Source organism: Brachyhypopomus gauderio, chromosome 15 (assembly GCF_052324685.1).
Source record: "Brachyhypopomus gauderio isolate BG-103 chromosome 15, BGAUD_0.2, whole genome shotgun sequence".
NCBI classification, from domain to species: Eukaryota; Metazoa; Chordata; class Actinopteri; order Gymnotiformes; family Hypopomidae; genus Brachyhypopomus; species Brachyhypopomus gauderio.
In genome coordinates, this window is record NC_135225.1 from 13734110 (window position 1) to 13996609 (window position 262500).

The 262500-nt window shown below is 44.6% G+C and overlaps 17 protein-coding genes across 45 annotated transcripts in view; 7 read left to right on the forward strand and 10 right to left on the reverse strand.

Moving 5' to 3' along the window:
* fgfr3 (fibroblast growth factor receptor 3) overlaps positions 1 to 3145 on the forward strand; it is a 40034-nt gene extending 36889 nt beyond the window's left edge. Inside the window, 1 exon segment of the mRNA XM_076975582.1 lies at positions 1 to 3145. This exon segment is cut by the window's left edge and continues 357 nt beyond it. The gene's annotated coding sequence lies outside the window, so the exon portion shown is untranslated.
* Positions 3146 to 33715: 30570 nt separating this feature from the next.
* Positions 33716 to 54644, reverse strand: letm1 (leucine zipper-EF-hand containing transmembrane protein 1). 4 transcript variants are annotated; one of them, XM_076974429.1, is made up of 15 exons: positions 54389 to 54644; positions 46458 to 46515; positions 45754 to 46204; positions 41907 to 42050; positions 41528 to 41665; positions 40907 to 41110; positions 40698 to 40817; positions 40407 to 40538; positions 39823 to 39984; positions 39417 to 39530; positions 38429 to 38563; positions 37813 to 38006; positions 37432 to 37464; positions 36337 to 36493; positions 33716 to 36137 (listed from the first exon to the last, which is right to left on the reverse strand). In XM_076974429.1, exons 1-15 carry the CDS (start codon positions 54450 to 54452, stop codon positions 35985 to 35987), a joined length of 2259 nt encoding a protein of 752 aa, XP_076830544.1. In that variant the 5' UTR covers positions 54453 to 54644; the 3' UTR covers positions 33716 to 35984. The 4 variants fall into 4 exon arrangements, with proteins under 4 accessions (XP_076830544.1, XP_076830545.1, XP_076830547.1 ...); XM_076974430.1 differs by having other exon boundaries at positions 36337 to 36475; positions 54389 to 54643; XM_076974432.1 differs by lacking the exon at positions 37432 to 37464 and having other exon boundaries at positions 36337 to 36475; positions 54389 to 54643.
* A 1066-nt stretch (positions 54645 to 55710) lies between these two features.
* On the forward strand, positions 55711 to 76502 carry nsd2 (nuclear receptor binding SET domain protein 2). The gene is made up of 24 exons (XM_076974189.1): positions 55711 to 55804; positions 57441 to 58232; positions 58681 to 58873; positions 58963 to 59129; positions 61892 to 62323; positions 62440 to 62529; positions 62608 to 62779; positions 62890 to 62949; positions 63060 to 63196; positions 63517 to 63613; positions 63730 to 63845; positions 65813 to 65920; positions 66030 to 66153; positions 66268 to 66468; positions 66552 to 66731; positions 66879 to 67035; positions 68512 to 68714; positions 68813 to 68916; positions 69845 to 70114; positions 70366 to 70482; positions 74377 to 74518; positions 74872 to 74978; positions 75085 to 75283; positions 75479 to 76502. Exons 2-24 carry the CDS (start codon positions 57468 to 57470, stop codon positions 75775 to 75777), a joined length of 4440 nt encoding a protein of 1479 aa, XP_076830304.1. The 5' UTR covers positions 55711 to 55804; positions 57441 to 57467; the 3' UTR covers positions 75778 to 76502.
* Positions 76503 to 77134: 632 nt separating this feature from the next.
* On the reverse strand, positions 77135 to 116938 carry kiaa1109 (KIAA1109 ortholog). 15 transcript variants are annotated; one of them, XM_076974178.1, is made up of 88 exons: positions 116782 to 116938; positions 111637 to 111739; positions 111401 to 111517; positions 111224 to 111302; positions 110860 to 110924; positions 110478 to 110640; positions 109429 to 109510; positions 109085 to 109278; positions 108065 to 108144; positions 107725 to 107872; positions 107477 to 107633; positions 107296 to 107374; positions 107108 to 107199; positions 106906 to 107023; positions 106636 to 106791; positions 106296 to 106393; positions 105980 to 106155; positions 105783 to 105886; positions 105496 to 105653; positions 105198 to 105407; positions 104961 to 105098; positions 104672 to 104848; positions 104420 to 104548; positions 104208 to 104327; positions 103735 to 104015; positions 103343 to 103587; positions 102967 to 103162; positions 102717 to 102880; positions 102085 to 102614; positions 101825 to 101895; positions 101340 to 101513; positions 101122 to 101242; positions 100887 to 101033; positions 100673 to 100794; positions 100336 to 100520; positions 99940 to 100161; positions 99632 to 99843; positions 99390 to 99541; positions 99129 to 99279; positions 98765 to 98917; positions 98408 to 98648; positions 98150 to 98295; positions 97825 to 98050; positions 97543 to 97707; positions 97264 to 97442; positions 96930 to 97105; positions 96087 to 96820; positions 95676 to 95921; positions 95509 to 95602; positions 94922 to 94972; positions 93955 to 94161; positions 93613 to 93848; positions 93222 to 93469; positions 92960 to 93065; positions 92729 to 92826; positions 92300 to 92485; positions 92041 to 92209; positions 91732 to 91943; positions 90871 to 91069; positions 90711 to 90770; positions 90178 to 90404; positions 89747 to 89968; positions 88745 to 88875; positions 88506 to 88629; positions 88240 to 88349; positions 87141 to 87228; positions 86468 to 86542; positions 85432 to 85667; positions 85110 to 85307; positions 84765 to 84945; positions 84374 to 84557; positions 83568 to 83729; positions 83319 to 83458; positions 83031 to 83226; positions 82557 to 82760; positions 82210 to 82386; positions 81940 to 82077; positions 81586 to 81801; positions 81250 to 81400; positions 80994 to 81151; positions 80704 to 80890; positions 80090 to 80307; positions 79756 to 80007; positions 79321 to 79524; positions 78992 to 79186; positions 78714 to 78848; positions 78281 to 78452; positions 77135 to 78149 (listed from the first exon to the last, which is right to left on the reverse strand). In XM_076974178.1, the coding sequence occupies exons 2-88, from the start codon at positions 111725 to 111727 to the stop codon at positions 77930 to 77932; spliced, it is 14937 nt and encodes a 4978-aa protein (XP_076830293.1). In that variant the 5' UTR covers positions 111728 to 111739; positions 116782 to 116938; the 3' UTR covers positions 77135 to 77929. The 15 variants fall into 15 exon arrangements, with proteins under 15 accessions (XP_076830293.1, XP_076830294.1, XP_076830292.1 ...); XM_076974179.1 differs by having other exon boundaries at positions 85432 to 85538; positions 102085 to 102880; XM_076974177.1 differs by having other exon boundaries at positions 84461 to 84557; positions 102085 to 102880.
* A 259-nt stretch (positions 116939 to 117197) lies between these two features.
* On the reverse strand, positions 117198 to 154839 carry LOC143476162 (uncharacterized). 3 transcript variants are annotated; one of them, XM_076974190.1, is made up of 7 exons: positions 154670 to 154839; positions 152501 to 153430; positions 150848 to 150956; positions 130014 to 130282; positions 118385 to 118484; positions 117920 to 118182; positions 117198 to 117752 (listed from the first exon to the last, which is right to left on the reverse strand). In XM_076974190.1, the coding sequence occupies exons 1-7, from the start codon at positions 154676 to 154678 to the stop codon at positions 117624 to 117626; spliced, it is 1809 nt and encodes a 602-aa protein (XP_076830305.1). In that variant the 5' UTR covers positions 154679 to 154839; the 3' UTR covers positions 117198 to 117623. The 3 variants fall into 3 exon arrangements, 2 of the variants coding, with proteins under 2 accessions (XP_076830305.1, XP_076830306.1); XR_013121235.1 differs by having other exon boundaries at positions 117610 to 117752; positions 117920 to 118033; XM_076974191.1 differs by lacking the exon at positions 117198 to 117752 and having other exon boundaries at positions 117853 to 118033.
* A 2153-nt stretch (positions 154840 to 156992) lies between these two features.
* Positions 156993 to 162131, reverse strand: c9orf72 (C9orf72-SMCR8 complex subunit). Of its 5 annotated transcripts, none has more exons than XM_076974989.1 (11): positions 162034 to 162131; positions 161779 to 161909; positions 160759 to 161253; positions 160545 to 160640; positions 160397 to 160461; positions 160076 to 160148; positions 159791 to 159907; positions 159248 to 159483; positions 158865 to 158922; positions 158534 to 158643; positions 156993 to 157592 (listed from the first exon to the last, which is right to left on the reverse strand). In XM_076974989.1, exons 3-11 carry the CDS (start codon positions 161203 to 161205, stop codon positions 157406 to 157408), a joined length of 1389 nt encoding a protein of 462 aa, XP_076831104.1. In that variant the 5' UTR covers positions 161206 to 161253; positions 161779 to 161909; positions 162034 to 162131; the 3' UTR covers positions 156993 to 157405. The 5 variants fall into 5 exon arrangements, with proteins under 5 accessions (XP_076831104.1, XP_076831102.1, XP_076831105.1 ...); XM_076974987.1 differs by having other exon boundaries at positions 160759 to 161326; XM_076974990.1 differs by lacking the exon at positions 161779 to 161909 and having other exon boundaries at positions 160759 to 161326; positions 162034 to 162118.
* Positions 162132 to 165193: 3062 nt separating this feature from the next.
* On the reverse strand, positions 165194 to 178977 carry lingo2b (leucine rich repeat and Ig domain containing 2b). Its single transcript, XM_076975529.1, has 2 exons — positions 178541 to 178977; positions 165194 to 167809 (listed from the first exon to the last, which is right to left on the reverse strand). Exon 2 carries the CDS (start codon positions 167801 to 167803, stop codon positions 165980 to 165982), a length of 1824 nt encoding a protein of 607 aa, XP_076831644.1. The 5' UTR covers positions 167804 to 167809; positions 178541 to 178977; the 3' UTR covers positions 165194 to 165979.
* Positions 178978 to 184874: 5897 nt separating this feature from the next.
* On the reverse strand, positions 184875 to 188811 carry eif4eb (eukaryotic translation initiation factor 4eb). Its single transcript, XM_076974148.1, has 8 exons — positions 188672 to 188811; positions 188169 to 188301; positions 187144 to 187247; positions 186808 to 186903; positions 186645 to 186708; positions 186379 to 186492; positions 186132 to 186271; positions 184875 to 185978 (listed from the first exon to the last, which is right to left on the reverse strand). The coding sequence occupies exons 2-8, from the start codon at positions 188211 to 188213 to the stop codon at positions 185864 to 185866; spliced, it is 678 nt and encodes a 225-aa protein (XP_076830263.1). The 5' UTR covers positions 188214 to 188301; positions 188672 to 188811; the 3' UTR covers positions 184875 to 185863.
* On the forward strand, positions 187532 to 196238 carry fam241a (family with sequence similarity 241 member A). 2 transcript variants are annotated; one of them, XM_076974147.1, is made up of 5 exons: positions 187532 to 187737; positions 188682 to 188799; positions 189742 to 192770; positions 193030 to 193069; positions 193468 to 196238. In XM_076974147.1, the coding sequence occupies exons 1-3, from the start codon at positions 187577 to 187579 to the stop codon at positions 190024 to 190026; spliced, it is 564 nt and encodes a 187-aa protein (XP_076830262.1). In that variant the 5' UTR covers positions 187532 to 187576; the 3' UTR covers positions 190027 to 192770; positions 193030 to 193069; positions 193468 to 196238. The 2 variants fall into 2 exon arrangements, with proteins under 2 accessions (XP_076830262.1, XP_076830261.1); XM_076974146.1 differs by lacking the exons at positions 187532 to 187737; positions 188682 to 188799 and having other exon boundaries at positions 190022 to 192489; positions 192611 to 192770.
* Positions 196239 to 196362: 124 nt separating this feature from the next.
* LOC143476142 (alcohol dehydrogenase 1-like) lies at positions 196363 to 199380 on the forward strand. Its single transcript, XM_076974145.1, has 9 exons — positions 196363 to 196415; positions 196949 to 197050; positions 197315 to 197456; positions 197589 to 197676; positions 197774 to 197993; positions 198166 to 198426; positions 198531 to 198663; positions 198796 to 198934; positions 199033 to 199380. The coding sequence occupies exons 1-9, from the start codon at positions 196398 to 196400 to the stop codon at positions 199061 to 199063; spliced, it is 1134 nt and encodes a 377-aa protein (XP_076830260.1). The 5' UTR covers positions 196363 to 196397; the 3' UTR covers positions 199064 to 199380.
* Positions 199381 to 200169: 789 nt separating this feature from the next.
* metap1 (methionyl aminopeptidase 1) lies at positions 200170 to 215392 on the reverse strand. 2 transcript variants are annotated; one of them, XM_076974480.1, is made up of 12 exons: positions 215222 to 215392; positions 214053 to 214104; positions 213854 to 213963; positions 213664 to 213724; positions 212811 to 212834; positions 212194 to 212285; positions 211616 to 211699; positions 209974 to 210112; positions 209474 to 209605; positions 209159 to 209302; positions 202528 to 202593; positions 200170 to 201220 (listed from the first exon to the last, which is right to left on the reverse strand). In XM_076974480.1, the coding sequence occupies exons 1-12, from the start codon at positions 215333 to 215335 to the stop codon at positions 201054 to 201056; spliced, it is 1185 nt and encodes a 394-aa protein (XP_076830595.1). In that variant the 5' UTR covers positions 215336 to 215392; the 3' UTR covers positions 200170 to 201053. The 2 variants fall into 2 exon arrangements, with proteins under 2 accessions (XP_076830595.1, XP_076830596.1); XM_076974481.1 differs by lacking the exon at positions 212811 to 212834 and having other exon boundaries at positions 215222 to 215389.
* A 386-nt stretch (positions 215393 to 215778) lies between these two features.
* lrit3b (leucine-rich repeat, immunoglobulin-like and transmembrane domains 3b) lies at positions 215779 to 217920 on the forward strand. Its single transcript, XM_076975189.1, is given in 7 exon segments — positions 215779 to 215865; positions 216355 to 216831; positions 217029 to 217096; positions 217575 to 217667; positions 217669 to 217737; positions 217739 to 217812; positions 217904 to 217920. Coding segments are annotated over 7 exon segments (885 nt in total).
* A 4487-nt stretch (positions 217921 to 222407) lies between these two features.
* On the forward strand, positions 222408 to 235095 carry enpep (glutamyl aminopeptidase). Of its 2 annotated transcripts, none has more exons than XM_076975391.1 (20): positions 222408 to 224756; positions 226137 to 226278; positions 226559 to 226690; positions 226776 to 226896; positions 227159 to 227313; positions 228700 to 228813; positions 229107 to 229241; positions 229493 to 229558; positions 229638 to 229703; positions 229875 to 230035; positions 230147 to 230229; positions 230337 to 230473; positions 230587 to 230642; positions 230850 to 231000; positions 231160 to 231233; positions 231492 to 231596; positions 233552 to 233722; positions 233881 to 234021; positions 234189 to 234270; positions 234535 to 235095. In XM_076975391.1, the coding sequence occupies exons 1-20, from the start codon at positions 224143 to 224145 to the stop codon at positions 234679 to 234681; spliced, it is 2853 nt and encodes a 950-aa protein (XP_076831506.1). In that variant the 5' UTR covers positions 222408 to 224142; the 3' UTR covers positions 234682 to 235095. The 2 variants fall into 2 exon arrangements, with proteins under 2 accessions (XP_076831506.1, XP_076831505.1); XM_076975390.1 differs by having other exon boundaries at positions 222410 to 224756; positions 233549 to 233722.
* A 72-nt stretch (positions 235096 to 235167) lies between these two features.
* Positions 235168 to 239423, reverse strand: rrh (retinal pigment epithelium-derived rhodopsin homolog). The gene is made up of 7 exons (XM_076974589.1): positions 239315 to 239423; positions 237639 to 237829; positions 237015 to 237114; positions 236692 to 236845; positions 236207 to 236375; positions 235938 to 236116; positions 235168 to 235830 (listed from the first exon to the last, which is right to left on the reverse strand). Exons 1-7 carry the CDS (start codon positions 239421 to 239423, stop codon positions 235725 to 235727), a joined length of 1008 nt encoding a protein of 335 aa, XP_076830704.1. The 3' UTR covers positions 235168 to 235724.
* A 765-nt stretch (positions 239424 to 240188) lies between these two features.
* lamtor3 (late endosomal/lysosomal adaptor, MAPK and MTOR activator 3) lies at positions 240189 to 243494 on the forward strand. Its single transcript, XM_076974591.1, has 7 exons — positions 240189 to 240336; positions 240602 to 240640; positions 240718 to 240752; positions 240943 to 241001; positions 241117 to 241250; positions 241332 to 241395; positions 241851 to 243494. The coding sequence occupies exons 2-7, from the start codon at positions 240632 to 240634 to the stop codon at positions 241922 to 241924; spliced, it is 375 nt and encodes a 124-aa protein (XP_076830706.1). The 5' UTR covers positions 240189 to 240336; positions 240602 to 240631; the 3' UTR covers positions 241925 to 243494.
* Positions 242476 to 247565, reverse strand: dapp1 (dual adaptor of phosphotyrosine and 3-phosphoinositides). The gene is made up of 9 exons (XM_076974590.1): positions 247374 to 247565; positions 246100 to 246222; positions 245204 to 245337; positions 244952 to 245082; positions 244586 to 244633; positions 244321 to 244383; positions 244097 to 244182; positions 243774 to 243861; positions 242476 to 243627 (listed from the first exon to the last, which is right to left on the reverse strand). Exons 1-9 carry the CDS (start codon positions 247433 to 247435, stop codon positions 243604 to 243606), a joined length of 759 nt encoding a protein of 252 aa, XP_076830705.1. The 5' UTR covers positions 247436 to 247565; the 3' UTR covers positions 242476 to 243603.
* Positions 247566 to 250121: 2556 nt separating this feature from the next.
* Positions 250122 to 262500, reverse strand: part of atp10d (ATPase phospholipid transporting 10D) — a 24254-nt gene continuing 11875 nt past the window's right edge. For all 3 annotated transcript variants that reach the window (XM_076974371.1, XM_076974372.1, XM_076974373.1), the window contains 14 exons: positions 262188 to 262381; positions 261815 to 261991; positions 260941 to 261574; positions 259415 to 259512; positions 259084 to 259210; positions 258795 to 258979; positions 258339 to 258618; positions 258009 to 258085; positions 257377 to 257502; positions 256736 to 256936; positions 256355 to 256435; positions 255993 to 256097; positions 251807 to 251994; positions 250122 to 251697 (listed from right to left, as the gene is read on the reverse strand). In XM_076974371.1, coding sequence (XP_076830486.1) covers positions 251460 to 251697; positions 251807 to 251994; positions 255993 to 256097; positions 256355 to 256435; positions 256736 to 256936; positions 257377 to 257502; positions 258009 to 258085; positions 258339 to 258618; positions 258795 to 258979; positions 259084 to 259210; positions 259415 to 259512; positions 260941 to 261574; positions 261815 to 261991; positions 262188 to 262381 — 2711 coding nt within the window. In that variant the 3' untranslated portion in view covers positions 250122 to 251459. The remainder of the gene's footprint in view (positions 251698 to 251806; positions 251995 to 255992; positions 256098 to 256354; positions 256436 to 256735; positions 256937 to 257376; positions 257503 to 258008; positions 258086 to 258338; positions 258619 to 258794; positions 258980 to 259083; positions 259211 to 259414; positions 259513 to 260940; positions 261575 to 261814; positions 261992 to 262187; positions 262382 to 262500) is intronic.

Consider the following 262500-nt stretch of genomic DNA (forward strand, 5'->3'; position numbering starts at 1 on the left):
TAATCTCCGTAAACAGACAGAAATCCACAGGGTCAAAGTGATCCTGCTTTCAGGCAACCCCACACCATGACAACCCACACAGCACTTCTGCCCCGCCCACCCCCCACCAACCCCTCCCACTGACCAGGTGAGCTCACAGTCAGGGGCGGACTACAGGAGAAGCTGTGTGTCTTAAACCCGGACCGCTCGGCCAGGAAGGGACAGACATTGCTGCTCACCCTCATCCTCCAGCTCCTCTTCCTCTTCCAAACCTGACATTCTGTTTTTTTTACTGTATTTCAAAAGAGAATTCCTATTTTTCTACTTGGCCAGTTGTTCGTTTTTTTTTTTTTTTTGTCTTTTTATTACTCTCGGCATTTTGAGGGGTGAAGCCATTCCGTGCCTACAAGCACAGACGCGGCAGGGCGGGACGGGTGTGTCCGGACAGCTACGCACTGTGCCGTTCTGCACATGACAGCCAGGAGCTTTGGGGAGCGGTGCTGTTTACCACGAATATGCGAGACACTTCTGAGAATCAGACTCAGTCCATTACTTACAAATACATGGCCAGTTTTTATTTTTCTTCCATTATGTTCATGAGATTCTTTCACGGAGAAGAAAGGTTTAGATGTGAGATTTGATCTGAGAAAATATCATTGTGTGCTTTGTATGTAACAAAATTTTCTATTGTAAATATATAGATATAAATATGTATCATATTGCAGTAAACAGCAGTGTATGTAAGGAAATAATTGATTTTTTTAATGAGTTTTAAGAAAGGAAGCAATGCATTGCGAATGAGTGTACACTGTTGAGGTCATGTAAACATTTAATCTTAAAAAGCAAAACAAAGGTTTATTTGAATTAACATGTATATTTGTAAAGCTATTTATAGACTTAACATAAGGGTTTAAGATCTAAAGTTATAGTCTAGAGTTTTGGTACTGTAAACAAAGGGGTTTTTTTCCAGATTTTAATTTTGTAAGTTATTTACCGCCGAGGTGCAACTTTTCCCAGATGGTGGATTTGGTTTTGTTTTCAGCTTTTTTTCATCTTTGTGGGGCTTCGTTGTTGTTGTTCTAGCTCTTTGTTCACAGTGACAAGAATGTATAAAACACTATTGGCAATATATGTACCAGTCTAACTCCGTGAAGCGGAAGAGTGATCTTCAGACGTGAACAAAGGATGCCAAATGTTTTACGTTGTTTTGACTGTGATCTCAATGTTCAGTCCTGAAATATGAGGACCACATGTGGTTTTCCACAGAGAGGAAAATGTCCCCTGATGCACAAAGTGTAGAAAACAGCACTTGTCATAGTTTAACAATCATTAGAAACATTACGTTTATCATTTATACTTTATTACAAACCCTAAAAAGTGAAGCAATTAAAACAAGACATAGAATCGTCTTTATTTATTCAGCGCAGCTAGAGGTGAAGTGTTACAGAAGGGACGGCTCTCTCTCACAGTGACCTCTGTGGTCCCATATGTTGCTCTTTGATATGAAGGAATGCTATGTGGTTAAAACCCAAGCAGCATGAACTAAGACAGTAGTAACTCTATGGTCACGCTGTTTTAGACTAGCATGTTTAATGTGTGCTTCTTCGTATTTCTTTTCTTTTCTTCTTTTCTTTTTTTGACTTTTCTCCTGTGCGCTGAGGGAAGATGTTCACCGCTAAATAGCTGCGAGGTCAATCTCCTGCTTCCATCTATGTTTGTAAAGTGTAAACTCTCCATCTTCCCTACTGTGCTGCTTACGTTATTGGACACAGGTCCTTTTTTGTTATTTAGTTTGAGAATGCATTGCTGTCACACTGGTGTCCCTGGCCATGTCACTCTACAGGACGGGATGTCTTGGTTGTGTCTCAGGGTGTCCTTTGACCACTGCGCTCAAACAGATCACCGGCAATAATCTACGAAGGGTCAAAGGATCAGGCAATAAGGTGATGCGTGTGCTGCTAAAAACAAGAAGTCTGTAGATTTGATAACTGAAGTTTTAAAGTGTTTCTCTATCCTATCAGATTGTTATTGGCCCATTTTCCTGTCCATTAAGTGCCTAGCCCCAAGAGGGGGCTCAATGTTTTGATAGAGGTTTTGAATGTGCAGCTGTAGGACAGAGGCGGGGTGTTTCCTCAGTATTCAGTATATTCAGTACGGCACTTCTTTACCGTCACCCTCAGATCGAGGCACCCGAGACATTCGTAGGAATGTTCCATCTCTACTTCCTCCAGGCCATTCCCCCGAAGGAGAGAGCGTTGGATGGTTAACGCCTGGTTTCTTTTTTGTTTGGAGTTGCCTCCTCAGTCCTTGGAACATGCTCTCCCCCGGTTCTATTCTGTTTGACCTTTACCCTCTGGCTTAACTGTCTCTAATCTACTACTGAATCCCTTCCAGCCCCAACGCTATGGAGAGCAGCACAGTCCTCTCTCCTCCTGCTCAAAAAATCCACATTATTATTTATTTCAGTCTATTTATCGTTGTTTCTTTAGATTTACAAATTCTTTACACCAGTAAGTGTTTTGGGGTTGAAGACAGTTCACGCCAAGTGACCTGGCGAATGTTTACATTTACCTTCTAACAGCTCTTTGAGACGTGGTCTTTCCTGCCTTTGTTGAAGTGGCTCAAACAATTAGCAATATGGTCCGATGGCCATCAGTTTGAGTTTCACTTTTATACTTTTCTTTTAGCTCTATTTAATAGTGTCATTCAGCTCTTATTAGAAGAAAAGCTATTAAGTTAAATTATAGGTTTATTCTGCAGATTATTACTACATATCATGTAGGTTTTATAGATGTGAGGTTTGTTTTAAATAGAAGCTAAAGCAACCTTTGCTGTACTTTTCCTCACAAGAGTTAGTCCAACAATGCATTCCACATAGAAGTTCTTGTGCTATGTTGTAAGGGAATGAGATTGGTCAGAATTCAAGTACCCAGGTCATTCAGGCTCCATCTAGTCCTCTTCTAACAGAAAACGGGGAGGCTGAGTTTACTAACCATTTGATATGAATACCTTCTTTTCATCTGAATCTCTGCTCTCTGGAACATTCCGTGGTAATTCAGCTCCACTTCACAGAGGTGGCGTGCTTAGGACTCTCGAAACCCACAGTCTGTGCCTGACAGAACTTTGCTGTCAATTGAAACATTTTCAATAAACACTACAAAATTGATCATCTGGTGGTGTTTTGATTCTCCGCTCACCATTCTGTGTTCTTCTATGTTGTTATCTTTCATAGTCTTTCATTGCTTTCTGGTGGGACAAATGCATTATTCAATAGCAAATGCTTATTACAGTTTTAAAAGACCACGTTTTTTTTCCCACATTCCCATCTTAGCCTTCAGCATCAATCTTGCTTTCAATTTATTTATTCATTTTCCTTAGAAAAACAACTCGGTGCCATTTGCAGTTAAATAGACAAAAATATCAGTGAAGGTAAAAGCAGAGGGCCGTGTAAACAGAGCAGGTGAACACACAGTGTGTGTGTGTGTGTGTGTGTGTGTGTGTGTGTGTGTGTGTGTGTGTGTGTGTGTGTGTGTGTGTGTGTGTGTGTGTGTGTGTGTGCATGATGGAGTCCTGCAGGCTCCCTGGATTCTAAAGTCTCAGATGTAGTCTACACTTGGAGTCCTGAAGAGGCTTATTCATTGTCTGTGTGTGTATGTGTACTTAACAGTTCTAGAGCCTCTTTCACAAATATGTTTGCAGTGCTTGGGAGAGCCCATATTAAATGAATGTTTCTGTTGCTGAGCTGGGTTTGCTCTGGGGTCTGCTCCCTCCCTCTCTCTCTCTCTCTCTCTCTGTCTCTCTCTCTTTCTCTCTCTCTCTCTCTTTTCTGCCTTGCTTTCACCATTGTTCCTTCTTCTCAGAGCTCCATTTCTCATCAGGGTACTGAGCATGATGGAGAACCCTAGCCTAAGGCCTGAAGTGTCATCTTTTTCTGGACACCTTAACTCCCTAGTTGGCCTCAGAACTCCTGTGTTTGTTAGCTCCAACTCTCTAACAGGGAGCTTTTAAAAAACGAGGACCATTAGTGTGATGGCGTAGCAGCATCAGGGGAAGAGTGGTGTGGTAATGAGACGGGATAAGACAAGCTGGGAAATGGCTTCATTATCCGAGACAGTGTACGCATTAGGCAGGAGGACATCTTCACAGCTGGAACGTGCCCAGAGAAGACCAGGTGGAACCGATTTAGCCGAACCGGTTTAATCGAAACGGTTTAACCAACGGCTCTAATGTCCCCTTTAACATCTTTAGATTACAGCTTGTGGTCTAAGTATTGACCCTACAGAGGTCCACACAAACTGGTAGTGGTTGTAGCCTGACGTAGGTGCTGTGGATATCAGTGTGTTTACTTTTGTGTGGTACCAACCACAGCATCACTGTGGCCAACTGCTAATCTTTTGTGCAGCATTTCTATTCTGAACTGCACATTCCTTTGTGTTGGTTTCCCTGTAGTCTACGCTGGTCTGTGTCCTCGGTCAACACATTTGAATATTTTTCTGACCAGAGAAACAGACCAAAACAGACCACTGCATAAACAAAGCTAAACACAGAGAGAAGTCATACTGTGTATTTGTGTGCGTTTTTGTGTGTTTGTGTACCGTATGTGCCGGACTTATGTCTTGCCAGGCTTCTCTGTAATTTTGCTGCTTTACTGTGTAGTAGAGTACTCACAGAGTACACCAGTCCAAACACACACACACACACCCACAGCAACATACACACACACCACATGCACACACACACCACACACACACACACACAAAGATATGGGGTATGCAGTAACAAGCAGAAAACTGGAGGCCCCAGCATAATTAATAGCTTCGCTGTGGTTACAGAGAGGGCAGAACACTGCATTTATTTTTTACTAAATTTAATAAAGTAAAAACATGGGGCTTTAGAGGTATGTACATCTGTGTGTGTGAGTAAGTGTGTGTGCGTATGCGTGTGTAAGCATGTGTGTGTGCTTGGCTGGTGCTCAGCTTCTCTCTGACCAGACAGGCTGTTTACCGTTAGTCTGTGGCGTTTGACGGCTCTCCAATGCCATTTTTCAGGCCCATTAAAAAGCCGCTGCAGACAGTGACGCTTATGACGCACGGGCGGGCGAGGTGGGGGGAGGGGGGGGCGCAAAAATGACAAGAAGGAGAGAGGGAGAGGCTGCGAGTAGAGTGATGTGTCAAAGCTAACGTCAGCCTGCCAGGGGACTCCCCACCTCGCAGAGAGCCGCCTGTGTTTACTGGGCGTCTGGGCAAGGTGCCTCAGAGAGGCTGACCAGAGTGTGCTGACCAGAGTGTGCTCCAGCACAGCAGAATGTGAACTCTGTGTCGCCAAGAGGTGAGCAACGCTTCTCCACGTAGGCTTGGAAGAATCAAGCCGCAGCGTAGTGGAACGGCGAAGCAGTTAAAGAGTGTGTGTGGGTGTGTGTGTGTAAGGAAGAATATTAAACATGTGTAAGGAGTGTAGCCGTGTGAATGGAGGAGTTCGAAGGGGACCTAAAGTCTGAACTGGATGGATTTAAAATGATGATTCCTATTTTATATGACAACTGAGGTTTTGTGGTTTGATTGGAGACTCCAAGAATCAGTGAAGCCAGAGGCCAACCCAGACAGAGCAGAGCACCACTGCAGTCTGCCTGGCCCCCTCTAATGGCGTGGTTATACACACTCAGTACTGGGAAATGTTTATAAGTAGGGCCTATATTTAAAAACAAACCATGCAATTAAATTAACAAAATGGCTGCATGCTTTTGACATTAGAGTGAGGTGTAGAGTTAAGAATATGTCTGAGTATGTGTGTGTCCATGAGGTAGGTGCGTGCGTGTGTGCGCGCGTGTGTGTGTGTGTGTGTGTATGTGTGTGTGAATGGTCTTCTCCTGTAACTGGACCTTGGAATGCTGTCAGAATAGCTATGCCAAATCAGGAATTAGTGAAGCTGTGTGTAAGAGACAGCCATGAAGAAGAGTGAAATTTAGGGACAGGTGTGCGTAGAACATACACACAGACACACACACACACACACACACGACCGGTCATTGGGTAGGGCCATCGATTAGTGGAGTTTGACTTTTAAAATGCTAGCTATGTGCAGTAGCAAGCTGAGAGCTCTGTCACACATCAGGTTATCACCATAGCCGAGGGATCAGCCAAGCTCCCACCCCAGCCACCGAGCTTTCTCCACGGGCATATGCCACCTATAAGCAGCCTCTCCTACGCCAGCCCGAGCCAGGGTGTTAGCCTCTCCCTGACGCCTCGTGGGCGGCCCGGAGAGGGCTTTCTTCCACGCCTGGCTCCAACGTGTTTAGATGTTTGCCTGACTTAGGGCGTCGCTTTGAGGCATCGGCAGTGAGCGCATGGCTCTGAGCGAGAGTGCACGTCTCTGTTCAGCAAACCAAAAAGGCAAGTCAGAAATTAGCGAGTGTTGAGAGAAAAGTCCAGTGGAGCGGAGGTGCCGAACCCGCCTGACACTTCAAATAATAATTACACAAAAGAGTTTAGATCCACATTAGGTGAAGGCCTTACTGAACTATTAGTAGTTTTCTACCAGAACATTCATTGTGTGCCTTCCTAGTTGTGACCTTTTGAACTGTAGTGGATTGGTGCGATTATGAAGGCATCAGGCAAAAGGTCCTTTATCAGTAATCACTTCATCAATAAATGATAATAAGTCACATTTAAATAGTGGCTTTCATAATTGATAAGCAAATCAATAATTGGGCTCCAATACAGCATCTGAGTCTCCCAAGTTAAACACATGGTCAGAAGATCCCAGTGATAAGCAGATTCTTGCACACGTACATGTAGCAAAAACGGCAAGAATAAATGGCACTTCTGTTTGTTTCATAAAGCCAACCATTTCCCAAAAATACCCCAAACCCGAATATGTACCAGTCCACACACCAGCCTCAGATTTAGCCTGCAGAGTTTCTCTCATTGCTGGGTCTGGTGTGTGCTAAGCGTCTGTGATCCATTTCGCTCCAAGACCAGAGCAAACGATCTGCTGTATCACCCAAACAACATGAGAACTTCAGGCTGAAAGTTGAGATGAAAGACAAAGAGATAATAAAGAAAAAATTAAGGCAGAGGAAGGAATGAAGAGAGCAGATGTGAAGCTGATCAGGTAAAGTGCTCCTGAACTATTGAGACTACTGAACTCAGAACTGACCTACTGCTCCCAGCATGTTTATTTTACACTTATACCTACGGAGTGTTAGTGTGCAAATTTACACAGTCCCTATAAACATGTTAAACATATGACTGAAAACATGACACATGCACAGGCCCAGATGAAAGCGGAGTGTTAAAGCAACGCGTGACGTCCAGGGCAAACGGACTAATGAGCTCTCGTTCTGCTGTGAGTGTCTGAATAACAAAGATAAGAGGAGAAACACCTCCAAGCAGACTCATTAATAAAGAGGAATGTAATCCTGAGATGTGTGTGTGTGTATGTGTGTGTGTGTGTGTGTGTGTGTGTGTGTGTGTGTGTGTGTGTGTGAGAGAGAGAGAGAGAGATGGCCATTCACCGTAAAAGGTAAAGACTTTGATTTGATTCTTTCTCCAGTTCAGTGGCAGTCCAGCAGATAAGTCCACTACACACGCCATAGTTCTGTCGACACTAGGAATGTGGTTGTTTTTTCGTGGCTGGTTGCAAATGGTGTGTGATTCAAAGAAAGTTCAGTTGACTTATTTGCTGTGAAATTAGGAGTCATTATTAGTGACAAGACTGTTTCCACATGTACAACCTGCCTTTCAAGCTGCCCAAAAAGAGAGAGACACAAACATCCAGGCAAATAGGAAAAAAAAGATGTGTGTGTGTGTGTGTGTGTGTGTGGGGGGAGGGGGTATAACAAGCTCCCTCTGTCAGAGGAGACGTGATTGATATGTAAACACAAAAGATCAATGGGAATGGAATTCATCATCTTATAGTGGATGTCGCACTATGCTGCTAGCACACACATGCACGCACCGATGACATTCCTTCAGCAAAGAGGTTGGGGCGTGGTGTTCTCATCAGACTAGTCATGGATGCAAATCTCCCTGCGTGAACTAAGAGTCAAATAAAGGGCAGCATGCTGATCACTGCTGATCAACGCCCCCCCCTACAGTACCACTGCCAGCTGTTCCTGGAAAAGTGTAAGAAAGGAATGTGGCATAAGTGTCATGGTTGTTCAGTTGTGACTTAAACAAAAATGACTTACAGGACTCATTGAACAGCTCTACGCTATAGGAGTCCAAAATGAGATTTTTTTTCTGTTCCCAACCTGCCGTTCAGCCTATCCTCAAACAGACGCATACAACAAACAGACAAACACAGGCATGATACATGCTCTCTAGCTCCACAAGGAATCCTCTACAGACTTGGTTTATTTTGGGTGCCCCTCCCCATTGGCTTTCTCAGTTTGTTTTGGATGGTGTTCAGGGTGGGGGGTGGGTGTGCGGGGGTTGGGGTCTGTGCTCGGAGGGGTCTCCCTGACAACTGCAGTTGGGCCAGAGAGGCCCATTCAATAGAGTCCATTCAGTTTTCACTTCCTGCAGAACAGAACCAGAGAGACAGGGGGGTGAGAAGAGAAAAGAGAGAGAGAGAAAGAGAGAGAGAGACAAAGAGACACAGAGAAGGAGGGAGGAAACAGTATAAGTTTTGAACTGGCATCTCCTTCCTGTGTGAGTCTTTGTGCCAGCTGTCTTTAGAAATGGGAGTCTCCACACAATGTGCTGGCCACCCTCTCTCTTCACACCATTCCCCTAGTGCCAAACCGGGCCAAGCATGATCAATCAGAACATCTGGAACACACATACACATACACACACACATTACACCACCTGCAGACAAGCGAATCTGGACACCCAGCATGCTCATTGTAAAAGCATATCATTCACACTATAAAGCCCTCTATTGTATTAACCCATGTTCTTCTATTGTATTAGTCCATGTTTTTCTATTGTATTAACCCATGTTCTTCTATTGTATTAGTCCATGTTTTTCTATTATATTAGTCCATGTTTTTCTATTGTATTAGTCCATGTTTTTTCTATTGTATTAGTCCATGTTTTTCTATTGTATTAACCCATGTTCTTCTATTGTATTAGTCCATGTTTTTCTATTGTATTAACCCATGTTTTTCTATTGTACTAACCCATGTTTTTCTATTGTACTAACCCATGTTCTTCTATTGTATTAGTCCATGTTTTTCTATTGTATTAACCCATGTTCTTCTATTGTATTAGTCCATGTTTTTCTATTGTATTAACCCATGTTCTTCTATTGTATTAGTCCATGTTTTTCTATTGTATTAACCCATGTTTTTCTATTGTATTAGTCCATGTTCTTCTATTGTATTAACCCATGTTCTTCTATTGTATTAGTCCATGTACTTCTATTGTATTAACCCATGTTCTTCTATTGTATTAGTCCATGTTCTTCTATTGTATTAACCCATGTTCTTCTATTGTATTAGTCCATGTTTATCTATTGTATTAGTCCATGTTTTTCTATTGTATTAACCCATGTTCTTCTATTGTATTAGTCCATGTTCTTCTATTGTATTAGTCCATGTTTTTCTATTCTATTAACCCATGTTTTTCTATTGTATTAACCCAAGTTTTTCTATTGTATTAGTCCATGTTTTTCTATTGTATTAGTCCATGTTTTTCTATTGTATTAGTCCATGTTTTTCTATTGTATTAGTCCATGTTTTTCTATTGTATTAACCCATGTTCTTCTATTGTATTAGTCCATGTTTTTCTATTGTATTAGTCCATGTTTTGCTATTGTACTAACCCATGTTCTTCTATTGTATTAGTCCATGTGTTTCTATTGTATTAGTCCATGTTTTTCTATTGTATTAACCCATGTTCTTCTATTGTATTAGTCCATGTTTTTCTATTGTATTAACCCATGTTCTTCTATTGTATTAGTCCATGTTTTTCTATTGTATTAACCCATGTTCTTCTATTGTATTAGTCCATGTTTTTCTATTGTATTAGTCCATGTTTTTCTATTGTATTAGTCCATGTTTTTTCTATTGTATTAACCCATGTTCTTCTATTGCATTAGTCCATGTTTTTCTATTGTATTAACCCATGTTCTTCTATTGCATTAGTCCATGTTTTTCTATTGTATTAACCCATGTTCTTCTATTGTATTAGTCCATGTGTTTCTATTGTATTAGTCCATGTTTTTCTATTGTATTAGTCCATGTGTTTCTCTTGTATTAGTCCATGTTTTTCTATTGTATTAACCCATGTTTTTTAATAGAATGTTTTTCTATTGTATTAACCCATGTTCTTCTATTGTATTAGTCCACGTTTTTCTATTGTATTAGTCCATGTGTTTCTATTGTATTAGTCTATGTTTTTCTATTGTATTAGTCCATGTTTTTCTATTGTATTAACCCATGTTCTTCTATTGTATTAGTCCATGTTTTTCTATTGTATTAACCCATGTTCTTCTATTGTATTAGTCCATGTTTTTCTATTGTATTAACCCATGTTCTTCTATTGTATTAGTCCATGTTTTTCTATTGTATTAGTCCATGTTTTTCTATTGTATTAGTCCATGTTTTTTCTATTGTATTAACCCATGTTCTTCTATTGTATTAGTCCATGTTTTTCTATTGTATTAGTCCATGTGTTTCTATTGTATTAGTCCATGTTTTTCTATTGTATTAACCCATGTTCTTCTATTGTATTAGTCCATGTTTTTCTATTGTATTAGTCCATGTTTTTCTATTGTATTAGTCCATGTTTTTTCTATTGTATTAGTCCATGTGTTTCTATTGTATTAGTCCATGTTTTTCTATTGTATTAGTCCATGTGTTTCTATTGTATTAGTCCATGTTTTTCTATTGTATTAGTCCATGTTTTTCTATTGTATTAGTCCATGTTTTTCTATTGTATTAACCCATGTTCTTCTATTGTATTAGTCCATGTGTTTCTATTGTATTAGTCCATGTTTTTCTATTGTATTAGTCCATGTTTTTCTATTGTATTAACCCATGTTCTTCTATTGTATTAGTCCATGTTCTTCTATTGTATTAGTCCATGTTTTTCTATTGTATTAGTTCATGTTCTTCTATTGTATTAGTCCATGTTTTTCTATTGTATTAGTCCATGTTTTTCTATTGTATTAACCCATGTTGTTCTATTGTATTAGTCCATGTTTTTCTATTGTATTAACCCATGTTCTTCTATTGTATTGGCTCATGTACCATGTACTTCTGAAGAGAGAAAAAATAAAGTTGAAGAAGAGATACTCTATCTCTATATATAGACATAAATACTGAAGAAGAGAGAAAACTCAACCAGCATTTTATATATATATATATATATGTATATATATATATATATATATATATATGAATAAACATGTATCATTGTATACATGGTCATTGTATTATAAAAAAAAATTTAATAATCTTGTGAAATAAACAACCACATCTCAATTTATAAAGCAGACCTTACAAATAGGGGATGCAGAAAAAAAAGTTATATTCAGTATTTATTCAACAAAAGTAATTTCTCCAAAAACTGAAAATCTGTCAGGTGCAAAGAATGTAAACTCTTAGTTAGTAGCTTGTCGCACCTCCTTTTGCAGCCATTGCTTCAATCAAACATCTTCTGTAACCACAAACGAGTGTCTCACATCTGCTTTTTGGGATTTTTGCCCACTCCTCCTTGCAGAACTCCACCAGTTGAGAGGTTGGAGGGACATCTGGCATGTACCGCCCACTTCACATCTTACCACAGCATTTCTATGGGATTGAGGTCCAGACTGGTCCAATCCAGAGTGGAAATCTTCTTTGTCTTTAGCCATTCCTTGGTAGTTTTACTGGAATGCTTTGGGTCGTTGACTTGTTGCCTAAACCATTCTGTCCCAACTTCAACTCCCTGACTGATGGCAGGAAATTCTGGTTAAGAATTAATTGATAGGCCTCGGAATGTATGGCTCCCTGGAAAATATGGAGTCGTCCAGGTCCGGAGGCAGAAAAGCAGGTCCAGACCTTCACATATCCACCACCATGCTTCACTGTTGGGAGGACATCTTCTCTTTATATGTGTTGACTCTTCTCTATACATGGTGCCTGTGGTTGTGGCCAATAAATTCAATTTTGGATTCATCTGTCCAGAGAATGGACTTCCAGAAAGCATCTGGTTTGTCCAAGTGTTCTCTGGCAAAGTTTAAACATGCAACTTTGTTCCTTCTTGAGATCTTCCTTCTAGCAACTCTCCCTTGAATGCTAGGTCTATTGATTTTTCGCCTGATTGTAGACGCATGTGCATTTATACCAGATGCAGCCAGAGAGATCTGCAACTCTGGAGGTGATGTGTGGGTTTGGCCTTTACCTGAATGATTATTTTTCTGGAGTTTCTTGGTGTAAGTTTTGATTGTCCACTTTTGGGCAGAGCTGCGGTGATGCTGAGTGCCCTCCATTGTAAATGATTACGGTGGATGGATGGAGTTGGAATCTTTTGGAGCTAACCAGACTGAGGGGCCGTCACCACCTTCTTGCTGTAGTCCTCGGATGTCTGCTTTCCTCTGAGCACCGTTGATCTGTGTGCTTTACGCCTCATTATAACAGTGGTTCAGTTGGTTTCCTGTCCCTTTTATTCAGTGTGACCCAAATGATGTCTCATTTGATTGGTCTGCTTAATTGATTACTTGAGCAATCATATATGTTTCACCTGAGTGTTTTACCTAATTGACTTTATCAATGCAGATGTGGTTTACTTTTGCACATGTTCCAATTTCATGTTTTTGATTCCCATGTTTCATGTAGTCTGCAGGTAAATCACCCATTTCTCTCAAAACAAGTAAATGCAATTGATGAACATGAACCTAACATTTCATATACAACTGGTCATGATAAAATAAAAGAATCATGGTAAAATCTAAACTACTTAAGGAGTTCACAAACTTTCATGCAACATGCAACATTGTGATTCACAAACCTACATTATATATATATATATATATACTTTTAATCGCGGCACCTGGAATTGACAGCACTAATATATATATATATATATATATATATATATATATATATATATATATATATATATATATATATATATATATATACACACACACACACACAGTATACATACATACATACATACAGGCATACACACACACGCACGCACACACATACACACACACACACACCGGCCACTTTATTAGGTACACCTGTCCAACTGCTCATTAACGCAAATTGAATCAGCCAATGACATGGCAGGAACTCAATGCATTTGGTCATGCAGACATGGACAAGACGATTTGCTGCAGTTCAAACCGAGCATCAGAATGGGGGAGAAAGGTGATTTAAGTGACTTTGAATGTGGCGTGGTTGTTGGTGACAAACGGGCTGGTCTGAATATTTCAGAAACTGTTGATCTATTGTGCGATTTTCACGCACAACCATGTCTATGGTTTACAGAGAATGGTCCAAAAAAGAGAAAATATCAAGTGAGTTGCAGTTCTGTGGGTGCAAATGCCTTTTTGATGCCAGAGGTCAGAGGAGAATGACCAGACTGGTTCGAACTTATAGAATGGCAACAGTAACTCAAATAACCAATCATTACAACCGAGGCATGCAGAAGAGCATCTCTGAATGCACAACACGTAGAATCTTGAGGCAGATGGGCTACAGCAGCAGAAGACCACACCAGGTGCCACTCCTGTCAGCTAAGAACAGGAAACTGAGGCTACAATTCACACAGGCTCACTAAAGTTGGACAACTGAAAATTGCAAAAACGTTGCCTGGTCTGATGAGTCTCGATTTCTGCTGCGACATTCAGATGGCACGGTCCAAAGCTGCGTGATGCTATCATGTCAATATGAACCAAACGCTCTGAGGAACGTTTCCAGTACCTTGTTGGATCTATGCCACAAAGGCTTAGGGCGGTTCTGAAGGCAAAAGGGGTCCAACCCGGTACTAGCAAGGTGTACCTAATAAAGTGGCCGGTGAGTGTGTGTGTGTGTGTGTATATATATATATATATATATATATATATATATATATATATATATATATATATATATATATATATTTGTCTTCTGCTTTTTAAATCTTTTCAGGGAAAGGAGAGGCAGGAAGACACGTTTTATTAAAGCTAAGTGTTATCTGTTAGCATTATGTCCTTTTCTTCCTGCATATGGCTTCCTGCAATTAAGGCTGTGCTCTTAGCTTAGTCAGACACTCTAAATGGTTTATTATCCCTCCTTTGTTTTTATTTTATTATCCTCATTTTTTCATAATGACATGTGTAAGTACATATCAGTAGGGCATTCATATTCAATGCCTGTGGCATGGAAGTCACAGCAAGTTACTTGTAATAATGTACAATAAGGAATTTATGGCATTGTTATGCCTATAATTGAAGATGAACAATTGGCAACATGGTTTGACTATAGGTCATAGGTCACTCCTATAACTTATTATTGCTGTAGTGTTAAATAGTCTATTGAGACACTGAAAAGATTCTGTATTCCAAAGTGGAGTTTTAGTAATCACTGTGAGGATGAACACTGCTAAAAACATTTTCAAGTCCATTTGTGTAACAGAAATCCTCTCATGGCTTCTTGTTAGCTAAAAAAATATTTAATGGCTTATCTCTGTTTGATATACATAATTTAACTGTTTGAAGAAAAAAAGCTAAATAATTTTTAAATAAAACATAATTAATTTAAACAGGGGAACCTTCTTTTTAATATGCATTTAACCAGAAAGATGTGATTACAGAGAATGAAGTGGGTTTTCTCATTAAATAGAACATGCAGATTGTAAAATACCTTACTGCTCAAAGCACCGTCAGTCACTATACTGCCTTTGAAATGACATCCACCCCTGGTCCGGTCTCACTTTTAGCTTCACTCATACTGTCTATGGCTGATTTATTAACACGGTTATGCTAATTTAGCAATTCACAAAACCTGAACAGTTGAGGCATTAACACACTTTTATCTCACACACACACACACACACACACACACACACACACACACACACACACACACACACTCTCGCTGAAGAAGGTCAACCCCCTGTACTAAGCATTATTGTAAGGTTTATAGTGGGGTATGGCCAGAATGGCCCTAGAGACAGAAAAACATATAAGACAAAAAGAGAGAGATGTTGCCTGGCAACCAGACTAGCTTGGCAGGTACCTCAGTGGGATGCTTTCATAGGGAGCACCTCTTCCAGTCAGCTTTTTCTCCTTCCTGTCATCTTCTACGGCGTGCCGCCCTGTCCCTCACACACACGTGCGGGTGTGCATGCCTGTGTGTGTGCGCAAGTCTGTGTGTGTGTGTGTGTGTGTGTGTGTGTGTGTGTGTGCGCGCGTATGTGGCCATGTGGGTGTGTGTGTGCATGCAGGCATTTGGGTGTGTGTGTGTGTGTGTGTATGTGTGTGTGTGTGTCTGTGCGTGCATACGCATCCCTGCAGATGCAACCTCAGGCCAAGGGAGTGTTGAGGGTGTGTGTAGTGACGGACACAGCAGGCCAGGCCCAGAGGTGTGATGTCGTGTTACCCCACACAGCCGCACACCAGCCACACCTGTACAGCCTTGCAGAAACATCTGAACTAAAAATACATCACTAATGGCTGGTGTCATTATAGTGGCATGTGTGTGTGTGTGTGTGTGTGTGTGTGTGTGTGTGTGTGTGTGTGTGAGAAAGACTAAAGGGCTAGTGAAAATAACAGCATGTTGACCAGATGAACTGGAGGAAGATAAACAAAGCCCCTGAAGCAGAGGGGGGGAGACGTCTGGGGGTCGGCCATATTGTCTGCCATAGGATCATCCTTTCAACTCCCGCTCTTTCATCTATCATTCTCTCCTCAGGTCGAGAGAGATGTACCTCTGCTTGCTGTATGTCAGAAGGATTAGATGAAAGAGTTAGAGGTGTGTTGGGAGTGGTTTGGGGCATGTGTCTGTGGTGTTGTGTCTGTAGTGGAGCAGTGTCTGGTGTGGGGGAGGTGTGCCTGTGGGGGCTTTATTAAACAATTCTCAACACCATGCCTTAAACAACGAGCCACTCAGAGACAGAGGACAGGAAACTGAGGTGAAAGACTGAGACTTTGAAAAATCAAAGAGACTCACAGAGAACACAGAACAGGCAGACACATGCATAGGAGCAGTAGGCCAGATATATTTTTGTTAAATTGTGAATTTAAAGGTGTATTTTTAGGTCCAATTTCACCTTTCCAAAATATCCAGAAATATTTATCTTCTTTAAAAAGATTTTGAGAGTGTATAGTACTGAAGAATACATTTATGCACTATACTTACACAATTCAGTTTAAAGTGGTAGTGCTTTCTAGGACAGGTTTGGTCACAAAACAGCTGTAGAAGATGTCATCTTTACAGAGAATCCAGGATCAGACAGCAGCAATGAAGAACTCCCTACCTATGCTGTAGGTGTTACATGTGTAGGCTGAGGCAGGATCACAGTGCTTATAGTACATGCTGTATCAGACTATAAAGCAGGGCAAGGTGACGTGTGAATGATGGCAGGCCAACAGCAGTCCCCCCAGTCGTGATGATGTAGTACAAAGGATATGACCTACCACATCCATCTATGCGCACTCCACCGTTTAAAGAGCTCTCAACCCTGTCACTCCAAACCAACAGGGACGCTGCACGCTCTTGGACTGGGAACCAGACCCTGTGACTGGATACTGGACTTCCTCACAGGCCCCAGACGCTCAGTGTCAGTGTGCGGACAGACAGACCCGCTAGAGGCTTCTGTATGCTGACGACAAACTGAGGCCACTCGCCGGTCAGAGACCCGCTGTGTGCTGAAGGCAAGTTGGACTTTGGTGTAAGTGCAGAGGATGATGACGCTGCTGCTCTGTGACTCACGAGAGAGAGAAACAGGTGAGACTGCTTCAGAAGAGAGGGAGAAACAGGTGATACTGTTTCAGAAGAGAGGGAGAAACAGGTGAGACTGCTTCATAAGAGAGGGAGAAACAGGAAAGACAGTTTCAGAAGAGAGGGAGAGACAGGAGAGACAGTTTCAGAAGAGAGGGAGAAACAGGAGAGACAGTTTCAGAAGAGAGGGAGAGACAGGAGAGACAGTTTCAGAAGAGAGGGAGAGACAGGAGAGACAGTTTCAGAAGAGAGGGAGAAACAGGAGAGACAGTTTCAGAAGAGAGGGAGAGACAGGAGAGACAGTTTCAGAAGAGAGGGAGAAACAGGAGAGACAGTTTCAGAAGAGAGGGAGAGACAGGAGAGACAGTTTCAGAAGTGGTTCACCTGTCTACACAACTCGCTCTGCCCCATTTACAGACAACGGGTAATGAGGGCTTGTGGCAAGCCGGTGAAGGTCCCACTCTTTAGCAAACTGAGGCTTTTCCGGAGAACTGAGGCCTGTTGTCACTTAGGAAGACATTCAGGCAACCCCACTGTGCAACCCAACAGTGCAAAAACATTTCTCAGGCGAGCATGTGTCGCGTAAGCTGACATGTCTGGGAGGTAGGCTATTTTGATGTATCTAGGAAAATAATCCGGTACCACAACACAGTATTTCTTGTTCACTTGGTAAATGTCTGCAGCTCCCCTCCCTCATGGACAGCTCGGCAGGCTGCCCCTGATTAAAGGAGCTCACATCTCAGTCCTGACATTCAGCTGACTGGATTCAGAATGGCTTTTCCCAGCCCCGAGCAACAAATATGCTGCTAACATGTGGCTAGCATGCTCCCTATGTTTTACAACGCCTTGCTGACGCTCACGAATGCTCAATACGTCAGTCCGCATGGGAGAATTGAGAAGGAATGTGTTTTAGCGCATTTTCAGAGACTGAGAGGTGTTGTCGTGAATGGTAATCTGGTCTTGCTGGTGGAGGGGCCTTGCCTGCACATCCGTGCCATGCGTTTCTCACAGTGCTTTATTTAATGCAGGAACCCATCTGTGCAGTCTGCTGCTTTCAAACACTGCCAGTTTTGTGTTCGCAATGGACCACTCTGTGTGAACTTTTCCCTCATACACTCGACACACACCAGCGACAAGGTTCCGTGGGAGATGCCTGCCAGTTGTGACAGTGTGCCTGGCCCAGCAAGCTGCCTACCAGGCAAATGTTCTCAAACACGGTTGTGGCACGGCGTTCACACGACATGCCTTTGGCATCTCCTGAGTGTGGAGTTATTTTTAATGAAGGGAATTAAAAGGTCAGGTTAAAGGTTAAAGGTTGGGGATGAAGTGTGGAGAGTGAGGCTCTCCAGGCCATAGAGAAATCTCCAGAATTTCTGGCATGCCCACACATCTTGTCAAACACTCTCTATTTGTGTGCATGGTGCCTTGAACATGATGATTTTGCAACAAAACCCCTGTCTGAGTCATAGCTGCTGGCATCTGCAGTAACTACTGCGGGCTTGGTTACATCAGGAAAGGCTAGTGCAGATTTGTGCAGGGATGAGGACCTTTTTCCTTTGAAGTTTGGAGCATGTGTAGTGCCCCAGGGGCCAAGACACTTTCCCTTCTCAGCAGCGGTTACGTGCTCTCGGCACAACTGTGCGATGAGGAAGATACCTGCAGTAGATTCTTCCTGATATCCATCTAGCCCCTGTGATCATTAGTGGCTTTAGCTACATAATAGCTCCTACCTTATCTGGATGGACGCCATCTTTGCCACTGATGTTGGAGGCTTGTCCTTAATTGCCTTAACTCAGCTCAAATCCGAACCTTTACATTTCTTTAGGAACTGCAACAACTGCTGCGGATCACAATGTGAAGCACTTTGATGTTTTTAATCACATGGATTTATGTCCTGTTCTGGGCAGCTCAGTCAGCATACTACTGGTTAAGTGAGCACTGGATCATATGATCTGGTACATTCACATGATCTGGAACACAACTGGCTGAGTGAACTCTGGTTCATATGATCTGGTCCATGACTGGCTAAGTGAATACTGGATCATATGATCTGGTCCATGGCTGGCTAAGTGAATACTGGATCATATGATCTGGTCCATGGCTGGCTAAGTGAACACTGGATCATATGATCTGGTTCATGGCTGGCTAAGTGAACACTGGATCATATGGCATTTTTACTGTAATAGTTTAATGGGCTTTATTTTTAGACCTCTGTAGGGAAAATGCTGCTGAGGTCATTAATTCATTCCTGTAAGGCACCTTCACAGCCAGAGAGCATTTTACTGTAGAAGAAACATTTTGATTTTGAACTTTGCCCTTTCTTAATAGTGGTAGCTGTTCTTTACAAGTAAGGTATCCTCCGCAGGAATAGCACTGCATCTGAAATAGGGTTGAAGCTTCAGACTTGAAATGACGATACTCTCAGATTACAGTAGTACCAGCTTGTTACAATTATAGTGATATCACAAGAAGACCATATCACGCCCTTAACAAATACACTATATCAATTAATTCATCGAGTGGTCCATATCAGTTAGCTACTTTCTACTAACTGTTGATGTATGCAGTCATACGTAAAAATGTTATATATTTTCACCATGAACTTTGAAATCATTAACTGAAGTACAATGTAAAAAAGGTGTTGAATGAAGTGCCATTTGAAACGTTTGGCTTCTCCAAAAGTGACTGTGAAGGGTTACTGCTGGACAGGAGGAACTGGTCTGCTGAGAGGGTCACTGGTTGTGGTAGAAGTAATCTTGCCTGTGGGGTGATGTGGAGCTGAAGCAGCCAACGCACACGGATCCCCACCAAGTCTGTTTATAGGCTTTCATACCTCCAACCCTGAATACAGCCACTCGCAACAGCACTCCCCAAATAAACAGAAGGAGAAAGACGCCCCGCAGACAGAGAGAATGACAGAGAGGAGCAGAACAGTTGGTGCAAAAGAGAAATAAGAAGTGGGAGAGAGACGGGGGGAATGAGAATGAGAGAGAGGGAGAGAGAGAGGGGGGGAATGAGAATGAGAGAGAGGGAGGGAGAGAGATTTGCTCATGAAGAGCATCCATTATGTAATTTAACCTCAGCACATTACACATAGGATGAGTCTAGCATTTCTGTAGGTTTGTGTGTGTGTGTGTGTGTGTGTGTGTGTGTGTGTAGGCTGAAGGCAGCTGTTGCTCCGATCATGCACAGAGATTGGCTACTCTGACAATGCATTGTTCAAGAGGATGGAAAACTTTCTCACCAAAAAAAGAGAAAAATGCTATCTCTCTCTCTTACACCCGTACACAACATATACATACTTATATATATATATATATATGTATAAGAGAGAGAGAGAGAGAGATAGAGAAGTTTCCAGAGAAGACAAACATTCATTCATTCAATCTCTTATGGATGACGAATACTGATATAATGAAGAGTGTGTGTTTTTTTACAGCAAACTGAAGAAAGAGAAGCAACCAGAGAGCCGTGACTGGGCTGAACAGGGAGGCCTGGTCAAAACCGTGCGGGGACAAATATTTACTGTGTGTTTATCGGAAAGACACATTAGATTTCCACTACACCTCTGCCACGCCTTCACCCCTCATCCGCATGAAAGAACCCTTCACACACTCCCACTGTGTGTGTGTGTGTGTGTGTGTGTGTTCCTCTCTCACTGTCCATAAGAATGTAGCGAGTCAATCCTGGCTAGGTCTCAGAGACATGTCTCATGGTCTCATAGAAACACAGAGACATGTCTCTATCCAGCACCTTCACAGAATCAATCTCCATTATTTTTAGACATTATTTTAGGCTTCCAGTGATGTGTAATTGTGTGAGAATGGCCCATCCATCTGTCAAACGCAGTTAAAGTCACGTAGGAGAACAGCAGGTGAATATGAGGTTGTACTGTCAGCATCTACATATAATACGCATGCTGGAGCAGAAGTGACCACCCATTCGTGTAAGGACCTGGCTATAATGGGTGTGTCCTGTTGCCAAAATCCCAGTTTGAATGCTGATAAAGCCACAGCCATCTGTGGTCAGCAGGTCAAGAGAACCCATAGCCCACTTCTCTGGGTGTGAAAGATAAGTACGTTCTTTTCTCCATTGAGCAGAGCGAAGCCAGCCAATGTTGGGCCTCGGTTCGGCCATGTATACAGAACCGGCCAATGAGGGCCCTCGTACCAGAGAGTTCAGCTGTTCTACATGGATACAGCGGCCTGGAGAGACCCAGAGACTGACAGCATGTGATGGAGGGAGCAGGTCCTAGCCCTCACACCGCCGAGGTGCTGGCTGTCACGCAAAAGGGGAGACGCACATAGTGAGTGGAAACTGGCAGGGACTAGTGTTGGGGAGAAGTCTGGGCATAAATCCCAAACCACAGCACACACACACACACAGGTCGACAGGTTGGGGAGGGGCCTCTCTCCTGTAAAAGCCGAATGTGAGATGGTCTAATAGTTTAGAGTTAACGCAGCTCTCAGATCTTCGTGTGAGAGTGCGGCTCCGTTCTCCAAGCACACGCACACACTCCTTTGCATCTGTGATCTTAGAGAGAATATTCAGTGCTCAGCTGTGCACTCTAAGGATGTAACTAATGAGACAGCTGACCAGTATCAGTTCTCACAGCTCCGAATACACAAACACACACACACACACACACACACACACACACACACACACACACAAACACAGGCACTTGGGTTCGCCTGTGCACACACACACACCTGCTGAGACACACAGCTTTACTTTGCCAACATTTCTAGAATCCTCAGTAAAAATAAACTGTTTTTAGTACTAGTCATCAGGGTATCACTGATATGACGGGAGCAGCCTCATTAAACACAGTGTCCTTTGGCAGATGGTTTTGGCTCCTCACATACAGGCCTATGATGTGCACAGTTCAGAGAGGAATGCCCACCATGGAGGAACACTCACACCAGCTCCCTCAGCATATGCACACCATTCACGCGCTTCTGCAGCCCCACAGGCCCACCAAGCCCAAAACAGCCAAAACACACTCTTCATTAGCAGACCAAAGAGCCAATCTCAGGATCAGCCGGGAGTAAAGAGGGGACTCGGAGTATGGAAGGGACTGGGACCGTAGAGGGGACTGGGAGCATAGAGGGGACTGGGAGTATAGAAGGGACTGGGAACGTAGAGGGGACTGGGAACGTAAAGGGGACTGGGAACGTAGAGAGGGGACTGGGAGTGTAGAGGGGACTGGGAACGTAAAGGGGACTGGGAACGTAGAGGGGACTGGGAGTGTAGAGGGGACTGGGAGTATAGAAGGGACTGGGAACGTAGAGGGGACTGGGAGTGTAGAGGGGACTGGGAACGTAAAGGGGACTGGGAACGTAAAGGGGACTGGGAACGTAAAGGGGACTGGGAACGTAGAGGGGACTGGGAACGTAGAGGGGACTGGGAACATAGAGAGGACTGGGAGCGTAGAGGGGACTGGGAGCGTAGAGGGGACTGGGAGTGTAGAGGGGACTGGGAACGTAGAGGGGACTGGGAACGTAGAGGGGACTGGGAACGTAGAAGGGACTGGGAGCGTAGAGGGGACTGGGAGCGTAGAGGGGACTGGGAGCGTAGAGGGGACTGGGAGCGTAGAGGGGACTGGGAGCGTAGAGGGGACTGGGAGTACAGAGGGGACTGGGAGTATAGAGGGGACTGGGAACATAGAGAGGACTGGGAGTGTAGAGGGGACTGGGAGTGTAGAGGGGACTGGGAGTGTAGAGGGGACTGGGAGCGTAGAGGGGACTGGGAGTGTAGAGGGGACTGGGAGTACAGAGGGGACTGGGGGCGTAGAGGGGACTGGGAACGTAGAGGGGACCGGGAGTGTAGAGGGGACTGGGAGTACAGAGGGGACTGGGAGTATAGAGGGGACTGGGAACATAGAGAGGACTGGGAGTGTAGAGGGGACTGGGAGCGTAGAGGGGACTGGGAGTGTAGAGGGGACTGGGAGTGTAGAGGGGACTGGGAGCGTAGAGGGGACTGGGAGCGTAGAGGGGACTGGGAGCGTAGAGGGGACTGGGAACGTAGAGGGGACTGGGAGCGTAGAGGGGACTGGGAGTGTAGAGGGGACTGGGAGTGTAGAGGGGACTGGGAGCGTAGAGGGGACTGGGAGTGTAGAGGGGACTGGGAGTGTAGAGGGGACTGGGAGTGTAGACTGGATTGAGCCCGTCCGTGAGACACTGCAGAGAAGCACAGAGGTGTGAATCTCCCCCGTGTACTTCTCTGTGCTTCAGCGTCGGCCCACGCCGTTCACTCACTCACTCTGGCTATCTCTATGAAGCTGTCAGTCCTTAAGGATCCCCTTTGCTTATTCTGCAATCACAAAAGCAACGTGTGGACAATTGAGCTCTTTTCTTGGCTCTGTGTGTGTGTGTGTGTGTGTGTGTGTGTGTGTGTGTGTGTGTGTGTGTGTGTGTGTGTGTGTGTGGTTTAGATATGTACTGAGCTTGCAGGCAAACTTTTGATTCTGTCACGACTCTGGAGGGCAGAGGAGTGATATGGGGGGGGTCACTGCTCTTCACTGTGAGGGGGTTAAAACATGAAACACAGGATGGATCTCATGAAGACGGTGAGCGTGGGGGGTACGGGGTGTTATGGAGGTAAAGGGCAGTGGATGTGCGGAAGTGCGGGGAGACAAAGGCACTTAGAGGGGCCAAAGAACACGGCACGCCGTGACCCCGTATTCACATCTGTGACAGGAAGGACACGCCCAATCCTGACTGAGATGGAGATATCCACAAGAGCTGTCACTCTAAACCTTGTGCCCCCCCCCCCACACGCTCTCTCCCTCACACACACACAGACACTCACACACACACAGACACTCACACACACACAGACACTCACACACACAGACTCGCGCGCGCACTCACTCACACACACGGCCCATCCGTGACCCTCACAAACAAATAATTCTGCTGGAGCTCTTCCAGTAGCAGAGTGGCTCTTACCTCAGTGAGAGATGACAACTATGACACATGACTTCATCCCACTCTCATTCTCACAAACACACACACACACACACACACACACACACACACACACACACTTCAGAGCTTCAGAGACACTGCAAAGACGCTTTCCACTTACCACCCATTTTATTCAAAACATTTGTTTAGAAACATCAAATATTGAGGCTGTAGCCATAATCCTTTGGCAGAATTCTCCAGCTCTTCATCATGCTCCAGTTCTTCATCAATGGTTGATCACTGCCACCGCACCACTGGCAGCTAGAGCTGTTTGGGGCGGCCGACCTGTCCCAGCCCAGCAGGCACAGGGACACGTCCAGCAGTACTGATGTGCTCGACACACTCAGCACAGCCACTTGCATGTCAGGTCACCGCGACCTACGGAACAGGCCACCGCCCAAACAAGAGCATATGTAATATTATGGAACATATAAGGTGTAATCACATTTACTCCGGAGTGGTCAGATCTGGTCAAATCTGAGTGGTCAGATCTGAACCTGCATACTTCCAGGTAGGTTGGGTTAGGGAAATTTAGAAAAAAATCCTGATTGCATCCCAGAAGCAATGGATTAGAACAATAATCTGACATCATTCATGTGTATGTCAGAATCCACAGGCAGTATTCTCTATACAGAAATCATAAAGGAATATCTGGTTTATGAAGCAGCCATGTAGGTTATGAACGTATTCTGACGCACTGATGACTAAAAAGGCCAAACCTCTGTAAACCCAGCAAATTTTACAAATATAAGATCTCTTCTGAGGGCGGGGCAAGAGGGCGGAGCCAAAGGGACGGGGCCAAACGGACAGGGCCCAGAAAGCTAGAGAGTGTGGATTCAAACCTCGTTAATAATTCACTCCAGTTTTAATTGCATTGTGCTTTTACATCAATAATGTCACATAGCGGCTTTACATAAATCCGGGTCTGGACTATGGACAATTTGTTATATTGACATATTTGTCCTGGGAGTTTGAATACAGCTCCACCATTTCTATCCACAATGGTGTGTTCCTCATGTTTAATGTTCAAGTATTCCACAGTGATCAGGGAATACTGCTGTGGGATTTATCACTGTGATAACTGACAGGTTAGAGAAGTATGATCAAAGCGGGTTGTAAGCGAAAAGCTTAGCTTACTTCATTAAAAATCATGCTTAACTCTGCAAAAAGTTTTAATTAATGTTCCTCTAAGGATAAACCCAGAATCTAATTATTGGACCCATTCTAATAACTGACCAGAACCTCTAACTGTATTCTAATCTCTAGTGGTTTATGCAGCCATCTTTACATGTAATGGAAAATGACGATACAGCACGGGATCCTAATCGCCTAAGTGCCAGAGAGAGAGAGAGAGAGAGAGAGAGAGAGAGAGAGAGAGAGAGAGAGAGAGAGAGAGAGAGAGAGTGAGAGAGTGAGAGAGTGAGAGAGAGAGAGAGACCTGGAGGTGTCCATCAAGTTAGCTGACTTGACAGTTGTTAACTTCTGTCAAATACAGATGCTGAGGGAGGGAGGTTGACTATCAAGCCCCTCCCTCACCCCCAGAACACGCCACTGCTCAGGGTTTGGGGGAAATTGGCTAGAATTACAGAGACGGTATACACATCACTGTTCTGTCATGCCAATGTAACTCACCTGACTAGCAGTGGATATATAAAGAATCTCCCCCATATACCCCTCACCCCACACTATGATACCCTACACAGGCTAAAACATCATTCTCAAAATGAGAAAACATCTCTAGAGGGGAGCAGAGAACATGACACCCCTTATAGACATTTTTCTGAGGTTATTAATAAAATGCAGTTATTTTTGCAAACACACACACACATACTGTGGAACAGATTGCTGTACCTCTGCTTTACATTAACAAACAGCAGGCTATACATCAAGTTAAAAATATCTCTCCAAACCCACCATCACCCTGCACTTATGCAGCAACCACTATCTCACACACTTCCTCTGTGTGTGTGTATAGGATGGAAAATGGTATTTTACTAGTGCCCTGAAATCAAACAGCCTTCTCATTTCACTACACTTTGCCATGCAATTCCCAGGTTTTGAAAATCCCAACAGTTCTCCACACACACACACACACATGCTGGGGTGCGCTCAGTCTAACACAGTTACCCATGTGATGGTCAGAACAGCAAGAGCTATCGAGATGTTATCAGACCGTATGTGGAATGGTCCTAGGACCTTCTTCCTGCATTGGATTTTCATACATTGTTATACATTTAAAGGAGTAGTGGCCTAGTTTTGTGTATGTGTGTGTGTGTGTGTGTACGTGCATTACTCTGCCACTAGACTGTGAGCTGTAATGAGTCCTAAGGGAGTGACCAGCTGTCTTCCAGCCAGGAAATCCTTTTTACACCAGTCCCTTTCTCTCTTCCTCACTACACTCTCCCTTTCTCTCTAATTCCTCTGATCAGTGCCAGTCCTTCAACTATCATAAAGAGCAGCTTCCCCAACACCTGCTCAGCAGAACCTTGCCCCCCCAACACTCACTCACACACACACACTCGCCCACGCCTTTAGCTGACCAGTCCGTGCCAGACGGCCGGCTTTCAGCTCCTGCCAGACTCGAGCGTGGTGTGACCACGCTGACGTGCTCGCTGCATCCAGCACTCAGCGCCACGGTCACTTAACACCCTTCTCTGTGCGGGCTGCTTCTAGCCCCGAGCTCCCACTCCTTACCACTACAACAGGACGCGCGGGACTGGGGCTGCAGGGGACTGCTGTCTCGCTGTCTCACTGCCCCAGAGGGGGGGCATGGAGAGTGGTGGTGAGGTGTTTTGGGATGTGGGAGGGGCTCCAGGAGCGATGGTGAAGTATTGAGGGATGTGGGAGGGGCTCCAGGATCAGTTGTGAGGTGTTTAGGGACATGGGAGGGGCTCCAGGAGTGGAGGTGAAGTATTGAGGGGATGTGGGAGGGGCTCCAGGAGTGGTGGTGAGGTGTGGAGGGATGTGGGAGGAGCTCCAGGAGCGATGGTGAAGTATTGAGGGGATGTGGGAGGGGCTCCAGGAGCAATGGTGAGGTGTTTAGGGATGTGGGAGGGGCTCCAGGAGTGGAGGTGAGGTGTGGAGGGATGTGGGAGGGGCTCCAGGAGCGATGGTGAAGTATTGAGGGGATGTGGGAGGGGCTCCAGGAGTGGTGGTGAGGTGTGGAGGGATGTGGGAGGAGCTCCAGGAGCGATGGTGAAGTATTGAGGGGATGTGGGAGGGGCTCCAGGAGCAATGGTGAGGTGTTTAGGGATGTGGGAGGGGCTCCAGGAGTGGAGGTGAGGTGTGGAGGGATGTGGGAGGGGCTCCAGGAGCGATGGTGAAGTATTGAGGGGATGTGAGAGGGGCTCCAGGAGCGGTGATGAGGTGTTTAGGGATGTGGGAGGGGCTCCAGGAGCGATGGTGAAGTATTGAGGGGATGTGGGAGGGGCTCCAGGAGGTGGTGGTGAGGTGTGGAGGGATGTGGGAGGGGCTCCAGGAGCGATGGTGAAGTATTGAGGGGATGTGGGAGGGGCTCCAGGAGCGGTGGTGAGGTGTTTAGGAACGTGGGAGGGGCTCCAGGAGCTATGGTGAAGTATTGAGGGGATGTGGGAGGGGCTCCAGGAGCGGTGATGCGGTGTTGAGGGATGTGGGAGGGGCTCGAGGAGTGGTGGTGAGGTGTTGAGGGATGTGGGAGGGGCTCCAGGAGTGGCCGGTACTGACTCTCTCCCACAGGAACCTTCAGACCTCTGCTGCTATTGTACCACTTTATTGGCCAAACCTATTGTGGCCGAGCATTGACGTCACAACCGCACAGCTTCCATTCAGTCCCCACAGTCACATAGGAGCGGGTGTGTGTGCAGAGTTTGTGTGTATGCTTTAATGTGTTTACATAAAGCATCCTATGTGTATATAGCAACATGGGCTTGGGAGGCAGACTAAATGCCAATATAACTACCCATTTAGTGGGCTTTGCTAACCTAGCATTTCAGAGCAGTGCTTTGGACAAACCTCAGAGCCGCCACACTGCTGCTCGGGGGATTTTTCCTTTATTCAGGCCGGTACTGTTTGTTTTCATAGTTTTTGACCTGGTTTTTTTTTTCTTCTTCATTTTTGGATTCTCATGACTCACAGAGATCATCTTTACCAGCCAATAAGCATTCACTTTGCTGACCACAGCGTTGGCATGACAACTCTGTTTCCCGGATGCCATGTCAGGGTTCTGGTGACTGCAGGCGCCGTGGCGACGCAGAGTAACCAAGGGGAACGGGGAGTGGAAAGGGGATGTGTTTTTGAAGGAGAAAGAGGAACAATATTATTACAGGCAGACTGTAGCCTGACTGTGCAGAGGCAGTATAGCAGGACGCTGTGCTTGAGTCACACTGTCTGCAGAGAGAGAGAGAGAGAGAGAGAGAGAGAGAGAGAGAGAGAGAGAGAGAGAGAGAGGGTCAATAGTGACTGATAGTCACTGACAAGCAGTAATGGGATTTAGCTCGCCATAACTGTGCGTCCAGGGGGGGGTTCTGACAGACCCGATCGCAGAAGCCCCCCCCCCCCCCCCCTTTTCTCTCACTCTCTGGCATCTGTGTGCAGCCCTAAATTTAGGAGTGCGTGAGTGGGACTGTAAAAGATGAAATGACACGGTTATATTATTGGCTGTGTGAGAGACTACGCTTGAGAGTTTTGTTTTCTTATACAAGCTGTCACATATTGCCACCTAGTGGGCAAACTTAACATTTTTGTGAACGTTCACTTCGGACAGTGGTTCCCGTTTTCTGCAGTGGTTGAGAGGCAAGGACGGGACTAAACCTCCACCCCCGCTGCTCTATTCTGTCTCCTGATTCCTCAGATCTTTCCTGCCTTTATATACATAACATTTCTTACTTTAATGCACATGCAGATAAAAACATGTAAGCATATTCTGACAGCAGAAAACGCAGTCACCTTGTGTGTCGTCGGCAGTAGAGTTAAGAGTAGAAGAGATTAAAATGTCAACGCGTGTGACGTCAGCGGCGTGTCAACAGTGCTCACTCCATGTAAATGTTTGTTTCATTAACATTCCCCAACCGGTTGGCCCATCCAGAAACACGCAGGGCTGCCTCGGCCATCCCTGAGAACAAAACCAATGAGCAAAATCTAAGCAGCGTGTCAATTTATTGTGCTGTGAGATTAACAATCCCGAGGACAGTGAGCAGGCGCATCCCTCAGTGCTGGACCGTACGTACCCTGTCTGCACCCTGTATGTACCCCGTACGTACCCTGTATGTACCCCCGTCCGCACCCTGTATGTACCCCGTACGTACCCCGTCTGCACCCTGTACGTACCCCGTCTGCACCCTGTATGTACCCCGTACGTACCCTGTATGTACCCCCGTACGTACCCTGTATGTACCCCGTACGTACCCTGTATGTACCCCGTACGTACCCTGTATGTACCCCCGTACGTACCCTGTCTGCACCCTGTATGTACCCCGTACGTACCCTGTCTGCACTCTGTATGTACCCCGTACGTACCCTGTATGTACCCCGTACGTACCCTGTCTGCACCCTGTACGTACCCCGTACGTACCCTGTCTGCACCCTGTATGTACCCCGTCTGCACCCCGTACGTACCCTGTATGTACCCCCGTACGTACCACATCTGCACCCTGTATGTACCCCGTACGTACCCTGTATGTACCCCGTATGTACCCCCGTACGTACCCTGTCTGCACCCTGTATGTACCCCGTACGTACCCTGTCTGCACCCCATATGTACGCTGTTCTGCACGTTTTGCACATAAAGCATTTTTGATCAAAGAGTGCACCAGTGTGAGTGCACCGGTGTGAGTGCACCAGTGTGAGTGCACGGGTGTGCCTCTGTGCTGTGAGGAGCCAGGCATGTTCTCAAGCGCACACAGTTTTGCTGACACTGGTTTATTTGCAGGGTGATGTACTACTCTGCCTGGTTAAAAAGAGCAGCCCTTTAAAATCCCCTGCCAGAGTCGTATTCCAAAAGTACATTCACCAGTCTGCTGTTTGTGGGAGCATGATGGGAAGGCATACAAATGGTCCAGAACCGGAAGGTCCACGTTACTGCATCTTCAAAGACATTACTACAGTAAGGTGGCTTACAGTACTGTGCTACAGCCATGTTTGATGTGCTAATATCAAGAACTTACCCCTTCTTGCTGATTTCAGGCCAGTTTGCATGTAAATTACTTTGTATACAGGACAGAAAATAAAGAAACATAATCGTGTGCCAACAGTGTCAGCCAGTAAACTCAATCAGATACACCAGGATTTAGTGCAACACCAAACACATGAGCTCACAGTCACATCCACACAGAGCTGCAGGACACCAGTGTCACATGACCAGCTACCTCTGCTGCTCTATACTGCTGTGTGCAGCCTACGGCAAATTAGGAGTTCACTGTCTAAACAGTCAAAGAGGTCAGAACGGTGACAAAAACAGAACAAGTGACAGATGCATGTGAAGATGAGCAGAAGAGGAGGAGGCTGTGTTTCTAGAGCTCAGTGTCTCCCCACTCCATCCGGGGGGTTTGCAACCCCCTCTGCGCAAACCTTTCACAAAGTTGGAGTTGGAGTGTGTGTGTGAGAGACAGAATGCTGTGAATTTTAACATCTCCTGAGTACACAGAGATGATCTTCAATCTGAGCATTCAGACTAAGTAAACGTTTTTAACAGAACGCTGTGAGAACTTCGTCACCACTGCCGTGCCCAAGCAACAAGCCCTCACTCACCCAACACCTAACCCGAGGAGCCAGGCACACGCGCTTTTACAATACAGCCCTGTTTGCACGGAGACAATGAACTTAAAAAGGTGTCGACACACAGCCATAAGGTGCTTACAGACGAAAGAGCTGTGAACAGACAACCAGCTTCCACAGGTCTATATACAGGGCAAAGTTCACAGCAGCACGGCCCAGTCATTTAGGACATGAACAGGTATGACACAGGCCCCATGTATGGCATGAATTGTGTTGGTAACAGTTGGGTAAACCAGTTGGGTAAACCAGTTTAACCAGTGCAGTGTCCAGTTCTTTATTGGGAGAGCAGCTCATGCACCCAATATATCATTCTTTTCACAAGTCCATTTATCTGTGGAAATCATTTGAAACTGCTTCATAAATTTTCAATATCAGGCATTTCCTTTTGCTTTGAACTGTAGCTCCCCCTACTGGCCCATATTTCTACAATCTAAACCTGACTCGGAAGAACACTGTATGGCCAAAAGTATGCAGGCATGCTCCTAAATATTGAGTTCAGATGTTTCCTTCACTCCCACTGCCAAACATACTCAACATCAAGCACATGAACACGAGGTCCTGTCATGGGCCGCCAGTCCTGCCAAAGCTGGAGAGTTCTGCCATTTTAAATCCGCCTGAGACAACTGTGATATTATATTGAACCGGATACGTTTCCTTTACTAGGAGCAACAACGGCTCAGCTGCAGGGCAGTAAGTTCACTCGGACCGGGCCCCTTGCACTCAGCCAATCATATGCTTCCAAACCACCTCTGGAAGCAGCATCAGCACAATACTGACCTTTGACCTTCGCAAAACGCATCTCCACAACCAGGCATCTGCACACCAGGCCTCAGGTCACGTGGCATAAAGCCAAGCGTCAGCTAGAGCGCTGTGTGAAGCACACCGCCACTGGACTCTGGAGCGGTGGAAAAGTGCTCTCGGGGGGGTAATCACGCATCACTTTCTGGTGAGCTGGCGGAATCCGGGTTTATCCGATGCCAGAAGAACGCTGGTTATCACAGCGTTGAGTGCCAAGTTTGGTAGAGCAGGCATAAAGGATAATAGCCATGGACAGTTTGCAGGTTTGGCGAGGTCCCCTCATGCCAGTGAAGGTAAATGTTAATGCTACAGCTTACAAAGACATTTCAGACAGTTCTACGTTTCCAACTTATATGTTTCCAAGGCCCTTTCCTGTTCCAGCATGAGTCCACCCCTGTGCCAATCAGGCCAGGATCACTGCCCGACCTCACAAATGCCTTTGACTAAATGGGCTCAAATTCCCACCGACGCTCCAAAATATTCTGGAAATCCTCTTCTCAGGAGAGGGGAGACTCTTTACGTCTAACGGGGGGAGGCAACTCCATATTAATACCCATGTTTTCAATTGGGATATTCAACAAGCTATAAGCCAGTTGTCCATGTTCTTTTGGCTAGTGGTCTTACAGTGGATGATTTCAGGGGCACCTCCACAGCTCCATGATGTTTTGGTTGTTCCAGCAGCCACAACGTCACTGTCTCGTAGGCACTTCTCTCTCCTCAAACGTTCTTCTCTTTTCTTGTTTATGACCAACCACATTAACTCCGCATGGGGTACAATCACGCATAGGCAAAACAGTGCTGTTCACACCGGTTATCTGCTGTAAAGTAACATTATAGATGACGTGTTGCTTTACTTTAACTACATTTTAAAAACACTGCATTTTATTTAAGTAATTCTTTTTCACCTACATTTATCCACTGCATGTAACCTAGGTCAATATTTTACTTTTGCTTAAAGTGCCAAACATTATAGTTATCTGACCAGTTCAGACAGATGGAGGGATATCAGGTGCGGTGTCTAATTTTTTCTGGTTGGCTAAGGAATGAGGACAAATTACAAGGTTATACAAATTATGACTTGCAATCATGAAAACTAACAGAAATGTTATCATTAAAGAAAATAAATAGTCAAAGGAAAGTTTCATCCACTATTGATTCTTACCACATATTTCCTTCCATGGCATATTTAAACAGGATGTTTCAGCTCCATGTTCAAATATGTAAATTGGTCATTCTTACAAGGTTTTCTTTGCCTGCCAAGTCATTAAAGGAACATCAGCCTCCAAGAGCCAGTGCAAATAGTACAAATCAGTTGCTAGTTGGCTACATCAGTGATGTTCAGTTGTATGTTTGTGAAGGCAGACTGTGGGCGTGGCTAACAGCCAATAATAGAAAACCTCCATGTACACCATGGTGTGATCATTTCCTACTGCACCATGCACATTCAAATGAACATAAGAAATAATAGTATTGGTAGCAGGCAGGCGTCACTTTCTCTCAAGTACTGCGGTTTGATTTTGGTAGTGCATTTCTACTTTTACTAAAGTAATGTGTGTGTGTGTGTGTGTGTATAGCTAAGCTCACCTGTTGAAAACTACTATGACATTCAGGGTTGAGAATACAAACCTGCCTCAGTCCTCTGGAGCCGAGAAGAATGTTTTACCTCATCAACAATCTCAAATGGTGTATCTACATGCACTTTCTGATAATGGCCTATTTTCCAGCCCTGGGTTTCATGTCTAGACCCGTGAACGTTCCCTGTTTAGCAATCAGTACATACATTTTCAATATGATGTCTTTGTGAAGAAACATCTTCTTAAAGATGTGCAAATCATATCATTTTTACACTCTGTGGTTCATAAGACCAACAAAAAAGAAAGTTGAAAAAAGTCTTAGATAAGACCTCCAGAAGAGGCTCATTTGTCCTTCTTAGAAACACCCACTTCTTTAGATATAGCTTGATAACATCTTCTCACAACTGTGCCGTTTCTCTCTCGTTCTGGTCCAGCTACCCCCAATACGCTGCCAGTATGCGCTGGCCCAGGGAAAGCACCAGACATACAGATACACACGTCCACGCTAGCGCCACCTCTGGCTACTGCTGGACCAAACCCAGCCATCCGCTCAAGGGACGTCTGGCGGTGGGGGGGGGGGGTCTGGGCTGTAAGGGCATTCCAATGTAGTCACAGAGGTCAAATATTACAGTCCAATTATATGGAAGCAAGGTAACCCAGAGCATGAATGAAGGAATGTAGAGAATGAAAGAGCAAAGAAAACAAAACAATAAACAACCACTGAAATATGGATGGATGATGTCTGCATAAATCAAAAGAATTGGTACACCAGCAAGCACTGATTTACTGTACTGCTTTTTATTTATTTATACTCCTCATATCAACTGTATGAGAATTAAGTATATCCGAGTATATTTGAGTATACACGAGTATATTTACATCAGAATTAATTTGGGTAAAATCATAAGCTTCCATATCATCAGCTACATCAATTGTAGTAAACCTAAAAAAATAGAGTGTTACTCTGCTTTATGAGTGGTTCTCAAAATTAATACCAATAAGATATTTGATCTCTTTATTTCATACCTGTACCTCTTAAAAATAAATAACATATTAGAGGACAGAAGTACAGGCCTTATTTCAGATATTCAGCAACCTTGGCAATAAGAAAATAAATTAATTAAATTAAAAGTCAACAGCAACATGCCCCCCCCCCTCCCCCCAAACCCGGTTCAGACATTCGAGTATTTGGTGCCATGTTTAAAGATATTCTGTCTGCCTGTTTAGTTTGTTGTTAGTAAGAAAAACGTGCAGGGGGGGGTGCCAAGGCGAAGGTTAAACCCTGCAGCTGCACTGCACACGCACTCACTGAGGAACCACCACAGCTCCAGAGTGGCCCTAGAGGGCCGGGCCGAGCTGAACTCAACGCTGCTGCCTTTGAGGACACGTGGATGGAAGACTCCGACACAAGCTTCATAACTGCCTCCTGTCCTTTAGGGGGACACACTTCACTTCGCAGTCCAAAACACCCGCTTGTCCTACACCGCAATTCTAGTCTCACCTAGTGTAAGAGAGCCAATAGGGAGACTGGGCAAGAGTCAATAACCCAAACCTACATGCAGCTCTGCAGCGAAACACACGTGAGTTCTGCTCCAGTGCAGTGGCTGTGACCAGGGAGGGAACACTAGGGTCTTTCTCCTATGCTTGAATCTGCACCATAACAAGGTGCCCCAGCTCTCCCCATACCTCAATGAACTTGGTATTACTTAAACCAGAGTCTAGTTCATCTCCGCCAAATCATCTTAAAAAGCATGAAAAAAATCAGTGCAATCAAATATGAGCATAACATATCTTTAAGCATAGTCGTATGTGAACGTGCAGAGCAATTAATGCGTGTGGTTTAATAAGGCCTAACCACAGACTGACACCGTGGTGAGGGATGACCTCTGACCTTCTCACGTCGACTCCAGCCGCGTCTCGTCTTTGGATCCTCACTGTCTGACGCAACACAGACGAGGCTACAAGGTCAGACACGGATCTGTCTGGATGACATGTTTGGGGCTGGGGATGATATATGTACTGTCTGGTGTGCCCTGCGCAAGTAGGCTCCACGCCGACGGAGGGGGGCCAGCGTATCCGTGCGAGAGCGTGCACGCGCAAACGCGAGGGCTGCTACTCGCTACCCTCTCCATGTATGGCGCGTGTGTTGGGCCCGTGCTCAGGCTGACTGTACCCAGACTGGCCTCGCCATGCTGGGTGCGAGGCCAACCCTGCACAGACCCCGTCTGCTCGGCGAGGAGCTCTCCATCTTCACTTATCCAAACAAACACATCCACACGCACACTTCAGGCACCTAACAGCTCTCTCCCTCAGCTCTGTCCTGCGCAGTCACGCGGCCCGTCAGCCTAGCGGGGCAGGAGTCTGGAGTTAGCGTCCGCTCCAAGGCTAACTGCACTTCTGTGTGGAAGATTCTGTGTTTCAGCAAGAGATGGGGAAACAAAGCACTGCAAATAATACAGATTATTTAAGGGAGAAATGGCGGCTGTGTAATGAATGAAGCTTTAGATTTTTTCCAATTATTGAGATTTTGTTCACACAAGGACACAATTGAGTAATAAGAAAACACCAGAGGTCCTCACAGACACAGGCTGCCAGGCATGTTCTCATGCAGGGAGCTATTCTGGAAACCAGATCAATTCGAAACAGGTCACAGCCTTGAGCTCAGGTTCTCTACAGTACCTTAGTAATTTCGCCTCTTTGGTTATTGGACAGATATGCTCATGGATCACCTGAGCTACAGTCAAGTACTTCTGCAAGTAATTCTGGTGTGAACGATTTAAATAACAAAGGCGACTGAATGTGAATGAGAGGAACAGCAGCGGAATGCTGACGAGGATGATGGCATGCAAAAAAAAAAAAAAAAAGTGACCCAGCTGACAGGATGTTGGACCATATCTGCCTGCTAATGGTTAGTGGATGACATGAAAGTAATTTCTCAATGTTTATAATTGAACTTCTTTTCAAGTATGAAACCAGAGAAGCTCCAGTCCCAGTGGCTCCAGGGTCCCCCTCCTGCTCCTCCCGCCCCACAGGAAGCTCGCCGTGCTGGGCTTAGCTCTGCACTTGAGCTGCCTGCTCCTTCTCGGCCTTCTCCTTGGCCTTCTCCTTCTCCACCAGCTTCTCCTCCTTCTGCAGCAGAGCCATGATCTCGGCCACCTGCGTGGTGGAAATGTCCACGTCCTCCTTATCGATCAGTCCCACCACCTAACGCAAACACACGGGGAAAACACACCTCGTTAGCTCGTTAGCACCAGTACGGAGAGAACAGGAAGAGCTCAAGAGGTCAGAAAGTGCAAGGGCCAAAGACGACGTTATACGAGCGGAGGCTGGCAGCCCTGCAGAGACACAGGAGCCACAGAGACGTGTCTTTTATCTCCCACGGTTCACCGCCTCCTCCCGTTACCTTGATAACATCATCAATGTCTATCTTGCCGTCCTTGTTTTCGTCCAGGGAGTCGGCGATGCTGAGCAGCTTGTGTTCCGGAATGTTCTGGATCTGCTTCATGATGGCGATGAGCTCGTTGATGCTGATCAGGTTCTCCCTACAGGAGAGGAACATACTGCATACAGGAAACAGTTACTTGCCAACAATGAAGATGAGATGGTGGAGGAGGAGCAGGCTGGCCCATGAGCCAATCGTGTACTGCCTCTTCAATGGAACGCACAGAATTCACCTCTACGTAACTTGTGATTTAATAACCAAGTCTGCTGTATTTTCCTGTGCCACACTAAATTTCTGAATGACAAAATGACATTTTAAGAACTTGGTACATCCATTTAGCAGAAAAGGAGGAGTAGCAAAAGAGAGATGGAGGTCTCTATAAAAACAGTAGTGCTTAACCGTTAGGGTCTACTGCTCTGTGTCACCAGCACTGAACACTCCAGATGTGTGAGATCAGGCCTTATCTGATTGGACCACGGTTCTCAACACCCGAGGGGGGAGACGCCTGTGCATCTGTAGTTCCTCTGGCCCAGCACACACGTTTGGAGAGATGTGGCACACAAGCAGGGCGTCTAACTGCCAGTCCTCATGAAGGTTTAATGGGGAAGACGGGAGCAGAGAGACCTCTAAACTCTGCAGCATGTTGATTGCCTATGTAAGGGTGCGTGAGAAGCTGTTGTGTGACGGTCATAAAATGATCGACTGGATCCATCCGACATGCAGAATTTAGGGAAATCGCTCCCAGTTATCAAATCACAAGCTGAATTAATGACAAGTGATTAAAATGAAAAACAGGATGAATTGGCCACACCGGGGGAAAAAATGAAGTCCATATTAATGATGTGTATAAACGATTGGCAGGCAAGGCACGCCCCCGGCACGGTGCCTCTGCAAGAGACCCCCCCCCCCCCCCCCCCCCCCCCCCCCCCCAAGGCACGGTACCTCTGCTAGAGACCCCCCCAGGCACGGTGCCTCTGCAAGAGACCCCCCCCCCAGGCACAGTGCCTCCGCTCCCCAATAATAACCCCCCCTGGGCCCCAGCGCTCCTTTTCTTACCTGCTTAAGTCATTATGTTTCTCAAAGAACAATCTATAAAAAAAATAACAAAAGGGAGCTATTAATTTAACGAGGACCCTCTTATATGTTTAGAGCCTGACATTGGGTTCAAACATTTTACTGAGGATACCATTTTACTGAGGACATATGGAAGATACCATTTTACTGAGGACATATGGAAGATACCATTTTACCGAGGATCATTGTAAGTGAACACTATTTCCCATGATTTCCCAGCCTGTATTACCCACCCAATACGGTCATAAAGAAATACACAAAGAGCACACACATGCATGCACAAACATGGGTTTACCTCCAAACTGTGCTAGCAGACACATGTGGGAACACTTGAGTAATCAAACAAATGTCTTCCTGTCTTACCCAGCAGGTGGCGCCGTCCCCGTGTCCGTCTGCCCGTCCAGCACCTGCTTGTCTTTCTCCAGTTCTGTGACGATCTTCTCCATGCGGCTGATCATGCGGTTAACCCGGCGGGACAAGCGCTGGCTGGCCTTCGACTCCTCCACCTCCTTCTCCTGGCCCGTCTTGGACAGCTCCTTCTTGATCTCCTCCAGGTCCTGATGAAGAGCAGGAAGCAGCCACTTCACCTTCAGCCTTTGTTTCATACATCAACGTGAGTCACTCCTTATATTAACACGTCTGGAAGACTGAAGGCTGAAGAGACTTTCTCAGGGCCAACGGCTTATAATGTATTCTTATAAAGTTCTACATCAACATGTGTAGAGGGGGCCTAATTAGTTAGTGAAATCACTAAAGGTTGACCAAGATATTAACAGAACAATGTTCCCAAAGAGAGAGAGCGCCCTCTAGTGTGCAAAAAGTAAACCTCACAGAGTCTTACAGACTCATGTGCCTGCAGGATGGCCCGGCACCTCACCTCACTGTACTCCTACACGTCATCCTTCAACACCTCCAGAGTGGTTCTCACCTCACTGTACTCCTACACATTATCCTTCAGCACCTCCAGAGTGGTTCTCACCTCACTGTACTCCTGCACGTCATCCTTCAGCTCCTCAAGCTCCTCCTTCTCTTTGGTGAGGAGCCTCTTCTGCTCCTTCAGTTTGGTGCAGGCATCACTCAGTAGGTCGATCTCCTCTTTGGTGATCTCCTCGCCCTGGAGAGTTAAAACCCAACAGTCTGGTGTGTATAACTACACCAACTCACCAGATTGAAGAGATATCTAGATCAGTTTTATGGACTTGGATTGTTGCTTAGACTGTTACTGAATTATGAAGAGCAAATAGGCCTGAGAGTTTAGATCAGTGAAGACACATAAACAGCTGCCACTGCTCAAACTGAAGACAGCATGAAGAAAACATATCAACACAACACACAGCACAGTAACACAACACACAGCACAGCACACAAGCTGAAGAAATCAGTCAGTTGAAGCCGCAGGAGTTGAGGAACTGGATAATCCAACAGCAAAGTAAATATAAAGCTTAAGAGTTTTGTAGTTATTGTTCAACATCCAGCCTGCTATTTCTGATTTAAATAACTTTAATGTTACACTATAAAGGTTTTCCACAAATTTTGAAGAGCTGATGAAAGCTAAATGTTTATTGAACAGTCGGAGTTGGCTGGACTGTTTGGGCTGGTGAGGTTTATAGCCTATAAAGACGTGTTTTAAGATGTTTTTAGTATCTCTGTGGATCTGCTGTGAGCCAGATTGGAAGAGACTGCCACATGAGTCCAGGAACTTCTAATGGCCTGACCACAGTCTTCTGATTATCTTTAATAATGTGTGTGTGTGTAAACTTGTACAGAACTCCTGTAATTAGTGCAGCTTTGCAGCAAACAGACAATCTTTAGGGAAGAAAGAAAGTTGTAATGAACTTCAGCAGCGTGGAGTGAGTTTATGGCAGGAGAGCAACGGTCAGGTGCTGAATCAGCCTCACACAATCTTTAAAAACAATGAACTAATTCAGACAAAAGCTGAGGTCTTGTGAGGTGTGTGTGTTCCTTACTTGAATGCCTTCTAGCACGGGTGCTGTGTCTCGTAATGTCTCTGCTTGGCTCGCCATGTCCAGTGTAGGTTGAGCGTCTGCTGGCATTTCTGCCTTCACATCCACCAGCTCAGCCTATAAACGCGCGCGCGCACACACACACACACACACACACACACACACACACACACACACACACACACACACACACACACACACACTCTTACATTGGTGCTGTCACCCCTGGCCGCTCCATTAATCACACAGCTTCACATTTATCCAAAAATTACACTGATTAATCCAAAATTTAAGTACAAGTCGTACTAGCTAGGGCTGTTCTCAACACAGCATACCACCCGAGACACATAAAGCGCAGGCAGTAAGAGTTGGGCAGGCACTGTTCCTGGGTCAGTGAGGGCATCCTCACCTGCTCCTTGGCTTTCTCTGCAGCGTCGGCCAGCCTCTCCAGCTCCCTCTCCTTGTGCTCCTGGCGGATAGCGGCCTCCTCCTGCAGCATGGCCTCCACCTTAGTCTTATTATCCACTGTGGAGAAGTCGAGCTCCGCCACCTTCACCTGGGCTTCTTTAGTCTGGTAAAACACACACGCGTCATTAAATGATACTGAAGTAACATACAGAAAGATATTTCCATACTTTTACATTGGCACTCTAGCAACACCGATTTCTTCCGATATGCAAATGACACAAGTGCTCTATGGACAAATGACACCAAGAGCTTAGACTGCCCAATCAGAGCTCTGCATAGTGCAGCGTTCCCCCCCGAGGCCGTGACATGGCAGTAGGTCCTGAGCCACATTTCTCAGCCACAGTCTAAATCTTGCTCTGCCAGGCCTCAAAAAGATCATTTCACTCTGCTCCATACCAACGTAGGTGGAGTAAAATACACTTCATAGTTTACACAGAGAATAAGATGGCCTGGGTGCGTCTCACACTGTCCCCCTCACACCTGTCTGCAACACAGCAGCTGCTGGCGGAGGTGGACGACACTCACCACTATCTCGGGCAGCGTCTGCAGTGTGGTCTTCAGCTGGTCGGCGGGGGACAGCGTGTCCGGGAGGTACATGGCCCTGGACAGCAGCAGCAGGGAGGTGGGGATGTGCTGGTTCAGATGCAGCTCCAGCCACTGGACGGACGGGGACACACACACACACACACACACACACACACACACACACACACACACGTCACTGCAGCTGCGAAACACGTGCATGGAACCCACCACAGAGTTGGCCCCCGGGGTAATCCCTCCATAGTCCTGACAAAGGTGAGCGGTGTGCGCTACCTGCTTGAGCTGGTCTCGTAGCCTGTCCTCCGTCACGCCCAGCGCCCGCATGCCCCGCACCCGGCACGCCGCCTGCAGCTCCATCACGCTCAGGCTGTCCACTCCCTCCTCCGCAATCAGCTGAGGGCACAAGATCACAGCGTCAAACGCAGCGCGGAGGGGCGGGCCCGTGCCCTGGGGGGGGGTGTGGCCTCCGAGGGGCGGGGCACCTTGTCGTCGGCGCGGATGGCGCGGAGCTTCAGGAGGAGCTGGAAACGCAGGAAGTTGTTGGTCCCGATGGAGCGTAACTCCAAGAGCCGGCACAGCGCCACCAGCTGGGGGCGTGTCAGGTTGTCCAGGGTCAGCTCATCCTCAAACAGCTTGGAGAAGCGGATGATCTCCTCATTACTGGGCCTCTCGCCAGAGTCCCGGATCTGTCACGGGGGAGGAGAAACAAAGACAGAAAACGTTCAAAGACTTAAAAAAAATAATAAAAAATGATTTGTGTTAATTGAGTATTTCTACAGTATGGCCACACGGGGGCAGTGTAGAGCGTTTGATACGAATGGGTGGGGAAACGCTGCTGTGTACTGGCTGGATGACTCACCACATTCTACACGCATTAAAACACGTGCCACGTTTTCTATAGTTCAGGAATAGTAAGATTCAAATGAGGACATGCTGACTAAAAGGTTAAGATTCAAATATTCTGATTGGGTCAATGTTGTTTGTTGATCCTGCCCGTCTTCCTTAATTTGTGTGGTTTGGCCTCGTGTTGCGTGTTCACCACTTTGCGCATTAAAGCCTTTTTGACTCCTGTTTTTGCTCTTATAGGGATGCTGATGTTTTACCTTCTGGAAGAAGGTTGAAAACTCCTCGGTGACGTTGCCTTTGTCGGCCTTGTTCCTCAGCGCGATCTCCTCCACAGTGTCCTGCAGGAACTTGGCCATCTCCAGCTTGACTCGCAGCTCCTTCTTCAGACGCTCCTCCTACAGCACACAACACACCGCTGCCCACTCACCATGACCGCCACACAGCATTTCTACCACGGATACACGGCACGAAAGAAGTTCTGAACATCGACCTCGGACTGTAGGTGAAAGACCACGATGACGTCTCCGGCCATCTTCGACCTCCAACGCGCATTAAGCAGCACAGACGGAAAAGTACAGAGCTCGTGAACGCACACGCGAGCACTTGGTGACGTGGGGGAGGGGACGTTCACTGTACCTTCTTGGACTGGGTCTCGAACGTGGACGGGAGCATGTTGGGGAACAGCTTGAGAGCAACAGGGAGGAGGAACTCCATGAAGGGGACGATGATGAAGACCAGGAAGGGCAGGAGGCGGAACACGTCGGCACACGTCCTCAGAAACTGCAAACGTATAACGTAATGCACACCGTGTCAGAAAAAAAACGTCTATTATATGAGGAAAGACTTAGCTTTGCTCTTTAGTCTCGTGCACACGTTGATTTAGCTCTACAGTCATGATTTTCAAATCCATGAATCAATGCTCATGTCATCAAGAGCTATCTGTAATCAAACTAATATCTCTAGAGCCAAGTGATGGTCAAAATATGAGCTTTACTATTACTGAATGTGACAATTTCATAACTTTTTATTTAGGTTATAACTAAAGTCTTTCCATTTTACCACCCAGTTGAATAAGTGAGTGGATCATTCTGGAGAGATGCAGGGCTGCTTATAGTAAGAAGGCTGTAGGCCCTGGTGCTGTAGGCCCTGGTGCTGTAGGCCCTGGTGCTGTAGGCCCTGGTGCTGGGGTCGTATGGCCCACCCCTCCCCCTCCTCTCTTCCCTCCTTCCCGTCATGCTTGGTCATCCTCTTTAAGTCTCCACTCATCTCCAGCACGAACAACAGGACACTGCTGACCACTGCTGACTAACTAGAGCAATAAGGTGACCAATCACCCCTCCACGTATAACCGCCTCTTCCCATATGACCGCCCGTTCCCGTAAGACCGCCCCTCCACGTAAGACCGCCCCTCCACGTAAGACCGCCCCTCCACGTAAGACCGCCCCTCCACGTAAGACTGCCCCTCCACGTATGAAACCCCAACACCCTCAACACAAACTGGGATGCTACATCAGAGAATACAGCTTTAGCCGAAGGTTCCTCCACCCTCTCTCCACCTGTCAGGGGTCCTGTAAGAACCAAGCCAGGCATGCTGAAAAGACTTTTGTGTTTTCTCCATTGACATGTATATCACCTCTGCTTGGGGGGGAGGAGAGATAAAAAAAGGATAGAAAGTGAAAGAAAGGTATTAGGTTTGATGGCTTTAGCAGGACAGGGGGAGTGGAGGCAGAACAGGGGGTGGATAAGAGGGGGCATCAAATCAAGGGCCTTAAGACTGAATGAGAATGAGCATGTGTGATGGGGGAGGGGCAGTAGGGGTCTGGGGGAGATGCTAACTGGGGCTGACGCCATGTGTGAGGCCTTTAACCTGCGTTTCACAAAGAAAAGCCCACATGAAGGCTGAAGGACTACAACAAACATTTACATACTGTACTACAGTCACTCTGAGGTAAATCTACTCGAGTCCGTTCCTGTAAACTACATTCAATGAAACTTTATACCAGAACACCTGTGCCAGCATTTCAGTGTCACGGTTTAAAACCATAAGCTGTGATGATTTTGTAACTACGGTTTAAAACTACGTTCAAAAAAAAAATCTCGCAACTATAAATCAAGCACGTAAATCGCTTCCATTTAATGTGAAGAAAAGTACAAATTTCAGCCTGAGACCAACTTCATTAACTACTTAGAGACACAACATTGGCTATACTACTAAGGAGCTAGAAGCAATGTGCTCATTGTTCTGGCACTGAAGATATTACTGTGGATTATTGTGTTACTACGTGAGGGTAATGTGATTATTTGATACTATGGCAGTCAGGTCTGCTCATCATAATGACAGGGAAACCAAGAATGATTGTGTAATCCGGTGTAACTACTGTGGAGTGATGACAGACAGCAGCTATTTATCCATTAATTACAGCTGTATGAGTCACTGAGAGAAAGAGGGGGCCTAGTCTGGCAGGACTTCAGGCAATAAACACAACCTCAGCACAGATCTCTCTGGAATGGAACATAGAGCAGTATGACATAAGCATGATATATGCTAGAGATGCTAAAATGACTGCTAACAATATGGTTTCACTCATATTACAAGCACAAGGGTGAGACTAGGAGACTCAGGATAAGCACAATATCTTCCAGGGTTGTTTTCAAAGGCGTCTCTCCAAAGACTCCATGGTAATATTGCAAAAATAAGTCAGAACTGAGTACAGAAAATGGCGGTTTGCTCCGATTTGAAACATGCTACAACCTAAGGGGGAGGGGAACGTGCTAACGGTGACTGTGATGCTAACACTAACGCTAGTTTCGGTTTATGCGGGGGCCTTAGCCGACCTCTCTCTGACCTCCACCAGACTGCCGGCAGCTCCGAGAGGGATATAACATTACCACAGCACTCACGGGGCACCAGGCCAAGAGACAAGACACACGGGCTTTAGTTCAGGACAGCATGCCACCATAGAGGCCCTGTGTAGGGCAGTCAATCATTAGTCCAATAGAGCAGAGCTCCAGACCAAGTGTACCGGAAGGAAGACGGAGAGAAGTGCAGCGGGGAGGTGAAGTGGGGGGCGAGGAAGGAAGACAGAGAGAAGTGCAGCGGGGAGGTGAAGGGGGGGGCGAGGAAGGAAGACGGAGAGAAGTGCAGCGGGGAGGTGAAGTGGGGGGGCGAGGAAGGAAGACGGAGAGAAGTGCAGCGGGGAGGTGAAGGGGGGGGGCGAGGAAGGAAGACGGAGAGAAGTGCAGCGGGGAGGTGAAGGGGGGGGCGAGGAAGGAAGACGGAGAGAAGTGCAGCGGGGAGGTGAAGTGGGGGGCGAGGAAGGAAGACGGAGAGAAGTGCAGCGGGGAGGTGAAGGGGGGGGCGAGGAAGGAAGACGGAGAGAAGTGCAGCGGGGAGGTGAAGTGGGGGGCGAGGAAGGAAGACGGAGAGAAGTGCAGCGGGGAGGTGAAGTGGGGGGGCGAGGAAGGAAGACGGAGAGAAGTGCAGCGGGGAGGTGAAGGGGAGGGCGAGGAAGGAAGACGGAGAGAAGTGCAGCGGGGAGGTGAAGGGGGGGGGGCGAGGAAGGAAGACGGAGAGAAGTGCAGCGGGGAGGTGAAGGGGGGGGCGAGGAAGGAAGACGGAGAGAAGTGCAGCGGGGAGGTGAAGGGGGGGGCGAGGAAGGAAGACGGAGAGAAGTGCAGCGGGGAGGTGAAGGGGGGGGCGAGGAAGGAAGACGGAGAGAAGTGCAGCGGGGAGGTGAAGTGGGGGGGCGAGGAAGGAAGACGGAGAGAAGTGCAGCGGGGAGGTGAAGGGGGGGGCGAGGAAGGAAGACGGAGAGAAGTGCAGCGGGGAGGTGAAGTGGGGGGGCGAGGAAGGAAGACGGAGAGAAGTGCAGCGGGGAGGTGAAGGGGGGGGGCGAGGAAGGAAGACGGAGAGAAGTGCAGCGGGGAGGTGAAGTGGGGGGCGAGGAAGGAAGACGGAGAGAAGTGCAGCGGGGAGGTGAAGTGGGGGGCGAGGAAGGAAGACGGAGAGAAGTGCAGCGGGGAGGTGAAGGGGGGGGGCGAGGAAGGAAGAGCGGGCAGCGTGTCGGCCTTTGGCTGAGCCCAGCCTTGGCCCGCATCCACTCTTCCTCTTGCACTCTTCCTCCTCCCCAATGGTCTGCTGCGGGTCGGCGGCGCTGCCGGTCCTCTGGGCTTACGGCCACCGTGAGGACCAAACCGCCTCCCTCCCAAACAGCAGGGTTCAAGCGCTCATTAAACGACTCCTCCGCGAAGACTGCGTGACGCCGACCGAAATCCTTCAGCGCAGGAAGCGATCAGGTCAGGGCTTGCGGGCTTTTCATAAAACCACGCGTGGCCAGATCAAATACATTTTAGCGCATAACTTCTCCACAAGAGTCAATTACATGACATGGAGACAAACAGATGGGACGAGACACTGACGACATTCCGACGTAGAATCTACTCGGGAGAATGGGGGGGGGGGCGCGTGTGGGTGTGCGTTCACCTGTCTCCTCTCTCGACGGGAGAGCACCTGTCCGTTCAGCACTCTCCACAGCATGCGTCCGGCGATGGCCGTGTCGATCCAGAGCAAGCGGAAGCCGTGGTAGTAGTGTTTCACCTCGTCTATGACCCGCTGCGTCAGCGAGTGGCGAGCCCGCTCCGGGTCCACCGCGGGGCTGTAGACGGGCCCGCCTTCCTCCAGCTTCTTGTTCCGGTCCTTCAGTGAACGCAGCGAGCGCTCCACCTTCGAGTCGTCGTATAGACGGCCTGAAGTGTGCACGCCACGTGTGGACGTAGCCCGGGGCCAAGCTATCATCCAATGGGAGAAGGAATGGCGCTGTAGGGTGGGGTCAGGTGACAGGACGGAACAGAGGCGGGACGTGCTAGCCAGGGAGCGGCGATGCAGGGCGGTGTGATCCTGGGACAGGCGCACACCTCCACTGAGATCATCAGGACTGTGAAGAGAACCCCACATCAACCTGTACACCATCAAACTCAGACATCACATCTAACCTCTCGGAAAGTATTTAGCCATTTAAGTTCAAAGTAAACATTTTTGTGCACAGCTTATCTTCGCTGACTGTTGCTACAGCTTGTGTGAAGTGTGTGGTGAGTTCTCAGGCGAGAGTGTGAGGTGATTAAAAAGCAGAGCTGTGCTGGTGGACACACTCTTTTCACAGTTTCAAAGTTCCCTTCAGTTTCGGTTACCTATATGCAGTGAGCCGGAGAGCAGCACAGCTGAAACATGCTCCGTCTGTGAGCTTCCCTGAAAGAGAAGAAAAGGAATTAGGTGGGGTGCACACACACGACTTAATACCACACAGTCATCCATGGGTGTGACCTTTATTAACGGAAATCTCACAGATACCATCTTGGCCTTTAGTTCATCTTTCATAACTGCTAGTGCTCCGTGGAAGATCTAAACTGGGTTGGGCTTTCACCAAATCAGCAGATTTACACTGTGCCTGGCCTGGTAAAAGTAGGCAGGGTTTTCATGAAGAGGCAGGAAAGTTATCGCCTACGCTCTCCCACCAGCAAACGCTGAAGCTGCTCAGCTCCTTCTAGAGCTTCCGTCTCTTCTAGAGTGAAGCTGCTCTGCTCTTCTAGAGAGACGGGTTAGGGTTAAACGTGAAGCTGCTCTGCTCTTCTAGAGAGACGGGTTAGGGTTAAATGTGAAGCTGCTCTGCTCTTCTAGAGAGACGGGTTAGGGTTAGACGTGAAGCTGCTCTGCTCTTCTAGAGAGACGTGTTAGGGTTAGACGTGAAGCTGCTCTGCTCTTCTAGAGAGACGTGTTAGGGTTAGACGTGAAGCTGCTCTGCTCTTCTAGAGAGACGTGTTAGGGTTAGACGTGAAGCTGCTCTGCTCTTCTAGAGAGACGTGTTAGGGTTAGACGTGAAGCTGCTCTGCTCTTCTAGAGAGACAGGTTAGGGTTATACGTAAAGCCACTGCCCCTACTTTGACATAAACTAATAGCCAAGAACAATACAGACGTGTTGGAAAGGACAACTTTGTTTATCACAGAGTTATTTTCAAACTTTCAACCAAAGCCCTATCAAACATGTATTCATATACAGGAGTCAGTGGACTGGGCTGTGACCATCTCTGTACCATTCTGGTACCAAACTCTGAAAACAGAATCATCTGGCCCATGTTTAGACCAAATACAACAAAAGGAGTAATGACTTGTGCATCCATCAGCTGACAGGTCGTGGAAGCTCAAACAAACAGACCGCTTTCACGGTCTCTCCCAGCACCACTGAATCACAAAACCACACAGGAAAGGCTTGAGAAATTAGAGATAAATGGCTAGAGTTTATCAGGAAGCTTCTGCACCAGTGCAACACTGTGGAACCTTGTGGAAACTGTTGTATTCTGACTGGTGGCGAGAAGTTTTTCTCTTATTGGCTTTGCCTCATTGTGGAGGGTGGCCTCCTGCCATTTGTCTGTATTTAGGAATTTGGAAGTGACCAGTGCATGGATTAATGACACATGGCGTAATGCTAAGCCTGGCCAACTACATGGCTGTCATTAGGGATCATATGTTACGCTCCTGTGTCAAGGACACAGATGTGACCTTAAAACCAATATCCATAAAACAATATCAGCCAGGAGAGAAGGCACCCAGGACTGTACCCTCATCCTGAAACCATGGTAGCTGTTTGTACCACTGCTCCCAGGAGAAACCAGTCTCGTATCGGCCCATTTTAAACCACATTGTGGTGAAGGCCCATGCTCCAGCAGTCTCAGATACACCAAATCACTCAGATATACCAAACCTCTTCAAAATAGAGCGTCATACCTCCAAACACCTGTTTCCACTAAACCCGTTTCCTCAAAACACTGCCATACTAGACACTCTGTGGTTTCCAAACAAGCCCCTCTGACAGCTGCTCTGACTGACCTCGTTTTCTTCATACGTAACCCTGGAAATAAAATTACAGGTTGTTTATAACTTAAGATTTAACCTAAATCTAGAATCTAAAATTAAGAAGCACCTACATTTTTACATTTTACCACACTTTAGCTGTTCTTTATCAGCACCTGTAGTTGTTAAGCTAATTACAAATCTCCTGTATATATTTTGTCTTTGTGTGTGTATTCTGTTAGGAACAGCAATCATTTGAACATTTCCAGGTTTGTGTTCTGTCTCTCTCTCTCTCTCTCTCTCTCTCTCTCGAATCTCCAGGTTCATCCATCCAAATGTCATAGGAAGAAGTCTCAACAAAAGCAACCATTATGAAACACGCAGGGCCAACTAGGCCTCATGTCTCGGTATGAATCTTACTAGAGTAAAGTCTGCACGGGGGGTTGAATTTACACGATGCTCCTGGGAGAAAGCATAGATATGAGCAAAATGTGCCCATCCTGGAGCAACTCAGAGTTCATAAAGCCAAACTAGCTGAAATGGACCCGAACATAAATGACAGCTGTGACGCAGTGAGTCCCTGTGTAAGCTAAGGCACATGTTCTGTTGCACACGCTCCAGTTAGATTATTTTATGATGTTGAAATGTCTAAAATGGGAGCATGCGAGGGTGGGTACGGACTTCACATGTTCATTTAGGAACAGCACTGCAGCAATTTCTCATTACTGCTGATGTTTTTCCTTATGTAGCTTAATATATCGGTGGACAAAATGACAATGTTGGGTTTTAAACTACTCCTAAATGCAACCATACTGAAAAGAAAAAAAAATAGCAATGTAATTTTCGTTATGCAGGGACATAAAGGAACCCAACTTTGAAATCATGTCTCGTCCAGACGGGTCATGTGAGAACAGTGATTGGGCTCAGGCTGACTAAGGTCATCACCTCTGCTGGTAAACTTTATACCAGAAGAGTGTGTATCCTCAATTAACAATAATGTTGATACGAATATATTGAGCTTCCAACTGATCCGGTCATTATAAGCACAAATAACTCTAAAGTGACATTTTTGTTAGGCAAATGTGCATGTTAGCATAATCCAAAACCTTGACTGTGCTACAGAGATCTACGCTTAACCAAAGATGAAGCATGAAATAAGATGGAATATGCAATAGGTCTTCCATAACTTTGAAGGCACTTGAGAGGGTCTAGCACTGTTTCGGGTAGATCCACCTACAGCTGTAGCATTTTAACAGCGGCTGCTACGTCACAGCCTCCCAGGCAGGCTGTCTTTTCTCTGCGCGTCCTGCAGAGATGGAACTCTCCCCCTCTCTGGCCTTTCCTTTCCTAGAAGGCGTCTTTTAAAGGTGGTCGGCGTAGGTAAGGGCGGAGCTGTTGTTCTAATGTTTAGCTTCAGGTAACGTGCCAGCCAAATATATGGGAATCACTACTTACTGGCGTAATGATTGGAATTACCAGCGAGTGTCGATGCTACAGTAGAGGGATGGGGACTCTTCTCTCTACGATATATTTATCACACATGGGCGTGCAAACCAAGACACATGCAGACTCTCATAGTACAATTCACTCACACAAAACCAGCAGCCACCGCAACAGTAATTAATGTAACTGAGACCGGTGCCTCGGTCATACAATACAACTGCTGTAATTTTCTCCCATACTGAATACCTGTCATCACTAATAATGAACTCTCATGTTCTGAAGAGGAGAAAGACACTGAGGTACCGGTCAGAGCATGTTAGCAGTGCCTGGCTCATTACGGTTCTCGGCAATCATTCTGCCATTTAGAATACATAAGAACCAATGGCCTTCAAGCCATTATCCTCCCTGCCTTGTTTTAAGATGAGTGCAGGAAACACGAAGACCAATCAGGTGTGGCTCCACCAGGGCCGGCGCCACGGGGGGGCGAATGGGGGCGTCGCCCCCTCAGGCGAGGTGTCCCGCCCCCTCAATGTAAATAATAAGACCCATTTATTTTACAGCAATCGCACCCCCTCGGCCGCTCATCAATCATTACACGCCACCCCCCCCGCTCAATAAACAACTTACGTTCGCCAACCCCCCCCCCCCCCCCCCCCCCCCCCCCCCCCCCCCCCCCCCCAACAACTTATGTTCGCCACCCCCGAAATTTTCTGACGCCCCCTCACTGTATATGTTCTGGCGCCGACCCTGGGCTCCACTCAGCCCAACACTACATCGACCTCTGGAAGGCAATCTCATGAAGTCAGGCTTTAAAACACCAGACTTCACTCTGTCAAACCAGTCAAACATGGAAAAGTTATATTTGCAAATGGAAAACAACTCAGTGGCTGATTAATACAATGGAAACCAGGGGAAGGACACTCAACCTAAAGGTTGTCCTGAATAAAGGACAGCAGCAGCCACACCTGGTCTTGAGAGCAGGTCCTGCAGGACACACACACCCAGGTCCTGCAGGACATACACACCCAGGTCCTGCAGGACATACACAGTACTGTACTGTGACCACCAGAGCAAACAGTCCCATTTTAGTCTCCCGAATGAGAGAAACAACAAACATTCTACAAACAGTATCATGTTTCTAGACAACATCATTATATTGTTTTCTATTGTCACATATAGCTGGCTTTATTTAACCATGCCATGCAAATGAAACAAAGAGACCACGGTAGGTGACCTGCGTCCGCCCTCTGATAAAGTGAAGACTGCTTATCCAGAAGGGCGTCCACGTGCCAGTTCAGCAGTATTTTGGTCTCCAAACAAGCATACATGCAAAAACAGTCCAATGACCACTGGCTGTCATGAGTACAAAACACGTAGACCTGTAACTTACGCAGGGTCCTTTGGAATTCAATTTGTAACATAATACTGTTTACCACCGCAATTCCTGAAACAATAATCATTTGTCTGAATTTACAGGCCAATCCTGTGTGGTCCTCAACCTTCTGCGGTCAATTCTCCCTCAATAGCGTGGTATCTGCAAGACTTCTGGTCCAGCTGTCCTAAAGCAGCAAGTTTTGGGATCACCTAAAGTCTAATTTAAGCAGAATAAATATTCACCCACCCTACCACATTGTTAGTAAAGGAACCTAAGTACACCTTAGCCTCACTGTTATCAGGACATCATTAGTTTCTGCAGGGTTCATTTCCTGCTGTCTCCTTTCTTTCCTTTACTGAATCTGACCTCAGAACTCCAGTGTCCCCAGGGTCCTAAGGGTAAGCCTATTCATGACGGGAATCTCTGTCCCCATGGTAACATGGTGCTTATCTCCTTTCCAAGAATTGCCTGGACTGTTTCACTAACGCAGGCAGATTCCCCCTTTTCACACTTGCAGCCCATGGTGAGAACACAGAGTGTTCAGCAGGTCCACACACAGCCTAAAAGTTCTGCAATCTAAGGCTGGGTAAACCTACTACAGTGAGTGTTCATTTAATAAATTAATAACTTAATTTTGTTTTTGCTGCTTTGCAATGTTGGGCAAAGTGTTCTATCTTTGGTTCACATACGGGTCCAAATGAGGAAGGGATGCTGCCTACAGTATCATGTCTGGAGCTCAATCCCAGCAAGTCACCAGATCAACTTCCATGACACACTGAAGTTTAGGTTCACACACACGCTCATCCTGATCAATTGGTTGAATGTTCATGGGTAAAATATACTGTATGTGAACAGGGTCTGACACGGTGCCCCAATATACTATGAACAGGGTCAAGTCCAAAAAGGCTTAAAATATTTGAGCAGTGATCTAGCTAACTTAGCTCTAAATAGTTATGTGGTGCTTGGATTCCTGTTGCCATGGGGACCACATCTTCAGATTTCCACTGAGAATGTATTACTAAACCGACTCTGGGGTTTACACAATCAATCTAAGGTCCCTGTCCATATTCAGGAACAGTCTCAGCCTTCTTAGGACGTGGAACTAACAGAGGGAATTATTCGGAACTGACCAAAGTAACTTCCCATACAAGACGTATGGCGCATAATGCAACACACCATACTAACAGTGCCGTTTTAGAAGAACACGTTTTTAAATAACTTATTCTAAAAAGGTGCGTACATTGTATAGCAACTAACAGACAACCAAAAAGTAGCATAACATTACACATATTGTTGCTGGAATATCCCATTTATAAGAACAGCCTGAATAAGGCCTCTTTGGGACCCAAATGGAGACCAAGACAACTAGACCACATGAGACGCTTGGAACTCTCTGAAGGAAACTTTGAGTGGTTACCTGAGTCTTACCGCTGAACAAACATTTCTAGAGGCTGCTCTCTTACACGATGCCAAAATGTACAGCCCTTTGTACTTGCTACAGTTGTTGTTATAGCCACAGCCAACAATGAATGTTAAATATGAAATCTTTCCAACACCCCATCAGATTTTATATGTAGGAAAGAAATCATTTCATGAATGTACTTTACTAGCCACATTTTAAAAACACAAATTCAGTTAAAGATGTAGACTTGTTAAACAAGTTGAACTGATGAATAGACAGACAAAGATATGTAGATAAATGAAAAAAGATTTTATCTACTGTAGCATCACTCAATGTTTTTGCTTATCAATTGGCAATTTTTGTATCACATCACATTCAACTTATTATGTAGCAATGTTTTACTTAAAACATGTCCATTTGAACTATGGCACACTGACCACTCCATTTCTCTTGGACAACACATGTAAATCATCAGATCACTTTTGAATCAGTGAAGGAAAAATTCTGAATAAGGTTACTTATCTGTTTGCATGAAACCTTATTAATAAATTGCAGAAAGTAAGGCAACTTTTGAAACAACTAAGAAAGCACAGCATTTGATAGGGTTAAAAGCATTTGCAGAACATAGTTTTCAGAAGTCAGAAGACTCCCTATTTTCAGTATATGACCAGGTTCTGTGTGCGTGTAGAATTGCACTTGTGAGAGAGGCTAATGTAAACACTAGAAATGCCATGTTACTATGCATTATAATTATATTTTAAAGCATGTATAAATATTTGAAAAAAATACATTTTAGATTTGTACAAGAAATGACTGCATACACTAACTGGTCAATTTGGGAATAGCTAAAACATGATCATTAACTTTTAAAGATTACTTTATATTTGAACTACAGATATTAAAATTCAAGGAAATCGTTTTTTGTTTTTTCCATGATCTTGATAATATTTGATGGTAGTCTAATCAGATTTTCTGAATTTAAGGAAACATGTGAACGCCTTCTGTATCTATAGATTTGATGTTATTGCTACGTGAAACTAACAACACACACATAGACCGCAGCTATGGGGGCATGACACTACCACATAACCATCACTGTACACTTCCATGAGCACAAGCACTATTACACACGCACCTTTTAAACTAAATTCGCAGGTTTATTTGGCGTTTAGGCCAGTATTACCAGCGCTACCCGAGAGTCCATCAGGCTGAACGGGGGCCTTGAGGTGGCCCGCTTATTCCCCTCAGCTACGCCGGGGGGTAGGCTGGCTATGTGTAATGACACTAGAGCAACACACGGGGTAAAACCTTGTCCTCAAATAACCCTGTGTGGTACCAATGTGACTGCAGAAGATAGTGTAGTGTAGTGGCAGTTACACGTTCACTCTTTCTGTACATCACCCCCGTAGCTAGCGTGTCCTCACACACAAGACAAATCCCAGCAGCTTATTAGCACGTCGAACCTCTGCCGGCCGGCGACGCTACTGTCACACACAAATATTAGCCTGCGAGCTAACTTACTGTTTTCTTTTACTTATGGGCGTCCCTTCATATATTATTGTGGCTCTAAGATTTAACCAGCTAACAGCCATGGATTTGACAGCCTGGTAGATGTGTTGGTGTGCTCGCTAGCCGGTTACATCTCGCCAGCGTCTTAAAGCTGCTAACCAGACACCGCTAACATTAGCTGAGGGTCTAAGGTCGTTAGTGATGAGAGCCAGCTAGCTCTTAGTGTGTGAGAAGATATTTGAGACGAACACCCCTGAAACTACTGCTAGTTAACCTAACTGGATACATAGAAACTGCGGAGGTAATAATTGGCTATGTATATAGAAGTAATCTTCAAACTAAATGTGACAGGCGTACAGTTACTAGCTAAGCCAGCCTAGCCTTAGTGCACGAACACGCTGCTGTCTGACACACAAGGCATTATTATAACGCCATACATTATAAGTGAGTAATACACCACACATTGTGGAACATTGTCCATGCCAGAACGAGAGATGTACAGAATAAACAAACCTAAACAGATAATAGGTGTTGGCTAACGTTACCTCTTCTGAATCTGGGAGATTTCGTCAACGGAGCTCGACATCTCGAGAACAAAATTAATGCCATTTTTAATCCAGTGTCGGTGAAAAGACGACGTTCGTCTGACGTGCGGAGTCGTGGATCAGGTAGGTTTTCGTATATGGTTTATGGACGGTATCTTTCTAGCTAGCTACAAAAGGCATAGTCCACCGGTTCTCGCCCACATGTCCTTGCTCTCTGTGCGGCGCCTCTAGACGGTACTGGATGGCCTTCATTTCCGTCTCTCTAGTTCGGCCAGCAGGGGGCGCGCTTCAGCCGCTCCTCTCAGTGCTCCGCTCGACTGGATGCACCACATTTTGCCGTTTTACACCAGCGAAAAACGGATTTCGTTCCGTTTTAGGATCCTTGGAAAATGTTTGCTCTCTAGATGTTTTCCAGTCGCTTTTTCTTCTTCGCTATATTCAACCGTACGTCTTCTACATAATAATAAAATGTTTAAAAATAAATGTTATATAACGTGTTATAGCCTACTCCAAGAGTTAAAACCGAAATGCCATTTACACAGATATCCATAAAATGGTAGGGAAAATGTACCAAAGTGTGAAGTTCTTTAAATCTAACATAGGTGTAACATAAAATCGTTTTTTTTTTTTTGTTTATTTAATCTCAGCACTCACTGTAATCGCTGATCATATAATCAAGTCGCTTCTTAGTCTAGTGTGTATATTCTGTAGGGAATGTAGAACTGTATTTGTTTAATCCACAAAATGCACAACTCAAATGTTTATTTTTTTATTTAAATCATTTAAATTGATTATGGAATACCCATAACGTTATCTCGCGCGCTTATTCATGGGTTGCCAGGTCAGCGATTTGTCACTATTATTAAATATATACTTTTAATACCTTTATGCTGGAAAGGGCTACATTAGTGCTCTCTATTCTGGTCTTACGTCAAATATGCTTATAGAAATTATATGTTTTGTAGACATAAACTGCACTGGCGACAAATCCCCTGCACGTTTATCTTTCTATCCCTAACGCGTGGAACTGGCAACCTGACTGTGTCTCCCGCCCTCTTTTGTACAACGTCACACTGCGAGGATGCCCTCTTCGGTTCATTCCTGTTGGCCGACCGGTTTCTTGTAGCGACGATTATTATTTTTTTAAACCCATAAAACCAAAACAAATGACCACAGGATTACATTGGAAGTGAGTTACAAAATTCGTAGTTTTTTGCAGTTCTTGTTTACATATTTGAAGATGCGCCGCAGTGAGTCAAGAACAGGCAGGTCTCGCCCGTTTGAAAAGGCCGGGTAAACGCTGCCGCTGCCGCCAGCCAATCGGAAGTGAGTATTTTTCGCGCTGATTGGAATAAGTTTCCCGCAAGCTTTGACTCGAATGAATAGAAGTCGGAATGATTGCGATGCTTCAATCAGGTTATTTTCCAGCTAAAACTCCACATTCAAATCGTTTGAGTAAAAAATAGATCTATTAAACATGTATCTGAAACTACAAGAAGATTGACTAATAACTACATTTCTGGGGGGGAAAAAAGCCGACCGTGTTGTAGCGTGTCACTGAAGCGGCTGTGCTAAGCTAGCAAGCGCTGTGCTCCACAGTGAAGCGGCTAAGGCGTTAGCATGCTAAGAGCGTTGAAGGGAAGCTAGCCGAGCTAACTGACATGTACCACCGTGTTATTACCTCAGGACTAGTAGGCTAGCCGGCTACCCGTTAGCTGGTAACTATCTCCCCGCGCTGTAATTTTACCGATCCGTGTTTTTTTACGCCTGCTATCGCGGTTGTAGTTCAACTGCTGCGGACACACCGCGGTTAGCTGCCCGGGTGATTCGGCTAAATTATGAAGGCTTGTGGGTCTCAGTCTGTCGCATCGCCACGCTAACGTTGGTTAACCTCGTAGTTCATCTTAGTTGACAGGTTTAGAGTAGTTTAGCTTGGTGGGGGGGAATCGCTTATTTGTATTTAAATGGCCTGTTAGGGGTCCCGAATTAAGTCCATTAGTGAGGAGACGCTTTCTTAACTGATGGTCGGCTCCTCAATAGGATCCTCTCACACTGCCGTGGCTAGTTAACTGGCTGAAATTGCCCGTTTTGAATCACAATAGATTCAACTGTTCAGGACTGAGCCAACAGTTGGATGTGTCATTTTATAGTTTCATTACATTAGCTCTTAGTATTTACACAGGGGAAACACAGCATTTGCCATTTATTTATTTAAAGCACGTCGCTGATGTCATTCAGCTTTAGGGTAATGTTAACGTTAAAAAGTCCTTTCACCTCGACGGTCAAATAAATGTAATGTTTGCAACTTGTATGTTTTTTGCAGATATCCCAACACTTATTGGTAGTTATTGTGGCTAACTTAACAGGGCGAGTCCTTTAATTCAATAGCAGACTAGCTGGCCACCCACTCGCCGCAGTTCTAGCTAAGAGGGTGGCCATCTTTATGTGGAACTAGACCCATTTCATTTAACATGGACTCTTGATTTTTTCCCCCCAGTGACTGAGGCCAACTACTTTTTGTCAATCCTGTACCGTAACGAAGCGATTTCACCCTGAGCGTGAACCGTGCGGTTATTGGCGTGTCTAGGTGCAGCCCGCCTGCTGTAGCCGCTACAGGTGCAGCTGTCCGGGGGCGTCGCACGGGCTTCATTACCACCGCGTCTGTATGCAGGGAGAGATCTCGGAGTACAATTATCACTGTGTGTCCTTTTCATCAGGTTTTTTTTTTGGTAGATTTATCGTGAATTTTGGTAAGATTTGGCGTTTGATTCGTTTGTATTATTCACCTCGATGGAGCTTTATGTTGCTCACTGTTGGTCTTGTGTCAATAAAGTGAGCTAAATATCTCGGAACGTTGGCAAGTAAGAAAATGACTTGTGAGGATGCATGCTTTGTGATTCCAGAGATAAAACACAAAAAGAGTTTGATTTTTGTAGATTTCTTTTGGTCAGACATCTTTCATGCTCTTGCCTTTTTATTTAACTTTTCTTTGTAAAGAATTGTAAATATGAATTTTAAAAGTGCTGTCTAATTTCGGAGTTTGTGTGTCTAGTTTACAGCAGGCCCCTCATTGGCACTGATGGACAGTAAGGGAAGGTCTCTGCCTGCGATGCCGGAGCCAAAGAACCCCACCAGTATGAAACAGCTGTCGGACTCACCAGGCGGGTGTAAGGGGAGGGGGGATGGAAGTACTGACCCCGCCCTGCTTATGGATAAAGCTGCCACGCAAGTGGCTGCCACCCCCCAGGAAAGCGTTCTGCAGAAAATAGGCGGCCATAACCACAACCACGCTCACGAGCGGCTGAAGGACCTCACTTCTCGCTTGCTGAACGGCGACCATGATAAAATACCAAAGCTCTACGCTGCCCCTGCCGCGCCGCCCATCCTCAAGGCGGTGGAGTCGGGCCCCCAGCACGACAGCCCCCCGAGGAAGTCCGACTCTTCCCCTGAGCTCACGCTCAAAATAACCAAACGATTGGCTAATGGGAAGTCACCGCCGCCGAGCCTTTACGAAGCCAGCTGTGGAGAGGGAGGGGCGGAGGAGCCAGGCACACCGCTGAGCCTCTCGGAGGGCGTACTGACTTCTCCCATTCCTACAAAAGAAGGCAGGAAGAGGAAGAGGGCACCTGTGAGGAAGAGGACCCCACCTAATAGAAGGCATCCCGTTATCATCCCTGCTGCTATTGGCTCAGAGAGGTCCTCTCTTGTACATACCGCTGTAGCTGCATGTGATGACGGTACTGCGTCACATGACCTTGCCCCTGACTCTGGGGTTCAGCCGCCCAAGTCACATGACTCTGCTGACACTGATGTACCTGTCGGTGGAACTCTGGGAGCTGCAGAGGTACGTGTGTCTCATCCCAGTTCACTGTCCTACCCCTGTCGTATCTTGCACTTATATAGAGGGTAATCTATCCACTTATTACATTTGATGCAAAAAATGTTATGTAAGCAAGCAGCCTTCATTCCTAATCTACACAAATTTTCCACAAGACACTGTTGATGACTGAACACATTGCATGTTTGCTACCGTTTACGGTTCTGAGAGTGTTGAGACAAAAAAAGTTCATATTAGCTATTTTAAAATATGGATGGTGTATAAAAACAATGAAGAAACTGCAGAGTGTAGAAGGAAAGCAGTGACCCTTGAGAGAACACAGTAAACAGTATTCCAGTATAAGTAATGGTGGCTCGAAAGTAAACCCCATAACAGATGTGTGCAGTGCACAGGATGGAGATCCCAAGCACATGTTGGAGATGTCACCTGAAACCTCTGCCATGGTTTTGTGCAGCAGCCTGTGTCGGAGGCGAAGGAGGATGCAGGCGTGCAGGGCGCAGCCCCCGTCCAGGCAGTACGCGCGGAGGACCGGTCCCCCACGCAGTTCTCTGTGGGAGACATCGTCTGGACTAAAGTGTCTGGATACCCCTGGTGGCCGTGCATGATCACTACAGACCCGGAGTTCCGCCTCCACTTTAGGCAGAAAGGTAGAGTGTGACGACGGAGGGCCCGTCATGGCCACGCGGCCAGCGTGAGGGAGCTCGCCTGCCTCAGTGACCGTTTCTTCCTCTCTTAGGATCCACTGGCCGGACAGGCTTGTTGTACCATATACAGTATTTCAGCGACGCTCCAGAGAGGGGCTATATTGCCGGGAAGAACATGGTGGTGTTCTCGGACAAAGAGCAGTACCAGGCGTTGTGTCGCACCAACAAGGAACCCGGCGCTCTCACGAATGTCAAAAAGGTACCGTTGGCGTCCCCGCCCTCCATGTGCTTTCTGAGCAGGAAAGAACTAGAGCAATGTAAAGCTTTTTTTATTATTAAGTTGGCTTGACAAAGCCAACTTACTGTTCTTCTTCTTCTTCTTATTATTATTCCTCCCAAAATTTCCAAACGCTATTTCGTCTACAGCTTTTAAGATAGAACCACCAAACTTTGTAGGAACCTCCGCCCCATACCCGAAAGAGTTGCTTGTGCTTTTTAGAAAGATACACCACCTGCCTCCACCCTTTTTATGCCTCCAACCGAGCCATTTTTCCCATAGACTTTCAATCTGCCAATTTTCAAACTGCTCTCATTTTGTCAGATTTCAAGATAAATCCACCAAACTTGATATACATGGTCCAGTGATGGAAAGAACGAAAACAACAACTATTCACAACTCTATCACTCTTTTATCCCTTCTTTTTCATCCCTTCTTTTTCACCCATTCACTTCCATTCATTTTTCACAGCCTTATAGCTCGTATGTTTTACATGCTATTACCACGAAAATCACTAGATATAGTACATCTGGTCTGATATCAGTAAAGATAAAACGATTTTTTACCACTCATTTTGTATTCATCCTTTTTTCATCCCTCCATCTTCTCATAGGAATACATTGATTTTACAACTACATCAGCTGTATAGATACTACAACTAAATCTGCTGTACTGACTAACCTGTATATATGCTAAACATGGTGTTATATGGTCTTATATGGTCTAAAACAGCTTTTTATTTTCTTCTATTGATTCTTTTATCATCCATTCATCCCTCCATCCTCCCATTGAAAACCACTGCTATAACTGAATCAGATGTATAGATAGAACAACTAAATCTGCTGTACTGATTCAACTGTTAATATGATAAATATGCTGTTTTATATGGTCTAAAACAGCCTTTTATTTTCTTCTATTCTTTCTTTTTTTATCACTTCATCCCTCCATCCTCCCATTGAAAACCATTGATATAACTCAATCAGATGTAAAGACTGAACAACTAAAATTGCTATACCAATTCAACTGTATATATGCTAAACATGGTGTTATATGGTCTTATATGATCTAAAACAGCTTTTTATTTTCTTCTATTCATTCTTTTTTCATCCCTTCATCCCTCTATCCTCCCATAGGATTACATTGATTTCATAACTCCCTTAACTTTCAAGATACAGTGATCAAACTTTGTGAAATGACTCACTACCTCATCCCTAGCACTGCACTGAATAACATATTGATGCCATTTGTCTATCCTCCCCTTCTATCATTTCATTCATCCCTCCATCCTCCCATGAGAATCCATTGATTTAATCAAATTCTTAATTTTCAAGATACAGTGATCAAACTTGGTGACACGACTCACTACCTCATCCCTAGCACTGCACTGAATATCATATTGATGCCATTTGTCTGTCCTCCCATTCTATCATTTCATTCATCCCTTCATCATCCCATTGGAAACCTTTGATTTAATCAAATCCTTAATTTTCAAGATACAGTGATCAAACTTGGTGACATGACTCACTACCTCATCCCTAGCCCTGCACTGAATATCATATTGATGCCATTTGTCTGTCCTCCCATTCTATCATTTCATTCCTCCCTCCATCCTCCCATAAGAATCCATTGATTTCATCAATCCCTTAATTTTCAAGATACAGTGATCAAACTTGGTGACATGACTCAGTAGCTGATCCCTAGCACCGCACTGAATAGCATATTGATGCCATTTGTCTATCCTCCCATTCTATCATTTCATTCATCCCTCCATCATCCCATAGAGAACCATTGGTTTAATCAAATCCTTAATTTTCAAGATACAGTGATCAAACTTGGTGAAATGACTCAGTAGCTGATCCCTAACACTGCCCTGAATATCATATTGATGCCATTTGTCTATCCTCCCATTCTATCATTTCATTCCTCCCTCCATTCTCCCATAAGTATCCATTGATTTAAAAAATCCCTTAATTTTCAAGATACAGAGATCAAACTTGGTGACATGACTCAGTAGCTGATCCCTAGCCCTGCACTGAATATCATATTGATGCCATTTGTCTATCTGCCATTTCTATCATTTCATTCATCCCTCCATCCTCCCATAGATAACCATTGATTTATTCAAACCCTTAATTTTTGAGATATAGAGATCAAACTTTGTGACATGACGCAGTAGCTGATTCCCAGCACTGAACTGAATATCATATTGATGACATTTGTCTATCCTCCCCTTCTATCATTTCATTCATCCCTTCATCCTCCCATAGGATTTTATTGATTTATAACTCCATCAGATGTAAATATTTAACAACTAAATCTGATATACTGTCTCAAATGTAAATATACTAAATATGGTCTTACCTGTTGTTAAACTTTTTTTTGTTCTATTCATTCGTTTTCATCCCTCCATCCTCCCATAGGAAAACATTGATTTTTAAACTGTTTCAGCTGTTAAGATAAAACAAACTATATTTGCTGTCCTTATTGAACTACTATGCTTTTCTGGGACCAACTATTATCATTTAACATACTTAACATTGTCTTCATGCTGTTACAACAAGCTTTGTCAAGCCAACTTAAAGTTTGTTCACAAACTTTACTTTCTAGTTATTATTATCATCATTTTTATATAGGTATTTTGAGGTATATAGAGGTATTTTGAGGTATATAGAGATATTTTGAGGTATATGGAGGTATATTGCTGATCAGTTTTTTTCCGATGTTGCTCGACACCTTGTATTTAGCTCTCAATTCCACGTAAGCTTCGAACACAGTGGGAGACGGGGGTCGATCAGGCAACAGAGGCTGTATCGTTGCCCGTAGAGGAGCGCCTGACCAAGTTCACGTTCGCGTATGAAGGCAGCCAGCCACGCTTCAACACCCGCATGCAGCTGGAGCTCCAGCAGAGGCGGGCAGGGCAGGACGAGCCCAGCACAGCCAGCCTCACCCCCCCGGACTCCAGCCACTCCAGCCCCGTCACCACACAGACACCCAGCAGCCCCCTCTGCATCCCCACACCCACCCACAGCAGCACTTCAGCAGGGAAGATGCCCCTCGCCACCAAAGCATCGAAAACCCCAGCGGTGAGGGGGCGGAGCAGCCAGCACAGTGCTCCTGGGAGGAGGAGGAGGGTGTGGACGAAGGTCGTCGACCCTCACGCTGACCCTACTGTACAGGTTAGATTATGGAGGGTGTTATCATGATGCTGTAACGTGCATAACTGTTGGGTGCTCTGTTGGGTCTTGTCAATTTCAGTCTCGTCTACTTCATGTTGATTGGTGTTCCTTTTTAGGGCATTTGCAATTCTTCAGACAAACTTGAACCTAAGAAGATAAAACGGATTAAATCTGGAAAACTGATGAAGGGATCATCACTGAAACAGGTGTGAGCTCATGCATTAGGTCGTTATTCTCCTGGTCCCCAGTATTGTACAGTGACCTTTTTATAACTGTGTGTGTAGGACATCCTCTTTGGTGACATTAATCCTCAGCTAAATGCACATCAGAAGAAACAGAGAAAACTAAAACAGAAGTTTCCAGCAGCACCAAACTCTTTGAAAAAGAAGAAGATCAAGGCAGCTGCTAGTATTGCTGCAAGTGTGAGCCCAGAGTCGGAGAGGCCAGCGGTCACAGGTGAGGGCCCACCACCTGCTTCAGTTCACAGACCTGTCAAATACTGCCACCTGCTGGTCTGTTGTGCTATTTTATCACAATTGGGTGTGTGCGCGTGTGTGTGCGTGTAGATATGAAGGTGAACACCGTGAAAGGAAGGCTGAATATCAGGGCAGATGATGTCTCTAAAGGTCGGCGTTTTGACCTTGTGTAGTGCCCTCACCAGCAGCACAAACTTTCCCTGTATTATAACATCCCTTGAGATCCTTAGCTGACAGTAATGTGTGTGTCCTCTGTCCAGGTCAGAGGAAGGCCTCAAAGCGTGCACTGGACGACGTCCAAGAGGAGACGCAGCATGAGGAGAAGGAGGAGGCGGAGCCTCAGCCTAAGAAGAAAGTCAGGCTGAGGGAGGGGTTAAAACCACATAAAACTCTAAAGGTATGAAGAGGCCCTTTTACCTACTCCCCGGCGCTTTCACACTCATGTCCAGACCTGGTGCTGCTTCAGCGAGGTTAATGTGTTCTTTTGGCGGTTCAGAGTCTGAGAAGGTTTAGTGTCTCTGGTCTGGATTGTGGTTAGAAAACTTTGTGTGTGTGGAACATGGTAAAGGTTTCATTGTGTATGTTTGAAATTGTTCTGAGTATTAACAATCGAGCCAGGTTCACAGAACTGCTCCTCTGTGAGACTGAAGTCAACAGAGGACACACACACACACAGGCTCTGTGTTGGCTTTGAGTTTGCTCTCCTCCTTCTCAAAGGCACAAACAGCTGAGCCAACTGTCAGTGTAAATCTGAGGAAAAAACGTAACTCTGTCAAGGATGAGAAAAGGATCTGCCCCAAAGCCCCAGTCTCAGGTAACGGGCCCAGGTCTCCGCATGGCTGCTCCAGCACTGATTCCACCACTCAACCCCTCAGTCATGCAGCAGTGAAGTGATTATTTAAAGTAAAGTTCCGGTTGCTCTGGTGACAGGGGAGGAGCCTCAAGTCAAGGCCAAACGTGTTGGGAAAAGGAAACAGGATTCTGGCAACCAATCATTGTCTACAGCATCCAAGAAGCGGCGGGCGTCAGCTCAGATAGAGCCAGAGGTACGTTTGCCTTCATCTGAGCCCAGAGAGATGCCTGCAGCCAGCTCACAACGGCAACCTGGCAGACCTTCCTTATAAATTTATGACAAAGAAATCAGAAAATCTTGAATTAACCTAAGCCCAAAATCTTTTTTTTTTTTTTTTTTTTAGGTATTGAAAATTTTTGGGGACTTTTTATCTAAACATTTGGCTGAAGGGTTAGTTAAGTGAAAGAACCCATCAAACCTGTGACAGTGGACAGCAGGAGGTATTGATCAGATCAAATCAAAGTTTATTTGTATAGTGCTTTTCACAACACATGTTGTCACAAAGCGCTTTACAAGATTTAAAAGGTTAACAGTCCTATGGGTCCAGAACCCTAATGAGCAAGCCAAAGGCGACAGTGGCGAGGAAAAACTCCCTATGATGGTGGGGAATAGGAAGAAACCTCGGGAGAACCAAGAATCAAAAGGGAACCCATCCTCCATTGGGCGGCCCGTTAACACACAAATTACACAAAATACAGACAAATACACAAGTCACACACAAATCACACAATCAGACTAAGTAAAGGTAAAAATGAAAGTTCTGTTGATGAACGCCAGGCTTTCATTCCGTGTCGGAGCAGCGCGATGCTGGTATTGTAGGCTCCGACTGAAATGTTACTCTCCAAGTGAACCTCGGACAAAAGATACAAGATGTAGTAAATATGTAACGGATTAATCAAAGGCCAAACTAAACAGATGAGTCTTTAATCGAGTTTTAAACATTGAGACTGTGTCTGAGTCCCGAATAGAGGCAGGAAGATTATTCCACAATTGTGGAGCTTTAAAAGAAAAGGCTCTTCCACCTGCTGTGATCTTTTTGATCCTAGGAACAGTTAATAACCCTGCGTCCTGCGAGCGAAGTGAACGTGTTGGGTTATATTGTTCAGTAAGTTCACTAAGATAGTCTGGAGCTAAGCCATGCAGCGTTTTATGTTAATAAAAGTATTTTATAGTCAATACGGAATCTAATTGGCAGCCAGTGTAATGACGATAGTATGGGACTAATGTGATCAAACTTTTTAGTTTTTGTTAAAACTCGTGCTGCTGCGTTCTGAACCAGCTGGAGTTTGTTTATCGATTTACCAGAACATCCAGCTAGGAGACTGTTGCAATAATCTAAACGAGAGGATATGAATGCATTGATTAGTTTTTCTGCATCACTAGTATTTAATATGTTTCTAATTTTGGCAATGTTGCGCAAGTGAAAGAACGATACCCTAGTTATATTATTAATATGTGTATCGAACGAGAGATCTGGGTCTATTGTGACGCCCAAGTTCTTTACCTCTGCGCTGGGGGTTATAGTAAAAGAATGTAGATTCAATGCTACATTATGTATCTTGTCTCTCGCAGCCCTAGACCCAACTATTATTAATTCTGTTTTATCGGGATTTAGTGCTAGAAAGTTACACGCCATTCAATGTTTTATCTCTTCTACACATTTCTCAATTTTACTGTTTGCGCCTAAATCATCGGGTTTTGCAGATAAATATAGCTGAGTGTCGTCTGCGTAGGAATGGAAACTGATGTCGTGCTTATGCATAATCTCGCCTAAGGGTAACATGTACAGTGTGAATAGAAGTGGTCCTAGGACTGTCCCTTGTGGGACACCATATTTAACCTGCACAGATTTAGAGGTTTTATTATTAACACTTACACATTGGAAGCGGTCAGTCAAATATGATCTAAACCAGGAGAGTGCGACTCCTTTAATACCTACTGTGTTTTCTAGTCTATCCAGCAAAATGTTGTGGTCTACAGTATCAAAAGCTGCACTAAGATCTAACAGTATAAAGAACGAGACGAGCCCATTATCGGCCGATATTAGTAAATCATTCATTGATATGGCCGCGTAGCCAATCCTCTAGACTGGTCTGTGAGTTTTGGGATTCTATCATGTTTAGAATTGTGCCCAGGCATTTTGGCCTTTTTGTGTTGCAGACTTTGTGTGAAGAGAGACCTGATTCTCCCAGCGACAGCACAGATGAAGCCCACACGGTCAAGAAGGCTGAACGTCCAGGCAGCTCCAAGAAAGAGTGTGTGTGTCAGGTTAGTGTGCATGTGCTACAGTTGATATATCGGATGTTTTTGGTATATTGCAGGCATGTTTTGGATAATGTGTGTGTTTGTGCGCGTGCTTGTGTGTGGGTCTATCAAGGTTTGTGAAAAGGCAAGTGAGGACTTGGTGACATGTGAGGGTCAGTGCTATGGGTCATACCATCTGCAGTGTTTGGGTACGGACCGACCCACCGACAAAGTGCTGTGTGCTGCCTGCCACACAGGTGAGAACGATGTCCCTTCTACACAAACACACACACACACACACACACACTTAAAGCCTGTACGGTGCCTGAAGGCGTTGGGACAGACGGCGTGCGTGTGATTTCCCCTTTCAGGAGAGCACGTGTGCTTCACGTGTAAGCAGGCAGGAGGCGAGGTGAAGCGCTGTAGCATGCCCAGCTGCGGGCGCTTCTACCACGAGGCCTGTCTGCGCCTCAGCGCGCTCGCCGTCTTTGACCACCGGGGGGCCCGCTGCCCGCTTCACACCTGCCTGAGCTGCCACTACAGCGGCCGCGGAACCGCAAAAGCCACCAAAGGTAGCGTGTGTGCGTATGTGCGCGTGTGTGTGTGTGTGTGTGTGTGGGGAACAATGGCTGAGTTTTGTGTGCCGGTGGTTCAGGAAAGATGATGCGTTGCCTGCGCTGCCCTGTGGCCTACCACACCGGAGATCTGTGCGTAGCAGCCGGGAGTGAGACGCTGAGTCCTACAGCTATCGTGTGTACAAACCACTTCAAGCCTAAGAAAGGCTACAGCCAACACTCGCACGTCAACGTCAGCTGGTGCTTCAGCTGCTCCAAGGGTGAGACTCTTATTGAAACGGCTTTGATTTAACATTTCTGGATTGCATCTCCACACTATGAAAACTTTTAAAATTCTGTGAGTTACGCAGCCTTTTGCCCTTGTACATTGTGTGATATACACAATTTAACTCTTGTGTGTGTGATAGGTGGCAGGCTCCTCTGTTGTGAGTCGTGTCCTGCTGCGTTTCACCCTGACTGTCTGAACATTGCCATGCCTGATGGCAGCTGGTTTTGTAACGACTGCCGTTCTGGCAAGAAACCCAAATACAGAGACATCATCTGGGTCAAACTGGGCATTTACAGGCAAGTTGGGGTCCAACACCATACATCGCTGACCGTTTTGGCTACCTGTGTGCCGCCTTATACTGGATTGTAATTTTGGTCCATAGATGAAGGTGGAGTCTTGATGGGTAATTCCTTGTTGCATATGTAGAAAACTGAGTCTTTCAGGGCTCCAGACAAAAAATACCAAAATTTAGAAGCCAGTGGCTTCTAAAAGTAAGTATTACAAACTAATAAGCATTGCAGCACTCACATCAGGTCATCTGTTATTTAGGACCTCTGCATCCAACATGCCTAATGTCTCTCCTCCTTGAAACTGCGGTGTCACGGTTGCACATTGGCACGTTCTGAACTAGATATGTTATTTTAAATGCACTGCTGTCACCGCTACAGTGTCTAAGGCACCGTCTGCAAATTACCATAACATAATAAAGGCTCCAGAGCACTGCGTTTTTCTGCAATAATTTCAAAAGATTTTAAATAGTCCAACATAAGACCACCAAAGAAGTTTTTACATTAAGTGCATCCTAAACAAGTTACAACTCTGAAATGGGTATTTATACCTTGCACAAATTTATGATCATCAGTTTTTGTCAAAAAAATTTCAGTAGCTTTTAAAAGATCCTTCATAAAATGAGTTGTATTATGTTAATCCTAATCAACAACCTTGTTTTATGGTGTCATGATGGACTGTTTAAAAGCTATTGAAATTATTGCAAAAAAAACGATAGTGCCCAGTACTCTGGGGCCTTTACGTCCGCCCTTTACTGTTGACCCTGTTAAGGTCATTTGTAGACGATGCCTTAGACTTTGCAGCTGTGACGGTAGTACATTTAAAATAACATGTCTACGATTAAAAATTCCTGACATAAACAAAGATGTAGGTGTTTGTCTTGGTTGCCAGAAATAAGAATTTGCATATTTTGCAACTTTTGCTAATACTGTCTTAAAGTTATTGAAGAAAGAATTCTGAATATGTGAACGTGAAACCAACTTTACTGCAGTTTCCTTGTTTGCATATGAGTGAATTTCGATCCCATTAAAATGAACTTTAAACTGTACAGTTATAAAGAAGTGTGCACTCTTTGGATCCGACAGAGATTTAGATAATTTAGAAAAATTATATTTTTCGCTTCACCATGTTCAACAAGCTAACGGTTAGTGCTAAAAGTTTCAGCTCTGCTCCGCTGATTTGTGAGTCACGCTGTTGATGGAATTCCCATCAGCATGCATGCAGTTTTTGATAGACAGGTGTTCATGTGAGTGGGAGCTAAAGTAGCCTATTTTTAAACTTTAACTTTTAAAATACAAATTCCAAAGAAAATTGTGGATATTTCTTTCAATTACCAAAGTCCTCACCCAAAAAAAAATACTGTTATTACTCATCACCTCTGTCAAGTGAAATTATAAATTTGCACCCATTTTAGTCGCACTCTTGAGTCCTGTCTTTGGAGGTTTTGATTAGAAATGCAAATTCAATCCGATCTGAAATGCTAGGTGGTGGCCAGCAGAGGTCCGTCACCCGAGGAATGTCCCCACCAACATCCAGCACCTGCGGCACGAGATCGGAGAATTTCCTGTTTATTTCTTTGGGTCGAAAGACTACTTCTGGACCCACCAGGGTCGCGTGTTTCCCTATATGGAGGAGGACCGGGGGAGCAGGAACCAGAAGACTGGCATTGGGAAGGTGTTTAAGAAAGGTGAGAGCATTGTGGTTGGGCTTGTTCCTGCTCGCTGTCGTCAAACCCAGGCAGCCTTGCTGATGTCCTCTCGTCACTTCTCCCCTGTGGCGCTGTAGCTGTGCTGGAGGCTGAGGCGCGGTTTAAGCAGATCAAAATGGAGAGAGAAGCCAAAGAAGCCCAGGAGAACAACAGGAAACCTCCTCCATACAAATACATAAAGGTAGCTTCTCCCATCCGCATCATTTTATGTGGCCCGCAAGAGCTTAAAAAGCCAAATTGTCCAAAAAGAAGTAAAAGTGAGCAAAAACTACATTTTCCACAATTGTTACCCGCAAAGTGACGGCATCTCGACACTGCAGTGTTTCCATTTCCATATCGATGCGATTTTCCCAATAAGTGTAATTGGGGAAATACAAATAATGTTCCCAAAATGTCCAGGAAGAGAAACATTGATGCAGATAGAAGGGTGTTTCAAGAAAGATGGGAAAGCGATGTTTGCGCTTCAAGAAGAAAAACTGGTATGAAGCGGTGGTGGTTGTCAAAGAGTACAATATACGTCGAGTATGCCAAAATTAGCCATCAAGAAAAACGATGAATTGTCAGAATTAAAAAGCAAACTGCGATCGCAACAGAATGTGATCACAATCACAAATGAAACGGCAGTAAAAGCTGGTTTTGTTGTGGCTGAATAAATCGCCGCACTTCACAGTCTTTTACGCAAATACATCTGTAATATTTGTAACTTGAATAAGTAATAAATTCAGAGGTATTTAACATTAAGGGGTAGGTACATTTATTGTGTGTAACGATTATGCTGATGTGGCCCGCGGTGAAAATGAGTTTGACACCCCTGTTCTATGGGCTGGATCACACGGCACTGATGATCTTCTGCTCGTTAATTCATTGAGATGAGCTTCATACTAGCAGAGCAATTGGGTTTTACTCCCTTCATCACGGACACTGGATTATATGGGTTGTCAAAGTTCTCCAGTATCTGTAACTTCGCCCTTTGATAGAACGGAGATTGTCTCCTTGGTTTTCCAACCCTATTTATTCTATACGTTTTAGAATGGGTAGATGATTTTAGCCTCTCCCATAATTGACCTACTCCACGTATGGATTTCTTCATACACGTGGCCTCTCTGCAGATCAACAAGCCGTTTGGGCGCGTGCAGATCTACACGGCCGACGTCTCGGAGATCCCCAAGTGCAACTGCAAGCCGTCGGACGAGCGTCCATGCAGCTTCGAGTCGGAGTGTCTGAACCGCATGCTGCTGTACGAGTGCCACCCACAGGTGTGTCCTGCCGGGGTCCACTGCATGAACCAGGACTTCACCAAGCGCCTCTACCCCGAGACCAAGATCATCCGCACGGCCGGCAAGGGCTGGGGGCTCGTGGCCCTCCGAGACATCAAGAAGGTGAGATGGTCCTGGGGTTGGGGACCTGTGTTTGGAGCACGTTGTGATTCACACTCTGATGGGCCTCACCCAGAAATGGTGAATGAGTGTGTGGCCAAACTGGTTGTGCGTGTACATGTCTGTGGGAGTGTGTGAGCGTCCGCGCCTGTGGGAGTGTGTGTGTGCGTGTTTCTTGTTTGATTGGTTCTTTAAGGTTTGTCCAGGCCTTTGTGATTGATGAAGCTGGTATGTCTGTCTTGTGCGTCACTCAGGGGGAGTTTGTGAATGAGTATGTTGGAGAGCTAATTGATGAAGAGGAGTGCAGAGCCAGGATCAAATATGCTCAGGAGAATGACATCACCCACTTCTATATGCTCACCATTGACAAGGTAATTCATTAAATCAGGTGTGTCTTTGCGTGTGCGTGCGCTCTTGCTGCCCTGCTGAGGCCTGTTCGGTGGCTGGATAGTGTGCAGTAGAGCCAGAGTAACAGTATTTCATTGGGAGTGCCACCTCTCAGCCTTCTGTGGCGCTACAGTACTAAATACTACAATGTGTTAAAGTTTAAAACAAAAAGGTTGAACTGCCAGGTAGATGCTACAAATGTGCTCACTGCTGCCCTTCAGCAGGCTACCTGTGCTCAGTTCAGTCTTGATGCTTTAAAGAACATAATGTATCTATTCAAGTGTGTCTTGCATCTTTTGGACCATGACACGGATGCTTCCACTGTAGGGTAAAGCGTACATAATGTTTATCCAACATACAGTATAGTCTCATGTAGTGCTGGGTGGTATGGCCAAAATTCTTTATCACTATTTTTCGAAATTGTATCGGTTTCACAGTATTGATTACGAAAAGAATTACTGTAGTAGAGTGGTTGAGTACCCTATTCCACTGTTAGAAAAATGTCTCCATCTAAGTGTTGCATGTAATACAGATTTGCATGGCCCCACATGATCAGTTTTCAAATGGTAGCACTAAAGTAGTGAATTAATCATATTCAACCTTTTATTTAAAACATTTTTCAGACAGCATCAAAACTTATGTGAACCAGCTACATGTAAAATTAGAAATTGCACACCAGTTTGTTAATAGCAAATACGAGGTATTTAGACATAAAGTAGACAGGGCTGTTTGTCAATGGTTGTATTGTACTGAAAAGTCCCAAATATCTTACCTTTAATTATATACCATAATATTTAAACAAATAAATAATAACAGTGGTCGAATACTGGGGAGACAGTACCATCTCTTTTAATGTAGTAAAAAGCGAATTATTTTGAATCATTTCGACCATATGTGTATAAATTTGTATAAATATTAGGGGTGGGACGCGATTTAAAAAAATTAATCGAATTAATTAGAAGCTTTGTAATTAATCGCATTTGAGTATTTAACATGAGAAATATTAATTTAAGTTTGAATGATGAATGAATCAATGAACATAATCATAAACTTTAGCATCTTGTTTATTTTTCCACCAGTCTACTATACAGACCAATAGATGAGTGCAGAAAACAGAGCAAACAGTTTTCAGAACACTAGAAATTCTGACCAAAAATGGGTTTTGCTCAGGATATTGGAAGAATAAGAAGAACTGAAGTAAATCAGAAGATATTTTTAATACCATTTTAGATGGTAGACTTTTTCTTTAATTTCCCAGGCTACAGGCATCTCCATAGTGCCTAGAAGTGGTCTTCTGCATGCTCAAAGCAAATGACTGCATCTTCCATTCATCATCTATAATATGAGCTGTCACACCAAGATAATTCTTGTTGCTAACAGAGGTCCAGTAATCCCCAGTCAGAGCCATATTTGTGGCGCTCTTCACAATAACCTGTTTTACTTCCCTTTCCTCATCATACAGCTGCTGGATTTTCTTCGTCATTGTCTTTCTGCACGGCAGTTCGTAACTTGCATCAGCTGATGCAATTTGCAGCACTTCTTGTAAAGCCTGGATTAAACTTTCGCGAGTGACCGTAGCGTGCGACTCCACCCACCTCGTGCGAACCTCCGCGAATGGCGGAGGCGTTTAAACTTGCCGGGTCTTACTTAAGCCTTCGACCACAGAGAGCGGTCTGCAGTCCACAGCAATCCATCTCGCCACTGAATTGGTCAATTTGTCTGACATGGACTTTGACATTTTGTTTCTTAATTTGAACCCCGATATGTGGTCGAGTGTTGACTGGCGACACTGCTCGTACTAGGAATACATTTAGCAGCTATGTCATCATTACTGACCTGCGTGTTAGCCCCAACATGTTTTGCGTTGAGGAGGTAACGAAGGGTGGAAGTGCTCCTGTGATAAGCGAACTCCTTCCTACATAAAGTGCAAATAACACTATTTTTGTTTGTACTTCCATCTGGAAGTTTCTTATATTTAAATTTCCCATCCACCAGCGTAGCCTCTTCAGTCATCTGCATCATGCTCATCTTATTGTGCGTCCATATAATCTGTATGCCTGGAACTCGTGCACTGAGAAACATTCCACGGTGCAAAAGTGTCTCATAAGGTGGTGGAAAATATTGAAAATGTGCCTTGAAAGTGCCATACAAGTGCTTGAATTCCACCTTGTAAAGGTGTATGAACCCTGCAAAGATAACTTGGCGCAAAACACAGCGCTGAAGAGCGGAACGCGCCAAGTTACAAAAATCAAGAGATGCACAAGCTCACGATGCCACAGTGGACCCACCACGATTGCGTCATTTTTGCTTTATGGGTGGTTCAGCAAATAGCTCTTGTTACCACCAGCCGCCACAACTTTTGCTCGACAGCATTTGCAGTAAGTGACTGGTCCATGTATGACCTTTAAAACCCTATGTACTTCCTGACAACAGACACGGCTTTTTGGCAAAAGTTCCTTAAGGGCATCAACGTTTACTTCAATGTTTGGTAGAATTTGTGTTCTGCGTTCCGGACACGTGAAGGCTATTTAAACTGGTGTGACCAGTATATGAAAAATTAAAAAACAAAAATGTGAACCGGTATACCGCCCAGCACTAGTCTCATTTGGACAGTATTAAATTTACATGTGGTCCTGGAGAAGCCATTTTACTATTTAACAGGTTCTACTCTGATTTTGTTTGCATAGATTAGCTGTGCCTTTGTTTGTTTTATGTGTTTCTCTGTTGTCTTCAGAAAATCTGAGTCCATATATGATGGGTTTGACTTTTGTTTTTAGTTTTTTGTTGGACTAATTCAGTAGCAGTACACCAGCCTAACCATGCTAAACCTTCTAACCGGTGTATGGTCCCATTTGTCAAAAAAAGTCAATTGTTTGTTAAATGTCCAACATGGTCTCTAATAATAAGGATACAACATAATCAATAATAATTGATACAAGCTGAAGTGTTTACCTACGCTCATTGAATCATAAATATAGATGAGAGGTAAATAAACCCTGAATAATAGGATCTTATTATTAAGGGGGTGGGACACTTCGCCTGAGGGCCCAACACCCCCTTTCGTCCCCCGTGTGGCACCATCCTTGCCAGAACCCAAACTGTGTGTTGAGGTGAGCCCAACTATATCTAGTTGGCATCTCTCAGCCTCGCACACCAGCTCAGGCTCCTTCCCAACCAGAGAGGTTACGTTCCGTATTCCAAGTGCCAGCTTCAGTAACCGAGGATCGGAACGCAGAGGCCCCCGCTTTCGGCCACTGCCCAGTTCACAATGCACCGAACCCCTAGTACTACCTCTCCCAGGTGGTGGGCCCATGGGAGAGTGAACCCACGTGTCTCCTTCAGGCTGTGCCCGGCCAGGCCCCATGGGTAGAGACCCGGCTACCAGGTGCTCACCAAGGAGCCCCTCCCCCAGGCCTGGCTTCAGGGTGAGACCCCGGTAACCCTGATCCAGGCAAGGGTATCTGGGTCCTGTTATTTCTAAATTCCATAGGGGTTTTTGGATCACTCTTTGTCTGGCCCATCACCTAGGACCAATTTGCCTTGGGAGACCCTACCAGGGCCATTGCCCCCGACAAGCTAGCTCCTAGGATCATGTAGGCACGCAAACTCCTCCACCATGATAAGGTGGTGATCCATGGAGGAGCTTAGGGGACCAGTATACAGTATATACTGAGTGCAGTTTTATTTTCTGTAAGAAAATGTTTAACATTTGGAAAACGCGTTTTCAAAACATTTCCTGGGTCTTTTTTAAAATTCAAACAAACAGCTGTAACTAACAAGATGTGTAGCATTGTTTCCCAGTAATTTGTTTGTAATGGTGGCATGGTTCTTTTCCTGTGTGTGCATGTGTGTGGGCGTGTCTGCCTGTACGTATGCAGGACCGGATCATCGACGCAGGCCCTAAGGGCAACTACTCCCGCTTCATGAACCACAGCTGCCAGCCCAACTGTGAGACTCAGAAGTGGACTGTGAATGGAGACACACGCGTGGGGCTGTTTGCTGTGTGCGACATCCCAGCAGGTGAGTGCAGGCAGGACCCTGAACACAGCAGGCCAGGCCTAGAGATGAGCATCGCCATTACAATTATCAAGGCAGAGTATTGGATTGAATTGAATATCGCTTTGTCTTTATATAGCTCATACCTGTTCCCTAAGAAAAGTAATATTTCGGTCAGCACTTCATGGGAAGGCCCCAGTATGTCTGACCATAGTAGCTCTGCCCTCTGATTTGGCTGGAGAGATTTTATTTATTCTTTTTGGCTACTCATTCATAATGCATTGCTGAGAAATGGCCTCTGTTTGGAACACCCATCTGGGAAGAGGCGACTATTAACACGTGTGCAGGTTATTGAAGACGTGTTGTGTTGCATGTAGCTACGGAGCTGACCTTCAACTACAATCTGGACTGTCTGGGCAACGAGAAGACCGTGTGTCGCTGTGGCGCACCCAACTGCAGCGGTTTCCTAGGAGACCGACCCAAGGTGAGGCACACCCGACTGTCCGCCATGACAACCCCCACCTTTGCCTGTTGCGCCCTGTGGCCCCGCCATGGTGCAGAGCCTAACACGGCAGCTCTCTTTCTCCCAGATGGCCCCGGCCTCCGAGGTGAAGGCCAAGCTGCAGAAGAAGAAGCCTCGCAAGCGGCGCTCTCGGAACGAGGGGAAGAAGCAGTCGGAGGACGAGTGTTTCCGCTGTGGCGATGGAGGAGAGCTGGTCCTGTGTGACAGGAGGGGCTGCACCAAGGCCTACCACCTGTCCTGCCTGGACCGCACCAAGAGGCCCTTCGGTACGACGGCGACACGCGGCTCTGGGGAGTCGTGTCCTCTGAACTTTCCTCTTAGTATTGTGTATTTAGATAGTAGTATTGTGTGGTTGTTGGCATTTGGGGGGGGGGGGGGGGGGATTAGTAGATCTGTGGAAGAGAAATGAAACGAGCATGCACAAGTTTTCTAGATGGTTGATTTGTGCCTCCTCTGAGCAGGTCGCTGGGATTGCCCCTGGCACCACTGTGACGTGTGTGGGAAGCCGTCCGACGCCTTCTGCCAGCTGTGCCCCAACTCCTTCTGTAAGGCCCACCAGGACGGAGCGCTACACCCCCACCCCGTCTCCACCCAGCTCTGCTGCCAGGAGCATGACGACTCTGACCCGCAGCCATCGGCAGGGCTCGCCTCCGCGCCGGCCCCGCCCACTAAACCTGCCAAACACGGTCGCAAGGGCGGAGCCAAGAGCAGCTCCAGCACAGCACCAGAGAAGAGTTCCAGGAAGGCAGAAGAGGCATAGAACCAGGGAGGCTCCACCCCCACCTCCTGTCCCTCCCCCTTCTATCTACGATTCCGTGATATTGATGTCGTCGTGACTGTTTCTCCCAAACTAAAAGCACTGTGTGTGTGTGTGTCTGATCAGGGAAGTACGCGAACACTGTAGAGCTCCATGGAGTTGTCACATCAGGTCCTTCTCACACGCTCTCAACCCGAGTAGAGTGTGCGCACACTGAAAAACACACTCAGCGTGGACGTCGATGTGCGTTTGAACACGGGGCCAGCACACCAAACAGCCTCATTACTACCCAGCATTACCGACGCCAAACTTGAATATTTTACACCTATTTTAATCTTTGGGATAGATGCCTTTTTTTTAACAGTAGATATGTATATGGAAATGTATATGAAAGACCAAAATTATAATACTGGAATTATTGATAGTATCTTACTGCAAGTAAGCAGTTTTTTTTTATAACCAGTGGTATTGTTAAATGTAAGACACTATGGATAGCCCTTGAATTACCTTTTTTTTTATAGTCAGTTATAGAACACCTTTAACTGTAGAGCAGCACACTTTAGCACATTTTTGTTAGCTCATGTTTTGAGTTTACGTTACGTGGATCTAGAATGTTAAGTCGCAGTGAAATCTACCTTTTCAGAGTAAAAAAAAAAAAAAGCCAGTAAATTTCGCAAGGGCCGTTTTTTTGTGATTGTGGTGGAATAAAGCTTCTTGAAGCCACAGAAGTTCTTCAGAGTGAGTCTGGTCATCTTTTTCTTTAGATTGTGATAATTCACAGTAAATGGTTTGTAAGCCAGATAGCCCAATCAGAATTAAGCCCAAACAAATGAATCTTTCTGAAGGGCAACAGTAAAGGGGGTCACTGGCTTCTTGCATACTGGACATTTACTATTTTTAGTTATGAAACTTTTTTCAGGTTTTTAAAAAACTTTTATACATTAATTTATTGGTCATCTTGTCCAGGAAGGAAATTAAAATGGAAAGAAACCATGTTACTAAAATTAAATACAAACCATGTTACTAAAATTAAATACAAATGAGTTGCAGTTGCTTTTTTTCATCCTCCATGCTTCCCTGGAGTCTCACCTCCAGCTTCCTGTTGGGACTACTGTTCTGTAGTGAGATAAAATGTACTCTTCCTGAGCAAACGAGTGTTTGTACAAAATGGGACTTATTGTTCAGGCCTTCATGCTGCGATCAGCTCTTAATTGACTGTTGTACTGTTGTGTACTTTTATTTCTGACGTGTGGCTGCTTCTACTTGACAAAATGGTCGCATTGGTCTGACGCAGGTCATCAACTCAGACTGCAGGTGTCTCCATCTGTCATTCAACAGCACGATGTACATGTAACAACAGTCACAGCTGCAGTGATTTTATTCAGTTAAAGCCCACTGAACATTTATACTTATCTATATACAAGCCTATTGCACTTTTGCTTATACATTAAAAAAAGTCATGGGCCTAACAAGTTATGGATTATTCCCTTAAGATATTAAAATATGTTGTGCATGTCAATAAAAATCACATGTTATTAGAAAGATTCACATTTTGAAATACAATCCCAGGTTGGCTCATTAGAACTAATGCTGTATATGATTTTTCTAGCTCAACCCAACGTAGGCAGCTCGACATTTGGTCATTTGAACACGCGAGCGGGTTTAAGAATACATGCTGGCTTCTCCAGCATCCCACACGGTAGAAAAGTGCACAACAGAAGAACTGATGTATGTGCCCGCCGACTTAAAAAAGTATTTACAAAAAAAAAATTAAAATGGACTAAAATTTTCACAAGCTTGAGAGGGCAACCATAACACCAAGAGAGACTGTAGCTGTAAACTCAGGTTAAAGAACAGCTCTGAAACACTCAGACAGCTTTGCGCTCCCTGCCAGTCTGTTAGTGCAGGGTTAACACCTTAAATGTAAAAGTGCACATAATCCATGTTAAGTCCAACTGGCATTTAGCAGCAAGTTACTGTTGATTGCTAATTCAGATCAAAATATACAGACAATAAAAGGCCCCTTCAGCTGGGCCTGAAGGACGGACCCATGCACTGTGTGTTTGAGAGACTTGGTGAGCAAGCGAGGGAATATACACAGTGCACTGTACAGTAGTAAATCCAGTGTGATCGGAGCGTGGACGAGGAGGAAGACTCAGTGTTCATCTTTCTCTCTCTGCCCTTTCTTCTCCTTTTCATCCTGCAGGAGGGTGCCGAGCTTCTTAATGAGAACAGACAGGACTTTGTCCAGCGGGTCCATCACTCCTCTCTGAAGCCACTTGGGAATTGTAGTTCTCGCATGGTGAAAGCCCAGCTTCTGAAGGATGTAGTCCACTCCCACAGGGTCAATCTTTCTGCCCGTCCACGAAATCAGCCTGAAAAGCAGAATGGTGCGCACACGCGCGGCATTGGTCAGCTGGCAGAGCACACAATGCAAAACAAAGCTGCAGGGGCATTGCAGTCACAGTGCGACTGAGATGGCCCTGTAGGAGGTGGGCGGGGTTACCGCAGCGTGGGCTCCAGGTGCCAGGTGTTGCACAGGAAGTCCCTCCAGTCCACCGTGGCGTAGTTCACGCCCTCCTCCTTCGGCTTCTCCTTTGCCGCCGCACCGTCTTCCTGCTGCGCCGTCGGACTCTTCTGACCCGGCCGCGACAGAAACATCCGCGGTGCGAACAGGGCTGCGCGCGCGCACACACACACACACAACTTGAGCACCAACTAGACCAGCTTAGAAACTGTAAAGTGTTATAAACCAATCATTTTAAGTTTAAGAAAATGAAACAAGTGCTTGCTAAATGTGTCAGTCTTCGATAACACGCGTTTAAGAGCAGCACAGTAAACCATGTGTGTACCTCTGACCATCACCTCAGGAAGAGCTGATGTGCATCACTAACTACACACTAGCTGTTATCTGATGTCAGAAGGCCGGGCTGCTGTACCTTTCTCCTTCTCCTTCAGGTAAGCAGAGACCAGATCATGCAGGAACATAATGAGCTCCGCGTCCATGGTGACACAGATGTGATCGGTGAACTCAGTAACCACACTGCACTCCACTTTGGGCTTGTTCTGGGAATCTACACACACACACATACACGGTCTGTTCACATTTGTCTTTTAACAAGCATCTGCCTTCAATTCCACAAAACCCGCCACGGTGCCCCCTTAACCCGGGGCCCCCAGACGCCACGGTGGGCGTGTCCTGCAGCGGAGGCGGTACCGCTGATGGAGGGCTCCTCGGGGTCCTGCACGTGGATGGACTTGAAGTCGAGCTGCATCCTGGGCAAGGCGAAGATGGTCTCCGTCTCGTGGTTGTAGGCGGACGAGCCGCGGAAGCCGCTCAGTAGGCTGGAGGTCTTGGCAGCAGCGCCGCTCTCCGCCGTGTTGGCGTCCACGTTACGCAGCAGGTTCAGCTCTGGGGGGAGGGGCCACAACGTCACTGAGGAAGCAGCGTGGGGGTGTGTGTGTGTGTGTGGGGGTGTGTGTGTGGGGGTGTGTTTGTGGGTGTGTGTGTGTGGGTGTGTGTGTGTGGGGGTGTGTGTGCTTTACCTTCGTTTCTCATGGCAGTAACGTAGCTAAACCATTCCTTGACGGTGGCGACTCCATGAGGTGGGTTCTCGTGCCGACGGCGGGTAACTTTGGTGATGGTAGCCATTGGACTCTCCAGCGCACCACAAGGCTTGGTCACCATGGTGTTGTGTCCTAGGTGAAAGTCCAGAGTCTGAACGATGTAGGTGGAGTCATCGCTGGAGCCTGAACAGTGAGACAGTTACACATGCATGAGCGCAAATCCACCTTCACCAACACCACAGTGTCCCCACTCAACACGACCAACGGGAGAGTGGAGTAACTCAGACCGGCAGCTGTGTGTGATGCGTGCTACAAAAAGGTGTAGGGGGTCAGAAAGGTGTAGGGGGTCAGAAAGGTGTAGGGGGTCAGAAAGGTGTAGGGGGTCAGAAAGGTGTACGGGTCGCGCAACATCACCGTCTTCCCAGATCTTCTGCGCCTCCGTCCAGAACGCGATGTTGGGCTCCTCCAGGTGGAACAGCACCCACGACTTGGAGCGGAAGTTGGGCCCATGGAAGCAGGCCAGGGTCATGTGGTTGCCATGGAGACTCATGGAGCCCCCGAGCTGGACGGCGTCCTCGGGTAGGGGCATCTGGAAGAGGGAGATGTGGCAGCCGGCCACCATCTTCAACACCGCCGGCCAGTGCCTGTGATGGGCAGCGTCCATGTCTACCAGGGAGAGAAGATGGTCACGTCTGCTGCACACTAAACCAGGGCTGGTTCTCCTAGCAGAGGCCCACGGCCAACTCACACAGCTCAGCCGCCCCTTTGTCCACGGTGGTGACGGGGGTTTTGGGGGGCAGGTAGGCTCCAGGGCCCCAGGTGGACAAAGCGCGCTTGCTGGTGTCGAACTGCTGAGTGAAGAACTCCTGCAGCTTCATGCCGATCTTGATGAGATCAGGAGTGGTGGAGCGCGAGATGATCACCTGGAAGATGTCCCACTGCAGGTCTCCATGCACAAAGATCTCACTGCAGGAAAAGCACAGCCAGGCGGGTTCACATTCGTTTGTGGGACCGAACTGTGGAGGCGTATTTGAATGAATCAAACAACTGTAACGTATAGCACAACGTTTTCTTGCAACAATTATTTGTCATGACCGGTGCACCACGTTTTCCACGAAACTGCAGCTCAGTTACGCAGACGACGTTCTAATAATCCTACAAATAGATTTTAGAAGTGATCTTTCTGGAAGCGTTCTTTAGAAATGTGCTGATCAGTGTTTTGGTACTCCTTTAATTTCCTCTGATAGGGCAGCCAGTGGATCTGTAAGATCCTTACCTTTTCTCTGATAGGGCAGCCAGTGGATCTATAAGATCCTTACCTTTTCTCTGATAGGGCAGCCAGTGGATCTATAAGATCCTTACCTTTTCTCTGATAGGCTGGCATCGGTACAAAGGTTGACCTTCCACTCATCCTGGAGCTGCAGGTCGGCGTTGCTGAACACACCCATCAGGATGCTGGAGCCCATGTAGTCGAGGCGGGCCTCCGTGGAGCCCATGGTGATCTGGAACTTATGGCTGGGCTGCTGGTTGGGGTGCTCAGAGATGTGTGCTACAAGAAAAGAGCGGAGAACCGTGACCAACGAACCATGAAGAGCACGAAGGGTCGCGGCTGAGGGGGTGGGTGTGGCCTGGGAGAGGGGGCGTGTACGTACAGACCAGCTCCAGCGTGTTGACGTCAATGTTCCCTCCCACCACTCCTCCCTTGGAGTCGAGCTTGGAGCGGCCCAGGCCTATAGACATGCTGATGTCACGGTCGCGGTTACTGCCCACCGACAGACGGCCCTGACTCTTCAACCCGCTCGTCGTCCACCTACACGCGAGCACACACCCGCACACACGCACGTGAGACACGCGGTTTGGCTCTGGTGAAGAGGTGTGTGGTATGTAAGGGGGAGGAGGGTCTCGTACGTGTTGTTGCCCATGACGTTACTCATGTTCATCTGGACATTGAGCTGTTTGAGGTTGATGGCGAACACCACAAGCGTCTCCCACGGCGAGCCCTGCTGGGCCGCTGTCTTAGTGTTGCGGAAGGACGGCGTGGAGGTCTTAGTTACCGAGTCTGCAGGGAGACACCAGACTATCAACAAAACAACATCTGTTCACGTATGTGTACAACATTAACAGGGAAAGTACTGTGTATGTATGTGTGTGTGTGTGTGTGTGTGTGTGTGTGTGTGTGTGTGTGTGTATGTGTGTGTGTGTGCGTGTGTGTGTGTGTGTGTGTGTGTGTGTGTGTGTGTGTACCTCTGCGGGGTGCGGATGAGTCGGACACGCTGCGTGAGCGTCCGGGAGCGGGGGATTTGAGGTGTGTGTGGCTGGGCGTGTCACTGAACACACTGGAGTGGTACTGGGCCGCCTGGCCGTCCCACGTCCTCCAGCAGCTCTTACGGCTGGACTCTGGAGACAGGTGCTGCGCCACACTCTCCGCAGAGTCCGGGGTGGCCGGGCCTGACGCTGACGCTGACGCACGCACGCACACGACGCACACACACACACACACACACACACACACACACACACGAATGCACACTTTAGCTAGAGTAGTAGGGTGAGTTCTATATGGATGGAAATGAAACGACCTGGGCCGTAATGTCCCACCTGGTAGGTTGATGGTCTGGTCTCCTAGGAAGAGTCTCCTGGCAATGCTGCGGCGATACCAGGCTCTCGGGAAAGCCAGGATCTCGCTGAGACGTCTCATGTCGTACTTGAAGGAGGCCGAGCCAATATCACACACCGCTAAATGAAAAAAACCAACAAATCCACCATCTCACACCCCGCACTAGTGTCCAGTATCAGCAAAGCCGAACAGACACCTGATTAAAACAGGCTGCTCTCGTGTTGAGTGTGGCCTGGACGTTGTTAGCGTACCCGAGATGTTGATGAGCGTGGTGTCCATCTTGCCTCCCTTGCCGGTGAGGAAGGTGTCGGTGAAGGCGGGGCACCCTGTACGTCTGATCCTGGACAGACTCACTTTGACAAACTCCAGATTAATGGAGAGAGAATCCTTTCTGCCGGTCACAGAGGTACTCTCCTCCTCTACCGCTCCTACAATACACACACACACACATGTTGAGCACCAAATAGACCAGCTTAGATACTGTAACAGTTCTTTACAGTAATCTGCTCGAAGTAAACTACAAACAAGGATTTGAGCAGCACAGTGTTGAGATGCTGCTCCAGAGATGAACCCCCCCCCAGCTGTGTTCAGCACTGACCCAGCGGTCCTGGTCCAGGCGGCAGGCCGGTTACAGCAGACTTCTGCTTGCCAGCTCCGTAGGGGTGAAACACATAGAGGGAGAAGTCAGACATGCATGCTGTGAAGCTCAGCCCAGAAGAGCTGGTGGGTGGGCCTGATAAATCCGATTGGCTGCTGCTGTGTCGACTCCGCCCCAGAGGGCTGCCCAAGCCCAGAGGTGGACCTGAAGAAAGACACCACAGCATGGATTAGAACTACAGCTGTAGCGGCCGTAGACACAAAAGCTCCAGAGCGCTCTTTGAGCGACTCTCACAAGGAGAGAGAGCTATTCGACACGAAGACTACCAAGCTGAAAGAAGGAAGGAGCATAACCATTTTATTTTTCACTTCTTCTCGGTGTAGTTCCACCACACTCTCACTGCCCAGCCCCACACAACCCACACCACCACCACGACCCCCGACAAGGTCACAGCCTGGACGTTTCTCCTCCTACCTTTGCTGCTAGGTGTTCTTTGGGCATGCACAGATGGGGGAGTGGAGGAGGGCGTGTGCTGGGTGTCGGCCGGGGGGGCGGGGCCGGGGGGGTCCAGCTCTCCCCTATTGGAGGAGAAGACGAGGTCCAGGGAGGGCAGCTTCAGCATGCACTCCACACGAGACATGGGCAGGCAGCTGAAGCGGATCTGGGACGGCTGGAGAGAGGAAGACCTGCTTCAGCACTCACAGCACAAAACGAAGAAGAACGTCAGTGCGCTTCAATCGGCATGGAGACCAGGTGGAGTACCTGCACCCTCACGTAGACCACCACGTCCACAGGGAAGGAGGAGTATGGAGAGGCCGAAGCAGACGCCAGAGACACCTGAGACTCCTCCAGAGGGTCCACCGAATCAAAATGGCCAACATCCTCCTCAGGAGCACTGAGTGCTACACACACACACACACACACACACACACACACACACACACAGACAATTGAGCCATGGAATAATTTTTCCACATACCGAGTATTTCTTCTATAGATGAGGTGTGGTACCTGTGTAGTTCCTGTCCACTGGGGTGATAGGGATGGTCTCCAGAGCTTTCTCCAGAAAGTCCAGTAAGCAGGGGCTAATCACCATCTCCTCTGGAAGAGTCTGCAGGGCTACCCAAGCATACAGCTTAGCAGTCTTCACACCCACGCCCACTTTGCTCTTAGCTGTGTACACACACACACACACACACACACACACACACACACACACACACACAGAGCAGTTAATCTCTATTATCCATGCTATCAGGAGAGAATCACATAACTATAGTGGACCAGTGTCTAGACACCAAAGAGTTGTGCATTGATGTAGAACTTTGTTCTTTCTTTATGTCCCATAATGCGCATGCACTGTGCTGTCATAACTGATAAAGGCAGAGAAGTGTGCATATAAACATAAACAGTTACCAGGTTTCTTTACACAAATTACTGTATTTCAGTGATTTTTTTCCCCCACAGGCAAAAGTCCCAAAGCATTCCAAAACCAGTGTGCCATGCGAACAAAGTGATGGTGAGATCACATTCACCCCAGGAGGAACACACCCATGCTGACAGTACACACACACACACACACACACACATACACACACACACACACACAGAGTCATAGGCAAGAGAGGAAAACCAAGCGCCAAGCGAATGCAGGAGCACTGCATGCTGGCCGTGCAGATTGGCTGGCCGTGCCGTCCGGCTCGGCTGTGCCGATTGGCTGGCCGTGCTCCATGGAGGCGGGCTTAGCCGGGAGCATGCAGCTGCGCAGCCGGGCAGAGGCGCATGGAGACAGTGAGAGAGACAGAGAGGACGTGTACCTGAGGGGAGGGGAGGGACAGGTGGGGACAGGAGGACGTTTGTCCTGCTGGGGGTTGTAGCCACAGGAGAGGGCCAGTCTCTCATACCATACAGCTTGGACTCTTTGGAGAGGGTTCTGGACAGCGAGGAGCCACGTGAGGCGTTGGGCGAGTCCGTCTTCAGAGTCTTGGAGTTGTAGTGCAGCTGTGGAGAACACACGTGAACACACATGAACACACGTGAACACAATGATCAGCACCTGCCGCGAGCAAGGACCGTCCGTTTCTACGATAACGTGGACGTGACGCGCGTTTGGGTCGTCCACTCTGGGGGAAGTAGCCAGACAGAACCACAGACACGGAGCACAGACACGGTGTGTGTGTGTGTGTGGAGGCGCGGGGACGTGCGGACCTTGACGTCCACTCCGGGGATGTAGAAGACGGTGGTCTCCATGTCCCCGCTCTTGCTCTGCAGGGAGGAGGGAACTCTCTTGGTGTTCAGCATGTTGGAGCTGGAGGTGAACGCAGCCTGCAGCTTGCGCTTCTTCGGGGGGGAATCCTGGTCCAGACTCCGCGAGCTGCGATCGCAGTTCCTACAGGAGAGCAGGGGGGAGCGTTACTGCCACAAGCCCAACACGCAGTACGGCGAGTTTGGCAGAACTCTTGCGTGATTGTGTGTGTGTGTGTGTGTGTGTGTGTGTGTGTGTGTGTGAGAGAGAGAGAGAGAGAGAGAGAGAGTGTGAGATCTGGTTTTAACCTGCGCGTGGCGAGCTCTTCCTGCTCTGGAAGCTGGGAGGTGGGGTGTAACACACACTTGCCACTGTCGATCTCCACGCGCACATCCAATTCAAAATCAATGTTGCGTTCACTGGGCGGAGTCAACGCTCCACGCTGAGGGGGCGTGGCTGGCCACCGCTCACTAAATAACGCAGCCAACCCCTTCTTCTGAGACGACCTGAGGAACACGGATAACGTAGCAAACTGATTATGTCAGGTTCAGGGTGCCCTGAGGGTTAGGGTTTGCTTCTTTTGAGTTAATGTGAAGTATGTTTGTGTACGTCTCCGTGTGTGTAGCTGACCCTGGTCGCCGGTAGAAACCCTGTCCTCTCTCACGGTCAAACTCTTCTTCTTTGTCCGAGTCCTCTGAAGAAGAGGTGGACAGGTCATCGCGGCGACTGTCATCTGGCTGGAAGGGAATGTTGCGTGAGAAGACCTCGGGCGTGGCGAGCGGACTGAACACTGAGCGTGATGGGTAATGATGGGCAGGATCGTCGGCGGTGACAGACAACAAGTCCATCTCTGTCTCCTCCGGGAACTTCAACAATCAGCAAGAATCAACCGTCAGAGCGCACCGACCACACCGACCTGACAGTCTATCTATCTTAACCAAACTACAGGCTTTAGGACGTTTGTTAGGCTTTTCAGCAGTTTCCCAGTGACGTCTCCGGAATGTTCCACAGCAGTGGATACTAAGCCAATCTTTTGTCATTTGCATTTTATGGGAATTAAAAGTGCCATCCATTGAAATAAAAACGGACCAATTTTTAGAACATAAATTTCGACTGATGTACAAACAAATCCAGATCCTTCAACTCCTGGACCTGTAGTACCATCTAACTGACACAGGTTGTAAGGTTAGTACTTTGGACAGGGAAGTCCCAAATCATGCACTTCAGAAAATCCAGCGGAGGAGAGAGGGATGAACAGATGCAGCAACAAAAAGACAGATGGATGAAAAGAAAGCTATGATGAGCACCATGCCACAGACACGAGCCCAGGAGGGATGGAAAGATTCGAGTCACCATTCGGGTCAACCACCAACATCTAGGTAGGAAGCAAACCAGGAGTGAGTGAAGAAGAGAGGGAGGGAGTCCGCCTCATTTCAGATTCTGATTAGCTGTGGCGGGAGAGGTAGGAGCTAAACTGACCCAGTGAAAAACCAGAGGCGTGGCCAGAGGTGTGGCCAGAGGTGTGGCCAGAGGCGTGACCAGAGGTGTGGCCAGAGGTGTGGCCGGAGGCATGGCAGCTCTGAGCTCTGCAGAGCTCTTCCATTAAGCTTTGACACAACAGATTAGTTTATCCTGAAAAAAAGTGATTTTCACATTTGGGTAGTACCTTGAAGACAGAGTCTGCAGGGCTGTATGGAGGTGAGAGGGAAGTTGGGGGAGTGTCCAGTGCCACATTACTCATCTTAGACACAAACAGACATGAAAAGCCATTCAAAAATGGAAGAAGGTCTGGGGTCCCAGCTCTCCAGGAGAAGCTCTGCTGGAACACTCAGCCTGTCCTCATGTGCTGCACTCAACACACAGCAATTAGACTCGCAGACCAAAGAATCTAGAAACACTTCTGTTTATTTTTATTCACACACACACCCACACACACACGCACGCACGCACACACACGTGAAAGTGTGAAAAGAAATAAACAGAAATGTATGCCTTCACACGCTCTCATAAAAGCACCCCACATCCCACACACTCACCTGAGCACACACACACACGCACACACCCACGCACACACCCACACCCACCCACACACCCACGTGAAAGTGTGAAAAGAAATAAACAGAAATGTATGCATTCACACGCTCTCATAAAAGCACCCCACATCCCACACACTCACCTGACCGCACGCACGCACACACACACACACACACACACACACACACACACACACACACACACACACACACACACACACACACACACACACACACACACACACACACACACACACACACACACACACACACACACACACACACACACACACACACACACACTACCGTGTCAATGTTGAAGGTAACTCTTGGTCCTGGGGAGGCAGCATCCACCTTAATATCTGGCAGGTCGTCCACATCTCCCAGTCTTGAACTATCCAAGTGTGGGCACACATACAAATAACTGTCACATACTAGGCATAGAACATCAAAAGTAGTGTCATTAGTAACTACACTACTCTGTATAGTGTGTATAGACTACTCTTTATAGTGTGTATACACTACTCTATACAGTGCGCTTATTCATTAGTCTGTATAGTGTATATACACTACTCTATATAGTGTGCTGACTGTTTACTCTGTATAATGTATATACACTACTCTTTATAATGTGCTTACTGATCAAGTTGCCAATTGTGATTGTCATTTTCTCATCTGTGCAGTGAGAACACACACACACTAGTGATCACTAGAGGGCTGTGGTGCACACGTGCCCAGAGCAGTGGGCAGCCCTAGACCCAGTGGGCAGCCCTAGAACCAGTGGGCAACGCTAGAACCAGTGGGCAATGCTAGACCCATTGGGCAGCCCTAGACCCAGTGGGCAGCCCTAGAACCAGTGGGCAACGCTAGAACCAGTGGGCAACGCTAGAACCAGTGGGCAACGCTAGACCCAGTGGGCAGCCCTAGAACCAGTGGGCAACGCTAGAACCAGTGGGCAACGCTAGACCCATTGGGCAGCCCTAGACCCAGTGGGCAGCCCTAGACCCAGTGGGCAGCCCTAGACCCAGTGGGCAGCCCTAGACCCAGTGGGCAGCGCTAGACCCAGTGGGCAGCCCTAGACCCAGTGGGCAGCCCTAGACCCAGTGCCCGGGGAGCAGCTGGGGTTAAGTGCCTTGCTCAAGGGCACCTCAGTCTGATTACACTGTATAGTGTATATGCACTACTCTTTATTATATTCTTACAGATTACTCTGTATAGTGTACACTACTCTTTATAGTGTGCCTACTGAATACTCTGTATTGTGTACACTACTCTTTGTAGTGTTCTTACCGATTACTCTGTATAGTGTACACTACTCTTTGTAGTGTGCCTACTGAATACTCTGTATAGTGTACACTACTCTTTATGGTGTGCCTACTGAATACTCTGTATAGTGTGTGCTCACCTCTGTCTCTCTATTCTCTTCATGGCTGGCCTGCCTCCTGCCGAGATGCTCTTGGACCTGTTGTAGCTGGGCTTATATCCCAGACCCCACTTATCTTTAAGAGATGCCGCCTGAAACACACACACAGCGGCTGCTGGTTTATTGAGACAACGGGGACACAGGAAAGGGGCAGTAGTAAAGGGGTCTGTGAGCCGTGGAGGGCCCAGAGTGAAGTCCCTGTTTAAGGGGCCGTATGATGGCAGGAGGGCCGCCGCAGCTCTCCTCACCCTCATGCTGGACCGACGCAGTTTCTTGCGCACATCTCGCCGAATGTCGTTCACCGCCACCGACTCCAGCTGCTGGTAGCGCTGGATCTCCTGATTTATGGTGCCCTCACTTGCGCCTAGTTTCCTAGAGAGAGAGAGAGAGAGAGAGAGTGAGAGTGAGAGAGTGAGAGTCAGGTGGAGAGATTCATTCAGCTTCAGTCACGTGGGCTAGTCAGCCAGACTGATCGATCCTGCCTTACTTGAGGTCGTCGATGACTCTGGCCTGCTCGTTGAGCTCTCTGATGTCTACCAGACGCTTGTTAAATTTCCGCCCCCGGGCATCGATAATCTGATTACCCACAACCGCCTGCCTGCGCGGATCAATGGACTCCTGAATGAGGGAAAAGTCCAAAAATATTTAATCAGTATCGAAGACACATGCAACATATGCAGAGAGAGAGAGAGTGGGAAAGTGAGAGAGTGATATCCCAAACTCAGAAACGCTATCCACCTATAGCACATGCTTCAGGAGTGCCGTTTCATCACACTCTTAGCGTACCACAGCATTGAAATCAAAGCACCAGCCCACCCCACTCACACAGATGTTCTCACACACACACACTCATTACTGAAGCACAATGAAGTGTGGTCTCACACAGGAACATACCCTTTTAGCCCTCTGTGATTGGAGGAAAGGGGTACTGAAATGAGATTGGTCATCCATTTCTCACAGTGAGAGGAAATCAGATATGGCACAGTGAGCAAGAGGTTCCTCGTCCAAGCCGACCCTGCACTTCCAAAGGGCTTGTGGGGCCACCAGCTACGGTGTCCCATTAGGTTCACTTCAGGGGCCTGTAGCTCAAGTCCCCGACTTCTAGTGATAAAGTTTGAATTCTTCTGAAACTTTACAGCACTGTCAATGAATGATCACATGTCCAATATGCAGTTTGTAAAGTAACAATGCATAACCAGAATGAACACTGCCCATGTGTCTGAGACGAGGATTGGTCCCAGAAGGATTTTTCCAACCAAGAGCCATATGGATGCAAGGGAGAGAGAGAGAGTGCACGCCCGAGAGAGAGGGAGAGAGAGAGAGAGAGAGAGAGAGAGAGAGAGAGAGAGTGCACGCCCGAGAGAGAGAGAGAGAGAGAGAGTGCACGCCTGAGAGAGAGAGAGAGTGCACGCCCGAGAGAGAGAGAGAGAGAGAGAGAGAGAGAGAGAGAGAGAGAGACCGAGACCGCCGGGAGCTCTCTAGTACATACACAGCCCCAGGACAGGGGTCTGGGGTGTCTAGCTCTGTGGGCACTGGCGGAGGAAGATAGTCGAACGCTCCTGGCACGAGTGATGGAGGATGTGGAGGAAGAATCCCGACAGTCCGAGTGTGCCGACGGCGAGAGAGGCCGCGGCGGCGAGCTAATGCCCAGAATTCTGTTCACCAGCCGCTTCCTGAACGACACCCTGGGACTGAGATCCCCCTCCAAACACTGTAAACAATGGTCAGACATATTCATACACACTCTAAAGAGAAGCACTTCCACTGGGCTTCCCACGCAAACACCGACAGGAAGACAAACTTCCAAAAACGACTGAACCAGAAGTTTGAGGTCCTGGGCCAAAACCAAAAATACACACACATATTCACAACCACACACCTTGCCGGCTAAAGACTTGATGTTTAGGTAAGAGCACTGACCACGGTTACAGTGGGAGACATGTCGTCACTCTCGTCCTCGTCAGACAGGTCAGCAATGGTCTCCGAGTTCAGGTCAGTGATGTCGTCTGTGTCCTCCTCGCCGGTCAGTGACGTGAGGGTGTTGCCCAGGGCGTTGAGGCGCTTGCCGATGTTGGGGTCCATGTGCACGTCAATCCCACACATCTTCCACAGCACGTTCAGAGTCCAGGTCCCCGCACTGTTGCTCTCTGGGGGAGGGACATGCTGTTCCTTCAAGCGCACAACCCAGCCAATAGACACTGAAGCACACCCACAGACACACCCAGACACTGAGACACGCCCACAGACACACCCAGACATGCCCTGAGACACGCCCACAGACACTGAGGCACACCCACAGACACTGAGGCACGCCCACAGACACTGAGGCACGCCCACAGACACTGAGGCACGCCCACAGACACTGAGGCACGCCCACAGACACTGAGGCACGCCCACAGACATAGACACACACACATATGCACATGCGCACACACACACACACATGCGCGTACCTGCAGCAGCTTGGCCTGTAGTTCTCGAGCAAACTTCATATGTGCCATCAGGCACAACACCTGATGAAAACAAATTAAAAATAGTTTAAACTGGATCAAGTCACACAGCTTGTGTCCAGTGGTAGTTGACCGGGTGGTAAACAGTGTACAGTGTCCTTACAGGCGTTCATGACCAGGTCTCCTCTCACTTCAGGTTTCCAGTCGTCCCACGATGTCTCAAAGCCCTCTGCGAATCGGATGCAGAAGTTCTTGAAGTGGCCTTTGCTGACCAGAGACTCGGACGAGCAGGCTGTGATCAGAGTGCTCTCTATGGTCAGCACCAGTGCCGAGCCAGCGTCAAAATCCAAACTGTGATTGGCCTGCGGTGCGACGGGAGCAAAACGTTACCGCCGCGTCCGATCGGCCCAGAACTGCACTTGAGTGAGGGTGTGCGGAGCGCGTGTGGAGCGCGTGTGGAGCGCGTGTGGAGGGCATGTGGAGGGCGTGCGGAGCGCGTGTGGAGCGTGCGGAGCGCGTGTGGAGCGCGTGTGGAGCGTGTGTGGAGCGTGCGGAGCGCGTGTGGAGCGTGTGTGGAGCGTGCGGAGCGCGTGTGGAGCGCGTGTGGAGGGTGTGTGGAGCGTGTGGAGGGCGTGCGGAGGGCGTGCGGAGGGTGTGGAGGGTGTGTGGAGCGTGCGGAGGGCGTGTGGAAGACGTGTGGAGGGCGTGTGGAGCGTGCGGAGGGCGTGTGGAGCGTGCGGAGGACGTGTGGAGGGTGTGTGGAGCGTGCGGAGGGCGTGTGGAGGACGTGTGGAGGGCGTGTGGAGGGCGTGTGGAGGGCGTGTGGAGCGTGCGGAGGGCGTGTGGAGGGCGTGTGGAGCGTGCGGAGGGCGTGTGGAGCGTGCGGAGGGCGTGTGGGGAGCGTGGGGAGCATGTGTGGAGCGTGTGTGGAGCGTGTGGAGCGTGTGGAGGCCGTGTGTGGAGCGTGTGGAGCGCGCGGAGCGGGGCTCGTCGAACGGCTGCAGACGGGCGGTGCGCGGCTCACCTGGGAGGAGCCGGTGATGGGCAGACAGATGCCCAGGTCGTTGACGGTGAGCTGCAGGAAGAGCGTGCTGAAGGCCTGCACACTGCTCTGCTGGATCGCAGGCAGCTTGTCCACCACCTCTTTAGTGGCCATGTGGATGTCGGAGTTCAACGCCAGACGCTGCTCCTTCCAGTTATCATAAGCTGCCTTATAGTTCAGCCAGAAGAGAACAGCTGAAACACACACACACACACACACACACACACACAATTATAAACCTGCATATATTCCTGCACATTCGTTTACAGACTTCTCTAGTACAGTAATTACCTCTGTCAAATGCCACCGGCTGGGCAAATACAATAGGCCGGTTAAGTGTGATAAGGACCGCCTCTTTGTCAGAACAGCCACTGATTTCCTCCTGGAGAGCGTTTCGTAAACCAATCCGAGTGCGGAAATACGCGACCTGATGGAAATCTGACCCGGCCTCTTCGTAGACCTAACACGACGAACATCATCAGAAGAGCAGTGGGACGAGTGTGTGTGTGCGCTCAGCAGTGTGAGGCAGTGTGGGTGAGAGCATCAATACCTGGTGCTTCACTATTTGTCCCAGTGCAAGGTTCAGATCCACCTGACATTTCCCAAACAGCTTCAGGTAGCTGCTGCCTGTGGGCGTGGCCTTACACTGAATTCGATTGGACAATTCCAGCTCGATCAAACCAGTCTCAAAGCGCACGGCTCTCATAGAGGGAGTGGTGGCGGTCATCTGAATGCCCTACAATCAGATAGTCGTCATTAGTCCTGGTGATCAGGCACCATTCTGTCATCATTCATGACTAACCGCACTTCAACACTACATAATTACTATGTAATGTGGTAATTGTGTTTAATCACTGTGACCAAATAATTCAAACAATACTAAAAAAATAAAATGTGAGGACTGACTAACCATTCACAACAAGCCACAACAAAGTCATACTTTTCACAAAGGTTTATAAATCAGCTTTTAATATTCTACCTTAAACATGAGGTGGAGAGAGTAGAGCAGGATCTTAGGCTTATCTCCATCAGCAGACACGTCATACTCATTCCACAAGGGAATAGGCTGTTCTACCCCTACACACACACACACACACACACACACACACACACAGAAAGTGAACATGACAGTACATACACCAATACTCCACACCTGATATTTGATTCAATAACTGATTCATTGCAGCACTGCTAAAAATGGCTTGCTTACCCGACACCTTCTGGATGACCTCATTGACCTCCTTCATGAAGACCTTCTGGAGGAACACCAGGTGGTTGAGCAGGTCTGTGGTCAGACTGTGTTCAAACGACCCAATCTGAAGGTCAATGGATAAACTCAAGCTCAGTCACAATGCACAAAGTAAGACATGGTGCGTAAAACCACATGCGATGACCATGTGATCTACAAACAACTCTGGGAGACTGTAAGGTCACCGTGAGGTCACCCCGGCCTCCCAGCGTGGCTCGCTGACCTCGGCTAAGCAGCGCAGGTAGTTGCCCTGCAGGTAGCTGCCGTGTTTGGTGGGCATGTCGTCGGGGGCCCAGGCGGGGTCGCTGTGGCCCTCGTGCTCCTGGATGATGTACTCCCCGGACATGGTGACCGGCGGGAGGGTCAGGCTGGCAGAGGGAGGAGGCATGGCCGTCACGTCCACCGGCGACACCTTAGACTGGAAGCACAGCTTGTGATTGGGCAGTTCAAACGTGAACCTCGTCTGGGCCCCTGCGAACAACACGTAACATTGTAGCATCAGTTTAGCATAATTAATCAATCACACTCTACAGTACAACTACAGAATATCGCAACCCTAGTAGTAGCAGTCTAATAAAGCAGGAAACACACTAAAACAACAGAAGCGGCTGTACCAGTCATCCCATGGCTCTTCATTCTGCCCATCTTGTACTCTGCCTTGAGGGAGGGCAGCAGGGCGGCACCGATGGTCATCCCATCCAGCATGGCACTGAACTTCAGAACGATTGGCTTCTTCTCCAGTCCTTCAGGGAGCTGCGGAAACTCATTGGCTTCAACTGGAGTTTGATTGACACTGGAGGCCTTTTCAGGCGGCTGTGGGGTGGGAGTCTCTTCCCTGTTTGGTGGTGGGCTAAAAAATAAGTTGATGTCAGTCAGGATCTGGGGGAACTTTAGAATGTACAAAAGCATAAATGTGGGAGACAGAGAGTGTTCGGCTGGTTTCAGGTTCGACTCACGGACTGGAGGGCTGACGGATGAGGTCTGAGATCTGTTTGGAGAGCTGGTGGGAGCTGCGGACCATCATGCTGTGCAGTGTTGCAGGGTGTTGTGGGATGTTGATCATGATGGCGCCCACTTTAAACACAGCAGCATTATTGGTCTTCAGCCCACGCTGAGCACTGTATAAGGCCTGAGACTTGGCAATGTTACACTTCACCACCGTCCTAACACACACACACACACACACACACACACACACACACACACACACACACACACACACACACACACACACACAAAATCACTGAACCGTTTCTGGACCAATTCTAGGTTACAGCATGGAGACCCAGATGACTTCTGTGACTAAGAGTGCACTTATTTCCTTAAGTAAATGCTTGCTTGATTCAATGCACCTCAATGGCAGATCTGAGGTCTAAAGGCAGATACTCCAACACTGAAGACAGAAGGGTTGAGGAGCTACACCAGTGACGCCCCTCCACATTACACTGACCACAGGTCAGATGTACAGAGAACGCACAGAATCCATCAACAAGTACAACACACTACACAACAACAAACACCTAAAAGGTTCTCAAGTGGCAAACACAGCTCTCAAACACTGGTCATCTAGAATGACTAACCGTAATTTACAATACAGAAGAGCCCCCCCCCCCCATTGGCTCTTCTGTGTTGGTGTGTGAGAGACCATGCATTCAAGTTGAGAACTCCTACACTATACACAGACTACAGTGGTTGATCACAAAATGATCACGTTTAGTAGAACATAGAATGGAGTAAGAAAACGTCCAAATGTTTTTAAAAAGCCAGAAAGAAGCTCTTAATCTCAAAGTGTTTCAACAGCTACTTAGGATGGTCTTAAACAGCACTGGTCACAACAGTTGAGCTGATGCTCACAACCACGTCAGGAGAGGTTATAAAGAGGGTTATGGGAAGTAGGAAAGCATTAAAGGAGCATGAACATACAGAAACTCTTGCTTGGCTGTGCTGGTAGGGGAGGTAGGGAAATCCTCCAGTCTGCCAGCGAGAGAGAGAGAGAGGGAGAGAGAGGGAGAGAGGGAGAGAGAGAGAGAGAGAGAGAGAGAGAGAGAAAACGAATAAGAGAGAGAAGATATAGAGAGAGAGAGAAAGTGAGAGAAAGAGAGAAAGGGAATGAGAGAGAGAAAGAAAGGCAAAAAAGAAAAAGAGAGAAACAAACAGTGAGAGTGTGCAAAAGAGAGAGAACATGACAAAGAATACAGAAAAGAGAATGAAAAAGAAGTACAAGTTTTCTGTAAATCAAGAAGAGCCAATATGTCTTGTAGATAAATCTAATAAATAAATTAAAAGCGATATCAGGATATCAACTTAAACAACATAAAAATGCATTTAACATTATTTTCAATGCAAACATATTAGCAGCAGTAGTAGCAAAAATGTGATTAATAAGTTGTAAAATGTTTCACAGAAAATGTTTAAAAAAGGCTGGCAAATAAATATTGGTGGCCTGTTGGCGTTAAAGAGTTGTGTCATAGTGAGTGAGCTGTGTGTTGAGGCTGAACGCTCATACTGACTGGATGTCTGGAGAAATGCCCTCCAGAAGCACAACGTTCACACCGCCGATGTGTGCGGACGCGCATGTCTCAGTCATCTTCTGATGGAGAATATCTGCAGGGCGAGGAGATTTGTTAAGGCGCGGGGTGGGCGGGGGGTGTAGTGGGCGTGGGTTCATAGCACCTACCCTTCATTTTTTCTTTAAGTGTGAAGCTGCCATGTATTTTCTTTAGCTCCGCCTCCATGGTCAATCCTCCGATGTCTGCCTCCAAGTGTGTACGGTTCACCATACCCACTCCGAACACGATCAGCGTGACATGCTGAGGTTCAGAGCTGACCAAGCTCCGCCTACGCCCCGGTCGGCTTGGCGGAGACTCCACCTCCGACTCGAACGCCAACCGGCACGAAGGCTCCGCAGGGCTCCTCCCTCCTTCTGCAAAGAGACCAACCAAAACAACTTCAACTTCCAACTCCTCAAAACACGGAGGTTGGGCAATCCGTTGGAAGGTGTAAGCGGCGTCGGCAGGGCCCCGCCCACCTGACGACGGCACCCCGCCCACCTGACGGCGCCCCGCCCACCTGACGGCGCCCCGCCCACCTGACGGCGCGTGGTCCTGGGTCTTCTCCAGGATGCCCGTGGGGTCCGAGATCAGCGAGTAGAAGTTGAGCAGCTTGTACATGTTCTGCCAGCACTCGGCCGACGGCTCGCTCTGCTCCGACACCGTGATGGAGTCCGAGTCGTCCATCGGTATGGCCACGTGGTCGGCCACGTCGCGCGAGCCTTTGCGCGACGCCTTGGACGTGCGTCTCTCCGTCCTGCCCAGCGAGCTCCGTCCCCGCGGCTCTCGGTTCCGCGGAAGCGTGTCGGTGGCCGCGCCCACCGCGCCCACCGCGCCCACCGCCCGCTTGCTCTTCTGCACGGCCAGGCGAGACACGCCGTTCAGGCTCCCGCGGGAGCTGCGGCTGAAGTCGGAGGAGCGGAACTCGCGGTAGGGGCGGCCCTTGAAGGTGGGGGTGGGCGAGGTGGAGCCGGCGGTGTAGCGGTTCAGCTTGATGTCCGTCTGCGTGGCCTTGATGTCGTCGATCATGGTGCTGAACTGGTGGATGAGGCGCACCAGCGCCATGTCCACGTGCTGGCGGATGGCCTGGCAGGCCAGCGTGAAGTGGCAGTGCACGCTGGCCTGGGGCCGCCGGCTCAGCTCGTGGAAGGAGAGCGCGCTGGCCGACGGGGCCGAGGACATGCACTTCTCCATCACCACCGCGTTCACGCTGAACGTCTCGATCATCAGCGCCGGCTTGAACTCCAGCGGCGGGAGGTTCACCGTGCCCTGCCTGTGACACACACACACACACACACACACACACACACACACTATGATGCACTGCAACACTGTGTCTTACACAGTATGCCAACACTGACATAAAGAGAGAGGTGTGCTACCTGCGCACTCTTTTGTTTTTCCGTTCTTTGCTGGTGTCCGAGTCCACGATGTCAGCCCGCAGACAGTCCAGAGTCCCGCTGAAGGACAGGTGCTCCCCGAAATACATCTTATAGCTTAGTGGAGGTGCGTCCTGAGGCTGGATCCCAGTGTGACTCAACAGAGGCTTAAACACCACCTACACACACACACACACACACACACACACACACACACACACACACACACACACACACACACACACACACACACACACACACACACACAGTTAAAGTCATGACAGCTCTGTGATGGTGTTAAGTGTGTGTGTGTGTGTGTGTGTGTGTACACACACACCTGTGCATCAGCTAGTTGTACAGCTGCAGGGCAGAGGTTGGTCTCGTCCTGCTCCAGCAGGTCTTCCTGGCTGGTGCTGTGCTGAGAGTGTGAGTGTTGTGAGTGTGTGTCCAGCGTGTTCTGATCACTGGACAGAACTGTGTTGAAGTCAGACGCTGACGGAATGGTTGGGAGGACACCTATAGAGGGGCAACACATCCTTCATCATCATCATCATCATCAGTGGACAGACCCTCCCCCTCCCCAAAGCCAGGACCTCCCACATGCATGTCCACACACCTCCAGTCTGTAGGCTGTTGTGCTGGGAGCGGTTGAGAGGAGACTCCTGCACATTGCCCCCTGAGCGGTTTCCCACGGCGATGGACATCCAGTTGTAGAAGCTGACGGAGCTGGGCTCAGTTAGTAGAGGGTGCTCAGTCAGCACATCTGTGCCCAGGCTGTTACCTGGGCAAAACACACGCGAGATTCATTAGAGCACCTGTACTGCAACAGTATGGTGACATAGATGTTTTATTTGCATTATTGAACAGAACCAGCTGCCATCTGAAGTTGGGCGTGTACCTGTGCGTGTCAGAGAGCTGCTCTTGGCTGCCACTGGCTCACTGGTGCGAGGGGGCGAGGCTTCCAGCAGATTATGAAGGCTTGGGAAGCTTCCCGTCAGGTAGCTTAGCAATGACTCTTTGCGCGGGCTATGATTGGACTGCAGCCCTGTCCGACTCACGTGAGCTGGCGAATCAGCTGCCGTGTCTCCGCTTGTGTAACTAAGAGACTGGTACGGATGGGAGCCCTGAAAGCAAAAACAAGACTTACAAGACCACGCCACAAAACAAAAACAGAACAACAGAACAAAAACAGAAAACTAAACCATTTTAAATTCATGACATACCTTAATCCTAAGACCAGACTCATTGTGCGTGTGAGATTTAGAGAGTTTCCTCATGATCTCAGCACCACTCACAGGAGCGGAGTTTCCGGTGGGGGCGGGTCGACTGCTCACACCCTCCAATAGCATCGTGTGTTCACTAACAGTGCCTAAACAGAGCACAACACGCCGACAAACATGGAATATAGAACACAAAATAAAACAGCACAAATGCGACCGCTACAGCGCACACGTACAGTGATTACTGCGCACACGCGTTACCTGCATCAAACTCAAACTCCACTCCATCAGCACTGGTGTCACTCTGAAGGGCAGCTCCACTGTCCACACAGACAGCGGGGTCCAGATCCGTGGGGGCGGGCTCTTTGGGTTTTGGCAGCTGATTGGGTCGTAGCAGGCCAACTGCCTTAAAAGCTTGGGTGACCACAATGAACTTCATCCACTGTCGGGCCAGAGCGACCAAACCTTTTTTCAGCGTGACTAAGGCAGGAAGGCCGTCATTCTGATCAACAAGAGAGGAAGAGTTCAAATGTGTACAACACATTTCACACACACACACGCGTGCACACACACACACACACACACACACACACACACACACGCAGTATGAATTCTTACCATAGTGGCCTCCTCTATAATACTGTAGTCTGCTTGCTGTAGGTAGCGATGTAATATATTGCACAGTAAACAGGACGGGTTCTCGTGAAGGTACCGGGCCCGCTTGGTCACTCGGTTATACTTGCTCCGCAAAGGGATGTGAACGGTCTTTTTCTGTCACGATAAAGTGCACAACCACACCAGACCAATGTGAGCAGCTCAGCGCTAGAAGAACTGAACATGTACTCATATCCATTCACTTTATTATCCTACCAGGGGAAATCTCTCCTTGGACAACCCAAAACTACATGGCAAAACCCGCCAGCAGACGGCAAACAACTGATCCATAACATTAAAGACACTGGTTGACGTGAGAGGTTCTGACCTCCAGGGCCTCGGTCATGATGCAGCCCATGACGGCACACACACGCAGGGTGGCCTCCACCTCCAGTTTCTGCAGTGAGGATTTCAGCTGGTCGATGGGCACTAGCCAGGCACCAACAGCAGGGGTCGCTGTGCTCAGCAGATTCAGCTGCCTGTTAAAGAACAAAAACGAAAAAAATAATGGGTGACTTCACTGTATGACCATCAGTGTAAGGTCACTATTCGACTGTAACGTCACGACGGTGATGGAACAGGTCCGTACCTGGACATGGCCTGTGTTTGCGAGCGTATGTTAGTCGGAGCAGCGAAACTGAACCAGATCTCCTTTATGGTGAGCTTCATACTGCTGGAGTCAGGGGGAGGGGGCAGCAAGGGGAGGTCCTTCTTCAGGTCGTCAGACTCCACCCCTTCATCCTGCACAGAGCAGCATTCCAGCACGGCCCGTGAGAAAGGCTTCTGCAGCGGACGCCTGGCTAGATCTGCTCGAAGGTCACGCATCAGTACCTGCTCGTCAGAGTCCGAGTTGTTGTTGGGCTCGGAGGTGGGACTGTTCGCATCGTTGGGCAGGTTGTCGTCAGATACGTCTGTGCTGTAGCCGCTTCCTGTCTGAGAGCCACTGGAGCCGTTTGATTTGGAAACGCCGCCCCCAACACCAGCGTCATCGCCACTCATCACTCCGAACGCGCTGTAGAGCACCGCCCCCGACTGCCGACCCCCTGGGAGAAGGAGATGATGCGTAAAGCCGCACGCACACGCACGTCTACAACGCAGCTCGGCACCAATGTAATCGCATTCATGGTCACGGGCGATACCTTTTACTGTAAGGTTCTCAATCCCACACTCAAACATGATCCAGCCCCATTTCTCCGGGCTCGCCCCAGACCGGGAGGGGTCAGAGGCGTGGTCTGCCATGTGGTCCGTGTTGATTGGACCACCCGTCTCATCCACCAAGACGAAGTCGTCCGTCTCCTCGAGGCTGAAGAGAACCTTGGACTTCTCGAACGGAATGGCAGTTATAGCACTCGCACCAAGATCTGCAAACGCAGCCAACCCCAAACACCCTGCGGTCAGACCTCATCAGGCTACCAGCATGTTAACCACGTGAACCGCCGCAGGAGGACGGATAGACCGTGCAGGAGAGTGTGTGTGTGTGTGTGTGTGTGTGTGTGTGTGTGTGTGTGTGTGTGTGTGTGTGTGTGTGTGTGCACCTGAGGAGTCCAAGCCACGCAGCTGGCTGTGTATGCGATGGACGTTGAGTCTGGCGGCGATCTCTTTGCCTTTCTCCACGCCGGCGTTGGAGCGCAAGGAGCCGCTGGACTGAGGAGCCATCTTGGAGGCGGACGAGAACTTCTCCAGCACTGCAGACGTCTTCTCCGTGTCCTCCACTATACCCCTGCACATTACGCCCCGGGGAACACACACCCGCGTTAAACCCCGCGCACCTTAACGGGGGCTTTCTCCTCACACACGGTACCCATCCATCACTATCTTATCAGAGACAGAAGGAGAAGAAGGTGGAGCACGGATCAGCCTGTTTATTCACACCTGTTCATTCGGAGCTGCGTCGCAATTCGGTCAAAGCAGAAGGCCACAAGTGAGACGTGCGTGATGCTCTTATTAGAGGGAGAGCCCTCTTCTACTGAGGCCTGCAGCACACAAAGATTCACCTGCACACACACACACACACACACACACACACGTCAGTGTCAGTCAGCAGATTTTCGACGTCTCCCAGAAGCAGAGACACACAGACACACACCTTTGGAACGGTGACATTAGCTTGCAGGCCCTTTATTTTCACGTTGTCTGGTTTGATTGACAGGTCGGTCTGTCCGTGAGGCGTGTTCATGGACGCTGGAACGTTGCCCTCAGTCTTGGAGATCTTATGCTCTGGCTTTCCAGCACTCTGCAAGATACAAACGTTGTCGAACAATTATAACCGATGTCTTCGGAACACGCTGCATTTTCCACAGTGTGTCCGGTGTGTCACTCACAGCCTCGGTCACGGTGGACTTGCTGATCTGGTATGCCTCGTTCAGCACTTTGCCGTGCAGATCGTCCAGGATGGAGGACGGATGGCGCATGCTGGCGAAGTGCACCATGGACTTGATGTACCTGCAGAGCAACACGACCACGCTGACTTTCAAGTCCACTTTCAAGTCCACGTTCAAGTGCGCTCATAATCCCACAGGTTTGTAATGGGAGTACTGGCCTGTCCAGCGCTTCTACCACCAGCGGTGTGAGCACCACGTTGACCGCTCCCTTCACCTCCACGATAGCGGTGGTCCTGGTCTGGGCCAGAGGCTGATCCATGGTCCAGTCTTCTGTGGTCGTGTCCTCATCTGTATTCTCCATAGCTCGCTTGTCCAGGGGGGTGTACGGAGTGCTGGACACCAGGAAATGGAACCAGTGGGTCAGTAAATACTAAATAAACACATGTGCACACCAACACGTATGTAAAAACTAAATAAACACATGCACACAAACACATGAGTAAATAAACACATGTGCAAACACACACATCGGTAAATACTAAATACACACATGTGCACAGACACGCATGTCAGTAAATACCAAGCAAACATGTGCATACGCACACATCAGTAAATAAACATGCTCAGTTAAATCACTGCTGGAGGATACAGTAGCGAGATTTCTACACAGTCATCAATGTTGTAGCAAACCATGCAACTTCACCTGCTTAAATCTCCCATGAGCTGAACTCCTCTGTCCAACAGCGAGCTAGCAGAGAGACCTGCTTTCACAATCTGCAGAATATCACAGAAGATATTTCAATACATAATAAGACTTTTTTAATGGTTAAACTGAGCTCTAGAAATCAAACACACACACACACACACACACACACACACACACACACACACACACACACACACACACACACACACACACACACACACACACACACACACACACACACACACACACACACACACCTTAAAGGCAGGAATGGACAACTGATCAAAAGACACAGAGCTTTCTTCACTAGTGGGAGTGTCGAGGTCCAGGGGGCGGTGCAGAGATGACTTGGATGTTCTTTTATTGGTTGGCTGCTTGACGGACCAGTTTGACACGTGATAACGTGCAAGATAACTATGGTAACAAGCCATGAGGTGGGGTTGGGTTGTTAATAATCCAGGCTCAGCTCTCTCTGTGTCCAAGGAGCCCTCTTCCTCCAACCCAAGTGCAGAGACGAACGATGCCTGGGAGGCGTGGCTAGGCAGCTGAGGTAGGCGGGGCTCTGCGAGTGACAGCGGCCCTTCTACACTGTGATATATTGATGTGCGGCTGTGTTCGATATGGGGCTGTCCCTGCTGTCTCCGTCTCCGTTTCCTTCCTGGGTAGGTGCCTGGGCCCTCGTCACTGCTGATTGGTTCAAAGTCCTCGTTGGCACTGAAGTAAGCCTCACTGTCGGCGACGGACATGGAGGAGTCCACCGAGCGGTACTGATGGAACGTGCTAGAATCTGCCGAAGGGGTGAAAGGGAAAGAGCTGTAGCTGCGGCGCTGTCGTGGCGAGTCTAGAACATTCTCATCGCTACGGGACACTTCACTGCTAAACTGCACACCAGCAGGGGGCGGGGCTTTTTCTGCAAAAACAGCAGCCGATAGGCTCTTGGTGCTACCAAGGCGGGCCGAATGAACAGAAGACTGGCGCTTAAGAGGCGAGCGGAGAGGGGAACGCATCGACGGACATTCAGGGCCCGGTCCATCAGTGGTGACGCTCATTAACCTGTTCACACACACATACATATAAATGTAACACTCAAGCAGCATGGTAATGTGAAGTTTAAACTGATACACGTGTATACGTCTCACTCGGCACAGGGGGAGGGGCTTTCTCGCTCGCTGGCCAGCAGTGGTAGGGCAGCACTGGAAGATGAGTTTTCTTCAGAGGAAGAGGCGGAGCTGTGAGATCGTTGAGGCACCTGTAGACTCAGGTGCTGGCCACGCCTCTCCACGTCAGCAGCAGGAGCTGGAGAACAGGTATCCCTGCGCACGCCCACGGCTTTAGCTGCAATTAATCAGGCACATTTAACCAACATGCACATCATATACATCAAAAACTGAAAACAAAGCAACAAAACTGAAAGCCAGAGAAAAGCACCTAAATAAGGCAGCTGTGTGAGCCAACTTAAGTCCACTTAAATGACAAAATAAACTACTTAAATACAGAGTAAAGTATTTAACATACTGTCAGGGAGTTTGGGTTGTTCTTTAGTGACTATCCACTCCCCAGGTTGCAGCAGTGATTGGCCATAGCTCATGTCACTCTCGCCGCTGCCACTTGAGAAGGCGGAGCTTGACGAGGGTGTGATTTCTTCCAAACGGAAAAAGTCCAAACCAGCATTTGAGCCTCCGAAAAAACGGCATCCACCCAAACATCCACAACGGTTCCTGCTCCGCTTGTACTTCTCCTCCGGCCACAGGAACCACAGCCTGACGCACGTATGAGAGAGCAAGTGAACGCAAGTGTCATTAGATCAGAATGTGTGTTCCACAGTGGTGGTTTACAACTTGGCTGTGTGACAAAGCCTGGCAAATGTGTCTGGAAGGTACCTGCTCTTGGTCCTCCTGCCCACTCACCTCTTGGTCTGCATGTCATGGAGCTCCAGGAACTGCCTCTGCACCACGTGTTTGGCCGGATGGTCAGCAGCCAACGCCACATCGGCGGTGATGAGGCTGAAGGTCACCGAGCCGGCCTCCAGCCAATTGGATCGTCGCAGGAGGGGAAGAGGCATTCCTTGCCTTGCCACTTCCTGCTGTTCGATGAACTGAGCAACGACAACGTCCTGCAGGGCGGCGCTGATGCCCTCACCTACTGCCGCCGTGTGCAGGTTACAGTTGGCCAGCCTCAGTGCTCCTGTCTGAGGAGGGGACACGCACATATACACATTCTAATACTTAACAAAGGTCTAATACTTAACAAAGGTCTAATACTTAACAAAGGTCTAATACTTAACAAAGGTCCCTTCTATATCCCTTGGTATTGCCATAAAACAGCTCGATGAGAGACTGCTGCATAGTTCAGTCAGCTATCCGACGCGGTAGACATTCACCTTAATGTTGGCCGCACAGCCGTGTTCCACGATGAACACCTGGGCTCCGTCCACCGACAGCCGAGTCATCGTGTACTTCAGATCTTCAGACGTCCGGCAATGTCCCGGCAAGGCTGCGTACTGCACGCACAATTAGCACGCTTCAGTTCACACGGTTCACTTTCTGGCAACATAATGGGACTCGCGTGCGGTCACGAGCGAAAAGGCTCCACCTTGGCCTCGCAGACTCTCTGGTCCACCCCGTGCTGGCAGGTGGCCGAGGGCTTAGGTTTCTCCAGCTGGAACTCCCGGGACACCACATGAAACACGAACGTCTCGCCCCACTCCAGCAGGGAGGCGCACTGAAACACCAGCACAAGCGTCATCAGCCATCATCTCTTCCCCTTCGTCCCCAGACCGATTCGCCCGATTCCGCAGGCAGCAGTTGGGTCTGGAGGGTCCAACAGTCACACCGGGGCCCCCACCTGCGGCACGGTGACCTTGCCCGTGAGATTGCCGGCCTGCACGTCGATGAGCCAAGCGTATTCCAGCGTGTCGCTTCCCGCCCGTAGTCCTTCGGCCGAGAACATGGCGTGGGCTCGCATCTGCAGGCCCGATAGACTCAGGTGACCGTCCCGCAACACCCCGTCAGCAGCAGGACGCTGCAGTCAGGAAAAGCAGCAAGCACGACAGGACACAAAAGAGTTATACAAAGGTTCCCGTGCGGCCCGAGCTGATAGGACATCCATCATAGCAAAGCTACATGAAGACCACCTGGTAGTTATCGCTGACGAACAAGTGGAGAGGAGAGAGGACCAGCTGGAGCAAGGTCTCCTTGTAGCCCTTCTTCATCTCAAAGCACAGGCGCTCCAGATACCCAGCAGGACCTTCTGGACTGTCACTGCTACAATGCTGTCATGCAAAGGCAAACATTCGTTAGCAAGAACACGGGGGTGCAAAGGGTTGTGCCACCAGACGGATGGTCAGAGCTGCTGTGTGCGTTTCACCCACCGTAGGCAGGCGCCCGTGGACCTTGTGAACGTTGACGAGCACGGTGATGTCCCAGGGGCGTAGGGAGAGAGGGTGGGGCGTGTCCTTGTGGTTGACCTCTTCCAAGCCCACGCCAGTCCAGCCAGACGAAGAGGAACATGAACTCAGGACAGGGCTGGACAGAGACTCCTCAAAGTCGGTGTACATGTCATCCTCGCCAAAGTAATTCTCCTGCAAAACCCAGAGTCGTAGTGAACCGAAGTGCCTCGTTGTAAACGGAGACTAAATTAGATTTTCCATCAATTGGATGATGTCATACTTTGATAGCCAGCAGTGCTCTCAGCAGGGGCCCATAAAGGATGACATGGGAGTCGGGGCTGAGCTCCATCTCCACATGCAGCCGGTCTGGTGGTAGCAGGCTGGGGTCGGTCGGCGCCCGAGGTGGAGGAGGAGCTGCGTGCTCCTCCATCCCACACACTACAGACAAGGAGAGGCAGACACTTATATTACGGTCTGTGCAGTACTATTGTTTTCATACACTGAACTGGCACCATAATATGCAGATGCACAATTTATTTTGAATATGCAACACATTATATAACTCACAGGAGTGCTTAAGCTGCTCAGATTTCTGAGGGTAGATGGGATGCCAGGTGTAGTCTACAATAAGCAGAAAGTTTGGCACACTCCAGCAGTCCACCCATCCAGCCCTGCGCGCAAAGCAACATTCGTGAACATTCACCATCAGAGGATCCAAATCAGAAAGGGAAGAGAAGAATAAAACAGAGACAACGCCTTCATACTCGGCATGGGTCATGTTTCTCCAGCGAGCTTTGCCGATCTTGGGAGGGGCACCCTGTGGCTCGGTTTGCATGTCTGGAGGGGACTTGCTGTGCTGATAGTCCTTGGCCAGGGTGAGCAGAGGGTAGCGGCTGGGGTGGCAGTCGGGTAAACACAGCCGCATGTCTGTGTCTTCAGCCTGCGAGAAGACGACGGTGGACAGTGGGCACCAAGTCAGCGGTCAGAGAATAAAAAGCAGTGGCGTGTGAAGGCGTGTGAAGTTCCCCTTGGCCAGCAAAGCATGGCGGCGCAGCCACAAATGAGTGCGTGTCTACTCACTCTCAAACTGAAACGTGTGTTACAGGTGGCAGGAACAAACTCATTAAAGGGTAAAGTGAAGTCAATGTTCAGGGTTTCTCCACAGGCAGCGAGATACACTGGAGAGATTAAAGAAGTGGACTCAGGAGGGTGTTTGGGAAGACCTTTGGAAATCACAGCATTTGAGCATTGTGAGCGACCACAGGAATCATCCTAACATTGCTACTCACTAGAAACTTGTTAGGATGTTAGTTTTTTATGCTTATAGAAACTTGCTCAACTCTCTTAATTCTTTTTGTTAATCTTAAAGCGTTATTTTATATCACAGTTATACATCAACTGTGTTATTAAACGTCCTCACCATTCTCCTGCTGTTTGGTGGAACAGTCAATCCAGTTGTGCTGGTTGGCAGCCCATATCATCTCAAACTGGTGCAGGAGTATTTTGAACGTCCAGGTGTATGGAACAAAGGAGTAGATGTCTGGCTCACCGTCGCTGGCCCAGTCCTGGATCAGATCTACACACAACGACATGGAACCACACAAAGACGGCACGTGTGACGAGGCGGTGGAGGCGGAGCCAGGCGCACGTGAGCTGCGCAGCTGCAGGTCAGGTACTCGAGTGCGTTTACCTGTGAAGAAATTCTTCTGCGCGTAGATGAAGTGGTAAGTGGCTTTGTACACCTCAATCTCACACTGCCAGGACTGAGGCATGTTCCACACACGTGGGTAACTGGCAATCACATGGAACTGAACAGGAGACAAAACAGTCAACACACCACCCAAACACCCACCCATGGATCCCGCTTAGAGCTCACAGCAACGTGAACTCACAGCCAGCATCTCGGTCTCCAGCAGGGTCCTGTACTGCATACTGCTGGTGGTGTCCACGTGCAGTAACTGGCCTTTAACAGTGGGGGAGTAACCTGGGAATGTGACCGAGAGACAGGAGGATGAAATCAAACAGTCTGAAAAATCGATCTCAAAGTCTTACAGTACTTTATCATCGCAGACCCACGTACCATTTTCCCCTATAGTCATTGGAATGTTGACCTCCAAATACGATCCGGCACCAACGTTCACATGAATGGCATTTGTCTCCTGTGAGAATGAAGAGGATGGATTGGTGTGCTTTGAGCTACACTGAAACACGAGTGAGTAGTGATCATTTCAGTGAGGGACAGAAAGAGGTAGGGTGTATACCCTGTTCTTGGTAAACAGCAGGTCTATTGTAGCATCTGCTATGATGTTCATCCGGAGCTCGAACGCCAGGATTTGTCTGGGCTTCCCCGGCATGGGAACGTCACTCACTTTCATTGGCTGAAAGTCTGCAGGCAGGAAAAATTTCCACAGGCTATCCCTGCAAAGACACAATCAGCAAATCAGGAAACACCGTGATGGAACCTTGTGTTTGTCTACAAGTGTACTTGTGTTTGTGTGTCTACACACACCTCTGCCTGTCCGCCCATGGCCCGTAGTTGAAGTCTGTTCCTTTCCCACACACTATGTCCAAGCCCCAGCATGGAGGCAGATCCTGCAGCTTGGTGCCCTCGGAACAGCCTTCTGCATCTCCGTTCTCCAGCTCCTCTGGGACCAGACCTACACACACACACACACACACACACACAGCAGATCAGCAGCAGTAACCCTCACTGACCCTCCTTCTGACTGTCCAACAGAAGCTTTGCCATGCAGCACTGCCAGTGTAAACGTTCACTCGCTGTGTGCAGAAGTGTGTGGAATTACCAACTGAAGAATGAATAGATAAAAACATCACACACACACACAAACCTGGCTCATCCTGGTAATAGTAAATGTCTACATCATTCGACTGCATGACGACAAACCCTTCTCCCATGAGTCTAGGCGGCCTAAAATAAAATCAAGAAATAAGTAATTGTAACAAGTATCTATTATTAAGTATTATATTATTTTAGGCCATACATAATTTATACACATATATAGTAAAAATTCATTTAACCCCTAATACAGTGTAATTAATTTCATTTACACAAAATGTGTCAATCCTTTATTTCTTTCATCACACTTAATTATGGACAATTAATATCAAGGGAAATGTAAGGCTGAGGAGGGAAAGATAGATTTGTGGTCACAGTGGTTTATTCACCTGGACATGACCCTGTTAAGACAGCTAACACAGTCACTGAAACTCCCCCATGCTTGTGATCGCATTGCTGTTTGTGCGTTGGTTTTGAGCCTTACTATATCACTGGTTTACTATCAGACATTTTTAATGTTACAATGTGCTTCCTGGGTCCTGAAAGTCCATGTAAAATTAAGAGACTGCAGAGAACAAGTTTAAAACCCTTTGATGCACCAGTGACACATTTAAAGGCTGCCCAAAGTTTTTGTGTACTTTCACTTCCTCCCACAGAACAAGTTTACATGCCTCTCCTTTTTTAATTGAATGTCTAAGTATTTAAATGCAGACTAAACATTCAGATGCTACTGTGCTGAACTACTCACACAAGACTCAAAGGATCAAAACTGAAATAAATAAAAATGCCCTATCAAATATCCAGTTATACACCTTTACATTAAACTTGAATTCAAACATAATCCTAGTGATCACAATAGAACATTACCGCACCTGTGTAATCACAGTTCAAACGTAATCCTAGTGATCACAATAGAACATTACCGCACCTGTGTAATCACAGTTCAAACGTAATCCTAGTGATCACAATAGAACATTACCACACCTGTGGGTGAAACACACACTAAACACCTCTACCCTGCTGAGGCATGTATACGATCAGGGCGTCGGAGAGGTGGACAGGTGAAACGTACTCGTCGCTCTGAAGTCCAAGGAAGCGAGGACTAGGCACCAGCATGACACGCACGTTCTCCAGAGAACCCTTCACTATGTGCATGAACTGGTCCAGGTGGCTGCTGGGAGGCTTGGTGGTGTAGGTCAGGAAGGCGTCGTCAAAGCTCATGCACAGAGTCTGGGGAAGGTGGTTATTGCCGAACGCCACCCGACCCTGAAAGAGAAGATAGAGAAGGGGACGCACAGAGGGGAGTGGGGGAGGGGTTTACAGAGAAGCAGGCAGCTTAGTGGGTTTGAGGGGTCGAGGGACATGGGCTCTACATGCAAATGAGCTGCAATAGCATTGACTGGTCTCTGTACTCACTGTGCTGATGTTGACTTTTATGACAGGAATGAGAGACCTCCAGGATGAAGACGGGTCCTGAGATTCAGCTACGATGTGAACACTTCATGCACAAAAGAACGCAAAAAATTCATTTATTTAAAGACAGTAGTGATGCATGACTGATAAAGCATACATTCACAAAATGTATGTACAACTGAAAAATAATTATCCAAAGCAGAGGAAACACCCTTCCACAGAGTGATCAGGGTTTGTGTGCATTATGTCAATACACATATATGCACTATAGACATTGTGTACACTTTGGGGTATATAGAAGACACTAGGCTTGTCCCGATCCGATATTTGGATTGGATCGGCCGCCGATATTTGCACAAAATGCGTATCCGTATCGGATCGGCAGGCACGAGAAAATGCCAATCCAGACTGCTGATCCAGTTTTTTTTTTTTTTTTTTTAATAGTCCAATCCGGGTTTTCCAGCACACCCATTTAGATAATCCATTCCAGTTTTTGCTGTGTTTTTGCCAGTGAGAGTAAACTCTGGTCCAGCACACCTTCAGCACGCGAGCATAGCATCTCCCCAATTTAGCTCAGTGGCATCTCCTAACCATTAAGTCGGCCATGTAAATTTGAAGTTATCCGTAAAAATGTCAGTTGTGTGGGATTATTTTACCTTAAAGGATGACAAAGATGAAGAGGTAGAGTGCAACATATGGCACAGTAAAGTCAAGCGTGGTGTTAAAGCTGTAAGAACTTTTAATACAACCAATCTAATCAAGCATTTAGTGAAATACCACCATAAACAACACGAAGAGTTTCTAAAGAAAACAGAAGACTTTAATTCTATATGAAATGCTCGTTTTTGTAAAAAAAAAAAAAAAAAAGAATCTCCCCATCATGCTCGGACTGCAGGCAGGGCAAACAGGAACTGAAGGGAGTGTGTAGATGGGGATGGAGCAGCAAAGTGTGGAGGAGATTGGGGAGTAGAAGACATTTTGCTTTTAAATAGTTTACAATATTTGCACTGATTTTTTTTTTACGCTTTGGTTTACACTTGGGTTGGGTTTACCTGTCTGTCTCCTCACGGCCCTTCTCCTCATCATGTCCAGGTGGGATGAGGGTCGGCTCCAAGCCAAATGTCTCCTGAAGCCGTGCATAAAGATCTGTGCGGTTGTATACGTGGAACTCAAAGCCGTTAACAGTGATGTACACCCTCGTCTCTGCCTTTGGGTCTGCAGGGACAAACAATCTCATCACTGATCACAAATCTATATAATTTAATTACATACATAGACTCATAATACAGCATGTATTACACTGGAAAAAACACCAACTCAAAACAAATGATTACCAGACAAATTTAGAAACAGAAACCTAGAATTAGTTTTCAGATAAGAATGTGAAATACACTGGAAATTACTCAAAAATGACAATTTTGGTTTTACCCTTACCATGCTGTTTCTGTTTAGGGTTATACATCTTCCACCATCGAAATATAAGGAAACCATCTTGAATTCTAGGAAAAAGTATTTGGTTGTGTGGTCAGTGAACAGTATATATTTGTCTGAAGATTCTTCTAGAACTATACTGATATTAGAGATGTTCAGCAGGAATATGAAAGCACAATTCAAAAAACTTAGGATGTCTCAGGCGTGTTTAAGTTCTTTCAAGGAAGAAAATAAGTCAGATCAATGGCCAATAGACTACATAACCAAACAGAGCAGCAGTGATAGCCAAGCCGATGCAGGTTAGAGTCTAAACGGTGTGCTGCAAAGACAGAATGAATGATTACGACGGTCTGTTGGCCAGCCATACCTGATTGACATGTCCTCGTTGATGTAGTAGACATCTCGGAACATGACCTTCCCGGAGAGCACAGAAAAGGAAAACGAACCTGCAAGTAGAAATGCTACACTAAACACACTACACGCAAAACAGCACAAACCAGGACCTCGCTCAGACAGGCATGCACTCATATTAGCATTTACTGACCAATGTGAAAATATCCATTTTTGTACACTTTGTTGATAATGACCGTCAGGATGAGTCCGATGTTACGGGAATTGTAGTATGTTAAGTATATAATCCATCCACAGGACAGAATAGTGGCTGTGACAAACAAAACATAGATAGAAATGGTTAAGCAGCTATTTCAATTGTGAACTTGAAAATGAAAATCTACTGGGCACAAACGCCAAAACTAACAATAACAATAAAGGCCGTCTTACCCACAAGCAACCACACCAAGTTGGAATTATGTTTGATGAGGTAAGTATCCAACTCATTGAAACTAGGAACTATACTGTTGTTGACGTCCATGGTTAGACCCCACTACAGATAAAATACACAACAATTAGCAATACAACACATTCCCAATAACTTGTAATCCTCCATACAAGATAATAAATACATTAATCTGTATTTAATATAGCCTAACCAATAAATACCAATAACCAATAAATTAAATTATTCTAAAACAATACTGGATGGCAGTCACAATCTGTGACTGTAATCACATGAGTTCATGGGCCTATTATGGACAGGCCTGTTGATACATTTATAGTGGAATACTATAGTACGAAAAGGTAGGTGAAAAAGTTCTTGGTGTCAGTGTAATCCTCTCAGACATGACAGAAGTATAAAATGTAAGGGTCCAGAGGCTGGAAGCCATCACTACAAGTCTGCCTTAGATCAACATTACACCAAAAGCACGAAAGGCCTGAAGACTGTGGCAAAAAAGCTTCCACATAATTCATTTTTATGGTCACTTGGTTAGACACATTGCAGCGTTAACGCTATACGATCTCAGACATGCCAGTACGAAAACCCAGTGTTGTCAGCTCGAGGCGGAAACAAGAAGTATTACGCCAGCCGCATTGCTAGACTTCTCTTGCTGGCATAGTTTAGGAGAAAACGAAACAAACATCCAGATGCTTCGAGTGACATCATTCTACGTTTCTTTAATCATGATTAGGGAGACTGACCATGGAGATAAAAACCAATACAGTCAAATTTAAGCACAATTCAACTGCATGTTAATGTACAGTGAAGTCCACAAGTACTCGAGTGACCATTTGTGTTGTTTTGTCCCTGCACTCCAGCACACTGTGTTCCAAACAATGGAAATCACATAAAAGACTCCATGCTCAAAATCTATATCAGATAACCATTCAACCCAAACAATTAAAGTGAGATCAGTGAGATCACTACACTATGCTTTCGATCTGTAGGCCTCAAGAACAGAATGTTTACAACCTTGCTACAAGTTCATGAAACACCTGCAGAGCTGAGACAAAGTCTTACTGATATATATATATATATATATATATATATACACACACACTATATAAACTTTACATTATATATAAACACAGTGGACCTGGTTTTATTATCTTAATTGATAGTGACTGATGATGGGAAAATGAACGCTGAACTGTAAAGAAACAGTTTAACTGATCCAGCTCAACTCTTTAAAGGTTGTAAAATGAAGCTGCACCTTGGGGCAGTGCACTGACCCCAGACTTCCTTAGCAAGTTTGGGCACGAATAGAGGCTTCTTGTTTACTACATCATTGACTCATCTGGAATATCACCATGAATTTCCTTTACTGAAGACCAAGAACAATTAAAAATATAGCCGCAAGCGGTGATAGGCGGGTTCACACACAAATAGGCATTTTGGCCTCAATAAGCAAAAGGAAACCCAAAAAGGTCCTTTAGACCTAAAAGTGAAAAGAAGCTGTTTGGGTTTGGCCAGTGTGTGCTCTACAGATAGTGTGTGATGACATCTGCATGTGTCAGAAAGGGAGACACAGAAATAGCACATCTGGCTAGGGCTGCATCTATGTGAACAATATAGGAAGGCCTGCATGTGTCTATACATGATTGGGCCTGTATATTACCGACAGAGAGAGATTGAGGGAGCCAGAGACTATGTTTTGTTAATTCACTCCTTGCACACCTAGCACGCCTAACATGACTGCCCGTGTATTCAAAGTATGAATGTAGTCTGCAATGCCTGCCATAACATGACTGACATGACTGACATAACTGATATGACTGGCATGACTGAAATGACATCACTGGCATGACGAACAAAAGTAAAATGACTGATATGACTGACATAACTGGCATGACTGTAATGATTTGATGATTTGAATGACATGACTTATATGACTGACATGACTGATATGACTGGACTGAAATGATTGGCATGACATGACTGACATGACTGGCATGAGTGATCTAGGTAGCCAGAGCAATGTTTACTTAGGGCACAGAGATGGGAGGGGGAATGTGGGTGAGAGTGTGAGAGAGACTGAGTGTGTGAAGTTTCAGCCTGCGTGCGTGTGAGAAGGAGAAGGTGACAGAGGGACTTTACATGCATTTTTATGCATTGTATATAATACTGCACTGTAGAGCCATACGATAACCGATTTAGATGAAACTTGACAAATTTGTTCAGGATGGGATTCTGAATGGGCTTGTGCATTTTGGTCAGAATTGGATAAAATATGAAAAAGCTTCAAGAATATGAATATTATATGTATCGATGCTGTCCATTAAAAAATATTTAGCAGGTGTAAGTGTCCTAAAATCCAAAATCTTTGGATTGTTTTTTGATTTCACACTCTGTAGAGTATTATAAGACTTTGCTTGTCATGATAGTATGAAAATCCTAGGAGGAGTATGTAAAGTGATTAATTCAAACTATTATTAACTGTAAATAAACTGTGCATTTTTTAATAGGACATGTAATGGGAAAGTTGTTCGCACTACTGCAAGGAATCAAAAGAGTCCAATTGCATGTTCCCAAGTGGAATTATGTGGGGGATATACTTGCTTTTTTTGCAATAGCACCCCCCAGTGGCCAATCGACACCCGGCTGGATTATGTCATAGGGGGCATGCACTTGCCCACACCCAAAAGGTTTTGTGCAGATTGACCAATGGTAAGCCTGTCAAACGCGTGCCGATCACTGATTGGCCGATAACGTCAGCCATTTTGGAAGTATGGCGTGTCTGCTTTAGGACCTGGTTCCCAGAGGCCCATAGATGATGTCTGCCAAGTTTCATGTGGATTGGCCAATCTGAGTGCATGGGGCAAATTTTTGCATGTTATAGCACCCCCTAGCAGGTGAGGTATGGCACCCTCTGCGAGCTGCCCCAGACCCTCACAGGGATGTGATTAAAAGCGCAATATTTCGAATCATTTCGAGTATATGTATAAATATTTAACTTAAGTTTAACGTGCTGGGAAATATTGGTACAAGCGCTTGAATTGAACCCTGCAAACATGACTTTGTTCATTGCGCTGAGGTGCGGCGCGCGCGAAGTTACAAAATTCGAGAGGTGCACGACCTCGCGTGCGCCGCGCTTCAGCACGATGAACAAAGTCATGTTTGCAGGGTTCATACACCTTGTGGAATTCAAACACTTGTATGTCACTTTCAAGGTCCATTTCAATATTTCCCAGCACAAGCAAAGACACTTTGTCAGACGTTCAAAAGACGTCCACTGAAAAGCCAGAATGAAAGTTTTAGCGACGTCTTTTTTAAACGTCTATTACTGCCGTTCAGTTGCAGTTTTTGCACGTCCTGACATCCAATAAAGGTCCTAGTCAGACGTTCAGATAGAAAACTCATCATAGACGTTCATGTTAAGTTAAAAGGTTAAGGTCCTAGTCACAATGTCAGATTTTGAACCAGTTTTGAACGTCCACCAGACATGCAAAAATGGGTCTGGACTGACCGACGTGATACAGACTTGATTTTAACGTCTTTCTGACGTCGCATGTTTGTTGGGATTAGTTAAATATTTATACATATACTCGAAATTATTCGCTTTTTTATCACATTATTTAATGGTTGTTTATTTTCAAAACGCCCAATCGTAACGTCTTCACGTTCTCATGTTTCATCCTGGAATAACAAGATGCTCGTATTTGTTAACGTAATACAAAAGAACTGTTCAGTCAGACAGATATTTGTTGTGAAATGAAGTTACAATTTCAAGCATTTTCAAACACAAAGCAACATTCATTTGTTTGTTTATAAAAAAAAATAAAAAGGCTTTAAAATGGAAATTAGCACCGTATCTGACTTTGGTATCGAAAATGGTATCGAATTTCAATTTTTTTTTAAGTATCGTATCGAAGTTGTAATTCTTAGTATCGTGACAAGCCTAGTCTGCTATAGCGCCACCATCAGGCCAATTTGGGTCCCTATATGGGAATCTGGTCCTTGGAGTTAACTGAACCTTTTTGCCAAGTTTGGGGTTTCTAGGCATTACGGTCTAGGCTGCACAACATGTTTTAGGTCAAAAAATGGGAAAAAGAATAAGAAGAAGAAAGAAAAATCCTAACAATTACAATAGGGTTCCCACACTATGTGTGTGAACCCTAATAAAAATAAAAAAGCAAAAAAGCCTCTGGACTGACAAATCCCTTAATTTTGCACTATTTACATAGAGCATTACATTTGCGACATGGGCGAACAATCTAGGCTAGAAAAAACGATCTGGATTAAATCTTTGCCCATGTCGGAGCATATGGACTAGGCAGAACGGTTTCTTTCTTCGTGCTTGATATACAGGAACCCTACCAGCTTGTCTAAAATTACACAAAATTAAAATAATCACAAAGACTTGGAAACAGCTTCATGAGCATTGAAGAAAGCATTATGTAGTGATGTTGGTGTGTTTACAATAATCTCACGGTAACATCCCAAGGATGATCATCATCGCACAGCCGCAAATAAAAACACAACTCATCAAGTTACAATAATGATGTCAGAAGCAAATAACATGCGGGTTTAGCTGCGAAATGAACACTGAAAATACGGGCTAGACTATACACTTCTCACTAGTAGATCTGAATTTAATCAGATTTCCAGCTACCTAGGGAGCTAGTTACCATAGCTAAGCAGCTTCCTACATTACACACCACAACTAAAACACAAAACCTCAGTGTTGAAGGCTGAGGGGACTTTAGTGAGTGTCAAAGCCGGACTGGACACACAGCCTTCACTCTGTGCTGCCGTATCAAACACCAGCAGCGGCGCTTGTGCTGCTTTTGTTGACGTGACTGCGAGGGCAAAACCCCAAAGGTTCAAGAATAAACGTTCAGCCAACCCAATAACGTCTGCCCAGTTAAATATCCTCGACAATCCGCTAGACTTTCTCTTGACATTTACATGGGAATCATGTCTTTAAAAGAATACACGTATTCAGGTTCGGTGTGGGCGCAGTGTGGGTCCCTCTGCCACTTAGCTAGGCAGCTAGGTGTGAAGCTAATGGCTGTCAGACTGGGCCTCTATTTCTCAACAGGCATACTTTGAGGGCTCGTTTTAATAAAACAGATCAATATTAAGTCTACCTTGCGTTGCAGAGCGTGGAACTACATGTCACGTTGCAATAATATCTCCGAGTGGGTCCTTTTCTTATGTTGCCATCAGCTGAGGGAGCCCACATCTCCGAGCAGACAGGACTACTCTTCCGGACCGTTCACACAGACGCAGTTACACTTTTCCTGCTTTCAGGTCACGTGCATAATTTAGCCAATGGGATGCGTAGTTGGTAACGCGAGGCAAAACAGTACCAGCCGTACGAGCATTTCGGCTTTAGCGAAGTTTTTCACCCACATTCTTTTGCGATAAAACGTGGTGAATGGAAAACCCACTTATGGTAGGAAGTGGTGTGATTCTTGTTCTTTGTACTCTTAATTTGCATAGAAAGTAAGCAAAAGACTTTATTCATATTGTGAAAATGCAGTGCTATAATGGACTCCAGGACCCAAGTCAAGTTATAAACACCATCACTTAAGCATTTAAATAAGCATTTGGCTGCCAAGCATAATTAATCCTTTCCCCCATTGTGCGGGATTATTAATGAGAACTTAATGTGTAAGCCGGTTTACTGCTTACCACATTGTCTTTTCAGTCCTATTTCATTGACACACTCCACAAGTACAGCTGAAAATTAGAATGTCACCTGAGCATACAAATACAGAGACTGAACATTTAAACAATAAACAAAACAAAGTGAAAAAACCTATGAGATCATGGAACTAAATTAACTGAAACAAATACTAACATCCTGAAACACTTTTTAAAACACATTCATTTCAAGCACAGGATTTGCACATGGACAAAGCAATGCAATGACACTTAAGGTATGCATTTGCTCAGTGTCTCATTGCATTTACAATTCTTTCTCAGCCTAAGAGAAATTTTTATATTTGTTCTTCTTCTTCTTCTCTTTTCCAGAATCTAAAAACAGTGCTCCTGCCAATACTGCCAGTCCAACCACTCCAACAGCAATACCACCTGCAATCATAGCTTCTTGTACCTACGACAAAACATAGGAAAACATAGCACAAACATTAATGTGCCTTATAATGTAGTTGGGATTAATTCAAACTGTTATCTTTGCTGCAACATTACTTCACTATGCAAATACACTGTACATCCAATTATTATAATAATGCAGAACAAATCAGATCACCGGCTGCCTACCTGACGTGATGTTGGCTTTCCATATCTTAACTCTGTGACAAAATGCTCACAGTTCCTCCTGACGACGCTGTAGGTAATCTTCTTACCTACGAGGCTGTGAGCTTCCTTGAGAATCTGAGAAATGTCACGGGGCTTATATTTATTGTCCAAAAAGTTGTTGATTTTATAACGATCTTTCTCCACAACTTCTGAAAGCTTCTCCTTCTTCACGACACCCGTGTCACAAAAGACCATCATCACACTGCTGGCTCTAGCATACTCAGCTAATGGACAAAAGAAGGAATCTTTTACATTTGTGATCCCAAATTTGTTAAAATGATCCAGGGGTGAGAGATCAGTGGGAGAACAGGAACTGTGACAAAATATTTATGCAATATTTCTACCTTTTTAGCTACCTGTATTGTTTGGAATAAATAAATGTGTCACACAAGTCAGCATAATCTTTTCTTGACTTTGTTTACTTACATGGTGGTGCAAGATGAATGACATATCCGTCACCCACATATATGGCCCAGTGTTGGTACACTGGACGAAAGATTTCTATAAGATCACCAACTTTTGGTTCCTGTAAGAAGTGATCAAACAAGGCAATGAGTAGATTCACATCTTTGTATTAAATGCAAAAGCACAAGACTCTGCATAGACCACCCTGAAACACAGACTACAGATTGAGGATTCCTCCAATTAAATTGCAATTATGGTGCATCACTGCATTTTGTTCTTGCCTCCAAGTGAGACCTGAACCCTGTTTGCAAAGGACTTACAATGAAATACAAGTTTTTGTAGTTTCCATGACAATGATCCTTCCCATCACTACAAAAAATGAACCAGCAAACAACCTTTTAACAAAAGTACCTTTTGTATTGATCATACCTACACATTTTGTCTTATTTAGTATTTTAGACAGTTTAATATTTTATACTAAGGATGCACAAAGAACCTAATTTCTGTATTTGTTGAAACAGTAACATTTCTATTCTAACAAAAGCGCGTTCACGTTATTAAATGGGGTAAGGATTGGAAGACAGCCAGAGCAGACGTGTCCTACACGCAAGGTCCCCTCGTCTCCCCCTCACGTCAAATGTATCTTAAAAAAAGCGAAACTGAAAGCGAGACAAACATACCGCAAATGACAAATCATATGACATATGTTATATAACAAATCCTTACATATAAAGCCCAAATCTCACTGTGACTTCAATAAGATATTCTAAGTATTATATGGCATTACAGTATAGGTATTAAATAATGCTAGTTATTTGGCACCAAAACACTATTTAAAAATGACTAAAGCTGCTAAAAGGTATTCCACATGTAACGTTATATTCATGGTAGGCAGAGTTGTATAGTAACGAAGTAGAACTACTTCGCTACTGTACTTAAGTACTAAAATGCTGTATCTGTACTTTACTGGAGTATTATTTTTTTCTCCTACTTCCACTTTTACTTCACTACATATTTTCCATCAGTTTAATACTTTTACTCCGATATATTTTTTACGTGCTGTATAGTTACTCGTTACAATTATAAACATGTTAGCTGGCGCTGTCACCGGGTCAAGCGATCAGGCTGTCTTATGAGAAAACTGCGCATGCTCCGGTCGCGTCTCGTTAACTCTGCTGCTGCCTTCACTGAACACTTGAGCTTCGTAATCTAGGTTCACTTGACACGCTGTTACTGCGGCAAGGGTCCGCGCGGCAAAAATGACGCAATCGCGGTGGCTCCGCCCATGCGCGTTAACCACGCGCGCAGTCGCGTCGCGAGGTCGTGCACCTCTCGATTTTTGTGCGTGTGAAGTTACAAGGTGGAGTTCATGCACTTGTACGGCACTTTGAAGGTCCATTTTCAGTATTTTCCAGCACCTTCAGCTTCATTTACATATTTATACAAATACACATATATTCGAAATGATTCCAAATAATTCGCTTTTTATCTCATTAAAAGAGATGGTAGCCTACCGTGTTTGGTAACAGCAGAAGAGCGCAGTAAGCACTAGTTAACTAACCTAATTATGTTCATGGCGTGCTGCAGAATTCACTTAACATTAGCTGGCAATAAAGGCGACGTGCTGACTAATCATGTGCCCATTTTATAGTGTAGTGTTTTTATAGGGTAAGGGCATTTATTGGGGGTAAACGCAGGGCAGTAAGCTCACCATTAGAATCCGACGGACGGATTTTACGTCCAAAATACACCTCGTTTTCTCAGCTAAATTATGGCAAATTTGTACTTTTGCGTCAAACCTACAACGTAGCGGGACATAGGTTATCTGTTTTTTGTGTACGAAGTGTTAACCCCAGTTTTTAAAGTACATACAGAACACTTGTATTTGTGATCTTTGACATCTTTGATTTGTAAGTGATATATAAAAACAATTGATAATCAAACTTTGATGGCTTTCTTTAATTAATTCAAAACACAATACTTGTACTTTTTACTTTCAGTACTTGAGTAATAAATTTTAGACTAAACTACTTGCAATACTCAAGTACAAAAAATGCTGAATACTTCTGTACTTCTACTTAAGTAAAGTTTTAAAGAACACTTCAGCTTCTACTCAAGTAAATGTTTTGATAGAGTACTTGTACTTTTACTCAAGTATGGGTCTCGAATACTTTATACAACACTGATGGTAGGGAGCCCGGGTATAGTTGTAACATGGGGAGAGTTATAACACCATCAGTTCCACCCATCACGGATAAGATAGGAGTCATATGATCATTCCAGTATTTACCCAATTCCTCCCTGATCCCACATGGTGAATATGAAGGCTGGAAACAGGCACATGCCGATTCCATCGAGAAAAAAATGATTTTGAGGTGAGAAAGTAAATTTCTGAATCAAGACTATATTTTGTTTAGTACTTATACTATTGCAGATAAAACCATATGAATTATATTACATTAAACTTTAGTTTCTCAGGTAAATTGTGATGCATTTTTCCCCCGTTAATTTCAAATCCCCTTGCTAATACAGCTAGTTAAACAATGGCTGACGGGTGGGGTGGGGTGGGTTGTAACACAGCTTTAAAACATGTTACAACCATCACCTTACATACAACTAAGAAAATGTTCTTGATTTTTAATAATTAAAGAAAGACTGACAGATGTGTGACTGCAAATGTTTTTAAAATAATCATCTGATGAGGTCACAAAGAAGGGCAATCAGTTAGATCAGTTGCAAAGGTACATGGTATCTGCCATGTAACACACACACACACACACACACACACACACACACATTGATGTTGTTTATTATTTGACCTACATGTTCTTTACACAGGTACATTGTATTAGTGTTCATTAAGCATACATATTGTTAAATAAGTTTTTTCTAGTACACTAATTTACAAACACTCACACCCACACACACTCCTGAGTAAAACAGAAAGTGGATATGGTTATGGTCAGTCACAGAGAGAGATACATTGTTTGGGATTGATATTTTATTTAAAATATATTATTTTTGAAGCATTTTGCATGGTGTGGCCTCTGTTTTTGCTTCTTTTGTCTAATTGTTACAACTTACCCCAGCATGTGCTATACCCCGGTAGTGGGGTAGGTTGTAACAAGGGAACACCTTGTATTTGACATTAACTCTCGACGGCTGTGATATTCCAATTGAAGTTTGAATTGGTGCCATTTGTAGTAAACAAATGGGTGTACTTTGTATTAAAGTTTGAGAAGTCTAGCTCAAAAATTCAGTGAGTTTTTGTGCTGAAGCTGAAGTGTTACAACCATACCCGATCTCCCCTATATCAAAGTTTGAAGTGCAACACTTACTACACTAGTGGAAATAAGTCTAACTTGAAATCACAAAAATTAGAAAGTTTGAACTAAATTAACAAAGACCTCTTTATAGTAGCACAAAAATAAGAAATTAACTCCTATGCAAGTCTATTTAAGCCAAATGACAAAGGTTATAGCGACAAAAGTAATGGCTCTCTTCACATCTGTAGTAGGCCTGAATGAGTCATCATACCAATCCTACTAACATATTAAAAAAAACATATAAAAAGAGATATTAAAACATTATATAGACCTGGAAAAGTCTATTTAAATATCTAGACTTTCAGATGACCTATTTCAGGTAATTCTTTGCAAAAACAATTAACTCAAACGTCTTTTTTGTTACATTAACTTACCAGTGACATGGATGAAGATTCAAATCACCTGCAACAATTTACTCTGATGTGGTAAACTGAAAGTGAACACGACAAAGTGAGAGGGATTCGCACGTATGTAGACCGTATGAATAGAAAGGTTGTCTTGAGGCCAGTTTTATACATACCAGAAAACAATCAAGAGCTTGTAAAGAATGACAAATAGTATGAAGGCTACAGAAGTCTTGATTGGCTAAGTGGTTCTAAGCCACTCCCATCACTTTGCTCACTAGGAACACACTTGAGTGTAGAACAGGCTTCAGTTTCGGTATTCTCCTGTTAACCAAACCACAATTGGTTGCAGCCTCAGGTTTCGCTTGTGAACAAGGTACAGCTGCATTAAGAGCTTGTAGGGGAGACCGGGTATGGTTGTAACAATTTTTGCTTTAGCAACTGTAACTCACTGACTTTTTTAGCTAGACTTCTCAAACTTTTATACAAAAGTACATCCATGCTTCAAAAATATATATTTTTTAATAAAATAACAATACAGAACAATGTCTCTCTCTCTGTGACTGACCATAACTCATATCCACTTTCTCTTTTACTCAGAAGTGTGTGTGTGTGGGTGTGTAAATTAGTGTACTAGAACAAACTTATTTAACAATATGTATGCTTAATGAACACTAATACAATGTACCTGTGTAAAGAACATGTAGGTCAAATAATAAACAACATCAATGTGTGTGTGTGTGTGTGTTACATGGCAGATACCATGTGCTTTTGCAACTGATCTGGGGTGAGTTTCCCAAAACGTTCTTAGCGCTAATGTAACGTTTGTGGCAGCTGGAAGTGAGGAGGTGGACGCATGTGCTGAGCAGAGCAAGGTGTTTTGAAGGGAAATCCAAAATCAGGGTCATATAAACAGGCAAGGGTCAAATCCAGGAGAGAGTCATTCATATTTAATACAACTAACAAAAACCAACAATAACAGACTTACATACAGGAATCACTGGACAGAACTAAGAACCATAGAGATGTTACCAATATAAAGACCAGCACCGACTACACAGAAACCAGGATTAAAATACAGGGGAAATCAAGGGAAACCAAGTACAAACACCTGGGAACACTAATGGGGGGCAGGGTTACAAACAAGGAGTGAACAGGCACACTGAAACCAGACTCAATGAATTTCAAAATAAGAGTACAAACAGAGACATGACTGACTGGAGGGAGGCAGGACTGACAGCTAAGTACTTCTTAACCTCATACGTAATAACGAGGTTACGAAGTACTTAGCGCTAAGAACGTTTTGGGAAACTCACCCCTGATTGACTTGGCCTTCTTTGTGACCTCATCAGATGCTTCTCTTAAAAACATTTGCAGACACACATCTGTCAGTCTTTCTTTTAAATTATTAAAAATCAAGAAAGTTTTCTTAGTTGTATGTAAGGTGATGGTTGTAACATGTTTTAAAGCTGTGTTACAACCCATCCCACCCCTGTCAGCCATTGTTTAACTAGTAGTATTAGCAAGGTGATATGAAATTAACAGGGGAAAAATGCATCACAATTTACCTGACAAACTACAGTTTAATGTAATGTAATTCATATGGTTTTATCTGCAATAGTATAAGCACTAAACAAAATATAGTCTTGATTCAGAAATTAAATTTCTCACCTCAAAATCTGTTTTTTTCTCGATGGAATCGGCATGTGCCTGTTTACAGCCTTGATATTCACCATGTGGGATCAGGGAGGAATTGGGTAAATACTGGAATGATCATATGACTCCTATCTTATCCGTGATGGGTGGAACTGATGGTGTTACAACTCTCCCCATGTTACAACCATACCCGGTCTCCCCCACTTCAGACTCACGTGAATGTAGAAATGCAGTATTTTTCACCTAGTCTTAAAGAGGGACCTATCATGAGCAGAGTGTGTGACAAGGCAGAGATAATCAACATGTAGGGGAGACCGGGTATGGTTCTAACACTTTTTGCTTCAGCACCTGTAACTCACTGAATTTTTGAGCTAGACTTCTCAAACTTTTGTACAAAGTACAGACATTTGTTTACTACAAATGGCACCAATTCAAACTTCAATTGAAATATCACAGCTGCTGTGAGTTGATGTCAAATACAAGGTGTTCCCTTGTTACAAACTACCCCACTACCAGGGTAGGTTGTAACACATGCTGGGGTAAGTTGTAACAATTAGACAAAAGAAACAAAAACAGAGGCCACACCATGCAATATGCTTCAAAATAGTTTTTTTTTTTAATAAAATAACAATCCAGAACAATGTCTCTCTCTCTGTGACTGACCATAACTCATATCCACTTTCTGTTTTACTCAGAAGTGTGTGTGTGTGTGTGTGTGTGTGTGTGTGTGTGTGTGTGTGTGTGTGTGTGTGTGTGTAAATTAGTGTACTCGAACAAACTTATTTAACATTATGTATGTTTAAAAAACACTAATACAATGTACCTGTGTAAAGAACATGTAGGTCAAATAATAAACAATGTTTTAATGTGTGTGTGTGTGTGTGTGTGTGTGTGTGTTACATGGCAGATACCATGTGCCTTTGCAACTGATCTGACTGACTTGCCCTTCTTTGTGACCTCATCAGATGATTATTTTAAAAGCATTTGCAGTCACACTTCTGTCAGTCTTTCTTTAAAATGATTAAAATCAAGAAAGTTTTCTTAGTTGTATGTAAGGTGATGGTTGTAAGCTGTGTTACAACCCACCCCACCCCTGTCAGCCATTGTTTAACTAGCTGTATTAGCAAGGTGATTTGAAATTAACAGGGGAAAAATGCATCACAATTTACATGAGAAACCACAGTTTAATGTAATATAATTCATATGGTTTTATCTGCAATAGTATAAGCACTAAACAAAATATAGTCTTGATTCAGAAATTTAATTTCTCACCTCAAAATCTGTTTTTTTCTCGATGGAATCGGCATGTGCCTGTTTACAGCCTTGATATTCAGCATGTGGGATCAGGGAGGAATTGGGTAAATACTGGAATGATCATATGACTCCTATCTTATCCGTGATGGGTGGAACTGATGGTGTTACAACTCTCCCCATGTTACAACCATACCCGGTCTCCCCCACTTCAGACTCACGTGAATGTAGAAATGCAGTATTTTTCACCTAGTCTTAAAGAGGGACCTATCATGAGCAGAGTGTGTGACAAGGCAGAGATAATCAACATGTAGGGGAGACCGGGTATGGTTCTAACACTTTTTGCTTTAGCACCTGTAACTCACTGAATTTTTGAGCTAGACTTCTCAAACTTTTGTACAAAGTACAGACATTTGTTTACTACAAATGGCACCAATTCAAACTTCAATTGAAATATCACAGCTGCTGTGAGTTGATGTCAAATACAAGGTGTTCCCTTGTTACAAACTACCCCACTACCAGGGTAGGTTGTAACACATGCTGGGGTAAGTTGTAACAATTAGACAAAAGAAACAAAAACAGAGGCCACACCATGCAATATGCTTCAAAATAGTTTTTTTTTTTAATAAAATAACAATCCAGAACAATGTCTCTCTCTCTGTGACTGACCATAACTCATATCCACTTTCTGTTTTACTCAGAAGTGTGTGTGTGTGTGTGTGTGTGTGTGTGTGTGTGTGTGTGTGTGTGTGTGTGTAAATTAGTGTACTCGAACAAACTTATTTAACATTATGTATGTTTAAAAAACACTAATACAATGTACCTGTGTAAAGAACATGTAGGTCAAATAATAAACAATGTTTTAATGTGTGTGTGTTACATGGCAGATACCATGTGCCTTTGCAACTGATCTGACTGACTTGCCCTTCTTTGTGACCTCATCAGATGATTATTTTAAAAGCATTTGCAGTCACACTTCTGTCAGTCTTTCTTTAAAATGATTAAAATCAAGAAAGTTTTCTTAGTTGTATGTAAGGTGATGGTTGTAAGCTGTGTTACAACCCACCCCACCCCTGTCAGCCATTGTTTAACTAGCTGTATTAGCAAGGTGATTTGAAATTAACAGGGGAAAAATGCATCACAATTTACATGAGAAACCACAGTTTAATGTAATATAATTCATATGGTTTTATCTGCAATAGTATAAGTACTAAACAAAATATAGTCTTGATTCAGAAATTTTCTTTCTCACCTCAAAATCTGTTTTTTCTCTATGGAATCTGCATGGGTGTGTTTACAGCCTTCATATTCACCATGTGGGATCAGGGAGGAATTGGGTAAATACTGGAATGATCATATGACTCCTATCTTATCGGCAGTGGGGAACCGTCAGGGCCCTCTACGCCCTCTCAGAGGGCCTAAAAATATTCTTAAAACATAAATATATATAATATAATTTATCCAATTTTATTTGATCTACTTACAGTTTGACAATCGACATCTAAACAATTACAAAAATATAAGCAAATAAATTATTCAACCGTGTCTATTCAATCCGTGTTTGAAGGTGAGGGGTTAAGTTAAGTGGAAGCCTGTGAGCCTGTGTCTCCATCTATCAGGACTGTGATGCCCGCTGTTTGTTTACAGAGGGCCTGGCAGTTATAATTCAGCACAATACCAGTTTCAAATGACAGCAAAATTGACCAATCATATCTTCTCTCTTAGTGGGCGGGCTTAACTGTATGATCATTTTCGCCCGCTGTGGCGACGCTAGCTGTCGTTAGCGTACCACCGCTAGCTAGTTTCGATTCATTCCTTTGATGTCCTCGTGCACGTTGTTTACATATTCCGCTTCCGAGGAACACGGAGCTGTGAACCTTATTTTGTTGGAACCTTATTTTTCTTAAGAAGTTATCTAGTACAGATATTACTGTTTATTGCGTTTCTAAAGCTGTACTGTCGTCTCAGTTTTTTTTTTATTTAATTTTTTTTATTGCAGTTAATCAGTTAATTAGGAAAGAAAACAATTTTTTTCCGGGGGGGGGGAGCGGGCCCAGGTTTAATGGTCACGGTTCGCTACTGCTTATCCGTGATGGGTGGAACTGATGGTGTCACAACTCTCCCCATGTTACAACCATACCCGGTCTCCCCTACTTAAAAAAAATGGTTGCTGCTCTCATATAGAAAGGACCATCAACAAAATGAGCCATCCATTCTACCTTACAGCTTAAATACTGTGTTCAAAATGTTCTACTATATGCTACTCGCAGGCTGATTGGGCTCCAAGTCAGCATGCCAGTGTGAGATGAAAACGGGGTTTCCCCCTGGACAGTGTCATGCTTGGCCCCACCCACATCTGCAGTCATGTACTTGTTTTCCTCAAGCATGTGCCCTTTTGTTTTGATTTGTGTTCACGCCTCATAGTTTGTAACTCCGCCCCTTGTTATTGGTTTCTTGTGTGTCTGGTTTATTCCCCTTGTAAGCTTGTGTATATAGTACTGTATACAATAAACATTGTGTATCTGCACTGGTCTTTGTTTCTGTGAGCGGTCCAGTGTACATCTTTATTATCCTGTGTTTTATTCATTGGTCTGTCTCTGATATACCTGGGATTATGACCCTGGACCATGTAAACGACGATAATTTTGGATTTATGACTAAACCTCACACAAACATAACTGTACGCAACCAGAGTCTTCTTCATGGTGTACTTCATCCCACTATGCAATGGTAGTGAAACATGTTTCACAAGTGGGCAGAACCATCAAATATTTGAGAGACTGGGGACCAGTATGTAGTACGTATGTAATTTCACACAGTCTTGTCGTTATCTGTCATGTCCATCAGAATAAGCTTGTTTTGTTGGATAAAAAAACAATCTGCAAGGAATTTGTAGCTGTGAATGATGAGACGAAAATATTTTGGTTCTCTAGCATAGACCATGGGTCTAAATGCTTAAAGCTCAGCTCCTAGAGAGAGCATACTATCTTTTTTTGGTGATATCTGAATATAATTCATACACTGCACGCATAATTTATTTCAAGTATGTGGACAACAGTATCATGTATTATTGAGTATCTTGTTTAGTTTATAAAGTGTCCTTTAATTTGGATTTATCTAATAATAAACATAAGTACAGAAAATGTTGTATTTTGTTTATTTATTTATTTGCAATTTACCGTAATTCCACAAATGTTCTACGTCACTATACATACAGTGTATAGTATTAATAATACTAGTATTATAATAATAATACTAGCGCTTAATCCCGCTAGTCGGGGTCACGGGGGGGGGGCTGGAGCCAATCCCAGCAGATAGTTCTGACTTGGTCATCTTATAAGTAGCTCGCAAGCTGAAAACTGCTGAATTATGATTTTTTTTAAAGAACAGTCCAGTGCACAGGAACAGGTTAAACAAGCACAAACAGATTCTTCAAGAATATTAAACTCAAAATAGACTATTAAAAACATAAATATTCTGTTTACAAACCTACTTTTTAAACTCTCAATATTAACAACAGTTTTCTCAATTACAAAATGGAATTTCTTGGTTATGGATTCTGTTTTTTGATTCTCAAAACTTAGAATCAGGTCTGCTTACCTGTCCTGCCTAGGACCTATTTTGACGCCATAGAAGCGGTGTGATTTTTGATCTTTCTATTCTTAATTTGCATAGAAAGTAAGCAAAAGACTTTATTCATACCGACTGTCACGGTGAGGAGGCCAGGTCGCCACCAGAGGGCGCGTGCATCCACACACACACTCACACTGCGCACTCCCCCTAGAACTGACACCTGTGCCTTATTATGTGTTCTGCCTTGTTAAGCCCACAGGTTGCGTTGTCCAGTGCTGCACATTCATCTGAGAGAGCGACGCATCACTGGACCCCCTCTAAGTCCGTTGTGTGCTAAGAAGCATTGTAAGCTGGTGCTCCTGTTTCTACTAGAGCCCTTTATTGATTGTTTTGGTTGTCAGAGATGGATAATAAAGAACACAACGTGCAACCTCCGCCTCTGGCCGCCTCTATCCCCGCGTTACACTGACAAGGTATTTCCAAATTATTTATGAAGTAGACAGTAAAACATCACTGAAATCAATGCAATTTAAATAGAATTCATATCAATTTTCAAAACAAATTCCAAAAGAAGTATGATTAAATTAATCTTAAATCAACACCAGAAATCCAGCCATGGTGAGCCACTGCAAATATAGTTATTGTTATGAGAATTAATTACCCTGTTTTCTATAAGGGAAATTTCATGTGTTTGGGATTGGAAGAAGAATCAGTTATTGTGAAAATGCAGTGCTATAATGGACTCCAGGACCCAAGTCACAATTCTCCATGTAGATATTCTATGAGTGTTATAAACACCATCACTTAAGAATTTAAATAAGCATTTGGCTTCCATGCATAATTAATCCTTTCCCCCATTGTGCGGGATTATTAATGAGAACTTAATGTGTAAGCCGGTTTACTGCTTACCACATTGTCTTTTCAGTCCTATTTCATTGACACACTCCACAAGTACAGCTGAAAGTTAGAATGTTACCTGAGCATACAAATACAGAGACTGAACATTTAAAGAATAAACAAAACAAAGTGAAAAAACCTATGAGATCATGGAACTAAATTAACTGAAACAAATACTAACATCCTGAAACACTTTTTAAAACACATTCATTTCAAGCACAGGATTTGCACAAGGACAAAGCAATGCAATGACACTTAAGGTATGCATTTGCTCAGTGTCTCATTGCATTTACAATTCTTTCTCAGCCTAAGAGAAATTTCAATATTTGTTCTTCTTCTTCTTCTCTTTTCCAGAATCTAAAAACAGTGCTCCTGCCAATACTGCCAGTCCAACCACTCCAACAGCAACACCACCTGCAATCATAGCTTCTTGTACCTACGACAAAACATAGGAAAACATAGCACAAACATTAATGTGCCTTATACTGTAGTTGGGATTAATTCAAACTGTTATCTTTGCTGCAACATTACTTCACTATGCAAATACACTGTACATCCAATTATTATAATAATGCAGAACAAATCAGATCACCGGCTGCCTACCTGACGTGATGTTGGCTTTCCATATCTTAACTCTGTGACAAAATGCTCACAGTTCCCACTGATGAGGCTGTAGGGCATCTTCTCCCCTACGAGGCTGTGAGCTTGTTTGAGAATCAGAGAAATATCATGGGGCTTATATTTATCATCCAAAAGGTTGTTGATTTTATAACGATCTTTCCCCACAACTTCTGAAAGCTTCTCCTTCTTCACGACACCCGTTTCATAAAAGACCGACATCACACTGCTGGCTCCAGCATACGGCCCCTCAGCTAATGGACAAAAGAAGGAATCTTTTACATTTGTGATCCCAAATTTGTTAAAATGATCCAGGGGTGAGAGGTCAGTGGGAGAACAAGAACTGTGACAAAATATTTATGCTATATTTCTACCTTTTTAGCTACCTTGTTTGGAATATATAAATGTGTCACACAAGTCAGCATAATTTTTTCTTGACTTTGTTTACTTACATGGTGGTGCAAGATGAATGACATATCCGTCACCCACATATATGGCCCAGTGTTGGTACATTGGACGAAAGATTTCTATAAGATCACCAACTTTTGGTTCCTGTAAGAAGTGATCAAACAAGGCAATGAGTAGATTCACATCTTTGTATTAAATGCAACAGCACAAGACTCTGCATAGACTACACTGAAACACGGACTACAGATTGAGGATTCCTCCAATTATGGTGCATCACTGTATTTTGTTCTTGCCTCCGAGTGAGACATGAACCACGTTTGCAAATGACTTACAATGAAATACAAGTTTTTGTCGTTATGTCTCTTTGTTGTTTTTTTTTGCTGAGCATCATTTCCAAATTTCCACGACAATGATCCTTCTCATCACTACAAAAAATGAACCAGCAAACAACCATTTAACAAAAGTACCTTTTGTATTGATCACACCTACACATTTTGCCTTGTTTAATATTTTATACTAAGGATGCGCAAATAACCTAATTTCTGTATTTGTTGAAACAGTAACATTTGTATTCTAACAAAAGCGCGTCCACGTTATTAAATGGGGTAAGGATTGGAAGACAGCCAGAGCAGACGTGTCCTACACGCAAGGTCCCCTCGTCTCCCCCTCACGTCAAATGTATCTTAAAAAAAGCGAAACTGAAAGCGAGACAAACATACCGTACGTCAAATGACAAATCATATGACATATGTCATACAACAAATCCTTACATATAAAGCCCAAATCTCACTGTGACTTCAATAAGATATTCTAAGTATTATATGGCATTATAAGTATTAAGTAATGCTAGTTATTTGGCACCAAACCACTATTTAAAAATGCCTAAAGCTGCTAAAAGGTATTCCACATGTAATGTTATATTATATTCGTGGTATATCAAAGTTTGAAGTGCAACACTTACTACGCTAGTGGAGATAAGTCTAACTTGAAATCACAAAGGTTGGAAAGTTTGAACTAAATTAACAACGGCCTCTTTATAGTAGCACAAAAATAAGAAATTAACTCCTATGCAATCTATTTTTACTTTTACAGGCATACTACATACCAAGAAATTCGTAGGCGCATTTAAGCCAAATGACAAAGGTTAGCGACAAAAGTAATATCGATCTCTTCACATCTGTAGGAGGCCTGAATGAATCATAACAATAATACTAATGTATTTAATTAGAAAAAGTTAGCAAAGAGATATTAAAACATTATATAGACCTGAAAAGGTCTATTTAAATATCTAGTCTTTCAGATTACCTATTTCAGGTAATTCTTTGCAAAAACAATTAACTCAAACGTCTTTTTTGTTACATTAACTTACCAGTGACATGGATGAAGATTCAAATCACCTGCAACAACCTACTCTGATGTGGTAAACTGAAAGTGAACGCGACAAAGTGAGAGGTATTCGCACGTATGTAGACTGTATAAATAGAAAGGTTGTCTTGACGCCAGTTTTATACATACCAGAAAACAACCAAGAGCTTGTAAAGAATGACGAATAGTATGAAGGCTACAGAAGTCTTGATTGGCTAAGCGGTTCTAAGCCACTCCCATCACTTTGCTCACTAAAAACACACTTGCATTACGGCTCTGGTACAGCTGCATTAAGATGTACTTCAGACTCGCGTGAATGTAGAAATGCAGTATTTTCACCTAGTCTTAAGAGTGACCTATGATGAGCAGAGTGTGTGACAAGGCAGAGATAATCAACATGTACTTCTTAAAAAAAGGTTGCTGCTGTCATACAGAAAGGACCATCAACAAAATGAGCCATCCATTCTACCTTACAGCTTAAATACTGTGTTCAAAATGTTCTACTATATGCTACTCGCAGGCTGATTGGGCTCCAAGTCAGCATGCCAGTGTGAGATGAAAACGGGGTTTCCCCCTGGACAGTGTCATGCTTGGCCCCACCCACATCTGCAGTCATGTACTTGTTTTTCTCAAGCGTGTGCCCTTTTGTTTTGATTTGTGTTCACGCCTCATAGTTTGTAATTCCGCCCCTCGTTATTGGTTTCATGTGTGTCTGGTTTATTCCCCTTGTTAGCTTGTGTATATAGTACTATATACAATAAACACTGTGTATATTTGCTGGTTTTTGTTTCTGTGAGCATTCCAGTTTACATTTTTATTATCCTGTGTTTTATTTTGTTGGAAATGTCCTGACCAGGGGGGTATTCCAAGAAGCGGGTTAAGCGATAAAACCGGGTAAGTTAACTCAGAATTCACGGAAACTCGAGGTTTTCCGTTCCAGAAACCGAGCTTAGAGAGAACCTGAGTCAGTTACTATAGCAACGTATGCTCTGAACCCAGATAGCATGCGGATGTGGGCCACTTCTGGCAACAGTGTGGCATGACCGGCTCACTGCTGGCACTGGCAAACTGCATGTGAGCCAGAAGTGGCCCACATGTTACAAACTGTTATTTGGCCCACATACCACATATGCTTTGTCAAGCCAACTTTATTAAATTTATTTTAGTTTGTTCACAGACTTTACCTTTCAGTTTTATTTGCTGTACAAAACATTAAGGCAGCACATATGTTGCGGTGAGAGTCGATTGGCTGAAGTTCGCACTGAATGTCTAGAGGACAATCACCCACTTCCTGCACTTCCGACCACACGGGAAAAGACGACATACACGTTTTGCGCGCACACAAGGTAAGACAGTTTCTCTCCATGCCCAAAAGAACATTGACAAGGAGGCTTGCTAAGTTTTACAATTGGTTAACTGTAATTAAAAATAGTGCTACTTTCGCTAAATTTGTCTGTATGCATTTTCAATGCGTCATTATTTTTCTGTTCTCTTGCGTAGACTAGCTTGCTAATGGCTAGCTAGCTAGCTAACTTTATCTTCCGGCAGACTACTCCAGGGGGGTATTCCACAAAGCGGGTTAAGCGAGAAAACATTGCAGATGGAGTCTCTGACAACTCTACCATCTCTTGTCACCCACATGCATAAGGTTTCTCGTCTGTGGGCATGTCTGAGTTGGTAGATTGGTTGGCAACACCCGGTCCTCACCCGGCGCATGCTCTGCTGCGACGACGCTATCCGTGCACTCGTGTGCCTCCGTGTGTCTGTGTCTCCATGTGTGAACTTTTTCTTTTCCTACTTTCACTTAAGTTTGTCAGTCAAAGGCTTGCGTAACAGTGTTTAGAAATAGTGCTAGCAAACACCGCAATGAGGAGTAAGCTGTCTAAAACAATCTGGACAATTATTATAATAATATGGGTCATTGCCAGTGAAAGCTGTGCGCTACTACCTGAGCAATCCAACACCAGCGGACTTACCTACACCCGGGAAGATCTGCTACAACTTCGGATGTCCATGCCGGGCGGGATGAAACCACCGATACCCCTCCCGACAGAACTTCGGCGGAGGATGAGAGGTAGGAGGGGAGGTGTTCGCACTCGGCTGAGGAGACGGCCCTACAGACCACCGCTACCCTCTATCATCATGGCCAACGTGCGATCCCTCCGGAACAAAGTCGACATACTCCATGCCAAATGCAGGATGGAAAGGTCCTACCGGGAAGCCGGTATCCTAGCCCTGACGGAGACCTGGTTGAACGAGACCATTCCGGACACCGAGGTACAGCTTGACAACTTCAACATCTTCAGGGCGGACCGGACAAGAGACTCGGGGAAGGAGCGTGGTGGTGGGGTCTGTGTGTATGTCAACAACAGATGGTGTAACAACATCAAAGTTCATGGCCAGGTATGCACACCTAACCTGGAAATGCTGACACTGTCCATGCGACCCTTCCACCTTCCAAGAGAATTCCCCAACCTGGTCATCAGCTGTGTTTACACCCCACCCCGAGCGAATGTCATAACCGCAGCTGAGCAAATTGCTAGCACCGCTAGCAACATGCAAGAGAAATATCCCGATGCGCCGGTGTTTATCATGGGCGACTTCAATAGCTGCAGGCTCGACAGTATACTAACTTCCTTCCAACAATATGTAAACATTCCAACAAGGAGGAGGAACACACTGGACCTGTGTTATGGGAATATTACCGACACATATGTCTCCCGAGCTCACCCGCCACTTGGTCTAGGTGATCATAACGTTATCACTCTACTACCGCTATACAAACAAACTCTGAAACGGGAGAAGCCTGAGATCCACAGCGCCAAACAGTGGTCAGAGGACGCCATTGCAGAGCTGCAAGGCTGCTTTGCATGCACAGACTGGGACATTTTTAAGGGTGATCTGGAGGAAAAGGTCTCCGTCATCACAGATTATATAAAATTCTGTGTTGATATGATTATACCAACAAAGACCATCAGGAGATTTCCAAACTCCAAACCCTGGATCACCAAACACATCAAACTCAGAATGAGGGAAAAACGGGTGGCTTTTCTGAGGCAAGACTGGACTACACTCAAAGACATTAACCGGGAAATAAAAAATGACATTACTAAGGCTAAACTTAAATATAAAGATAAATTGGAACATGAATTCAGCACCATGAACACAAAACAGGCCTTTGAAAAAATAAAGATACTCACAGGACAGAAGAACAAGCACAAACTAGATGCAATTTCAGACCCCAAGGCATTTGCCAGGGACCTAAATACCTTCTACTCCAGGTTCGACATAGTAGACCACTCGGACACATGCACAAATCTACTGCAGGCTATTCCCACCCAGGAGCCAGCAGAGCAGGTCCCTTTCACAGCTGAGGATGTTCGCCAGCAGCTGAGGAGATGTAAGCCTGGTAAGGCTCCGGGGCCGGATGGCATCAGCGCCCGGGTGCTTAAAGACTGCGCAGCTGAGCTTTCCCCCATCATACACTCACTCTTCTCCGAATCATACAGCACTGCTACGGTACCAGTTCTGTGGAAAACATCTACCATCATCCCAATACCCAAGAAACCCCGCCCTTCCGAATTCAACCATTACCGGCCAGTCGCACTTACCTCAATAATCATGAAATGTTTGGAAAAACTGATCCTTAGAACTCTCCTTCCAGTTGTCAGCCCACATCTGGACCACCATCAGTTTGCCTACAAGGTTAAGAGGGGGACGGAGGATGCTGTGGCATGTCTCCTCCACTCCCTCCTCCAACACCTGGAAACACCCGGCAGCTATACCAGACTTCTCTTCATTGATTTCAGTTCTGCCTTTAATACAATTCAGCGTCACCTGATGATTAACAAACTTCACCAGCTGCACATATCTCCAGCCCTCATTCACTGGATTCACAATTTCCTCAGTGACCGACCACAATCCGTCAGAATAGGTACAGTCTCATCATCACTCACCACTATCAACACCGGTGCCCCACAGGGGTGTGTCCTAAGCCCATTCCTTTTTACTCTGTACACCAATGACTGTGTAAGCCCCACACATATCACCACATATTTCAAATATTCTGACGACACCGTTATACTTGCACTCCTCAATGACAATACCTCTATCTCAGCATACCAAGACTCCATTTCTCATCTCACACACTGGTGCACAAACAACTATCTCCAGCTCAACATCAGTAAAACCAAAGAATTAGTAATTACCAACCCCAGATCACAAACACACACTATTCATAATCCCATTTGCATAGACAGTGAAACCATAGAAATGGTAGATTGTTTCAAATACCTTGGACTCACCCTGGACAATAAACTCAGTTTTGAGCAACATATCATGGAGATCCATAAACGCAGCCAACAAAGACTTACAGCTATTCGCAAGCTTAAAGCTCTTTCTGTTGCCCCCTGTCACTTACTTCTCCTGTACAAGAGCATAGTCCAGCCCATCCTCCTATACTGTCTACCCTGCTTTTTCAACATGCTAACTGTTACCAATAGGAACAAACTTATACGCATCACTCACATTGCATCCAAGATAATAGGCCTACCCACCCCCAACTTACCAGACCAGAACAGCAAATCCACCAGAAACAGAGCACATCTGATTGCACATGACCCCAGCCACCCCCTCAACTGCCACTTCATTCTGCTCCCATCAGGGTATAGATACAGGGCTTTAACGTGGAAACGGGCACGGTTTGGGAAAAGTTTTGTGCCCTCCGCGATAGCTGCTCTGAACGTGAGCACGCGGTGGGGTTTGACCAATTGACGGTCTGTGGAACACTTCCCCTGGTACTCTGTGACATCTGTTGGACTGCCTAGGTGATCTGCTCTGTCTGACGTGTATGTGTTTATTTGTATTTATGTTTGGGGGGGAGGGGGGAGGGGGGGGTATGTGTTAAGTACACCTATGTATGTATCTATGTTGATGAGGCTTTGTACGGATGGTGAAAACAAATTTCCCCTGTGGACAATAAAGACTATCTTATCTTATCTTATCTTATGTAGGCTGTCGCTCTCCCTGGATGGTTACAATGTTGTGTAATACCACATATGATGATGATGATAGATACTTTATTAATCCCCAATGGGGAAATTCAATTGTCCAACAGCACACATAAATACAATACGAACACACAAAATATACAGAACATACCATACCCAATTAAAGTGCTTAGTGAGTGCTTGATTAATTAGTACACCTATCGTATGTTGTTTAGCAACCTAACTCCCGCAGGAATGAATGATTGCCGGAACCTCTCAGTCTTGCAGCATAGAGAGAGGAGTCTATCACTGCGACAGCTCTTCTGAGCTACCAGAGTCCCATGCAGAGGGTGACTGCTGTTATTGAGGATGCCATGCATTAAACAGACCCTCCAGAAAGTCGCGATGTTGCGATTTGCAACTTCAGCCAATTACCGCAACTTTCCCGCAAATTTAACCAATCACTGATGTCGTCTTGATGTGACGTCGACAAACTCCCGCCTTACTTCCGTATATACGTTCAAGAGGAGCAGACTGAAAGCAGCATGTGCGACGAAAATAACGGCAAAAAGATCGAGAAAAGCAGTATCCCGGTACACTACATAAAAGCGGGGATAAACTGTCCAGATCCGACCCGCGAATTGATTATCTATGGCCCCCTGGATGATATTTAATTACTATTAGAACCGGCCCGCAGGCCACAGCCGCCCGATGGTGTTTTGCACGCACAAACACTACATTCCCCACAATGCAACGGAACCCCTCAAACTCACTGCACCTCACGCAAGCGACGAGGGTCTGAGATAAAGTTTATAAGTTTAAACTTTAAACTGAGATAAAGTTTAAAGTCAGAGATAAAGTTTATTTATCTCTGATCCATATCTATGAGTTACTAGTTCGCTCTGGCGCCAACCACTGGCGATCGATCTCGATATAATACTTAATTTGTGTCCATTTTACAGGCCGCCCGGTAACAATTAATGTTCGCCACCCCCTCCAGGTTCAAATCTCACTTCAAGCGATCTTGAAAAGTTGGCAACCCTGAATAAATAGGTAAATAGATAATTAAAATGGACTACTAAATAGAGGAAACCATACAACATTTACTCGCTATTGTAATGTAATAACAAAAAAGCAAAAACACACCGCAACTTCCATCGCAATTTTTTTGAAAAACACCCGCAACATCAAACATTTTAGCCCGCAACAATCACAAAAAAGGCCCGCAAAATCCTGGTGGGACTGATTAATGTAATCCTGTAACTACATTAATCAAAATAAAATGTTTTAAGAGTTTCTGGGATCATTGTATTGTTTCTGGTAATATGTTGTGTTGGTCTTAAATTTCACCGAGAATGGTCTTAAAAAAGTCTTAAATTTAACTCACTGAAACCTGCAAGAACCCTGTGGCAGAGTCCAATAACAAGAGCTTTTGCAGTGCACCAGGGTGCTCGATTTCGAAGCAAAAACAGCCGTATCTCAGTTTCCATGGTTTTCCGGCTGATGACGAGCAAAAAAGAAAATGGGTTTGTGCAAATAGGAGAGAAGAAGGGGAAAACTTTGTGATACGGGGCATCTTTGTGTGTAGCCAGCATTTCACTGCTGCAGACTACATAGTAGGAAGCTCGGGGCTAAAAGTTGGTGCTGTTCTCTGTTACTGTCCCCGGTACTGTTACTGTTCCCAGCCGGTTTCAGTGGAACAGTTGCTGTCCGCATTTGAAAGATCAAGCTCTCAGCTGGGAGTACATGTTTGTCCACCAGAGTCGGAGGTTGTGGAAGATTTGAGCATTTGCCCTAGCATCTAGCTGTGATCCGCTAGCATCTAGCTGTGATCCGCTAGCATCTAGCCCCGGTCCGCTAGCGTCTAGCTGTGATCCGCTAGCGTCTAGCTGTTATCCGCTAGCGTCTAGCCCCGGTCCGCTAGCGTCTAGCTAGAAAAGAGCAAGCTCTCGGCTGGGAGTACACATTCGTGGTGGACGTACGTGTACTCCCAGCAGAGAGCTTGTTCTTTCAAATGTGGACAGCAACTGTTGCAGTGAAACTAGCTCTGATCCGCTAATATGGATAAAATGCACGTGGACAAGCCCATGATTACGTGGGTATTGGACTACCTGTCTGAAAGATCCCAGCATGTGAGGTTAGGAACCTACCAGTCCGATAGCCTGGTATGTAGCACGGGAGCACCGCAAGGAACTGTGCTCTCCCCCTTTCTATTTACACTATACACCACAGACTTCCAGTACAGGTCAGACCTCTGCCACCTACAGAAGTACTCGGACGACACTGCAGTAGTCGGGTGCATCATGGACGGACAGGACGGAGAGTACAGGGATGTTGTTAACAGCTTTGTAGAGTGGACTGCAAAGAACCATCTACTCCTCAATGTAGATAAGACCAAGGAGATGGTGGTGGATTTCAGCAAAAGGGGGTCACAAATCGGTCCCATCAACATCATGGGTCAGAATGTCGAGTGGGTGGATACCTACAAATACCTGGGTGTCCTGCTCGACAATAAACTGGACTGGAAGGCTAACACAGAGGCCGTGTATAAGAAAGGGATGAGCAGGCTATACTTTCTCAGAACGCTCAGATCATTCAATGTGTGTAACAAGATGCTGGAAATCTTTTATCAGTCTGTTGTTGCGAGTGCACTTTTCTATGCGGCAGTTTGTTGGGGAGGCAGCATCAGGAAAGCGGAGGAGAAAAGACTAAACAGGCTGATCAAGAAGGCGGGTTCTGTTCTTGGCTACCAATTGGATGGTATCGAGGTGGTGGTTAACAACCGATCACAGAGCAAGCTCACAGATATACTGGACAATAATACACTCCCCCTCCATGGGCTGCTGGTCGGACAGCAGAACACCTTCAGCAACAGACTCCGACAGCTCAGGTGTAGAAAGGAGAGGTACAGGAGATCGTTTGTACCAACAGCGATCACACTGCATAACACACACAGTGCCAGGACACCAACAGACACCAATAACTCTCTGAATAACTGAGCACAAGCTGGAAACTTTAAACTTGGACACTTTACACTTTTGACACTTTTGAAGGACTGAGCATGGGCTGGACACTTTAAACACTTAAACTTGGAAATTTTGTAATTTATGATACGGTTATTATTTTATTACTTTACTTTATTTTATTTATGGATAAATAAATATGGATAGTATCTAGCTCATCCAACTCTGACCATCACTTTGCTGTCGACTATATTGGACACTGAATAAACAACAACACTTAATAACTTGGTATGTGTCATGAATTTGACTGATACTGATGTAAACCAATCAATAGCTGACGTTACTCGGCTTGCTAACCTAGCTAGATATAGTTAACTAAAGCTGTCAGTATCATTTGTAATATTATAATATATATCATAATAATATAGACTGTTTTACCACTCCGTAGGATGACTAATGGAACCAGCATTATGTTAAATAATAGTTAGTTAGTTACCTAGCTAGTGCTAGCTGGTGTCACCTTACCCTGGTATGAGTGAATTAATTCTTCTACAAATAATTTGTAGCCTCTATTCAACTTGGAACCCTTCGTTGATGAATGTTCTCCAACGATCCTGAAAACGTCTTCAAAATTCAGTCTCGGCAGCGACGACAGGGATGAAGTAAATACACGCTCCATGCTGAGGTGAATTGAAAACAACATCTTCTGCCAGTACAGGAAATTGTTTTACCCGGCGTCGACGTATTTCCGCTTTGTTGTGAAAAGGGCCTATACCTGTCAAGTGTCTCGTTTTGGCCGGGACAGTCCCGTATTTTACCGCTCTGTCCCGGCGTCATCCCGTATTTTCAGTTTCAATTTTTATTGTTTTTTAAAGCATTCATGTGCCACTCCAAACAGAATTCTGTCACTAGCCTCGTGAGAACTGCTACCCACCCAGACTACTGCAGGTGGCAGTTCTCGCGAGGCTAGTGACAGAATTCTGTTTGGAGCGGCACATGAACGCTTTAAAAAAATAAAAATTTTAAACTTGCGGGTTTAGTGTCGACAGTGGGAGCAAACCTGGAACAACAAATCAGAGATGGATTTAACGAGAGAAGGCAGTCCTGCCAAAAAAGCTAAGCGTACGTGTAAGTACCTTGACGAATGGGACAGGGAATTTACTTTCCTAAAGAAGAGAATGAAGGGGCATAGGTACTCATTCTGTAAGATATGTAGCTGTGATTTTAGTGTCTCATGGGGGAAGGAACGATGTCCGTCAGCATGAACAATCTGCCAAGCACAAACGCTGGCTAAAGGGTGTTGTGGTTTTCATCTTAATCCCTTCATAGTTTGTTTACATTACAGTATTGAATCAACAGCTTATCATAATTTATATATTTTGACTAGTCATAAAGTATTAATCAAATCTCTAATATTAATTACTATATGTTTTGCTTACATTATATTAAGGATTAAGTTGCTTGTTAGTAAGAATGACTGTGTACGTGCTTGTGTGCCACTTCCAATACTCCATGCGTTTGCAGTAGGCTAAAAATGGGATGTGTGTAAGAGAAGGCTCACTGTGACCTTATGTGGTAAGGCCAGGTAGTAAGACCTCGCTTCCAGAATAGAGACAGCTGTAGGTTGAACAATGGAATGTGCAGTTCCTATGTTTAGGAAGGAAAGCATATATAATGGTGAAGAGAGCAGACAGCTTCAGAGCTGCACATGGGGTGACATGATTAGGTAATGTGAGCTCTCCAGAGATCTCTGTATTTAATTAATTAATAGGCCTATGTGTATTTTTTAATAAAAGGCTAAAGACAAGACTGGTAATGTTTTCTTTTGCAATCAACGAACACGCTGCGCTAAGGTAAGAAGGTTAAGCGCAACAAGGGACAGAAATATGCCCAGGAGATGTCCCCATTTGTAGCTAGAAATACCACTAGAAAATTTTTATTTTTTATTCATTTGTAGTTCAAAACATATTTGGGGTGTTTTTTCTTCACTTTTTGCCACTGCAAAGATGGTTTCGTTTCTCCTACAGCCTCGATTGCAGCTATATGCAAATAACTGATTATGTAAATTAGGCGATGATATCATGTCCCGTATTTTTAAATACAAAACTTGACAGGTATGATTTCAACCCTGGACGGAAGACTATGGTTTGGTGTATGTTAAATATCGTGCTGTGTGTGCACTGTGCTATGACAACGTTGCGTGCCGAACTTCCAGCATTAAAAAGCATTTCGAGACAAAACACGACAAGACGTATAAAGACCCCGCCGAAAGAGCCGAAGTGGTATGGCAAACAGTCCAGCTCTCTAAAAAAGTAGGGTGACAACGTCCGTATTTCACGTCCTGTCCCGGGTTTTTTTTTTTTAGTTAGGAAATGTCCTGGTTTTTAAATTACCTTCATTGGACCATAAAAACTTAAATTTACAGGCACTATGCCCGCATGGTACGTAATCCTGAGCCGCGTTAAGGCTGGATTATTTATTATGGATTATACTTTCGTGAGTGACCGTAGCGCACACCTCGCGCGTACCTGCGCAAAAGGCGGAGGGGTTTATACTTGCCACGTCACATTCTTTGCAGTGTTGTCCGAAACGATATGTGGTAGTATAAAGAAACACCCCTCAAAAACAGGGGAAGAACATTTACCTGACGAAAATTAATGTTGCATTGTGTTCCAGGTTTGAAAAGTGCTGGAATTTAGTCTAAAGTGAGGGCAGCCCTGTTCTTAACAGAATGTAGACAGCGTGACTGTCAGTATGCCCCCCACCCCCACAATGAGTTTTGGGGGGGGGGGGCATATTGACAGTCACGCTGTCTACATTCTGATTAAGAACAGGTAAATGTTCACTCATTAACTAGAAATGTTGAAGTTGGCACTCCCATGTCTCAAAGGTTGCCGACCCCTGGTCTACAGGAAGTGTTGGACCTCCGCGACAGGCCAGGAGAGATGTTTTAGACTGATAAAGGTGAATTACAACATCTCTTTGTACCGACATTCTAATAAGTTGAGATAACGGAAAATGTAAAGTCATGTCTGCATATACAAGAACACCATGTAGGGGATAGAAGAAGATCTGAGGGTTTGAGGGGTGGAGGAATAGCATATAAGACCTCCATGTTACCAACATCTGTTGGATCTCTCTGATGCACAGGTTTTGTATGTGTGTGTGTGAGATCTGAGATATATCTGTTTTATTAAAAGCTTTTTCTAGCATTGCAATAATTGGTCTGTTGTTCCTGTTTTCTCCTTCTGCATCAAACGAACGCGCTGGGCTGAAGCGATTGAAAGGAGTGCGAAACCCTAACAGACTTCAATAAGATATTCTAAGTATTATATGGCATTATAAGTATTAAGTAATGCTAGTTATTTGGCACCAAACCACTATTTAAAAATGACTAAAGCTGCTAAAAAGGTATTCCACATGTAATGTTATATTATATTCGTGGTATATCAAAGTTTGAAGTGCAACACTTACTACGCTAGTGGAGAGAAGTCTAACTTGAAATCCCAAAAGTTGGAAAGTTTGAACTAAATTAACAACGACCTCTTTATAGTAGCACAAAAATAAGAAATTAACTCCTATGCAAGTCTATTTAAGCCAAATGAATTACAAAGGTTATAGCGACAAAAGTAATAGCTCTTCACATCTGTAGTAGGCCTGAATGAATCATAACAATCCTACTAACATATTTAATTAGCAAAAGTTACCAAAGAGATATTAAAACATATAGACATGAAAAAGTCTATTTAAATATCTCTGACTTTCAGATTACCCATTTTAGGTAATTCTTTGCTAAAACAATTAACTCAAACATCTTTTTTGTTACATTAACTTACCAGTGACATGGATGAAGATTCAAATCACCTGCAACAACTTACTCTGATGTGGTAAACTGAAAGTGAACACGACAAAGTGAGAGTGATTCGCACGTATGTAGACTGTATAAATAGAAAGGTTGTCTTAAGGCCAGTTTTATACATACCATAAAACAATCAAGAACTTGTAAAGAATTACGAATAGTATGAAGGCTACAGAAGTCTTGATTGGCTAAGCGGTTCTAAGCCGCTCCCATCACTTTGCTCACTAGGAACACACTTGAGTGTAGAACAGGCTTCAGTTTCGGTATTCTCCTGTTAACCAAACCACAATTGGCTGAAGCCTCAGGTTTCGCTTGTGAACAAGGTACAGCTGCATTAAGGCTTTTAAACTTTGCAAGCTAGTTGGCAACAGATGTTGTTAAACTTTTGAGCTGGTCTTTAATAGGCACTAGAAACATTTCTGAAGATATGTTTATTTCATTCATTCTGAGGCCCCACAGAAAGTGACAAAATGTAACAGGCCATTTGCGTTGTACAGAGGAAGGAAGAAGTAAGGCCGTGTGTTTAGGGGGCACTGGCTGGCAGCACCGCAATCCTCATCATGTCAATCGGCTCATCCTGGACACGGTGAAGGACACTGCACAGGCCCACAGGGTTTAAAAACAAAACACTGCACACTTCCAATAAAACACTATGCTAGTGAGTGAGGACACAACATCATGCAAGTCGAGCATGTCGATTCTCACCAACTCTCTGTACACACACAAAGTTCACACAGAGCCGCCCATCTGGCTGAAGGGCCACGCGGCCAGCAGGGAAGGCTTTGCGGGTCGATGACGGTTTATGTAAGTATTTCAATGTGAAAGGTCAGAAGTTCATGAGGAGGTCACGGTCCTGCACACTGGTGAAGACGAGCTTCCCGAACACAAAGGAATGAAGGCCCGCACGCAGCTTCTCCGCCATCGCCATGACGATGCTCAGCAATTTGTAGCAAATTGTAGTAATTTGCATGACATAGGCCAGTGTGTTTAAATGGTAATGCCAGTCATATCTGGGTGTGGGTGACCATGGTGTTAAAGATGAGTGTTTACTCAATGTTTATGAGCATGGACAGTATATTTGTAATAATTTGTCTTGTCTTTGCACATGAAATAGTGTAGCACTATTATGTGGACTATAGTGTAGCATTCTGGTGAAAAATGTAATGTAGCATTTGCAGGATTTCACACCAGAGTTAACTAAAAGTTATATAATAAACTAATTACATACTTTTACATAATACACTAATATTACATTACATAATATAATAACAGTCAATGTAGTACTGCGTTGTCATACCCTGGTCTGAGAGGGCCACAGTCCCTGTCAGTCTTGTTCAGTGAATTAAATATACCTGATGTAAAGTGAAAACCTATATGTAACATGTGGTGGAGGAGGCAGGCACCACAACATTCACGGTGAACATAAAGACGTTTATTGACACACAGACGTTTAAGCTCCGGGCGGAGCGCATGCAGAACAGGACCACACTCACGCTGACACGTAGCTTTAGACAAAGACGAGCACAAGACACTGCGCGAACGCACATTAAATAGGTGAATAACACAGACCCGCATGATCTCGAGACAAGGCACAGGTGCGACCACGAACACGCTCACAAACAACCCACACCCATGGAAGTACATACATGGACATAACGACACGCAGACAATGTAGCGGCACACCTACAGGGAAGGGTCCGGAGCCGTCACCGTAACACTATAATGTTTTTGTAATGCATTACTAACATCTATTAAACATTACTAAACCTTTCAAATGCTTTTTATTGAATGCACTGGATGTAATTATTAAGGTACAACGTTCTTTATTGCTACAATCTACAGTCAAATTCTGTTAATTTCTAAATGCACGATGACTTGTTAAAAGTGTCACACATTTGCATGACATCACAAATTAAGCAGAAGTAATAAAAAAACTGGTAGGTGAGTTCATGACTGCAGCGTGGAGAATGGCATGTGCAAGTCCTTGCAAGACACAAAGACAAATGTATAACATACATCAGAATGTAACATATTGGTGCGACCTTAAAGGAATATATTACATTGTACTGATTTACATACACGAACACTAAAGCTCTAAAAAGGTGCAAGCACCAAAGAGCCAAAACTGGAACCGCAACTGTTACATGTTTACTTAACGTTAGTTAATTATTGTTAACGTGTTACTTCATGTGATGTTCATGTTCACTAATGCATTATTTCATGTTACTTAGTCAACACCACTTAGTCTACCCTTCATATAAACACAGCATGAACTAATGCAACTGTTACATGTTTACTTAACATTAGTTAATTATTGTTAATTTGTTACTTCATGTGTTGTTCATATTAACTAATGCATTACTTCATGTTAGTCAACACCACTTAGTCTACCCTTCATATAAACACAGCATGAACTAATGCAACTGTTACATGTTTACTTAACATTAGTTAATTATTGTTAATTTGTTACTTCATGTGTTGTTCATATTAACTAATGCATTACTTCATGTTAGTCAACACCACTTAGTCTACACTAAGTAGTAATTCACTAAAATGTGCCACTAGGACCAGCATTAAGAAATCCTATATAAATACAGGACCCTTAAAAAGGCCCTATATATGCACGCACACATTTTGCTCTTTGCGTTTTGTCAGCACTTGGGTCTACTACTCTCTTGGTTTTGGCGCGGTGTGTACTTGGTACACCCGACGTTACATGTGTGGCCTTGCCTTGCACACGCCCTTTCCATTGTCTCATAATCAGGTCGTAATCCGGTGCACTTTTTTTCCAAAAGGATGAGATTGTTCTATCTTTAAATCTTCTATCTATCAGGATCTGTGGGATCCTGTGGACATTTTATTGTGAAAAGTAGAATCCTGTGGGCACTGTATTTTAAATAGTTGGATCCTGTGCGCATTTTGTTTTATTTTGAGTTTTGGGATCCTGTGGCATTTTATTGTGAGTAGTGGAATCCTGTTACATTTTAGTTTGATTTATGGTATCTTGTGGGCATTAAATTTTGTGTGCATTTTGTTTTTTGAATAATTTGTAATTTCTTTATTTTTATCATAATGTTGTCCGTGAAAATTGTTTGAACTTTATGGCACAGGTTGTGTCACGTTACGGTCCCCGACCCCTCCGTTTTGGGCGTGTGTTTACGTCGTCTGCGTCTACTCGTCTGTGTCTGTGTATCGCCTTGGGTGCGGTTATGTCTTGTGTTAATCCGTCTCACCTGTGGCTCATCTCGTCATCACGTGGGGTTTATGTAGTTTGTCTATTTAATGTGCGTTCGCGCAGTGTCCCGTGCTCGTCATTGTTAGAGTCAAGTGTCCGTTTATGTTTACGTGTTCTTTGTGCGCTGTCTGCGCTCGTCATTGTCAAGAAATAAACGTTACGTGTGTACTGAAGGCTGGATTTCTGTCTCGTCTGTCACCGAACAGAGACACCATGCCAGGATACGCCACCCGACCCAAGAAGGGGAAGAGGCCCAGCAAGCACCACCACGCCTCTTCCCCTGCACAGCACCGCGGAGCCCCAGTCACCCTAGAGGCGATGCAGCAGGACCTGTTGTGCGACATTATGCTGCTTCGGGCTCGGGAAGCTGAGACGGAGGAGATGGCGGACAATTTCCGCGAGACCGCGTGCGGTTGTGGAAGGAGCGTCACCCTTCTCCCTCCAGGGACCTCTCACCGCTGCGGGTAGGCTCCCTCGAGCTCTGCTCCACGGAGAAGACCCCCGAGAGCGAGTTCGAGGGGGCGGACTCTCCGGGCGAGGAAGAAAAGGAAGAGGACCATCCACCCTCTATATGCTCCGCGCCCACTGTGGATTATGGTGAGGGTGAAGAGGAGGAAGAGGACTATTCCCCCTCCGTATGCTTAACTGAGAAAATGTTCTGTGGGTACGACGGTATATACAGAGCGTTTCTCAGTTTCCCTTGGCACCGCCACCCACTGCTGTCGATGAGGGTAACCACTGCAGTGCCTCTCCACTGAGCGAACCCGCTACATCTGGTGCCATCAGCCAACTCGACGCTGTGAGTCTGCGGTCTGAAGGTGCTGTCGAAACTTGTGAACAAGGCGATATCGTTGATGACGTGGGATGTGGCTCCAGTGTCCACCATCAGGCCCCTTTCCTGCACGGTGCGCTCTGGCTGCCGCTGGACACTGACCCGTCCGTCCGCCATCTTGAACGCGAAGTCCTCCTTGACCTCGGCTTTCACCGAAATGTTACTCACGTTATCCCCTTTGCCTCTGTCTTTGCCTTTTCGCCTGCATGTTGCATCCCTGTGTGTGTCATTTTTGCAAACACTACACCATGTCTTCTGTCGACACGCTCTCGCTCTGTGCCCTTTTATGCCGCACTTGAAACACACCATCTCGCTATCGTCTTTCGCCGGTCCAAGTGACGTAGCCTTGTGAGGTCGCTGTCCGGTTTTCCCCTGGGTCTTCATCACGCTGTCGTTGGACTCGTTTGCTCTGATGTTCTCTGTCTCTTCGAAACTTTGCAATTTGGTCTTAAAGTCCGCAAACGTGATGTTTTCATACGTGTGTGCCACATGAATCGCGAATGGCTTAAAGCTCTCTGGCAAACCCTTTAACACCATGGCCACTAACAGACCGTCCCCCAACGTTTCTCCCGCGCTTCTCAGGGCAGTTATGGCGGTTTCTGCTCTAATGATATAATCTATCACATTTTCGTTGTTAGACTTCTAAAGTGAGGTCAGCGTAGTGTACAAGTTAAATATACGAGGCTTTCCCGACCCTGCATAATAGTCTCTCAGAATCTTTAGCGCCTTTCTTCCATCATTTTTCGCATCTCTCATTATCAGAGACAGACTTTTGTCATCTAGCAGTAAGATAAACTCTGCATACGCGTCCTCATTTTTCTCAGGATCCGCCGCTATTTCAACTTCTGTTACCGGCTCTTTTAAGACAGTGTCTTTAAGCCCTAATAAATGTAAATGTCCCAATAATTTAAGTTTCCCAAACTTCATTCTTGGTTTCATCTCCGTCGAAAAGTAGTCGATGTAGTCTGCTGCTACTTAGCCTTCGTTGCTCATGTTAGCTTGCCCCTCTCCTCAGGTTAGCAGTTTTTCTCAACACGTCCGTTGCAATTTTCTTGACTTTTCGTCGACTAACTTCTCTTCCAAACGACTCCTGGGCCCTTAACCTGTTAAATTTTATCAACAGAGTGCTGCTGCGATGCGTTAGGAAGGAGCTGACGACTTCTCTTCATTTTGCATATTTATTTCGACATACATTAAAACATGAGCATCCGCCAAACAACTGACCGATACATACAAAAACTCGTGCATAAGAGTGTCAGACTACGGGAAGTCCATTATGACAAAATTACAATATGTGCATACAAACATTTGTTGTTTTAGCGCTCTCTTGCGCCCTCTGGTGTCATTAAAAGAATAACAGTAGGCTATTTACAAGTCACCTCATGTAACCTGAGGACATATTTTCATACATTTAACACATGGGAATGGGCGGGGTTAAAAGTTGTACTGCAGCCAGCCAACTTTTCACTCGTGTCGTCCAGTCCACTTATATATACGGTCTCTGGGCAAAACAGTACCAGCCGTACGAGTATTTCGGCTTTAGCGATAAGTTTTTCACCCACATTCTTTTGCGATATTTTTGACTTTTCCCATTTCAAATTGTTATTTTATTTTGCGCATTATCAAAAACGTGGTGGATGGGAAAACCCACTTATGGTAGAAGCGGTGTGATTTTTGTTCTTTCTACTCTTAATTTGCATAGAAAGTAAGCAAAATACTTTATTTATACCGACAAGGTATTCCCCAATGATTTATGAAGTAGACAGTAAAACATCACTGAAATCAATGCAATTTAATTAGAATTCATATCAATTTTCAAAACAAATTCCAAAAGAAGTATGATTAAATTAATCTTAAATCAACACCAGAACTCCAGCCATGGTGAGCAACTGCAAATATAGTTATTGTTATGAGAATCAATTACCCTGTTTTCTATAAAGGAAATGTCATGTGTTTGGGATTGGAAGAATGAATCAGTTATTGTGAAAATGCAGTGCTATGGACTCCAGGACCCAAGTCACAATTCTCCATGCAGATATTCTATGAGTGTTAAACACCATCACTTCAGAATTTAAATAAGTATTTGGCTGCCATGCATAATTAATCCTTTCCCCTATTGTGCGGGATTATTAATGAGAATTGAATGTGGTAAGCTGGTTTATTGCTTACCACATTGTCTTTTCAGTCCCATTTCATTGACACACTCCACATGTACAGCAGAAAGTTAGAATGTCACCTGAGCATACAAATATAGACACTGAACATTTAAACAATAAACAAAACTAAGTGAAAACCTATGAGATCATGGAACTAAATTAACTGAAACAGACTGCCTGCAAACATTCTGAAACACTTTTTAAAACACATTAATTTCAAGCACAGGATTTGCACAAGGACAAAGCAATGCAATGACACTTAAGGTGTGCATTTACTCAGTGTCTCATTGCATTTACAATTCTTTCTCAGCCTAAGAGAAACTTAAATATTTGTTGTTCTTCTTTTTTCCAGAATCTGAAAACAGTGCTCCTGCCAATACTGCCAGTCCAACCACTCCAACAGCAACACCACCTGCAATCATAGCATCTCGTACCTACAGCAGAACGTGAAGAGGAAAACATAGCACAAACATTTGTGTGCCTTATACTGTAGTTGGGATTAATTCAAACTGTTATCTTTGCTGCAACATTACTTCACTATGCAAATACACTGTACATCCAATTTATATAATAATGCGGAACAAATCAGATTACCGGCTGCCTACCTGACGTGATGTTGGCTTTCCATATCTTAACTCTGTGACAAAATGCTCACAGTTCCTACTGACGACGCTGTAGGTAATCTTCTCACCTACGAGTCTGTAAGCTTGTTTGAGAATCAGAGAAATGTCACGGGGCTTATATTTATTGTCCAAAAGGTTGTTGATTTCATAACGATGTTTCCCCACAACTGCTGAAAGCTTCTCCATCTTCACAACACCCGATTCACAAAAGACCGACATCACACTGCTGGCTCCAGCATACTCAGCTAATGGACAAAAGAAGGAATCTTTTACATTTGTGATCCCAACACAAATGTTGACTACCAACATTTTTTGGCTACCTTTATTGTTTGGAACAAATAAATGTGTCACACAAGTCAGCATAATATTTTCTTGACTTGGTTTACTTACATGGTGGTGCAAGATGAATGACATATCCGTCACCCACATATATGGCCCAGTGTTGGTACACTGGACGAAAGATTTCTATAAGATCACCAACTTTTGGTTCCTGAAAGAACTGATCAAACAAAGCAATGAGTAGATTCACATCTTTGTATTAAATGCAACAGCACAAGACTCTGCGTAGACCACACCGAAACACGGACTACAGATCCAGGATTCCTCCAATTAAATTGCAAATATGGTGCATCACTGTATTTTGTTCTTGCCTCCGAGTGAGATCTGAACTCTGTTTGCAAAGGACTTACAATGAAATACAAGTTTTTGTTGTTATCTTTTTTTTTTGCTGAGCATCATTTCCAAATTTCCATGACAGTGATTGTAATGACGAGACATACACAACGAGTATCAGTAAGAACGTTTACTGGTAACTGCCGTGACTTCGCATACAACTCTCTTTATTGCCTGTTCTGCCATCCACTGCCACACTGAATTGGTCTCTAACAAACTTCTGAGAGCTCTTGTGTTAGCTGATAGATTTGGGATAAATTTACCCATGTAATTTCACTAACCCTAAGGCTCTCTGTAAATCATTTTTGTCCTGTGGTACTGGCAGCTCAGCTATAGCTCGCACTTTTTCCGGATCTGGTTGCACTCCTGCCCCAGATAACTTCTCACATAGATATGTTATCTCCTGCACACCAAATTGGCACTTACTCATATTCAGTTTCAAATCTGTTTTTTGTGCCTGTGTGAGAACTTTGGCCAATCTCTCATCATGCTCCTGTTTTGTTTTTCCCCAGACTACAAAGACTCCTACCCCTTCTTTTCCATCGAATAGTTGTTACAGGGTTCTATGAAATACCTCAGGGGCTGAGATAATCCCAAACGGCAATCGCAGAAAGCAATGCCTTCCGAATGGCATATTGAATGTGCACAATTTAGAACTTTCCTCATCAAGCACTATTTGGTAAAACCCGATGAGGCATCAAGTTTTGTGAAATAGCTTGCTTCACTCATTGTGCTGGTTATGTCAGATTTTGTTGGTAGCCTATAGTGCTCACGCTGTATCGCCTTATTTTGATCTTTTGGATCTATGCACAATCTCAGATCTCCATTTGGCTTCTCTACGATGACCAAGGAGTTAACCCATTCTGTTGGTTCTTTAATTTTTCTGACGACTCCTTGTGTTATTAGCGAGTCTAATTTTTCCCTCAGCCCCTTTTTAAGAGCTACTGGCACTTTTCTTGCTGGATGTATGACTGGCTCTGCATTTTCTTTAAGCCTAATTTTATGTCTGCCTGGTAGGCAGCCTATGCCCTTGAACACCTCTTTGTATTCTTTCCCCCAGTCGGTATGTTTGGACCCACTTGTAGTAGCCTCTGTGCATTCTCGTTTTTGTCACCTTGTCTGTATCAATGACATTCACTCTCTTAATCAGACCAAGCTGATCACATGTTTTCAAACCCAGAATTGCTTGCCTATTACCTTCAACTAGCACAAACAAAGCATTTACTTTCTGACCTTTGCTTGTCAGTGTTACTCTGCACATTCCCTTAGTGGGTATGGCTTATCATCGTATGTTCTCAGATTAATCTTTTTGTCTCTTACTTTCGGGTTGTTTTCCAGACTCTTAAAGTCTTTCATTGGCAGGATGTTTACCTGTGCACCTGTGTCGAGCTTCAGTGGGACGTCCGTGTCATTCTCATTCAAGCACGCAATCCATTCATCGCTCGAAGCATTTATCTCGCCCTCGATTGCATCCATAAAGAACGGCTCCTCTTCGCTGTCGCTCTTCTTCTGCACGAGTTGCACCTTCTTCTTCGAGAAGCAGTTCCTTGCGAAGTGGTTCTTTCCGCCACACTTGCGGCATTTCTTCCCGAAGGCTGGACACTGCTTCGGTGCGTGTTGCATTCCACACCTTCCACAGTTCCTGCTCTCTTGCCCTGGCTTTGCATCTCTTTTCTTTGCACGCGACGTTGCTTTCGGCTTCGCTCGCTGCACTGAATCAACCTCAACAGTCTCAATTTCTTTGCTGCTGAAGCTCTTTAGTTGTGCCTTTGCACTCTCAGACGCTTGGCAAATATCTATTGCCTTCTCCAGCGTTAACTTGGTCTCTTTCAGTAATTGCATCCGTATTTTGTTGTCTTGGACCCCGATTACAATTTGGTCCCTTATCATTGAATCACGCAATGCTTCGAAGTTACATGACTGACTTTTCAGGCGTAAGTCTGTGACATACTGTTCAAACGATTCAGACTCTTTCTGAAGCCGGTTTCTGAACACATACCTCTCGTACGTTTCATTTTTTCTCGGTGTGCAATATTCCTCAAATTTCTTCATCACAACTTCGTAGTTGTCCTTTTCTTCTTCCGTGAAGACAAATGTGTTGTACACATCTAGTGCAGCTCGCCCCGCCACTGTTTGCAGTAATGCTACCTTCCTTTCCTCGGTTTCAAGACCGATAGCTAGCGAATAAAGTTCAAAACTTTGTTTAAACCTCTTCCAGTTCTCGCTGACATTACCCGTCAACTTTAACTCTTCAGGTTGTTGAATAAAATTCATCCTTGTCGTCGGTTCGAGATCTTTATCCTGGTACCATGAAATGACGAGACATACACACAGAGTATAAGTAAGAACGTTTACTGGTAACTGCCGTGACTTCGCGTACAACTTTTTATTGCCAGGTCATTACCAGGGTTATACTGTAACTTCACATATCAATACAGTGTTCCTTCCCATCGCTACAAAAAATGAACCAGCAAACAAGCTTTTTACCGTTTGTATTGATTACACCTACACATTTTGTCTTAGTATTAGTATTAGTATTATTACTAGTATTAGTATTTTAGACTAAAGATGCGCAAAGAACCCAATATATGTATTTGTTGAAACAGTAACATTTGTATTCTAACAAAAGTGGAAGACAGCCAGAGCAGACTACACGCAAGGGCCAATCCGTAACTTCCAGGGCACACAAATGGGTCGAGTTAAAAAATCAAAATAAAGTTCGGCTCCGAATCCGTATTTTAATGTTTGTATTTTTGTTTGGATCATCAAATAAAAAACAGAAAAATACAAGCCTGATTATTTTATTTGTTTTTATATTCAAAACGAAAAACAAAATAATGTATAGTTTTTTTTTTCGTTTTTGATTTTCAGTTGAATATCAAATGAACGAATGATACACGGATTCCATACCGTATGTCAAATGACAAATCATATGACATGTTATATAACAAATCCTTACATATAGCCCAAATCTCACTGTGACTTAAATAAGACATTCTAAGTATTATATGGTATTATAAGTATTAAATAATGCTAGTTATTTGGCAGCAAACCACTATTTAAAAATGCCTAAAGCTGCTAAAAGGTATTCCACATGTAATGTTATATTATATTCGTGGTATATAAAAGTTTTAAGTGCAACACTTACTACGCTAGTGGAGATAAGTATAACTTGAAATCACAAAAGTTGGAAAGTATGAACTAAATTAACAACGACCTCTTTATAGTAGCACAAAAAAAGAAATTAACTCCTATGCGAGTCTATTTTTGCTTTTACAGGCATACTACATACCAAGAAATTCGTAGGCACATTTAGGCCAAATGACAAAGTAATGGCTCTCTTCACATCTGTAGTAGGCCTGAATGAATCATAACAATCATACTAATATATTTAATTAGCAAAAGTTAGCAAAGAGATATTAAAACATTATATAGACCTGAAAAAGTCTATTTAAATATCTAGTCTTTCAGATGACCCATTTCAGGTAATTCTTTGCTAAAACAATTAACTCAAACGTCTTTTTTGTTACATTAACTTACCAGTGACATGGATGAAGATTCAAATCACCTGCAACAACTTAAGCCTGGTTCACACTACACGACTTTTCAGTCGTCAGGTTTTTGTGCCGTTCGCACTACACGACTGGTTGTGCTGTAATCGCGAGTCTTTCAGTTGTTGTGGCTTTCACACTACATGACTGATCTGCGACGCGGGCTCACGAATTACACGACTGGGGAATCGCCGACTCATCTGGCTGCCGTCCAAAAACACGAGACCACGAAAATGAAACTCTCGCGAGAATCAGCAACACCACGTAGAAGAAAAAAAACAATGTATATGTACTCCACATTTTCGTTATTATTATTTTTTTTTACCGTTTAAACACTCCATAGTCCCAATCGCACTATTTCTCCAGTGCTTTCACAATAACTTAAACACAGTGTTGTAGTAAAGTTGTAAGAAAGGTGAGGATTTTGTGTGTTTGCTGGGTTATTGTTTTGAAAGTATTCTATTTGAAAGTTTTTTACATTCTTCAGATATCTTCACCGGTGCCGCGGTTCTCTCTCCGCGTTCACATTGGCTGTAGCTAGACGCTGCTGCCGACTCTCAGTCGGTCGTCGGCGACTGCTCGGCGAGCGTCTTTCAGCAGTTCACACTACAACAATCAAGAGCTTGTAAAGAATGGCAAATAGTATGAAGGCTACAGAAGTCTTGATTGGCTAAGCGGTTCTAAGCCACTCCCATCACTTTGCTCACTAGGAACACACTTGAGTGTAGAACAGGCTTCAGTTTCGTTATTCTCCTGTTAACCAAACCACAATTGGCTGCAGCCTGTAGGAAAAAAGAAATGTAATGTTTTCTTGTCTTTCTTGTATATCGCGATCGATCGCCAGTGGAGGGCGACATAGATATGGATCGGAGGTAAATAAACTAGATTTATGTGTCACACGCTCAATGCGTGAGACTTGAGAGCCCTCGTTCTAGACAACTAGCACCAGTGCACTTAAGAGTTTGTACCACGTATACTTTGGCTATTTTGTACTCGCTATTATTCTATATAAATTTATCAGAAATGAACTTTTGGTTTTAAAACTTTGCTGGGGTCACTCAGTCAAAACCAATCGGTTCATCGGGGCAGTGTTGGGGCCTATCTGGGTCGGGAGAAAATATCCCAACAAGTCTCAGGTTTCGCTTGTGAACACAGTGTTTCCAACTTGGCGACTTTGTCGCTATAATTAGCGTCTTGTCAGACCCTCTAGAGACTTTTTGTAGTAAAAAGCGACTAGCGACAAATCTAGCGTCTTTTTGTGGTGTTATTGGAGACTTTTGGAGACTCTGAACACACGCTCTTCACTTGTCCTCTGTGGCGGGTGCTGCCGTAAGCCCCGCCCCACAACACTCGGTGCAGTCTCACACTCGAAAAGACTATATATAGATACGAAATATAGATACGAAAAGAAATCACTGCATTTAACTCACACAGTCTCAGTCATTCTTCAACTCATTCACCACGTAGCCGGTCACTCGACTCGTCCACATTGTGTGCATCTCTGTGAACAGTGGCGGACTTAGCAATTTGGGGGCTCAAGGCGAATTTAGCTAGGGGGCCCATCAACATTAATATGCGAGAAATAATTTAGCTAATCAGGGGGCCCCTACAGTGGGCTGCAGTGGGAGGGGCCCAAGGCAGTTGCCTAGCCACGCCTCTATGCAAAGACCGCCTCTGTCTGTGAAAGCTAAACATCTAGCTTAAACATTTAGCTAACTCCACAGTATGTGCGTCTCTGTGAAAGCTTAACATCTAGCTAAATTGCTCATCATGTCTAAACTCTATTCTCAAAAATACAAGAAAGAGTGGGAATCAAATCCTGAATTTAAAGGCTGGCTGAAGCCATGTATTGGAGATGATACACGGGCATACTGTTTGTATTGTAAGATTGATTTCTATGCCAACTAGTTCCTGCTACTCATATACTAACATTCAACAACACAGCAAAAAAACAATTTATGTAATTGACAAACATTATAAGTCATGTAGTTCTTTTGAGAAGTGACTGCCTATTTCAAAGGCAACAGATGTTCATTTGCAGTTCTAACATATTTAGGGTGTTTTTTTACTCACTTTTTTCTCTCCCAACGTTATTCCTTTACAGCTTTAAAAAATGTATTATGCAAATTAGGTTATGACATCATTTAGTGACTTCTAGCGACTTTTAGGACAAACAATAGCGTCTTTCCTTACTGAGGAGTTGGCAGTGTGTGAACAAGGTACAGCTGCATTAAGGCTTTTAAACTTTGCAAGCTAGTTGGCAACAGATCTTGTTTGTTAAACTTTTGAGCTGGTCTTTAATAGGCACTAGAAACATTTCTGAAGATATGTTTATTTCATTCATTCTGAGGCCCCACAGAAAGTGACAAAATGTAACAGGCCATTTGCGTTGTACAGAGGAAGGAAGAAGTAAGGCCGTGTGTTTAGGGGGCACTGGCTGGCAGCACCGCAATCCTCATCATGTCAATCGGCTCATCCTGGACACGGTGAAGGACACTGCACAGGCCCACAGGGTTTAAAAACAAAACACTGCACACTTCCAATAAAACACTATGCTAGTGAGTGAGGACACAACATCATGCAAGTCGTGCAGGGATTCTCACCAACTCTCTGTACACACACAAAGTTCACACAGAGCCGCCCATCTGGCTGAAGGGCCATGCGGCCAGCAGGGAAGGCTTTGTGGGTCGATGACGGTTTTATGTAAGTATTTCAATGTGAAAGGTCAGAAGTTCATGAGGAGGTCGCGCTCCTGCACACTGGTGAAGAAGGGCTTCCCGAACACAAAGTAATGAAGGCCCGCACGCAGCTTCTCCGCCATCGCCATGACGATGCTCAGATCCCCCTCCACGGTCAAGTCCAGGTCCGTCTTCATGTTGCGCAGAGATCTGAACGGCTTTCTCCCCTTCTGGCTGTAACGATTAACACAACATCTGTGATTTGTACAGTATCGTGTAGGCACGTCCCACTCTGTCCAACCCTGGCCAATGGCAACACGGCCTCAGTTATGCAACATCGCACGAGTGTTATGTGTTCTCAGTTGGCATGGCAGATCCCCAGCTAGCGGTGTTACTGTGTGCTGGTGGGAGGGGAGCTGGCAGCCTGCACCCACATCTACTCATATTCACTAGTGACTGTGGCAGTGCTGAGACCCAAACTCAACTCTACTTGTTAAACAGGAGCGGGCGGAGCTACTCGGGAGGCTCTGAATATATGATCTACATCTTAAATATTTAAATCTTAATATGCCACTACCTTCTCACCCTGAAAATGTTAAAGCAGTGAGTCACTTCTTTCATTTCTGTCACTAGGCAAAATTGTAGCAATTTGCATGACATAGGCCAGTGTGGTTAAATGGTAATGCCAGTCATATCTGGGTGTGGGTGACCATGGTGTTAAAGATGAGTGTTTACTCAATGATTATGAGCATGGACAGTATATTTGTAATAATATGTCTTGTCTGTGCACATGAAATAGTGTCGCGCTATTATGTGGACTATAGTGTAGCATTGTGGTGAAAAATGTAATGTAGCATTTGCAGGATTTCACATCAGAGTTAACTAAAAGTTATATAATAAACTAATATTACATCATTTTACATAATACATTATACACTAATATTACATTACATAATATATTAACAGTCAATGTAGTACTGCATTGTCATACCCTGGTCTGAGAGGGCCACAGTCCAGTGTGGCTTGGATCTGCTTAAACACACCTGATTCAACTCTTCAATTAATTGCCAGGTTTAGAAGGTGTCTAGGCAGAGAATTCACCAAACTTTGTTGAACTCTGACCCTCCAGAACTAGACTTTGACTGTAGAATGTAAGACTGTGTATTTGTACATACGTTTCATCTTCAATATATCTGAGCAGTGTCAGGGCTTTCCTGTGCAGCAGCAAGAGGAAATGGGACAAGTACACACTTCTCAAGGACAGGCCTGGCTTCAACAGGAAAACCTACACACACACACACACACACACACACACACACACACACACACACGTGGGAGACAGAGATATACCTGGCCTGATGAAATGTGTTCGGTGTTAAGCCTTCAGCGCACAGCAGGAGAACCTCTCACAGACCCATCTCTCCGAGAGGCAGCCCAGATGCTCAGTGTCATTTGTGAACGCAGGCACAGCAGAAAGCATCGTGCTGAAGAGACAAAGGCTCTCACCTCATCTATGAAGGACTTCACCAGCATGTCTTTGTGCATCACGTCCTGAAATATGTTCCTAGCCAGAAAGTACAATCATTATGATGTAGAGCAATGCATACATGACTTTTTATATATTTCTTTCAAGAGTCTGTCATTATGGTTTAACAAGACTACAAGATCTTGGCCTTTCAGACTGGCCTGCTCACTGGAGGATTTTAGGTATACGAGGAAATTAGTCACACAGTAAGAGTGTAAAGAGCAGTGGAGCTGGGCCTCTAGGTGTATCCTGTGGGTGTGCATCAGTCCACCTTCCCATTACAGTGGCTTCAAAGCGATAGCAGCCTGTCTGGAGCCAGGGCAGGACTGAACCGAGACGCTGACTCGTGGGGTGGGGGTCGTACAGGTCAGGGGTGAAGGAGTCCTGGGCGTTGATGAGGTTGTCGGAGCTGATGTCGTCCTCGTTGGCGGCTCTCCACAGGGCACTGAGCTCAGCACGCATGTAGCGGCGCTGGTGGTACGTGTGCTCGTGGCACGGGGGCATCTGCTTCACCGTGTTGATGTCCACGTCGATGTGCGTGCTCGGGTAGGGGGAGTACAGAACCTGCCGGTAGGGCAGCACAAAGCTCCCGGTGGAGTCCTGAGGGGACAAGTCACATGACCACTCACACGGACCAACCCTCATGAACGACTTAACCCACAACATACTACCCACAGCTGTTCGGGAGAGCAACCCGAGAGACTTCCCCCAATCTTCCTAAACGTTACAGCCATCCACCTCCTAACCTTCCTGCCCATTATAGTCATACTGCTGAATGTTTTATAAACGACTTCCCAATACTTATATTAGCGTAGATGTCACGCATCTTCAGAGTTAGTCATGTGACAGGAGGGTTCTGGGCCCCTCTGCTGTGTGTAGGAGAGCGCGACTGGAGATGTGATGGTACCTTCAGCAGGCCCTGGACGAACAGGCCGGTGTCGTACTTGAAGGAGCCCTCAGCCCGGCACAGGCGTGAGCACTTCCTCTCAGTGGGAGTGAGGAAGAGACACAGGGTGAGGACGACCTACCGCACAAAACAATCCGGCCAGTTTACAGACACCTCTCAGCTAGCAGCACTTCACACACAAACACAGTTTTGTCTGAGCAGAGTAACAATACTGAGCATGTAGGAGTGTGTGAGTTTGTGTGTGTGTGCGAGAGAGAGAGAGAGAGAGGGAGGGAGAGAATAGACCTTGTTGACTTTGTCTGGGTTGCTGCCAACAACCACGGAGCAGCCACAGGTCTGCAGATGAGAGCTGATGGATCTACAAAAAACAAAATAAAGAACTGTAGTCTCATTCTTTTTACAATACAGCAAACAAGCACATACACACATGCACTGAGAGAACTACCAGATTTTCATATATTCTTTACATATATTCACAATATATTTCCTATATATGTACATATAATATTTGACAATGAACACTTTTGGAAATATTAATATTTCTGGCATTCTGGGAAACATTCTAGTTTTTCAACAATTAGTCACTTTTGAGATCTCAGCACTCACTTGTGCAGGAAGTCCTCGTGACAGCTGTCTCCAATATCATCATCATTGAGTACCGTGTCTTTAATCTGTCACCAAACAAAAAGATGAAAAATACAGAAAACATCTCTCAAGCACAGAGAGAAAGAACATGAACGTGAGTGAGACTCACATCAACTTCCTCTGGTACGCTGTGTGTCTTCATGGAGGAGAGAAGCTCCATTATAGGAACGATCTCAGACGTCAACATGGAGATGATACTGTAACCCTGCAGCACAGACCAGAGCCCCACACGGGTCCGTTCAGAAGCAGACCAATCAGAATACAAAACCTTGAATTCTGATTTTCCACTCGGGAGCCGAGAACGGAGGAGGAAGGCCACGAACCTTCTGCATGCAGATGCGTCCCTTCCGCACGACGTGCTTGAGCCTCTCCACACACACGCTGTGCAGGGGCAGATAGAAGCCCAGCTCCACCTGGGGCAGGATGATGGACAGCGCGCACGTGTTCTTGTCGCCCTTCAGCTCGCCGTCGAAGATCAGCGAGACGATGATCACGCCCTTCTCCGCCAGGACGAAGAACTTCACGTCCACGGCGCCGCTTTCCGCGCTGCGGAGGATCTCGCCGTTCAACGTGTGGTTCGCCAGGAAGGTCACCTCGCCATCGCTGAGCAGCAGTGAGCCCTGACCTTTTGGGGCCCAGATGTGCCGAACTCGGGGCCCCAGAATGTTGTCCCAGTATGCAAAGGTGGCGGCCAGCAGGGGGCACCATCCCTCCACTGCTACCTCGGTCTTTGCCACAGCAGGAGACTGTGGTGGGCAGACAGCAGACATGGTGCCTCAAGCACACTTGTTTTCTTCCAAGGCTCACAGCACGGCAGTCTGATTCAGAGGTGACAAGCCAATCATTAGATCTATTTTTAACGTGTGTGTGTTTTTCAGCTATCTATACCTCCTGTGAAAAACAAAAACATGAATATAACCCATGGATTTACATATCAGACCACAGTAAACAGTCAAATCCAATAAGGAACATTTGTGTGTTTATAAATAGCCCAGTTATACATAATATGTGCTCTGAGCGCTACCAGTGCCATATTCATAAGCCTACAAGCAAAGGTTCCTCTATTCAGACAAGACTAATGCAAAACAGCGGCCTATTATTATAGTAATGCCGACAATATCGATTACTGTATATAATAATAAAAACAGGAGGCACTGAAGTGGTAGAAGCACTGGTGTAAATAAATAATACAAAAGTTTAGGTGAAAAAAACGCTGTTTGAATTGTGTTTTACGACATTCCAAGCATGAGCTCTCAACAGAAATGTTGAAACATACAAAAGCATTATTTAATCTGACACAATCTTACTGGACACCGAAGCAATCCAGAGAAGAACCCGCTTACCTAAATTATTTACAAGAATAAGCTGGGGTTTATATTTACGACCCTTCCAAAGGGTGTAAGCTGACAGGCTCCCTGCAGGTGGTCTTACAGCCGCCGCGCCAGGTTCACTCTCTGAGGCTCACCAGCCACGTCTATGACAGCATCACCATCATGGAGATATGAGACCATCAGGTGTATAAGCGCAATTAGACCAAAACCTGCTCTTGTTAGTGTAATGTCTAAATGTTTAAAATGTCCAATTCAGGAAATCCTTACCCGTTATTAAGCACGTCATGAAAATGTAATGATTTTCCTGTATTCTGTTGACAACTGCGAAGAAAAAGTGCTTGTTCCAAGAGTCGACAAACTTAATATTGCCCTCTAGTGGCAATATAAACATTGTGCTGCAGTGTTGTTTTTTATAATAAGTGCATTAATATAGGAATTTATTGCCAGTGTTGGCTTATGAGAAATTATTTAGAAGTTTGCACTTTCTGTGCGTTTGTTTATGCGTCATGAAAGAATCGTGAAGCCAACATTACGTAAGCGTCTCTCCCTGCACGTGCATTGGAGGTTGGGATATCAAATCTAGTGTCATGCAGTCCATCTGTCACTAGATGGGGATGTTATACTAGACTTTTATACTGCTATAATCGTGGCTCTGCAATTATGTATTGTAGTAGGACCTCTTGCTTAAATGCTGGCTCTCTCTCTCACACACACGCACACACACACACACACACACACACACACACACACACACACACACACACACACCACAGTAATAGACAGGACATACCAAACCTCATAGCACTACAGAGTATCATTCAGTATTGTCCTGAAATTATATATATATAAATATATACAAAATACACACACACACACACACACACACACACACACACACACACACACACACACACACACACACACACACACACCCCACAGTAATAGACGAGACATACCAAACCTCATAGGACTACAGAGTATCATTCAGTATTGTCCTGAAATTATATATATAAAATATATACATAAAATTCACACACACACACACACACACACACACACACACACACACACACACACACACACACACACACACACACCCAACTGGTCAAGAGATTTTACATTAAGGTTGAATTCAGTAACTGTAAAATCATCATGCAAGGTAGCATGTTTGACTAGGTAAAAAGTCATACTACGCACTGAAAGCTTGTCTGCTTAGACGATTCTTCTTAGATTTTCTGACAGAGAAAGAGGTATAGGCATTCAAGTTGTCATGGTAACAACATTGTGCAGCATCGTTAGAAACACTTTTAGGCAGCGCCTAGCAACCGTCTCCATGCATCTAATGGTCATGTTACTAGACAGCAGTATGAAGAAGGCATCTGGGTTCATTGGCTGTCTGTCATAATGGCTATTGCCTCCAGATTGCTTCATAACGTGTGAGTAACAGCTCATCTCGAGTTGAAATAATTGTGCCTTGCAGGATATTGGCCTTAGTCTGTGTATTTGTGCATGTACATGGAAATAAGTCCAGGTCTGTCGCTATACGTGTCCACACGTGCCCTCCAGTGAGCAGGACTCATTGCACTGATTAGCAGTTGTCATGTTTGCGTTTTACTGAGCTGTTACATCTGCCCCTGGTGAACTCCCTGCGCTCCACTCACCCTTCCAGCCTCCACTGGTGTGGAAGAGCGGAGACGCGCGCCTCCCGTGCTTCATGGAGGCATGAAGGGGGCTCTTATTTCTATATCAGCCCTCCTAATGCCCACAGCCTGTTCACACCACATACACAATGTGACTAGTGCATCAGTGTGCTGAGGCTGAAAACTGTGCACTCCCTGCGGCCGAGTCAGTCTGGGACACCAGTCTGGGCTTCCCGGTGCAAAACCAGCTTAACAGACCAGCAGGTACGAGCCTCACAAAAATGCCGGTGGCCTGCAGTCTGTGTGGAGAGTGACTGAGATCCAGGGCCCCGGGAGATTGGAGAAGAGCCCTGAGATTTATGACTTGGGTTCAGCTGGAGACGCACTGATCCTCCAGAACCCTTTGCTCCTTCTTTTCCCTGTTCAGCAGGCTAACTCGCGGCGGGGGTGAGCACCGGCTATCAGGCAGAAAGTCCCGGACATGCTGCCCCCCCATTTTGGAGCTGACACTGGAAATTCATTGTCAAAATACCAAGCTGAGCTAAGAGGCAGCTATGAGAGCAGACTGTGCCACCCCAGAATGTGTTTTTCTCAGAATGGTTAAGACAGGAGTGGATAATAGACTCTGTAGTTTTTGTGTTTTTAGGTCAAGAACGGTATGACAGCTTGTAACTTTATAAAATAATGAGCCATTATGGGATCCACACCCTCTTGTTTCCCTCTTCACTCCATCTCTTTCCCGCCAGACAACAGACGGGTCCTCGCGTCGGGCTGAAGGCTAAGCTCATGCATCAGTTCATGCTGCTATTGGTCTCGAAGGGAGAGCCACTCACACAGGAAAGCCACGCCCACTCTGGCTCTCACCTCTCAACTTACTCTGACAAAACACAGCAAGGTCAAGCTGCAGACAGTCAGGACACTACACCCTTATAGCGACACATCTTACAGCGATGACACCATCGATGAATCACTCCTCTCCCCCGGACACACACATGCACAATAAAGGGCTAACAATCTTTCAAGCTTGTTAGATAAACTGTGCTGGATAGATAAATGGTGCTGGTTATGTAACTTGGCTACTTTTTGGGGTCTTTTTTATATTTTGTCTGTTCTTTTTCCCCCAGACGCAGCATTTCTACAGACCTCCTCAGTGCAGCTTCTGATTCCACAGCAGCCTCCATGTACCAGGAGGTGAACAGCGACCACCTTCTCCATCTGGCCATATGTCCACTGCATCAGTATAGAGAGAAGAACTTGGTCATCCTTCTCAATCCAAGTGAGGAGTGTCAGTAATCCTGCCATAGACACCAGGCCTCATACCGCTGGGACCAATAACTGAGATTTCAGCTCACCTCTGCACTGCAGAAACATGACTTCAGCTTTTAGTCGACACTTCAACTCTTTGCTCTGACAGAGTATTGGCACTGTTTTCTTCTAAAGGGTCTCATGGAAGAGGTTGAACCACCTTTGAATACATTAGCTGATGGTTAGGTTTCACCAAATAATAAAAAAAATTTGTAGTCCTTGTTATTGTTGCTTGACAACAATATAGAGCAATATCAGGTAGACACAGGCAATACAGACACTGACCTGTCAGACCAGTACTAGGAACTCGAATCAGGAATTGTAACCACAATCAAGCCATATGATTCATATTTATTTTCTTTGGAAAATATATCCAGATATTCAGTATGTAAAAACATTTGAGCAGCATTTGACAGAACATCCAAAAAACAGTTTCACAGATTTCCACTGAGTCACAAACACAGCCCCCCAGAACCCACAAACACAGCCCCCCAGAACCCACAAACACAGCCCCCCAGAACCCACAAACACAGCCCCCCTGAACCCACCATGTCAAACAGGTCCTCACACTGGAACATCTTCACGACGAAATGGCAGACGCCTCTCTGCTTCCCCTAAAGACTCTTTTAACTCGAGGGTCTCCCAGGAGAGCACAGCGATTCAGAGCGAAACCAAACACTTCACAACACAGCACAGCTCAGGCTTCTGTTTTTTTTTCCAGTAGATACTTTGCTTGTTGGGGAAGACGACTTGAATTTTTGCAGCGATTTGAAGGTTAATAATAATAGAACGTAAATATGTATATAAATAGATTTCCCCCTCCCCCACAAATACGAGCTTTGTACAACAACTCAACCTCTTCACATGTCTGCACTCCCCAGGTAATGCTGTCCACAGCGCTGAAGAAAATGTGCAATCACTCTTTTTGGGCGAGTGGTTTCTATTTGAATAGCATGTATAAAGTCTGACAATTGAACACTTCCTTGTAATACAGGCTGTGACACACATGCCCATGGATTGTACACTATATTTTTATACACAGGCATACACACATTCACACTAGAACACAATCTCCAGCTGAAGCTGTGGGCTGTGTAGCTCCCCAACCTCTACTGACCACAATATCACTGTTTCTTTTTCTTTTTGTTTCTTCGCTCGTTCTGTCCATTTCCATTCTTGTCTGTCGCGTCTGTCGCCGTCTCCCGTGGTTTGACTGTCGGCGGATCGCCGTCACGTTAACCTCTCTGCCTCTCCCCACTTCCCGGCCCTCATATCATCTTCATGTTGACTCGTCGGGGGCCGCTGGTCTCCGTGAGATCACTGTGAGCCCCTTTCCTCTTGCGGGGCACGTACTGGATGTCAACACTGCCCCTGTGCTTGCCTTTACCCCGGCTCCAGGCAAACAGCAGCAGGAAACAGAAGAGGACCACTCCCAGGAAGCTGAGGCATCCCATCGCTGTGGACACCAAGATGGTGGTGAAGTCCAGCACCATCCGGATGGTGTAGCGCTCGGTGCCATTGAGCGCGGAGCTGTTGTAGTCGGGGTCGAAGAGGAAGCTGTGGTTGGCGTAGAGCGCTCCGTCCCTGATGCCCAGACTCTTGACCGCCAGTGTCACCGACAGGGTGGCGTTGCCGGCCGGGTTGGACGCCACGCACACGTAGACGCCGCTGTCCTGCCGCTCGGCCATCCGGAACTCCAGCGAACCGTTGCTGTGGACGACCATGCGTCCCGTGCTCTTGGTGGTGATGTGGCGTCTGTGCGGCGTGACCCAGGAGACGGAGGGGGACGGCGCTCCGTCCGCCGTGCAGTACAGCCACGCCCTCTGACCCTCCTCGGCCTGCGCCGGGTACGTCGACATGGAGATGACCCTGGGCTTGGTGCACACCATGTGGCGGGACATCGAAGGCTCCACCACGTCGCCGAAGGGCTTCCCGGCAAGGACGGCAGGGGCGCTGCACTGGGGCGGCACGTCCCCGTAAGGCAGGGGCGGGGTCTTCTGCAGCAGCCAACGCAGGCGGCAGTCGCACACCAGTGGGTTCTGGCCAATCAGGAGGCCCTGCAGAGGCACGGAGGCGGGCAGGGCGGCGCGCTCCAGCGTAGCCAGCCGGTTGGAGGAGAGGTCGAGCAGGCGCAGGGACGACGCCCCCTGGAGTGCCTGGGCCTCCACGCGCACCAGCTGGGCCTGTCGCACGCGCAGGACCTCCAGGCGCTCCATGCCCCGCAGCCAGCCGGCGGGCAGCACCCTCAGGCGGCTGTACGACAGGTTCAGGTGCGTCAGGTAGGGCAGGTGGCCCAGCACCGGCGCCACCGACAGGTTGGTGTGGGTGACGAACAGCGTGCTGAGGTTGAGGCCCTGCAGGGCCGGGGTGGGCACGGCCTCCAGCGCCGGCCAGCGGTCCACCTCCAGGTGGCGCAGTCGGCTCAGGCCTTTGAAAGCACCGGGCAGCAGGTCGGCGATGTCCAGCTCGCGCAGACGCAGGCTGGCGAGGCCGTGCAGGTGCGCCAGGGCGTGGCCGGGCACGGCGCTCAGGTTGCAGCGCTGAAGCGTCAGCGAGCGTAACGCCGGCAGGCCGCTGAAGGCGCGCGGGGCGATGAACACCAGCTCGTTGTCGCCGAGCTCCAGCACGCGCAGCCGGCGCTGCTCCTCGAAGCCGTAATCCAGGAGGATGACCAGCCGGTTCTGACTGATATCCAGCAGCGTCAGCTCGCCCAGGCCCGCCAAGGCGCCGCGTGGCAGCAGGGTGAGCTGGTTGCTGCGCAGACGTAGCGTGCGCAGGTGCGGCTGGGCCCGGAAGCTGCCCGGCTCCACTGACGACAGTAAGTTGTTGCTGAGGTCCAGCTCCTCCAGCTGGAGCAGAGCGGAGAAGTTCTGCGGCGTGACGGTACGCAGGCGGTTCTTGCTCAGGTCCAGCGCTCGCGTCTCGATGGGGATCCCCTCGGGCACCTGCGTCAGTCGTTTGCGGTGGCACAAGACGGAGCGCGTGGGCACGGAGCACTCACAGCGGGCGGGGCAGGTCTCGGCAGGGGGCAGGAGCAGGAGGAGAGGCAGGAGGGAGAACCCCGCGGCACAGGAGAACAAAGAGAACAGCATGACCACCTGCAGGGCAGGACAGAGAAGGCAGAGACACAACAATAGAGATGTGATCAGATGCTCCAATGACAGCTGCCCTACTGAACAGACACGAATGTACCGAAAGAGAAAAGAGCCCATATGAACCCGCTCACTCACTCACACACACAGACACACACACACACACACACACACACACACACACACACACACACACACACACACACACACACACACACACACACACCTACACTCTCAAAAGCTTTTATTGTCTTACACACACGCAAAAACACAGTCATCTGTTGTCTTCACACTACATTATTGTCCCTCACTTTGCAAGACATCTCCTACTCTTTACAGAGATGAGCCATTGTATTGATCGTGACACATGCGCGCGCACACATACGCGCACACAACTGCACACAGGCATAACCACACACAGCCACACGCACCCACACACCTACACTCATACCCCCGCACGAGCCCTCCTATCAGGCAGACTTCTCCAAACATGCTATTGCCATGGAAACCCCACGTTCCCTTGGCACTAACCCTGCCTTGCCGATCTGAATCAATAAGGGGGGAAAGTGAAGTGCTGGCATTCCACAGGTCCGGCTCGACCCAGACCTCAGACACACGGCGCACGGCCACGCCCATCCAGGCTCACTGACAGTAACACCGCGTGGCCTGTACACACGCAGAGCAATCCATCATCGGCCGCAAATGAAAGGAGAAAAATAAAACGGCAGAGTGCTTTCTGCTGGACCTTTTAGATGGCGCGGTTGCATCCAGCCAGGCTGAAACTGCATGCTCGTTCATTAATCCCATTAAAAATGAATGTCTCTCCTCGTACGAGGGGCGTCACGCCGCTCTCTGTGGCTCCCCAGCAGAGCAGCACAAGATCGCTCACCTCTCATCCTCACCTCTTACCGAGTCTTACATGTGCTCTCCCTTTCAGGAGGGTGCTATTCACCGCCCGCCTCTCACACTCCCCCGTCATCCGCGGGGCTCATTCAGAGCTGGGAGCGCTTCTTAATCACTCGTCCCTCTTTTAGACGCAGCACTAATAACACCCACGTATCTGGAGTGTTTTCACGTCTGTCGTTAATTATGATGCGGGGGAAATACGTCTACTGTATGGCTACTGTTGTTTCTGTGAAATCTCTTTTCACTGCTGTTTGGATGGAGATTAATTTGGAGAGGGGGGGACCTGGCAGTGCTGGGATTATGTGTTTTTTTAATGTGTAACAACAAACGTCTGCTGACATGTGCTGCATGTGCTTGGAGAACCAGCTCAGCATTGTGCTCTCTCTATTGTTCCTGAATGGCCATAAAGAGAAATGACAGATCTCAGCGATCATAGCATTGATTAAAGAATGAGGCACTTATCTCTGAGTGAGTGCCATCGGGCCCCATTGTATAAGGGTGCAAAAATCTATGAGAAACATCAAGAACTAAATACAGACTACTAGACACAAACCACGCTGAAAATATTACAGCTCATGGTATCGGTTTAGCAATATTACAATAATTCATCACACTTCCAGTCGCTTGAATAGATTTTAGTAATTCATTGTAGGTTTCTTAATAGATGACAAACGATTTAATAATGGGCTACAGTTTGTGCATTCGGATAAATTGAAATTTGTCACGATTAATATATAAAAAGGGGACATACGGACACATGGGAATTCATTGAGTTAGTGAAAAGCTTTAGGCACAGATCGCAGACTCGTTCACATCCTTAATCCAAACAGCAGAGAGCTTAGACGCAAACGGAGAGCACTCAGCTAGCCCGCTCTGTTCGATTACTCAAGAGCGATTAGCAAACGCACTCCTAGGCTTTCCTTTCAAATCAATATCGGTGGATGCCACGCCATTTGTCACCGTATCTACGGGCTAGCGAGACTGCAAAACGGCCTTGAGTGTCGGGAAAGCATCGCCGGGGCCTGACAGTTTCATTCACGGCTCCATCTCCTTCGCTAACTGCGTGCCTGAGGTCTGCCTGTCAGCGGCGACGATATCAGGATGAAGAAGCGGAGGATGAAACGCAGCGGGGGGCGGCCGACACCACGACCACGTCCGTTAATGAGAGGAGCTCGCTCACCGGAGGAGTTTATTAAGTTTTAATGAGTTATTAATTAATTTAATTCCAGTGGAAGCTCACGCCCGATGTAATGACCGTATCTGGAGGACAAGAGTGGTGATGTAATTCGTTTTAAAGTTGACGGGATCAGAGAGGTATTTAGACGTGAAGTTAATCAATTAATCATCAACAGCACGAGACCCAAGTTCAACTCCATTTTTATTGTGGCGACTGTCACTGGATCCGTGGGTGGGAGATGGGGGGAGAGGGGAGAGAGGGGAGAGGGGGGAGAGGTGAGGGGAAGGGAGAGAGAGGGGGGGGGGTGGAGAGAGAGAGGGGGGGAGGTGGAGAGAGAGAGGGGGGGAGAGAGGGGAGGCTCACGGCGAAGATTCACAGAATGCCATGCGCATCTCCGAGAACTTAATTAAATGTTTCGTGAGGTTGTTGAAATGGTTGATTTGTGCGTCTTAATCGTTTCTTTTAGTTAAATTAGCATGGTAGAAATGTGGCTGACGTAGTCGTCCTCCGTTCCACAGCTCCTTTCTTCTCGTCGTGATGCTAGTCTTTGTTAAGACTGGGCTGTTTCATTAAAGAGCGTTTCTTTGAGCAGAAGTGGCGTTTCTTGGTTCTGTTTTCCCGCCAACGCTTCAATAAAAAAATAAATAAACGAGAAGATGGGGAGGACATGTTGTACTCTTTCTCTTGCATTCACACACACACATTTTCTTCATTCTTCATGAATGTAACAGCAGTGATCTCAGTCTGAAACACTTTACGCTACTGCAGTTGTTGATGGCCGTTTCCCCCTGTAGTTTTTCATCTTCTTGCAGATGTGTGAGTAAAAAAAAAAAACAAACAAAAAAAATCAAAATTTCTGTCAACTCTCTCTGTCAAAGTCTTGCTTCCTAAGAGCTCAATTTTTAAGTCTGTGGTTTCTCTTACTTTTGTCTAATTTTAGTTTATCTAATTTTAGCCTCATCCATTTTTCATTGAGTGAAACCCAGTCACTGAGCCAGTCTCCCACAGGATGAGAGTGTGTGTACGTGTGAGTGTGTGTATTAATTTGCATGTGTGTCTTTCTGTGACTGTTAGCAAGGGAAGGAAAAACAGTAAAAATGTGCTTGCGAAGTGTGAGAGTGAAACCTACACATATATATGTTTAGCACGTATATGTCGAACATATTTGTGTACACGTGCACATGCGGTGATCTTGAACCTACAGGGCTTTCACACGTGTTTAATTCATTCATAAATCCTGAGCTACATTTGGTTATCATTTCATACAAATGCATCCATGTATAGCTACCGCAGCCTTTATGTCATCCTGTCTGACAGGCTGTTGGGATCTCTATGGGATCTTGATCGAGCCCTGTTGAGCACTATTGATCTCTGGCTATTGATCTCAGTGTTATTACACATTCACTTCCTCATACATCTCTCACATTGCACGAGGCAGAAACACTGGTGCCGCTCACCCATGGCAACCCAGCTGTCAATCAAGCCCTTATCTCTGCATGATTCATACCCCCAGAGTTCAGGTGACATCCCTGAGTGCTTTATGCCCACGTGCACATGTATGCAGGTGTCTGCATGTTCTCTATGATGTTCTGATATTAATGCAAAAGCTTTGGTAATAATACATGTGCATTCTACAGTAATGCCTCTCGTGAGAGACGGTTGCGTGTGTGAGACAGACCATGTGAGGGAGACGACGTCCTTTTTGTTGTGGACAAGTCGGCCCAAGTATCACTCTCTATTGTTTAACTCTATCTGCCAACCTGTGATAAAGGAGTGGAATATGGTGATGTCACTCTGCCTTTCACGTCATCCGGATTATGAGAACTAACACAGATGGACACACACATAATCCATGTGCACATCACTTTACACAGATACGGTCATGTTTCATGTGACTTGGTAATCTGGTTTGCTTGTTTGGATCTTTGGCATCTTCATTTCAGCGTTTGGCAATCACCATCATCTAAGTGACTAACATATTTAACAGTATGAGGGTACATGTGGTCCCTGGGAGTCAAACCCCAAACCTTGGGTTTACTAGTGACATGCTATACCTGCTCTACAGTAGAAGATTGTGTATCTTAACATCCAGAAGCTAAACTTTACATTGCTTTATATTGCTGTAGATCTAGCCAACACTCAATTTTTTGCCATGTAATTTAGCCCTAAAGGACATTACTGGGGCTTTAATGAGTTGTTTATTATCAGAGACACCATGGAATGATGGACTGTACAGGTAGGCAGAAAATAGTTTAATATCTAAAGGTATGAAAATGTGAAAGTAGGAGACAGACACAGCCATATTTCTCAAAAGCGTTTCTAAAACGAGATGGAGATGTGGACAAAATAATGAGAGAAATCAGGCATGATTCACTGCTTCATTTCTCTTCCTGCCTGCCTCAGGTAATCACAATAATGTGGCTGCAGTCACGTATGTTTTGCCAACAGTTTGCTCTTCCCTGTTATTGCACATCTTTGTGTGAGCACGAGTGTGAATGTGAGCGTGCACACACTTGCACGAGAGGGGCGTTCTTATTCACATTGTGGGTTTTGGTTTATTTCTGTGCTGCATCTACAGACAATGTTTCCAATAAAACACTACTCATAGGCAGAAAGCTCGAGAGAGAAATGGAAAGAAAACAAGAGAGAGGGAGACAGTTAAAGGAGAGTCTGATGAGCCAACGATCACTCCAGACATGACTCTGCAATGTTAATTAACCCTGCAGGTGAAGCGGCAACCCTCAACCCACATTTGAATATATATTTATTGTACATATGGTCTAAATATGTACATTGGAATAAGTCTGTTAAGCCACCTGACTCCATCACCAATAGTCCATAACCAACAGATCCCTGAAGTGGCCATTAGTACGTTTTCCTGATCGGAATAAAGAAATACGAATAAAAGCACACAGTTCCTGGCCCTGCGTGTGAAGTGTCTCATGTTTCAACTTCAGCACATCACGCGTATACGTGAGGCGCTGCGGTGTTCCATGGTTCACGTGCACAGCTACTCTCTGTACACACAGTGCATTAATGCAGTCCTCCTGATTTAGTGCCTCCTTTCCTCTTACTCGCCATTTTGATGTCATTAACTTAAGTAGACGGGAAGATGCAGAGCGAGGCCATGCTGTTTGGGGCAGACGGGACCGGCTGCTTCAGAGCGCTACTACTGTAGTGGCGCCGTGGGTTTGGCACAGGACAAGTTCCCCTTCAAGTCCCTGATAACTGCTGAGAAGTCTCAGCAGCACTGTGCATGCACACAGAGCCCCATACAGATCAGACACTGACTAAGGGTATGTCTCCAGCTCTCAGCGCAGAACAATCACATTAACCAAACAATTAAATGTACTGAAATACTGATCACATGCTGACTCACTGTTGGACTGACGAAGAAAACAAATGTTGAGAAACATTTTAAATGAAACTATTTGTTCGCACAGGATTTTGAGATCGAAGAAATTAGATTACATATCACGTGTTTTACAAATTGAAGTGATAAATGTGTTATTCAGATTGTACTGCCTTGAACAGGAATTCTGAATTTTAGCTTACCAGTTCAGATTAATTTTTAAGGACGTACAATGCACAGAGCCCTGGAGGGCACAGTTTCTGCTCCTGTGACTAATTCATGGTTTTGATGTGGATGTGGAGTTTGAAGGTTCCGCCACTGCTATGACTTTTGCCTCTGCAAAACAATCCAAGGAAGGTGTGGGCTTTCCTTGCCTTGATAGTAACAGCACAAATCACTTTATTCAAGCTGGTTACAACCAAACGGCTCTATAAATAAATTTCTTGTTAAGGATAGAAAAGTAATGGAAAATGGAGTTAAGAAAAACAAGAAAAGCAACGAAACATAAATAGAGAAAAACCAAGCTGCTAAGATGAACTCTTCACCAAACACCTTCACCATTAACTTTTCATTTTATGTAATGACTTCATACATTAGTGATGGCTAACATTAGGTCTGCAGACCTAAAAATCAGTACAAGGTCAGCATGAAACGAGGGAGAAAAGCCCTTTCTAGGGTTTGTAATGGAATGCAGTTTGTACTTCAGTACTTCAACAATGTAGCACAACTAATAGTTTGTACGCGTTTCAATCAAATTCCAACCTCAGACCTTCACTGTCCGAGGTGTATGAAGATTAAAGAGACTGAGACTAAATAAGCTGACTCCGCTTTCAGGCACGTACTGGAAACGCTTTGGCTCCACTGCTTCAAAGTAGTTTCACAGCGGCTGTACAGAATGGATACTGGACAGCACACAGACCCACTCGAACACGGGTCTGTCAGACAGACCCCCCGCGTCTCCACACATACATATTCAGATCCTAGGCTGATATATGCTAATTCATGCATACAATGCAGATTGCGAGTGGGACAGTCATCCAGCTTCTGCTCTTAGGAGAGCGTTTTGCTCCCAAAACAAACTACCAAGCCTGCAGGAATAACAAGTACCTGGCCTCATATGGCCATGCGGGGCGTTGCACAGGAACAGCGGTCACGGTAACAAATACACTAATGATTACACTCAGCCCCTCTCGTGCTTGGAAGTGGCACGAATGTGTCCTGCATGCTGGAGTGATCTTACAGGGCCCACTGAACCACGGAGCCCTGTTCACGGAGAGACCGCTGCTTCAATCTTTCCATGGCCACAGGGGAGCTGGGACAGGTATGGATAAGAAAGCAGCAGAGAGGAAATTTCGCAAAGAAATAAAGAGTCTGGGAACTAACCAGTAGAAAATGAATCATAGTGCTGTAAATTGAATTTGTCAGTAAGCAAGGCAGTGCACAGCGCACCCTGGAGGACATGTGGGTCACTGGGGGTGGGGCAGGACCACAAAGGGCAGCAGAACTAGGTGTACACTTTGTACTTTTAGAAGGAAACAAATACAAGTCAAATTTAATTACTGTAATTAATCATTTGAATACATGGGTATTTAGTTTTTTATTTTTATCTTTGAATTTGGAAGTTACAAAAAAAATATTTTAAAAGAAGTATTTCAAAATTAGTTTTGAAAATTCTGCATCAGTGGCTCAACCAGTGTGTTCAAAATTGTACTGTAGTTTATTGTACTAGTTTATTTTATTACAGCTTATTTTAGAAGATACTATTTTGACAACTGTCAATGGTTATTGATGATTTTGACTTCTGCTTTCAGTATTTTCTTTAGAAGTTCCAAATTGATTGACATACTCTCCACAAAATATATAAATAAATTAAATAAATTTTAAATAACAAAATTGTACTATCCTCAATCCAGGATTTTACCCATTAATTCCAAGAGCCAGCTGAGGCAAGTCAGAAGTGTTCTGAACGGAACCCCTACACCTACCTCCCTTCACATGTACCGAACACATGGTTCTGATGGCTGTCTGACAGGTACCATCCTGTTCCTGTGTGTGAAATTTGCAGAAGGACTTGGATTTACATTTCTCATATCAAATGGCAGTGCAGTTCAACTGTCAGACTTATTAGCTTGGCTACCAGAGCACAGCCTGCTGCTTAACAACCCCTCCAGGGTCATTAGACAGTGCCTGTTGCCACCATTTTATTGATATGAGGACTAGCATACAATTACATAGACCGAAAGTGAATACCAAGTTTCTTGGTTTAACTGAATTCAACACTAACTCTGCTAACTGTACTGTCAATAATTCGACTGCATTTCAACAAATAGTTTTAAATAAAGAATGTGATTTGTGCACTTACGTTTTTAGAAACTATTTAAAAAAGACATTACTGTTTTCTATGTTAATATTACAGCAGATGAATTAGAATGTAATGTCTAGAATAAACTAGAAATTAGCTATATTATTGTGAGAACATGAAAATATTTCATTTAATCATCTATTTTACTCAGTTCCCTGTTAATTCACCAACCCACTGAGCACCCCCAACACACACACCTATGCATAGTTGGAGGTTAACAAAGATTAAACCTGTTCCTTGTTCATTGATCATGACCCTAATTATGAGGATAGTCAACACTGCTACAACACGCAAGGCATTATCGATTATTCATTATCGTCAAATTACTTGCAGGCCACCTAGGTCTTAGTGCAGACTACCTCTGAAGGACAGACCAATATGCTTAACTCTCCAACAGAATCATTCTCATTTCTTCATTCTATACAGTTCATAAGCTGAGCTACATGAGATTTTGAAGAGTCTTCTTGAAAGCACTCATCCTTTTTTTCCTTAGACATGGAACAATAACTTAGCTCTCCCGTGCTGTCTCACACTTTCACACATCCACGTGCACACAAACAGTTCACGTACACATGTGGTGCTCTCACGGCCTTAACACCTACACTGGTCTTCTCACTAGAAAATGAGACAGTGGAACTCTGTATTCTCATCAACCCAATCTTTCATATAACACTTCCGTGGAATTCCATATGCATTTATGCATAATGGTGCATAGTCACACATAACAATACACAATGAATACTGTACTACGTTGAGGGAGATCACAATTGTTGAGACAGAACACAGATGTACAATATTTTCTGAAAGAATATTAAATATGATAATACATTTTACGATGTACAGTATAGGCCTAGGGTTAGGACTGAAAGGATTATTGACGGGTAGCCTACTATCCCTAACCAGATTCTACATACATTCATACTAAACTGAGATAAGACAACGCAGAGATGTTTGGTCGCACTCACTTTAACCCTCCGAGTTTCGTTTTAAATTCAATACGTTAATCGCCAAGTTCACGTTGGTGGATCTCGACTCATTACATCACGTTCAATATCGGTTTCTAGCTCTCGTACAGATTATGGTGTTAGTCAGGTCAGCGTAACACTTACATGAGTTAGAGCGATTGTCCTACTTTATTAACATTGCTACTGCACAGTATTGTGTGTTTGTCAGGTTTTTAATCTACCGGTGGCTAATTATCGAAATCATTAAGCGTTATTTTTCCGTTCAAATAACTCTTACAATAAAACTCAGAAAATCTGAGAACCAGTACCAAGAACCCTAAAACACACGGGTTGCAAAATGAGAGAAAGACTTTGCTGTCTGGCCAAATGTCTCATATTCGTCTGCTTAACGTACATGTCTCTCACCCGCGCGCGCGCCCTCGGGCGCACAAGCACGCGCGCGCACGTATACGTCTACTTTTGTAAAGAGGAGGCGACCGGTTTTTGGAGATCTGTCACATGGACATGCTCAAGGCCAAAAACCCCGTTCACCCCAATACAAATAGCCCGTATGAACGTTTTGTATGCATAGTTAAACTATGTTTTACTATTCATGATCATCTAAACAAATATTACATTATATAAACATTTACATATAAACACAGAAGCATTGTGGGCTAGTAGGCACAGTAAGCAAGTATATTTGTGTGTGTGTGAGTGTGTGTGTGTGTGAGAAAGAGGTATGTAATTTTATTTATAGTTCTTTACCTGTAAGGTATCCTTGAGTTTCTACAAATGCACATGCAAATCAAATCATCATCACCATCATCATTATTATTATTATTATTAATAATAATAAGTGCACTGTATCAACTACATCTAAAATGTAAAGTCCTGCTTCCATTTCTAGCTCAATGCCCTCTGCCCTGCTCCCTCCCCCCTCTCCCTACTCCCTCTCTCTATCTGACTGCTCTTCAACATCTGGGGCACCTGCGCAGCTCATAACTCACCCTATAAATGTTTTAAACAAATAAGCGTGTGGCCGGCCCACACACCTTCATTATCAGAAATTGCACCCCAGTGAATAATATGCTTACACTCTCATTCATTTTCTAACGCATTTACTCATTCACTTCCAGACTCTTCGTGTCTGTAGTCAGAGGACTCCAGCAGGGAGAGCGTCACGCCCGCCTCACTGTGACAGAGCCAAGCTGTCCCCTCTACTCCTGAAGTGCGGACTTTTAGCTCTTTCCCTGGGAACAGCATCCATCACTGTCTTGCCACCTCTGGTCTATCAGCAAGAGTGAGGGTCTGGTTGGGCATCAGAGGAGACGGCTTCTGCCTCCTCTATCGCTCACGGAGAGATCTGGCGAGCGCACGCATATCAACACTGACACCTAACTGTCGCAGGCGGCAGGTGAAGAAACTATCAGGTCAGCCTCTTGATACTCACACGCGCGCGCGAACACACCCGCACACGCGCGTGTGTGCGCACGCACCTGTAGTTTTTGTACTTTTCTAATAAAATGTCAATTTGCTCGGTGCTGTGTCAACACACACACACACACTCCTCCTTGCTATTTTTCCCAACGCAGTGGGAGAGGAGTGTGGATTCACACCACGCACTGTGGGAATCTGCTGCATCTCTTTGAAGCCATGGGTAGAATACATCACCACATCCTCCTTTATGACTCACAACACACACACACACTCTCTCTCTCTCACACACACACACACACACACACACACACACACACACACACACACACACACACACACACACACACTCTCATCTCCTCCTGTACCTGCCACCCAGGTTACCATCTGTAGTGCGCACGCCGTCTTTGTCTTGTACAAAGCCACACAGAAGCTCTCCTCATCGGCACCAAATCACAACACAGACGCTAATTCACTCTCACAGACCCTGGCGTGCTGTCTGTCTGTAGAATGGGTACTCAGAGGTGTCCATGTGAATCGGCGAGGGTGTGCTGGTTACCTGTGGCTGTGGCTCTTGCCATAAGGATCAGCCTCCCTGTGATCAGCGTCTCAGTGATCAGTCTAGAGGAACAGAGACAACAGCGCCCGGCCAGTTCTCCGTCTCCACGACAACGCCCGGAAGATGCCACACCTCCAATGCACGCTGCCTGAGAACAATAAGACTTTATCCCCTCCCTCTTTCCCTCTTTCTCTCTGTCCGTTGCCCCCCCGCTCTAAAGCGTGCGCTTACTAAGTGTGACAAGCTTCGGTGTGCGTGCGTGTGTGCGTGCCCGAGTGTGTGACGTCTTGCCGAATACAGAGAAAAGAGGAGAGGAGCGAAGAGGAGCAGGGGCTCGTGGGTAAGTGTGTGCATGTGTGCATTCAGAGGGAGGAGACTGCATTTAGAAAGGAGAATAAGGCACTTTTAATGTGTGTGACGCATGCAAGAGAAGGAGAGAGAGGGAGTGAGAGAGAAAGCGCGAAAGAGATGCGAGAGGTGAGAGAGAGAGAGAGAGAGAGAGAGAGGAGGAGAGAATGGGGTCGTCATGGAGATATCCATCCATGAAGGGAAAGTAGGGTGTATGACAGACAGGAGGGAATAAAGAAAAGCAGCACTACCATTCATGCACATACATCTACAGAGCTGGAATACATGGTGGTGAACGTTCTCAGGTTCAGGTACAGCACACGCACAGGTACAGTCTATATAATTACCCAAACTCACTCACTAATAGACATGTGCATATATGAACACACATACACAGACACCCACTCACCCCAACTCTCTCTTCCCCCTGTATAATTCACATGTTCCCCTCCTTCTCTTTGGTTGAACCCTGGGGGAGAGTCTCGCTTGTACCATGTACCTCAAGCCACTGACTTCACCCTCCAGCCTTAAGATTAAAATAGCTGCAGCCAAACAGCCTAAAGTGGCCTCCTTCTCTCCGGTTACGAGGACCAAAACAACCACATTACCCACGATTGACCTGGCACGGAGAGCCACGCTCACAGCCCCGGCACTGTAAGGAAAAAACATGCATTACACCTGCCACAAGCACAAAGGTGCTGCACTAAATCCCTTTAAGTGGCTGCCTGTCTGCCTCCAGCAGGGCTGGCACTGCAGACGGATGATGGCGTGCAGCAGGTGTAGTCACCAACGACAGACTTAACGACATAAACGGATATCGCGTAGCATCTAACAGCACCACAGGGCAGTTCTGCCTCCTAGTTTAGGGCTGGGCGCATCATAAAGAAATGAAAGACAACGATACGCAGGTGGTCATGGATCAAAGCACAACGCACACGGGACTTTGACAGGCGTGGTATCCACATGTTCGCCATCACAGATGAACCGTAGCGGAGACCCGAGCTGGAGGAGGGTTTTCACCCAGACGGTGCGGTTTTTAGGCCGGATGTGCTGATGTCTGGTAATTTTGTGAGTCAATTTCATTATGTTACAATTTGGTTTGGTGGGAGATGTGGATGTGCGTGAGGAATGAAGAACACTCCCTCGGCCCGTGCAGCCGGGCGGAGAACTGCACTCAGATGTCTGATGTCAGGTCAGCACCCCTGGGGATGGTTTGAACGTGAGACTGCAGAGATGCAGACGGAGAGATTAAATTAAAATGGAAAAATGGCACTGGACGTTGAGGCAAAGACTGAGCTTTTAAATTAAACTTCCTTGTATTTATTGGTCTAGAATAATAGCCATAAAGAGTCTGGCACAATGTAGGTATGATCACTGGCAACATGTTCCCCCTAAACAAGACCAAATCTTGAGAAGTAAATAATGTTAATGAAATACTCCTGAGGAGAGGGTTGAGTGCTGGTTCCTGTGTGGTGATTTTCGCAGACTGGCCGTCAGACTCGCTTGTTGTGGGTTTGTTTAAACGCAGACGCTCCTCCGCTTCTCTCACAGTCCTTATGTAGACCATCACCCGCTAGTCAGTTGCCATGGGAAACCATCAGGCCGCATCAGAAAGAGCCCTCGAGGGATTCCCGTTGCGAACGGGTCCGTCCACAGACACACGAGCGCGTGGCCGAGAGTGCCTGCGGTTCCGGACAGAGATGCGTCATCTCGTGGCTAGCGTTTCGACGCTCCGTGATTTCATCACCGCCAGAAACCATCCACTGTGAAACACAGCATCTTATTACCACGGACAAAAAAATATGAGTATTTAGGGGATGGAGATTGATGAAAGGGCCTCTCACTGTTCACTGCACCCCACTAGACCTAAATTAGGCCAGTGCGTGTGTGTGTGTGCATGTAGGTTATGTGTTGCTTTAGAATTCAACATTTGGAAATAAGGGACCCAAAGGAGAGACCTACTGCTCCTTCCTGTATGAAGACCACACCCCCACTGATGTGTAAAGACCTGCCGGGAGAACGCCGCTGTTAAAGCTGGGTGTGTTAGAATGGAACTATATGTAAGATCTCCAGGAGCCAAGTTTGGCACGCCAGCTGCAGCCATTTTGAGGGGTGACATTTTGGTCTCAACATCCTTGTGTTTTGGATATAGTCTAAAGAATACAGACCTACAATTAGTGGCAAATACATGATCATGTTAAACTGGAAAGTTCACAGCTTATTGTGTAAATGCATGACTGTCAATTCTTTCAGTAAAATAAACCGTGACGTGAATTTCTGTGAAAACACTTCATATACTACGATATACGATAATTTGATGATCTCTGGGGCTTCCCCGGCAGGACTGCATATCTGAGCCTGAAAAGATAGGAAAACAGAACTAGAAGTCTCCATCTAGAGGACAAATAAAGCTTTACATGCCAATTCATGAAACAAATTTCTACGTATGTATGTGCTAAACAAAGCAGTTGAGCTAAGCGATGAGAACCCCAGCGTGAAGTGGTGGTCCTCAGCACCTGTTCCCTCTAGGAACTTTGCACTGCTGCTTGCTCTGAACAGGTTTTGGTAATAGACCCTTTATGAAGAGAAGAGCCTCCCTCACACCCACTCCCTGTCTACCTCTCCACTGCTCTCCCCCACACTTGTAATAGGCTTAAGGCAGGCTGAGGATGCTCCTGTCATGAAGTGAGTATTGACTTATGAAAAGTGTGTGTATGAGAGAGAGAGAGAAAGAGAGGGTTAGAAAAAAGTTTGAATGAAATGGCAACGTGTACCTCGCTGGCAGATACACATCATTAACTAAACGGGCAGAGCAAACCATTCCCATCTGGGTTTATTTGGGGACATCAATGGCCGTTTAGACAGCCTCATATCTATGGAGAGACTCAGTAGAACATCTCCCCCTGTGCGGACAGCATACTATATGTTCAGTAACCTGTGCTGGTTGATTCTATGCTAGTGCTAGCCTACGTGCCTTTACAGTAAGTCTTAAGCATTTTTAAGCACACGCCGTAGAACACGTGATCGATTTGTGAACTCCGAGTAGGGGGCCCGAGACTTCACTTCCCTAGACTCCCTGCCCAGGGTGTAGTGGTTTGAGGTTAAAGGTCACATATGGTACCATGCTTCGTTTGTGCTGCAGGCAGCCTGAGATCTGGGACGACAGGACCGTCCGCCACTGACTGGCTACCACAGCTGGTACTAGGCAGCACCAAGCTCTCAAAACACTGCCAACAGCGACCTTCACACGCTAACATACGGATGTAACATTATATATATTTTTGCATTAAACAATGGTTTTAAGATTTCAATGAATTTGGAAGGTATTGACGTTTAGGTGCGAAAGTGACATGTGCTGTTGGTTTACTTTCCTGATTCTGTTTCTTCTGCTTTCTTTTGTTAAGATGGCAGCTGGCTTGCTTCGTGCCAAGCTCGGAGCAGTTCAATCCCAAAAATGAACTGGAACAACTGATACAGGAAAGTAAATTTCATTTTGATTACTCTAAGGTTTAAGAGAATGTTCACTCCAACAGAGATTTGTTTGGCAGTGAACATGTTTAGTGACATCTGTTCCAGTATGAAAATGAAGCCGTTTATTATCTGTTAGGATGAACACATTCTCTTGCTTTCCTTCTTACAGACGCACCGATGCAATTTCTTCCTTCCAGCTACACCATACCACGTGGAGCCAGGAGGGCCAACAGACTAATGTCATGAGCTGAATTACCCATGGCGTTTATTAATATGTAGCGATCTGCAGCAATTTATGACACAACTGATTTCATGGCAAAGCTAAATCGAATCAAAGTGAACCTGCACTGATGAGTTATTAAACTGCTGACCCAATAAGAACTCCTTTGCCTGCGACATGACAGCTGGAATGAGCAGAACAGGTGTAAGGAACACATCTTGTAACGACACGCGAGATACACGTGCAGAATAATTCTGCATACACTATTTTGCCAAAAGTATTCACTCACCTTCTTTGACTCACATATGACATGCGACATCCCATTCCTAATCCATAGGGTTCAATATGACGTTGGTCCACCCTCTGCAGCTAGAACAGCTTCAACTCTGGTAAGGCTGTCCACAAGGTTTAGGATTGTGTTTATGGGGATTATTGACCATTCTTCCAGAAGCACATTTGTGAGGTCACATACTGATATGGGACGAGAAGGCCTGGCTCTCTGTGCATACCAGTCAAGTTCATCCACACCAGACTCTGCCATCCATGTCTTTATGGCCCTTGCTTTGTGCACTGACACTCAGTCATGTTGGAAGAGGAAGAGGCCAGCTCCAAACTGTTCCCACAATGTTGGGAACATGGAATTGTCCAAAATGTCTTGGTATGCTGAAGCATTCAGAGTTCCTTTCACTGGAACTAAGGGGCCTAGCCCAGCTCATGAACACCAACCCCACATCATAATCCCCCATCCACTAAACTTTACACTTGGCACAATGCAGTCAGACAAGTACCTTTCTCCTGGCAACCGGCAAAACCAGACTTGTCCATCAGATTGCCAGATTTTTCACTCCAAAGAACACGTCTCCACTGCTCTAAAGTCCAGTGGCGGTGTGCTTTACACCACTGCATCCGACACTTTGCATTGCACTTGGTGATGTATGGCTTGAATGCAGCTGCTTAACCATGGAAACCCATTCCATGAAGCTCTCTGTGCACCATTCTTGAGCTACTCTGAAGGCCACGCTGTCTGTAGTGATTAACTCTGCAAAAAGTTGGTGACCTCTTTGCACTATGCACCTCAGTATCTGCTGACCCCACTTCGTCAGTTTATGTGGCCTACCATTTCGTGGCAGAGTTGCTATCATTGCCAAACACTTCCATTTTCCTATAATGCAGCTGACAGTGGAATATTTAGGAGCAAGGAAATTTCACGACTGGATTTGTTGCACAGATGGCATCCTATCACAGTTCCACACTGGAATTGACTGATCTGATAGCGACCCATTCTTTCACAAATGTTTGTAAAAACAGTCTGCATGCCTAGGTGCTTAATGTTATACACCTGTGGTCATGGAAGTGATTGGAACATCTGATTCTGGTCATTTGGATGGATGAGTGAATACTTTTGGCAATATAGTGTATTCTCCAGGATGTAATTACATGTAATCTATGCACACCTGTTACTCAAGACAACCTCAAGCCTTTGCAGCTAGTGTATAAACAGCTAGCAACCATATGCAGTCCTGCTGTAGTGATTACACCATCTTACAGGGGCTTGATCAGTCTGGTGAGTAACAATGTGTTCACAGGCATTGGCAGCATGCCAGAGACACACTGTTCAACTAATGCTTATTCAATCTTATCAGTGTTTAAACTGGCTCAATGAAGATTAATTACTTTGAATTTGTTCACGGCGGTTAGTATTTACTGGGCTAATTTGAAAATTTTATATGTGACATCCTGGTGTTTGGTGTTTTTTCTCCTCTGTTTTTTTTAACAAAACATGACCGCAAACAATTAGCTCAGTATCTACTCCAGTGGCTTGAAGACCTTCATTACAGCAATCAGGCAAAGTCATAAACAGGAGAGCATGGCTTTGGTTTAGTTTAGCAAGCATACAGCTGTGTATAGCGCACTGTTGAAGTAGGCACAGCACCTGAGTGAGTCAGAACCACAGACTACACGTAGTCAATGTTCTGAACTAACAGTCCTGTTTTGGATTCTTTCCTGTGCTGACAGCTCAGACCAGCACGATTTCCCCACCTCCTGCAAACTATGTTTGCTGAACCAAAACCAAACAGCACGGTTAGATGCACGGTCAGCGATCAATCAGAGACTGACTCAATCAATGGTACACTCAGGTTACTGTTCATTGTGAGCCTAAAGCTTAACACTAACCTTTTTAATGTAAACTACCCAGTTTAAGTGACTGTTTGATCATTTTGTTTTCAATGTGATGTGAACGTCAAATTCAAAATTCTCTACCTCACAGCAATAAGCATCTTCATCACAAACGAATAACATAAAACACTCCAACGTCTTTTTAATACATGTCATATAACTAGTTTGTGTTCATGCAACACAACAGGGTTAAACATTTATGAACATATTTTTGCCATTTTTAAGAGAAATAATTTCAATCGACATAAAACTCTTTAAGGACCTAGTGATAAGCCGTGCTTACGCTGAATATAGTTAAACGCCAACCACATTCAATCAAGAACTGTTCATTACAGCATAAAGCCCTGCGTTTTACCAGTAGAACAAGGAATGTAAAACTCAATTGCATCAAATAATTCAAAATATAAAAAACACTTATACTGAATTGCAAAACCCCAAATTTAATAATGTTAATGCTGAAAGAAATAAGGCAGCCTTATGAAGATTTGCTTGATTACATACACTCAGTGGCCTTGGCCCACCAAAATGAAATGTTAAGATAAATCTGAATAAATTAACATGTTGATGCTTGTTAGGCACTGACGCAGCAGGACTGCCGGGTTGGAGCACAAAGCTTTTCCTTTGCCTTTAAATAATTCAACACGGATTTGTTTTAGAAAGAATATCTTACAAACAAGTCCTGTTTAACAACGGATATCAACTGATTTGAGTCACATTTTGTGAATCTGCATCGATGTTTGAACGTTTGGTTGGTTTTTTGCTTGCAGGGATGAAATTTGCTTGAATGTTTGTAGTGTGTTACATGCTGAAAGTTCCCATGGACATACTCTGGGACTTGTATGGCCCGTATGCTTGTGTTCCTTGAAGTGTGGGAGATGGGCATTTCTACCAGGGCTCAGAACAATTTGTAGATACGGGTTGATGATATTTTGAGCCCAAATCCATTCCTATGTAGCTTTGGTTCAGGGTAGGATTTGATACACAAATCTCCCAAAAAAAAGTAAAAGAAGAGAATCAAAAGCATCAGATATTGAGACTGAAAAAGAGAGAAAGGAAGACAGAAAAAAGAAAGAAAGAGAGAAGTGAGACCAATCAGGCTCAGAATTTCAGACCACAAACTTGTTCTTTGTAGTAGAGCCACTCTTAGTGGCTGTGTCGGCATGAGACTGATAGCCAATTGTCATCTTCATAGGGATGCCTAACCTCTCCTTATACACTCTCCTGTAGAAACCACACACACACACACACACACACACACACACACACACACACACACACACACACACACATTAAGATATGCCTGTATTGTTCACAACATTTCCATATTAAGTGGTTTGTATTTTTTTTCCATTTGTTTGTGAACGTCCACCTTACCCTATGTGTGTTATGGCTTCTTTGTTCTCATAGTCAGTTGTCCAGACAGCAATTTTATCTCCTTTCGTTCGTATATTGACTACAGCACCACACACATCATCGCTGTAGTCATCGAAAGCCTCTCCTATGAGGCAAAGGAGCTGTGACCACACAGAGGAAAAAATTACAGCAGGCTTGAAGCAGACTGAAGCAGGCTGAAGCAGACTGAAGCAGACTGAAGCAGGAGCAGAGCCACTGGGACACCCACCGTTTCCAGCCAGAAACGGTCCAGGTCGAATTTTCTCTGCTGCTTGTTGAGGGTGATGAGCCAGCGGCCTCCTTTCTTATTCCTCTCATCCTCCCACATGGGCTCGATCCCATCCTGCCACATGGACACACGGGGACATCAGAGCCCCAACTGTGCAGTTTAAGGCTAAAGGCCAAACTTATAGTACATCACCATGAAGACACATTACACTGGCCTCACTTCTGTCCTACAGAGACAGATATTTAACGCTTATGACCAGAACTCACCTTGAACAGTGAGTAGTCACAACCCGACATCAAATTACTGGATAGCTGAATGTGATTATAAAGCCTAGAAAGGCAAAAAAAAAAAAAAAATCAGTCAGTCTGAAACAGTGAGGTGTCTCTTGTGAAATTGTCCTCTGGTGCTGCATAAAGCATTGAGACTTACGCCCAAAAATCTTCTACTGTGTCAAACTTGGAAATCAGACGCAGGTTTGCTTGCCATGTTTTGCTCTTGTCATTTTTGAAGAACCATAAAGACCATCTGTTCAAGATTTGCAGAATAGAAATATATCCTTTGCATGACAAATGAGACCCAAAAGATAAAAAAGTGTTTGTTTGTTTGTGATATATATATATCCCCCCCCCCGCACACACACATTCAATACATAAAATGCCCCCCCCCCCCCCCCCCCCACAAAATAAATAAATAAAAAAAACCATAGTGTGTGAAATTCTATGTGCTAATATGAATGCCAGTCCTGCAAAGTATCTCTTGGTTTACTTGTTTTGTAGTGGATGTTTTATGTAGCACTCAGGGCTGGCAATCTCTAGACGCGTCTCCTCTGAGTTCTCCTCTTCACTCTTAGATGAATTTGAGATGATTTCCTGGAGGACAAGAAAATCAACAATACATGGTAACAGAAACACTCGTTATTACAATATACATCCATTTCTAACATTTGAGGCCACCAGAAGCCTCTGCCAGTGCTGACATTTGAGCTGAAAGTAGTTATTCTTTGACACGTGTCCGTTACCTATAAAACACAACAGCTGGAACAAAAAAACAAGCTAGGCAAATGTCCAACCCGGTGTTGGGTTCTTAATTTCGTGCTGAACCATCATTTTAACAGTGTTTTACAGACGGGCAGGACGAAGTGTGTCAATAGTCCTACGGTAATGGAGAGACGTACTGAGGGCGCGCTGGGTAGTTACACATGTGGCAAAAGCGACCTTACTCGGGCATAGACTACCTGCCGCTGTCACCCCGTTTGACCAGTGTCAATACACTGTGTGTTTTTAACTCAGCCAGAAAAACTAACTCCGGTTCTGAGCCAACATGTGGTGGCCAATTCCGCCCAGCCAAAAGACCAGGAAGGTACGAGGCTAGCTTGCTAGCTAGCTATGATTTTATTCTCGTTAACTATTGGCAACGCGATGCGGGGTAGCATGCGGCAATACAGAAACCTAAGTGTTATATACACACCCGAAGTAGTAACTACATCTTCAGGTTGTGTTAACCTAACCCGCTAGTGAGGTCGTTCAGCTGGGTGAGTTACGGCGAGTCTCAAAACAAGCCCACTAGTCTCAGCCCAACTTGTTAGATAGCTCGAAGTTAACGTTGAGACTCTCGGCTTTCCCATTCAAACAACTCGATTAAGTTTACAAAAGTCTAACCGTGGGGCACATTGCGACGTTATTATGAGCTAAACCCATCTATTTGTTCATTTCTGTTTGAAGGTCGACTTCCGATAGCCGAACAGTGCACGGAAAATAAAAAATATCCTTAGGGGTAACGCATCGACTCACCGGCTCCGCAGTCGCCATTTTACATGAGTTGTTCACAGGCCTCATATGGGACACTCGGTCTCATTGGAGGAACCACCTCAAACGACATGTAGGGCATGTAGACGAGTGTCAAACAAACTCAGGCTGACGGCTCCTTAGCGGTAATGTAAAAATATAAATATATATTAAGGTCACACCAATTTAATAAAAAAATGCCCACCGGATGTTATTATTTGACATTATACAGCTCAAACATACAAGTTGATTGCATGAATTTGTAGTGAAACTTTTGGACTGGAACACGTGGCTAAGTAAGAGATGGCAAAAGTGTACTGTACAACGTAAATACACCTACACAGTCACTCATAAGGAGACTTTAGCGGTAATATTTATGTGTTTTGACACGTTGAACGGAGCTTCGGTTGCGATTTATGTGACGTCACCAAGTCCCGTGTTTGACAGGCTAGACCGGAAGCGTTTCAAACAAGGTTCAGATATTCACTATCTCAGGGTTTTTTTTTTACCTCGTCTTAGCATTTGGAGAGAAATGTCTAGTGAATTGAGATCAGTAAACGACGCAGCGATGGTGGAGCGAGAGGTGGGGAGCCAAGGCAGGTATCTCCATCAACACGCAGCTCCAGCGCCTGGACAGGTAGGTTCGTACAGCCGTATTCTGATCATTCATAAAGTGCACGTCCTGGCTCCCAATAAAAACGAAGACACGTAGCCAAACATGTCTGAAATAAACACGTCATACCGAATATATTTTTGACGATTCGTGCTTCACCACAGAACTTTAAGAGTGTGTCCTATAACCTTGGTTTAACCTGTAACTGTATCACTTTGTGTATGGAAATTACTCAAGTCTACTCACATTTGCCTTGTTATTCGGCATATAATTCGATTCGTACTCGTAGTCTTCTCAGCCTAAATCAACTCCAATGTGTTAACTATCAACATTCACTATAATCACTGTAAACATTGCACCCCTGTAGTTCTTCATCTGCTTCATGGTGTGGTGAGACGCTCAGTCTTTTCACTTCTGAGTCCTGCGTCTCTGCTCCGTTTCTATTTTAGCAGCTACATACAGCTAATTTCAAATGTATATTCTGTACACGTTAACAAACGGACAAATGGTAGCCTTCATATAACAGTAGGAAATACTGATCATGCACATACACATGTTGTGGAGTTAGTTCTACATATTGCTCCACCTCTTTAACTAAAAGCAAACCCTAACTCTTACTTAGCCCTAAAATAAGCATAATTCTAAACTAGGCTTTGATCCTAAACAATGGTAACTTCATCTGGGGCTACTGGAAATACGCTGTCCTCACAACATGTACATTTAGAAATTTCACCACTGATGTGTGGATACTGAGTTCCCACAAACACGGAAGGACACTCTTATACTTATGTAAACCAGACAAACTCGTTCACAAAATTATGTTCTTTGAAAGTGTGTACAGTCACCCTCTGTAACCTTAAACGAACCACATAGCAGCAACTTGCACAGAACCATGCCTTTCAAACTGAAACATCATGATATAGGCCTCATTTAACAGTTTAATTGAGTACATTCCTTCCTCCTCAGAATGACCTCAGGGCACGGGCACGACCCCCAGGGGCAGCCAGCGCTGAGCCCGACTCTCCCGCCCCAGAGGCAGAACCAGTGGATGACTGCGAGAGGCTGGGCACTCTGTTCGGAGAGCTGAACAAGTGCTTACGAAGCGTGGGCTTTGTGCAGCTCTACTTTGGGGAGAAGATTGTTGAGCCCGTGGTGGTCGTGCTCTTCTGGCTGCTCCTCTGGTTCCTTGGCATCCAGGCCTTGGGTCTTGTGGGAACTCTGTGCATCGTCATCATCTACATCCAGAAGTAAAGGCAGAGGCAGCACAGGCGTCAGGGAGAACTGACTAACAAGTGCCAACCTCAGGGCAAAAGACAGATGGAGAGGCAAGGGTTCCTTTCTGTTTTGTACCTGTCTAATGGAGATCAGCTCAATGAATGTCCCCTATGAGCACTGTCATGTGTGGTGGGCTTTAGGTCCCTGTCCTTGGCCAGCCTGATAACTGCATGCATATACAGTGCCTTGCAAAGAAATGTTTCTGCTGGATGAATATTTAGAGACTGTGTATCATTTATAATGCAGACAAATTTGGAAAAAAATAGATTAAAACTGGTTGTATGAGGCAATGTAAGAAGAGAAAAAATAAGATAATTCTTTATTAGTCCCACACGGGAAATTCACAAGAAAGATGGGATTCTAGTAAATAATGTATGTCTTTGAAGATGAAGTCGTACTGGGGTATGGAATCACACAGTACACAGTAGCAAAGGATTCATTTATGTTATGTCTGCCCTAATTGAGGTGTTTTTGATATGCATGCCTTCCTTGAATATAAATTCATACTGAATTGTAAGTCTATATTCATGACTGCCATGAATATTAAAGAATAGAAAATAGGAATTATACAAGTTACCTTATTCAAAAAAATGATACATGCCATATCATGCATTTTATTTCTTTATTTTTTGTAAGATGAAAGCTGCAGAGGTTTTTGGGTGTACCGTCTCAAAGCTGCTGTAGTCCTTTCTGCATTCATCATACAACTGCACTAGAGGGCAATCTTCCCCCTGATGATGTTCATTTAAAAGTTCATGGCTGGATGTAGGCATAGGAGAAGGGTAAATATACTATAGGGTCCACATGCAGTCCAACTTTGTTGTTTGTATCAATTACACATTGTCATATTTCTGCATGGAACTAATGCTTGGAGCTTATGCAGAGGCTAATGGATATATCTGATAATGGATAATTGATGATGGATAATGGATAGAATTGATAATGGATATACCTAATAATGGATAATGGATATATCTGATTGTATGTATCTGTCTCATAAGTAGTGAATTGCCCAAAATGTTCCAAATTTGACATGAGACTGGGAATCTGTGCAATATCAATTTGCTTTGATAACTGCATTACTATTACCACGATCTCTTTCTCTGTCCTGCTATCAAACATTTTACCAATACAAATTCATATTTATTGCATACGATTGCTTTCACATAGTTATCTGGCTTGCTAATATAAATCAATGCAAATATTCTATTTATACATGCAAATATGCAAATATATGAAGTAAATGACACATATAATGGTTATATAGACAAACATTTTCTTTTGTATAGGCTATGCCTTAAACAAGAGGTTTGAAATATTGTGTCTATATATATATATATATATATATATAAATATATATATATATATATATATATATATATATATATATATATATATATATATATATATAATATATATATATGATTAACTAAGTGTCACAGAATACAGGCTGGTAGTGTTATTGCCATATCACAGTGTTTAGCCATCATTGTCATTCATTAAAATAATATAATTATTTTCCTTGTTCTGTGTGTAAAAATGCATTTGCAGTTTATAACTGTTTAGTTATACCTCAGTTATGATATTTTGCCATAATTTTGATAATCATTTAAGCAATCGTGCTATATTTTCTATCACTGTTTTGGACAAACTTTAGGAAAATTAATTATAAAGCAAATGATTTTTTAAATATTTTAAATCTATATCTGTAATTGAACTTAATATTTGGGTATATACAGTAAATAAACATATGTTTTAAAGAAAACTGCTTGATTTGAATGCAAATTAATGACCAGTCAGGTATTTTATGTCAGATTCAGAGTTAGACAATCCAAACAAGAAAGATATTCCTTAAATAAAGTTCTGTGGTGTAGGTGCATGCAAAAATGATCAGACTGGGACTAATGGAGTAAATGTCTGTATGTCTGGAAATGTCTGGAAAGCTGTAAGCATCTGAGGATTCAGCCTGCTAGAGTCACTACTGGAACTCCCGATATGTCACAATTGCAATAAAGATCGTAAATGCTTATGATGTCACAATGACTGGCTTGGCAGTAGCTATTGTGAGGAGCAAATTAATGAATGTGCATTTAGACCAGCCAGACCATGCAAGTGCAGGTTATCTTCATCGTATACACTGTGCAAATGGTCATTCAAATTTATCATCGTATTTCAGCCATTTTTTCCCACATTCATTCTACATTTTCTATTATATCAAAGCTCCCTGTTTGCCTGTGCCTCAGAAACACTGCAAATAGTGTTTTTGTAGAACTGTGAACAGTGAAGGTCAGTGGCCAGAGCAGGGCAGGCTCCTGGATGCAGTGCACCATCTGGAGGCAAAGCTGCAGGTGTGCCATCTAAGGCAGATGGAGCTCCTTGACACCATCTCAAGCACTCAGCATAAGTGGAGAGCACAGGAGACCCGTCTACACAAAGAAGGTGTAGCCTGCGCAGTTGCATGCACCGTAGACACAAACAGCACTTACACATGAAATCATGACACAACCCTGTGGCTCACAGCCACCCCTACACACTAATGTGTTTGTTCCTGTGCTTTTAGTCACCTCCCTAACAAGTCTGCTGAGTGAACTGCGTTACATGACAGATCACCTGATAGAAAAGGTCAGGACCGAGCAGCTCAGAACATCCAAATGTGAACAGACTCCGCCCTCAGCACGGCAAGAGGTCCACGGTACAGCCAATCATGACGCTGAGCTCTGGTGAGCAAAGCAGCACAAGCAGAGTTAAACGTCCAATATTTCGCTAATCACCGTAACCATGAGGAAAACCAGCCTTTTATTACCTCCCCACTTTCCTGTGGCCACACCTGGAACAAGCTACACAATCATCAGTCAGTTCAGCACTGTGTTTCTAAAGCGGAGGAAAACATGAGTGAACTGCAGGGCCTTAATATGTTGTTCAGAAAAGCGTGTGTTGACTGTGCTGACTTTGTGACCTCTTTTTCTTGACATATCGAAGTGCTAAGATGACAAGCAAACAGGCTGGTGAAGATGCTGAGGTACCTTTAATGCCCCTATGGACATGTTGAGTCATACCTACTAAGACTTGCAGATTCAGTAATAGGCAAGTGTGTGTTGTAAGGTATTCATGGACGCTGCAGAAGGTAAAAAGGTCATATGGTAAAAAGCTCATATCTGCTCCAAACCTTCAACCTCCTATCACATGCTCACACAGTTGATAACTAGGACGCAGGCACATATTCCACTAGTTATTATGTTCCACGGGTGCAAGAAGCGTTGCATGAAGTGAACAGACGTTTGTGTGTGCGCGCGCGGATGTGAATGCCTCGTGTATTATATAATGCATATGTGCTATTTTTGCTTTGCTATACGTCAAAATTCTATATGCTTTGCTATATGTCAAGAGTTGCTCATTCAAGTATTTGTTCCTGTGTAGGTCTCATACTTTAGGTGCCAATCAGAACGTGGAGAGACTGAAGGACATATTCTGAAGCAGCAGAAGAACTATGAGGTGGAGTTGGGATACAAGTCCACCCAGGAGATCGTGTCCGGTCAACATACGGTCAGCATCAAGGAGAGCTTGAGACTGAGGATTCAAAAGGTCTGTAACACCTTACGAAATAAAGCCAATGGAGAAAAAGCACAAAAGGTGTCCGTTTACAAACACCGCCCCCATCGGAGTGGCCAGCAGCTACAGGCTAAGATAGAGGGAGAAGCAAACGGAATGCAACAACTGTCCAATGGGACACCAAGATGGCAGAACCTGGAACAAGGATTACTGCAGGCCCTAGAGGAACATCTAGAAATCTGTAGGTGGAGACAGAGAGAGAGAGATGAAGAGGGAGATATTTTATGAGTAAACAGCCAATTTGTCTACCAGTGGTGAAACTAATAGAAACGTTACCTTGTTACAGTAGGTTTATTAATGATGCATTAAGTCTAAATGCAATGTAATGTTATTCTGTAATGTGTAACATACATGAAAAAAAAGTTTTACGTTTGTACATAATTCAACAAAGAGGTTTTTCACTTCTCAGAACCACATCGCCACAGTGGATTGTGGATCGTCTTTTTTGTTATTGTCAGAAAGGGTTTCATCAGCATGTGTCTAGTATTGTGGGGTAGGAATCATGCAAGTAGTCTTAGCATTGTTTTTGTAATGTTTAACTGAGGAAGGGATGACGCAAGTGCAAAAAAGTAAGATTTATTTAAATAAATAGAATGCTAAACACTAGGCACGAGGACAATACGGAACACAGGGAAAATATAAAACAACTAAGCAGAAAGGACAATACTAAACTAAACCAACGGGAACCAGGATCTACATGGAGAGAAATAGCGATAAGTGACGAACAGTATATTCATAAAACAACCACGGGTAGAATGACAAACTAAGTAATACAGACAACACTAATCAGAGAGAACACTGAACACGAATGAACAACAAAACTGGCGCAACATATAACAAAACACAGTGAGAACATCGCGACTAAGGAACAATAGAGCTAGGGCACAAACAGGCTACAAAGGAAGCACACACAGACAAGTAACAAGAGAAAGGGAGAAAGCTACATGGGGAAATCAAAATATGATAGGAACACGGAGACCAAATACACAGGTTACAGAAAACACACGGAACTATCGTCAAAAGAACAAGGGGCGAGAACTAAAGGGAAAAGAAAAACACAATAGCGAAATCACAGGAGAATATCATACGTGGTATCAGGAGACAGAGGAGGAAGAGAGCAGGGAACAGAGAGGACTTACGACAATCACAGACGAGGAAGGACTGGGGAAATTAAATACACTGGGGAACATGAACGAGGCACAGCTGGAGAACAATGAGGACAGGGACGTGACAGACGGAGGGAACTATGGAAATGGGGAAACAAGGCGGGACAAGGGAGGAGGGCGGAGCTTGGCGTGACAGTTTTATAGTAACAGTAAACTGCAGTAAACCGTGACAGTTGAATAACAGAAAGTCAATGAATCTGTTTTGTTTGCCACTTTGTTTCTCAGCTAAGTGAAATCCAGAAAAAGTTTGAGGTGGAGCGAAAGTGATCGTGTGAGCTACTGAAAGAGAACAACTGCTTGATGTCTCTCCTGGGCACAGTGTTTGCCACAGTCCATGAGCTGCAGCCTCTCCTCCTGTGCAGTCAGCAGATTCTAGTGCAGACCCTGAACCACAGCACTTAACACACCGCCATGAGTCAACATGCACTTGTGTGTGGAAGTGAGGGAAATGCATCACAGAGCAAAAGCATGATGTCCCAATAAAAAAACAACCCAAATACCTAAATGAAACTGTATTTTGTTGCAAAATGACGTTTTACAAATACATGAAAATGATAGGTTTAGGTTTTCAAACTGTAGAAAGTGTAACATATGCAGAAAAAAAAACTTTAGCTGACAACTCTCTAAGGTTTTTTTATTATTATTTGAAACTAATTTGAAACTTTTTCTTTCAACTAGAATCACTGCACAACATCTACCAAGTAAATCATCTGCTTGATCCAAGTTTCAAACTTTTGCTACGTGTGCTATGAAGAAGCCTCCCCAATTCATATGCTCTTGACTTAATAACTTTAATAAATATCCTTGAAATGTATAGCACTACAAAATTTGTTTATAGTGGCTGGTACCTGTAACTATAGTCTGTGTCCCTGACACAGTTATGAATGTGCAGACATTCAAACACATTTACTACTAAACTCAGGCAGTTACTCAGATTACATAACCCCATGCCCTACATAGCCTAGAGAAGTGATTTTTATAATATAAAGTAGGTCTTAGCTGTTCTGTTGATATAAATATCTAGCAGCCTAACTCTCAATACTGAGGAACCTTAAGAACATTAAAAGAAAACAAATTGTTCAGCTAAAAAGTCAAATTACAAAACCAGGAGGTAGACCAGGACATACAGAATTCATCATGCAGATTATCATAAAGGCAAAGTAAAAATGATTAAATGTTGCATTAAGGTGGTGGCAAAACTCCAACTCGAGCTGAACCAGGTGTTCATGTTTGGGAAAATGCACACAGCTCCTGTCTTGTTGTCATGACTCACGTGTGATAAGCTCTTTTGGCGATTGCTCACCCCAGGTACAGAGCTCCACAGACTACTTCATGTTTACTGCTAGCTGGCTTTAATTACACTCTTATGTTATCTTTGCATTACATTAAAATCTAATGTGCATAATTATGGTATTTGAACAGTGTGGCGTTTCATTCTTTATCTATGGACCCGTTGAGTGCATTATAGCCCCTCCCTCAAGACAGAGGGGCAGGTCTCTCTTCCTTATTCAGACTTTGGTGCTTGTGTATATAAATCAGTGCCAAATAGTTTGTGCTCACTCTTTCCAAGGCATGGCTACTGTAGGGAAGGTACGTATTGTTTGTCCTGCTTTCTTTGTCTTTTAAGATATCACTAGTTGTCCACATGTCCGCCGTCTTTTACAGGCTTTGTTCATCAATGACAAACAATAACTTTGTCAATCGACTTTCAGATGCACCATGTAAAAGTTAATTCAATTGTTGAGCACATTCTGACAGTTTTTTAAATGCAACTGCTGTAGATGTTATTTGAGCTGAAGGAATATATTTTTTTTATTCAGTAAAGGATCTTGCAGGTTGCTTCATTGTTACTTAATGATTGCTGATATTAAAGTATGCCACACATACATAAGTGTGTTATTTTACATACTCTACATGAGAGTCAGTTCAGAACAGTTCCAGTCTGTTCCAGGCACAAAAGCAGATGGTTGGAAAGGTTCCCTGTATAGTCATAGATAAGTGAATCTACAGAACTCACACATCCATATTGCACTATTGGCATGAGAAGCAGAATTTCTTTTCACAGATAATCTGTCAGACTGTGTATGTGTTGTGTGTGTGTTGTGTATGTGTGTGTGCTTTAGGTAATTAAATGTCGGGCTGCTGTTGCCTGGGAGGCCAATGCTCCGATGGTGATAGAAGAGATTGAAGTGGCTCCTCCCCAGGAGAATGAAATACGAATTAAGGTTAAACATCTCTCGTGTATTTCTTTGCTGTTCAGACCACAGTGCCAAATCTGCAACTAGACGTTGCACAAAACAACTTTCTTCATCTATGAAAACGACACAACTGACAGGCTCCCCAAAAGTGTTAGAGCACAAAACAAACACTGAATGATTAGAGCAACGGTTCTGGAACAAGCTCGGACAATCACACCAATGTTCAAACTCTGTGTGGGGAAACTGGATACTGATGTGTGACCGTGAATGTCATTGTGCACCGTGTTGTAGGTGATAGCGACAGGTGTGTGTCACACAGACCTGTATCACTTGTTTGAGGGGAAAAACAAGGAGGGATTCCCTGCCGTTCTGGGCCACGAGGGTGCAGGTGTGGTGGAGAGCGTTGGACCTGGAGTAACCGAGTTCAAACCAGGTGAAAATATCCAGCACAATTGTAACAAATTCTGTGTCTCCCTCAGCAGTCCTGATCCATTTTCTTTTTGATTGCTTATTTACCTCAATGAACATACTGATGGTGGCTCTATGTGTTATTAATGTTTTGCAGGTGATAAAGTCATCCCCCTATTCCTCTCTCAGTGTAGAGAATGCAAGTTTTGCAAGTGCCCAAAGACTAACTTGTGTGAGCAGAGCTGGTAAGAAACAAATAAATTTACATAAACATGTAAACACCCGAAACAAGAAGTTCTTGTTGTAAAGTGAGGTTTGTAAAGGGAGAATTGAAATTTGCAGGTCTAGTGATCGGTATGCTCAGATGTCAGACACCACCACGCGCTTCTCGTGTCGTGGTCAGCCCATCCTGCAGTTCATGGGCACCAGCACCTTCTCGGAGTACACTGTCCTGAACCAGATCGCCGTGGTGAAGGTCCACGATGATGCCCCACTTGACCGAGTATGCCTGCTTGGCTGCGGCATCTCCACCGGCTATGGAGCTGCCATCAACACCGCTAAGGTAGGTACACACCCAGAGGTAGATTAAAGATAAAATATACAGTAAAACTCAGTGGCACTATGGCTAAGTAGATGTACTGTACACTTTGTAGAACCCATCCCATCACGTGTGTGCAGACTATGACACTAACTTAGGTGTCTTGCTACAAAAGTGGATCTTTTTGTGCATGCAGGTGGAGCCGGGGTCTGTGTGCGCAGTGTTCGGCCTGGGGGCAGTGGGCCTGGCGGCCGTCATGGGCTGCAAAAATGCCGGAGCTTCCAGGATCATTGCTGTGGACATAAATGAGCAGAAGTCTGAAAAGGCCAAGGTCTTTGGAGCCACAGAGTTTGTAAACCCGAAAGCGCACAAAAAGCCCATCAGCGAGGTTCTGGCCGAAATGACCAATGGAGGGGTGGACTTTTCACTGGAGTGCGTGGGTAATGTGACCGTTATGGTAAGTAGTGTTAATGAGGGTTTGTACGTGGAACCTTTTTGCATATGGTTCTGCATAAAGCGCCGGTGTGTCAGTCTTTCATATCCATCTCCCTGTGATGACAGAGGAGCGCGCTGGAGTCCTGCATTAAAGGCTGGGGTGTGAGCGTGCTCGTGGGCTGGACAGACGTTCAGGACTTCTCTGCTCGGCCAATTCAACTAATTTCTGGAAAGACCTGGAGGGGATCCTTGTTTGGGGGTAAACAGTAAAAATGCAAAATATATCTGCAATGAATAGAAGGCTTTTATTCTGAATGTAATGTGAGAATGTAATATGTAATGTGTGAATGCAATATGTTAATATGTGGCTGTCTGTGCATATTTTTCTCAGGCTTTAAGAGTAAGGACTCTGTCCCAAAGCTAGTGCTGGACTACATGGCTGGACGAATAATGCTGGATGAGTTTGTGACACACAATATGAGTCTGGATCAGGTCAATGATGCCGTTCAGCTCATGAAGACTGGCAGCTGGTAACTTCTCCATTATTCTGCTATGTATAAATGTCTTTGGTTAATACAAAACAAATCCTTCTGTACTTAAGCAACACATTTTTCCTGTTTTCAAACAGCATTCGATCCATCATAAATGTATCCAAATGAGCGGCCAGTGAAACACCACAGCCATCTTCTCCTGCTACTTTTGTGGTTTGATTATATAAACACCAGGACTCTGAAATCCTATAGTACTCCTAAAAACATCACTGTAGTCATGCAAGAACTGCATGAATTTTTGCTGGCTCAGTGAAACTGTGAATTAAAATCCTATAACCAACATTTGTGAACTGTATTGAACGTGCATTAGTTTGTATACCTAATGTTCTAGTTTATTATGCAAATACACAGATATGAAGAAGACACTTTCATGCTCTTATGTAAACTATTAGCATGTGAGAGAATAAAATGCAAATGTAAAGACACTTCAGCTTCAGAGCTTCTGTAAAGATGACAGTATTATCCCCAGACCTTCATCAGAACCTTGAACTTAGCTGACTACGGCTCTAACTTGGAAATAAAAACAGAAAATATGGTGGTGAAAATGAACTATCCACTCACTTCTCTTCTACAAACATGACTCCACTCCAAGTGCCTCAGTTATGCAACACGGACAGTTAGGAAATCCTGGAACACATCCAGTCACATACTTCTCCAGAAGACTGAAGCCAACAGTCTTCTGGACTTCTAAAATTAAATCCAAACATCTTTGACAAATACAATGTGCAGACTGAACACACATGTTTCTTGACTGATTTTAACACAGTTTTGTTCACTGGCAAGTCCGCCCAGCAGTGTAGCAGTTAGTTATTTTGTCGGACTGCCTTTTAACCTTTAACCATCTACTGTGAAAATTAGATGGGCTCCAACTGCTAAAATTTTCCTCGATAAACACGTCCCCTTTTGCACTATTGATTTTGCCAGCAAACTATTTCGGAGGAAACTACATGGTTCTAACGGACAGCCACAGTTCTGATCAAACAACCTCTTAAGTAATGTGAGAGGTAATAAGAGAGAGCGAGAAAGAGATAGAAACAGAGAGAGAGGAAGGAGGAGTCTGTGAAGAGGCCTTGGTAGGTTTTTTTCCAAAAAGCATCACATCAATGCTGTTATACATTCTTTATGATATTTTAGGTTTGTATGAATCTTGTCTAGATTAGACAATCTCAACCATACATGGCTTCATAAACTCATAAAAAAATACCCAGAGACCATTCACAAGGAAAATATGCTTTAATTCAGCTTGAATGCAGACCACTGAAATTGATCTGACTAAGACAAAGACAAAGAGCACCAATGACCCAAACTCCAAACCTCCTGCTGTTAGATCCACCCTTCTGAACAGCTCTGTACCTAGCAATGCATCAGCCAATGACAAAAAAACTACCTTTTCAACAGAACAAGACAAAAACCAATGGGAGAGCGTTCTGCAACCTTTCGGCCTCTATATGGTCACAAGACTCCAACATAGAATCTTAGCACATTTTTCTTGCATGTGATCATATACAAATATGCCATAAAAGAGTCTGATGCTGGTAAAATCTAAAGACAGACATTGTTTTAATGTAGTAATGTTGTGAGGCACTCTTATCAGGATGAGAGAAAGAAAAGAACTGCAGAAATGTTTCGGTCTGTTTGGTATCATTTGGAATGACAGTTTCACATATGCTCACTGTCCACAATCATCTGGGCACGACCACATACTGTGTTCTAAATTCATACATTGCCCTCTCCACCAACGAAGTACACTGAAACAAATCAGAAACATATGGTTATGCCAGACTACACACACACACACACACATGTACACACACCTCTGCCTCCCAATCAGCCAGAGGGGGGACAGTACAGCAAGCAGGTCAAAGGTCATTGCCATCCAGTCTGGTCAATTCCAAGCTGAGCCATGTGACTGTTCAGACGACACATTCATAAATAAACAAATCGCCGCTTGTCGCCCAATTAAACGCTCCCGTCCCACACTCACTCAGCCAATCTCCTGCGCAACAGGGAACCCCAAGTGAGACTGGCTGATCTGTGACGCGGGCGGAGTGGATGTGTCCTCCACTGGAGGAAGGCCGTGTGGTTCTCAACGACCACTCTACATCTGAGACAGGAAGTGAGCGCGGCCGTTGTCATCAAGGCGACGCGTGAGGATGTCACAACCTCCCTCGGTCACCAAGAGTGTGTGTTCAAACTGGGCAGAGCGTTTACCGTCTCGTGTAACTGCTGTCCACCCATCAGGCCATGTCTCATCCTGCCAGCCACCTGCAAAAAGAAAAAAGGGTTTGGACTCATGACTTCAATGAATAAGCACGCGCACACACACACACGCACACGCGCGCACACACACACACACACACACACACACACACACACACACACACACACATCCAGCAGGGAAGGTTACGCTTGTTTAAAGACAGACAAATCAACAGGTCAATTTCTATCATCAGGGCTCTGACCTATATGACTCAAAGTGCCTTTTATCTAAATACATTGCTGGCTTGGGTTTGGCCATTGTAAAATACATTTACAGCCACATATAAATGTATTCGTATACACAAAATGCTCTTGGCTAGTTCATAAACACTGCTCGGTCCTGTGATTTAGCTCAATATATCCAACGTCTCCTCATTTGCAAATGTTTACAAAAAGCTGGTGCCTCTCTCCTTAGTCCGGAGCTTAAGATGGGCCACTCACGGGCTCTCAGGGATCTGCTTGGCCAAACAGAATTCACGACCTGCAAACTCCGCCCATGGACTCTCAGACCATGGTTCAGCAACCTCTCTCATGCTAGATTTGGATTGGTTTCTAAAGGTGAATGACTGTCCATATTTAAATAACGCTAAATTACATGTAAACAGTCACACTGTAGGTTGCATAAACTAAGCAGGCTGAATAAACATTGTGCTCCCTCTCTGCAGCACACGGTCACTTTAAGCTGTAGATGAAGTGGTCGATAGTCTGTCTGCCTTGAAGGCTAAGAATGGATGTCACATCATGTGAGATCTGCTTACACAGATGACAGCACTGGCCTAGCATACAACTTACTGCTCTCATTTTTACCAAAACCTACATTTCTGTTAGCACCGTGGCATTTCTTGTACCTCGAGATTGGTTGTTTGAGTGATTCAGCTTTGCCAGCCATATCCTTTATAAAGACGTGATATCTAGTTTCCAACACACACAGTGTAGATTCAACACAGTGAAAGGCAGAGAGTCTACAGCTCCATCCTTTTGTTGAATAAGTCCAAGTCTGCCCCATCTTGCCAAAATCAATCTCTGCTTTAGCTTGTTGGATCGTTTAACCGTCATGTCAAACTTACGGTGAACCTGGATGTTAACGTATGCCAGAGAATTTGACGGCTTAGCATAGCAGAGCCTCTAGGTGGTGATAAGTCACAATGTCTGTGTTTGAACGGTCAACAGCAATTTTTATGGAAAAACAAAAAACAAAACTAAACAACCAACAGCAGTCAGTATGGTGTTTTTCCCACTGTCATCAATCAGCGCGCCAGGCAAACATGCCCCCGAGACACGGCTAACAGGACGAGCTTTGATGAGACTCTTACCTTCACAGATCATGGGCTCGATAGTGAAGACATGGCCAGGCTTCATTACCCCCACAGCTTTGTTCTCTACACACACACACACACACACACACACACACACACACACACACACACACACACACACACACACACACACACACACACACACACACACACACACACAGAGAGAGAGAGACAGACACACACCTCAGGACCAGCACTGGAGCATGGGAAATGTTACAACTGTTCCAGAACATGATGCTTAGTAGGACATACAACCATGATTAATTCTGCCCACACTTACTGTGCACATCACAGTAAATAAAGTCACCCACCATGGATTTGTTCCACATATATAACTGGGGGTATTTTTCAGCACATGTTAACACAAAGTGTGCCATAGCTTCAAAGTTATGGAAATAAATGCAATTCTTATTGTTGTAAACGGATTACAAATAAAAAACAGTAAACTAATGATTGCATAAGTACACCCTTGCTTTGGCACACTAAATTGCAGCACAAGCAGCCAAATCTTCTCCTAATTATGTAATTGTGTGGAGGATTTTAGAGTACACACACCTTTGTCTCATGTTCCAATAGTTACTGAAAACATAGCTACTGAATGTTCTTATAACATATAAATCAAGAACATTCCAAACAGATCCTACACATGATACGTGAAGAGCAGGGCAGATTAGGGATGCAAATGATTAATCGACTTTCGATTAATTGTCGATTAAGACGTTACTCGATCAAAATGTATTAATCACGATTAATCATTAGAGAGCGCTCCTGTATTAACTTGAACAGAGCGTAAGAACGAGAGGTGAACACGTGTCGCGAAAGACCAGAGTGGAAAACAAAATGAAGCGGGCGAAAAGACGTGCGGTGTGGGACCATTTTGAAGCGTGTTCGGGAAACGAGGCAGAAACTGCGTAATCCAGAAAATCCCAAGGAGGGAAACTTTATTTTCCACGCAACTCAAACAATAGCACTGTTCTCTTCCCCTCCCCTGGCGCGCGCAGGCGCCGCTCTCCCAGTGTCACTTAAAGGGCCAAGTGCCTGTCTGTTAGGGAATTCGCTGCGAGGAGTAGTAGTCGCTACAATTTCAACATTGTTAATTTAGGCAAAGAAGTCAAATGTTCTGTGTGTAATGCGGTATTGAAATACAACAGTTCCACTAGCTCACTCAATTATCATTTGAACATCATGCATGCAGCTGTCCTGCATATCACCAGTGCACCTGGTCAACCTAAAATCACAGCTACACTGGGAAGGCGAGCGTTTTCGAAGCTCGCTACAAAAAAATACTAGTGAGCTAAAAACAAAGCTATCTACTGCTACTACTGTAGCCCTTACAACAGATTGTTGGACGGCTCTAACAACAGAAAGTTACATTACTGTGACGTGCCACTACACTGACGAGAACTGGCAGCTAAAATCTGCAGTGCTGATTACGACGAACATGTCGGATAGACACACCGCTGACAGTTTAACTGACAAGCTCAATGATGTTGTGGAAACTTGGGCACTCTCCGGTCGCGTTACAGCATGTGTTCACTACAAAGCTAGAAACATTGTCCAAACATGGGCTCAATACTATTCTGTTTAGGCTCTCTAATTTCTTCTTTTTTTAAAACTTTTTTTTTTATGTCTAATGTTTCAAATTGAACTGAGCCAGTCCTTAATTTATTCCTTTTTTAAAATGAAAGAATGTATTTTGTTATACCATAAAAATTTCCTCATGCATAATTACTTGAGCAATATATAATATAATACAATATAATTATCATAATATAATATATACTTTTTGAACAAAGTGTTTTAACTACACTGCTCAAAAAAATAAAGGGAACACTTAAACAACACAATGTAACTCCAAGTCATCCACACTTCGTGTTCAGATAGGAAGCAACACTGATTGTGAATCAATTTCAACTGCTCTTGTGCAAATGGAACAGACAACAGGTAGAAATGAGAGATTTTCAACTGATTTCAAAGATTTTTATTAATTGAGATCTAGGATGTGTTATTTTAGTGTTCCCTTAATTTTTTTGAGCAGTATATTTAGCTGATATTTTTAAAAGCCCTATTGAAACACTGAAATTCAGGTGAAAAACCCCGCTTATCGATTAATCGAAAGTCGATCGATAAGATCAGTCAACTAACGATTAATGAATTAATCGATAATTTGCATCCCTAGGGCAGATAGAAGACAAACCTCCAAGGTGATGAATACAGCGATTTAAAACATTGATAAAATAAGGAACAGCTGTGAATCTGCCAAGAAATGGCTGTCCTCCAAAACCTTACTGTCCAGGCGCAAACTCTAAAGCAATTACAGTCCTGCATTACAAACATGGAAGAAGCTTTACATGAGGCAATAAGAAGCAGAAGCATCTGGTTTCCGTAGAAGCATGTAGGAGTATATCGACATTTTTAGATGGAGATGTTTTTAAGAAGAATGTGGAAGTATGTGGATGCAGAAGTATGTTTCAGCAAACACATTCAGCTGATGTCACCTAGGGCTGGACAATATGAGCAAAATGTATTATCACAATATATGTATTAATTTCAGTCAATATTATATCATTCGATACCTATATGAACAATATAAAAGACACCGAAAACTGCCAAGAATGCCCACAACGAATGTCTGTACCTATAAATGTCTGAAAAATGAATGTTAAGTATTTGAAACATTTTCCTATATAACTATATTTACTTTTGAAATAAAAATTGTACAAATAAGTCAACTTTAATTTGTATTCAGCCTTCAAATAACCTATGAAGCACGACATCACTGTTGAATAAACAAACTCGTCGGCTTTGTCAATATTAATATCTTCCTTAGCTGAACCACTTCCACACCACAGAATTAATCTTTCCCAGAGATGTCATGTAACGAAGTACAAATACTTCGTTACCTTACTTGCGTAGTAATTTTGTGTTTCTATTACTTTCTGGAGTAATTATTTTTCGTCCAACTTTTTTAATTTCTACTCCTTACATTTTCACGCAAATATCTGTATTTTCTACTCCTTACATTTTAGAAATTGCATCGTTACTCCTTTTTCATTTTGGATTGTTCTCAATCTGGCTTGTCATCATTAAAAAAAAAAAACTATCCAGATAAATCACAACATCCAGATAGAGCAAATTTGATTGTGGTGGGATCAGAAGTATAAACATACACCACTCCCACACCCGATTGCATTTTGTACGATCAATTGCACAGGTCAAGTCACACTCCAGCAATGAAATAGCAGCAGACATGAGTAGCTTAGTATGAAGATGTTCATGGCAGAGGCTCGAGAACTCGTGCGAAATATCCCAACCAAGCACGAGGAGACTGGTATCCAAGAGTAGCCTATATCAAAAGCGCTCCATTGTAAGTTTTTGAAATATTTGTCTCGTCATCTGTGTACATGTGTTCATGGTAATAAATGTTTTGTCGTGCACCACTCCCTCGCTGTCCCACCTCACCACCGTGACTATTTTGTTTTAATAAAACTGCATTTTACTAAAATCCATTCATTTTAATTGACATATATGGGGCTGAAACAGTAACCTAGTGAATCTGTATTTTTTAACACTGACATTTTAAAATAAGATTAGTCATTATGGCTTTTAGAAAAATGTTTTGGGGGAAAGGGTGGTAGTGCCCTATAGGCACATTTTTGTCCTTAATGGCATTTTTCCCTTTATATTACTTTTACTTATATTACTTTAAGTAGTTTTGAAACCAGAACTTTTACACTTTTACTTGAGTAAAAGGATTGAGTTGATACTTCAACAGAAGTATTTTTAAAACCCTAGTATCTACCCAAGTAATGAATTTGAATACATTTGACTCCTTTGGTCTTACCCCATTTATCAACTATTTTGTCTGCTTTATTATCGCTCGTCGAAGTGCAACAGGTAGGACTTGAATGCAAGATCCACCGCAGAGACTTTTATAGTAGAGCGAACCCAAATGCCAGTCCATGGGAGAGGGTAGTGCTTAACCCAATGTAACAATAGATACAGGAATAGGACAGCAGAGGTGTATTCAACTAAGGATTTTTATAGTTGAAACTGATTAGACAGATTTTCCCTTTAGTCAACTAATAGTCAAATCAGGTTTTATTTTTTATAGAGCGCCTTAAACGGGACCCCGTTCTCATTCAGGACTTTTTTCCACTTAAAAGGAAAAACCTAAAACACTCAGATAAATGAATAAACATGGTAGGTTTGCTTTATTCAGATTTTATTTATTAAATTTTATTATTATTTTTTTTTACGTTAGAGAACATTAACAAAAAAAAGTCACCGTCAGTGTGCATATCGAACTTTGACAGGCACTGTGCAAAATGTCAAAAATATTTAAAATAAAATCTGCCTGCCTGAAAATATAAAAACAATTTGCAACACCAGAGCAAAAAAATTACAAGTAAAGGTTCAAGTAACGGGTCTAAAAAGCAAACAACAAGAAAAAATGTTCATAGGCCTACTTGCCGAGACGCACCGCGACGTGACGACACGACCGAATCGACAAACGGCTGAACAGTTTTTTTTTTTTCATCTTACCCGTTTTAAATGGTATGCCATGTTGGTTGCTGTCATGTGAAATGAAAGACATGGATGACATAACTTGCACTTTACTTTGTTTGATTCATCTTTATCTTTTTCAAAATACTCCCACACTTTTGAAGTTTTTTTAGTAGCCATTATAATCTCAGCAGACGCTGACTATCGTGTAGCGTGTTCAGCTCCGCTCATTTGGATTGTGCAACTGCAGGGTGTGATTTATTAATGTGTAGTAAGGAAGATGCCTATTGTTAATACGCACACATCTTTTAAAAATATTTATTAACAGAAATCAGGATGATGTTATTTGACAAAAGGCTATATATAACGAAAACAAAGACATTTAATGTAACAACTAATGCTTAGCAGCAACCTTGGGCACCCCCATGCAGTTAGAATGGTACATTCGACTAAGACGTTCATAGTCGACTAGGGGGTATAGTTGACTATAGTTGAATCAGAGACTATTGCAGGTCACCCCTATAGGACAGTAATCGTTATGCAGACGTGTGCACAACACGAGGCAACAAACTAACACTCACAGAGAAACTCGACGCGAAGAGAAAAACAGGGGAGAACGCGGAATAATCAACGTGAAGCGAAAACCAAGGGAAAACAAACCAAGGACGCCATGGGGAAGTAACTGGCTCTCTCAACAGGGATGAGGACAACGCAAAACCCTTCCCCAAATAACACAAATAAATGAACTGAAACCACTGATTGCGTTGACAAGGGGAGCCGTGCCACAGTCAGACCTGACACGAAGCTCGTTCAGTCACATTTGTATTGTGGTCAGCGGTACTCATTTTGCAGCTAGGACGTGTTACGTTGGAGACAAACCATAACTAGCATAGCCTGCTGTTGCTGAGCCCTGGCTGCGTGCACATCATGTACATCAGTCACTGCGTTTTGCTTTTTCAGTTAGGCTTGAATGCAATGAAGTAGCGGCAGCGCCCTGTTATGAACATTGTAATGTAAATAGCGTTTATCTAAATATTGAAAATGTGTTTAAAAATCATATCACTGTTATTGAAACATTTTCTATCGTGATATATATATATATATATATATATTGATATTGAGTTAATGTCCAGCCCTAATGTCACCCTAACCTTCTGCAGTCTAAAATGTCCGTCGACTCTGATCATGGCATTCAGACAGCGTTTTTGCCCCTGACACCCCCCATTTTAATCAGTCACTTTTCAGAATGGTGTAGTAAAAGATGATGTGACTTTTTCTAAAATAACTGACATGTCTTTCAGATCATTACCATCTTTAAGCATCACCTCATCCGTCAGAGAACATTTTGGACTGAACTATGTTCTGACTTGGACTATTACCATGGTGGTAATGAGACATTTGATTACAATTCCTATGGGAATTCGTTAAAGCTCATGTCCATTCCCACCATCACTATGGGAGTGGTTTTGTTCCCATACTCAATGATTACCATAGAAATCTGAGGTGGTTTCATTATTTCAATTCTGGTGCAGTTCATAGTTTGCCCACGGATAATAGGGGTTTTCTGCATTAGCGGGACTCTGCAGGAATTCTGCGAACTGACGAGACAGAAGTTATACTTTTAGAACTAAGCACTGTGTTCAGCAGAAACCCAACATGTCACAACTCACTGAGAACCTGTACTGACACCATCATACTGTAGGAATCCTTTGCTGCCGCAGAAACAAATAAACTCACCAATATAGAAATGTCTTGGAGGAAAACTTGCTGTAGTAAGCATTAGGATAGGCACGCAGATGACAAGACAATGACCAACAGGACAATGAACCTGAATCATACAGCAAAATCTACACTGCAGAGATTCAGATCCATAGAGGGAAAACCTCCTGCACAGGCACAGGCAAAGTCCAGATCCAGATTGTGACTTATCAAACGATATGCTGCAAATGCTGCCAACGGTGAGCTAGGAGGTGAGCACTTACGCAATCAAAAATTTTAAATGGGTCATTAACAAAAACAATTTTTTCTAGTTCGTTTGTACTGTCGAGCACTGACACAAGAACATAAAAATCAGCATGACCATGGCCTTTCATAGCTGCATGCGGTGTGTGCAGGTGCTCACTTGCGTAGTGTGGTACATTGGGCGCGGTGTGGAAGAGCTTGTGGATGCCGTGGCCACAGTAGCTCCGCACCACTGAGAAGCCGTTAGCCTGCGCGTGCTTCTGGATGATGTTCCCCAGCTCCCGATAACGAACGCCCGGCTTCACTGCACAGACGCCAAAGGCAAAGAACGCGTGTGAGCACGAGGCACAGCACTCCAGCTCAGCTCTGACCTCTAGTGGCCAGGGTGTGGGATGCACAACCTTTAACAGGGTTTAATAAAAAGTGCAGAGAGATGGGCTTGTTCTGAAACACAAGGCCAATGTGTCATGCTCACCTGCATCAATAGCTTGCATGAGACATTCATACGTGGTCTGCACCAGCCGTCTGGCTCCCTCATCCACCTCACCCACAAAAAATGTCTCGTTCAGGTCTCCATGGTAACCATTGTGGTAAACAGTAATGTCCACTGGAATAAGAGAACGTTGGTTAGAAGACAGAAACCAAAAAGGTCTTAATTCCAGATCAAAAGGTGCTGCACGGAACAGTTCAGGCAAAAACAGTGCATGCATCAGGCCAGGACAAACGTTCTAGAGCATTAAATGTGATGTCACTGGTGAACCAATTCACACTGTGGATCTACACAGGGCATTGATATTACAGCACATGAAGATTCACACAGAGCTGAACTTCAAGCTTGCCCTAAAGTCGCCAACACCGCTCTTATGACTATGACTTCAGAAAACGTCAGTACCTTTATTAGAAATGCAGACTAGCACCTGCTTTAAGACACGGTCCCATTTCAGAGGGCTGTGCGAATGTTTGGTGTGTCGGTACCGTTGAGAATGTCCCCCTCCTGTAGGGGGCGGCGGTCAGGTATGCCGTGGCAGATGACCTCGTTGACTGACGTGCAGCAGGACTTGGGAAAGTTGTAGTAGTTCAGAGGTGATGGGTAGCAGTTCCGTGTCGTGCATGCCTTAATCACAGGAACACAATTCATGCATCCACGTTTTAGCTTTTCTAGTTGTCTAAACCAAGGGCAAAAAGCTTTGCTGTTGCTTAGCAACCAGACAAGGCCTACTTGCGGCAAGTCGGGAGGCATCATAGGGATGAACTGAACTTAGGACACGTAAACGTCCTTTAACAGATCCTTTTAGTGAGCGGTGCAAGCAGGTGGTGGAAGGGAGTACAAAAAAAATAAGAATCCAGAACATGTAGTAAAATTGAAGCAAAAATAGAAACACTAATCACTTTCACTAATAACCTGAACCAGGCTGAATGTAAATGAACACATGCAAATGTGAAGTCTTGCTACTTCTTGTTTTGATGCTATGTCTGGGTTTATATCTTTGGGTGGCACAGAGGTACCGACAACTACTACCTATAAAACCACAAGCGATGTTTATTTCTTGTTATGAATATGCACACAAGTTACTGATTAAATAAATCCAGCTAAATGTAACATTTCTGAAAAGGCAGCCTAACAGCTTTAGGGGTAGTGATGAAGCCCTGTCCTCTGGCCGCTTTGGTCACAGGTTCCATGGGTCCAGTCCAGCAGGTTTTTGGGACTAGAACAGCACTGATTGTGTTGGCCTAGAGCCCAGAGCAGAACAGTTTCAGACTTTGGCACCAGAACCATGTGGCTGGAGAAGTGCTAATAACGTGTGTGTCGGTCCCGCCATTACTTGAATAAAAGTACAAATAAACTAATAAATAAATTCCAGTTCCACAAGAACTTAAGGAACACAAATAAAAGTAGATCTTGTTCAACTGAATGTAGACATTTTGGTATGCTTTAAAAACAAAACAAAAAAACAACAAAAAAAAGTTATAAAAACGTGTTAATCTATTGAAATGTCTTAAAGATTTCTTAGAAGCTTGTGGATTTTGCTCATTTCAAAATGCTGTTCGAATACAGCCATGAAGAAAAAGTAGACGGTGGGTTTACAGTGGGGAGAGTGAACAGGATAAGCAGGACCAGCAGAGGAAAGACACGCCCATAAACACACACAGTTCACTTCGTCTTCCTGAAAACGTTCTCACAGACTACTGCAATTTGTCCAGATTTCTAAGCCATTCTCAAATCAATATGAAAAAATTTACACTGATGAGTCTCAAACTGTTTACAAATGAGTAAATACTGAGGATTTCTGTCTGAGTCATCATACGTAGTAATTAAAATATGCTTTCATTACTAATTATTAATTACTAATGGGATTTGGACCCATAGTATTGTTAACCTTGTAAATCCTGTAAAGCACTTTGTGACAACATGTGTTGTGAAAATGACAAATTTACATTTATACAAATATATTTGATTAAATTAAATACTCTTAAGTTCATACACTTCCCAATTGTACTGAAGTAATAAAGTACTTCATTACACCATTGCAGAGAGCCTTAAAATTAGCAAAAGTAGTAGGACCTGATGCAGCAAGGCAGGGAGAGGAAGGAGGAAGAGGAGGAAGAGGGAACGTACCAGATGTACAGCATGATCAATCTCCTCTGTTGTCACTCCAGGCTTCACCATCATGGCAGCTATGTCCAGCACCTCCCGAGCCAGCTATAAAAGAACCATGGGTGGGCCAAAGTTCAAACCAGATCTACTAATTATTATGACATACAGGTTCATCATGCTTTGTTATCCATTTCTCACACCCTAAACCCTAACCCTAGATCTAGGGCTAAATACCCATAGCCTGAGTTCTAGGACTATTTACTGCCAGACTGCATTCTAAGGCTACTTACACTCACACCAAGTTCTAAGGCTAATTATCTAAACAAGTCTGGAGATAATCACCCTGAAAGAAACACTGCTGAATCACATACAGAAATTCTGCCTAAAACATGTGTGTAACTGAACCAGGAATCAATTCACTATTTCAAGAGGTGTCAATAGCAATGCACTTTGTACAGAAATAAAAAATGGTATCACTATGCTTCAGTTTCCTGTGTGTTAATAGTGGTTAATAATGTGCAAGCCATGATTGCTCACTTGCTAACAGCTGATTTATCTAAACAAACCTAAAATGTCACAAATAAAAGGTCCAGATTTACCTTACAGACAACTCTCATGCCCTCGATCTCTTCAGGATTGAGGATCTTAATCTGGGATGTTCCTTTGAGAGTCTGCTCTGTCTCAGACATCCCTGGTAGCAAACAACACAACTATAGTGAGGAATTAAGAGTAGACATTACCATTCTCTTTCCACACACACACACACACACACACACACACACACACACACACACACACACACACACACACACACACACACACACACACACACACACACACACACACACACACCTCTACTTACGAACAAGCTATACACAGCTGTACTGGACCTCACCATATCAAGACTCTCACTGTTGACTACTCTTAAGCAACCACTGCTGGCATTTGCACCTGGTCTGATCCATGTCTGGATCTCACTTCAAACACCTTCACAATGATAAACCACCGACGATTCCAGCAGTTACAATACCAGCCATGCAAAAACATACAACAGAGCCATGCTACTACACATTTATTAAACATTTTTCTTGCTCACATTATATTCTTCACACAGACAAACACACTCGCGCACACAAAGAAAATGCCCACTTCTCTCGAACAGAGACTTGTAAAAAGACACCAGCCTGACAAACACATGGGACGACGGTCTTCGTACCTGCCAACAACCCAACCTCTGCTGCTGCAGTGAGCAAGAGAAGAGCTTCAGATACACACTGCAGTAGCACACACACACACACGAGCACAAACATCAAAGCAATCGCACCACACACACAGAAGTGCTGGCATTCACAGAAGATAGACTGAACAAGTATGCATGGCACATACATTGTATGCATCAGATCCATCCACACTTGCATCCAAACTCACAACCACACCTGCAAGCCTTCTAACTCCTACAGGACACAACTACTCTACTCAATCTACACCTCGCCATTGGAAGCAAAGGTTTCAGTGGACAAGCCACAGACCGGGAGCTGGGCGTTAATATCCCACTTCATCGTAACTTACAGGCCGATTCCCCAGCTTCAGTTCAGGAGGAAACAAAACGGTGATCCATGAACCGACAAAGATGATATGTTCATCTTACAAGAATCAAAATTTCAGTTTGAAGAATACAGATCCTCCTTACACAGAAACTGGCCATCCATATTTTGACTGCATGTGGTGGAAAGTTAATCATGTCACTCAATATTCATGTTCATTTAATTACCATATCTAATAATAAAGCCCTACAAGAAACATTACAGAAAGCCACTGGAAGGTCAATGGATTAAGTCTTCTGCTTGCACTTCTCACTTCAGTAGCGGGATATACCACAAAAAAATTTATCTTTTAGTTTTGACTAGAGATTATAGTTAAGGTGAAGGAGAAGAGGAAAAGTCAAAATAGGGCTAACTGTGGGAAATAATGAGGTTAGGCTGGCCTGTGGGAAATAAGGGGTGTAGGCCGTCCTATGGGAAATAGCCAGTATTCGAATGTGATTGTGTGTGAAATTACTTCAGTCTTACCAAGTGGATGATCAGCATAATCTGGTCTCTGAATGTTCCCTGGAACAAGCCGCATGGGTGTCTACAGAGGCAATCACAAAACAGTTCAGGGCATCTCATGGGCATCGTTTGGTCTAATCCCTCCTCTTGGTTCTTAAATGGATGTCTGATTCAGCCCCCGAGTGTTTAATGTTTTTTCATTTTTGTATACCAGGGGATAATGAGGTCGCAGTTTGCCAGTATAGCGGTAGCCAGGCCAGGGATCTGTGTTGACTTCCCTTTCAACACAGTTCCTTCCCTCATCCTTCGTTTTGTCTTCCTCTGTTGAAATACCCAAAAAGCGGTAAGAGAAACAGTTCATCTGTAGCCAATAAAACATAGAAGACACTCAAATGAAGAATATCACATACTTGCTTTCTTGTGGAGTAGTTTATGGGTACTCCAGCTGCCTTTGAAACATTCCTTAAAACAAACAGGTGTTTATGTATGAAATGCTATATATTAATCTTAAGAGAGATACTCTACACGTGTGCTGCTACACCCAATTTATTTATATATATATAGAATGTAGATTAACTGATTTAACAAACCAACTTAAGAGCCATACAATTCATTACATCGAGTTACATCTGTGAAAAGGCCAAAAGTGACACTTCACTCCCCTAAATATCTTGGAGTACAACTGATGAAGTCGTGGTAAATGAAAAGGAGGACATGCTATTTATTAATCACCAAGACGCTGCGTTAGATATTGACGACAGTAAATATTAACCAAGGCTGTTTAGTGGTCACGGTGCACATTTTCTGCACCGCAAACGAAATACACGGACGCGTGTGTTCAACAGAAGCAAAGCCATGCAGTTTACTAGTTAGGACCCAATTTGTAGCTCTGCAACAGGTGGTGGCCACTCACTACCTGACAGCTAGAGCTCGAACAAGCAGGTCTACCAGAGTTCAGGCGCTTCCTTTCGTCCTGGGCACTTCATGCGATATTGTTTCTACTCTGTAAAACTGGAGCAAAGTTTTCTGAAGCAGAAACTCTGAATCTGAAGTAAAGGAGGCATCGGGCGACGAGTTATGCTTCGCCAGCACAGCCATGCCCTTGAATTCATTCCCCAAAATAGCTATAGCTAGCACTGCTGAACTTGCTAACCGACCGCCCGTACTGTAGCTAACGTTAGCCGACAGCTACATGTATTTTCCTCAGCCGTTCACTCATTCAGCCAGCGGTAGAGATCCTGTCATCCCGGCGCCTGCTAGCCTGCTAGCTATCGCATCACGTTCATTCAGTACGACAGTGCTAATCTGACAAGCTAACTAGTTATAACGTCAGAGACCACCCTGGTCTCCCGTCTTTCACGTTATGTGACGCCCCTTTCGAAAGCGTAAAAAAGCCGCTTTAAAATCCAAGACCAAGAAGTTCAAGACTGGCCCGCATTGTCATCGTTAGGTGCCTCGTTGAGACGGCTAGCCCAGCTAGCTAAGGCTGGGCTTCCCCGGTTCAATCCAGCAGGCCACTGAAGACTGGTAACGTGATATTTATGCACCACAAAACCGAGAAAGCTTCGTAGAATGCTACCTGAGAGCAGAAATACGAGCCTTGAATCCCAATTTTAATACAGGTAGGACACTGTAGTTTGGCTTCTTTGCTGCAACCATCCGTCTCACACTCCCGTGTTGCCACCGTCGCCATGCTTCCAGGAGAGGGGCGGTGGAGGGTTGTAGTCGCAGCGATGGGGACCTCGAGAGGGAGGGACTCGTGTGTAGCTGTTTCCTAAAATGTCCAACATTTCCATCTCATTTATCTGGTTACAGTATATATTTCTTTTTTTTTGTCAAGCATTCTTATCTGTAAAATATATGTATTTGCGTTAATATGGTGTTAATATTTAAATGTTTTTGTTTTAAGTGTTTTCATTAATTTTGCAGCATATCATAGACCAACACATTTGCATACAAATGTACAGTAGGAGCCATTTGCCCAGAAACTGGAAGAAGCAGTGATTGAACTGATTATTTTTTGGGTGATAAAATTTGATTTCAGCATTGCTTTATCCCTGCTTCCTAGAGCATGTGTGTGACTGCTGATTTGCTCTTGGTTATCTTAATGCCTGATTTACAACATCTGCAGAGATTATGGCAGTGTTTGGGAATGCCACACTCACACAGCAGTGGATCTACATCCCCAGCATATCTGACTCATCACTATGCAGATGTTCCACTGTATATCCCTGAGTATTCCTCTTTCTGTATATGTGGTTTATGCACTGTTTGCCACAAGCCTGTGTTGGTGCACATGCGACTTCCACAAAAGCCACACTGTAAAGGATCTCATTTGCATTGAAATGGGATATCCACTGCTCCTTTAATTGTTTATCCACTGCTCATTTAATTGTTTATTTATCCACTACTCATTTTTTTGTTATCCATTCTTTACCTTAAGCTCCTCTCTGCCTCTTCCCTCTTTGTTCATTCTTGCTGTGTGACTGTTTTATTCATGTAAATTGTAACTATATGTCCTCAGTTTCTTTCCATGAAAAATTTTTAGTGATTAACATTTTGTGACTTTTTGTGTGTATGCTACTTCAGCCAGCAGTGAGCTGCCATAATTACAGTAGGTTATGGTCACTGTCTCAAAGCACCTAGAGCAATGTATCTTATTATAGAATTTGGTGCTGTCTAAATGCAATGGTAACCATCAGTGAGTCTTAGCATGTCACTCTTGTCTTCTTCAGGACTGTGCTATGTAGGCATCCCTCTCTGACAGCCATCCCCGCCAATGTACCGGCTGACATGGTGCAGTTCCGCCTGAAGCGTGCCTCTGTTTCACTGGTTTTCAGAGAAGCTTATTCAAGTCTGCCAAACCTTGTATACCCTTGCCTTAATTCTTCCATCAGCAGCCTCCATCCTCAGAGTTTCACCAATCTTACTTCCTTTCATGAGCTGTGATTGGCTGCGAATCTTCTGTCCACCTTCCCCTTGAGAGGCACTGAGAGACATGCCCCGCCTGCATATTCCAGGAGTCCACGACTCCACGACAACCGCCTGTCATGAGTCCCCCCTCAAGCTGCACATTACATTGGCAATGTCACCTACCTGGACCTGTCAAGTAACAGGCAGAGTAGACTGCCAAATGACATGACCACTGTCTGGCCCCTCACGACTCAAAGTGAAACAAAGCATTCACTGGTTCTAAGACATTCCAACCAGTTAATCAAAATATATCTCTAGCAACCCTAGAACATTGTTTTACACACCAATCAAATATTGTTGACTATATCATTATATTATGGACTGAGTAGTAGTGTTTGCAGTTTACGCTAGTTGAAGTGAGTGAGGAACTGGACAGAGCTGCTGTGACATTGCTGTGTTGTCTCTGCTTACAGATAAGGAAGAAGAGGCACAGACACCAACACACTGAATCAGATGTCATCGCAATGACTGATATCACATGGTCATTAGTGTTTTATTACTGTACTAATTGCAGTTGTTCTGACCTAATCTAAGTAAAGCTTATACACATACACACACATGCTATTCATGTGGCATATGAGTTTACAGTTGAAGATTTAGGTCATTATGACATGATATGTAATGCCCCGTTAGTCAAAGTGATGTAATTAAGTAGTTTATTTATTAATTTATTCAGTCAGTCATTCATTTATTCCTTTATTCCTACTTTTGCAGAAGTTGATTGAAATAATTTAAATAACCTCAGTCCCAGTGCCAAATTCTGTGTCAAATGTGGAGCTTTTACATAAAATGCCCTGTATTTTAAAGACAGTTAAACTCATGCCCTTTAGTAATGGTAGTGGTCAAAGCTTTATTCCTCCTAAGTCTTTTCATTAAATTTATGCCATTTTGACTGTATCAGAAGGCTCTCTCTTCTCTTTCTCAGGCCTGCTGGATAACCCCTTTCTCGGCTAATCCAGTCTGGCTTGCAAAGCCACGGATTCCTCTCTTGTTCTGCTCTTTCTGATGTGTACTGGGCCTCCTGGCCTGGCTGAGGTCCAATTCCAGAGCATGGCGCTGCCATCAGCTGTTGGTGCTGACCTCTGCCACAAAGGTCATGGCCTTACTTGGGAGCAATGCGTTGCTGTGATGTCACTGGATACCCTACCCCCTCTCTCATCTGGATCAAATCAGCTATACCCAACCTCTGTAACACAGGTGCCTGCATACACACACACTGACAAATATCGTTGAGTGTTGTATTATATCCCAGTCTAACAGTATATTTTTGCTTATTACCTTCTTGCAGGTGTGTATGGAAACTGAGAAACTACCATGAAAGCTAAATAGCTGTGAGCACTTGTCAACATGACATTAAATATAACGAAAACTGCACAATACAGTATATAATTATAATAATTCTAGATATAATAGTGAACTTCAATAGCACAGCATATCACTTCTTTCCAGTCAGTGTTGCAAGCACTGCTCATGTCATAGAAGGAGCATCAGATCTTAACAGAATAGGGATTATGTGAAGTAAAGACTGCGGATGCATGCACAAGGCTTCACAATCTGTTCCTTGATCTTCTCTCTTCTTTTCTCTGTGGCTCCCATGTGTTCTTGAGGAATGTCCTCATATAGGACAATGCTGATCTGGGGTCAATCTAAATGGGAAATCATATAAGATTGCTGGGAAGTGTCGCTGCAGGGCTCAGACTGCAGCAGGGACCTCAGAGACCATCATCAGACTGAATGTGGTTGGACTGATCTGTAGAAAATCAGATTTTCTACCGGACAACGGCCATGCCCACTAAGGTGAGCCACTCCGAGAGTAAGAGTTGTCAGCTCAGCCACTCAGATCTGCCATTACTGGAGTTCTCACCCCTCATACGACATTCCAGTTCACTCTCATATCCATCATGGACAAGATGAAAAGAGACGGAGCAACAAAGCAAAGCTGATTATCTAGACTCTTCAAGCCAAGCAGCTCATAAGCCAGTTCCAGTCAACTCAACCCCCCCCCCCCCCCCAATAAAAATAACCATTTGTCAACATAAGGTTATTTGCCTCAAATCAAATTTGAAATTATAAAATTATTACTAGTATTAAAAATATGTATTTGCCAGCTGCTTTTACTGGTGTATATATACACAGTGCAAACTACTCTATGACCTCTAGAGGGCATGTTGTTGCTACTCATAGAAAGATTATATTGGTTGAATGAGTTTTATTATTGGTTATAAAAAATTACACTGAATAAAATGCATAATTAAAAATATGAGTGACCACATTTAATATTTATTTGTAATTATATATTCATAGTATTTAATTCTATGTATTCATTGATTGCAATGTTCATATGATATTTAAAACATACAACATGCTAAAATGAGGGCTACTGCTAACCCTGACCCTAACACTAACCATAACCCTAACCTGAATTCTAATGCTAATCCTAACCCTAACTACCTTGGAGAAATAAAAAAGGTGAGCCACTTCTCCGTTCTTGGTGTTTGATCATAAGAATTGTCTAGAGAGTAAAGGTGAAGAAAAAACAAATTTTTTTCAAACAAGGATGGTACACATTAATCAATCCATGGGCGAATGTTAGTTAACATCTGGCTAATTTTCAACTGTTGTACAGGCATCATTAGCAAGAAACAATTCACCACAAACTGTTCTATCTCCTTTATCTCCATATGGACAGAACATGTAACTTGACATAGCAACTAAGATATTAGCAAAAACAGGATAAATGCATCAGAGTAACAGTAAACAAGCTAAATCATCAATATGTAAAGTAGCAGGAGGAGGATAATCCCCGGTCACCATGGTGGCTCATGAAGGTTTATGATATGCTTACCTGATTAACAGTTTAACATTTCATTAGGCTCTGTTAATATGCAGAGTATATGTAGGCTAATGGTATTTAGAAAATGTACAGCTCTAAATGAAAATGCTATCTGGCTAAAAGTGCTTCCTCTAAATGAACCTTAACAACAAAACAAGTATCCAGAAATGTAATAGCATTATCCAACATCAGAAGATTTGGAGAGAAGCGCCGGTTAGGGCGTGAGGGCCCTGTGACCAACCGGGGCGTGGTTTTGTGTCGTTAACGGCCCAGTCGGTCCAGGATCCCGCCCAGGGAGGTGAGCTAATGTGTGTTTTATGTTTTGTGTTTCAGTTCCGGGACTGCAGGGGGTGTGTCCCTGCCTTGTCCCTGCCTTCCTGCCCCTTCATGTTTTCTGTGCTGCTGCTGTGTGCCACACATCCAGTGGAGGGGAGTACGGCTTGGTGGGGGGGGGACTGTACGGCGGGCCCCCTACAGGTCACCTCCGTCTACAGCGGCAGCTTGTCTGTTGTGGTGTTGTGTGCGTCCCTCAGGTGGGCGGAGCCCGTGATCCGTCTAACCTGAGGGTCGTTTGTTTGTCTATATATGTCTTGTCTTTGTACCAGTTGACCGCTGGTCATTATATCCTTCATTTGGATCAGTTCACGGGTTTTGGTTTGCGCACTATTTCAAAGTAATTAGTTATAGTCACTACTTGTTCAAAAAAGCAACTGAGTTAGTAACTGAATTACTCTATAATAAAAGTAACTCGTTACCAGGGAAAGTAACTATTTGCATTACAGTAAAAAAAAAGTTATATGCCAATGAATAAGGATTTTTTGAAAAAGCAGTTTTCACAGTCAGTTGAAATGAGTAGATCAGAAAGGTGTTTAATTTAATTGATATTTATTGCACATCAACAGACCAGTGCAGGATAAAATCCTTTAAAATCCCAAATCTTTGTATAAAAAAAAATAATAAAAAAAAGCAAAAGTAAACGGTTACACTATATAAAGTGCATTTACATCTATCAAATTAAATTAAATTCTCTCAACCTGAGACAACTGGTTTGTTCACAACAGAAGTAAACTTCTGTAAACTTCTATTCTTAATTAAATAAATCAAATACCCAGTCTGGTAGACATTCAGGAACTTCAAGTATTTTCTTCAATAATGTTTATTTCGCCACCTTGAAAATGCAATTTTTTTGTCTGCTTACTCCTGACTCGCCATTTCTGCCTCTTCTCCGTTTGTGTCGTGTGTCACTGGTGTGCTTTGGCACGCGTGTAAAAACATTGGTTCTGATTGGCTACCATAACGCTGCCTTAGCCAATCACTTACTGACTTGTTAAGTTAAACAGGAGTTACACTGAGAACTGTGACCTATTGCAGGGTTGCCAACTCTCACGCATTGAGCGTGAGATGCACGCATTTGACCGTTTTCACACGCTCTCACGCCACACTTCCGATATCTCACGCCGAAAAAATAATTCTCTGGCACCAACCACTGGCGATCGATAGATCGCGATATAATACTTAATGTGTGTCCATTTTACGGTCGCCCCCCACCCCACCGGTAGACAACTTACGTTCATTAAGTGTCCACTTAAGGCCTGTAGCAACCCTCACTCGTGACCAGGCAATTGCCCCCAGCCACTCATCTCATATTGGCAGTTGTCCTCCGCAGTACATTATAATAGCAATATAGCCAGTTTGTTTCGTGTGCGCACACTCGCAGGCTATTTGGGACTCCTGCCAACCCCGCACAACTAAAATCGTCAGCACTTTATATGATCGTGTTGCTTCCCCATAGGACACACAGGTCATGCCCCGCCCCTCTGCATGTCCTCATCACGTTCATCACAGTATATCAATATATAGTAACGCACCGCTTTTAATGACCAGTAACGTCATCGGCATTGTAACGACAGGAAAAGTAATAAAAACTAGTAAAAAACTAAAGTAGTAAAAAACTAAAGATTAGCTAAAGCTAATGCTAAGCTACAGATTAATCAGTGCACTTTTTTCAAAATGGTGGTAGATGACAGGATGTACCAAGAACTGGGTTAATGCTTTGATTCAACTTAGTATTAATATTAAATGACATATTTAAATGACAAATCTCAAAGTCAAAAATTTGAAATGATAGAAAGTAAAAAAAGAAAAAGAAAAAAAATGCATGTGATAGGCAAGGGAGTGCAAAAAAAGAAGCAAGCGATCACACCTGTCTCCGGAATAATGGAGGATTTAATGAATAAAGGACATCAACACAAAATCCGTGACATAATCCAAATTAAGGATACAATAACCCGCAGTCAACTGGTACAAATACATGACATATATAGACAGAAAATTGACCCTCAGGTATCGGGTTCCCAAACGGGCCACGCCCACCTGAAGGAGGAACACAATGAAAATAACAACAGGACAGCATGAAATACTGCTGCTGCTGAGGGGGTCGGCCAGCAGGGGGCCTCTGTAGCATGACAATTTACATTTACACTTTTAACATTTTACTTAATGTGAACTTGCTTTGTTGTAATTACTGCACTACTTAGAAATAAGCATTCTAAATTTTAAACTAAGCATTGTCTTACCAATCTCACCATCACTGGAAGAGTTCAACTAAGCAAATGTCAAATCCTCAAAAAACACTATCTGTGTTTGTAAATAGTATTGCCTGCTGTGTCAGTGTTCATGCTTGTACAGATCTGTAAAATTCCTCACAATGAATGGAATTTTTCAAATTCTGTATTCATCATTTGAATTTTATTTATGATGTCTCTTAGTTTGAGCAGAGAAAAAATGCCTTTGCTTTCACTGGAAGAAGCCGATACAAATCTCCAACTGCACATATAAAATAATTCCAAATGGAATATAATCATCTGTTTATTTGCTATGTTGTATGACAAATTGCTTTACCCAACATAGACTTGCCAATAACTTCTGGACCTAATAAAAAAGCAGGAAAAGGTTCAGAACCTTCACCATGTGTCTTTTAGTAAATCACAATCGTGAACAGTATAAATTATTGTGATCACTTTTCATTGTGAAGTGATCAAGTGAAGTAAACAGACACCTAATGATTTGCACATTTGCATTCTTCAGCATTTTGCATTCAATACCGTTCTTTTTTCATCCTGGCTCCAATATTTGATTAGGTTTGCTGTGAAAGCAATCTGGTCGTCAGCTGCAATCTTGTTGTTTTCCTGTTTGCTCATCCAGGAGTTCGTGTGAGCTTTGTAATTGCATCACTAATTCCATGGTTTATAACCAGTTCCTGAATGTCATGGAGCACAGATTGTTTCTTCATCACAAATGTACAACCTAATCTCACTTATTATAATGCTCCTGCTGGCTGGGGACGATTTCTGCTTGAGACATGGAAATGTATTTCAAACATATGTTTTGGATTGTATGTAAAGTTACTGACAGAAAGTCTGCAGCTGCCTGTACTTCCACTTCTTCCCACTGTGTACTGCCAAACGTCCTGCGTTTTTCATCCATGGTGTGGTTAGTCAGTGTGTGGGAGAGCGGAGGACCCTTCTCTGAGAACATTCATACAGTTTGACTTTCTGTGAATTTTACACATCACAGTCAATGGTTACATTTTGATTTAAATTTAGGAGTCCTAATTCGCAAAAGAAATTATAAAAATGTCGCACGTTTGCACACACACAATCAAAACAAACAATGTTTTTAACATATTTTTGTCTGTTTTACAGTATCAAGGGTTGTTTTTCTGATAAGACTGGTAAATCATATGAGTATTTGTCATGTGAGTACCATCTGACTGTCATTGTGATGGTCTTATCACGAGGAAGTCTATGAAGTATTACTTTCAAAATGAAGACCTAACAATATCTCCTTTGCTTTTCACAGTGTAAGTTATTATAAATGTTTTTATTATGTCTTTATTTCTACATTTGTGTTAGTTGGCTTTTTGTTTGCAAGTCTATATTTTTTCATATATTATCAAGTGTAATCTGTAGAACTATCTCAATCTCAGTGGGCGTAGCTACACTTCAGCAGAGAGTGCTATAATGTTCAGCCCTTCTCATAAGCTCCTCCTTCTTCACCTTCTCCTGTGCTCTCTTGTTCTCTGATCCACTCTTTTCATTCCTTTTCCAAACTAAATCCTATTTTCCCAGTACCTCTTATGCCTGATCTCTAATCCTTCCTCTGGATTGCTGATTAACTGGTATAGATTAATTATTAACTTGACAAGGGTATGAATTATAGGGTTCCAAAGTGTGTGTGTGTCACTGCTGGTAGACTCATTTTCAGAGATTACCTTCAGTTGGGGGAGCCCCTTATTTGGACATTAGGACTATAGTGTGTGCATGTGGCCTTGGAAAGTATGTACATTTTAGCTTGCAGGAAAAAGCCTCTGTTTTTGTAACATCCATGCAGACTCTTTTACAGTAATATGCAAATTCTGATGGCAGACAGACCTCGATGAATGAGTGTGAGTGTGTATGGTTGCACAGCTGGAGGCTCTGATTTCCCCGATTGCAGCTGTTTCCACTCTTTGGAGGGATAAGGAAGTTCAAGAACAGCGTCTGTATCACAGTGGATTGGGCACCTCTGCAAAGACGAGGGAATAGCCTGTGAGCTGAGGGTGTGTGTGTGTGCGTGAAAGAGGGAGAGAGTGTGTGTGCGCACGCGTGTGTGTTTTTTCTACATTTCTACATTTCTGCATTCTACTGCATACCATGGAAGGCTTACATATGGACAGAGACAGGAAAGAGAAGCGCTACTGTATCAGCAGGACTCACGTTGCCATCATCTGCTTGGTCATCATAGTGACAGGCATCGCAGTGGGGCTTGGGGTGGGCCTGAGCCAGAAGACCTCCTCTCCGGAGAGCACGGTGAACCCAACAGCTCCCCCCCCAGACCAGGGGCCCTGCGGGGCCTCCAACAACACCAGCGGGGGCTGGATCAACTTCCGCCTGCCTGATTATATCACACCATTCCACTACGATCTACACATGGAGCCGGACCTGGACACGGACTTGTACACTGGCAGCGTGACCATCCACCTGAGACTGAGTAAACCCAGCGCTCACCTGTGGCTACACATCCGGGACACCTTTGTGACTGCCGTCCCCTCCCTGATGTTGAGCAGCTCCGCCGGCTCCACCAGCGTGGCGGTGAAGGGTTGCTTTGAGTACAAGCCGCACGAGTACGTGGTGGTGGAAGCAGGCGAGGAGCTGAGGGCCACAGGCAACGATGAGCACTACGTCCTCACGCTACACTTCCAGGGTTGGCTCAACGGCTCCCTGGTAGGCTTTTACAGGACGACCTACCAGGAGAATGGAGTGACCAGGTCAGTGGCTTGACTCATTTGTGGGACACCTCATGGCATTGCTCACAGAGACGATACGGAGCGTGTGGTGGGTGGAGACCAGTTGTGTCAACACAGTTGGTGTGCAGTACTAAATAGTAGTGAGTGAATGGTATCTGCAGGAAAACTGGCATTTGGGTTCTTTAAATTCCTTAACAGTCACCCGCTCTGTCAGTGTCAAATCTTTGGAGTCCCTGTGACTAGACTTTCTGACATAATGAATAATCAGTATTATTCCGCATCATCCATCACAATGTACCAGAGTTGCACATAAATACACCTCTGATAAAAAATTGTTCAAAAATTGTTTCATCGTGCTGTTTTATGTAACAACACCTGTCATGCACAGATACATACACAGAGAAGTATTTTTGGCTGCTAGTTTGTTCCTTGCAATACCATTGGCTAGTGTGGAGAAGTTGAGGTCATTACCCAGCTCACAGTGTGGACCACACACACCAAACCCAGAGAGTCCAGCTCTATGACCGCATGTGTTCTAGGCTACTTGGACAGTGAAATGATCCAGCCTCTCATTCCAGGATGTATGTTTACTTCAGATTATTCTTTTGCAATTTATTTTGTTTCACGTGGTCAAAAGGGTTGTTGTAAACATTCCTTATATCTCATTGTGACTTGAGCAACATCAAATGTTTTTTAAGGAGTTGGTAAAGTTCCAAAAAGCATATAAGACAACTGAAGATAGAGTGTTTATAGGAGTGGGTCTCCAAATGTTGGCACTGGTAGACCTTTTGTAGTAACACACAGCAATGTGGTGAATGTACCAGATATCCAGCAAAACATCTTTCAGCTGCTGGTCTTTCAATGCCGTGTCTATACTATATATTAGTAAGGTGGGGTGTTTCATGGGGTTCGGTGCAAGAGAATAATAGGGCAATGTCTTGTTACACTTATTTTCCAGTTTACACTTAAATTAGAACACAGTAAATAATCAGAATTTCTCAACCTGGGTTAATAGTCAAACTTCACAGTAGTGCGTCACTAGTGATGAATAACTACATGAAGGATTATGAGCAGTGTGAGTTTCATCAGTGTTAAGGTTTCTTTTGAAATCGTCTTTCAGACGTAGATCAAAACCATCAGGGTTCAGAATGAGGATTATAAAAGGACTTTGAACAGCATGTCTCAGACTCACTGGCAGTTCCCACCGTCTCTTTGCAACCACTGGAATTAATTCTCCTGCACTCTGGAAAAACAGGCACTGGTTGAATCTAATCTTAATCCATCATCATTAGACTTTAATGAGAAAAAATGCTATTATGGTGTAGCCTTCCCTGCCTGTGTGCTGTTAGGAGAAATGTAGACTGAGTTTGGTTTTTACAAGTCTCCAGTGATTTCTTACAGAAAAATCGCTGCTACAGACCACGAACCCACCGATGCTCGTAAGTCTTTCCCCTGTTTTGATGAGCCGAACAAGAAGGCCACATACAACATCTCCATCACTCATGCTGAGAGCTATGAAGCCCTTTCCAACATGCCAGTGGAGGTATGTTTCACATGCTCCAAAAACACACTTTGCGCGTGTGTGTGTGTGTGTGTGTGTGTGTGTGTGTGTGTGTGTGTGTGTGTGTGTGTGTATGTGTGTGTGTGTGTGTGTGTGTGTGTGTGTGTGTGTGTGTGTGTGTGTGTATGCACATGTCCCTATGAATACCCTCTATAGTACCCAATCACTTGCTCCACTTGCAAGTTCATTCAAATGTACAGAGGAATTTAGCCTCTTCCTGTCACAAATGTACTAATCTGTGCACGCCCGTTCTCTCTAACAGCACACAGAGAAGCTTCCAGGTCAAAAGGAAAGAACCTTTTTTAAAAAATCTGTTAAGATGAGCACCTACTTGGTATGTTTTGCCGTGCACCAGTTTGACTATGTGCAGCGGACCTCAGCGAGCGGCGTCCCAGTAAGCCCTCTCTGGTTCCTCCACACATGACGCCGCACATGTTCACATCAGCTCTGCTAAGATTCTGTTGATTTTGTCCATGCAGCTGAAAATCTACGCCCAGCCATTACAGATCCACACGGCCGAATATGCTGCAAATGTCACTAAGGCCGTCTTTGATTTTTTTGAAGAATACTTTGACATGCGATATTCTATTGGGAAGCTTGGTAATTGCAACACAATACAGCCACACATGCGCGCACACACACACACACACACACACACACACACACACACACACACACACACACACACACACACCCAGCCCCAATCTCTTAATCCCTTGTCTGACTTCTTTTCTACATCAAATTTGATATGTTGTTCAATTCTAGTTGGTTTCTGAGTTAATGTATTAAAAGCACTGAGATATATAGCCTGTGTCCACTATATGTCATGAAAGTACCAACACAAGCTGACGGCCTGTTGCAGATAAGATAGCAATCCCAGACTTTGGGACAGGAGCAATGGAGAACTGGGGCCTGATCACCTACAGAGAGACCAACCTGCTGTTTGATGAAAAGGAATCTTCATCAAACAACAAACAGCGGGTGGCCAGTGTCATTTCTCATGAACTCGTGCACCAGGTAACATAAGAAAATTTCATTATCCCATGTTTCTATGTTACTTCCAGTACACTTGTCATTTTGTATAGTTTTGTATATATATAATTTGTAAAAAAATGCTTCTTTTCATATTCATTAGTTTATAACTAGGGTTAAGTAGTAATATAATAATAAAGTAATTAGAAATACTGCCTTTTGCAATATGTCAATGTGTATATGGGACCCCCATCAATCACTATTTTTATTGTGGCTGTAATATCTAGTAACACATGATTTTGTGCATATGCTGCAGCTTTATCCTGTTCATTAGAAAAACAAATGACATGCACTTGACATCACAGTTGCAGGTTCAGTTGTCTAGGGGGGTGTGATCTAGGGATTAGATCAGTCCACAAAACAAATCAAATTTCATTAGAAACCTGCATAATTTCAGTCGTCTGCATATTACTTTATTTAGGCATATCTCAAACTGATCAACCCTATATGAATACTGTATGCAAAATGAAAGCATATTTAATTAGATCATAAAGGGACTTATGGGAAAAAAATGGACACTAAAATGCTGGCTGCAGATGTGGATGGGCAAAACTACATGGTAACATACACAACATTAAAACAGATGTGATTTACAAAGAGGTTTGGGGTAGATTACACTGTTTAGGACAAACGTTTGGGCCTCCACATTATGAGGTACGTTGTGGGACAGTGTTAGTGAATGAGACAGTGATGATTGCAGTGATAATTCGTACCCTGCGTAACTTTACCGAATATCTCCATATGAAATGGGATTGATTAGATATGATGAGATTGATTTGAGATGATGGGATTGATTTGGGATGATGGGATTGATTGTATATGACCCTCTATGGTGAAGGGACCAGTGTTGTCCCTGAGAGCACAGTGCCCTTTTTTATTGGCGTTTCTCTAATGCTGGGAAACAGATAAGGCTCTGGTTAGGCAGGCTGTATAGGTGTTTTTATATATAGTTTGATTTTATGAACATCCAAAGGTTGTTGGACACAGATGGTATCCATAAAACAATATAATTTTTCAGAGACTGCACCGGTGATGACAGTATGCTAACGTCATATGAGTAGAGTAGTCATACTGCGCCCAAACACAACCCAGCAGCACAGTCATCGCACAACATGACAAAAGCGCAGTCATCTCCCCCACACAAACCCTCCGCTGAATCACTCATCATATTTATACAATAATGTTTCCACCATAGACATTTACTTTAAATCAGCATTCCCACTTCACTTCAGTAATTAAGTGTGTTGTAAAAGTGGTGTGTGTGTGTGTGTGTGTGTGTGTGTGTATGTGTGTGTATATGTGTGCACATGATATGGTTTGTGGTATCCCAATGTAGCTGGATCATTGCTATTTAATGCAACTGCCCTACAGTGGTTTGGGAACACCGTCACTATGGACTGGTGGGATGACCTGTGGCTGAATGAGGGATTTGCCAGCTTCTTTGAGTATGTGGGTGTGGACAAGGCCGAACACAGCTGGGGAATGGTAAGTGTTCATGCTTAGTAAACCATATTTTGGCTTGCTAATGTGTTTTTTATGTGTAGGCTGTCCAAAGCAATGCCATAAGCATATATTCATCACTATGCTAGCTAAACATTTGATTAATGTAACATTATATGGACCCATACAAAAAACTACAAAAAATACTATAAGAATAAGCAATACTTTAGAACCTCTAGACCAATAGATATTTATGTAGACCCTTTGAATTTCATTTAGGGATGCTGTTAAAATGAGTGCTACTTTAATTTAATAATTGTGTTCTTTTTCCCAACCAGCGGGACATGATGCTGGTGGACGACGTATTTCCTGTCATGGTTGATGACGCACTGCTCTCCTCGCACCCTGTCATCGTAGAGGTGTCCACTCCAGCTGAGATCACGTCTGTCTTCGATGCCATTTCATATAGCAAGGTGAGACCATTCCCGTCTAAAGGATGTGGCTGTCTGTCGACTTTGTTATGATAAACTACGTTTTTCACTTCTTCATCAGCCAAGGAGCTGCTAAAACATATTACATACACAATGTGTTTCCTTGGTTTGTTCTTACTGGTAATGGTTTATGTTTGTGGCCGCTGATCAGAAACATCCCTGAGTGAAAAATTAATTGGTACCATAAAGTAATCTACAATGTGCTTCACATTAGCTCGCGTCTGTGTTTTTAGGGAGCGTCGATTTTGAGGATGTTGGAGTATTGGATCGGTAGAGACAAATTTAGAGATGGTTGTCGGGTAAGCAAACAACCTAATTTTTTTGCTCGTGTAATGTTCTGTGTGATGTCTTATGTTAGACTCCTGCTGTTTTCCACAGAAATATTTGAAAGACTTTACTTTCCAGAATGCAAAGACATCAGATTTTTGGAAAGCACAGGCAGAGGTATGTGTCTTTCACGCATGGGCATGTCAGAACTAATCTTGGTTTACTGGTGCAAGATTATTGGTGTGCGATTGTTGGTACAAATTATATTATTGTGCAGTGGGTTGTGCATGTTTATAATCCAGATTAGTGCCTTGCTAATGGCCTAAATGCACTGAGAACCATTTCTAGGTGAGTGGGCAACCTGTCGCAGATGTTTTGGACACATGGACCAAACAGATGGGCTACCCAGTGCTCAGGCTTAACAGCACAGCCACGGGGAGCACACTCACCCAGGAGAGGTTTCTCCTGGACCCTACAGCTGATCCCTCCCAACCCACCTCTCCTCTGGGGTGAGCCTACAACCTGCTTCATGCACTGATGTTTTTCATGGTTGCCTCACCAATCTGCCCCAACTACTAGTTTCCCAGAGATGATTAATGATCAATGATTAATGATCACAGCTACAGATGGACAATTCCTGTGCAGTGGCACTCTCTGACCACTAACACCACCACCACCATCTTGTTTGAAAGAGATCAAGAAGGCAAGTGATACGCCATTGGTCTCCACATTATCAGGCAGATAATTAAGCTGATTGAGCAGTTCCAAATTATCTTAATTCTTGACGTTTTTCCTGTGATCTTCCTTCAGAATTGCCTATCACAGACTACTCACCTTCTACTGATGGACTCATTAAAGTCAACAAGGACCACATGGGCTTTTACCGCGTCAATCACCATGACAGCATGTGGAGAGCCATCATCCAGCAGCTGCAAACAGACCACCTGGTACTGTCTCATGCTTAACAGCGTGTTTACTTACTGGATATCATTATGGCAGAGTTCTTGGTCTCTTCATTCTGTTTTTTTTGTTTTTACTATGTTTTCTTTCCATTTATTAGGTGTTCAGTGCAGCAGACAGAAGCAGTTATATTGATGATGTATATGCTTTGGCAAGGTACACCCACCCTGAATGTTTTCATGTGATACAGACTAATGACCTGCTACTCATGTACAAATGATTAAAGAAGGATAAAGACAGAATGTGCTGACTTTAACACACAAGAAGACCGGAACACAGTTAAGCTGCACAGACGATATTAGACTGAAGGTATAATAAAAACGCATGGCCTACTGGGTTTTGATGAATGTTGTATGTCAACAGGGCGGATGTTGTAGACTATGGGATTGCCTTTGACTTAACCCAATACCTGGCCAATGAGACAGACTACATCGTGTGGCAGCGGGTCTCCTCTTCGATAGCCTACGTGAGGGACATGTTGGCATCTAACTCCACACTCTATCCCAAATTTCAGGTGAGAACCTTAGCATGAGGTCACCATTATCTTTTGTTTCAGAGAATTGAGAATTTTAGAGACTTTTCAATGCATACCCAAATACATGCTTATACAGATGGCAAGAATGTTAAAAAATGTAAACATATTTATCAGTAACGGTTTATTATGCATCTCTAGAAAGTTTTCCGTGACCATGTGTGGAAGCTCTCCAGGGAGCTGGGCTGGGATGATGTGGGCACCCATACACAACGGTGAGTGTGGGTGGGCGTGTGTTGCTGCTAGCCAAGGTCATGCTTCATACTGTGTGTGTTTGTGTGTGTGTGTGTGTGTGTGTGTGTGTGTGTGTGTGTGTGTGTGTGTGTGTGTGTGTGTGTGTGTGTGTGTGTGTGTGTGTGTTTGTGTGTGTGTTTGTGTGTGTGTGTGTGTGTGTGTGTGTGTGTGTGTGTGTGTGTGTGTGTGTGTGTGTGTGTAGTACCTGGAAAGTAAATATTCTGTTGTGTGTCTCCTAGGCTGCTGAGAGAGACAGTTCTGGGCATTGCCTGCCAGATGGATGACAAAGAGATTCTCGATCAGGCTTCTGTGATTTTTAAAGAGTGGATCAGTGGAGCAAAAAGGTGAAAATCTAAATTCAAACATGAAGGAACAACAAATACCTTCAAACAACTATTAGTCATCACAAATCAACACAACTGCTAACAAGGAAAGAGACATGGCAGTAATATGTAGATTAGGTATATGAATGTGTGTTTATGTCTGTGAGTGAAATGAAGTGCAGGTTAGCATATGAATCTGTGTTTATACCTGTAAGTGTACTGAAATGTAGGTTAATGTAAGAGTTTGCATTTATGTCTCTGTCAGGGAGGTAAAATATGGTATGGTATGGTATGGTATGGTATAGCTTTATTGTTTAAAGTGCCGGTAAGTGTAATACTGACTTTCTGTCTATTATGAGTGCAGCAGTATGTCAATGATCCTCTGTATTTTGAGTGTAGCAGTTTGACAGTGATCCTCTCTGTTTTGAATGCAGCAGTGTGTCAGTGATCCTTTGTGTTTTTGAGTGCAGCAATGTGTCAGTGATCCTTTGTGTTTTGAGTGCAGCAGTGTGTCAGTGATCCTCTGTGTTTTGAATGCAGCAATGTGTCAGTGATTCTCTGTGTTTTGAATGCAGCAGTGTGTCAGTGATCCTTTGTGTTTTTGAGTGCAGCAATGTGTCAGTGATCCTTTGTGTTTTGAGTGCAGCAGTGTGTCAGTGATCCTCTGTGTTTTGAATGCAGCAATGTGTCAGTGATTCTCTGTGTTTTGAATACAGCAGTGTGTCAGTTATTCTCTGTGTTTTGAGTGCAGCAGTGTGTCAGTGATCCTGTTTTTTAGTGCAGCAGTGTGTCAGTGATCCTTTGTGTTTTTGAGTGCAGCAGTGTGTCAGTGATCCTTTGTGTTTTGAGTGCAGCAGTGTGTCAGTGATCCTCTGTGTTTTGAATGCAGCAGTGTGTCAGTGATCCTCTGTGTTTTGAATGCAGCAGTGTGTCAGTTATTCTCTGTGTTTTGAGTGCAGCAGTGTGTCAATGATCCTTTGTGTTTTGAGTGCAGCAGTGTGTCAGTGATCCTCTGTGTTATAAATGCAGCAGTGTGTCAGTGATCCTCTGTGTATAAATGCAGCAGTGTGTCAGTGATCCTCTGTGTTTTGAATGCAGCAGTGTGTCAGTTATTCTCTGTGTTTTGAGTGCAGCAGTGTGTCAGTGATCCTCTGTGTTTTAAGTGCAGCAGTGTGTCAGTGATCCTCTGTGTTTTGAATGCAGCAGTGTGTCAGTGATCCTCTGTGTTATGAATGCAGCAGTGTGTCAGTGATCCTCTGTGTTATAAATGCAGCAGTATGTCAGTGATCCTCTGTGTTTTGAGTACAGCAGTTTGTCAGTGGTCATCTGTGTTTTAAATGCAGCAGTGTGTCAGTGATCCTCTGTGTTTTGAATGCAGCAGTGTGTCAGTGATCCTCTGTGTTTTGAATGCAGCAGTGTGTCAGTGATCCTCTGTGTTTTGAATGCAGCAGTATGTCAGTGATCCTCTGTGTTTTGAGTACAGCAGTTTGTCAGTGGTCCTCTGTGTTTTAAATGCAGCAGTGTGTCAGTGATCCTCTGTGTTTTGAATGCAGCAGTGTGTCAGTGATCCTCTGTGTTTTGAATGCAGCAGTGTGTCAGTGATCCTCTGTGTTTTGAATGCAGCAGTGTGTCAGTGATCCTCTGTGTTTTGAATGCAGCAGTGTGTCAGTGATCCTCTGTGTTTTTAATGCAGCAGTGTGTCAGTGATCCTCTGTGTTTTGAATGCAGCAGTATGTCAGTGATCCTCTGTGTTTTGAGTACAGCAGTTTGTCAGTGGTCCTCTGTGTTTTAAATGCAGCAGTGTTTCAGTGATCCTCTGTGTTTTGAATGCAGCAGTGTGTCAGTGATCCTCTGTGTTTTGAATGCAGCAGTGTTTCAGTGATCCTCTGTGTTTTGAATGCAGCAGTGTGTCAGTGATCTTCTGTGTTTTGAATGCAGCAGTGTGTCAGTGATCCTCTGTGTTTTGAATGCAGCAGTGTGCCAGTGAACCTGAGGCTGCTGGTGTACCGCTATGGAATGAAGAATGCAGGAACAGCGGAGGACTGGGAGGTCATGTTCCAGCGGTACCTCAGTGCCACGCTCGCTCAGGAGAAAGACAAGCTCCTGTATGGCCTAGCTTCCACAAAAGACATCTCCCTCCTCAGCAGGTCAGACCCCTCAGGGTATATGGTCCATGTTATTGGTAGACTTAATAACACGTTTTAAAAGGGCAGCAAACTAATCGAAGACAACGGGGAAGCAATCTGGAAGAAACCTTGAAAATTACCTTGAGAATGATCTTCAGATAAGATGTGTTTCCTGACAGGCTGCTGGAGGCGTCGAAGAGTGAGAACCTCGTGCGAAGCCAAGACGTATTCAGCTTGGTGCGATACGTGTCCCTAAGCAAGGATGGGGAGAGCATGGCTTGGGACTGGGTCACCCTCAACTGGGACTATCTAGTGAACAGGTAAAGAGAACACTTTTGCAACAGATCATGAGAGTGAGAATGAGACCTTTTTTTATACAGTAGAAAACATTAACATTTATTGCACATTGAATCAGATAAGAGATATTATCTCTATTTCAGGTGTGTCGGGTTTTCAGCTGGTGTTTGACGCGTGTTGTGTGTTTCAGGTACACTATTAACGACAGGAACCTGGGTCGTCTGCTTACCAGAATAAGTACTTCATACAACACAGAGCTGCAGCTATGGAAGGTAGCACATAGACACGTGCACACCTGTGTATACAGATATGAGAGCAGTAATATAAAACAACTACAGTCAGAGGCTTATGAAAAAACAGAAGTTTAATGAGCAACTCCAGCGAGGAATAGTCCACTCTGCTGAAAATGTGCAGCGCGTGGAAAAACGAGGGAGTCATCATTCCTGAAGCTATCTTTACTCAGACTCAGCCTTCGCATTGATGTGCCAGGTCTTTGGTGAATTCCCTGATAAACACATCCATTTTCCTTTTCTCAGATGAAGAACTTCTTTGCTCTGCACCCAAACGCTGGAGCGGGAGAAATGCCCAGAAAGCAGGCCCTGGAGACCGCGAGGAACAACATGGAGTGGGTGAGGCGCAACAGAGAAGAGATCCAGCTCTGGCTAGACAGCAACGCGGCCTGAAGACGTCGACAGGCTCAGCTCTCCTCAAAATACTCCCACCCACCTCCACACACACAGCGATCTTTGCGCTCCCCTTTATTTACCTTCAACTGAAAAGAAGAATCATGAACCTGTACATCAGAGCTAATGCGCAGGCACACAGTAAACTCTGAGTAAACTCTGTTAGACAGAGAGAGTACAACCCTGTACTGAGATTACATGTTAAGCACAGTTTGACTTAAATATTTGAATAATGATAGTGGTAAAGGTTTTACATGTGTAAAGATATTTAAGATATTTCAAAGTGTAGTTTACACTTGAACTTTGTATAATGTTCAATGTGAAATGATTAAATGTTAAACTTGTTGTTATCACGCTCTGTGTTAATGTGATATTAATAAAATGTTCAAAGAAAAAATTAAAGAAGGACACACATTTGAGCAAACTTAAAATATCTGCAGCAGTGTTTATGTGATGAATATTGGGATACATATGAACTATACAGTACATGATAGCAATGTTAGAGGTTAACATAAGGCCTACATCTTTTTTTAGCTTTTCTATCTTATTGTAATATTTGCTGCTGGTAGATTTCTTGAGATCACTTCTTGAGAATCTTGAACTAAAACAAATTCAATTTTGGCACATTTCTAACAACACATTTCCATTTCCCTACATTTAGCTTACTTTAGCATTAAAAATTATTGTACAGCAGAAAGACATTTGTCCAGTTCATAATAATAAAGATTTTAATGGCTCAAATGACTACACATAGTTCCAAAAACAACAGAAACACCACATTAGCATTTTACTTGGTTATCGATGGTGATAATAGAAAGTTACTTTGAGTTCATCTTAAAGTTTTTTCTTGGCTGCTATGTCAATACATGAAAACTCTGCTTCATCCACAGTAACATTTAAGTAATTGCCAAGTTGGTAAGTTTAATAGCAAACAACAAAAAGATGAATTTTAAATACAAGAGAGGCTGCTGGAATGTCATATTGGTGCAAGACCGAAACAGAGACCTATGGTTGCAGAGGCCATGACAGGGACTGTAACATCATCAGAGGTTGAGAGGCGATTGAGAGGTAGTCATGGGAACCGGGCTGCTGATAGTGGCTTGCTGGTGGGTGTGGCATCGCAGCATTCCTACGATAGCTCTTCTAAACCTAAGACAAACCAAATGACATGAATCGCATGGTGGGGGGTCACCAGGTCTCAGACACAGGTCTCGATATTTCTGAGCATTTGCGTGAGAGGAGAACATGGTGGTTACTTTCTGTTGGCGATAACGTAAATGCAGGGGTTGTAGAAGGTGGAGGACTTTGCAAAGAGGGGCGCGATGATGGCCATTGGCGCTGGGATCAATGTTGGTTCACTGAATGACGCCCAAAGACACACTATGGCGTATGGGGACCACGCCAGCAGGAACATCACAATCATTACAACAGACATCTGCACATGAAAGTTCAACATCACCCAACAGCAAGGACCACCAATGGGACCAACTCTAGCATGAATTAGCACAGTAGAAATGTTGCTTGCCTTGGTTACATCCATTTGATCTGACCAGTCTGTGTTGAAGCCGTCTAGGCAGTTACGTGCCTTGTACCTCTTCAAGGTGACTGAAACGTTGTAGTAACAGTAGAACATGACACATAGTGGTATAATGAAGTTAACCAAAACCACCGCCATTGTGTAGGAGATGAAGGACCTGTTGAATGTTGGGGAAGACATTTTTCAGTGCAACCTCTATCCATCTTTGATCATTAGGTAAAATATTAAAATACTTCATTGGCATCAATCAAGAGGAAACATTTAAAGTATTTTAAGGGAACCCTCTACTTCAGAGCAGCAAGGGATCAAGATAAATTAGAGATGTAAAACAGACCTGGACTAGAGTCACTGTGACTAATAACCATTTGCATAGGATGAATCAGTGGGTAAATGATGAAAGAAGAAGAATAGGAGGGCAGAGGTGAGAGGTGAGAGGTGAGTCATGAGTTGATGCCTGTATGAGGGGAACTCACGCATCATTCTTCCTCCAGTTGATGGTGCAGGTGGCTCCAGTTGGATCAGGAGCATATCCAGCCCAACCCACAATGGGCATGGACGACCAGAACACTGCGTTCAGCCATGCGGCCACAATCAGGAGTGTATATGAGCGCGTGGTCATCTTCTGGCCTACACACACACACACACACATACACAGAGTCAGCTACAGTATGCAGACATAAAGAGTACATAAAATACAGCTGAGTCACTTCAGTATAAAATATCACCAAGAAATATTGACACAGTTTTACAAAACCTCCAAAAAATTCATTATATTTCACCTATACTCTGCTCATACCTATGTGGGGTCTGCAGATGCTAATGTATCGGTCAATGGCCACCACAGTGAGCAGCCCAATGCTTGCCATGCCGAAGAAGATATTCAGAGCAGCATAGATCTACGAGAGATGAGTCGGTTAGTGTGTGACAATCATGCAAATCCTCATTCTTAAAGAGCTGTTCATAAACAATATTTGTCCTTAAACAGGGGTTTCTGTTTTCAGGACATGTAGCCACATTTCTCAACAAACTGATGAATATTTTTCTATAATTTTGCGCAAACACACACACACACACACACACACACACACACACACACACGTACACCCAAACAATCACACATGTACACACATAATTATGTATTCATTCATCACATAACCTGATCGCTTTATGCTCAGTGTGTGCTTAATTGCTCTTCAATCTGAGGTTTAGTTGCTGTGCCAAAACAAACTCTGTGTGTGCGTGTACGTTTGTGTGCATGTGTGTGCGTGTGCATGTGTGTGTGTGTGTGTGTGCGTGTTTGTGAGCGTGTGTGCTTGCATGTGTATGTGCATGTGTGTGTGTGTGTGTGCTTGCATGTGTATGTGCATGTGTGTATGTGTCTGTGTGTGTGTGTGTGTGTGTGTGTGGTCATGCAACAAACCTGGCAACCAGTATATCCAAATTTCCAGCTACCATGGAGGTCTGAGGCAGCAGACATGGGGTAACCGATGCCAGCAACTCCCACATCTGTGAGTGCCAGATTAATGATGATGGCATTCGTGGCATTACGCAGCTCTCTGAACTTTACAAATATCATCAGCACCACAAGGTTGCTGGACAAACTGATCACACCTGCACACACAGAGAAAACCAACAAGGGTTAATGTTTCAGGTTGATACACACAGGCACATATCCTGCAGTACTCATTTAAATTAATAGCTCACCGTCGACCCCTGCTGGTCCGGAATATGCACATAATTTTATAATGCATTTAAATCTTTCACATTTACATGTTCAATATACAAGTTACTAGGCTAGTAGAAGGACTGAGGTAACCAATTTTATTTAAAAATGTACTAAAGCATTCACAAAACTGTCAGTGTGCTACTGAACATAGTCAGATTTAATTACAGAGTGATTGATGAGAACCGTTAAGATCTCCCATACTGCAATCAGACTTATGTTTTCTAATATACATATGCAAAGTTTATTCCTCAATAATTAGACCTTTATTTTGCAGTTTGTGTATAGTTGTGTATTAATTATTTTTATTTCTTTATCTCATATTTCTGTTTAAGCCAGTATCATTAGCTCTGTAGTCAATTTACCATCAAGGTCAGCTAAGCAGTTCTCATCTTGATTATGCAGCTGACAGTAAATATTTTATATTAGCTTATTTTATCTTTTATTTAATTAATTATTAAGGTAATCCCCAATATTAAAGGAACAGATTTCCAGTTTTACTGTATTAACTCCACTGGTTAATGGCAGTTATTGATAGATCTTGCTGTATTTCTAGCACATGTAAACTGTACCAAATGAGTGTTACAGAAGTCATGTAAAGGGAGATGAGTGTTACAGATGGGTTGTAAAGGTAGATGAATGTTACAGAGAGGTTTAAAGGGAGATGAGTGTCACAGATGGGTTGGAAAGTAGATGAGTGTTACAGAGGGGTTGTAAAGTAGATGAGTGTTACAGAGAGGTTGGAAAGTAGATGAGTGTTACAGAGAGGTTGTAAAGGGAAATGAGTGTTACAGAGGGGTTGTAAAGTAGATGAGTGTTACAGAGAGGTTGTAAAGGGAAATGAGTGTTACAGAGGGGTTGTAAAGTAGATGAGTGTTACAGAGGGGTTGTAAAGTAGATGAGTGTTACAGAGAGGTTGTAAAGGGAAATAAGTGTTACAGGGGGGTTGTAAAGTAGATGAGTGTTACAGAGGGGTTGTAAAGGGAAATGAGTGTTACAGAGGGGTTGTAAAGTAGATGAGTGTTACAGAGGGGTTGTAAAGTAGATGAGTGTTACAGAGGGGTTGTAAAGTAGAAGAGTGTTACAGAGGGGTTGTAAAGTAGATGAGTGTTACAGAGGGGTTGTAAAGTAGAAGAGTGTTACAGAGGGGTTGTAAAGTAGATGAGTGTTACAGAGGGGTTGTAAAGCATCTCCCTCAAATCAAACCCTGAATATAGAATATAGTTCTGGCTTTCAAAATTTGATTATAATATATTTCTTTATAGTTCAATACACACTACAATTTCATACATATTTAATATAATATAATATAATATAATAATATTATATAAGAAGTCTCACCCACACACAAATGCACAGACATTACTCCTTACATGCAGTAATAAGGTATCCAGCGACGATGTTGTGTTCAGTTTGTGAGAAGGCACTTTTTCCACCAAAACTGACATCTTCAAATGAAGCATTTAACCATTCAGATCCCATGTCTCTTAAATCCACACAAAACACGCTTTTCAGATGACAGATCACAACTATTTAGAGCTAGCCATAGAGCAGTCCTGCAATAATTTATCTTTTTCCAAGACAAGAGGTAACAGGGGAAAAGAAACAGTGTGTGTGTGTGTGTGTGTGTGTGTGTGTGTGTGTGTGTGTGTGTGTGTGTGTGTGTGTGTGTGTGTGTGTGTGTGTGTGTGTGTGTGTGTGTGTGTGTGTGTGTGTGTGTGAAAGAGAGAAGGAGTGGGTAGGAATGTTATGGAGTAAGAGGGCTTGGCCAGGTTTGTGCCTTATGAATATCAGTGAGTTGATTGTGTGCTGTGTTAAGCATGGTGAAGGTAAATAGGGGGATTAGCCTGTTTCTTTGGCTGGTTTGTGAGTTCTGAGGAGCCCTTTGTTTCAGTTCTAATCTTCACACAAAGGCTTTTTTCTGTATAAGACTTCTAATAAAACCCAGATCAAGAAATCCTTAATATAGCCATTAATTACAAAAAATTACACAAATTACACAAATCTGTCTAAATCTAATTTATAGTTTATGTAAATCCAAACCAGAAAAAATACAGGTTAATAGAATTAAACACTCTAATTTTATTTTAAACATCAGTATAAAATATTACTACTTCCTAATTATCACTAGGAAGTAGATAAACTTCGACTATCACTAATTCCATCCAACGAAGTCATATGCTGTAGTGTAGTGTTGTGGAGATAAACATTACTGGACAAGCATTAATCCTGCACACAAGAGGGTGATCTCACTCTGTACTGGAGGGACCACTCGCCGCTGTCTGAAACCGTGCCCGGAAATGACGTTAAGGGAAGTGTGCATGTTTGTGTCATGTGATGGCTAGCTAAATGTGTTAAACAAGACAAATACACCATCAAAACGGTGAAAGTAAAGGTAATGGCAATATTCGTACTAGTCCTGTCTTTTGTTTGGTATAAATTTATAAAATGTGCACAAGTAACAACATGACATATAGCTAACGCGCATTCGTAAGCGCTGAAAATAGAAAAATCTGAACCGAGCTGAAGCTAGCCAAGTTAGCTGTTAATTTACAAAAGTTGTTTTATTTTGTGATGTTGTAGTGAAACAAACGTCCACACTGACCTTTATTTAAGTAATGGTGTTTCTCTTTACGTTTACTGACGAGCTTTTTTTATAGGGAGCAGCGCGAGTAGGCTTGGTACACAACATGGCAGATGTGAGTATTTTAGCTAGCTAGCTGTTTATCTAACCAATTAGATGAATTGCTACGAAACATCTGCTTTTTTATTGCAGGACCTGAAGAGATACTTGTATAAACAGTTGCCTACGTAAGTAATGTTTCTTCTCAATTCGCCCATTTGTGAAATATGGTAAAAGTCCTTCCAACTTGAATGCAGTTGATTGCAAATGTTTCCTCGTTGATAAGTAGTGTAACAAACACTGTTCATACTGTTGGAGGTTGCAAGGCTGCATTATATGTAACGATAATGAATTCACATCTCGGTTTTCTGCAATTAGGGTTGAAGGCCTGCATGCAATAGTAGTAACGGATAGAGATGGAGTCCCTGTAGTCAAAGGTAATCCAAATAGCCTCGTCATACAGTAGTCAGATTGGATACAGTATTAAATCTACAGCTTGGTTTGGGTTCCCTGTGATTTTAATTAATCTTTCTACGCTTCTGTTTTGTGTAGTTGCCAACGACAACGCTCCAGAGTATGCCCTGCGACCTGGCTTCCTGTCCACCTTTGCACTGGCCACAGACCAGGGCAGCAAGCTGGGGCTTTCCAAAAACAAGAGCATCATTTGCTACTACAACACATATCAGGTATTCTCCCTCTTCTGAGGCCACCGGCAGTCGTTACGTCGTCAACCGCTGGTTCTCACTGTTCTCTTTTGTTTTTGTCAGATTGTGCAGTTTAACCGATTGCCCTTAGTAATCAGCTTCATTGCGAGCAGCAGTGCCAACACAGGTGAGTGTGTGGACCGACTGACATGACCACGAGAGTGTGTGGACCGACTGACGTGTGCACGAGAGTGTGTGGACCGGCTGACGTGTGCACGAGAGTGTGTGGACCGGCTGACGTGTGCACGAGAGTGTGTGGACCGGCTGACGTGTGCACGAGAGTGTGTGGACCGGCTGACGTGTGCACGAGAGTGTGTGGACCGGCTGACGTGTGCACGAGAGTGTGTGGACCGGGTGACTGCACAGTGACTCAATGAAACTTTGATCCTACAGACACGTTTTATAAATAGAATTCTGTGTAATGTAGTTCCTTATTTTATATTTCTAATGAGCTCTTTTCTCTGAAATATCCAGCTAGGACAGTTAAAAGTGATGCAAAACGAACACATAGAAGAAAGGTGGTGTGCGTAGGTTTCAACCTTACTGATATTACATTTCTGACTTCTGCAACTGCTATTTTAGGCTTAATCATCAGTTTGGAGAAGGAGCTTGTTCCTCTGATTGAGGAACTGAGGCAAGTGGTAGAGGTTGCCTAGGAGCCAGGCAGCATTACAACTGGGGCAACATCATACATCTGATGTTGATCAGGTCAACAGAGCCACGCACAGATGCATCTAGGACAACCCATTACACACACGCACCTGTATAATGTTGGCTGTGAAATTGTACTTCATATGAGTTTCTTTCAATGCTGTATGTTTCTCTTATGAATGTAACCCCTCCTGTTGGTTTCATTTCTTCTGATTAATAATTTAAGACATTGGTGTACAAAAATAACATTTATTTATAGAAACTTTACATTTTTACAGAAGTACATTTTGTGCAAAGAAGACAGATCTTTCTCGAGTTCTCTCCATCCTTGAGCTAGGTTGTTTGAGAAATTGTTTGAAGTACTGTTTATTTGGTATCAGTTCACATCACATTACAGTAATCTCTACTGTGCCAGTCTTTAAATATTACAGCAAAGTCATATTATTCGGTGAACAATTCAGTTTTGTAAATATAAATAATGACAGACCACCTCTACTAGAATGGTTTACTACAAAAATAAAACACCAGATACTGGCTTGTTTGTAAAATAAATTAGTTGTTTTTGTTTTTTTTTGTTGCAAAAACACTTGGGAAATGCACATATCTTGGACCTCTCTTGTGTTCTGTTCACGTTAAATCATCACAGCACAGGAATCCCACAGCGCTATATTTGACATTCTGGAAACATACATACATACAAGTGGTGCATGTCATGAAAAGGACCGAGTGAATGAATGGCAGGCGTTTTCAGAACAGTTTTGGTCCCTTTTGGTAATGTAGCTCCTGAAGCCTTAAACTGCAACTGCAGGTGTACGGCACCATTATTTAAGTGGAAATGCCTCTTTTTTGAGTGATTATAGATCAAGCTCTGCTATAAACTGTATCAAAGATGAAGTAACATCATCTTTTAGGTCTAATTATCTGACTTAGATTTAATAGATGTCCATATCATAGATCCACCATCATGTTTAAGGCTTTCCCTAGACATAAACAAGTCAGCATGTAAGAGTAAAAACCAGTGTTGATTAAAAATGGTGGTAATTTAATGTCTGTGGTGAGCTCTGGCTTGTGACCACTCTTTTGCTTTCTCATGTGCGATTTGTCAAAATAATTTGGTGATGTCTGGGACCCATGTCCCTGACCTATTTCAAACTCTCACAGTTACACTGCTGCTTTGAAGGCTCACATCAGACTTTGCTCTTTTATATGCAACACATTGCTAACTGGTATTTAACCAAATCATTAGTTTGCATAGCTGCTTTTATAACTGATTCAAGTTCCTTCAGGGTTTAATTTTTTTGCTATGTGATTTTTCTGTTACATTGTCAGTTCTCTCCACTACTGCATAAGCCGGTACTGCAGTGTGCTACATGGTTCCACTGAATACTATTGCTGCAGTTATGAATCAGTGTGTTCTAAAGAGCATGAACATTTTCATCTCACCAATCTCTTTCTTCACGTGATGTCTGCATTGCTGGTCTACCAGCAGTGGTCAGTATAACAGAAGGTATGACTTTTTTTCACTCTATGCAATGGTAACTGCCATTGGAAGCAGTACACATCATAGGGTTAGAATGGACAGAGGAAAACATATAGACCCTCTTGACTTTCCATTGCATCTTGTCATTCCTGCGTGGGCAGCTGTCTCACAGCATCAGGCATCTCTTCTGCCCCTCTCTCACCATCATCTGCATTTTTTAATCTGTGACTGGGTGAAAAGAGTGAAATGACCGGTAAGGAAAGGGTGAAACAGAGGAAATGAGCAATCTCATGCCCTTACAGGAACACCAACCCCTGGGCCCACATCTGCCTTCCAGCTCATTTACTTCTCTTTACTTTCTTGGTTTTGCTTACCAGCTTCCAGCGAAGTATCTTCATCCATTCATCAGCTTCCACTCCAGACTTGGCACACAGGTAATATGTTCTCTCAGGGAACACCAGACTGTTACATGAGAGAGAGGAGGAGGCCGTGAATACTTTGTGATGGGTGCACAGAATGAAGCACTGAGTTAAGCTAATGGATGGATGTTGATGCCTTAATGAAGTCAGCCTGGTTTGGAGAGATGAAATGGAGCCCGTGCTGCCTGTGAGAACACGCGTCTTCTTTCACTTCCCCCATTTCAAAGCTTACACGCACATTTAATAGAAACATAACGAGTCCAAAGTGATTGTCTCACCAGAAGCAGTTAATCCTTTCCTGGGTGTAATCAAACTGCACGGCAGAGCATGCAGTCAGATCCAGAGTACGAATGGGGTCTGCAAACTGAAATGAAGAAGAGATATCATCAACTGAATCATTATTAATACTGAATACAGCATGAACTATTTTTTATTGTCATTGAGACTGAATACAGCATGAACCACCTTTATTGATTTTGAGACATCTTGGTTTCAAACTTACCATTTTGTCTTTGAAGTATTTAAGCTCATTTTTGTTCAACGTGAACCATCTTTGTTTCCAGTTCTGACCCAATATTAGAAAATATTAGACACAGAGACACAATATTAGAAAAATGTCCTCAAAATGAGTTGCCAAATGTCCAGTCACTGATGTAATCACAGGCAGATCATTATTGTTATACATGTTCATATGTTCATAGATGTGTGTGTACTGTACAAAAGAGAAAAAAAGAAAATAAAGAAAGCATGTGCAGGGGCTCCCGTACCTTTATAATGCCTCCTTGTTTCACCAGATAACCTTCTTTGGTGCCCAGCTGCAGAGAGACACACACAGTGAGCATCAAGCCGAATATTCACATCGGGTAATTTTACACACTGCAACTGAAACTATTTGCTTTGTAAAATCGGGCTAATTTTGCAAATCAAACTTTGATTATGCTCAGAATGATGTCGGGTGGGGGTGGGGGGTTACAGTCCTGCTAGGTATTTTATGAGGAATGTTAAGTCACATTTTTATAATACAGTGGTAGTGAATTACTAGGGGATTTCAAAGTGTACCAGTAGAAACTTCAGTAATATGCTAAAATGAGCAGTTTCTTTAAATGGAGTAGGTAGGTGTGTTGCCATCATACTGATGGAGCACTGGCGATCAAGTCCCTCTCGTGGCGTCCCGTCTGCATGGCCGTGTGCACACACACAGACTCATAGATGGATGGCTCCTCTACCTGCCGGGGGTATGGCAACCGGAGCACTATTAGGTTACCTGAGTGACAGCGAGAGAACATAGATGCAGAGAACACAGTTACTATACTTAGCCCAAAGAAAGAACAACAAAGTGTGTGTGTGTGTGTGTGTGTGTGTGTGTGTGTGTGAGTCAGTGAAACCTGTTTCACTGCCCAGTAACGGCTGGTTTGCGAAGTGACGGATGAAATCCTGAAGGGAGGGGAAGTCGTTGAAGCCGAATGTGTACTTCCCACCCTGTCGTTTCACCTGGAAGTGCTTTACCGAATCCTTGGCCCTGCAGGAGACCAGGAAGGGCTTGTGAACAGGCATCTGACACCTTCAGTGTGTATCACAGCTGTCCAAGCATTCATTCTTAAAGTTCCACAGTCATGGCAGAAAAGGAAGAGACACACTATCCTGGCAATGGCCTTAGCAACAAATGATCTCCCAGCTAGTTAACTCTGATGATGACCTTTCAAAAACATGTCATACAACAATAAACAACAAACAAACAAAAACGTAAATGAAATGACAAATTGAAAGTGAACTCAGCATAACTGAAAAGGTGTCAATATATCATTGCATTCAGAGCAAACACAGACTTCACTTCACAGGTCCTGCGCAAAACCTTCAATTTAATCCTATTATTAATAATCATAAAAAGGAGATTGCTGAACTGGAACATTTAAAACGCACAAAAGTCTGTATTTAATTCACAAAAGAATGTGCTCTGTCCAGGGTTAGATTACAAAAAATTGGGTTTTTTTTTTAGATTGATTGATTTAGATTAAAGTTTGTGAGTTCATGACGTCATATTGGCACTAAAATAGCCAGCCCTGGCAAACAAGCCCACAAGTTCCATTCAGTATATGAAGCAGTTAACCGTGGTGCCAGCATTACTCCACATTGCCATTACTGAAATACTGTACACACACACACACACACACACACACACACACACACACACACACACACACACACACACACACACACACACACACACACACACACCACAAATGGGAATAGGTAGGCTATTGAGAGTGGATGAGTAACTAACCTGACAGATATGGCAAAGCAGTCAGACCCCTTGTTGCTGTTTCTGAGTAGGAAACTCCCATCTGCACCGTTTGATAAGAGCAATGCCTCAGCAGCATGGCGAGACAGATCATAATGGTACCAGCTGCACACACAGAGTGGAGAGAGAGCTTGGCTAGTCATCCCCATTATAATAATGGAACCCAGCTGAGAGCTTCATGGAGTTTGACCCTTTATGAAAACAGTACATCATAGCAGTACTTTGAAGATGCTGCATGTTGTTTCATCATATTGAACTGATATGTAATGGCTGATTTTTCATTGGTATTCACTTTTGTATTAGTCTTTCCTTTACATGCAGTGTACTGCTACTTTAAATAAGAGCAGTATTAAACCCTAAAATATGATGGGGTTATTAGCTCTTAGAGCCAAACTGGAGTCGGATTGAGTGGCTGTTTGTCAACACAGTAACTACTGGTATGCAGTCACAAGAGCATTATCGCCAAGGATGCAAGTAAACACAGGTGCAGTCCTGCTAAGTAAAGCGAAGACTACAGAATGTTTGCAGATCTACAGATAAAACCATGAGACAGTCACCCAGAGTTACACTCTACCGTTTGAGACATGAACCTCTGGATTATTATGAAAATGTCCTTTAGTTGTATGATGATCGTAATAGTTTAAGTATTGGAAAACTGAAATTAGTATTATCTTGACAAATGAGGCCTTTGTCTCAAAAACTCATGAGAAATATATGAATACGTAAGACGTCACACACACAAAAAAAAAAAGTTTCAGAGACAGGTTTGACTACATGTTGCCTGTGTCTGAAATCAGAGCGCTATTTCCTCATATTTAGAAACGCAACGTTTTTGCCACTGGGATTTACCAGGTGAACAATTAATTCATTAACATTAATTTGCCCGATTACGTAGGACAAAATACAAAGCTACCCAGACCTAAATTTATCTTAATATGTTCATATCTCCCTCATAACCTGTTACACTCAAGTCCTTTACTATTATCGCCTCATCATGGCATTGCAACGGACTGAAACAAAGAAATGAACAATGAAGTATGTTAACTTCATAACATACACCGAATCCAATGAAGACAGAACATGAATGAAATAGGGATGCATGAGAGGAACGTGGCAATATGAGGTTTATCGCGTTTAAACTGATACAGAACCATCTTGTTTTTACATTAAGCAGACACATCGGGCCACATCACCCTTATGTTTCACGAATCAGAATAATTGTTCATGCATAAAAATAAGAACCTGGTCCAACTCACCCAACTGACTCTAACTCGTCCAATTCATCTCCGCAACTGCGTGTAGAACTACAAACACTCATGTTTGAAGCACCTGCCCTCGTGTCCAGGTTCGGAGATTTAATGAGTGCTGGGGTTCGTGTATCTGGAAGCTTCAAGAGGATTCATATGTTGAGAGAAACGGTTTTACCAGCCACAAAGCGGCGAAGAGGAACTTGTGTAGACCCGCCCACGTTATAGTGAAACCAAGTCGCATCGCAGTTAGACGTGAGACAGGTGTACGAGTGTGGGATATGTGATGGCACATTTACAAACGTTGTCTATATTTGAAAATGTCTTACACTTGGTCCTTGAAGATCTGTCCGGAATATCATGTTGCTAGTGTGCTTCACTATATCACCTAATCTGTTTATTTATTTACTCGTTTTTTTTATTTTCGACGTTAAAAAACAGGGAAGATGCCAAACCATTGAATTAACAATGAAGTTACTATGCTTGTGTTACTAACACGTTATTATGTTCGTGTTAACACGCTATTAAAAATATCGACTAACTTTAGCTAGATATTAGATACTTTGAGGTAATTGTCTATACTTATATATACCATGTGTTCTCTTGGTGTTCAGGTAACCAAGCTGAAAATATATGTTTGCAAATATATGTTTGCAAATTTTTATTTCTGGGAACCAAAACAAACATCTATATTATTTGTTTACGTCAGGAATAGACGTGTTTAAATCGTTGACAACGTTATTTTGAATGTACTTGAATGTAATTGAATGTTTTTGAATGTAGGATGCACTTAATGTAATACAAATTGTTTTATGCTCTTATGATGGACCTCTTAAAAGCTATAGAATTTTTGACTGACCACTACAAATTGGTGCAAGGTATAAATACCCATTTATGAGTGCAAGGTATAAATACTCACGTACATCATGAACTTTATGTAATACAACTTGTTTTTGTGGTTTTATTGTGCACAGTCTGTGAACTCTATTTGTAGACGGTGCCTTTGACGTTGACGATATTTTGAATCCCTTTAGTACATTCAAAATAACATGTTGTCAACGATTTAAAATACGTCTATTCCTGACGTAAACATTTTGTAGGTGTTTGTTTTGGTCGCCAGAAATAAGAATTTGCATATTTTAGCACATTTGCTAATACGATCTATTGAAGAAAGAATTCCGAATATGCGGACGTGAAACCAACTTCATCGTGGTGTAGTACATATAATTAACAAAAATGTATCATTATTGCCCAGTCTATTAAACAGAAAGTACAAGAAACCGGACATATGTAGCCTATACCAAATAGCCTATCCAAAATCACAGGAAAAAGTCAGCACCGTACTAAACTAAGCAAGTCTTAAACTGCTGAATCTTTTGGTACATTATACCAGGCTTGTTTCAGAACTTCCCACTTGGTTGTGTTTCACAATATGTTTTCCTTGCCAGCCTCATGACTGATGCTACCAGGTGCTGCATTGTCTCTGAGGCTCATTTGCTGCATCTTTGGTCTTCTCTGGTGAGATCATCCTATCACACCTGAGATTGTGCTGCTGTGATTAGTGATTAGTGCTTCAGCGCTGTCAATCCTGCCTTTCCTGTCTTACGTCAGCCACCTCAGCTCTGTCAGTGGTACATTCGATGGAGGGGTTTATTCTGGCACAGTGTGTCCATGCCTCGGTCTGAGTGGTCCTCTCTCCTCAGCTCATCCTTGGGCCCATTGCTTGAATGTATTCAGGAATGTTTCATGCCTCCCGTTAGACAGTGGATCTCATGTAACCGTCAATTTGTTGGACATCCCATTCCAACTTTGGGTATAACAAACGCCACTGTTCTGGGACAGCTATCTATAACAGTTTATAATATATTTATAGGAATTTCTGTCAATAAAACAAGCATTTGTGAGGTCAGGCGGCCACTAGTTCCTCAACACCAAACTCATCAAATCAAGTGTGTACGGTTCATGCTTGGTCCACCGGGGCAGTCGAACTGCAACAGCAGGTGCCCAACATGTTGCCACAAAGCTGAAAGCAAATAATTGTCTTAAATGTCTTTTAATGCTGTAATATTGCCTGGTCCTGGCCTGTCCCGAAACCTGAAAAACAGCCTGACAACAATCCCTCCTCCACCAAACTACTGAAGCTGCTATGCATTCTGGTAAGCAGCTTTTTTCAGGGATTTGGGGAAGCCGGATCCATCCATCAGATTGCCAATAGTGAAGTGTGATTCATCACTCCAGAGAATGTTCCCAGTGCCCCAGAGTCCAGTGTCAACATGCTTTACTCCACCCTAACCGACACTGTGTTGTACACAGTGATCTTGGGCTTGTGTGCCGCTCCTCGACCTCGGAACCCCATTTCATGAAGCTCCTGACATCCAGGTCTTGTGCTGACATTTCCTGCAGTAGTAATTTGGATCCCTGTAGTGAGGTGAAAACCGGTAGGCAGTTTTCATGCACTGTAGCTGTTGATAGATCCTAGATGTTTTCATTCCACAATAATAGCAAATATAGTGTGCACTGTGGCACATTCACAAACTGACGTTTTGGCAAAAGTAGAATCCCCATGTCCCACTGTTCTGGCCCCATTATAGGCACTGAGCTCTACAGAATGACCCACTCTGTATCTACTGATATACTGTTTATCTAGAGTATGTGTTGCATGTGGTTTTACTGTACTGTTAGCAATGAGTGTTGCTGAAAATAAACACACAAACACATAAATAGAACAAACAAAATATGATACAAATCAGAAAAATGCAGGTTTCTCAAATTTATTTTAAATCGTATGCTGCTACGGCTACTACAGCTATGTGCATAATAAATTAATAAAATTCTTTCCTAAAAACATCAACGGTGTACTGATATTTATCTAACACACTGATATTTTCTAATGCAGTTCTGTTGTTTTTCTTGATATGAGTGAACACACTGGTAACACTGGTAAACGTGATTGTTTTTGTGATAATACCGTAACAGTAAAAACACTACACTACAATGATTGTACAATGACTAGCTCACATTACTGTACAATAATTCTAGCTGAGCTTTTCAGTAAAAGATAAAAAAAACCTATATCGTATTTCCTAGTTTTGTTGGTAGCAAAAAATACTTAATTTGACTCAGGTTGTGACACAGTTGTTAATTTCTTCTTGCTTATAACACACTCGCGCGCACACACACACACACACACACACACACACACACACACACACACACACACACACACACACACACACACGCAATAAATTACATGATAAAATAAAAACCCATATCACACTGTCATCTTTACACTTCCAAAAAGTACTCATTCACAAAGGCATGTTTTGGTCAAGCAAAGCCCTCAGAGTAGCAGGTGTCACTCCAGTCATTTACATGATCAATGTTATATTTGTAAATCAACACATCCTGCCAGTAAAGGACGTTTTCTGAACACACACACACACACACACACACACACACACACACACACACACACACACACACACACACACACACACACACACACACACACACACCATAACACATATAAAAGTATCCCTGGTTTGCACAAGGTCATTAGTGCTGCTCAGAGATCAATCTTTGCAATTCAATCAACAACACATTTCATAGTTCTGACGTTATGATACTATTTCTGCGAGAATTTAAAACGTGTTCACATGCATCGTATAAGCTGAAATGAATATCTCGGGCTTACAGTACATAGCAGACCATAAAGAGCTTTGTGCAGTGTTATGGGGCTTGTGTAATGTGCTTTTTGTGTGGTCAAGTACAATGTAACATTTGTGACCAAATGAGCAGCTAACTGGTCCAAACCTGTTGTACCGGATGAACCATAAGACACAGGCCCAGAGACACAGGCCCAGAGACACATACCCAGAGACATAGGCCCAGAGACACAGGCCCAGAGACACAGGCCCAGAGATGCGTGGCCTCCTGCCTGCTCAGTGTGCAGGGGTTACTTCACCCAGCACACACAGGCTGTCTGGAAGGCCAGTTCTGTAAAGCAGGTGGAGGACTGACCAACAGCTGGTCGAGCCTTAAGAGCAGTGGGAAGGCACGTTGGTGTTGGGACTGAACACTGGAAGCCAGCTGTGCTCACACGGGTCCATAGGGCCCAGAGCCTGTCCGAGACGCCGAGACTGCCGACAGAGGAGCGTCAGCGTCCACCACGAGGCTCTGAGGGATCTGCGTGGGGTTCGGTTCCTGCACGGCAGGTTTACTCTCCATCCGCCTTTGGATCTGTGGCCAATACTCGGGGGAGGACTTCTCCAGGACCTGAGCTCTCACCAAGTCCGAGGGACAGATGGAGTTCAAGAGGACACGGTACAACACCCTCAAAGAGAAAGAGACACACACAGAATTAGAATTATAAAGAATAAATAAAAAAAAACTAACATAAAAGTGTGTATGAGTGCGAGTTTCATGTTTTGTATGATTGTTACCTGGGCAGTAATGCTAACACCGTGGTGACTCCACACACACAGTAGTAGAGAGGTTCAGACATGAGTCTGCTCTCAACGCCAAAGGGGTTTGTGGGAGAGTTACATGTCACACACGTGACGCTGAACACAAGGCAAAAGACGTAGTAGAACACAGCGCTGCCTACTAACACTGCCACATGAAGCCAGGTCTGCAAATCACATACACACACACACAGGTCAGCAGGAGTAACAGACAGCAGATTAATCAGTGTGGTCAGTTAAAGCTCACAAACAGAAGGGTCCTCTGAGAATACACAAACAGGCTGCCACATTACGCTGTGAGCAACTCCTAATTTGAGCTCTATGGGTCAGTAGTGATTTGGTGAGGAAGCATGTGTCTCAGATACACGTGACAGCATTAGTGATCAGGAGCGGGGGGAGGCCCACCAACAGCCCCCGTGTCAGTACAGGCCAGCGCCCCGACCCTCTGCCTCCACCAGGCCGAGCCACGTGGCTTTGCATTTATGCAACTGTACCGTGTGCGTGTGAATATGACGTTTATCGTGCTTAGGGCTGCGAATCCCACGATTCGATTCAGAATCGATTCTTGGGGTCACGATTAGATTTTTTTCCCAATTCTTTCAGAGCCCAACGATTCGATTCAAAAATGATTATTTTCCGATTCAAAAACGATTCTCAATTCAAAACGAGCTACTTCGGTCTGCTGGCATGAAAGCAGAGTACATTTATAAAGATATTACAATTGTAAAGGTTTTATCAACATATTTCAATAATGTAAACACACAAAGGTACAGATACAGGTACAGGTACAGGACGCTACAGATTATGTTGTTGATTTACATTTCTATGCATAAATAAGAGCTAGACTTTAATTATCCATCACAGCAAATGGCATTATCTATGTCCAAAGACACAGTGGCTCAAGAGTGTTAATTTGTTACGGAACAGCTCCGGACCCTTCCCTGTGGGCGTGCCGCTATGTTGTCTGCGTGTCGTTATGTCCATGTTTGTACTTCCGTGGGTGTGGGTTGTTTGTGAGCGTGTTCGTGGTTACACCTGTGCCTTGTCTCGAGGTCACGTGGGTCTGTGTAATTCACCTATTTAATGTGCGTTAACGCGGTGTCTTGTGCTCGTCTTTGTCTAAAGTTTCGTGTCTGCGTGAGTGTGTCTGTCGTGCTGCTCGCGCTCCACTCGGAGCTTCACATTGTGCAAATAAAACGTTGTGTGTTCACCGTCAACGGCGTGGTGCCTGCCTCCTTCACCTCGCCGTCACAGAAAGACGAGCCAAAGAAATGCCGGGTTACGCATCTACGCGTAAGAAGGGGAAGAAGAAGGTGAAACACCACCACTCTTCTTCCCCCACACGCCACCGCGACACCCCCGTCCCAGTAGGGGTGGAGTTGCAGGAGCCTGTCAGCAAATACATGCTGCATCAGGCTCTGACAGCCGGAGACGAGGAAGGGGCGGAAGTTTTCCGGCTGGCCGCAAGACAGGTGTGGATGGAGAGACACCGCTCTCCACCCCCGGCGTACCCTGAGGAGGACTTGAGAGAGGACCCCTTCTTTGAAGCTGCGTGGCGAGAGGGACTCCGCGCATTGAGAAGGGAGTCCTCCCCTCCGGCAAGCGGTGAAGAGGGCGAAGAGGGCCCTCTGGTGGTGTACGCGGGTATGGTAGCGGCGACCCCTCCTGAGCTCGACACAGAGAGTGAGGAATCGGGAGAGGAGGGGTCAGGCGACGAAGCCCGCTACACGCCATCCGTGTGCTACGCCCCCACCGTATGCTACGACGGGAGAGAGGAGGAAGTTAGCCCTCCGCCGTCTGAGTTCTCCGCTCCCACCGTCTGCTACGAGGGGAGAGAGAGAGAGACGGCAGCCCCCCGTCATCTGAGTACTCCGTTCCCACCATCTGCTATGGTGGGAAAGAAGACGTCAGCCCTCCATCGTCCGAGTGGTCGGTGCCCACCGCTCCCCACGGTGAGAAGGAAGACAGCCTCTCGGTCAGCTCCGAGGAGACCGTTAGGTCGGAGAAGGGGTGCCCAGACGGAGAGAAGGTCCCTCGTGCTCCCTCGGGTGGGAGCGAGATGAGCTGGTCGCGCTACCCCGACTCCGAAGAGCCAATGGCGGTGGACCAGGAGCTCTCCGAGGAGGAGGAAATGGAGACATCAGGGGAGGTGGAGCCGCTACCCCGAGAGGCACGAGGGGAGACTGGCTTTGCCAGCGGTCAGGAGGGGAGAGTGAGGTCGCTGACTGGGGCTCCTCGAATCGCCACCGGATCGCGGCAGAGGACAGGAGCTCCAGTGGTGCCCAGAGGAGCGGCCAAAACGCCGCCTCGTGCAGCAGCCAGCACAAGGCGACGGGGAGGACCTCCGGTGGTGCCCAGACCAGCTGCAAGACCGCCGCCTCGTAGAGCCGTCAGCGTGCGGCGACAGAGGGTTCCTCCGGTGGCGCCTGGAGGCGGGGCAAAAACGCCGCGACCACCGCAGGAGGGCACGAGTGCGCCCGGAGCAATACCCAGCGCTGCGTGCGCTGGAGGGACTGTTCCGACCGGAGGGATCACGCCTCCGGTCTATCCCGTTGCCCCTGGGGGATATGCGCCGCTAGCTGCAAGCCTGCTAGCGGTCCCATAGCTGCCTGTACCCGTCTGTTTGTCTGTCCCGTTGTTGTTCCCTAATCTCCTTTTCCCTTTTGTGCCTTTCGTGTTCCATGTACCTGTGTGTGTTTTTGTCAGTGTGCCATTGTTTAACGTATTTTCCCCTGTCTTCCCAGGGAGGGTGTGCTAGAGCTGTCCGCGGCGGTTCCCGCCGTCGGGGGTGACTGCTCTCGGAGGCTCGTGATCCCGGGGGCTCCGGACCTGCCCGTCGGTGTTTGTTCGGGGCACTCCCGCTACGCGGGACGCTCCGGGAGTAGCGAGCCCCTGGCGGGGGGTTCTGTTACGGAACAGCTCCGGACCCTTCCCTGTGTGCCGCTATGTTGTCTGCGTGTCGTTATGTCCATGTTTGTACTTCCGTGGGTGTGGGTTGTTTGTGAGCGTGTTCGTGGTTACACCTGTGCCTTGTCTCGAGGTCACGTGGGTCTGTGTAATTCACCTATTTAATGTGCGTTAACGCGGTGTCTTGTGCTCGTCTTTGTCTAAAGTTTCGTGTCTGCGTGAGTGTGTCTGTCGTGCTGCTCGCGCTCCACCCGGAGCTTCACATTGTGCAAATAAAACGTTGTGTGTTCACCGTCAACGGCGTGGTGCCTGCCTCCTTCACCTCGCCGTCACATAATTATTTTAAATAAAATACACACCGGCTATACCGAAGTTCACCTCTGACCACGACTTCGCAGTATTACAGCAGTATTACAGCAGTATTATGTCTAAATATCTAGTTAGGACAAAACTAGAGTGCTCAATGAACTAAGTTTTTTTTTATTTTAACTTTATTTTACCAGGAGTTATAATCACTGTAACGAATATCCCGAATATCATCTGTAGCGTCTTTATGCGTGTGCAAACGATCAAGCCCATTCTTACCTGGGCTGGGTTGAGTGTAAAATCTAAAGTGTTTTCAAATGGTTGCTTTCAAAGACCGCAGAGCCGTTTGGACTTCATACTTTAGCGGAGCAACAACAAATACCGTACACTACACAACCCTATACGCTATAGCTTTACTAGCATGCCTGCACATGTCAAAGCTGTTTCCTTGTTTTGCCTAGCACTACGGTGGCTGAGAAGGCACACACGCACCTGAAAAAAAAATCGATTAAAAAAAAAAGAGAATCGATTCTGAATCATTTAATGTTAGAAACGCGATTCGAGCTCGAATCGATTTTTTCCTGCACCCCTAATAGTGCTATGAACACACAAGCATTGTCCAAGACTAGACAAACATCACAAGTGACACTCATTTCACAGCTTTGAAAACAAACAAACAAATAAACAATGTTCCCACCCACCTCCCCCCAGCAGTGTACTATGAGTGCAGAGAAACTCAAATATTCTCAAATAACAGTGGCAAGAGCTACAAAAGACTACACTATTGTCATATTTATTTCCTTCTGCCTGAAAAGGTCTTTAATTAAGTAACATTATGAAGGTTAAGGTTAAAGTACATTAAGGTTTTACTCCAGTTCTAAAAGCCTTTTTACTATGTCTGCACTGAAGGTCTGATGGTGGAAACAGGTCATTCTCGTGGTGACTGGCTCACCAGTGTACGACTCTCCACGACCTGATGCAAGAGGATGATGAGGAGTGCTGAGCTATTGATCGGAGAGCCAAAGGAGAAGAGCCCAATATCTGAGTCTGCGTATGTCTGACACACACACACACACACACACACACACACACACACACACACACACACACACACACACACACACACACACACACACAGAAATCAGCCATCACATAATAGAAATGTGTATATATAAATATCAAATATTTTATGACAGATGAACTGATAAGCCCAACAAACTTAGCAGAAACAATTGGCAAATTTGAATATTCCCACAGTTCAGTCCAAATGAGCCATGCAAATTCATGTGCAGTGCAGAGCCCAGCGGGTCTCACCATGTAGGGAAGGAAGAAGCAGACCAGGCTCTGGTAGAACGCGTCCAGCACCGTCAGCCAGAAGGTGGATGGGAGGTAGACCTGCAACCCAGCACACACACGCCATCACAAACCCCGAAGAAAAACCGCACAACCCAGACCGTCTAGGACCCAGATTGGTCTAAGGGGAAAAAACATTGATTTTAATGAATCGGCATTCAAATAATTTTAGTCTGAATGAAAGGCAACCTAAAGAAAAGGCAGAAAAAGGTCAAATATTCTGCTAATTCTGCCCTAAAACCAGAACACACTGTCTCTGCCAAGAGGACAAGCCTCTGCCCTGAGGACAGGCGAACCGTGTAGCACAGGGGACATCAGACAGCAGGACACGTCCACACCCACCTGGGACTTCTGTCCTGCCCGGTACATGTGGGGCCAGGACAGGAGCGCTTCCGCACACACGTCCTTGTCCAGCACGCCGTAGAGCAGCGGAGGAGCGGACGTGAACAGCAGGTTAAAGAAGATCAGCACCCAGGAGTTGGTCATGGTGCTGCCTGAGAAACCACAGAAGAACTGGAACCAGAAGAGCAGGTTCACATACATCTGGAGAGAGAGGGAGAGAGAGAGAGAGAGAGAGAGAGAGAGAGATAGAGAGAGAGAGAGAGAGAGAGAATGGAGGGGGGACAGAGAGAGAGGAAAGAGGGAGAGATAGAGGAGAGAGAGAATGGAGGGGGGACAGAGAGAGAGGAAAGAGAGAGATAGAGGAGAGGATGGAGGGGGCAGAGAGAGAGGGAAGAGAGAGAGAGAGAGAGATAGAGGAGAGAGAGAATGGAGGGGGGACAGAGAGAGAGGAAAGAGAGAGAGATAGAGGAGAGAGATAGAGGAGAGGATGGAGGGGGCAGAGAGAGAGGGAAGAGAGAGAGATAGGGGAAAGTGAGAGGAGAGAAAGAGGGAGAGAGTGAGAAAAGTTTATCAGTTTTTCCGGTCACATTTTGTATGTGTTTGGCAGTAAATATTTTATGTACGTGCAGTTCTATGCTTACAATATTCTTGTAAAAGAAATACAGGATCATGTTAGCCAGTCGTGTGTAGCACCAATGACCATGAACTAGGAGCAGCTTCCTGAGGTGCTGAAATCTGGAGATGGCAAAGTCACTGGACATGACAGCCTGGAGACACACACACACACGCACACACACACGCACACACACACGCACACACACACGCACACACACACGCACACACACACGCACACACACACACACACACACACACACACACACACACACACACACACACACACACACACACACACACACACACACAAAAATCAGCCATCACATACAGACAACAGGAGAGTTTATATATTGCATATAATATATTAATATATGCATATTACATATGCATTAGCTAAGGTGCACATACACAGACAGATAGCTGTGAATGCTTCATAGATTAAGCTAAGCTAAAGGACAGTGTTGGGGGTGGAACTGTTTGGAAGGGAGGCTGCCCGCACAAGAGGGGCAAGCTAGATCTAAAAGAGGGGCATGGGCCCCTTTATGAGAACCTTTAATCACTACTGAATAATAGTGCACAAACTGTGAAGAGTGGGGTGGTTTTACGAGGCTTCCCTTTATAGCCAGGTCAGGAGAGGGGGAGGGGCAAGCGAGCGCACCTGCATGCCTTCCTGGCCCGAGATGCCGACGCCCACGTCCGCCACCTGAATCATGCTGACATCATTTGCTCCATCACCTGAGTATCAAGGGCGCGCAGGGGCATTAGCACCGAGTCAGTGAAGTATAGAGCTGTAACTCTGATGAACAGACATGCTGCTCACGGTGGCAGAATACAGTAGTGTTACTGAAACAACCTCCACCCAGCCGTGAGAGAACACAGAAATACCCGGACTAGTAAACCCACTCCTGAACTACAGAGCCCATTGTGGAAATCAACGTGTGATCACACTAAATCTAATCGTTTTCATAAAGCACATACTGGCACAGACCTATGGCCAGGGTCACGACCCCGAGCGAGTCCCCGACCAGACGGACCACTTGGCTCTTTTGTAAGGGGGTGGACCTGCAGCAAATGACGGATCGGCAGCGGCCCGTCAGATCCAGGAAGGCCTTCTGTAGCTCCTCCTTCAGAGCAAAGTCCAACGTGTGGCCGTCGATCACCAGCGTGAAGCCGCCCACCACAGCGCCGTCTGCCGCTCTGACCATGCCTCTGTCCTCAGTGGCTCTGACCTGCTGCTGGAGCTCAAAGAGCCGGGCTTCACACACTTCCTGGAAAACAGCACACGCACACAGTTTTCACACAGCGGTCATATTCATGAGAACAATATATATATGGACACACATACACACCCACACACACCCACACACACACACACACACACACACACACACACACACACACACACACACACACACACACACACACACACACACACTTTTCTCACCTTGCTGTCACAGTTGGCCGTGAGTAACTCGTCAGTAGGTCGAAGGAGTTTGCAGGCACATGCGATGTTAATGGCGGTCTCCTGTTTGTCCCCCGTGAGGACCCATACTTTGATCCCTGCCTTCTGCAAAGCTTCAATAGTCTCTGGAACTTCTTCTTGCAACCGGTCCACTATACCCGTCGCCCCTACACCCACAGGGTTAGCCAGGAGAGAGGAGAGAAAGGTTCATTATTTATATATTACAGAACATTTTTAGATACTTTCTGTTTCCACTGGTCTAACATCTCACCTAGTAATGTGAGGTTAGTTTCCAATCTCCGGGCCGACTCAAGCAGAAGCTCCTCCCTGTTTTCAATACTGGTTTCAGCAAAAGCATGCCTCTTAAGCCACGCCTCATACTCCGCCTCCTCCAGGACCTGCCAATCACCAGCAGCCTTCCAGATCAGTTATAGCATAAAGGTATAAACACATTTCTAAATTCTTTCTTCTCAATGGAGGAGGCACACAACTACAGATCTGTGGTATAACGAGTCTTGGTTTCAGTTCTTCCTTTTTTAATGGAAGTGCTGAGGGAGGATATTCAAAGCAGCAGAAAGAAGAAGTGAAGAAAGGAGACGCACTCGTTTGGCCACACAGAGCGTGCGCAGGCCCTCGCGGGCGTAGTCGTCCAGGTGGCGCTGGGTCTGCTTCACCACCTCCCGAGAGCAGCAGCCGTCGGCTACGGCACAAACACACACCTCAGACGAGGAACTCCACACCGTAAAAGGCCCGCAGGAAGGGCCTGAGCTAATGGCCAGACGTAGAGCGTTAATGAGGAGAAGGTGCGGTTACATTTATAGTGCCCAGAGAGACGCACGCAAACAGCCATCATCACGAACATTCAACAAGCAGGGGTGATAGTGGGAAAAATTCCTGAGCCTGAACTTTTTCAGAGTGGGGGGGGGGGGGGGGGGGGGGGGGTTTGGGGGTGGAGTGTTAGTGTACCATATTTAGAATATTTAATAATTAATCTTTAAATTAATTAATAATAAATAAGTCAGGTATTCATTATAGTGAAATAAAAACTAATTTCTATTAATATTCTGAGAAAATGCTGTAACCTAAAGATTTATATTAGACACAATATGTTAAAAACAGGCATGATTAATTATTTATTCATTACTGTTAGTAAATTATAGGATACCAGACAACTCAAAGAAATTATGCAAATAAAGTTTAAAAGAATTACAAGTATTATGATTATAGTTAGTTTATATATATAAAATTTAATAAATTTAATAAATATTTTGTGTTGGTTTATTAGGACATACATTTTGTGCTTTTGTTCATGTATTACACCTTACGCCGTAAGGCGGCCAGGATGAACCAGATCATCTGACCACCTGTACCGGCTCAAAAAAAAGCACTCTTATATTTCTGATAAAAATTTTACTTAATCAGAATAAAGATAAAATACTGAGTTTATCTTGTAGCTACCTCTGAAGCTCTTCCGATGTCTGAAATACAGGCGGTCCCCGGGTTACGACGTTGATCCGTCGTAAATCGATTTTCGGTGTAAATCGGAACATACGTACATACTGTACATAAATAAGGTACTATACGCAGTTATCCTAAAGCTAGGCTTTTGGCCAATACCTTTATCCATAGCTGCGTTTAACTAATCCTGACGCCGCGCACACCAAACACCAAGTTCCGTTTACGACGCAGAACCACTTAGGTCCAAACGAGGCTTTATACAGTAAATGGGAGATGTGTAGTAACCACGAAAAATCGTAACTTGGGAACCCCGTAAGGATCATAAGGATCACATTTCGGCCTCAAAACAGATAGCATGCGCGCGCGTGTGGTTTATCATTATGATTTGACGGATTTTTCCCCCCCTCAATTTTTTTTTCTCGCAGACAGGTACGCCGGAATTCCGGCGTGGCGCCTGAAAACTATCAGGCCTGAACAAGACATTACTAAGAGGGAAGAGATTAAACGGAGAGTTTGTGGAGGCTGAGTTGGTGGAAAATGTGGTGGAAAAACAGATAAGCACACACACACACACACACACACACACACACACACACACACACACACACACACACACACACACACACACACACACACACACACACAGGTCTGGGGAGTCCAGAGCACCCACCCGTGGGCTGTGTCAGTCCCATGATGACGTTATCAGCTCCTTTAGTGTAGACGACCACCTGGCCCGTGAGCGGGTGCCGCACCACCACAGACATCCTCTTGCGGGCGGAGTGGAAGGGCAGCAGGTGGAGCAGAGGGATGGAGAGGGGCCCCGCGCCCGGCAGCTCCACCAGCAGCTGCTCGCGGGAGCGGCCCAGCAGGGTGCAGCCGTAGGCCCGGGCGGCCTGCACCAGCGCTGCCTCGTCCGGGCTCTCCGCCTCGTACAGCAGCTCCTCTTCCTCCTCTTCCTCATCCTCGTCTTCACAGTCACCGTCCCCGTCGTCCTCGTCCACCTGCCGCTTCACTCGCCTGCCGCCCTTTCCCCAGTCTCCGCCTCCCAGCAGCGAGGGGGTGTGGCCGGGCGAGGGGGTGTGTCCCGGGGTGTGTGTGGGCGTGGCCCCGGCCGAGGCGCTACACCCGGCGTTTGGGGAGTAGGCGGCTGAGCGGCCGCGTGGGAAAAGCCTCCTGGTTAAGCCGGAGGGGCTGTCGGCAGCCTGGGAGGAGGTGACGGAGAAGCGGGGGAGGCTCAGCTTCTGCAGCAGGGCCTTCACGTCCTCCAGAGAGCTCAGCGGCGTGCGGGCTACGGGCATCTGGACCTGAGGCAAGAACACAAGCACTCACGGGTTCACGCGTGTGGGCCAGGAAACATTTAACAGGCTGTCAAACACAGAAACGATCTGTACGCCAGGCAGCCAGCGTATGTGATACGTGAGCTGAGCGGTTTGAGGTCATGTAACGCTCTAGAAAGCAGCGCCCTGCAGGACTGAGCAGAGGGAGGGAGGTGTGATTACAGGTGAGACGAGAGGAGGCGCGGGGAGGAGGCGCGCGGACCGTACCATGTGACGCGGCTGGCTGGGGGACGACACCACCACGGTGTTGCAGACAGCCAGGGCGAGCAGGAAGTCCAGGATGTGGGAGAGCTCTGCAGGGTTGTGGTGGGACACAGGAGGATGAGCGGAAGAGAGGGCCCTCAGCTTCTCCTGCAGACGCAGGTCAGGAACCACCGCACACTCCTGAGGGCCAGAGGAACACACACAGGAACAATAACACTGTGTCACACATACACACACACCCCAGTCAGCATACAATCATGTTACTGAAGTGGGGTTCTGTGAGTGTGTGAAAGCGTGTGTTTAAGAACATATAAAAACACGGGTTTTAATGAGCATCTCTGGACATGTGGAGGGGAGTGTTGATGTTTAAGCTCACCATGACGCTGCTGAAAGCCCCAGTGGTGTGGCAGCGGAGCGTGTCGGACGGTGAGTGTGTGTCCGACGCAGCGGCGAGTGTGTTGAGGGAAACGGAGCTGCGGCTGGAGGTGAAGGACTTCCTTCTGGAGTGAGAGCGCACCCTGAGTGTGTGACCGGGAGACCCGCTAGCCTCGTACTGCTCCATGGCACGTGCTGGGGGAGGAATACACACACACACACACACACACACACACACACACACCCACACACCCACACACCCACACACCCACACACACACACACACACACACACACACACACACACACACACAC

Excerpts from the sequence above, each read along its gene's own strand:
- letm1 (XM_076974429.1), bottom strand. The coding sequence starts at position 54,452 with ATGGCATTAATTTTGTTCTCGAGATGTCGAGCTCCGTTGACGAAATCT. Across the intron at positions 37,465-37,812 it reads GGGACGGCGCCACCTGCTGG|ATTGTTCTTTGAGAAACATA; the intron begins GTAAGACAGGAA and ends TTTTTTTTATAG. Across the intron at positions 36,138-36,336 it reads ACATTGATGATGTTATCAAG|GTGGTGGGACTGATCGATAA; the intron begins GTAACGGGAGGA and ends TGTTTGCGTTAG.
- nsd2 (XM_076974189.1), top strand. The coding sequence starts at position 57,468 with ATGGACAGTAAGGGAAGGTCTCTGCCTGCGATGCCGGAGCCAAAGAAC. Across the intron at positions 68,715-68,812 it reads TGGGAAGGTGTTTAAGAAAG|CTGTGCTGGAGGCTGAGGCG; the intron begins GTGAGAGCATTG and ends GTGGCGCTGTAG. Across the intron at positions 74,979-75,084 it reads TCCTAGGAGACCGACCCAAG|ATGGCCCCGGCCTCCGAGGT; the intron begins GTGAGGCACACC and ends TCTTTCTCCCAG.
- kiaa1109 (XM_076974174.1), bottom strand. The coding sequence starts at position 111,727 with ATGGACGTCAACAACAGTATAGTTCCTAGTTTCAATGAGTTGGATACT. Across the intron at positions 107,024-107,107 it reads TGGAGACCGAGATGCTGGCT|TTCCATGTGATTGCCAGTTA; the intron begins GTGAGTTCACGT and ends TCTCCTGTTCAG. Across the intron at positions 105,654-105,782 it reads TGAGCAGCTTAAGCACTCCT|TGTGTGGGATGGAGGAGCAC; the intron begins GTGAGTTATATA and ends CCTTGTCTGTAG.
- LOC143476162 (XM_076974190.1), bottom strand. Across the intron at positions 130,283-150,847 it reads CATTCATCTTGCACCACCAT|CTGAGGGGCCGTATGCTGGA; the intron begins GTAAGTAAACCA and ends TTTGTCCATTAG. Across the intron at positions 118,485-130,013 it reads GAAAGCCAACATCACGTCAG|GAACCAAAAGTTGGTGATCT; the intron begins GTAGGCAGCCGG and ends CACTTCTTACAG.
- c9orf72 (XM_076974989.1), bottom strand. The coding sequence starts at position 161,205 with ATGTCTGCTGTCTGCCCACCACAGTCTCCTGCTGTGGCAAAGACCGAG. Across the intron at positions 160,149-160,396 it reads CACGAGGACTTCCTGCACAA|ATCCATCAGCTCTCATCTGC; the intron begins GTGAGTGCTGAG and ends TGTTTTTTGTAG. Across the intron at positions 158,923-159,247 it reads GACTCCTTCACCCCTGACCT|GAACATATTTCAGGACGTGA; the intron begins GTACGACCCCCA and ends CTTTCTGGCTAG.
- lingo2b (XM_076975529.1), bottom strand. The coding sequence starts at position 167,803 with ATGCTGTTCTCTTTGTTCTCCTGTGCCGCGGGGTTCTCCCTCCTGCCT.
- eif4eb (XM_076974148.1), bottom strand. The coding sequence starts at position 188,213 with ATGAGGCCTGTGAACAACTCATGTAAAATGGCGACTGCGGAGCCG. Across the intron at positions 186,272-186,378 it reads ACCGTTTCTGGCTGGAAACG|CTCCTTTGCCTCATAGGAGA; the intron begins GTGGGTGTCCCA and ends GTGTGGTCACAG. Across the intron at positions 185,979-186,131 it reads GAAGCCATAACACACATAGG|GAGAGTGTATAAGGAGAGGT; the intron begins GTAAGGTGGACG and ends TGGTTTCTACAG.
- fam241a (XM_076974146.1), top strand. The coding sequence starts at position 192,417 with ATGGAGCTCCTTGACACCATCTCAAGCACTCAGCATAAGTGGAGAGCA. Across the intron at positions 192,490-192,610 it reads GACCCGTCTACACAAAGAAG|TCACCTCCCTAACAAGTCTG; the intron begins GTGTAGCCTGCG and ends CTGTGCTTTTAG. Across the intron at positions 193,070-193,467 it reads AGGCTGGTGAAGATGCTGAG|GTCTCATACTTTAGGTGCCA; the intron begins GTACCTTTAATG and ends GTTCCTGTGTAG.
- LOC143476142 (XM_076974145.1), top strand. Across the intron at positions 197,677-197,773 it reads AACTTGTGTGAGCAGAGCTG|GTCTAGTGATCGGTATGCTC; the intron begins GTAAGAAACAAA and ends TGAAATTTGCAG. Across the intron at positions 197,994-198,165 it reads CTGCCATCAACACCGCTAAG|GTGGAGCCGGGGTCTGTGTG; the intron begins GTAGGTACACAC and ends TTGTGCATGCAG.
- metap1 (XM_076974480.1), bottom strand. The coding sequence starts at position 215,335 with ATGGCGACGGTGGCAACACGGGAGTGTGAGACGGATGGTTGCAGCAAA. Across the intron at positions 212,286-212,810 it reads AGAGGTTGGGTTGTTGGCAG|GGATGTCTGAGACAGAGCAG; the intron begins GTACGAAGACCG and ends GTTTGCTACCAG. Across the intron at positions 201,221-202,527 it reads CGAGCCCATGATCTGTGAAG|GTGGCTGGCAGGATGAGACA; the intron begins GTAAGAGTCTCA and ends TTCTTTTTGCAG.
- enpep (XM_076975390.1), top strand. The coding sequence starts at position 224,143 with ATGGAAGGCTTACATATGGACAGAGACAGGAAAGAGAAGCGCTACTGT. Across the intron at positions 230,036-230,146 it reads CAACCCACCTCTCCTCTGGG|CTACAGATGGACAATTCCTG; the intron begins GTGAGCCTACAA and ends TAATGATCACAG. Across the intron at positions 230,230-230,336 it reads GTTTGAAAGAGATCAAGAAG|AATTGCCTATCACAGACTAC; the intron begins GCAAGTGATACG and ends ATCTTCCTTCAG.
- rrh (XM_076974589.1), bottom strand. The coding sequence starts at position 239,423 with ATGGGATCTGAATGGTTAAATGCTTCATTTGAAGATGTCAGTTTTGGT. Across the intron at positions 236,117-236,206 it reads ATCAAATGGATGTAACCAAG|ATGTCTGTTGTAATGATTGT; the intron begins GCAAGCAACATT and ends TTTCATGTGCAG. Across the intron at positions 235,831-235,937 it reads TACGTTATCGCCAACAGAAA|GTTTAGAAGAGCTATCGTAG; the intron begins GTAACCACCATG and ends GGTTTGTCTTAG.
- lamtor3 (XM_076974591.1), top strand. Across the intron at positions 241,251-241,331 it reads GCTACTACAACACATATCAG|ATTGTGCAGTTTAACCGATT; the intron begins GTATTCTCCCTC and ends TGTTTTTGTCAG. Across the intron at positions 241,396-241,850 it reads GAGCAGCAGTGCCAACACAG|GCTTAATCATCAGTTTGGAG; the intron begins GTGAGTGTGTGG and ends CTGCTATTTTAG.
- dapp1 (XM_076974590.1), bottom strand. The coding sequence starts at position 247,435 with ATGAGTGTTTGTAGTTCTACACGCAGTTGCGGAGATGAATTGGACGAG. Across the intron at positions 244,634-244,951 it reads TGATCGCCAGTGCTCCATCA|CTGGGCACCAAAGAAGGTTA; the intron begins GTATGATGGCAA and ends GTCTCTCTGCAG. Across the intron at positions 244,183-244,320 it reads AATACTTCAAAGACAAAATG|TTTGCAGACCCCATTCGTAC; the intron begins GTAAGTTTGAAA and ends TCTTCATTTCAG.